The sequence below is a fragment of the Sorex fumeus genome, unplaced genomic scaffold (genome assembly GCF_029834395.1).
Source record: "Sorex fumeus unplaced genomic scaffold, SorFum_2.1 ptg000213l, whole genome shotgun sequence".
Taxonomy (NCBI): domain Eukaryota; kingdom Metazoa; phylum Chordata; class Mammalia; order Eulipotyphla; family Soricidae; genus Sorex; species Sorex fumeus.
This window is the reverse complement of record NW_026606270.1, coordinates 816,067-1,100,572: the sequence shown is the minus strand read 5'-3', so window position 1 is coordinate 1,100,572 and position 284,506 is coordinate 816,067. Positions and strand designations below refer to the sequence as shown.

At 51.0% G+C, this 284,506-nt stretch overlaps 3 protein-coding genes across 9 annotated transcripts; 2 read left to right on the top strand and 1 right to left on the bottom strand.

Moving 5' to 3' along the window:
• Nucleotides 1-57,532: 57,532 nt before the first annotated feature.
• On the top strand, nucleotides 57,533-167,178 carry ARFGEF2 (ADP ribosylation factor guanine nucleotide exchange factor 2). 2 transcript variants are annotated; one of them, XM_056108460.1, is made up of 39 exons: nucleotides 57,533-57,790; nucleotides 77,394-77,424; nucleotides 78,280-78,403; nucleotides 87,612-87,758; nucleotides 89,170-89,349; nucleotides 89,710-89,926; nucleotides 100,944-101,012; nucleotides 102,694-102,845; nucleotides 106,814-106,944; nucleotides 108,837-109,071; nucleotides 111,224-111,323; nucleotides 112,297-112,436; nucleotides 114,467-114,575; nucleotides 115,775-115,955; nucleotides 119,759-119,870; nucleotides 120,271-120,476; nucleotides 122,988-123,072; nucleotides 123,174-123,345; nucleotides 124,248-124,399; nucleotides 125,923-126,051; nucleotides 128,115-128,273; nucleotides 129,544-129,691; nucleotides 135,380-135,479; nucleotides 137,388-137,428; nucleotides 137,523-137,692; nucleotides 143,194-143,345; nucleotides 146,785-146,957; nucleotides 148,669-148,829; nucleotides 149,955-150,085; nucleotides 150,208-150,337; nucleotides 151,516-151,651; nucleotides 154,160-154,298; nucleotides 154,407-154,461; nucleotides 156,116-156,230; nucleotides 158,699-158,829; nucleotides 159,921-160,089; nucleotides 160,833-160,971; nucleotides 162,626-162,743; nucleotides 163,295-167,178. In XM_056108460.1, the coding sequence occupies exons 1-39, from the start codon at nucleotides 57,670-57,672 to the stop codon at nucleotides 163,469-163,471; spliced, it is 5,337 nt and encodes a 1,778-aa protein (XP_055964435.1). In that variant the 5' UTR covers nucleotides 57,533-57,669; the 3' UTR covers nucleotides 163,472-167,178. The 2 variants fall into 2 exon arrangements, with proteins under 2 accessions (XP_055964435.1, XP_055964436.1); XM_056108461.1 differs by having other exon boundaries at nucleotides 57,565-57,738.
• Nucleotides 167,179-171,751: 4,573 nt separating this feature from the next.
• Nucleotides 171,752-223,100, top strand: CSE1L (chromosome segregation 1 like). 2 transcript variants are annotated; one of them, XM_056108425.1, is made up of 25 exons: nucleotides 171,752-171,858; nucleotides 188,342-188,437; nucleotides 192,538-192,680; nucleotides 195,106-195,207; nucleotides 195,283-195,428; nucleotides 195,962-196,052; nucleotides 196,691-196,798; nucleotides 198,344-198,436; nucleotides 199,792-199,959; nucleotides 200,050-200,179; nucleotides 202,331-202,396; nucleotides 203,046-203,248; nucleotides 203,898-203,982; nucleotides 206,525-206,586; nucleotides 209,696-209,832; nucleotides 211,246-211,349; nucleotides 212,926-213,023; nucleotides 214,449-214,599; nucleotides 214,704-214,912; nucleotides 216,444-216,541; nucleotides 216,632-216,717; nucleotides 218,021-218,102; nucleotides 220,154-220,300; nucleotides 221,863-222,094; nucleotides 222,862-223,100. In XM_056108425.1, the coding sequence occupies exons 2-25, from the start codon at nucleotides 188,353-188,355 to the stop codon at nucleotides 222,949-222,951; spliced, it is 2,916 nt and encodes a 971-aa protein (XP_055964400.1). In that variant the 5' UTR covers nucleotides 171,752-171,858; nucleotides 188,342-188,352; the 3' UTR covers nucleotides 222,952-223,100. The 2 variants fall into 2 exon arrangements, with proteins under 2 accessions (XP_055964400.1, XP_055964401.1); XM_056108426.1 differs by lacking the exons at nucleotides 171,752-171,858; nucleotides 188,342-188,437 and adding an exon at nucleotides 189,241-189,296.
• Nucleotides 223,101-229,323: 6,223 nt separating this feature from the next.
• On the bottom strand, nucleotides 229,324-281,799 carry STAU1 (staufen double-stranded RNA binding protein 1). 5 transcript variants are annotated; one of them, XM_056108451.1, is made up of 14 exons: nucleotides 258,556-258,844; nucleotides 256,515-256,639; nucleotides 251,746-251,902; nucleotides 249,814-249,952; nucleotides 247,976-248,141; nucleotides 241,390-241,488; nucleotides 237,821-238,051; nucleotides 237,547-237,684; nucleotides 235,976-236,122; nucleotides 234,628-234,703; nucleotides 234,166-234,485; nucleotides 233,611-233,733; nucleotides 231,710-231,795; nucleotides 229,324-230,563 (listed from the first exon to the last, which is right to left on the bottom strand). In XM_056108451.1, exons 1-14 carry the CDS (start codon nucleotides 258,758-258,760, stop codon nucleotides 230,548-230,550), a joined length of 2,028 nt encoding a protein of 675 aa, XP_055964426.1. In that variant the 5' UTR covers nucleotides 258,761-258,844; the 3' UTR covers nucleotides 229,324-230,547. The 5 variants fall into 5 exon arrangements, 4 of the variants coding, with proteins under 4 accessions (XP_055964426.1, XP_055964427.1, XP_055964429.1 ...); XM_056108452.1 differs by having other exon boundaries at nucleotides 237,821-238,033; XM_056108454.1 differs by lacking the exons at nucleotides 251,746-251,902; nucleotides 256,515-256,639; nucleotides 258,556-258,844 and adding exons at nucleotides 268,475-268,542; nucleotides 281,749-281,799.
• Between the last annotated feature and the right edge of the window lie 2,707 nt (nucleotides 281,800-284,506).

Below are 284,506 nucleotides of genomic sequence, written 5' to 3'. Positions count from 1 at the left end.
TTATTTCCCACCGTATTATGATTTGTGGGGGGAGTCATCCCACAGCCAACCACGCACCACGCACCGCGTCCCCAGTGCCCCTCATGTCGGGGCCTCTCTGCAGACCTTTTCTGGTGCCTTTATAAACACAAACAGAAGCACGTCCACGGTTTGCGGTGGTCCTGCTAGATCTGGCTTTGATGCCCTCATCCAGCCCCCCCCACCACCTGTGGCTCTCTGGGAACTGGACACCCCCCTGCCCCCACCCCCACGCCCAGGGCTCCTCAAGGCCCTGCTAGGGCAGGTGTTGGCTTTGCTCCCTGCTGTGTCTCCAGCCCAGCACAGGTGTCCTGGCCCGAACGTTCTAGAAACAGAAGAGAAAATGGACTGTTGGAAAGACCCCTCTCTGCCCACCTTGAGCCGCAGACCTCTGGAGCTCACTGAGAACGGACTATTTCTCCTTTAACCGGCCGCCTGGGGTGTGGGGAGAGAAACCAAGATGCCCTTCCTCAGCACGGTGCTGAGGCTGTGTCTGGGCGTCCTCTGTGGCAGTAGCTGGTGCCGTGAGTGGCTTCACTGGCTCAACCCCCCCTGAGGTCTGAGGGACAGTCACTCCGCCGGGAAGCCTGGCTCGAGGGTGCCCACAGGTGGGCAAATCAGTCAAGCGGGCAGAACTACTACCCCCCAGGGCTGGAGCAATAGCACAGTGGGGAGGGCGTTTGCCTTGCACGCGGCCGACCCGGGTTTGATACCCAGCATCCCATATGGTCCCCTGAGCACCGCCAGGGGTAACTCCTGGTGCAGAGCCAGGAATAACCCCTCAAAAAGAAAAAAAAAACCCTACTACTCCCCAATGGGAGGTATTGTTCCACGGTGCTAATAAATGACATTTACTGATATGTCAGAATCCCTGGGCCAGAAATCAACACAGAATCCATTGGAGGTGGGCGGGGATGGGGTCATTGGGAAAGACAGAATTCCTTTTTCTTTTTCTTTGAGTCACACCCAGCGATACACAGGGGCTACTCCTGGCTCTGCACTCAGAAATTACTCCTGGCAGTGCTCCCGAGATCATACGGGATGCTGCGAATCGAACCCGGGTCGGCCTTTTGCCAGGCAAACTGGCTACCCGCTGTGCTATCACTGGAAAGACCACAATTTCTGTGATATGCACAAAACCAGGGGTGGGGCGGGGGGACAGTGGGTTCCTGACTCTCACTGCTGAGGGGGATGGGACAGTGGTGGAACCGCGGGGCCAGGTGTGAGTGAGGAGAGGCTGTGTGGCGCCGGCTGGGGAGTCGCTGACGCTTTCGGGGGCATTTGTTGTTGGTTTGTTTGTTTCTTATTTGCTTTGGGGTCACACCCGGCGATACTCAGGGGTTACTTCTGCTCTGCACTCAGGAATCACCCCTGGCGGTGCTTGGGGGACTCTATGGGATGCTGGGACTGGAACCCAGATCAGCCATGTGCAAGGCAAACACCCGCCCCGCTATCCTATTGCTCCGGCCCACACTGTCTTTTTTTTTTTTCTATAAATTTTTATTTTCTACCATAAAGAACAAAAGGTTTGATTTTCATGGTACCTTTCACAATAATTAGCCTCCAGAAAAGTGTTAATAATGAACCAGCAGACCAGCAGGGAAAAAGCAGTAAGATAAAGACTCAGTGCAGTAGCTAGTGGGAACTCTAAGAATTTCACTTTGCCTTGTGCTTTTTTACATGGAAAATATAGAACCAGAACATAAGGAAAAATGGTTAACTCCAGAGTAGAAGCTACTTGTATTTCTAGAATCATTGTGAATATAACTGAAGTTTTATTTGGAATTTTTCAAACACAAATATTGTAAACTGTCAAACAAACACTGTCCTCCCGTTGTTCATCGATTTGCTCGAGCGGGCCCAGTAACGTCTCCATTTTCAGACTTGTTGTTACTGTGTTTGGCATATCGAATACGTCACGGGTAGCTTGCCAGGCTCTGCCGTGTGGGTGCGATACTCTCGGTAGCTTGCCGGGCTCTCCGAGAGGGGCGGAGGAATTGAACCCGGCTCAGCCGGGCTGGCTGTGCGCAAGGCAAATGCCTACATTGTCAACAAAAATTTGAAATTTTTCGAGGGCTGGAGAGATAGTACAGCGGATAGGGCATTTGCCTTGCATGCAGCTGAACTGGGTTCGATTCCCAGCATCCCATATGGTCCCCCAAGCACCACCAGGAGTAACTCCTGAGTGCAGAGCCAGGAGGAACCCCCGTGCATTGCCAGGTGTGACCCAAAAAGCAAAAAAAAAAAAAATTGAAATTTTTTCCAACTTAAATTTGAAAAAAAAAATGTGCAATAAGCTATGAGTACCCTTTCCCTGGTTGAAAAAAAAAAACAATAAAGATGCTGCTGTTATCTTTTCTTCTATTCTCCACTTTCAAGGACTTTAGTACCATAAATAATGGTGGCATGGTGGTGGCAGCTTTTGTTCTTTTTTTTTTTTTAAATTTATTTGTTGAATCACCATGAGGACAGTTACAAAGCTTTCAGGTTTAAGTCCCAGTCATACAGTGATCAAACACCCATCCCTTCACCAGTGCACAATCTCCACCACCAAGAACCCCAATGCACCCTCCTCCCACCCCTCCCCCTGCCTGTGAGGCAGATGATTTCCACTTAATTCTCTCTACTTTGATTACATTCATCATTTCGAAAAAGAGGCACCATTATTATTTGGAATTTCCTCCCAACAATCAAACCTGCTGAAAAGGCCTCATGAAATAATTTGTTTTCTTGGCCCACACTGTCTTGACCTCTCTGTCTTTATCCCCTTCTTTTTTCCCCTCGGTTCCAGTCCTTAGGTCCCTCACTGTTTCCAGAACATTCCAGCAGGTTCTCTGGTTCTCTCCTGGGAACCTGTGGCATTGGCTTCTTCCTCTGTGGGGAGCAGCTCTTCTCCTGGGGCTTGGCTACCTACCCTACAGCCCATTCTGGAGTCTTCCCGGGCACTGAGGCTTCCCTGATGGTCCACCCTGATTTTACCCCCATCACATCCGCTCCCCATCTCTCTGTTTGTGTCTTGGATCATTGGAAGTCCCCTGGACTTGCCCCTCCACTCAGAACAGCACGCGGACCCCTTCAGTTCCAAGATCTCTCAGCTTCTCTGGGACTTGGTGCTGCGTCAGGGGGAGGTTACCGAGGAGGTGACCAGGGAAGTGAACCTCTCAGGGTGGGTGCCAGGAGCCCGTGTCCCGATCACCGCTTTCCACTTCCAGCTTCTGTGGCCACCACGGGCTGTGGCAGCCCGGCTGGGCAACCCTCACCACGGGCTGTGGCAGCCCCCTGCACCCCCTCACCCTGTGCCCAGCCCTACCCTGCCCTGCCAGCCTGGGAGCTGAGACCTGCTTTCCAGGTGGAGACCGCCGCAGGCGCAGGTCAGAAGTGCCTTCCTGGGGCTGGAGCGATGGCACAGCAGGGAGGGCGTTTGCCTTGCACACGGCCCATCCAGGTTCGATTCCCGGCATCCCATAGGGTCCCCTGAGCACGCCAGGAGTAATTCCTGAGTGCAGAGCCAGAAGTGACCCCTGTGCATCACCGGTGTGACCCAAAAAGCAAAAAAATAAAAATAAAAAGAAGAAGAAGCGCTTTCCTGGCAGGGCCAGTTCAGGCGGCCGCAGATGCACCAGCCCCTGTGGTCTGCGAGCTGAACGCTGACCCACCCGCATGGCCAGCACATGGGCAGGGCCTGCTATCTGGCCTGTGACAGGAAACCCCGTCCTGAGATGAACGAAACCCAGAAACCACCAACGTCTTTTTTGGTCTCTGCTGCTCGATGGGGCCTCCCCGGTTCCCGGCACCACCCTGGCCGCCTGGAAACTGGCTGGCTGATGGCGGGCACGTCCCCCTCCCAACCTCCCCCCCTCCCGCGCTGCCCCTGGCCACTGTGGAGCCGCTGCTCCTTGGAGAGGCTTGTGGCTTCAACTGCAGCAGGACCCGTGTCCCGGCCCTCAAGCATCTAGGCGCGGGGTCAGAGAGATGGCACAGCAGGGAGGGCGTTTGCCTCACATATGGCTGACCCAGGTTTGATCCCCAGCATCCCATGTGGACCCCTGAGTCTCCAGGAGTGATTCCTGAGTGCCGAGCCAGGAGTAGCCCCTGAGCACCACCAGGTGTGGCCCCAATACAAAAGTAAAACAACGGAACAAGATAAAAAAAAAAAAACGCCAGTCAAACTCTGTAGCAAGAATCAGGACCCCCGGGCTGGAGCAATAGTCCGTTGGGTAGGGCGTTTGCCTTGCATGCGGCGGATCTGGGTTCAATCCCGGCATCCCATATGGTCCCCTGAGCACTGCCAGGAGTGATTCCTGAGTACAGAATCAAGAGTAACACCTAAGCATCACTGGATGTGACCTCCCCTCCCTCCACCAAAAAAAGAAAGAATCAGGACCCCCCTCCCCAGCTCTGCTCTGGACTCTGCATGGATAAAGCAGGATGGGGCGAGAGTTGTGCTCAGAGGGCTGAGTGCAGGCTTTGCCCGTAGGAGGGTGAGTTGTATCCCCAGCACCAGGAGTGACCCCTGAGCACTGAGTTAGGAGTCGTCCCACTGCCAGGTGAGGTCTCAAAACTAGTAATAAATGGGAGCATAGTTCCCTAACAAGATCTCTAACACCGTGTGGTGGAGGAGAGCTATCGGAGTCCTCTGTTGCTGTGTGATATTATTTGCTCAAGCAAATTTGGGGAGGAGCTCCCGAACAGTGCTCAGAGCTCCGGGACCCCTCCTAGCCACACTGGGTCCAGCTGTGTGGGCTGGATAGGGTAATGCCCACTAGTGCTGGTTGGGGACCACCAGAGCCAAATCCGGGGTGTCCAGGGGATGCCAGAGCTACACACAGAAGTTCTGGGATGGAACTCGGAGTCCAGGGTGCCCGAGGGGATTGCAGGGGGCAGGGAGGGCACTTGCCTTGCACAAAGCCAACGTAGAGTCAATACCTGGCACCCCATGCAGTTCTCAGAGGCACACGAGGAGTGATTCTTGAGCACAGAGCCAGGAGTAAGCCCTGAGCACTGCTGGATGTGGCCCTCACACCAAAAAATAAATAAATAAAAATAATAACAATGGGCCGGAGCAATAGTACGGCGAGTAGGGCGTTTGCCTTGCAGGTGGCCGACCCAGGTTTAATCCCCGGCATCCCCTAGGGTCCCCCAAGCACCACCAGGAGTAATTCCTGAGAGGAGTCAGGAGTAACCTCTGAGCATCGCTGAGTGTGACCCAAAAAGCAAATAATAATAATAATAATAATAATAATAGCACTGTAGCACTGTCCTCTCGTTCATCGATTTGCTCGAGTAGGCACCAGTAACGTCTCCATTGTGAGACTTGTTACTGTTTTCGGCATATCGAATACGCCACGGGGAGCTTGCCAGCCTCTGCTGTGTGGGCGAGATACTCTGGGCAGCTTGCCGGGCTCTCCGTGGGGGGGAGGGGGGGACAGAGGAATCAAACCCGGGTTGGTCGCGTGCAAGGCAAACACCCTACCTGCTGTGCTATCGCACCAGCCCAGTAGTAATAATAGTAATAATAATAACAACCCAGAGCCTTATACTTGCTAGGCTCCAGCCCTCAGCAATCTCCCCAGACCCCCAGCACATGGGTCTGGTTTGGGGTTTGAAGGTCCAGGGACCACCAGAGCCACACAGAGCAGCTCCAGGGACCCCCTGCATGCAACATCTGCACCCCAGCCCTTTCTGCTCTCCCCCCAGGCCGTCCCCACAGATGTGGGTGTGGGGCAGCTTTGGGTCACCCGGCAGTGCTCAGGGCCTCTTCTCAGCTCTTAGCTCTGGGGTCACTCCTGGAGACTCCTGAACCGTGAGCCAGGGCACGCGATGCCAGGCATGGACCGGGCGCAGCCACGCACGGGGCAAGCGCCTTAACCTCAGAGCGCTCTCTGGTCTCAGTCAGGCTATCGGAAGGCACCATGAGGGTGTTGTGTGAAGTCAATCTCGTCCCGAAGGTCTTTTCTTCTCTACGCTTCTCCTGAGTGTTGGAGTCAACGTGCACCTGGGCTGGTCATCGGCGCCCAGGTCTGTGCATCTGACCCCTCGGGGCGTCTCCGTGGAGGTTAGGGGTCGTTCCAGCCACCCCGCCCCATATCTTAATGAAGCCTCAGAGTCTGAGGTCAGGAATCCGTCCCCCCAGCTGCTCCCAGCCTGGGTGGAAGCACCATGACCCGAAGGGCACGAATGGCAGGTCCCAGGGTCCCCTCTCAGGGTCCCACGGTGCCATAAAGCGAGATGATTCTTCAGAGGAATTGATTCTGCATCAAGTTCCTCCCGAAAGGGTTCTGCGCTCTGGGAGGAGCTCTGTATCCATCAGACCAATGTCCGTGTGACTGTCCCCCCTCCGAAGTGTGGGTGCATTCGCCCTGGCCCACAAGCCCACTTCTGGGACTCCGCCTCCCACATCAGGGCTCCTGAAATTTTAATGTGTGGGCCAATCCCCTGAGACTTTCTTTCTTTCTTTTCAAAATATTTATTTTTGTTTTGTTCTTGAGCTACATCCGGTGGTGCTCAGGGCTCACTCCTGGCTGGCTCGAGGGACCCTATGGGGTGCGGGGAGTTGAACTTGGGTTGTCTGTGTGCAAGGCAAACACCCTACCTGCTGGACTACTGCTTCAGCTCCTCTTCCTCCTTTCTTCCTTTCTCCCACTCCATCTTTCCTTCCTTCCCTCTCTCTCTCCCTCCCTCCTTCCTTCCTTCCTTCCTTCCTTCCTTCCTTTCCTCCTTTCTTCCTTTCTCCCACTCCATCTTTCCTTCCTTCCCTCTCTCTCTCCCTCCTTCCTTCCTTCCTCCTATCCTTCCTTCCTTCCTTCCTTCCTTTCTTTCCTTCTTCCTTTCTTTTTTTCACATATTTGGAGCGATAGCACAGCGGTAGGGCATTTGCCTTGCACGCAGCCAGCCCGGCCGACCCGAGTTCAATTCCTCCGCCCCTCTTGGAGAGCCCGGCAAGCTACCGAGAGTATCTCGCCCGCACGGCAGAGCCTGGCAAGCTCCCCGTGATGTATTCGATATGCCAAACACAGTAACAAGTCTCAAAATGGAGACATTACTGGGCCCGCTCGAGCAAATGGATGAACAATAGGAAGACAGTGTTTGTCGGTTTGGGTGGGTGGGTGGGACCACACCCAGTGGTTCACAGCTGTCGTTCCTGGTGGTGTTTTGGAAACTGCAGTGGCAGGGATTGAATCACGGTCAGCTGCACACAAGGCAAGCAAGGAAGTGTTTCCATAAAGCTCCCGTTTGAAGCCTAGCAGCTGACCCTGGAACATTTTGAGCACCAGGGTTCTATATCTCCCCATGTGGAACCACGATGCATGTAGCTAAAGGACTCGTAGCACAAACCATCCTTGGATCAACCAGAAATAACCTGCATGTCCATCAACCAGAGACCAGCCAGGTTCATCTCTGCAGTGGAGCATTACACGGCCCTGAAAAGCACCAGGCAGCTGTGTATGCATCGACAGGGAACAATCTCATTAAACAGCAAAGCTTGGGGCTGCAGCAATAAATGTAGCATGCAACGGTGTGGCGTTGTGTGGTAATGCTCTCAGGGCTTCTGCAGTGGGGGAACAGCATGGATGCATGATGGAGACAGTTTTCTGGGCCTCTCGAAGTTTTGAACTATGTCAATTTATACCTCTTTGAAGAACAAATGGAATATTTAAGGGCTGGATTCAGTTTAATGATAGAGCACATGTTTTCCATCTATGAGGTCCTGAGTTCAGATCCCTGGTGCACGTGTACACACACACACACACACACACACACACACACACACACGGTTTTGTTTGCTTGGGAGCTTTCCCTGGCTGAGGGGCCACATGGTTCTGGAGATGAACCCAGGACACCCTGCGCAAACCACGGAAACCCGCCCTCTGCACCGGCTCCTGGCCCTGCCATGTCCTTCTAACGCTCCAACACGCCTCCCGACCACCAGAAAACTGAGCTGCGTGTTCCAGAGTGGGCTGACCAGGTTCCTATGTTCACAGGTTCCTATTGCCCACACACACATGGCCACCCCCTGCCCCATGGCTGTGTGATGGCGAGCGGGCAGGGCTGACGCTGCAGCCCCAGTGGCGTCCCCCTGGCAATGGGGCAGAATGACATCTGTGGCCCAGGAGCCCAGGTCAGGAGGTTGATCAAATGCCACGGCTGTCCGCAGAGCACATAGCTGTCCACGATTTCAGACTGTCCACAGAGTCCACGGCTGTCCACGAGTCCAGACTCTCCGCAGAGCCCACAGCTGTTCACAGAGCTCGTGTGCCGAGAAAACGCTGCTTGAAGCCCGAGTGTCCCCAGAAAGACTAATTCTAAGAGGACCCGAGGGGGAGGGGTGGGGCGAGAGTGAGCCCCCCCGACCCCCCCCAGCTCCCGAAGTGCCGAAGTGCCTTGCCAGGTAGAAAGCCAGTCCCTTGACCTTTGTGGCTGGGCAGCTGTTGGGGTGACCCCTGCAGTGCTAAGCTCCTGCCACCATCTGGCCTCATGGCCAGGCTGAGTCACAGGCAGGCACATGACCCCCTGTGGGGGCAGTGTGGGGGGTGGGGCCCAGGGTGAGACCGGCTGCAGGAGGCCTTTACTCTGCCTCAGCGCCTCAGCGGGGAGTTTCCTGCCAGAGGAGATGAAGCCTGGACACATGTTTGGAGCCCAGTAGGCTGCCTGGCTGTCCAGCAGACTCCTCTTCCAGGAAGCCCGCAGTGTGTGTGTGTGTGTGTGTGTGTGTGTGTGTGTGTGTGTGTATGTGTGTGTGTGTGTGTGTGTTGGGGCGGGGAGGGAGAGACAGGCAGACACAGAGTGTACAGCACATAATACAAACAGCATCTCCCACTTTCCAGAAGGGGAAACTGAGGCCCAGGGCCTGTGGCTGCCCCCAGTCCCGTTCCACTTCCTTCAGCCCAAGTTCATAGACAGGCCCCTTGGGACCCCCCAGATGTAAGGGCTTCCTGCCTCAGAGGGGGGTTCCAGGCCGTTCACAGCGCCAGAGTCAGGCAGAGCCGCGCCGGACCGTGAATCCTGACCTTCCTGCGGCATCTCCTCACCTGGGACACGGGGTCCACACGCAGCCGCCCCCTGTCAGGCCGAAAGGGCTGCTCATGCTGTCCGGACTGGGGGGCGACTCCACCCCAGGGTGCTGGGTGGAAGGAGAGACTGGGAAAAGCCTGGGGGGGGCGGGGACCCCGTTTGTCCTCAGCAACCCGGGACCGGAGCGTCCTGCCCTCTGCTCCAGTGAGCACGGCCCCTTCAAGAGAGATGCGAGCAGAAGGCGTGTAGATCTGGGTGGTGATTCAAAGAACTTTGGCTTTTTTTCTTTTTTTGTTGTTTAGGCATCAAGAATTCTTGGTTTCTGGGCCTCTGGGCCTGGGAGAAAGTTCAACAGGCCGAGTGCGGGTTGTGCCTGCGGGAGCCCCTGGCCGATCCGGGACACCACATGGTCCTCAGGCACTGCTGGGATGAACCTGTGAGTACCAGGCTCGGAGTCATCCTCCAGCACCATGGGGAGCGACCCCCAAACCAAAGAGAGAGAGAGAGAAGGAGAAATAAAGGAGAAAGAGAGAGGAGAAAGAAGAAGAAGAGAGAGAGAGAGAGAGAGAGAGAGAGAGAGAGAGAGAGAGAGAGAGAGAGAGAAGCTTGTTTTCTGCCTGCTGGCCTCCCAGCAAACAAGTTCCCCAGGTGCCGTGCAGGGGACAGATAAGGATCTTCCAAGCTCACATCTAACTCTGCGGGATCAGTCAGGTCAGAAGGCGGAGGCAGCACCAAAGGAGACCAGCGAAAGTCCTGCCTTGTAGAGTGGACATTGGCGGAGAGAGGCCCAGACTTGGAGCAAATCCCAACTGAGCTAGTGTCAAATGTCAGGAAATGCCACGTGGGCAGGTCAGCTAGAGAGAGGGGACTGGAGAGAGGTCCAGCAATGATTTCATTTCTTTTTTTTTCCCTTTATTTTATTTTATTTATTTATTCTGCAGTGCTGGGGATGAAATGCGGGGCCTCATACCTGCAAGGCAAATGCTCTACTACTGATCCCCAGGCTCAGGGAAGTCCTCTTGGAGATCTCTGAGTGGACACTAGTTGGAGGGAGGGTAGCTGGGGAGAAAGAACACCGGCAGACAATAAGAACGATAGGGAGTGTGTGCATGTGCAAAGGCCCTGAGGCAGAAGCAGGGAGAAATGGTAGGCAATGCGGACTGGCAGGTCAGACTTTGCTTCTCTCCTTTTTTTTCCTGCCAAATGGAATTGAGGCAGCAGCCTGTTACTCCCCACCCATCCCAGAACCTCAGGGAGCTAATGGATGGGAGAGTGCTTTGCAGTGAGAGTCCTTGATTAATGGACACGCTGGACAAGGCCCATGCCAGGGGCACGCCGGGACGGCTCACTCTCTCCTCCCTCCTGGTGCTCTCTTACAGACCAGCCCTGAAGAAGCCCAGCTGCAAACACGTCCAGGGTCTCACTGAAGGGGGCTGCCCAGAGAGGGGAGGGGACCTGTCCCAGGCCACACAGCAAGTTCCTGCCGGAGCCCCAGATCCAGGAGGCTGTGGGGGTTCAGCTCCGAAGTGTAAACAAATATTGAACATCCCCTTCTCAGGGAGAGTCGATAAAATCAATAGTCTCTTCCCTTTAAGAAGTTGCTCCCTGCCCCCAGGACGAGAAGGTGAGACAGTTTGCTCGGGAAGCCAGCAGGGAGGAGGGTGAGGGAGGAGGAGGGTGAGGGAGGAGGAGGAGAGGGAGGAGGAGGGGGAGGGGGAGGAGGAGGGGGAGGAGGAGGAGGAGGGGGAGGCAGAAACCCTCTGCAAAGCCGCTGGACTCACTGGGCTCCAGCCCGGACTCCTTCCCACAAGCCCTTCTCCTTCACGCATCTTTCTTCTTTTTTTTTTCTTTGTTTTGCTTTTTGGGTCACACGTGGCGATGCCCAGGGGTCACTCCTGGCTCTTCGCTCAGGAATGACTCCTGGCGGTACTCAGGGGTCCCTATGGGATGCTGGGAATCGAACCCGGGTCAGCCGCATGCAAGGCAAATGCCCTCCCCGCTGTGCTGTTGCTCCTGCCCCTCACGCTTATTTCCGAGGCTCTTTGCCGCCTGCCCATATCGGCAACACTCGGTTCCTCGTCTGCCTTCACTGACCAGGACACCCAGGCCTAGAGGAGGGGACGAGCTCATCTGAGCTGCGGGGTGGGGGGTGTGATGGGGGAGCAGGAGCAAACCCAGGGACCAGCCACGGAGGAAAGAACCTTGGTGGGGAGAGGGCCAAGCGTTAGGAAGGAGCAAATGCAGGGGCTGGGCCCTGGCGTCTGCAGTGCCCGCGGGTATGCCTGAGACTCCACCATCAAGGCCCAGCGTACCCCACAGGCACCCAGGAAGCTCCCTGCTGTGGCTCAGGGACCAGCCCCTGCCCCACACTGGTGCCCACAGCCAGGCGTGGGCTGGCACTGCAAATGGAGGGTGCGAGCCCCATCTCCCCAACGGTGAGCGCTGGACCTTAAAGAGTAGGTGAGCACTGAGAGGAGGGTGTCCCCACATGAATGAGCACCACGACAGCCCACGCTGAGCACCATGGCCGAGTGGTTGTTGCAACAAAAATCGTGGAGGGGGATGTTAACCAATGAACTAAATTACTAAAGCATGGGTTTGGCAGGTCTGGTTCAGTGTGTCAGAGAAGGGCCCAGCAGAAGTGACATGTGAGAGAGTCTGACGCCCAAGAAGCAGCCAACCGTGTTCAGAGCCAGGCAGAGTAGTATTCCGGGCTGCATGTGCAAAGGTCCTGTGGTCAGCGGGAGCGTGGGTGAGGCTCTTGTGGCTGCAACAGGGGGGAGGGGAGAGGTGTGGGCAGGGCCTCACAGGCTGAGAAGGGCCAAGTGAGTTCAGCCTTAAGCCAGCAAACCAGGGCTTTGCGGTGGGTGGCAGCCCTGGGCCTGAGGCCCCCGTTTCAGTGAGAACCAACACTGGTCATCTCTGGCACAGTCCGCCAGGCCCTCGCGTCCTTCCTGCCGTTCCCCGGCTCAGCCTCCAGTGCCTTGCCCAGTTCAGAGTCCCACTCAGGGGAAGCCTGGCTGGGGGAATCTGGGGGGAATTCTGGGGGAATCTGGATCCCCCAACCTTGGGTGGGAGAACTGGGGGAGGAAGGAAGGGGAGGGGCAGGGGAACTGGGGGTGGTGGGGAGGGGAGGGGGAGGGGAGGAAGCGCTCCAAGGGGAGCCGGGAACACGGCCCACCTGGTTCTGCTGCTCGGGTCCTTATCAGCCCCTGGCAGGCCCAGGCTTCCTGACTCCAGGATCTCAGAAGGTGTCAGACGGCCCCAGAGGGAAGCTGCCGGAAGCGCCAGGCAGAGGGGCTTATCTCGGGCCTCCCCCTCCCTGGGACCCTCTTGCTTTGATGTGGGCAGCTGAAGTCTTTTTTGTCGGTCCCTTTAGATGTGGAATTTCTAAAAAATAATCCCGATTGAGGTGCGGTGATTTACAGTACAGGTCAGCACAGGCCAGCTGACCCCCACTGCCCTCCACGGGTCCAAGGGCCCTCTGTGCACCAGCACCCTCCAACTCCAACTCAGTCCTACTGTGCAGTTCCCCCCAAGGCAGCCCCGCTCCCCGGGTTCCGTTGTCCTGGGCCGTTTGCTGCCCCCTCGTTGTGCGTCTTGAACTCCCACATTTGAAACCTTCCTTAACTTTGGGCCCCTGATGAGCAATACCAGTAATGGCTGAGCACTGGCCACTGCTGGCCTCTGTCCCGTGTCCCCCCACCAGCAGCCGTAGGTTTTACTGGTGAGAAATAAATGGTGCCGCCACTAGAGAACTGGACGGTACTTCCAAGAAGATTTTAAAGTAGAATTACTAGGGCCAGAGAGAGAGAGAGGGATGGGGGGAGGGAGAGAGGGAGAGAAAGACAGAGACAGAGACAGAGAGAGGGAAGGGAGAGAGAGACAGAGACAGAGAGAGATAAAGAGAGATAGAGACAGAGAGACAGAGACAGCGAGAGACAAAGAGAGATAGAGACACAGAGACAGAGAGACAGAGACAGAGATAGAGACAGAGAGAGACAGAGACAGAAAGAGACAGAGACAGAGACAGACAGAGAAAGAGACAGAGAGACAGAGACAGAGAGACAGAGAGCGAGCTTGCCCTGCCCACCTGCTCAAGCCTCAGCCCCATGTCCATCTCCCTGGGCCTCACAGGTACAGCCCTTGAGGCCCTGAGCACTGTCGGGGTGGCCTGGGTGCCTCCACGCCTGGCCTGTGCCTGAGCTGTTAGTCAGGTGGCCGAGAGTCACTGGGAGGCCCTGGGCTCGGAGGACCGCCCCCCAGAAACAAGCCCCTCACAGCCCTGGGTGTGACGAGGCTGCCAGCTCTGGGCCTATGTGCTCTCAATTCTAGTGCTCAGCCCAGCTGGGGACCACACCTGTGTGGGCCACACCCCCGGGGGGGGGGTCTTAAACTCCCACTAGGATGCCTCACCTTGACCTTGGAGTTCTCGGGGGCAGGGGTTCTAGAGAAAGCCGAAGCGCACTCCATGCCTTGGAACAGGGGCTTCGACAAGACCGCACGTACACGCAGCCTTCTGGAAAGCTGAAGAATAAAAATTGAAACTCTGGGGCAAGAGCCTCCCTCCGGGGTCAAAGGGGACACAGCCCCACTCCGGGTGCGAGCACATGACCCCAGGACGCTCCAACCAGCTCCCCACGTCCCTGGAACGTGCTCCCCACTGGGCTACCAGAGCCGGCTCTGATGGCCAAACCCAACTCCAGACCGGCAAGAGACAAGGGAGGAATCGGAAAGGAAAGAAAACCCAACTGATCAGATGCTTTCTACTGAGTCCAGACTTTTTCTTTAATTACCAGATTTTGAAGGGACATTTTTAGGTTTACAGAAAAATTGAGGGAGAGTACAGAGAGTTCCCCAAGCCCCTCAGCTGCTGTCTGCCCTGACCCCTGACCCCACAGTGGCTGTTATCCCTGTTGTTAACCATTCCCGTTACTGGGATAAGTTCGTTACCACTGATGAGGAAACACTGACACATCCCTGTTTACATGAGGTTCACTCTGCTACAGAGCCTCTGGGTCTTGGCGGGTCAGTTTGGTTCTGGTTGTGTTGGTCACAGGCCATGTGGGGGATGATGTCAGGGCTCTAGATCGTGGCCTAGATCCTGTGGGTTCGAACAAACTGCGGCATCCGATGCAATCATTTCATTGTCCTTGAGATCCGCTGGCTGCATGTACAAAGGTCCTGTGGTCAGCGGGAGCGTGGGTCAGGCAGGCTCTTGTGGCTGCAGCAGGGGGGGAGAGGAGAGGTATGGGCAGAGCCCCACAGGCCAAGGAGAGCCAAGTGGGCTCAGCTTAAGGACAGTGCCAGCAGGCTAGGGCTTTGTGCTGGGTGGCAGCGCTGGGCCTCCATCCTGGTGAGAACCAACGCTTGGCATCTCTGGCACAGCCCGCCAGCCCCTCTCCACCTGCCATTCCCCTGGCCGATGACGGTAGCCAGGAAGCTGCATTTCTCGCAATCCCTGTCCTCGACATCCGCTGGGCTCTGCCTCTTCACCGGCCCGTCCTCCTGCACCCAAATCCCTGACGAGCACCGGCCTTTCTCCTGTCCCGAGATCGCGCCTTTTTCTGGAACTGAGGGCCGCTCAGGAAGCGCCCCTGCTCAGTTTCCCCTCAGCAGGAGCATTTAAGCATCTGTTGCCTCTTTGGGGGGAGGGGTGGGGGAGGGGAGGGTCCACGTTTAAATCTCGGGAGAGAGCTCAGCCGTCCGCACGCCCCGTTCACCCAGGCCGGCGCGTCTTGGTGGCTTCCCAGCTCCAGCCCTGATTGCGAGCAAGAGCTTATACATTTTTTATGTCTTTCTCCCCACTACAAGAAGCAGTGGCCGAGGATCACCGCAGACGAGGAACACAGAGACACAGACGCAGGCAGAGAAGCAAACTGACACCCCCCCCATTCTACAGGCAGACACTGAGGTTCAGAGCCAGTGCATGGCCTGCGCGCCCCACCCTGGGTGCCTCCCGACAGCGTTCACCTTGGAGCTGCTTCAAGCACACGCGGGGGGCCGGACCCCGCTGGGAAGGGGGGGGTGCAGGCTCTCCGGGAATTGACACCAGAGACAGGCACATGAATTACTAATGGGCAGAGTGGACGGCCGCCAGGACCAGGGGCGGGCCCGGGAGGCGTGGACCACTGGGGACACACGGGGACGGAATCTGATCTCCGTCTGGCTCTGGCAGACCGAGATCCCGAGAGGTCCCGAGCTCACCGGAGGTCACACAACTGCCGAACTGAGGAAGCTTCTGGAAGCCAGGTCAGGAGCGGCCACGCAGCCCCGGCCGTGAGGCGGTCACTGCAGTCTCTTCACTTCTGCAGGCGGGCGGCACCCCGTGGCCTGGCGTGAAGGGGTTTCTAAGAACTTCATTGTCTGAGGAGGCTTGATTCTGATTCTTCCAGCCTGAGTGGTCCCTGGGGCCTGCCCAAGGCTGCAGCTCAGGGAAGCATCCCCAAGTGCAAAGGAGCCTTTTCTTGGGAAGTCGGTTAGTCTCTGATGGCAACTGCAGGCTGACCTGAGCAGGAGAACAGTCACACACCGGGCCTGGCACACACCTCAGGCTGATGCCGGCAGGGAAGGCTGCAGGGGAGAGAGGGGGTGAAATGCTCGCAGTGATCCCCTCCTCTGTATTTGGGGATGGGGGGGGGTTGAAGAGAAGACCCCCCAGGGGCTGCCTGAAGGTGGGAACAATGGAAACCGAGTTAGACTGTGAGTTCCACGTCCATGAGATAAAGGCAGATTCATAAATAGATCGAGAAAGGGACTAATCATTAAACAGAACAATTGCGTTCATTGGCAGTAGGAGTCGAGCGGAACACTCGCTCTCTTTCTCTCAGAATATCTGTGGGGGGTTGGGAAGACGACAGCTCCGTGGCCTGGGCTCATGTTTGATTCTCAGCACCCCAGGGTCCCCAGCCTGCCAGGAGCCCCCCCAAGGCCATCACTGGGAGAAGCCTCCGAGTGACACAAGGCTGGGGTGGGGACCTTGTAGGTAGACAATTCACAGATGAATGGATAGATGTCTCTAACCTCTTTTTTTTTTTTGCATTTTGGGTCACAGAGTGATGCTCAGGGGTTACTCCAGGCTCTGCACTCAGGAATTACTCCTGGCAGTGCTCAGGGGACCCTATGGGATGCTGGGGATCGAACCTGGGTCTGCCATGTGCAAGGCAAATGCCCTATCCCCTTATGCTATTGCTCCAACCCCTGTCTCTAATCTTTTTATTTGAGGGGGAGGGTGTCACACCTGACAATACTCAGAGGTTCCTCCTGGCTCTGCACTCAGGAATCACTCCTGGCGGTGCTGGGGGACCCTATGGGATGTTGGGGATCGAACCTGGGTCGGCCACGTGCAAGGCAAATGCCCTCTCTACTGGACTATGGCTCCAGCCTCTCTAACCTTTATCTCTCCTGGCTGATATACCTCCCGGTCGCAGTCTTAGGCAGACATGTGTTGAAACAGTGCCCCCCAGGCCCTGGGGGTGCATGCCCCTCTCAAAGCTGATTTCGGGAACAATTGACACCAACTGCCCAACTTTGAAGCAACTTGGCCTGGGCCTGGGGCCCCGGGAGCAGTTTGACCAGCTGTCATGCTCCACGTTGGTGTCCCATCAGCCTATGCGAGATGGCGGTGGGACAGAGGGACCTCCCTGTCCTCCCGCCCATCCACCCACCCACTCACTCACACACACACACACACACACACACACACACATGCTCACACGTACACATACAAGCTCACACACATGCGCGCGCGCACACACACACACACACACACACACAAGCATGAACACACCATTAAACAACTTCCAGCAAGACAAGTCAGATTTGGTAAGAAATCCTCTGCAGGAAATTCCCAAAGCAGAGGGCAGCGCTGTGTGTTCGGTGGTGCGACTGTTTCCCAGCAAGACCCAGAACATGCTCTGCTCTCGCGGCGGTGGACAAAGAGAGGTGAGTGGGCTGTGACCGCAGGGATGTCGAATTACGAACAAGGGCAAGGCCCTGGGGAGCCACGCACCCCCACTCTGACTCTCCCTTTCTGTGCAGTGAAGCGCAAACTCCTTGGCCTCTTTTTGCATCAGTGTCCTCGGTGGGGACATGGGGCCTCTGGAGCGAGTGTAGGTAGAAGGACCACATGGTGGGCACACGCCCTGCTGAGCATGAGGCCCGGCATAGGCGCCGCAGGACCCTTAAGTACTACCGGAAGTGATCCTAGTCACCCTGAGCCCAGTCATCCCTGAGCTGGGGCTGAGCACTGAACCCAAAATGTGAGCTCCCCCAGGCTGCCAGGCTGAGCCCCACCGGATCTGGGCCACTTTCAAAGCATCTACATCAGGACCCAACTGTCTCTTGCATATAGAAATGGAGGCACCAAGAATAGCCATAAATAATGAGAATTCTCACACCCACAAACTGCCCTGGGCCTGGAGCGATAGCACAGCGGTAGGGCGTTTGCCTTGCACGCAGCCAGCCCGGCCGAGTTCGATTCCTCCGCCCCTCTCAGAGAGCCCGGCAAGCTACCGAGAGTATCTCGCCCGCACAGCAGAGCCTGGCAAGCTACCTGTGATGTATTCAATATGCCAAACACAGTAACAACAAAGTCTCCAATGGAGACGTTACTGGGCCCGCTCGAGCAGAATCGATGAACAATGGTAGGACTGTGACTGTGACTATGACAAACTGCCCTGGGCGCCATGTAATCTCACCAACGGCCAAGCCCCAGAGATTACAAACTAAAGCTCCTGGAAGAGAGTGACACAGAATTTCCTGGACATTATATTCTATCCATAACAAGCACTGTAGCACTGTCCTCCTGTTGTTCATCAAGTTTCTCAAATGGGCACCAGTAACGTCTCCATTGTGAGACTTGTTGTTACTGTGTTTGGCATATTGAATATGCCACGGGTTGCTTGCCAGGCTCTGCCATGTGGGCGATATACTCTCGGTAGCTTGCTGGGCTTTCTGAGAGGGGTGGAGGAATCGAACCCGGGTCGGCCGCGTGCAAGGCAAACGCCCTACTCGCCATGCTACAAATTGTCTAGCATTGCCTTTTCGGCAGGTTTAAGTGGTGGTGGGACTGCTGTCAAAATATCGAATGTAACCAAAGTAGAGCGAGAGTATGGGGGAAATTGCCTGCCACCCAGGCAGGGAAGGGTTGGAATGAGGGGGATACTGGGGATTTGGGTGGTGGAAAATGGGCACTGGTGAAGGGATGGGTGTTTGATGATTGTATAACCAAAGCTTAAACATGAAAGCTTTGCAACTGTATCTCACATTGAATCAATAAAAAGGCAGGGGCCCGCCTCCGAGGGCGTGACGGGGCCATCCCTGGGCTCTGGTAGTGGGACCCATGGAGACAAGAAGGGGGCGGACTTCTCGGAAGAGGCGGCTGTTTGTCCGGAAAAGCCTGAGTGTGTTCGGAGCTCACGCCTGCTGGTGCTGGGAACCCGTGTGGTGTGACCCAAACCCAGCCTCCCCCTCCCCCAGCTCCCGTGTGGTTCCTGTTCTGATTGTTGGGACGGCACATGGCTGGGCTCACGGGTGATGCTCCCAGTTCTGTGCTCAGGGGACCATGTGACGCAGGGCATGGAACCGGGGTCGGCCGTGGGCAGGGTGAGAACCTACCCCTGGACTGTCTCTCCAGCCACTGGGATGGTTTAAAGCTCAGCGCGTGTATCACACGCATGTAGAATAGTGTTTTAAACTTAGGTCAGGCAGGTCAAAGTCAGACGGAGCCGGGTGGGCTGCTGGCAGGCGATCTGAGGGATGGGGGTCCTCCCCCACCTGCAACTGTCCCCCACCCCCTGTCACTGTCCTCCCCAGGCTGCTGAGGTTGGTCAGATGAGAGGTGATTGGCAGAGGAGGGGTGCAGGGAGAACCCCCTAACCACAACTTGCCTGCCCCCCCCCTCCCCGCCCCTCTGAGGCTCTAACCCTGCGATCTGAGGCCTGAGGCTCTCAGCAGCTCCCAGCTAGGGTTTAAAATAACTTTCCATTAAAGAAAGAAAAGGAACGTGAGAGGGAAGAAAAAGGGAACCTCCCACACAGCCCCAGGTGAATGGAGCTCCCAGAGCTGCCTCTCTGCCTCCTCCCTCCCTTTATCCTCTCTCCTCTCCTCTCCCACTCCCTCTGTCCCTCCCTCCCTCCCCCCTCCTCTCCCCTCTCTCTCCTCTCCTCCCTCCCTCTCTCTCTCCTCTCTCCTCTCCACTCTCTTTCCTCCCTCTCCTCTCTTCCCCCTCCCTCTCTCTTTCCTTTTGGCCGCTATGGTCTGCGACACAGGTACTGGAAGCCCATCATGCATGTCCCTTTGCCTCCTGTCAGCACTCAGTTCTTGTCCAGAGTGACCGTTTCCAGCTGTCACTGTCATGGTGGTCCCTGCTCTGTCCTAACTGCCCTCCCCCCTTTCCCCCACTTGTGACGAGTTTCCAACCTTGGGGCAGTCCTCCTGGCCCTCATCTCTATTGCGCTTGGGTAAAAGTATGAAACTATGGCCCAAGAGCAATAGAAATATGGTGTGGTTTTTTTTTCCTTTTTTTTTTGGGGGGGGGGTCACATCTGGCGATGCTCAATAGTTACTCACGGCTTTGCACTCAGGAATTACTCCTGGTGGTACTCGCGAGACTATATGGGATGCTGGAAATCGAACCCGGGTTGGCCGCGTGTAAGGTAAACGCCCTCCCCGCTGGGCTATCGCTCCAGCCCCAAGAAATGTGTTTTTACATCCCCAAACTGAGTGCAGTCCTCTAGGTCTGTGCCTCTCCTTCTGACTCGTTTCACTCAGCATGATACCCTGCATGTCCCTCCACTTACAAGCAAATTTCATGACTTCACTTTTCCTAACGGCTGTGTAGTATTCCAGTGTGCAGATGTAAAATTTTTTTTTTCTTTTTGGGTCACACCCGGCGATGCACAGGGGTTACTCCTGGCTCTGCGCTCAGGAATTACTCCTGGTGGTGCTCGGGGGACCATATGGGTTGCTGGGAATCGAATCCAGATTGGTCATGCGCAAGGCAAATGCCCTACCTGCTGTGCTACTGCTCCAGCCCCACAGATGTAAATATTTTTAAAATAAGAAAAAATAAAGTGGGGGTGGGGTGGGGGCCCAGGCGCAGGATAAGAATTTCTTTCTGGGTATGTTGTATTTGTGCCAATAGATTATAAGCCCCCTGGAGACAACAACAGAAACCACTAAAGATTTTCCAAGATGAAATGGAGGGGGGATCCCTGACCACAGAGCCAGGAGTAAGCCCTGACCAGTGCTGGGTGTGGCCCTCCCACCCCCACCCCCCAAATAAAAAAGTTTCTTGGACGGGAGCACAGCAGGTTGGACACTCGCTTTGCTGAGGCCAACATGGGTTCGACCCCCAGCATCCCGTATGGTCCCCGGAGCACCGCCAGGAGTAATTCCTGAGTGCAGAGCCAGGAGGAACCCCTGAGCATCGCCAGGTGTGACCCAAAAAGCAAAGCAAACAAACAAACAGAAAAACCAGCCATCCCTTTCTGGGGTTGTGGGCAGCTGTTCAGGCCACTGCCCCCAGCAGGCATGTGGGTGGTGGGTTCCAGCCCCCCCTTCCTTCCGACTGCCGAAGCACAGGGACCTGACCAGAGGCTACTTGTGTCACGTCCACTCCTCTGCCACTGGCTGAGAACCATCCCCAGACCTGAGAGTGACCGCTCGGGGCATCAGGGTCAGTCTCCATTCATGGGCAGAGTCCCTGTGCCTGTAACCAACTCACAGACGAGAAGGTTCCAAGGTACTGCATGACCCGGAAGCAGACTGAGTGACAAAGGACATGGGAAAGGTCCTGCTTCTCCCCGGCCTGATGCTCCCCAACACCGTGGGGTGCAGCCCAGGGACCCTCTGGACCGGCCAGACACACCATAGGGTCGCTTTGCCGGGTGGGCGAGATCCTCTCGGTAGCTTGCTGGGCTCTCTGAGAGGGGCGGAGGAATCGAACTCGGGTCGGCCGGGTTGGCTGCGTGCAGAGTAAACACCCTACCCGCAGTGCTATTGCTCCAGCCCCTGTTTATACTAAATATTAAAATATTAAAGAGATGTCAGAGAAGGGAAACCCTCCCCCCTGCCCCCACCAGGCGTGACGGCTGCGCAGGACAGGAGCCCACAGGCGCTTCCCACGGTCCCACACACAGGCCCTCTGAGCCCCTGGTGAGACCACGCGCGCTCACATGATGCCTGGAAGGGTCCCGCCGCCTGTGGTGGGATGGGGGCCGGTTCATGCTTCCCCACCCCCCATCCACGGAGGAGTGGAGGAGCGGAGGTGCCTGGTTTATGCACAGTGGTGTCCCGGGTTTCAAAAATTCTCTTCGTTTCTCTGAAGCAGCTGCCAGAACTGAGCTGACCCGCAAAGCAGTTTCTGGTTCTCAGCACCAACTGGACCACAGGAGGAGGGGAGAGTTGGGAGAGGGAGAGGGAGGAGAAAGAGAGAGAGAGAAGGACAGAGAGGGAGAGAGAGGAAGAGAGGGAGAGAGGGAGAGAGGGAGTACAGTTACAGGGCATTTCCCTTTTTTTTTTTTTCTTTTTGGGTCACACCTGGTGATGCACAGGGTTTACTCCTGGCGGTGCTCGGGGGCCCATCTGGGATGCTGGGAATCGAACCTGGGTTGGCCGCATGCAAGGCAAACGTCCTACCCGCTGTGCTATCGCTCCAGCCCCCCATTTCCCTTTTTTTAAAAAAAAATATATGTATTTATTTTTGGGTCACACCAAAATGTGATGCTCAGGACTCACTCCTGGCTGAGCCGCCTTCCCGGAGGGGCTCGGGGACTGATTCTGTCTGCTTGGAGCAGGCAAGTTCCCCTGCACTGCCCGCTCTGCCCATCTCCCCAACTCGCTTCTTTTGGTCTGGAGTCTGTACCAGGTCACCTGGTCGCAGTCAAGGGCTCCTCCCAGCTGGAAGCTGGTACTCAGGGGAGCACGGGGTGTGGGAATGAACCCTGGGTCGGGGCCAGTGCCCGGCTCACCCCCGGGCAGCAGGAGGATGATCCAGCTGGTACCTGGGGTGGCTTTGGGCCGGTCTCTGGCTTCGAGAGAGGAGACGCAGGGGAGCGGGGACGCCCCTCTACTCGCCAGGCCAGCGTGAGCGCACCTGAGCGCAGGGTCCGGGCACGCTGCTTGAGGAAGTGACGTTCCAGCAGAAACTTGAGCAGGAGCTGGGAGCAGGCGTGTGGGAAGGTTGGCAGGGCAGGGCTGGGACGCGGGCAGGATGTGGCGCAGATAAGGCCTGGCGGTTGGCAGTGGAGCAGGGCTGCGGTGGGGAGGGCAGATAAGAGGCCCCAAGCCCGGGAGCATCAGCAACTGGTGCCCGACAGCCGTCCCACTCCTGCCTCCTTCTGAGTACCAACTCCTGAGCGTGTGAGAACAAGGTCAGGCCAAGGGCCAGGGGCAGGGCGGTGGGTGCCAGGGGCGGGGTCCCTAATGCTGCCTAGAGTAGAAGCCGCAACTGACACATCAAGGGTCCAACTGTATCGATTCTGATGGGGTCACACCCCGATGCGCTCCAGGCTGCTTCTGACTCTGTGCTCGGGGCTCGCTCGTAACAGTGCTCAGTGGACCATCCATTCAGTGCTGAGCATCGAACCTGGGGCGTCCGGGTCCTACTGAATACATGAAAGTTTCCAGGAGAGATTATAGTCTCCAGAAAAAAAAAAAAAACTATTTGCAACTACACTACAGTTGATCTTAGCCAAAAGGCCAAGAAGCGATAGCACAGTGGTAGAGCGTTTGCCTTGCATGCGGCCGGCCCGGCTGACCCGAGTTCGATTCCTCCGCCCCTCTCGGAGAGCCCGGCAAGCTACCGAGAGTATCTCGCCCGCACGCCAGAGCCTGGCAAGCTCCCCGTGACGGATTCGATATGCCAAACACAGTAACAACAAGTCTCACAATGGAGACGCTACTGGGCCTTCTCGAGCAAATTGATGAATAACGGTAGGACAGTGCTACAGTGCTATTTGCAACTACATATGATGACTTTTTTTGTTGTTGGCATGCTCTCAGCCTCGCTCCTGATGGATGTTAATTAGACTCACTGCGGTGATCTTTTATTTATGCATTTATTTGGACTTTTGGGTCACACCCAGCGATGCTCAGGGCTTACTTCTGGTTCTTTGTTCAAGGATGATTCCTGATGGGACTCAGGAGACCCCTATGAAGTGCAGGGACCGAACCTAAGTTGGCCGCATGCAAGGCCAACTGTACTTGTACCTTTCCCACTGTACTCAGCTATTATCTCTGGCCCCCACTATTTCTGTAAATATACAAATATCACCTGTTGTACACCTGAAATAAGTATGTGATATACCACTATTTTTCATTTATTCATTTTGAAATAAAGAAGGATAGTTAATAATAAGGTAAAGGTAAAGGCCCTCCCGTTGATCGTTGATTTGCTCGAGCGGGCCCAGTAACGTCTCCATTGGAGACTTTGTTGTTACTGTGTCTGGCATATCGAATACTCTCGGTAGCTTGCCGGGCTCTCCGAGAGGGGCGGAGGAATCGAACTCGGGTCGGCCATGGTGGCCGCTTGTAAGGCGAACGCCCTACCTCTGTGCTATTGCTCCAGCCCTATTGCGATCATGACCTATTTTATTATCATACTAATTTATTTCTTTTGGATTGGGGGCCATACCCAGTGGTGCTCCGGGTTTCCTTCTGGCTCTGTGCTTAGGGGTCACTCCTACTGATGCTCAGGGACCATTGGTGGGGGGCTGGGGATTTGAACAGGGGTCAGCCGTGTGCAAGCAAGCGCCTTTATCCCCGCCCTATCTCTCTGGCCCCTATCAATTTGGTGTTTTGCTCAAGGTTTTGAAAGGCTCTTGGAACAAAACTTGAGAATCCCTTTACACGGAGTTTTGAACAAAGCACAAAGGACGGCAATTCTGACAAAGCGTCTTGGCAGCCACAGGGCGGTCGGGCGAGGAGGACACCAGAGCTTTCACTGAGCAGGGGTGGGGGAAGGAGCAAGGCCGAAAGTCAGGCAGAGGCGAGAGCCAAGTGGCAGCTCTGCAGGAACGGCACTTGCCTTGCATCGGGCTCACCTGGGTTCGATTCCCAGCACCCCATAGGGTCCCCGACGTGCCAGGAGTGAGTCCTGAGCTCCGCTGCATGAGGCTGTTCCCCCCATACACAAGAAAATAAAAAGGAAGAGAATTACAGGCATGCTCAGAGCCTCGGTGGGTGCAGGGATGGGACAGGCCCAGCAGGCTCCTGAGGACAGGATGCGGGATGCTGCAGGCCGGCTGTGGGTGGCAGGCGACTGACCAGAGCATGTGACCAGAGTATGCTGGAAGCCAGTTCCACCCTGGGCACCTGCACAACCAGGAGTGACCCAAGGCCTCGAGTTAGGAGTCACCCCTGGAGCACTGCTTAGAAAAATTGTCAACATCATCATCACCATTATCACCACCATCACTATCATCACCATCACCACCACCATCATCATCATCATCATCATCACCATCGCCACCATCATCATCATCATCATCACCATCCCCATTCCATCATCATCACCACCATTCTTACCGTCACCATCATCACCATCATCATCATATCATCATCATCACCATCACCACCACCATCATCATCATCACCATCATCATCACCATCATTACCATCATCCCCATCCCCATCCCATCATCATCATCACCATCACCACCATCATCATCACCATCATCACCATCATCACCATCCCCATTCCATCATCATCACCACCATTCTTACCATCACCATCACCACCATCATCATCACCATCATCACCATCATCATCATATCATCATCATCACCATCACCACCATCATCATCATCACCACCATCATCATCACCATCATTACCATCATCCCCATCCCCATCCCATCATCATCATCACCATCACCACCATCATCATCACCATCATCACCATCCCCATCCCCATCCCATCATCATCATCACCATCACCACCATCATCATCACCATCATCACCATCATCACCATCCCCATTCCATCATCATCACCATCACCACCACCATTCTTATCATCACCAACATCACCATCATCATCATCACCATCATCACCATCACCACCATCATCATCATCACCATCATCACCATCACCTCCATCATCACAGGCAGGTCTCCCCTCTGTGTTCACTCACCCCAAGAGACTGACCATGAGGTCACTTTGAGGCACTTTGCCCTGCAAAGACACATCTGGAGAGGTGGAGGCGGCAGATGGGGGGCATACCCTGCCATCCTATGCCCTTTCCCCGGAGCTGTAAGCTGCCCCACTGCCCCCCACCCCCAAACGGCTCTAGCACACATCTGCCGCTCAAAATAAGCCTGGAAAACTGTTTTTCTCAACCTCCTGGCCTCAAGTGGGCATCTTGAATCCCCTGGAGAAGGTCTTGGCCTGGGTCAGTCCCGGAGGATGTGAAGAAACCCAAGAGGACATGAAAGTTGAGGGCATGGCCGAGGTCTGCTCTTATCTGCGCACTCCTTCTCGGGATCAGAGCACAGGACAAAGCCAGTCTTATTTTCTCCATGCCTGGCAGGGACTTTGCGGGGTGGGAGGGAAGCTCAGATGTGGGAGCCGGCCCGGCTACCTTCATGTTTGAACGTTTTCTCATGTGAACACATCCCCAGTGAGAGAGCTGTATCACCGGCTCACTGCTCCTGGCTGGCGGCAGGGTCAAAGTTGCCTCTACACACACACACACACACACACACACACACACACACACACACACACACACATTCAAGCACACACATGCACACACATGCATGCATGCACATGCACACACACATACACACGTGCACACACACGCATACACACGTTCGCGCGCACACACACACACACACACACACACACACACACAGAGTCTCTAGGCTCCTGAAACGTGTGGGCTGCCAAGACAGAGATGTGGAGAAACTGTGTTAGAAATCTGGAAGTGAGGGGCCGGTCTGATAGTGCAGTGGGTAGTTACTCCCCTTGCATGTGATTGACCCGGGTTCAATCCCCAGCATCCCATGGGGTCCCCCAAGCACTGCCAGGAGTAATTCCTGAATGCAGACCAGATATAACCCCAAAAAAACAAAAAACAAACAAACAAAAAAGGATAAAAATCATGGAGTGATTTTGTCACAGACTCACGCCCTGGAGTGTGGTGTGGGCCCCGCACTGGGGGGTCAGCTACCACACAGCCAGGCTAGTGGGGAGAGCTGTGGGGACCACCACTGAGCCCTGGACAAGGAAGGGCCCTGGAGAGAGGCTGGACCAGGGGCTGCATCCCCTCGGCCAGAGCTTCTTGACCTTTTTCACACTGTTGCCCTCTGTCCTAGTGATTGCCCCCAAATTTCATGCTGTGCACCCTCCCCCCATTTACATGATTTTTCACCTGTGGCCCCCTTGGGATATTCTGGGGCCATAAAACCATGTTGGGAAATGCTGGTCCTGCTTTTTCAAGTGTGCGTCTCCAGGAACAAGGAAAGATCTGGTCAGAGGGCCTGGAGCAATAGCACAGCGGGGAGGGCATTTGTCTTACACGCGACCTGGGTTCAATTCCCAGAATCCCATATGGTCCCCCAAGCACTGCCAAGGAGTGATTCCTGAGTGCAAATCCAGGAGTAACTCCTGTGCATGGCCGGGTATAACCAAAAAAGCCCCCCCAAAAAAAGAAAAAAGAAAAAAGAAAAAAAAGAACCCTGTCAGAACCATCTCAGGATTCCTCTCTGCATTCAAGCATCCTCCACGTTCCGTAGACCCGGCTGCTCCTTCAGGCATCTCTGTGTGATATGACAGACCCCACAACATCCATGGCAAGAGAAACACGCTGACCCACAGAACAGATCAGCTTGGGGGACAGCTGGGTCTGGGCCCAGCAGCTCTCAGGAAGCTCAGTCCCCCCCCTCGCGTCTCCTTCTCAGAAGATTCTGGCTTTGGGCCACTGAGAAGTTTCATAAAGCGGAGTACCTGGACTAGAACTTGCTGGGCCAACCTGGGTACTTGCTCTGATATGATCACTAACCAGGGAGATGGAATATTCTGGAAATAGAATATTCCATGTCTATTTCCATATTCGTTCTAGGAACACATGAGAAAGGTTAGAAGAGCAATATAATAGTTGGCCTTTGAGCAACAGAGGTGCTGGAGTGATTCTTAAGTAGAAACTAGGCCGTGTATCAGGAGCTGGAGAGAGAGCGCAGGGGCGGGGCACTTGCCTTACCTGCTGTCGACCCCAGTTCAATCCCAGGACCACCAATGGTCCCCAGAGCACCCCCAGGAGTAACCCCTGAGCAGGAGTAGCCCTCAATATACCTCCCAAAAGCCAAAATAATTAATTAATAATTTTAAAGTTAAAAAAAAAACTGCACCAGATCATTACTCGTCTATTCCAAATCTTTCATCTCACGCAAAGAAACAAGCCCACGTTCTTTTATTATTATTATTATTATTATTATTATTATTTTTTTGTGGGAACCTGGCAAGCTACCGAGAGTATCTCGCCCACACGGCAAAGCCTGGCAAGTTCCCCATGACATATTCGATATACCAAAAACAGTAACAATAAGTCTCACAATGGAGACGTTACTGGGCCCGCTTGAACAAATCGATGAACAACAGGAGGACAGTGCTACAGTTCTACAGTGCATTCCTGACCGTGCTCAGTGGGGGGTGGACAATTTGGGGTGCCAGGGATTGAACCCGGGCTGACCGCATGCAAGGCAAGCACCTTACCTGCTGTACTATGGCTCAGCCCGTGTTTCAAACTTTCATGCCCATATTGAAGTCCATTTTCACTTTTAAGGTTTTTGCTTAAGAGGGAAAAACTAGGGGCTGGAGTGATAGTATAGCGGAGAGGGTGTTTGCCTTGCATGTGGCTGACCTGGGTTTGATTCCCAGCATCCCATATGGTCCCCTGAGCACCGCCAGGAGTAACTCTGAGTTCAGAGTCAGGAGTAACCCCTGTGCATTGCCAGGTGTGACCCAAAAAGAAAAAAATAAAAAGAGGAAAAACTAAAAACTACTTGTGTTTCTGAACAATCAGGGTTGACAATTCACTGGATACGGGGTATAGTCCCATGGGTTCTTACAAAACAGATGTGACTTCATAGTGGCTGAAGAGTGGCACCACTCTGGTCGACCAGGACACACCCACCCCCTTCTCGGGCCCCTCCAGTCTGTGCTAGCGCCCAAGAGGACACAGTAGAGTAATGGAGAATTCCTGGGCTCTGGGCCATGACTTGGACTGCCCAGGCCATAGGCCACTAATGGCACCTCTGGGAACATCTGCCAACTCTTCCACACAAGCCGGTTAAAAGAGAACTGACGGGCCGCAGAGACAGCGCGGCAGGTAGGTGCCTGCCTTCCATGTGGCCAACCTGCTTCTGTTCCTGCTCCCCGTCTCATCCGGGAGGGACCCAGGGAGTGATCCCCGAGCGCAGAGTCAGGAGGAAGCCCTGGCTGTGCCCGGCCAGGCAGGCGTGTCCCCAGAGCTAAAAATAAAGAAAGAAAAACAAGCAATCATCAACAGCGTCACCAACGAAGAACCTCAGCATCCATTCACCAAATGATTCTTTCTTTAATTTTTTTTATTTTTTTGCTTTGTTTTGTCTTTGCTTTTAAGGCCTCCGTCAGCCAAGTGTCTGTGAACTGTGGCGCTTCTTGTAGTCCCCCAAAGACCAGAGACGCAGTTTCACACATGGTAACTGAGCCTGGCGGGCACCAGGCCAAGGCCTGTCTCCCTCCTCCCTCCTACCCTACCTTGCACAGCCCCTTCCCTCCTTCCTACATCACGGTCATATTTGTCATTCCTGCCTGCAATTCGATACTCCTTTGTTTTAACCCAGGGGCTGGGGCTGGCCCAACCCCTCCTCCGAGGAGGGACATATGGTCTGTTTTTGTTCAGCTTTTTAAATTTTAAAAACTCGCTCTGTTGGAAATTGAATTTTCATGTGGTGCCCATCTTTCTGCTAATAAGCAATGGATTTCCTTCCTGATTCAAACTCCAGTTTTGCAAATCACAAGACATAGTTAAACTCTTCTTTTTTTTTTTTTGGTCTGCAAATGGTTTTTGTTGTTGTCGCTCTTTGAAATAAGAGTCCGTGGACTCGATTGTGTAATGCTGCTGTTTAGTAAATTATTTATTTTGACTCGAGGTCCATAAAGGATTTAAAGTGGTTTATAAGAATATATAGAAGATGAAATCAATACACGAGGGAATCAGAACCAAGGAAAAAGCCAGACGCAATAAATACAATTTGGTAGGAGTTGAGTTGAGCTGCTGCCTGCTAGAAAGAAATCAGAAATAATAGTGGTCTAAACGCATAGGAATTTACTTTTTCTCTTACACAAACGGAATCTGGGAGATGAAAGGAAATCCGGAACTGCTGTGACAGTGTCGTAAAAATCAAGGGTGCTGAATCCTAACACCCAACTACGCTATCCTCAGCACAAGTCTTTTCATCTTCAAGGCGAACTCACAGTTCAGGATAGCTGCAGGCGCTCCAGCCATTGCAGCCAAAGCTTAAGCAGAAAGAAGAAGCTGCCCCTGAAACCCCAGCTTTCGTTTTGGATCCTCATGAAAGTTCCAGTCCCAGATTTCTGTTTATATCTCACTGGCCCAAACCTAGTCCTGGTTGGGGCTGGAGAGATAGCACAGCGGGTCGGGCATTTGCCTTGCACGCAGCCCACCTGGGTTCAATTTCCAGCATCCCGTAGGGTCCCCCCCAAGCACCGTCAGGAGTAAGTAATTCCTGAGTGCATGAGCCAGGAGAAACCCCTGTGCATCGCTGGGTGTGACCCGAAAAGCAAAATAAATAAAAAATAAATAAATAAATAAAACCTAGCCCTGGCTACAAAGAAGGCTGAGGAATACATCCCTTTACCCCTGCAAAATGCTGCCCTAATGAAATTTGCAGTGAGTTCACAGAAGTGCCCATCCTAAATACCTTTCAGGTATCTGACTGTCAGCTTGTCTGAGTATCCCCGTGACTCTGGCAGAAAGGAATCTTCGAGTAAATTCCAAGTGCATTATCTAAGCAGAGAAAGTAAAACCATTGTTCCGAAAACCCTTGCCTACCATTCCTGATATGGACGGTGGGGAAGAAAATCTATTTTGCTCAGGTCTTCGTGAAGAAACCGTCAGGGATGGTGGACATTTCCCTTAGCAATATTTTATAATAGTGGAATGACAGATTCTGGAACTTGCTTCAGATTTGGAGTGGGAGGGGGGGATGATAGAGTAGGTAGAAAGTTAGCTAAAAATTCAGATGTGCTATGAGGGACCATGGGGCGCGGGGGAAGGGCTGGAGGAAAAGGAGTGGGCTTGTGTTTGACATTTTTTCCATAATAAAAAAAAGAATTTAAACTCTGTAATAAATCCTTTCCGATAATTGCTTCTTAAAATGTGCCTCCAATAAACTGGCTTTCAAGTTTCACAGACAGGTGGCCTCTATCATAACCACTCCCTCATAACTTTTGGTCTTTTTTTTTAAAAAAAAATTACTTTCTTTATTAACTTCTTTAAGGAGCTTTATCGAGCTTTAGTTCACACACCACACAACTCTCTAGTTTAGAGCATAAAATTCACTCACTGCTTCTGGAGCTGTGCAACCACCACCAGATTCTAATTTTAGACAACTTTCATCATCCCCCAAAGAAATCCCAGTACGGATACTGGTGGAAGGAAGGTCACAATGGTGGTGTTGGAACACTAAATGCTTGAAAGAACTGCATCATGAACGACTTCGTAAGTCGCGTTTTTTTTTTAATAAAAATTAACGTAAAAAAAAAAAAAAACAGGGGCTGGAGCAATAGCACAGTGGGTAGGGCGTTTGCCTTGCACGCAGCCAACATGGCCTGCACAAGTTCGATTCCCAGCATCCCATATGGTCCCTCGAGCACCGCCAGGAGTGATTCCTGAGTGCATGAGCCAGGAATAACCCCTGAGCATCGAGGGGTGTGACCCAAAAAGCAAAAAAAAAAAAAAGTATCATTTAGTGCCCTAGGCAAGAACTTTATTTATTTATTTATTTATTTATTTATCTTTAATTGCAGAGGCTGGAACCCTGCATTCAGACCCCGGGAGCTTGTGTCCTGCTCAGCCCCAGCTCAGAGGCAGCAACTTTTTCGTCTCCTCGCTCTTCATTTCTTGGTCAATGTGACTAAAGATGGATCCATTTTATTCTGCTTTTCTTTTTTTCTTTTTGGGTCACATCCGGCGATGCTCAGGGGTTACTCCTGGCTCATGCACTCAGGAATTACTCCTGGCGGTGCTCGGGGGACCCTATGGGATGCTGGGAATCGAACCCGGGTTGGCCGTGTGCAAGGCAAAGGCCCTCCCCGCTGTGCTATTGCTCCAGCCCCTTATTCCGTTTGTTCTTTTTTTTTTCTCTAGAAATTTTCTGTGTTCAATTTATTTTCTCTATGACTTCTCCCTTCTTTACTTCATTAATTACTGCCCAAATAGTTCTTTCTTCTATTTGTCTTAGAATTAGATTGCTTAAGGGGGAGGAGTGGGAGGGTGTCAGAAGTTAAATCACTGAGCTTTATTCCCCAGCGCCCATCCGCGTCCTTGTTTGGTTTATTTGGGGGCCACTCCCGGCTCTGTGCTCAGGGCTCACTCCCGGCTCTGTGCTCGGGGTTCACTCCCAGCTCTGTGCTCGGGGCTCACTCCTGGCTCTGTGCTCAGGGCTCACCCTGGCTCTGTGCTCAGGGCTCACTCCTGGCTCTGTGCTGAGGGCTCACTCCTGGCTCTGTGCTGAGGGCTCACTCCTGGCTCTGTGCTCAGGGCTCACGACTGACTCCTGGCTCCGTGCTCACGGCTGACTCCTGGCTCTGTGCTCACGGCTCACTCTTGGTGGACTCAAGGGGCCCGAATGCAGTGCTGGGAATGCAACCCAGGCTGGCCTCGTGCAAGGCAAGTGCTTTACTTGCTGTGCTAACCCTCTGGCCCCAGAGGGCTAGGACATTTTTATCAGTGTCTTCTAAATTCTTTTCTACAAGACTCAAGATAGCATTTGATAAAGAGAAAAAGCTTCCCTGAGTAAATCATGTTGACAAAACGAGTTGAATCAATCGTATCAAATTGGCGTGGTCTCATTTGGGTTTCGGTTTTCCTGCCTAAGACCTCTCTCCTTGGGGGAGGGGCACAGCAGGGGCCTCGGGCTGGTCTGCACTCTGTCCAGGGGTCAGTCCTGGCGGTGCTCGAAGAGGACAACTTGGTTCCCTTTGGGCACCCTGTGGAGACGCATGGGGCGTAGCAGGGTGCAGCCTTTGCCCATTTTACATGGGTTATAATATTTTTTTTGGATGGGAAGTCGGCTCTAAGGTTTCCCTAAAGCAGATAATCTGGTCATCAGCCACTATGCAGAGTTGCATGTCTTTCTCTCCTGGAAGGGAGCATAACACGACACATACCATAACCAAGCCACCGGACCCCGCGCCAGGCTGTTTCACTTGGGGTACCCCAGAGGGGGGCGGATGAGACCCCTCTCCGCCCCAAGGGACCTAGCCTAGGCAGCCAAAAACTTAAAGAATTCACAACTTCTCTCCACACTCTTGGGCCGAGCCTCACCCACGAGTGAACTTATTCCTGGACATCTCAAACCTTACACCACACATACTCCAAGAGTACTGCACCACATTTGATGGGGTTTAAAGTAAGAGGCAACCAGGGCTGGAGAGATAGCACAGTGGTTAGGGCATTTGCCGTGCACACAGCCGACCCAGGTTCAATTCCCAGCATCCCATATGGTCCCCTGAGCACCGCCAGGAGTAACTGAGTGCAAAGCCAGGAGTAACCCCTGTGCATCGCCGGGTGTGACCCAAAAAGCAAAAAATAAATAAATAAATAAATAAATAAATAAAGTAAGAGGCAACCTGGGGCGGGAACAATAGCACAGAGGGGAGGGCGTTTGCCTTGCACGCGGCTGACCCAGGTTCGATTCTCCAGTTCGATTCCCAGCATCCCATATGGTACCCCGAGCACCGCCAGGAGTAATTCCTGAGTGCAGAGCCAGAAGGAACCCCTGCGCATAGCTGGGTGTGACCCAAAAAGAAAAAAAAAGTAAGAGGCAACCAATCTTAGAGGGAAATTTTTTTTACTGATATCTATCTATCTATCTATCTATCTATAGATATATAAGCACACAAGGCTCAACCTTTAACAATATGTTAGTGATCTCTTACAGAAGGACTTACTGGCCCCTAGGTGAAATACAACAATCTTCACACTCTTTCCTCTAAGGAAACTTTTTTGTAGCATTTTCAGCGGTTTTCCATAACAAACAATACAAAATAAATTATTTTGGTTCTGCTTTGGGGCAGGGGTTGGGGTTGAGGATGGAAATATCTGAAATATGATGGTGGGAAGGTGTGTCATGGTGGTGGGATTGGTGTTTGAATATTAAATGTAATCAAATATTGTGAACTACTTTGTATCACTTGATCACTTGTCATCTCGTTGCTCATCGATTTGCTCGAGTGGGCACCAGTAACGTCTCCATCTGTCCCTGTCGCGTGCTAGTGTAGCCCAGTGGCATCTGCTTGTTCCAGGAACACAAAGAGCCTCAAACCGTTCGTTCAGGATCTTGATGAAGGAGTCCAAACATCTCATAGGTGGGTGGCCAGGCGTTCTTTTGACGTCCCGTGGAATCCAGTGGGAAGGCAGGCAGGTGCGTGTTTGTCAGTGTGAACTACTTGATAAAATAAAATAAAATAAATGAAGTTTCCTGAAGTGTGACCCTCTGCAAAGACCTGGTGTGTCTGAGCTGCCAAGGGAGGTGTGACTTATCACCCAAACCAACACACTGCCACAGACTCCTTCGGGACAGCAGGTATGAAATTCTGCTCTTCCAGCTTTGTTTTTTCTTTTTTCTTTCTTTTTTTTTTCTTTTGGGTCACACCCAGCAATGCTCAGGGGTTACTCCTGGCTCATTCACTTAGGAATCACTCCTGGCGGTGCTCAGGAGACCATATAGGATGCCAGAGATAGAACCCAGGTTGGTTGTGTGCAAGGCAAACGCCCTCTTCTCTGTGCTATCGCTCCAGCCCACTCTTCTAGCTTTGAAGCATGCGCAGTTGGCCTCCCCGTAACGAGCAAGACCACCCGTGCTGGACTCTATGGTCCATCAGATCCAGCCATGAAACCTCGAGCCAACTGCTCAATCTCTCTCTGTTGTTTGGTCGGTGGAAGAGGTATCTGCTGAAACCTCAGAGAGGTAGCACAGTAGCACTGCATTGTCCTCCCATTGTTCATCAATTTGCTCGAGCGGGCACCAGTAACGTCTCCATTGTGAGACTTGTTGTTATTGCTTTTGGCATATCGAATACGCCACGGGGAGCTTGCCAGGCTTTGCCATGCGGGCAGGATACTCTCAGTAGCTTGCCAGGCTCTCCAAGAGGGGTAGAGGAATCGAACCTGGGTCAGCCGCGTACTAGGCAAACACTCTACCTCCGTGCCTCGGGCAGAGTCCAATCTCAGCCTCCAGCCTCATCTTCCCCACTGGACAGCCTTAGGGGCTAACCATGACAAGATGCACATCGGAACCAAAGAGTACAGCGGGGAAGGTGTCTGCCTTGCGCGTGGAGAACCTGGGCTCCATCCCCGGCATCCCATATGGTCTCCCGAGCACCACCAGGAGGGATTCCTGAATGCAGAGCCAGGAGTAACCTCTGAAACAAAAGCAAACAGACAAAACAAAACAACCTCCCAAAACACATGCATTTCCCCCTCATTTTATCGCCAGCACCTGGAGTGTGGGAAGCATGTTGCAGCCATTGCTGGAACAAACATACGCTAGCAAGTGAACGAGAGGATGGAGACAATAGGAGCGTGCCAGGGCTCTGGTTTGGGAGGTGTGGTGGGGGGACGGCCACACCATGTGCGGGAGGCGACGACTGGAGAGCAGGCGTGCTCAGCAGTTGCCGCCGAGAGGGTTAAAGCAGCACTATCTTTTTTTTTTTTTTGCGCCATCTTTTTTTTTTTTCTTTTTGGGTCACGCCCGGCAATGCACAGGAGTTACTCCTGGCTCTGTGCTCAGGAACTACCCCTGGTGGTGCTCAGGGGACCATATGGGATGCTGGGAATCGAACCCGGGTCGGCCGTGTGCAAGGCAAACGCCCTATCCGCTGTGCTATTGCTCCAGCCCCTAAAGCAGCACCATCTTCAGGTAGTGTCGGGTTCTGATTGTGAGAACCTGCTCTAGTGCTCTCTGGGGCTTGCCCAGAAGAATTGAGATATTAGATCCACACAGCGATTTGGACGCAGGTGTCAGGGGCAGCTTTATTCACCGCAGCCCTAACCCTGGAAGCAGACAAGGAGTCTTCTAGCAGGTAAGTGAGTCAGGAAAGGGTAGTAGATAGGGACCGGGAAATATTAGGAAGCACTGAAAAAGACATGAGAGACCAGATAGATGATGCAGAAGTAAGGCACTTGCCTTCCCAGCAGCTGACTCTGCTTCTACCCCAGCAGCTCAAGTGGTCTCCTGAGCTCTGCCAGGAATGACCCCAGAACACAGAGCCAGAGTAGTCTTTTTTTTTCTTTTTGGGTCACACCCAGAGATGCACAGGGTTTACTCCTGGCGCTGCACTCAGGAATTACCCCTGGTGCTGCTTTGGGGGACCACATGGGATGCTGGGAATTGAACCTGGGTGGGCCGTGTGCACGGCAAACGCCCTATCCACTGTGCTATTGCTCCAGCCCCCACAGTAGTCTTTGAGCGCTGCCTGGTGTGGTTCAAAAATCTCCTCAACTCAAATAAACCTCAAAAGAGATCAACTAGCCACAAAAATTTCTCATCACCCTCTTGGGTGAGGTGTCTTGGTTGAGACCTCCAGGGTGATCTCTGCCCAGGCTACCTTCTGCCCAAAGCCCAGGCAGTCGCTCCCACACTCCAAAGCCACCTTCATGCTTCCGGCAGACCCCCACAACCTCACGACCGAAGGCCATAGAGAACCTAATCTGCTGAAAGCTCCAGTTACCGGGTCTTTTTGGCTGAAAACTCCACGTCTTCTTGGAGTCAGGGGTGGGGAACAATCTCCCCATACCTCCCAGTACTTCCAGAAGACCCAGCAGTTATACTCAGTTAAATAATTAACTGCACGGTTAAATCTTCTAGATTTTCTGAAGCGACGTGTCCAAACTACAACACTGACACCCCAGCAGTAACACACCAGATTGGACGGGAGGTAACGCAGAAGCGAACCATCTAACAAAGACATGAACACAGAAGGCTGAACTTCAAGCAACATCTAAGTCAACCCTCAGACAGGGACTTCATATGGAAGAACTGCCTACAAATTAATTTTTAAAAAAGACAAAGGACCCAAGACAGCAGCTGGCAAAGGTCAGAAATTAGTGATTCACTAAGAAAGGAGAACAGATGACAAGCACGAGATAAAAACGCGTCCGCCGGGCTTAGGAAACACACATTTGGAGGTTCAATGTTTTCAAGGATGGGCTTGAGGGTTCGGCTTCAAACTGATCCCACCTCGGGGGGAAATTTGGCACATCTATCGGATTAAAATTGCCTCCACCCCCTGGCTAAGCTATTCTCCCTCAACCCCAACCCATCTGCCCTGGGAATAACCTGCCCTTGTGCACAGGGAGGTTTTCTGGGTCATTTCTGGGTCATCACTTTGCTGGTAATGGCAATGACTTAAGTATCAAGAAGGGAGCAGAGGGCCAGAGAGATAGCTCAGTGGGTAGGGCACTTGCCTTGCATGCAGCCAACCCAAATTGGACCCTCTGGAACCACATATGGTCCCCTTGAGCACTGTCAGGAGTGATCCCTGAGTACAGCTGAATATGACCTCTCCCTGACCAAAAGGAAACGGATACTGAATGTTGTCTGGCCCCACCATCCCATACTTATTGGGGCGTCTTGTAACTAGCTCACCAGGCCTGATCTCTCTCTGCTTCGTTCCATGTCCTTGAGCTTCTCACTTAACCCGTGTGCTGTTTGGTGACCGAACATGGGCTGGCCTTGAGGGGAAGGTGACCAGCTGAGGCCAGTCTGCCCTCCGTCCAGCTCTTCCTCAGGCTCTGCTGGAGCAGTTTTGGCTTCTCTGCCCTCGGGTTTCCCCAGCTGCCTTCCTAGGATCTTGTGAGCCCCGGGAGTCTCCTGGGGGAGTTGCCTTGGCCGGTTCATTCTGTACCCGGGGAGTTGGTCACAGAAACTGCACCCCGTCCCCCAGTCTCGCCCCCAGGACACTGGGCGTGGGCAGCCCGGTCATCATAGAGGCTTCATCCACTCCTCTCAGTGGTCTGGCTCTGGGCTGTTTGATCTGCGCTGGGATTTGATTTTTTTTTTTTCTTGTTGGGTCACACTCGGGCAATGCTCGGGGATTACTCCTGGCTCATGCACTCAGGAATTACTATTGGTGGTGCTCGGGGGACCATATGGGATGCTGGGAATCGAACCCGGGTCGACCGTGTGCAAGGCAAACACCCTCCCTGCTCTTCTATTGCTCCAGTCCCTGGGATTTGATTCTTGCAGCAGGCAGCAGGTCTGCAGGGCTAGAAGTGTTGGCAGGGCCCATGACAAGAGTTTTTCTCCCCTAGCTTCTAGAATCGCCCCACCTGGAGCCAGAAAGTCCCCCTGAGAGCCCAAGGGAGCTGTTCACCTCCCTCCTCTGGTCTCTGTCTCACGGGGCTGTCTTGAGGGTTAAGGAGGGGCCAGTCGCATTCACGGCCACACGGCCCTTCATACCACACACCCGACCCATACTCCAAGAGTACTGCACCGGCAAGCTACCGAGAGTATCTCGCCCGCACGGCAGAGCCTGGCAAGCTCCCCGTGACGTATTCGATATGCCAAACACAGTAACAGTAACCGCACCACATTTATTTATTTATTTAGCTTTTTGGGTCACACCCGATGATGCACAGGGGTTCCTCCTGGCTCTGCACTCAGGAATTACTCCTGGCGGTGCTCAGGGGACTCTATGGGATGCTGAGAATCGAACCTGGGTCGGTTGTGTGCAAGGCAAATGTGTGTGCTTGCTATCTGCTGTGCTCTCACCCCAGCCCCATCACTTCTGATGGGGTTCAAAGCAGGAGGCAACCAATCTTAGAGGGAAATATATTTTTACAGATATATTGTGTATATATATGTATATATGTATATATATGTGTATATATATAATATATATATGGGCTGGAGCGATAGCACAGCGGTAGGGCGTTCGCTTACAAGCGGCCAACTTCCTCCGCCCCTCTCGGAGAGCCCGGCAAGCTACCGAGAGTATTCGATATGCCAGACACAGTAACAACAAAGTCTCCAATGGAGACGTTACTGGGCCCGCTCGAGCAAATTGACGATCAACGGGAGGGCCTTTACCTTTTTATATATAAGTACACAAGGCTCAACCTTTAACAACATGTTAGAGATCTCTTATGGAAGGTTTAATGGCCCCTGGATGAAATATAACAATCTTCACACTCTTTTTTTTTTTTAAGGATACTTTTTTGTAACATTTTCAGTGGTTTTTCATAACAATACAAAATAATTATTTCGGTTCTTCTTTGGGGCAGTGACTGGGGTTCGGGATGGAAACATCCAATGTATGGTGCTGGGAAGGTGTCATGGCGGTGGGATTGGTGTTTGAATATTCAATGTAATAAAATATTGTGAACTGCTTTATAAAATAAAAAAATTAAAAATAGATAAATAAAAGGAGGGGCCAGGGGTCTGGAGAGATGGGTGAGGTGTTGGCCTTGCATGCAGCAGACCTGGTTTCGATCCCCAGCATCCCATAGGGTCCCGTGAGCCCCGTCAGAAATGATCCCTGAGTGCTGAGCAGGGGTACGCTCTGACCACCACCAGGTGTGCCCCCAAAATTGCAAAATAGAAAAAAATAATTTTAAAAATAGAGGAAGGGCCGGGAAGTGGCTCAGACAGAAAGCACATGCCTTGCATGACAGAGACCTAGTTTGACCCCCGTTCCCACGACCAAGACTCAAGCGAGAAAGGGCTCAGTGAGATGCACAGTAGAAAGCGGACCCTCAAGCACTCGCGCCTGGGCTTGGGGGCAGATGTGGACGGTCCCCCCAATCTGGAGATTCTACCAATAGGAGGAAATGCTGCTCAGAAGCTGGGGGAATCATATGCAGGGTCAGGCGTGGGGTGAGGGGAGAAGGGAACTTGAGGGAGGAAGGAGAAGACAGTTGGTTCCTCTGCAGAGCGTGTGTGTGTGTGTGTGTGTGTGTGTGTGTGTGTGTGTGTGTGTGTCTGCAGAGTTTCTCTGTGGCAGACACTGTCCTGGCATTGAGGAACTGAGGGCCCCCTCTCTGGCCTGCCCCCAGCACCTCTGCCAACCTCATACTCCCTTAGGTGGGGCACAGGCAACATAGTTCCCAGTTGAGTCATAGTTCCACAAGAAGGCTGCTTGCCTTGCAGGCAGCCAACCTGGGTTCAATTCCCAGCACTCCATATGATTCCCCTGAGCCCTGCCAGGAGTTAGCCCTGAGCACGGAGCCAGGAGTCAGTCCTGAGCACCGCTGGGTGTGCCCCCGCCCCAAGAAAAAAAGAATGAGGATGAGCTGGTTGCAGAGACGAATAAAGCGTTCTTATCACACGCCTGCCCCTACCCACACAGATCATCAAACACCTGCATGTCCATGCTGTTTGCATTACTCAGTGGGCATGATCAGGAGGGACAGAGACTGGGGATCAGGAGACCTGTGTGCACCAGGTAACCCCCGATCCAGCCTCCACACTTCAACAGCAGTCACAAGCATGAGCATTCATTGAGCAGCTAGTGTGTGCGGGCACGGGCACAGGCTCTGGGTAGACAGAAGCAAGGAAATGAAACCCCGGTTCACAGCCTCTGCAGCTCACAAGGAGATCTAAGAAACGTAGGAACATTTTTGTGCAAATCCTGCCGAGGGCCTGGAACCTTAGCACAGAGGGTAGGGCACTTGCCTTGCACGTGGCCGGCCTGGGTTCTCTCCCTGTAACCATCTGGTTCCCCCAGCCCCCTCCAGGAGTGATCCCTGAGTGCAGAGCCAGGAGTAAGCCCTGCCCATGACCAAATGTGGCCCCCAAACCAAACCACAACAACAACATAACAATAACAAATGCAGCCCTGGAATGTACCAGAGCTTAAGGAGGTGATGGTTCAAATGAAAGTTGAAGGAAAATGAAAAGGGCCCATGAAAGCTCGAAGTCACGTTGGCCAAGTGAGTATTTGAGCGTCCTGGTGGCTGCTCTCCCCTCTGCCTTCCTTAGGGACCAAGTTGCCTGGAGTCTAGACTCTGTTTCCCATCCTCCCTTGCAGCTAGGTGTGAGCACGTGACTGAGGACAGTCAATGGGATGTCTGCAGATACGTCAAAGGGTGGCAGGGATGGGTCATAGTTGGAGTGAGGCCCTCCCTACATGTGTTGCTGGCTCTTCCCTGACCCAGAAATGCACATGGGACACCCTGGGCCACCAGGCAGAGGGAGCCCCTTGGGCCACCAGGAAGTTGATTACTCCTGACTCTTTCTCATCGTGTATTTCACCTGTGGGGGGCCGTCTCCGCGGAGGTCACGCCCAGCTCAAACTCTTTTCTTTTTTCCCTTGGCAGCAAAACTCCCAAGTGTGTGTTCTTAGTCTCAGATTCCTCCCACTCTTGGTTCGAGTCATGTTCGCGCCCGTGGTTAGTTTTAAAGTCCTTGTCTCATCCAGACCACTCAGGAGTAGGTGACAGAGTTCCTCAGTCCCTTCTATTTATTTATTTATTTATCTCTTTGGGTCACACCCAGCAGCGTTGCACAGGGGTTCCTTCTGACTCATGCACTCAGGAATTACTCCTGGCAGTGCTCAGGGAACCATATGGGATGCTGAGAATCGAACCCGGGTTGGCTGTGTGCAAGGCAAATGCCCTACCCACTTGTGCTATCACTCCAGCCCTCTTTTTTTAGTTTTTTCTTTTTTCTTTTTTTTTTTTTTTTTTTGCTTTTTGGATCACATTCGGCGATGCACAGGGGTTACTCCTGGTTTTGCACTCAGGAATTACTCCTGGCAGTGCTCAGGGGACCATATGGGATGCTGGGAATCGAACCCGGGTCAGCCATGTGCAAGGCAAACGCCCTACCCGTTGTGCTATTGCTCCAGCCCCCTCCAGCCCTCTTTATTTATTTATTATTATTATTATTATTATTATTTTGGTTTTCTGGGTCACACTTGGCGATGCACAGGGGTTACTCCTGGCTCTGCACTCAGGAATTACCCCTGGTGGTGTTCAGGGGACCATATGGGATGCTGGGAATCGAATCTGGATCGGCTGTGTGCAAGGCAAACGCCCTACCCGCTGTGCTATTGCTCCAGCCCCCAGCCCCCTTTTTTTAAAAAATTATTCTATTACATTTTAATAAAGCTGTTTAAATGATTCATGACTTCTATTTTATTTTTAATTGCGGTAAAGGCACTACAAATGGACTCGGCCAGTTGTTTTAAAGTGCACACAGGCCAGTGGCATGACCTGGGCACCACTTTGCCGCCATCACCGCCAAACCCTGCAGACCTTGTTTTCTCTCCCTGAAACACTGGCCACGAAACATGAATCCCCCAAGTCCCCTTCTACTTCCTGTTCCTGAGTTTGGCTGCGTTAGGTCTCTGCTACCCGTGGAACTCTGCCAGCCCTTGGCCCTTCTGGGACTGGCTTATTTCACTTCACACCATGTCCTTCCTTGAGACTCCCTTCTTTGGTGCTATGCATGACACCCTGATCCCGCTGACAAAATTCCCACTCTGTGGGCGCCACATCTTACTCCCCCATTTATCTGTCAGTGAACTTGTGGGCTCTTTGGGCTCTGGTGAATAGCACGGCTGTGAAGATGCGTGTATAAATATCTGCTCAAATTCCTGCTTTCGGTTCTTCGGGGTATGTCCCCAGAAGTGGAACTGCTGGATCCTATGCTAATTGTCTGGTTAGGTTTTGAGGAACTGCCTGGCCGCTTTCCGTAGCAGCTGTGCCGTTTTGCATTTCCAAACCAGGGTGTTTAAGAGCTCTGACTTTTCCACATCCTCACCGACACTTATTATTTCCTCCTTTTTAAAAAACGCAGCTTTCTGAAGCTGCCATTGCACGGGAGTGAGTTAATCAAACCTTCTAATCATTTGTGTGGCATCCTGAGGGGTATGCAGGCGTCCCCCCACCCCCATCTAATCTAATTTGTTTGTTTGGGCTTGGGGGCAGAGCCTGGCAAGCCTGGCAAGTTCCCTGTGGCATATTTAAGATGCCAAAAACAGTAACAACAAGTCTCACAATGGAGGGGCTGGAGCGATAGCACAGTGGGTAGGGCGTTTGCCTTGCACGCAGCCGACCCAGGTTCGGTTCCCAGCATCCCATATGGTCCTCTGAGCACTGCCAGGAGTAATTCTTGAGTGCAGAACCAGGAGTGACCCTTGTGCATCGCCGGTTATGACCCAAAAAGCAAAACAAAAAACAAAACAAAACAAAACAAAAAACCAAGTCTCACAATGGAGACATTACTGGTGCCCGCTTGAGCAAATCGGTGAACAATGGGACAACAGTGCTACAGTACCACAATGCAGGGTTTGGGGGTGGCAGTCAACATACTGGGGGTTACTTCCAGCTCAGTGCTTAGAGGCTTTTTCTGGGGACCACAAAGCGGCGGAGATCAAACCTGGGACCCCTGCATGCGTGCATGTGTGCTATCCTTCGAGACATCTCCTCAGCTGTTCCCACAATACAATTTCGCAAGTTTTGCGACATCCCCACCCAAACATACTGAAGATCTATTAACTGTCTCTCTCCCTTCCCCTGGCTGAGCCCGGACTGCCCGCTGTGTGCACACAACTCTCCTTTCTGGATGTACAGATGGGCTCCTGCTTCTCCTTTTGCAAACACCATGGTTCTGTCTCCCTTCCCATCCTGGGCACTGTTCTATTGCAAGGCTGGAGCACGTTTGTTTATCCACTCAAGTTGATGGTTTCATTATTTCACCTTCTTTTTTTGGTGCTAAAACATATACAACATAAAACATTTCCCTTTGGGAGCTGGAAAAACAGCTCCAGTGGGTGGGGAGAGGGATATGAGCCCACCACCTGCCCAAACAGAGCCCTGGCAGCTGAAAACCTCCAAAGTCCAATCGCTGCAATGTTCATGGTCAGACTCCACAGGCTCGGGACGCGTTTCAGCCAAAAACAAATCTGTTGAGAAACTCAGGTATGTGGGTTTTGTGACTGAAATCTCCAGGCTTTCAAGGAGTTGGGGATGGGCAACCTCCCCCCATTTCCCTGTTCTTCTGGGGTCCTGGCAGTCACGCCCATGAACTGCCTCTGGCATCATATAGGCTCATTAACGGGCCCTGATCCAGAGACTTATAAATACATCTCAAAAGAGATCAACAAGCTGCAGAGGTGCTTCCAGACCCCAAAAGTCATCATCCAGTTAAAAATTTACCTCCAGCTGAATCACCCCATTCAGAATTTTAGAATTCCTGGAGCATTCTTGGATGTGTAACATCTCATATTCTGCATCACTTATATAACAGGAGGAGCACTGCATATTGGATGGGAGGTAAAGTAACCAATCTCGATTAAGAAAATATTAATACACAAGGCTTAAACCTGTAACAACGTGTTAGTAACTTCTTATACGAGGGCTTAATGGCTCCAGGGTGAGATACAACAATCTTCATACACTTTCCTCTAAGGAAACTTTTTTTTTGACATTTTTAGTGACTTATTCATAACAAGTAATATAAACTAAATTATTTAGGGCCTGCTGTTGGGGCAGGCTTGGGTGGTGGTTGGGAAAATTGGAAATAATGGGTGGTGGGATTGGTGTTGGAATATTGAACGTAATAAGTCATCACGAACAACTTTATAAAAAATTTAATTTAATTTAAAAAAGGAAAAAAATAGCTCCATGGGCTGATTGCATGCTCTGTGTGCAGGAGGCCTAAGTTTGATCCCTGGCACCACATGGTCCCCTGAGCACCCCTGGGTGGGGCCCCAGCACTGAACCAGGAGTAGCCCCCAAGCATTGCCTAGTGGCACTCAAAACAGAACAAAACAAAAAAAAAAAAAACAAAGTAGTCCATCATCAGAGTGCAATTCATAGATGCTTTTCTGAAGAAGACAGATGGCCTAGAGCACATGAAAAAGTGTTCATCACCACTTATTATCAGAAAAACCCAAATCAAGACAACAATGAGATATCATGTCACACCAGTGAGAATTACACACACACACACACACACACACACACACACACACAACTGGGAACAGTCTGTGTTGGCAGGGATGTGGTGAAAAAGGAACTCTCATGCACGGCAGGTGGGAAAGTTGTCAAGTTGTCTGGTCAACCCCCACGGAAAACAGTATGAGGAGTTCTCTGAATAGAACTGCCATATGACCCAGCAATTCCACTTCTCAGGATCTACCCTTTAGACACAAAAATATTCATTCAAAAGGGCATATGTCCACTGTTGTTCATGGCAGCACTGAGTACGACAGTTCAGAGATGGACCCAAGCCAGGGCCCTGACAGGTGAGTGGGTGAGGAAGGTTTGGCACACACCCACAGTGGAACACTATGCAGCTGTGAAGAACGATGGGATTGCGCCATTCCCTGCAACCTGGATGGATCTGGAGGGTCTCATGTCCAGTGAAGTCTGAAGCAAGAGGACAAACACTGAACGATTCATTTATCTGCAGTCTGTAGACTAGCAGGCCTAGGAAATGCAAAGTATCGAAAGAATGCAAAGTGCCTAGATGACCCTGGGCTCTAGACTGTAGAAGTGAGACGGACAGGGAAGGTAAGAGATTGAGAGAGGAAGTGAGAAGAGATGAACTGGCAGTAACACAGGCAGGGATCGGGGACCCCTAGCATGTGTCTAAACCAGAGCCACAACTCTGCAAGCAAGAGATCCGAACTACAATAACTAAACCTGAAAATGTGCCTTCCCGGGCCAGAGCAATAGTCCAGCAATAGTCCAGTCCACTTGCCTTGCACACGGCCAACCTGGGTTTGGTCTCTGGCATCCCATATGGGCCCCAAGCCCCATCAGGATTGTTCCTGAGTGCAGAGCCAGGAGTCAGCCCTGAGCACTTCCAAGTGTGGCTCCCACAACAACCACAACAAATTTCCTGCCAACGAGGCAGGCTCAGAGTTGGGAGGGAAACTGTGGCTATTGGGAGAAGGAAGGGCACTGGTGGTGGGATTGGTGTTGGAACATCGTGTGCTTGAAACTCCTAAGAACAACTTTGTAAATCTTGGAGCCTTAAATTTAAATATATATATGTTTAAAAACCTTAAAAAATAATTACCCTGGGGTTGGAGCGATAGCACAGCGGGTAGGGTGTTTGCCTTGCACGCAATCAACACGGCCGACACAGGTTCGATTCCCAGCATCCCATATGGTCCCCCGAGCAATGTCAGGAGTTTTCCTGAGTGATTCCTGAGTGCATGAGCCAGGAGTAACCCCTGAGCATCGCTGAGTGAGACACAAAAAGAAAAAAAAAAATTACCCTGGGGCTGGAGCGATGGTACAGTGGGTAGGGCATTTGCCTTGCATGCGGCCAACTCGGGTTCAATCCCCGGCATCCCATATGGTCCCCCAAGCACAGTCAGGAGTAATTCCTGAATGCAGAGCCAGGAGTAACCCTTGAACATCTCTAGGTGTGGCCCCCAAAGAAAAAAAAACAAATTACCTGCCCTGGCAGAGAGAATCCATAGCGCCCCCCCCATTCCCTCTCTTTGCCACCGCTGGTATTTCCAATGTACTCCAGAGAGTACCAATTTTCACCTCCCTCATTACTATCTCTCCCTCTGACCAAAAATCTCAAGAACTCACACCCCAGCAAGCTTGAGGCCTGTGTATATGTTTAAACCATAGTCATAATACTGCAACTGGAGACCAAAACTACAATTAAAAAAAAAAAGAAACCTTAAAAATGTGCCTGCCGGCACTGAAGCGATGGTGTAGCAGGTAGGGCACTTGTCTTGCATGCAGCTGATGTAGACTTGATCCCCAGCACCCCGTGTGGTCCCGTGGGCCCCACCAGGAAGGATTGATCCTTGAATGCAGAGCCAGGAATAAGCCCTGAGCACCCAGGGGTGTGGTGCCAAAGAATACACACTCCAAAAAAAGAAAGAAAATTGGAGCTAAGTCACAGGTCGGAGCATGTGCTCTGCAAACAGATCTGGGTTTGCTTCGACACCTTCTCTCTGAGCTCCAGCACTGTCAGGAGCAAACCCTGAACACCGATGGGAGTGGTCCCTGATCACCACTGGGTATGGCCCACAAGCCCCAAACAAACAAACCAGCAATTGAAAGAAAGAAAATGAAGGAAAAAAATTTCATCATCACTTCACCAAGACTATTTTAGTGACCGCTATCCCCCAAAGGGGAGAGAGACTAAAATATTAAAATAAATAGCGCAGTGTGGAGTTCATGCCCAATTCAGTCAGCCTAATCAATGGCTGAATAAATAGCAATACTCCTACATTAAAATAAATAAATAAATAAAATAAACAGCATTGAGGTTGGAGCGATAGTACAGCAGCGGGTAGAGCATTTGCCTTGCACGCAGCCGACCCAGGTTCGATTCCCAGCATCCCATATGGTCTCCTGAGCACTGCCAGGAGTAACTCCTGACAAAGCCAGGAATAACCCCTGTGCATCGCCGGCTGTGACCCAAAAAGCAAAATAAAATAAAATAAATAGCATTTCTTTTTTTTTTCCCTTAAATTTTTATTAGTGAAATACCATGAGGTACAGTTGTAGACTTACACATTTTTGTGCTTGGGTTTCAGTTATACAATGATCGAGTACCCATCCCTCCACCAGTGCCACCACTAATCCCAGTATCCCTCCCACCCCCCCCATCCCCCCCATCCCACCCTTTCTCTGTGGCAGGGCATTCCCCTCTGTTCTCTCTCTCCTTTTGGGTGTTGTGGTTTGCAAATATATCCCAGAGAGGCAAAAAAGTATAGCTGAAGTGACATCTGTACTTGCTTTTTCATTGCAGCACTCTTTACAACAGCCAGAATCTGGAAAAAACCTGAGTTCCCGAGAACAGATGACTGGTTAAAGAAACTTTGGTACATTTACACAATGGAGTACTATGTAGCTGTTAGAAAAGAAGTCACTTAAGCGAAGTGACTCAGAAAGAAAGGGATAGACATAGAAAGATTGCATTCATCTGGGGAACATAAAGTAACAAAATAGGAAACTAACTCCCCAGCATCTCTTATGGTCCCCAGAGCACCACCAGCAGTAATTCCTGAGTACAGAGCCAGGATTAACCCCTGACCATTGTGGGGTGTGGCCTATAGCAAAAATAAATGGGTTGTGCTGATAGCTATCCACTCTCAGTATACTTTGAGCCACCGAGTGGTTTCCCTAATGTGGATAGTATGTCACTGTCACTGTCACTGTCCTCCCATTGTTCATCGATTTGCTCGAGTGGGCCCAGTAACGTCTCCATTGGAGACTTTGTTGTTACTGTGTTTGGCATATCGAATACATCACGGGTAGCTTGCCAGGCTCTGCCGTGCGGGCGAGATACTCTCGGTAGCTTGCCGGGCTCTCCGAGAAGGGCGGAGGAATCGAACTCGGGTCAGCCATGTTGGCTGCGTGCAAGGCAAACACCCTACCACTGTGCTATTGCTCCAGCCCAAGTGGATAGTATGTGAATTATATATATATATATATATATTTTTTTACACAGACTTACAAACTTTCGTGATTACATTTCAGTGATCGAGTACCCATCCCTCCACCAGTGCCCATTCTCCACCACCACTGATCCCAGTATCCCTCCCACCCCCCCCAACCCCCCCATCCCACCCTACCTCTGTGGCAGGGTATTCCCTTTTGTTATCTCTCTCCTTTTGAGATAAATAGCATTTCTTAAGACTTACGATAAACTTTTCTACCGGCAGTTTCCCCTAAAGAACCACCACCACCAGAGCAGAAACCCAAATCTCATAGTCTAACCAGGCTGTGTTGCGTATCCCAGAGCTCTGAGATGTGTTTGAAAAACAAACAAAAAACACACACAAAAGTTGGGGGATGGTGGGGGGAGGACAGTTCTTGCCCCGAGGAGCTTCAGGCTCTGAGAATAATGAGAACCAGGGGCATGGCTTTCATGGAGGCACAAGCCGAGAGAGGCCCCGGAGACAGGCGTGAGCCTGTGGGAAAGCCAGGTGGGGACCAGAGACTTAAGCAGGCTGCGCGATGAGGCTGAGCGCCCCAGAGTCTGGGAGATAATTTTTACCAGACCAGAGAGGATCTGTGATTCCTAGAGCCTGATACCTTTAGGAACAGAAAAGTCTATTGCCAAGTAATCTCTTCCAGTTGGGGTGCTAATGGGAACCGTGGGAGGCTGAGTCCCCTCTGCCCGCCCCCTGGGCTCTGCGACCCATCACCTCTGATGGGATCCAGCTGAGAAGCCAACACTAAAGGGGAGGGGGGGGCAGCGGGGAGACCTGGTCCTGGAGCCTTGGGGAAGGGCTGAGGACTGAGATCCCGCCTCCCCCAGCTCCCAAGCCCACTGCAGAACTCAGGGAGGAGGGAGAGAGGGGAGAGTCTGCCATGGCTGCACTTCTTCAGAGACAGAATTATCCGCTCTGGGTTTTAGGGTTATTTTGTTTAGGGTTATGTGATGGGCTGGCACCATAGCACAGCGAGTAGGGCATTTGCCTTGCATGCGGCCGACCCGGGTTCGATTCCTCCGTCTCTCGCGGGGAGCCCGGCAAGCTACCGAGAGTATCCTGCCTGCACGGCAGAGCCTGGCAAGCTCCCCATGGCGTATTCGATATGCCAAACACAGTAACAAGTCTCACAATGGAGACGTTGCTGGTACCCACTCGAGCAAATCCATGAACAACGGGAAGACAGTGCTACAGTGCTATGTGATGCTGGGGATCACACCCGGGGCCTCACACACGCAAGGCAAATGCTCTCCTATCGTGTCCCATCCTGGAATTAGCCTCTTTGTTTTCTGGCCCCATGGCCGCAGGCACAGAATATGCTCACTGCTGGCTGGAAGCCCAGAGCCGAGCCAAGTCCTCGGTGCAGGAGGTCTTAGAAGAGAAGGAGGGCAGAGGCCCAAGTGTCTGTGTCAGCATCTGCCGCGTCTGATTTTCACCCGAGACGTGGCTGGCAAAGAGGATAAATGAGGAAACGTCTTGGGCTTTTTGTGAGTTGGGTTCAGGGAAGGAAGCGCAGGGATAAGCTTGCACTAAATTCACACCGGGGGGGGGGGGGGGGAAGAAAAAAAAATCAAAGGAGCTGGAGTGATAGCACAGCGGGTAGGGCATTTGCCTTGCACGCGGCCGACCCAGGTTTGATTCCCAGCATCCCTGAACACCGCCAGGAGTAGCTCCTGAGTGCAAAGCCAGGAGTAACCCCTGAGCATTGCCAGGTGTGACCCAAAAAACAACAAAAAAAATTCACACCTGGACCTGGGAGGCCCCGAGTTTGATGCTGGGTGCTGCACACATATGCCAGGCAGGGTATCCTGGCCAAAGCCACACCCAGGGAGTGTGTATGAATCCAGGTGTGTGGCACACCTGCTCAGGGCAATGACGGCCGTGACGGAGCTCTGGGATTGTATTCTGGTACTAAGCACCTAAGAATGATTGCAAGAGAGAGAGAGAGAGAGAGAGACAGAGAGAGACAGAGAGACAGAGAGACAGAGAGACAGAGACAGACAGAGACAGAGACAGAGAGAAGGAGTAAGGATGCAGCCGGTTTAATCCCTGACACCGCATATAGTCCCACGAGCACCACCAGGAGTGAGCCCTGAGCACAGAGTCGGGAGTAGCCCGTGAGCACTGGAGAGCAAGCCCCAAGCAGTCCTTTCTGCAACAAAGAAAAATTTTCAGGGGTCAGGGAGATAGTACACCGGGAATATCCGGTGTACCCCTGGCACTATGGTCTTCCTGAGCACCGCTGGGTGTACCCCCGCCTCCCCCCAAAAGATTCTACAGAAAAAAACGTCCCTGCTCCCCCCTCTGGGCACCTCTTTACATCCCAGGTGAACCAACTGGGGAACCTCTAGGAACTGGCTGAACACTGGCGCCCTCTAATGCCCGAGGTGCGAATTGCACACGGTCGAGGCAGGTTGCTGCCCTCCCGGGAGGAGGGGGAGTGGGAGAGGTTTCGTTGGCGGCTGGGCGGGAAAGAGCCCCCTGGAGAGGGGGTCTCTAATGCCGTTCCTCTCTAAAACCAGTTGCTCCAGCCTTCCCTGGTTTGGTGAGTGGTTTTCCAAATCAGAAACTGGAAGGGGGCGCAGAGCGATAGCACAGTGGGGAGGGCCTTCACCTTGCACGCAGAGGACCCGATTCCATCCCCGGCATCCCATATGGTCCACCCGAGCACGGCCAGTTCCTGAGTGCAGAGCCAGGAGTAACTCCTGAGCAAATCCAGGTGTGACCACCCCCCAAAAATGTGTTTTTTTAAAAAAGGAACGAAAGGGGTCATCCTCGCTACCCTTCTGTTCCTCACACTCCAACACTCACGGCTCATCTCTACCTGACCTAATTGTCTGCACCCGCCTGCGCCCCCATCAGCAGGGTTGGGTAGCTTCTCTCTCAGAATCACTAAGCCACGTGGGGGGTCATCCATTATCTTCTGTTCAATAATTATTCTGCTTCCTGTGGCTGTGGATGGGCTGGAGCGATAGCACAGCGGGTAGGGCGGGTAGGGCGTTTGCCTTGCGCACAGCCAGCCCTGCCGAGCTGGGTTCGATTCCTCCGCCCCTCTCGAAGAGCCTGGCAAGCTACCGAGAGTATCTCACCCTCCTGGCAAAGCCCGGCAAGCTCCCCGTGATGTATTCGATATGCCAAACACAGTAACAAGTCTCAAAATGGAGACGTTACTGGGCCCGCTGGAGCAAATCGATGAATAATGGGAGGACAGTGACAGTGGCTGTGGATTTGATCACCCCCTCAGCTTAGCGGCTTCAATCAATCCTCATAGGCTAGGCAGAGAGGCATGATGCCAGCGTGGCACGCTGGAACCCCCCGGTTTCAATCCCTACCAGCGCAAAACCAAACCAAATCATGTGTGCACCATGCTTGTACATGCATGGATATGTACATGTATCTCAGAACTTCCCACCGTGAATCTGGAGCTCACGCAGGGCACGGCCTGGCGGTCCATTTCTTCTCCCTTCCCTCCCCTTCTTGCAGCTGTGGCATGACAGCGGCTCACACACGCGTTTGCTTGTGGCGCTTGTGGGGTTCCCCCCCCACCATTAGTGGTGGTGCTTACACACACCTGCAGTGTGGTGGGGTCATGTGCAGTGCCTGGATCGCACACAACCAGGCGGCCAGGAAAACACTCAGCACCTGGATCGCAGACAGCTGGGCATCAACAATTAGCGTTCAACACCGGGATGGCAGACAGAGATCAACATTCAACACTGTGGGGCCAGAGCGATAGCGCAGCAGGGAGGGTGTTTGCCCTGCATGTGGCTGACCCGGGTTCAATCCCTGGCATCCTATATGGTCCCCCTGGGTGTGACCCAAAAAGCAGAAAACTTAAATAAAGTGAAAAAAATATTCAACATGGCGAGCGGGAAGCCAGATAACACTCGGCACATGCAAGCGGTGCCAGGGAACCAAGTCTCGGCCTCACACTTGGGCCACCGGGCACCTCCCTGCCCCTGCTAGCGATTTCTCTTTCTCTTTTACCTATTTTTCCTCTTTCCCTCTTTCTTCCTTTCTCTCTTTTCTGGATTTTGGGCCATGCCCAGCAGTGTTGATGGCAGTCTACCAGGACTGACTGTCCCCTAGTGCCACCCAGTATGGCTCAAAAGTCAAGCAGGGGTACAGACTGCGTGATGGGTTTTGCACGCAGGACAACAGGTTCAATCCCTAGTGTGCACAGTCCCCTGAGGAGTGAGCCCCAAGCACAGAGCAACTTTATATTCACAAGTAACAAGTGTCACTATGGAGACGTTACTGGGCCCAAATCGATGAACAACAGGAACACAGTGACAGTGACAGTATAAAGAGTATTAGTCTCTGGGCACGTGTGTCATGCATCCTCCAGCCCAAAGGTATCTAGAGGAGGGAACATACGTGTCACCCTGCCATGTCTTGATCTGAGGTGGCCCCAATAACCAAGTAAGCTCCAAATCGGCCCTGACCGCCCACAGTAGTCGATGTGTCCTCTGGTTTTCCCTGCACTGGAAATCAAGTTTTGGAAATGCTCAGAATGTCCCAGCACTTGGAAGGGGGCCCAGGAGGAAATATCTGTCCAGTCCCTAAGCTGGAGTGGATCCTAGCACCCTGCAGGGTTCCCCCCAGTCCTGCCCTCCTCTGGGTGCTCCTAAAATCCTGCCACTGGGACATGCCCCGTCACCTGAGAGTCATTTGCTCAGACCCCGGGTTGTCACTTCTAGAAGTTCAGCGTCAGAGAGAGATCAGAAGCTGCGGGGCTGAGCCTGGTGGCCTGAATCCCAACCCGGAGCATAGGAAACTACTCTGCCACCTCATGGACCATCGTAGACTATTATTCTATTATTGACCATTGTGGACCATTTTGCCCCATCATGGATTGTTGTGGGCTGTTTTAGACCATCATGAACCATTGGGGACCATCATGGACTTATCTCTCTAAAAGGCCCAATTCAGTGCTTTTGTGTGTCAGGGTTATGCCACCCTGGTCAAAACCAAATTTCGGGACATTCTGATCACCTTCAAAGAATGCCTGTTCCCATAAGCAGAGGCCCCAGGGTCCCCCTTCCTGGGGCCCCAAAGTCCGGATCTGTTTCCTGTGTCTTTGGATCTGCTCATCTGAGGTATTCTAGGTCGTCTGGGTCCATCTTTGACTGTCTTAGGTTCTCTTTACCAATATAATAAAGGATGTGTTGTTGGTATTATTTTATATTAGTTATATCTATGATATGGTAATATATTATTATGATAGTCATGATTGTAAAGCCCCAGAGAACCTGCCTCCTTTCTCAACTTCAACTTCAGACTGGACTTCAGTCCATGGGTATGTTGAGAAGGAAAACATGGTCCTCTGAGCAAGGCGGCTGCCTCTTCCATGTGACAGAGAATATTCTAGGGGCTCTGCACACACTCACCCATGTTAGCCCCTCAGAAAACCCAGGAGGCACGTCTGCTACTGTCCCGGCTTTACAGCAGAAGAACAGAGCTGGGAGGGGTCTGTCTCTGCAGGGACCCTCCAGCCCGCCATAGACGAAGCCTGACTTGGCACGCAGCCCACTGGCTGTGTTTGGAGCCTGCATCCACTGTGTTCCTCGTACAAGTATGCAGGACTGTTCACGGTCTCCTTCCTGGAGGCCCCAGAGGTGCCCCATTTTCCAATCAGCTCCAAATTCTAGACAACCCACACTCCTGGGCTTACGGCCTTGTTCATCTCCAAAGCCTCGCTCAGATCCACTTCCCGTGCAGACTCTCACGGGTGGCTCCCCCCAGGCAGCCTCAGATTATCTGCCCTTCTCCAGCTTCTAGTCACTCCTCTCTACAAAGTCCCTCACACACGTCAGGACATGGGTGTGCGGGATCCAGGTTGAGAGAGGGGTTTTCTTTCTTTCTTTCTTTCTTTCTTTCTTTCTTTCTTTCTTTCTTTCTTTTTATTTATTTATTTATTATTTATTTATTGAATCACCGTGGGAAAGGTTACAAAGCTTTCAGGTTTAGGTCTCAGTCATGCAAATATCAAACGCATTTCCCTTTACCAATACTTATTTTTTACCATGAAGAACCCCAATAAAACCCCACCCCCCACCCCTCCCAGTCCCTGTGGGGCAGATGAATTCTAGTTAACACTCTATCTGCTTTGATTAGATTCACTGTTTCAATAGAAGATTCACCACTATTATTTAGAGTTTACCCCCCCGCCAAATCAGACATGCTGAAAAAGCATTGTGAAGTGATTTGCTTTCTACAGCTGGGTTCAAGAATTAAATGTTGGTTTTGGATTTCTGCTATTTTACTTATTGACCCTGGAAGTATTTCTACTGAAAGTCAGATAGTTAAGAAATTGGTTTCTGTGCTCTGGAGTCGTGGCCGTGCTGGAGAGCCGCTCGTGGGGGGCAACTGGTGGCCTCGGTAGGGCGTGAAGGGCGGACCGAAACGCCCCCCTTCCCATGAGGTTTTAGTCGCCCCCACTCCCCCGGCTCATACCTGCTGTCCACAAGGCTCCCATGCGGCCGCCATCTTTCTTTCCAGAGAGGAGAAGGCGACTGGGGCAACACCCTTTCCCCTCCGGACAGACATGATGGCCTGGATTAACGCATAGTCCTTTCACTTTTCTGCTCCAAGCTGCCGGGTTCTGCATTAAGTCCTTGTGCTTCTGGGGCCGTGGCCGTGCTGGAGAGCCGCTCGCGGGGGGCAACTGGTGACCTCGGTAGGGCGTGAAGGACAGACCGGAACGCCCCCCTTCCCATGAGGTTTTAGTCGCCCCCAGGCCCCCGGCTCATACCTGCTGTCCACAGGCTCCCATGCAGCCGCCATCTTTCTTTCCAGAGGGAGGAGGGCAGAAGGGACCAACACCCTTTCCCCTCCGGGCAGACATGATGGCCTGGATTAATGCATAGTCCTTTCACTTTTCTGCTCCAAGTTGCTGGGTTCTGCATTAAGTCCTTGTGCTTCTGGGGCTGTGGCCGTGCTGGAGAGCCGCTTGTGGGGGGCAACTGGTGGCCTCGGTAGGGCGTGAAGGACGGACCGGAACGCCCCCCTTCCCATGAGGTTTTAGTCACCCCCACACCCTTGGCTCATACCTGCTGTCCACAAGACCCCCATGCGGCCGCCATCCTTCTTTCCAGAGAAGAGAGGGCGAATGGGGCAACACCCTTTCCCCTCCGGACAGACATGATGGCCTGGATTAACGCATAGCCCGTTCACTTTTCTGCTCCAAGCTGCTGGGTTATGCATTAAGTCCTTGTGTTTCTGGGCTGTGGCCGTGCTCCAAACTTAACTATGATTTTCAGAGAGAAACGTTGGGTGGTTTACTTCCCATGGTTCACTTTGTATATAGAGAGATGTCTATATGTTTTGAGGAAAAATCCTAGTTCCCGCATACTCGAGCTGTGCTTGTAGAGGCTTCTGGTCACCGGGGTTCCATCTGGGGGAGGTGGGATGCGGTACCTACCCCATCTGGGACTTCCCGATGATCTCGGCTCTTTTTGGAACCTGTTTTGTTTTTTTTTTTCCCTTCGGGATCTGTGGATCCTGCCCTCCATGTTGTCCTTCTCTTCGGCTGAATCTCTTTCTTTCTTTCTTTCTTTCTTTCTTTCTTTCTTTCCTTCTTTCTTTTTGGTCACACCCAGCGATGCACAGGGGTTACTCTGGGCTTTGCACTCAGGAATTACTCCTGCCGGGGCTCAGTGGGTCATATGGGATGCTGGGAATTGAACCTGGGTTGGCCACATGCAAGGCAAACGCCCTATCTGCTGTACAGGGATTTTCGAGGAGCTGTCACTCCATCTCCACAGTCAGTTCCCCAGAAGCACGCTGGGGGGTGCACATGGTATATTGGGGACACACTACTGGGGGGGTGCAAGGGAGGGAAGGAAGCCACCATGGAGGTGGCATCTGGCTACTGAGCACAAGCGGTTTGGGGGAACTGTCAGGCTGCCCAGAGCTTCTGCTCCTCCCTGGGCAGCCCTCCAACGGTGAGAAACCACACTTCATTCATTCACACACTCATTCATTGGCAAATAAGGATAATGGCGACTGAGTGTTGAGACCTTTTGAGCCCATCACTGGCTCTATAAAATGTGAAGTCTTAAAGCAGGCGGCTTCTGCTGTCTGGGCAGGCTAGGCATCGCTTCTGCTGATCCAGAGGCAGGAGAGGGAGCCCTGGGGACATCTTCCCAACTTCCTTGCCTCCCCTTTTCCTCTGCCCAAAGCCTTCCTTCCTTTCCTTCTCTCTCCTGCTCCCAGCAAGCCTTCTTACCCATCTATCTCACTCCTGCCCATTCATTCTTCCTCACCTCTCCTGTTCCTCTCTGCACCATTTGTGTCTTTTTCACACTTCCCTTTTCCCTCGCTCCTTCTTCTTCCCCTCCCTGCCCTTCTCCCCAACTTTCTCCTTCCTTCCTCCCCACTTCCCCTCCCCCTGGCCTTCTTTCTCCCACTCCTTCTCACTTCTTTCCTTCGGGCCCCATCTCTCCCGTCCCCTCTCACCCAACACCCTGATCTCTTTTGACCCTGCTCGCTCTTCTCTGATCTTCACCTGCTCCCCCTCAACTGTCATGCACCAATATCCTCTCACCCGCACCCTTCCCTCTCCTGCTCGTGACCCAATTCTCCCATCCATCCTGGTTCTTCCCTTCTTCTCTCCATCCTTCCCTTCACTTCCTCCCACCTCTCACCCCATCTCCACTCTCCCCTTCCGTGTTGCTTTATTATTATTATTATTGAATCACCGTGAGATAGTTATAAAACTTGAATGTTCGAGTTTCAGTCATACAATGATCGGACACCCATCTCTCCACCAGTGCACATTCTCCACCACCAATCTCCCCTGTATACCCCCCTTTCCCCCCCCTCCCTGCCTCTGTGGCAGACAGTTTCCCCCATACTCTCTCTCTCCTTGTGGGCATTATGGTTTGCAGTACAGATACCGAGAGGCCATCACGTTTGGTTCTTCATCTACTTTCTTTCTTTCTTTTTTTTTTTTTTTTGCTTTTTGGGTCACACCTGGCAATGCACAGGGGTTACTCCTGGCTCTGCACTCAGGAATCACCCCTGGCGGTGCTCAGGGGACCATATGGGATGCTGGGAATCGAACCTGGGTCGGCCACGTGCAAGGCAAACGCCCTACCCGCTGTGCTATCACTCCAGCCCCCTGGTTCTTCATCTACTTTCAGCACACGTCTCCCATCCCAGAGGATCCCTCCAACCATCGCTACTTAGTGATCCCCTCTCTATTCCAGCTCATGAGACAGGCTTCCAACTATGGAGCAATCTTCCCGGTCCTTTTTGTCCCCTCACCTCATCTCCTCTCCTCCAGCACCCCTGCTTGCTCTCAACTCCTTCCTTGCATCCTCATCTCTCCTCCCTCCACGTTGCCCTCACGGGTTCACTGCCACGTCCACCTGGCCCGCCCCGCCCCCTCATAGGCCCCGCCCCATCCCAGCTCAGGCTCCGACCCCGCCCCTCACAAGCCCCGCCCCGCCTCTGGTAGGCCCCGCCCCTCCTCAGAGGCCCCGCCCCATCCCAGCTCAGGCCCCGCCCCCGCCCCGCACAAGCCCCGCCCCGCCCCGGTAGGCCCTCCCCTCCCCCTCAGAGGCCCCGCCCTATCCCAGCTCAGGCCCCGATCCGCTCCGCACAAGCCCGCCCCGCCCCGACGCAGGCCCCGCCCCGGCCGGCACAGGCCCCGCCCCATCCCGGCGCAGGCCCCGACCCCTCTCCGCACAAGCCCCGCCCCGGCCCGGCGCAGGCCCCGCCCCGGCCGGCACAGGCCCCGCCCCGCCGAGGCCACGGGGTTCGCGGACGCGCGGCGGCCGTAGCGGCCCCGCCAGTCACGTGGTCACGTGACGCGCTCCAACATGGCGGCGCCGTGGGGCCGCGGCGTCGCTTCCTGACGGGGCGGCGCGGACGGACGCGGCCGGTGCCGGCCAGGACGCCGGGGCCCGCCGCCTCGCTCGCCCGCTCGCTCGCGCCGCCCGCCGCGGGGCCGCCCGCCCCCGCCGGGCCGGGACCATGCAGGAGAGCCAGACCAAGAGCATGTTCGTGTCCCGGGCCCTGGAGAAGATCCTGGCCGACAAGGAGGTGAAGCGGCCCCAGCACTCGCAGCTGCGCAGGGCCTGCCAGGTGGCGCTCGGTGGGTGAGCCGGCCGTTACCCGCGCCCGCGCCCACCGGGGACGCCCGCGCCGGCCCAAGGTCACCGGAGCCCCCGGCCCGGCCCCGCGCCCCGGCCGCCCGCTTCCTGGTTCCGCCCCGCAGCGGCCGCCCTCGGCCCGGGCTGCTGCCGCCCGCCCGGGCCCCGCCGCGCCCACTCGGGGGCCGAGCCCGCCCCCCGCCTGCGGGCCTCCCTCCTCGGCGGGGCCCCCGCGACCCCCGCGGCGCCGGCGGGCGGAGCACCGAGGCCCGGAGCCCAGGGCCCTGCCGGCTCGGCCGCCCCGCGCCTGGACGCCCCCCGCGCCCCCCACCCCGGCTCCCGGGCCCCGGCCGTGCCCGCGCTTGACGGGACCCCTCCCCCACCCCCCACTCGGGAGGGCCGGCGCGACCGGAGCCTCGGTCGTGGGTCCCAGGGGCCACATCCTGCCTTCTGGTTCCAGCCGTTCGGCACGTTTACCTGGTGGTCTCGGAGCCCCGGGCCCCGCGGGGCGCGGGTAGGGGCCGGGGGCGGCCACGCAAGGAGTCGCCCCCCCCCCCCCCGTCCCGGTCGTCGGGTTCATGCCGGAGGAGGTGACGGGGGCCCAGTCAGAGAGTGAGTGAGATCGTCTGGGGGCTGGTGAGGCCCCCCGTGAGAGTCAGGGCGAAGGTGCGCCGAGGGGTCCCGGAGGCCGCCTGGTGGGACCCCCCAGGAGGCCGGTCTCTGGGGAGGCGACTGAAAGGCAGGAGCAGGGGTGGGGTCCCTCGTGAGGTTTGGGTGGCGCCTCAGCCAGGTCCGGCTCACTCAACACCCTCCTCGTGCTTGGAGACTTGAACAAAAAAAAAAATTTTTTTTTGTTTTGTCGTCTTATTTATTTTTGGTTTTGGGATCCCATCCTGAAGTGCTCAGGGCCCCCCATCCTGGCCCTGCCCAGGTGTGCCCAAGCCCCCCTCCTTGCCTCCTGTCCCCACCCCACCCTCGCCAACAAGAAGTGCTTTGACAGGAAAAAAAAGTTTGCAGCCTGGGTGGGAGGTTGCCTGGGCCTTTCTCCTCTGGTGGGGAGGAAGCGCCTGCTGGAATTCTCTGGAAACCTCCGGGGTGGTCTGGTGAATTTCCAGGGCGCTTTTGCTAACACCAAGGAGGCTCGTGGCTTCCACCCGATTCCGAGAAGGATCTGATTCCCGGAAGGGGCAGGAAAGACGGAGGAAAGTTTGTGTTGTTGCTTCCCTGAACTAGAAACTTGGCAGTTCCAGGATGAATGGAAGGAATTGACTTTTTTTTGGGGGGGGTCACACCCCACGATGCACAGGGGTTACTTAACTCCTGGCGCTGCCCTCAGGAATCACTCCTGGTGGTGCTCAGGGGACCCCGTGGGATGCTGGGGATCGAACCCGGGTCGGCCGCGTGCAAGGCAGACGCCCTCCCCGCTGTGCTATTGCTCCAGCCCCTTGACTGGGATTAAGACTTTGAGAGCTTTCCTGTTTGGAAAACTAAGGTGAGCTGTTGGATGTTGGTTTATCGGGAGTTCAGGGGAAGCACCCGGCTACGTGGCGGTTTGTTAGACGGCTGATGTCACTGCGCTTCAGAATAGTTATTTGGCACAAAAATCTTCCTTCGCCCTTCAGACAATTTTTGTTTTTCTTTCCGGAGCATACCCGCCGTTGGCTGCTTCTGGTGGTCCCTGGGGCTAGGCTAGGAGAACCATGTGGGCTGGGGGTCAAATTCGGGGCTCCTACATGCGAAACATGTGCTCCCCTGGCTCTCTGATAACTTTTTTATTTCTGGGCGGGGCAGGGGCGGGTGCTGTTGGGATGCCACCCCTGGCAGTGCTCAGGTTTTATTCCTGGCTTGTGTTCAGGACGACACCCCTTGGCGTGCTTGGGAGAGCGTAGACAGTGTGGGAATGGAACCCCCGGTCGGCTCCGTACAAGACAAGCGCCTCGACTTCTTGTACTCTCTGGCCCCTCAAATTTTCTTTTGGGGGGGCACACCTAGTCATGTTTAGGGATTTAGGGATTACTCCTGGCTCTGTGCTCAGGGATTACTCCTGGGGGGTTTTAAGGCGCCGTATGGAGTGTCAGGGACTGACCCAGGTCAGCTGCGTGCAAGGCAAGTGCCCTACCCTCTCTCTCTCTCTCTCTCTCTCTCTCTCTCTCTCTCTCGTGTTGTAGTTTGCAATAGAGGCATGTTCAGTGTTTTAATAGTGAACTGTAAGAAAAAGTTTTATGTAGAAAGTAATTTTAGCAAGTTGAGTAAAGTTTTAGCAAGTTGATCTCATCATGATCAAATTGGGTCCTGGGGACTATTATGAAGATTTCTTGCCTGAGTGTTGAATTGAACTGGCCAGTTTGTAAGGGAAACTGTATCACACTGGTAGGGAGAAACGCCTGTTTTACTCACCCATCGTAGAAAACCTGTACCCGCGTGTCTGTGGTGGTTGTGTTTTAAGGCCCTGTCCTGCTCCAGGAAAGAGCTGGGCTGAATCTGTATGTAAGAAGCGCTGTGATGTGACTAGTAATTTAGGGATTAGCATGTGCAGATTATCATTCATTTAAATAAGAGGAACTGCATGGTCCTCAGAGTTGAAGTGCTTGGATGATAGAGATCACAGGAAATAGTGTTTGTGATAGGGTTCTCCCAGCCGTGGACTGCAGAGTGGAAGAGAGATTAGCAGTTTGTTCTCTGGACTCAGACTGCCTGGGCTCAAACCTCTGGCCTTCTACTTGTTAACTTGATGGCCTTGGGTAGATCTTATCTCTTCCTTACACGCTTACTAGGAAGGTGAAGTGAATTGGCTTGTAGAACTTGGCGTGCAATAGTTGCTCAATAAAGTAGTGCTACTGTTACTTGATTATTCGAAGCCACAGGAAATGCGAGTTGTAAGTATTCTAGTTGGCTTCTTTTGTTTGTTTGATTTTATTGTTGTTTCGGTTTGGTTTGGTTTTGGGTCACACCTGGTTGGTGCTCAGGGCTTACTGCTGGCTCTGCATTCAGGGATCACTTTTTGGCAGAGCTCAGGGGGACCATATGGGGTGCTGGAGCTCAAACCTGGATCAGCCTTGTGCAAGGCAAGTGCCCTAACCCAGTGCCCTCTGCCTTCCTCCCCGTTGTTTGATTTTTGTCATGCTGGGATTAGACCCAGGCCTTCACCCCTATAAGGTGGGCACTGTTGCTAAGCCGTCACCCCCAGCCTGGCTTGATTTCTTCTTGGGAGGGGGCAGAGGGGTTGGGGGGTGCTTCCAAAGAGTGCTGGGGGACTTAGTCTTTCTATGCCAGGGTCCCAGCATGTGGTGATTCTTGAGCGCTATGGTACTGGGACCACCAAGGTCACCCTAGAGATCCCGGGTGAAGGGGCTTTCGGGGTCACACCCCACCAGCCTCCGCAGGCTTTTGGCGCAGTGGATCAAAGGTGGTGGGACTCCTGACTTCTCCCGCCCGCACCTTGACTTCTTCACCTGATTGCTCCTTGTTCCAGAGAGACGTACTGCTGTGGTCACTGTGTCCCTGCGTTCAATCAGAACGTAATCAGCAGACTAAACAGCTCTGTTTCTTCAAGTGCTGGCGGCTTGCTGCACTCGGCCGGCGTGGGCTAGTGGGAATCTCAGTGATTCATCTGCAGTCAGTGCAGGAAGCTTAGACTGGGGGCTCCCGGCCTTCTCCGGCGAAGGGGAAGGAGCTGGTCTGTCACTCGGCGCTCTGCTCACAGAGCTTTCCTACCTGTCAGGGATCTCATTCTTGGGGAAAGCGCCCCTTTCTCTTTACTTACGGTACTGCTCTGTGGTCTGGGGGGGTGCTCCCGTCGATGAGGACCCGGGGTTTGGTGCTGGGGTGTCAGCAGGGCCCCACCCGGCAGTGCCCTGAGGGCTCCTTTCCCGGTTACGATTTTCAAGCCATTTCTCTTTAAATGCTTCTTCTGCTGCTAAACTACATGACATTTGGACACTTGACAGGATAATATGAGTGTTTTTTAATTGGGAAATCTGGAAAACTTGAAAGTGAATTGTCCTAACAACATTTTCGTATGCGTGTATATATGATAGAGGCAGGATCTTATTTAAGATTTAACGAGCTCAGCATGCCAGAGAAGAGCGAGGTGCTCTGTCGGTGCTTGAGCAGTTCTGTTATTCGTGGTCGTATTCTAGTAGGACCGGAGTGCAGGCTTAGCCTGTGGGGGCCAGGGTTTGATCCCCAGCGCCGTGTGGCCCCCTGAATGTCACCTGAGCACCATCCTGCATGACACATGTGTGCATGAACACACATTTCTCTGTCTCAGTCTCCCCCCCCCTCCCCCCCCCCCCCCCCCCCCGTGACACGTGTCTGAGGAAAGCATGACCAAGGGCACATTCCCACCTCTACACTGCGGGTCTCTGGGTCCTGGCAGTGAAGCCTCGCACCCCTGCATCCCTTCACCTCGCACCCCTGCATCCCTGTTGAGCCACGCTGCTCTGACTCTGTTTTTTTTTTTTTGGGTCACACCCGGAGATGCACAGGGCTTACTCCTGGCTCATGCACTCAGGAATTACCCCTGGCGGTGCCCGGGGGGACCATATGGGATGCTGGGAATCGAACCCGGTTTGACCTCGTGCAAGGCAAATGCCCTACCCGCTGTGCTATCACTCCAGCCCCCTGCTCTGACTCTTGAGTACTTGGGGGTCAATGCCCCTAGCGTTCGGGTGGTAGGAGTGGTTGGGACGAGCCAGAGTGGGCGAGGAACCCGCTGTGGGCACAGACCGTTCTGCCAGTTTAGCTGCGGGAGGTGGGCTGGGGGTGGCTTCTGTAGAAAGTAATTTGCCACCACAGGCTCAGTAAATAGCAAGTTGGGCTCATCATGATCAAATTGGGTCCTGGGGACTATTATAAAGAATTCATGCATAGTGTTGAATTAAACTGGCCAGTGTAGAAGGGAAATAGTGTGTCAGAGCTGTTAAATAGAATCGCCTATTTTCACTCGCCCACAGTGAGTGTAAAACCTGCCCCAGAGTAAAGGGGGGCGGGGGGTGGGGTGTGTGTCTTTGGGACTTGGTGTCTTTGAGGTTTTTTTTTCCTTTGTTTTTGGGCCACACCCAGCGATGCTCAGGGGTCACTCCTGGTGGGGCCTGGGGACCATGGGGTGCTGGGGATGGAATCCAGCCCAACCTGCTGTGCTATTGCTGTGGCCCCTGGTTGGTTGGTTTTTCCCCCTAAAGTGGGGAAAGCAGGGGCTAAGTAAAGTAGGGAAAGAAGAACTGGTGTAAACGTCACTGGGGAGACCAGCGGAGGAGCACATTGGCTATTCTCAGTTGTATATGGGTGTGCAAAGACAGCCGGTCCTTTCATATTCGGTTGACTTACAGTACATTATTTTCCTCCATGTGATACTATTATTCTTCTAATTTCGATGCATTCAAAGTGGCCCCACTGTTAGGAAGAACCGAAGTGCAAAATCGGAAAAATATCAAAAATACCCCTCCCTTGCCATAGCAGGTAGTAAGACTGAGTGCCCTTTAAAGCTCTTGGTGGTATAGTGAGATGCCCCAGTGGGGCATTATCACCTGGGTCCCAAGCAGGCGATGTGGTGTGTGTGTGTGTGTGTGTGTGTGTGCGCGCGCGTGCGCGCGCTTGCGCGCGCACAGTGAGATATCCCTTGGCTCTGAGCCAGGGGACTCGCCTCCACAGATGGATCTGGAGAGCGTCATGCCGAGAGGGGTTAGTCAGAAGGACAGGTCAGAACGGGAGCACAGTGAGGGAGTAGCGACCCCAGCCCCTGAGAATGGGTCTGCAGGACCGAGGTCCCTGTGGCAGGGGATGGGGCTGGCACGCTGCCCGCCGACCTGGTCAGTGGTGGGGAGTGACAAGTGGGAATGCCGTCTCCGTGAAGCCAAGGATGGTACTGTAACTCAGGGTGCTTACAGTGTTTTGCAAAATGAAAATGAAGTTCCGTGACTGGAAGAGGGGAGATGGCTCAGAGGCCGAGCGCGGGCTGGCGTGTGTCAGGAGCCACGTTCAATCCCGGTGCTGCATGTCCCCCGACTCCTGGGTGGTCCTAAGCACTGAGCTGCCAGGCCGGCACGACCCGGTCATGTCCCGAATGAGCGGCCCCCAGATCAGTAATGACACGGTGCTGCTGGGGATCTTGTTTCGAAGACCTGGGTCAGCGAGTTCGGGACTCAGCGCCGTGCATTTCTGTACCGGTCAGGACGGGCGTTTCGTCGTGACCTGCTATTCAGCCTGGCGCTTTTGATTCGGTAAATTGGTGGCGCAGTGTAATACATTTAGGCAGTTTGAAATGATTTGTTGAGTTTTAAAAAATCATTGTGAGGCCGGTGAGGTAGTGCAGCAGATAAGAACTTGCCTTATTACAGGGCTGAGCTCGGTTTGATCCCCGACACCACATGTGGTCCCTGGAGCACTGCCAGGAGTGATCCCTAAGCACCAAATAATAATGAATTAGTAAAACAAAATCATTGCTAGGCAAAACTGTAGTAAAAGACATGTGCTGAAATCTGGGAGGGGGGCAGTTTAAGTCCTTAAAAAAATGTATTGAGGGGAACCAGAATGATTACATAGTAGGGAGGGTGTTTGCCTTACATGCTGCTGTCTCGGGTTCGATCCCCAGCATCCCACCTGGTCCCGCAAGCACCACTAGGAGAAATTCCTAAGTGTAAAGCCAAGAGTAACCTCCCTGAGCACTTTTTGGGCATGGCCCAGAAAAAGAAAGAGTATAGTATTGGGGGCTGGTGAGATGGTACAGCCGGCATTTGCCTTGCACATGGCCAGCCTGGGTTTTGATCTCTCGTACCCCAGAGAGTTCCCTAAACACTGCCAGGTAGGGGTAGGTGTGGCTCCAACGCCAAATTATAAAAATGTAAAAAATATAAAAAATTTATTGGGGGCTAGAGAGATAGTGCAGTAGCCTTGCGCATGGCCAATCCAGCTTTTGGGGGGGATGTATTAATCATTTATAATAATCATACACATGATTAAAGAGCTTTTTTATTTTTACTTTAATAATGCAGCAGTTAGTGGAAATGATACACATTTAAAATGTTAACACTGTTAACATTAGATTTAAGAGAGTAAATCTAAAAATGAAAAAATCCTGGGGGGACAGAGAGGTAGCTAGTACGGCAGGTGGGGCGCTTGCATAGCAGGCGCTGACCTGAGTTTGATCCGGGGCATCCCATATTGTCCCCCGAGCACCGCCAGGAGAGATGCCTGAGTGTAGAGCCATGAGTTAGCCCTGAGCATTGCTGGGTGTGGCCCAAAAAGCAAAAGAAAAAAAAAAAGAAAGAAAAAGAAAACACACAACCCCCCCCCAAAAAAAAAAAAACCAACAACAACAACAACAAAAAAACAAACAGAAAGAAAGGAAAATACTCTGGGACCAGGGAGATGGCCCAAAGGGCTGGAGAGTTTGCTTTGCAGGTGCCTTGGGGTCACAGGGTCTCCCTGAAAATCAGTGGAGTAGCACCCAGTAATGCATGGTGTGTCCACCCCCCAACAAACAACGACAAAAAAAAATCAGAGAAATTACAGTAAGACTTAACATTGAGGTGCAGAGTAAAACTAATCTCAGTAAATTCAGGGTTTTGATTAGATGCTTTCTGAGTGCTATTGATTACAAAAGTGTTTTCAGAAATAATAGGATTTGGAACCCTAACATTTTTGGCGGGGGAGAGTCAGACCCGGCAGTGCTCAGGATTTACTCCTGGCTCTGGGCCCAGGGATCAAGCCGGGGGTGGCTGCATGCGAGGCAAGCACCTTGCCCTCTGCTATCTCTTTGGCCCCGCTTGGTAACTTTTTATTGAGAAGCTTTATGATCTTCCGGAGAGATAGTCCAGCAGGTCAGGCTGACCCAGGTTCTAGTCCCTGCGTCCCATACAGTCTCCCAGTACCTGCCAGGAATGAGCCCTGAGCACCTCTGGGTGTGGTTCAAAAAGCAGGACATTGTTTATTCGATTAGCAGAAAATTCATGGAGAGCTGAGTTTGAAATCTTCATGATAATCTTGTGGTTTTGGACCTAAGATTAAACTTTGGGCCTTGGTTTCCTAAGATGATAAAGTAATAGCCCCTTCGTCAGAGGATTATTGGAGGGCTCCCCAGTGAATGCAGTGAGGACACTTCACACAGTGTCTGAGCCCTCATCTCTGACCCCCTGATGCTGGGAAGCTCTGGTGTGGTGCTCCCCTCCTTATTCTAGGGCCTGTGGCTTGGGGACCACTCCCGGCTGGATGCTTGGGGGCCTCTCCGCAGAGCTGGACCAGCCAGTGCCGCAGAGGGGACCCCCTCCCTCCCTCGTGCAGGGCACGAACTCAGCCCGTTCGTCTCTGCTTCGCTCCCTCTCGGAGATCACGGCAAGCTCCCGAGAGTATTTTGCCCACACGGCAAAGCTTGGCAGGCTACCCATGACATGTTTGATATGCCAAACACAGTAACATCACAATGGAGATGTTACTGGGCCCGCTTGAGTAAATCAATGAACAAAGGGAGGACAGTGACAGTGATCTTTATAAGGGCACACCTATAAAGTTGTGAGGGAGCTGGACCACGAGACGCTCAGCTCCGCAGGGGGTGACTAGTCCGGTTTGGTGCTCAGGCCTGGCTGGTCAGTGCTTGGGGCTGGTGACCCTTGGAGACTGCCAGACCCCAGCTCCGGCAGCTGGTGGGAGAAGATAGTTGTGGGGTGCAGGTATGAGACCCCGGGCCTCCCGCGTGCCAGGCACGTGCGTTGTCACTTGGCTTGTGTCTGGAGTCCCTGCATATTCTCTCGGCTGTTGTGTTGTTGGAGGCGGTGCCGGGCAGTGCTCAGTGGCACATGCGGTGTTGGGGCTCGAATCCGAGACATCCTGTGTGCTTGTACGATTCTGCCTGAGCCTCATTTCCCAGCCCCTGGATTGGGTGTTTTTCTCAGCTGGTCTTACTCATTGGTTTACGGATGTTCCAAAACTCGCTCGCGTTTTGAGACCGGTGAAACAGGGGAAGGATTAGCAGCTCTGTCTGAACTTTTAAGCCTCGGGGGAGATGCATAGGCAATGATGCTGGGGGAAACAGTAAGATCATTCTTGAAGGAAAAGAGCGAGCTTGTAAAAATGTGTACTTAATCAGCAAGTACACGGAGTCTCCTGTATAAATAGCTCAGAACTGTATTTAGTTCTCATCGTTTCCACCGGGCTTATGGGCTCTGCCAGGAATATACTTGACTTTCTTTCCAACAAGGTTATCTTAGAAAATAGTTTCATGCTTGCTAATTCATTCCTGCAATCTTCTTGTAAGGAATGTCTTTGGATATACAGTTTTTTAAAAAAAAAATTTTTTTTTTCTTTTTTGGAATTGAAGCCACAGCTGGTACTCCCAGGAATGTTCTCTCTTGGGATCCAGTCCCAGTGGTGCTCAGGGGACTGTGTGGTCAGGGATCGAATCCACCTTCTGATGAGCAAATCTGGTGAGCAAATCTGACGGCAGCTGTCAAGCTATCTCTCCATGCCCTTGGTCCAGAGTCTTGTTGAAAAGTCTTTGTTTGTTTGTTTGGACCACTCCTGGCTGTGCTCAGGGATCACTCCCGGCTGTGCTTAAGGATCATTCCTGGTTCTGTGCTTAGGAATCATTCCTGGCTGTGCTCAGAGCTCACTCCTGGTTGTGCTTAAGGATCACTTGTGGCTGTGCTCAGTGCTCACTCCTGGCTGTGCTTAGGACTCACTCCTGGCTCTGTGCTCAGGGCTGACTCCTGGCTCTGTCCTCGGGGCTGACTCCTGGCTCTATGTTCAGGGCTCATTCCTGGCTCTGTGCTAATGGCTCACTCCTGGCTCTGCTCAGAGGACCTCCTGGGATTCCAAAACCTGAGATCAAAGCTGAGTCAGCCAGGTGCAAGACAGGTGCTGTCTTCCCTCTCCAACCCCACATCCTCCTCCTTTTCTCACTAGGCTTTGCGGATTCCTAGTCCAAGTAGGCTCGAACTCGAACAATAAGACTCCTCATCCCCAGCCTCGGGAGTGATGGGTGCATGTATGTTTGCTCTCTTGTCTTCTCTCGGCTACTTATCTGGAGGTTGCCCCTGGAGCCAGGATGCCCACGATCCAAAACAAACAAGGACCCTGCTGTCATGGAGTTGGCAGTTGCGGGGGGCGGGGGGGGAGGGAGGGGTCCATTGCCCAGGGCGTCACTCCTCCTTGGTCCTCCTGCCCTTCCCACATGAGCGAGCCCGTCAGGGAAAGAAGCCTGTCCTTGCAGGATCCTGGGACGGGGGTCTTGGGGGGGTGTGCCTGAGCCCACCTGACTGAGGTCTGAAGGGTGAGTAAAGTCTAGTTAGGTTGGGGGGGTGGCATTTGGGCTTCCTGGGGGCAGAGGTTGAGTCACTGACGAGTTGCTGAGCAAGAACATGGTGGGAGGGGTAGGTCAGGCCCCACCACGCCGGCCTTGGGTTTTTAACCCAAACCAGGGAGCCCCCAGGAGTTCTGAACCGGGAAGAAGGTGATGGGCCGACAGGTTCACATCTTGGGAAGGTCCCGTGGGCCGCAGTGTTCAGAACCTCACGGGGAGAGACCCGTGAGATGGCCCGGGGACCGCCCAGGATGCCGTCAGCGTCCGGGTGAGAGCATGGGGCCTGCACTGGAGCGGCAGCAGGCGGACAGCAAGATGCTTGGACTGCCTGTGTGTGTTGAAGGGAGAGTTAGAAGGCGTGGAAGGGGCCTGGAAGCTGAGAGAGGGGTGTGTCGGGCGGGCTGCTGGCTGGGGAGTCCAGCAGGAAGGACATTGCTCGAGCCGGCTCTCGGGTCTCTGATGCGTGACTCCCCTGCCCTGAGCATCCCACTTGACAAGTGAAGTGGCAGGGGGACCGCAATGGTCTGAAGACTGCGGGGGGGCTGGAACTTGCAGGTCAGGAATCAGCAGGGCCCCCCGCGAGGATGGGCGGAGGGGTGAAGGCCAGGGAGGCGCCCTGGGGAGAGAAGGTATAGAGGCAGGGAGGCCAGGAGGCCGCGCCGCCCTGATCCCACCGAAGAGGCTGAGTCTGCAGAGGAGCTGGGGAAGAGACGGGCGGGAAGCAGAGGCCAGACGGGGCCAGGTCGCCTGGGGGAGCCCAAGTGGAGATAGCAGGGAGGCTGAGTCAGGGGTGAGAGGTCGGGTCAGCAGGAGATCAGGAGAGCCGGCCACTCCCCTGACCTCATCCTGAGCAGGGGGACGGCTGAAGCTGGCACCCGGTCCAGTGGCCCCGGGAAGAGCTCCTGCTCGCGGGGGAGGTGACCCCGCGCAGACAAGGGAAAGGTGGGTCTGCTCGCCCACAGCTGTAGGGTCTGCCTGCGGGTTTCCTGTGCCGGGACCACCGGAGAGAGACCATGGCGCAGCATTCGTGTTCGGTCGGGGACACGTTAATAAATAAGCTGACGCATTGTGGGTGGGGAAAGGCTGGAAGGGGCCTCCGTGGTGGCATGTGGGGGACCTGGGGTTGATCCCTGGCACGGGGAACTCAGCAGAGAAGCAAAGCAGGAGGGCAGGAGGGCCAGGCCGCAGCAGTGAGAGCTCAGCCTCGGCGGCCAAGTTCCCGCAGCGGCTGGGCCCAGGGAGCAGGGGCCTGGGCTTCGTAGCCCCCTGGAGGCCAAGGTCCCTGTGTCTCTCCTCTGGGAGGCGGGACCCCCCGGGGAGCTTGAGCAGAGGGGCGGCAGCACTGGGGTATCGACATTCCCAACTCGGAGCTTCCTTCCCTCTGGCTGAGAATTGGGGGACAAGGACAAGAGGGTAACGGGAAGAGCTGCGACCAGGAGTCCAGAGGTAGGTGGGTGACGCCCGATGACAGTGACGCCCCGGCCCCAAGAAGTGGGCACATTTCCCATCGTCCCCGAAGTCACTGAGAAGGCAGGAGGGCTTGGGACACTCAAGGGGGGCGTCCAGGAGACGGTCAGCTTCGGTCCCCGGCACCACCAGGTGTGACTCTGCTCCCCCCACAAATGAACAAAAAAGAAATTAGGGAGGCTGGCGCGATAGTCCAGCAGGGAGGGGGCTTGCCTTGCATGTGCCCAACCTGGGTTCGATCCCCGGCAGTGCCAGGAGTGAGTTCTAGGTGCACAATCAGGAGCAAGCCAGGAGCATCACAGGATGTGACCCGAAACAGACTTTAAAAGGTCATGAGTGCGGTGAGTAGAGAGGAACCGGGCAGAGGGCCGGTGCCGCAGGAGAGCGAGGCCAGTGCTCGGCACGAGTCGTGCGTGTGGAGGTCTCGGATTCCATCCCCAGCGCCGCACGGAAATGACCAAACCCGAAAGCAAGGGTCAGGATGCCTGGCAGTGCCCCTGCTTTCGTCTGAGACTTCCCAGGGGGCCGGTCGTCAGAGGGGTTGCTGGGTGTGACCCGCCAAAGGAGAGGGCTGAGAGGGCGTTGTCCCCTGGGGGTGGGGGGAGGGCAGAAGCCAGAAGCGCTCCAGGCTGTCGGCTGCCCGGAAGCAGAGGTGTCGCCTTATCGGGACCTGACCCGGAGCGGCTGCTGGGAGCCAGGGAGCGGCTCAGCTGTCCAGAAGGGGTTGGACGAGCGTGCTGGGACGAGGTCCAGCACTGGCACAACTGTAGAGCGGGGCGGGGTGTTGGATGGGCTGTTGGCGGTAGGTGGTGGCGAGGTCCGAAAGGAATTTCTTGCACCCGAAGCCCGGGCGTACGGCGCCGTGCCCGTCTCCCCCTTTCCAGCTTGCTCCTTTATTGCCGCCTCTCGTCGGCTGGCAGCTGGGAACACGGGGCCTGTCACGAGGTGGTGCAATAAACGAGCAGGAGAGCTACCATATGCCGTCCTCCTCCACGCCCCTTATCTCCGGGGAGGGGGTGGGCGGCTCTGGAGGGCCGTGCCCAGCACACAGGTGAGGGGTGAGGGTGCTGAGGTCGCAGGAGCACTTCCTGCCTGTGCTCGGCTTCCTCCCCAATGTGACAGGGAAGGGAGGTGCCTGTCCCCCTGAGTGCCAGCTGTTCCCAGGACTTGGGCCCTACCCTTTGTTCTTCACCATGCGCGTACCCACCCCCACCGCTCCCTGGAGTCTTCCTTCTGGCTGGCTCCTGTTGGCGTCTGCTGAGGGCCAGGTATGGCCTTAGCCACCTGCCACCCTGTCCCCGGGCCTGCCCCGGGAATCCGTGGTGTCTGGCGGCCCTGCCACCTCTGCATGGTGCCTGGGGCACATGGCTGTGTGCTGCTTCCTGGGGTTTGGCATCAGAAATCAGGAATCAGCAAGGTGGGGCTGGAGTGATTGCACAGTGGGAAGGGTGTTTGCCTTGCACGCGGCCGACCCGGGTTCGATTCCCAGCATCCCATAGGGTCCCCTGAGCACCGCCAGGAGTAATTCCTGAGTGCATGAGCCAGGAGGAACCCCTGTGCATTGCTGGGTGTGACCCCCCCCCCAAAAAAAAAGAATCAGCAAGGTTTTCTGTCCACCAGGCCCTGAGTGCAATGCGTGCCAGGACACGAACGCACTCTATCAATGTCTGAAGCCTGTTTCTTTCGTTGTTGTTATGGGGCCACACCCTGCAGTGCTCAGGGCTTACTCCTGGCTCTGTGCTCAGGGGGTCACTCCTGGTGGGGCTCAGGGGTCAGGTGCTGCAAGACAAGGTGCCCTACCAGCTGTACCATCTTTCTGGCCCCTGAAACCTTCCCCCCCCTTTTGATTCTTCTTTTTTTGGGGGGGGTCACACCTGGTGATGCTCAGGGGTTACTCCTGTCCCTGTGCTCAGGAATTACTCCTGGCAGTGCTCGGGGACCATATGGGGTGCCAGGGATCGAACCTGAGCCAGCCCCTTGCAAGACCAGTGCCCGACCCACTGCACTATCACTCTGGCCCCTCCCCGTCCTTCTTTCAATGGAATAGCCTTAGTTTCATTCAGAATCTGACTCTGGCTGGGCCTGTGATGCTTTGGGCCATTGCGCTTTTGCTGGGCTCGAGCCTAGGTCTTTGCTTGTCCAGGTTGTTAACCGGCTGGTTTCCTTATTTCTCTGATTCTCCTCTGCTTTGTGATACTCAGAGCGGCAGCCGAAACAACTCCTCAAAACACAGGCCGGCACGTGGGGGTGCGGCTCCGGGGAGAGCTCCTGCCGTGGCTGGGGCAGACCCCTAGTTTGGTCCTCAACAGCACGGGACCCAGAGCCCCTCCTGGGTCTCCTGGAGAGGTGTCCCCCCTCCCCCCTAGTTGGGTACTGTGGCAGTGCTGGAGTGTCAACCAAGAGGACTGAAGAGCTGGATTCTGCTTAAGGGGCTGTGAGGGCTGTTGGACTCTGGTCCCTGGCGTGGCCCTGCTGTCTTTGGACCCCCGGTTCTGAGCCCAGTGTGACCCTCCTACCCCTTTGGGGTCAGCAGGAAGGGCAGGAACCAGGGGACTCGCCTCCTCCTCGAGGTAGGGACCCTGCAGGGAGGCTCCGGGAGAGCAGCGTGACCTGCGGCCGTGGTCAGGACACTGAGTGGGACAGTGAGGCCACGTGTGTCGGGAAGCACAGGCCAGTGTGTCACAACTACGCCTGCTGCCACCCCGGAGCACAGGGGGACGAGGGGACCAGACCAGCTCCCCAGGAAGCCTGGGTCCGGGATCAGAGGCCGGGATCGAGTCTGGAGGTTTCCATCCCATTCCGGTCAGACGCTGGGGCACCAGGCTGTAAACAGAGCCCCAGGGTGAGGCCGGGCTGGAAGGGACTTCCCAGAGGCAGCGCAGACACCTGCCTTGACCCTCCCAGCTGTGCTCCCGGGTGGGGTTGGGGTGAGCGTGCGCGGAGCATGCGTGACACCCTCTCGGCCCGAGAACCCACGTTGGGCCAACTCTCCGGGCTTGAGGCGTCATCCTGGGCCTCGGTGAGGGGGGTCGGCCCGGCCTTTCCAGAGGATTCGGGCTCCCAGACAGCAGCCCCGACGCTGCGAAGGCCTCAGTGGTGCTGTGCTGACGCGTGCGTTCGTTGTGACCAGCTTTATTGAGGTGGCGGCTTCACAGGACTGTTGAGCTTCCCGGACACACGTCATCGCGCCCCAGAACACCCCCTTCCCGCATGTTCCCGGCCCCCTCCCTTCCGGCGAGGCTCAGTTCTGTATTGCCATGACTCCGGCCATTGGCTGTTCCCTTACTGTTTTCTTTATATCCCGCGTAGGAGAGTGACCATTTTTCTTGGAGGAAGTGACATCTGCAGATATTTTGATGAACGAAGCTAAACTCCTGAGATTCCACAAAACTGTTAATCAGTGATGTTGATAAAAAAGATTTTTTCAAAAATCCATCCTCCCACTTTCGCTCGCTCCCTCCCTCCCTCCCTCCCTCCCTGTTTTAAGGCGATTTATTTTATGGACCACCCATAAAATATGGACCACCATCCCATGTTACTCGGGCTTACTCCTGACTCTGAGCTCAGGGATCATCCCGAGTTCCTGGTGGATCTTGGGGGACCCTGTGTGGTGTTTGGGGCCCAACCCCAGTCAGCTGCGTGCAGGGCCAGCGCCTCCCTGCTGTACTGTCTGTCCGTCTCCTCTTTTTTTCCCCACGGGTATATGGATTTGAAAAATTAACAGTATAATTCCATGCTGATATATTTAAAATTGGCATGAAATAGATCAATCCACCAACTGTAAAATTTAGAATGAGCGAGAAGCGGACACGAGACACTTTTAAGGGAAAATCTGTACAGGCCTATTCAAGTAGAAAAAGTGTGTTTCAGCCTTGAAAGGAAATACTGGCGTTGTGTTGGAAAGTATTCTAGTACAGATAGTGCTTAAGCACTAATTGATACCTTTTGCATCTGAGCTCAACTCTCACAAGTAACCTTGGTGGGGAGAAAATTCCCATTTGTGACTGTCCTCAGCGTGCCCTTGGCAGTCCCAGAGCAGGGCATCCTGGCCTCCAGGTGTGCCCGGACGTTCTGGGCAGAGGTGTTGAAGGCTGAGCCTGCGGCCCTGGGGAGGCCTCCTGGGCTCTTCGAGCCTGGAGCCCGGCTGGAGAAAGTGGGGCAGCTTGGTAGCAGATTCTGTCTTGTAGGAAGGTCAGGAACTCGTCCAAGAACTTTCTCTAAAGGTCTCTCTGTGTCCCTGCCCAGAAGACCCAAGTGGCTTATTTGAACCACCAAATTTTTGTAAATAGTTACTGGTATTGCTTTGCCTTACGGTAGGGTTAGGAGCCTAAAGTCTCTGAGACGCCATGAACAGAATGCTGTCCACTTCAATGGGCATTTCTCTCCTTCTCTTATGTTTTGTTTTTGAAGATGGCTTAGGAAAGCTTATTAACGTTAACTTATTGAATTAAATAATAATTTAATTATGGTTAATAACATAAGCCCGATTGTTTAATTAAACAATAATTAGTTCAGTCATTTAATTACATTTAATAATGTCAATTCAGTCATTTGAATAATAATAATAATTTAATCACTTTTAATAACATGAATTTACTTAGCATTAGTTTTTATCAAGTTCAGGTGTTTATCCAGAGAATCCATCAGATGCCTTTCCAAGCAGCCGGATCGCTCTAACAGATGCTCTTTTCCACGTGGCAGTGGAGACTGGCCGTCCGTTCCCATCTCCCTGCCCCTTCGGGGTCCTGGCTGTCACGCCTGTGAACAGCCTCCAGGTGCCATTTAAGCACCTGGCCTTGAGCCAGAGACTCACAGTGGATCTGAGAACCGATTAGCTCGCTGCAGAGATGTCTCCGGACCCCAGTTATTTAAAATTTTAGAAGTTCAGGACCGTGTGGCCACTTTTGCATCCACACAAACATCTTGTGATATTCATAACAAGTAGAAAATAAATTATCTAGCATCTGCCTACCGCAGGCAGGTTTGAGTGGTGGGGGGAAGTTTGAACTAATGGTGGTGGGATTGGTGTTCAAATATTTAATGTGATCAATTAATGTGAATAACCTTATGAAAATCAAATTTAAAAATTAAAAAAAAATTTTCCCTTTTCTCCATGAAGATCTGCTGGTTTTGAAAACAAAGGTTTTCATGTGAAACTTGGTCCTAAACACTCTCCCCCCGTCCTCTCTCTCCTCTCTCTCTCTCTCTTTCTCTCCCCCTCCCCCATCCCCTCCCTCCCTCGTTCCGATTCCTGGAAGCACACAGAGTGCTCTGGGCAAATACTCGGTGTGGCCTCCCTACCTCACCCCCCACCACACCAGACAACAGTTCATCAGTTTTTCTGTCCTAAAATTCAGTCCAGAATCGGGCTGTCCCAGAAGAGGACGTGTGGGACTTCCCAGACGGTCTTGGGTTTCCGGAATAACGAAGGCCATGTCCACACCACCACACAGCCGACTTGGGGGTGGGCTGGGTGCAGGTCTGAGTCTCGGGCGTTCGGGGCAGACCTGCTTCTCTGACCTGCTCTGATGGGACAGAGACCCCCAACTCCCCCCGCCCCCTACCCCACCCCTGTGTATTGGACCCTGTCCTCTGGAAACCAGCCGGTCTTGTTCAGAGGGGTCTCAGTCCCGCACAGCGCTCTCCTCCCTGCACCGCCTTCCGTGTGACCCTTCCAGATTTCTGACTAACTTTTGCTCGTCACAGTTGGCCTCACCAAGAGTCTGAAGGGCCTTACTGGCCTCAGCTATGCTCTGGAAACGACCAAGACAGAGGCCGGGCTGGGGCTGCAGTCGGGGAGCATATGTCCTTGGTGACACCCCCCCACATGCTTCCTGGGGTCCCAGCGCTGCCAGGCGGAACCCCCATGCACTCCCACCCAACCTGCCTCCCCTCCAAAATAATGGCTATGGTGGTCATTGTTTTGGGTTTTGATGTTATATTTTGAGACTCGCCCAGCGGTGCTCCTGCGCTACTCCTGGTGTGGTGCTTACCGTTTAGCTGTTTGGGGTACCATGGGGTGCCAGGGGTCAAACCTGGGGCCCCCTCAACTTCGTGTATCCGCCAGCCCTCCGAGCCAGCTCCCCAGCTGTGATGCCCAGCTGCGTATTGTTTATGGTACCCCCATTCTGTTGGGCCGGAGCGATGGCATAGCGGGTAGGGCGTTTGCCTTGCACACGGCCAGCCCGGGTTCGATTCCTCTGCCCCTCTCGGAGAGCCCGGCAAGCTACCAAGAGTATTCTGCCCGCATGGCAAAGCCTGGCAAGCTACCTGTATTCAATATGTCAAAACCAGTAACAGGTCTCACAATGGAGATGTTACTGGTGCCCGCTCGAGCAAATCGATGAACAAGGGAGAACAGTGCTACGGTGCTACCCTCTTCTGTTGAGGTTCCCTGGCATGCCATACTTGGGGGGCCCAGGGACCTGGCCCAGCAGTGCTCTGCTTGGCTGTGCGGACCCAACGGGACCAGGTTTGGGTCCCACGGTGCTGTGCTGCTTGGACACAGGGGTGCTTGGGGGGGCCATATTTTGCCAGAGGTTAAACTTGGGGCCTCGCAGCTGTCAGGCATGTGCGACGGCCATTTCAGCCAACTCTGGGCCCTCCCGCAGTTAACTTGCTCGCTCCCAAGGGGGGGGTGTTGATGCGGGGAGCAGAGATGCCTACCGTGAATGTGGGAAAAGACCTTTTTTTTTTTTCTTCGCTCAGCCAACTTTCAGTATTTAGTTTTGTTTCCAGCCTTCTCTGCATGCCTTCACACAGTCAGGCTGTTAGAATACTGTCACATAATACCGCCTCAGCTCTCTCGAACGTTCATTTTGGGGGGAACCACACCCAGTGGCGCTCAGGTCTTGCTCCTGGATTTGGGGTCACTTTTGGCCGGGCTTGAGGGTACGTACGGGGATCAAACCCAGGTCAGCCGTGTGCCCGCTCTAGTCTCTCGTTGCCCCCCTGCTTAGGTTCGTTTTGCAGAATTATGGAACTAGAACTGCAGGGCCAAATGCCCGGGTTCCGGTTCTTTACCTCCAGCTTTTGATATTGTAACGCCGGCCAGTGTATCTAATCTTTCTGCCTGGGTTTCTGCCGTTAACATCAGTGTTTCTCAACCTTTTTCTTTGTGGGCTCCTTCAGACCCGGTTCCCTCCGTGTGATGGCCCCGCCCTACTGGTTGGCTCCTGAGTCTCATGCCATGCCCCCCCCCATGTTATTTTCACCCATGCCCCCCCTTGGAATATCCTGGGGGCCCACCGGAGGTCGCAGACCCCTGTTGAGAAATGCGGCTATTCTAAACCGATGACTCTGAATGACCAACTTGGCAGTGTCCAGAGACAGTTTTGGTTTTCAAGACTAGGATGGTGCCCCTTATGCCCAGCAAGCTAAGGGTTCGGCTCAAGTTCCCCCACGCACCCGGGTCAGCCCTCTCCTGGGTCAGCTCCCCGCAAATGGTAGCTGTGCTGAGCTGGGGAAGCCCTACCCCAGATGGGGAATCAGAGGCCAGGACTCACCTCTGAGGGTTGTTTCGGTACGTGGGGGCTGGAAAGGTCTAGGTCTGGGAGTAGCCCCTGGGCACCACTGGGTGTGGCCCCTATCCCCCGTCCCCCAGATAAATAAAGCGCCAAGTTAGCACACAGAATCGCAATGCCTAGCTCAGGGGAACTGCTGTGTGTGACCTCTTACTCTACAATTTCTATCATTGCTGTTTTTTTTTTCTAGTCATTTCCTACCAGCATTCCTGTACTTCAGAACTCCCAGTTTTTTTTTTAATAGTTTCAAAAATAACATCTGACAAAATTTCCTTTTATGTAAATACTGCATGCTGATTGTCTGTCTTTCTCCTTTTCCAGATGAAATTAAAGCGGAGATAGAAAAGCAGAGGTAAGCTGGGAACTTCTCTGCCCAAGTGCAGTGTTGGGGGGACCCTTTTTGGCCAGCGCCCCCAGACGCCCCCTCCTGGGGGCCCAGACTCTTGTAGAGCAGGCCCCTCTGCGACACAGTAACGGGTCGGCTCAATGTCGCTGGACCAGGTTCTTCTGAAGGTCTCGTGTGCAGATCCCTGAGCCGAATCATCAGCCCTCGCAGTGTCTGGGATTTGTCTGGGTATTGGGTGGGGGGTGGGCAGGGGATGGGGCCGTCTCTCAAGCACTTCTGGGGGACCATGCGGTGCTGGGGATTAAACCCAGAATATCAGACACACCAGGGCTCGTGTCCTACAGCTGAGCTGTAGCTCAGCCCCGCCTGTGCCCCGATTATTTATGTATTCATTTGGGGATGTTGAGGACCACACCTGGCAGTGCTCAGGGCTGACTCCTGACTCTGTGCTCAGGGGTCGGTCCCCCCCCTCCCCCGGCAGGGCTCTGGGAATCCTATGGGATGCCAGGGACCAAACCCGGTTTGGCTGTGTGCAGGGCAAGTGCCCTACCCACTGTGCTATCCCTCCAGCCCCTGCGCCTACATTATTTGCTTTGTTTTTGGGGGGCCGCACCCGGCAGTACTCATGGGTTACTCCTGGCTCTGCACTCAGGAATCACTCCTGGCAGGGCTCTGGGGGGACCATGTGGGATGCCGGGGATCGAACCTGGGTCAGCCGCACGCGAGGCAAGCACCCTCCCTCTGTGCTGTGGCCCTGGGCCTGCGTTTCTAATGAAGGGAGTGCACGTGGGCTGGGAGCCGGAGGTGCCGGCCGAGCTCGTGTTGCCCTTTGTCTTTTTGCCTCTTCTGCTTCTCTCCTAGGCTCGGCGCTGCCGCCCCACCCAAGGCGAACTTCATCGAAGCTGACCAGTACTTCCTTCCGTTCGAGCTCGCGTGCCAGTCCAAGTCCCCGCGCGTGGTCAGCACCTCTCTCGACTGCCTGCAGGTACCGTGGTGAAGCCTCGCGTGTCCAGGGGCTTCCTTGCAGGTGGAGGGTGGTCTTTACGAAGAAGGTGTCCCCCGCCCCCCAGGGAGCCCAGCAGGGTCATAGAGCCTGGGAAGGGGAGCGGAAGGCGTCTGCTCTCCCGCTCACCACGCGGGATCTGGTCTCCCCAGAAATACTCCGTTAATTTCTCTTTGGCCTAAAGCCTTTTTTGCATTGAGTGGAATATTTGGGGGAGGGGGGCGCAGAACATATTTTTATCGCAGCCTCTTGAATGGCATTAAAATTCCTGACACCAAATCAGGACATAGTTAGAATTTTTCCCGTGTTCATATATTGTCACAACGAACATTGAATTAGCTGGCACCGAGCCGTCGTTTCTGGGAGAAAAACCCAGGGTCAGATTCTGATAAGCCTCCGCTCACAGCACGTCCGTCAGCTGGTCGGGCGAGCGTCCCCGCTGTGTACCTGCCCACAGACGTTTCACTCTGTTGCTGATGTGTGACCGTCGCACTCCTGGTCAGCACTAATCCGTGCTGAGGCAGAGCTTGTTCACCACAGACGCTCTCTGGGAGGCTCAGCTCTGCCTGGCGTGCTCCCAGAGCTGTGCTGGACGCTGACTTCCCTGGCCAAAGCCTCCACCGTGGGCTAAATGTGCAGAAGGGGGGAAGTGACGTAGCGGGCACTCGCTGGCCACGGTACCAACACGGACATTGCTCAGAGCCCAAGAGCTGAGGCTTGAAGGAGACGAGTTGGGTCATGTGGGGCCGGGGCCATCGAGTGGCACATGCCCCGTTCTGTCCCATGAGTCTGCAGACGAGCCCGCAGAGCCACATGTGGGTTTGGGGCGGGCTCTCAAACGCCTGTGGGTACAGACCCTGCTAGTGAAGATCGGCTGCCCGAGGAAGGGCGGAGGCTGTTGGGGAGTCACAGTGTCCTCTGTGGCCGCACGGTGCCAGCAGGTTGGTCACGGACAGCCAGCGCGAAGCCCGCGTGTCCGTCCCGTCGTGCACCGGGGCCAGGCCCGTGACTTTGAGATTCTCATTTGGCCCAGGGGAGCCAGACGCTCCGCATTCCCGATCTGTTAGGACCGCTCCAACGCTTTGTTGGAACGGTTTCTGAGTTCTCTCTGGTTCCCTGAGAACGCCATGACGGATCGCTGACGGGAGGCGCGGGGCTGCTGAGTGGCAGCGGCGGGACACACTTTTGGCACGTCTAGCCTAATATTTACTCTATTAATCTCTCTTTTGATTCATCCGCACTTGAAAATTGATGACAGTCCCTTCGCAGGAGCAACTTTTTCCAATGGAAAGCCAGTTTTGAAAATGCAGTATAATCCTATGCAGATTGTCCTATGTGGAGCATATGATGAGCCAAGAATTCTTAAACAGCAGACTCGAGTCCTACTTCTAGCCTAAAATAATGTGTTGCTGTGAACATTTTGTGAGGAAATATGGCGCGAGTTTACGCTCTTCTCTTCTTGTGTTAAGGTTCAGTTTGGAAGTTGGTGCTAAAGGTTACGTTATTCACATACTGAGAACTTAAGTGTGTGCTGGCGCCAGAGAGATGGTACAACGTGGAGGGCACATGCCTTGCACGTGGGCAGCCCAGGGTTCAGTCCCTGTCATCGCATATGGTCCCTGAGTACCGCCAGGAGTGATCCCTGAGTATCGCCTGGTGTGGCCCCAAAACAAACAAACAAAAAAAACAACAAAACTTTAGTGTTCTTAAATTCTTCATGCAGAGAACTCTCTCTGCGCTCAGCAGCAGGACGGGACAACTGTCCTGGTCCCTGTGCCGTATGTTTCATCATCCTTGCTGTGTTTGATCTTCCCAGCCACCGCCCGAGGTGCCGCTTTCACCCTCACTCCAGGACCAAGAAACCAGACACTGACCAGGCCAGGAAGTGGCGGGGGGCAGGGAGGGGGGGGCCTCAGGGACCTCTTCCCCTGCGTGCCAGAGCTGACCCTCCACTCTGCTCCCTGGATGTCCTAATCTGCTCAGGCTGGCAGGACGGGCTGTCACGGTGACTTCCCGAGGAACGTTCCCTGTAGTTCTGAGGCTGGGGGATCAAGGTCGAGGGAGAGTGGGTGTGGGCCCTGGTGGGAGTCCTGTGTGCTGACCGATCAGCAAGGCAGCTCTGTTCTCACTGTGCCCCGGACCCTTTGCCCAAAGGACATTAAGGCCAGGACTGGCCCCACCCAAACCTGATCGCCCGCCTCCCGAGGGGTTTGGGCTTCAGCTCGCCAGGGTGCTGGGCCCCAGACACTGTGTCCCAGCAGCAGCGGTGCTATTTGTGCGCGTGTCACCGGGCCGCTTATTGCCGTGGCCGAGTTTATCTTTGAGGCCACCCCAGCCCACAGCAGCCTCCACATCGGCTTGGTGGCCCTGCAGGAGGAGGTCGCCTGCCTCTGTCCGTGATGCTTGCCTGACGGGTCTCATCTCTTGACCCTCAAGTGTGTCATGTTTCCCCAGAAAGAGTCGGTTTCCGGGGCTTCTGATGTCCTGTACTCCCACCCCCACCACTCGACCCCGTTGTCGGTGTGAGGGGACAGTATCTGTCTCAGGTGCGTGACGTGGTTTTGTAGACTTGGATGTTCTCCAGAATGGAATCGATCTGCTGGGATTTGCCTGGTTAGTACACGACATACAGACTCAGTCAGAAAGTGCTCCCAGCAGGCTGACTGCCACAGCGCCTCCTCTCCGTGGCCACCTTGTGGAGCCTGTCAAACCGGCTCTGCCCGTGTGGGGGCTGTGGCTTCTCCCTGGAAGGGGGGAAGGCAGCTTCTGGCAAACAGGTTGGATTTGACAGAATCAAACCAGCTGCGCACAGGTCTGCACTGTCCCCAGCATTGAAGGTTGTTCTTTGAACTTGGGGAAGTGGCGTGGGGGGCGGGGGGCGGGGGCCGGGCCGGGGAGGGGGGAGATGGTGGCTTTGGTACTGGCTTGGCTTTGCTGGGAGCACCATGAACCTGTGTCCCCGTCCTCCACTGGAACGTGCTGGCGTCTTCCCTTGGTGCTGCTTCTCTCGAGTACTCAAAAGTCTCTGGTCCCCCCCACCTCCCGCCCCTGTCCCCCTGGCTCCACCCCCTCAGCCCCCCAAGGCCAGGAAGGAGCTGAGGGTTCCGTCCTGATGAAGCTAGTGGGTGATCTTGGAAGATTTTCTGGCACAAATTACTTTTCGTTTAGAATATCCTCGCCACCGCGCATATGCTGCCTGAGCACATGTGTCGCCTGCGTCTCCCCTCTTGAGATGTGTACTTTCATGTCTAATGCTGGGATGTGTGTAGGGGCTCTCTCCACCCTTGGAGAAGCCCGGGCTCCCTTTTGAGTAGGTTACTCTCTACTCTCTCTCGCTTTCTCTCCCTCCTTCCCTTCAAAACCTCCAAATAAAAACTAATTTCAAAAAAAAATAGATTATCCTCTCCACGTAATCATATTTCATCAACTTCACTTGATTGCTTGACTTCCCGTTAATCATCGATTTGCCCAAGCGGGCACCAGTAACATCTCCATTCGTCCCTGTCACGTGCTAGTGTAGCTCAATGGTGTCTGTTCGTTCTAGGAACACGAAGAGCCTCAAACTGATAATTCAGGGTCTTGACGAAGAAGTCTGACCATCTTGTAGGTGGGCAACCACTTGGTCTTTTGACGTCCCATGGAATCCAGTCCCGCGGTCGTCTCCAAATCTCATTACATGTCCAGCCCATCTGATTTTCAATGCCTTGATTCTTGACAGCGTCCCTGATTCTTGACGGTTGACGGAGGTCGGAACTCCGGATTCGTTCTCTCATTTGAGTGAAGCGTGATACTCCAAGCATAGTTCTTTTGATTCATCTTTGGGAGACCCGAATAGCGTTCTCATCCTGTTTGCGTAGGGCCCAGGTCTCTGAGGCGTATGTTAATATAGGAAGAACAGATTCCACAGTTCTTCCTGCATTTTATCAACTCTAAGACTCTATATGGGTACTACTATTATTAAATGACACAGACTAAAACAGATAAAAACAGACCTTTCGGGAGCGGAGGTGGAGGGACCCGTAGCTGACTGTGCTCAGGGATCATTCCTGGAGGGGCTCAGGGATGGGGGCTGAGCTGCTGTCATGTCTCTGGCCTCTAAAGTAGATCTTTTCAAAGGGTGAGACAAGGGAAAGTAGGACTAGAGCTCTGGTATTTTCATTTGGTTTCCTAGTAGAGGCTGGAGGAAACCCCGGTTTCTAAGTCTTTAAGTTCAGACATTAGCTTTATTCGTTAGCTCTTGTTAACTCTTGTTTCTAGGGGCTGGAGCGGTAGGGCGTTTGCCTTGCGTGCAGCCGGCCCGGTTGAGCCTGGTTCGATTCCTGCACCCCTCTCGGAGAGCCCGGCAAGCTCCCTGTGATGTACTCAATATGCCAAACACAGTAACAAGTCTCATGATGGAGACGTTACTGGGCCCGCTCGAGCAAATCATTGAACAACGGGAGGACAGTGACAGTGACTTGTTTCTAGAAAATTTTGGATTTAAACAAAAAAAAAAGTACATTTATTTATTTAGAGATGAGGTTAGGGCCACACCCAGTGATGCTCAGGGCCTACTCCTGACTCTGCTCAGAGGTCATTCCTGACAGTGCTCAGGGGGGTCATACATGGTACTGAGGATCAAACTGGGTTCTGCAGTTTGCAAGGCAGTCACCTTGTCTGCTCTCTGGCCCCTAATGGACATTCAAGAAATCCACTACAGCTGGGGTGGAGTGCTTGCCTCACACGCGGTCAGCCCGAATACGATCCCCCGCATCCTGTATGGTCTCGGGTCCGCTTGGCGTGATTCTTGAGTAAGCCCCGAGCACTGTCAGGTATAGCCCCAAATCAAAGAAGTCCACTTTTAGTTCTTTAAGCTGCGTTTATCTATATTCTCAGTTTCAAAACAATGTTGGGTCAGCCAGAGAGATAGTATGGAGGGTGGGGTTCATGCCTTGCACGTCGCCAACCTGGGTTTGATTCCCTGATACCCCTCGCAGTCCCCTGAGCCTGCCGGGAATGATCCCAGAGCGCCGAGCCAGAAATAAGCCCTGAGCAGTTCCGCATGTGGCCCCCAAACCAAAATCATTACATAAATAAAAGTTTTAAAAGTATAAGGGCCTGAGATTAGGACAGGAGCTATGGCACTTGCCTTGTTTGTGGCAGTTCAGTCCCCAGCACCTCAGGGTGTCTCTTCTGAGCACAGAACCAAGAGTAGCCCAGGAGCACTGCGGGACGTGGTCCCACAAAGCCTCCCTCAGCCCCCAGTTAATAATGTTCAGAACCTTTCGGGTAAGGCTGATGCCCCCTTCCCCCAGCCCCCCCCCCCCCCCCCGACCACCAGCCACAGACCCAGTTGCCTCTCTAGGTTCGTCTTTTTTTTTCTTTTTTTCTTCTTCTTTTTTTGGGGGGGGGGGGTTACACCCAGCGATGTTCAGGGCTTCCTTCTGGCTCTGCACTCAGGAATTACTCCTGGTGGTGCTTGGGGGACCATGTGGGATGCCGGGGATCGAACCTGGGTCGGCCACGTGCAAGGGAAATGCCCTGCCCGCTGTGCTATCACTCCAGCCCCTCTTTCTTTTTCTTATTTAGATAAATGGTGTCCTTAAGCGGTTCCCCCCATGGCTGACTTTCCGCATCCCAGTGGCGCTCCAGCGCTCTTGCCGCATGTGACTAGAGCCTTCCTTCTGTCTGACACGGGCTAGGTGATGCCTCCGTCCCCTTGAGGGGCAGTGCCAGAGAGGACCGTGAGCACTCCGGTGCCAGCAGCCTCCTGGCACAGCCGCCTGGGTGACACAGCTGCCCAGCGGCCTCCCTCCACCTTCTCATCAACAATCACGCTACAGGAAACAAGCGGGGACCCCTGTCCCCTCCAGTCCTCCCTTGCGGCCCCTCCCCAGCCTCTCCTGAGGCCCCCTTCGCTGGTTCCCTCGTCCACTCCTGCGCTCCCTGCCCACTGTACCCGTAGGTGCTCTTCAGGGTGGACTGTCCGACTTGACCCTCTCCCACCCTCGCCCACCGTGGTCCTCCTCACTCCTGGACCAGGACCTTGCTGAGGAGTGCTTGCTCGGCGCCTCTGCAGGTTCCCGGGCTTCGTCTCTGCATTTTCGGAACCCTTCATGAACGCGTACGTAGTCTGCCAGCAAGGAGACGTGCGTGCCTGCTCACCGCTGCAGTCGGCGCTCCTGGCTCAGGAAAGAAGGTGGTCTTGCCTTTGTAGCCCCCTGGTCCCCAGCAAGACGTGGCCCCTGGCAGGGCGAGAAGGCCGAGCCTGGGAGACCCATGGGACCCGGGATCTGCTTCCAGGCAGCCCCCTCCACGCGGGAGGGAGTCTGTGCCCTGCGAGAAGTTCTCAGCCATGAAGCGGAGCGTTGGGCATGGACGGGGGAGTCGGGGATGTTTTGGGGAGTCGGGGGTGTAACAGGGCCCCTTTCACATTGGCAGGAAGCAGCAGCTACTTGCCTCCACCTCGGCCCCATGGGGCTGCTGGGCCTTCTGGGGCCTCCGGGGTTCCTGGCCCTTCCCACCCTAACCCTTTGTCTTTGGCGGGGGTGGGGGGTCGGCTGTAACCTCAGGAGCTGGTGGCCCCTTGTGTGCAGTCTTGATCCCGTCATTGCAAGCAGGGATCTAAGAATTCAGGTTTTCCAGCGGGCTTTATCTTTTTCTCTCATTCAGACGTCTGGGTGGGTTGGAGCCCATGTTCTGTATCAGGTCCCTGAGTTCGAATCCTGGCACTGCATGGCCCTCTGAGCCCCTGCATACTCCGTAGCCCCTGAGCACTGCCGGTTATGACACCCCCCCCCCCCCCGCCCCCCAAACAAAACCGGAAACAGCCCTGAAGGTGGCAGAGAACACAGGTCGCAGGGCTACTCAGTCTGCTGTCACACAGGTCCAGCCCCAGGGATCTGATTTCAGTTTTAGTTTCTATGTGTCTGTTTTGATTTGGGGGCAGCGCCAGGCAGTGCTCAGGAGTGGCTCTTGCCTCAGTGCTCTGGGATCACTCCCGGTGGTTCTCAGGAGACCCGACTGTGTTGGGGATGAGTTTCAGCTGGGCCTCCGCTGCGGCCCATGAACCTGTGTTTGCGATCCTGAAACTCGACCAGGTGTGGAGAGCTGCCGTGCCCGGCATTTTTTTTTTTATTATTATTATTTTTTTATTTATTGAATTGCTATGGGAAAAGTTACAAAGCTTTCAGGTTTAGGTCTCGGTCATGCAAATACCAATCACATTTCCCTTTACCAATACTTATTTTTCACCACGAAGAACCCCAGTAAACCCCCCAGCCCCCTCCCTAATGTCTGTGGGGTAGATGAATTCTAGTTAACACTCTGTCTACTTTGACTAGCTTCATTGTTTTGAAAAAAGTTGCACCATTATTATTTAGACTTTACCCCCCCCCCCAAATCAGCCATGCTGAAAAAGCATTGTGAAATGATCTGCTTTCTACAGCTGGGTTCAAGAATTAAATGATGTTTTTAATTTTTTTGGATTTCTGCTATTTTATTTATTAACCCTGCAAGTATTTCTACTGAGAGTCAGATAATTAAGAGATTGGTCTCTGTGCTTCTGGGGCCGTGGCCGTGCCGGAGAGCCGCTCGTGGGGGGCAACTGGTGACCTCGGTAGGGCGTGAAGGACGGGCCGGAACGCCCCCCGTCCCGTGAGGTATCCATCGCACCCCCACCCCCGGCTCAGACCTGCTCTCCACCAGGCTCCCATGCAGCCGCCATCTTTCTTTCCAGAGTGGAGAGGGCGGAAGGCAGCAACACCCTTTCCAGTCCGCGTGCCCGGCTTTTGTCCCTTCCAGCCCTCAGATGGGCTGCGCTGAAATCCAGGTCAGGAGTATGGGCACACGGGCTAGTGTCTTGTCTCCCGATCCATGGCCTGAGCAGTCACAGGGTGACACGTGCTGGTGGGTAACAGGGGTGCAGAATGCTGTGGGTGTTGTTGCTTCATGGGTTGCTGTGACCCGGTGTTCAGATAGATAGACGGAGTGCGTACTCTCGCCGGTGGCTGACACAGTTGCTCTGTTGAGCCAGAATCCCAGACCTGCAGGGCACCCAGCCAGGCGACACCCCCTCGCTGCTTTCAGACCATCTCTGTACCCCAGTGGAGGCCTCTGCCCCTCCACGGCCGCCCCTCCCCCCGTTCCTTCCCCCCCCCCCCCCCGAAACTGGCCGCTTCCCAACTTCCTGTCTCTGCTTTCCATACCTTTATGTATATATGCAGGGCTGAAGCGATAGCGCAGCGATAGGGCTTTTGCCTTGCGCTCAGTCAGCCCGTCCGAGCAGGTTTTGATTCCTCCGCCCCTCTCGGAGAGCCCAGCAAGCTACCGAGAGTATCTCACCCGCACGGCAAAGCCTGGCAAGCTCCTCGTGACGTGTTCGATATGCCAAACACAGTAACAACAAGTCTCACGATGGAGACGTTACTGGGCCCCGTTGAGCAAATCGATGAACAATGGGAGGACAGTGATAGTGATGTGTACATGCCTATCTATAGTTCTGTTTGTTTTCGGGCCACACCTCGCAGTGCTCAGGGCTTACTCCTGGGTCTGTGCTCAGGGCTCACTTCTGGCGGAGCTTGGGAACCATATGGGGTGACGGGGTTTGAGCCCAGGTTGGCCACGTGCAAAGCAAGTGCCCTACTCCCTGTACTGTCACTTGGCCTCATAGTTTTTATATTTTTAAGTAATTTGTGTTTGGTATTGGGGCCAGACGCAGTGGTGCTCAGGGGCTCGGAATCTGGGCCCTGGTATGTCTTCCCTATACCAGGTAGAAGTTTATTTATTTTTGCTTTTGGGTCACACCCGGCGATGTGATGGTCACACAGGGGTTCCTCTTGGCTCTGCACTCAGGAATTACTCCTGGTGGTGCTCAGGAGACCATATGGGATGCTGGGAATTGAACCTGGGTCGGCCGCGTGCAAGGCAAATGCTTTTCCCGCTGTACTGTTGCTCCAGCCCCAGTTAGAAATTTAACTGCTCCCACCTCTCTGGGAGACTCGTCTCCCTTTGCGTTTTCTCCCGGATGCTCTTCACCATCCCGGGGCTCTTCTGCCTTTGGGAGCCAGAGTGAACCCCATTCTCGGGGGTGCGGCACTGCCGTGGCCCGGGGCAGCAGAAGAGCTGTGGGAACCGGAAGCCAAAGGCCAGGCTCCCTGCTCTCAGGCCTGGCCCTGCACCACCTGCTCATCTCTGCTCTTTGTGTGTTTAGAAACTCATCGCCTATGGACACATCACCGGCAACGCCCCTGACCGAGGAGCCCCGGGGAAGCGGCTGATCGACCGGATTGTTGAGACCGTGTGCAATTGTTTTCAGGGCCCGCAGACGGATGAAGGCGTTCAGTTACAAATAATTAAGGTATTTTTCGCCCAGAGGAGTTCGGTTACAGATAATGAAGGTATTTTTCGCCCGGTCTGGATTTCCGATGAAAGGGCTCCTCTCCTGGGGGAACTGGGGTTTCTGATTCTCCAGGTGTTACTTGTCTCGGGTGGTGCCGAGCTGGAACAGAGAAACGTAAGCGTTGCTCAGATCTTGTGTTAAATGTCAGGATTCATTCTCGGGGACTGAAACAAGAAGAGTGGAACCAGGTGGGGCTGCAGAGTTAACGGTTCCCTGATGTTAAATCCAGAGGCTCGACGTCGTCTGGCCTTTCCCTGTCAGACTCTGAATCGGAAGGTCCCGGTTTGTCCTTGTGTCACGAGTGTGCCTCAGTCCCTCACCCTGTTGTCGGTGGGCCCCATAGAAGGGCTCATGTGAAGCCGGGAGGAGAAAGAAAGATGGTCACTTCTCCCCATCCGCCTCTGCCACGTGCAACCCTCTGCCCTGGGTTGTGCCCCTTGGAGGGCATCCGCCAGCTAGAGCCTACCGGGACCCCCAGTGCGACCAGGAAGCTGGCCCTCCCTGGGCGCTTGTTTGCTTTGTGATTATGGGGGTGAGATTCAGCTGGTGAGTTTTCTCTCCTGAGACAAGTGCTTATATTTTTAGCTTTAGTATTATTTTTTGGCTCTTGGGCCACAGCCGGCAGTGCTCAGGGGATCAGAGACGGTGCCGGGGATTTGAACTCGGGTCGGCTGCATACAAGAGATAGTACCTTAACCCTGCCCTATCTCTCTGGTATTTTGTGTATTTATTTGGATTTGGGGGCCACACCCAGCAGTGCTCAGGGCTTACTCCTGGCTCTGTGCTCAGGGATCTTTGCCAGCAGTGCTCAGGGCAATCATATGTGGTGCTGAGGATCGAACCCAGGCCAACCACAAGCAAGGCAAGCGCCCTACCCTCTGTACTACTACTGCTCTGGACTTTTTTTTTTTTCCTTAAGTTAACTGGGAGAAGGCTCACAGTAAAGCAATTTATCTCAAGTAATTTGAATTTTATGAAATTAAAATTTCATAAAATTTCAACTTTTAAACTTAGAGTAAGGGGCCAGAGATAGTGTAAAGGTATGCGGGGGGTCAAGGCGGTTACCCCCATGGGGTGGGCCCCAGATTGATCCCCAGCACTAATATGGTCCGTCCCCTCCCACAGATAAAGTAAAGTAAACTCAAAGTAATAGGAAGTTGACTCTTGGCGTTCATTATTCAGTTTAGTTGTCAGAAACTAAATTTTCTGAAAACTAAACCCTGTAGAAGAGTTGCTCTGTGAGAGGGACCGGGAGGGTGGCAGGGGGGCGGAGCCTGGTGGGGAGGCGGGGGGTGGGGGGGAGAGGGCAGCGTCTGATGAGGGAGGCTGGGGAAGAGTCTGACGAGGGAGGCTGGGGGGTTTCTCCCAGGCTCTTCTGACGGCCGTGACGTCCCCGCACATCGAGATCCACGAGGGTACCATCCTGCAGACAGTGAGGACGTGTTACAACATCTACTTGGCCAGCAAGAACCTCATCAATCAGACCACCGCCAAGGCCACCCTCACCCAGATGCTGAACGTCATCTTCACCCGCATGGAGAACCAAGTGGTGGGTGCCGGCCCGGGCAGCGGCTGCTCCTCTCGGCCGCTCCTGACGTTTCCGTCTCAGTTTCCGTCCTTGCTTTAAGACGCAGTCACTGTCACCTTAGGTTTGGACATTGGCAATCACGATCTGCTTTGAGAATAGTCTGAGATACTTTAGTTCCATTTAGAATTTTATCCTTTTTTTAAAAAAAGAAAAACCCATAGGAGTAAAATTAAAACTTTATCCTTCTGTTCGGAAATTAAAAAAAATAGCAACAAAAAGCAGAGTAACAGCAATCTGTCGTATTTTCTATTTCATACCCCAGTGGCCAGGATGGTCGGTCACAACCTCACCACCCACCGCCCTTTCCCCATTGCCTTGCAGTTGCAGGAGAGCAGAGACTCCGAGAAACAGAGCCAGTCCAAGCCACAGTCTCCAGTGGCCCGTGCCGCGGCACTGTCCCCAAAGCTCGCTCACCTGAAGCAGGGCCAGGCGCCCAGCAAGCCATCCACCCCCGAAAAGACAGAGCTGGCCAATGGGGAGCACGACAGGAGCGCAGAGAACGGAGATGCACCCAGGGAGAGCGGCCCCGCGTTGCCAGGTAGGCGCCCTGTGGATTTTTAGGGATCTCCAGCTCTGGGTGGGGGGGAATAGGGGGGCTGCTGTCATCTCTGTGATGCCTTTGGCAGCAGCTTTGCTGCCTCTGGGCCTCCCCCTGACTGTCTCCCCCGGAGCGTGGCCAGCAGGCCAGTGTCCATCATCCCGCAGCTGTGCCCGGCACGAGGTGTTACTGGGTTGGGCAGCCCTGGTCTGGTTTGATTCACCTGGAGGTTGAGGACTGTGTCCCGCCGTCTGTCCTGCTACGCGCCGTCTGTCCTGCTACGCGGGGTCTCCCCGCCTTGCCTCCTGCCCGGCCCTGCTCTTGGGTGGCCCCTGTGAAGGGACAGGAGGTCAGGTGGATTCGGTTCCATAGGTGACTTTTGAGGTTTGCTGTCTTAGGGGAGGGGGGAGCCCCCACCTGCCTCGCAGTTGCCAGAAGGTGTTTGCTCGTCTCCCGGGTGGCGAGTGTGCTCCAGATCCAGAATGCTCTTGCTTTCGGGAACATTCCCTCCCGGCGACTCTCTCTCATGGCTCACGCTTATGTCTCCCACGGTGACCTCGGTGTCTTCGTGGCTGTGCTCAGTCTGCGCCGGCTCTGCCAGGGGTGGGTTTCTCACGGGCGCCTGTCCCCGCACAGGCAGCCTCGGGCGCCTGCTGTGTCCCAGTGCAGACCGCGGGCAGCAGCGTTTGTGCTGTCCACCTCAGTCCCCTCAAGGCCGAACGGAGTTGCCGTGGAAGTGTGCACGTCTCCGGCGCAAGTTACTGCCCGCTCAGCCCCGCTGTGTGGATCAGGGACGATACTCCCATGTGAGATAACCTCTGCCCTCCTGCCCTCCCGGGGACAGGCCCAGGTTTTTACTGTGACCCTTTTCAGCCAGTGGAGGATCGATCGGGGTTAATGTTTTAAACACGCTGGTAAGCGTGACTGTGCAGACGGAAAGGCCCGTTTCAGCCACGGCAAAGTCCTTCTGCTCCTACTCACTTTCCTCCCTGCAGTCAGAGTGAGTCCTGAAGAGCATGTCCTAGGTTCCGACCCTCCTCCGCTGTGACCCCCTTGGGTCCTTTCCCATCCTGTCCGATCCCGAGTGAATTTCCCCTTCTGGATCTTGGTAGTGCCAGGCTTGCTTGTACCGCAGGGCCTTTGCACTTGCTCTCCCTGCCCCATCCATCTTGCACTGTTCTCAGAGGTCCTTACCTGGCCACCCTCTTGGAAACCTTTCGTCCCTCTGTCCCGTAATTCTTTCATTTCCATCATCATACATGCCAGTCCCTGCATTTACCAGAGTCCACATGTCTGTGCTCTGGGTCCGAAACCGTCTGTACCCACCCCTGGATGCTGATGGGAAAGTGACCCTTGTCACACTTGCGTGGGAAGTGGATCAGATTACTGCAAACCCCCCCTGCAGCTCTTGGAGGAGATAGGGAAGGCTGTGTTTCAGGCGTAGTCCTGCCGGAGCAGGGTCAGGAGGAGTCCTGCCCCACGGCAGTGGGGGTGTTGCTGCCAGTTCTTTGGCTGCCCTGGAAGTTTCTTCGCAGAGTGCGGGACTCAGCTGCCAGCCCGCCGCTGGGCCACCACAGAGGCGCGCCGCTGGCTTCTCGCTTCTTGACAAGGCTCTGCAGACAGAGAGGGTCTTTCAGAAGGGTCGGGAGGCCCCGGGAGCCAGCGCTGTTGCCAGCCCAGAGCCCAGCAGGCGGAGCTCCAGAGTCCTGGGAGAGGTCGGGCAGTGGCCTCCCGTGAGAGAGAAGACAGCCCAGTTCTCCCCTGAGCCCTCCCTGGTCACCCCATCATGCCCTCGCCGGCTGGTCTCTTGGCTGGCCTCTGTCCCGGGGCTGTGTGCTGGCCTGGCCGGGCGGCCTCCTGCTTCCATTTTGTAGGGGGAGGAAGCATATGACCCCCCTAGAGGTTCTCTCTCCCCAAGAGGGTTTTCATCCAGCCTAATAGACCTACGCGTTGGCTTCGCTTTGCAAAACTTGTTTGGGAAGTGGATCAGATCACCGTAAACTCAGAAAATGTGGATTTTGTGCCTGGGAAATGCTCGCCTATGTGGCTTCGGGGACATTGCCAGCAGAGCAGCCTTCCCCTGGGGACCTTACGGCATTTGCTCATTCCCACTCCCGACTGCCAAGCTGTGGTTGGATTTTACAACGCGGCTTGTGGAGTCGCAGCTCAGGGAACGAAAAGCCACACTTTTCAAGCGTAGAGTCTGTTATTTTTAGCATGCTCATTGGGTTGTGCAACCGTTACCTGAAATTTAGAAGTTTTTACTTACCCTAAAGAAGGCCTGTACACATCAGCAACCCTGGCCTTTTTCTTTTGTTTGGGGGTGTGTGTGGTGGTCCTCAGGCATGCCTGCTGGGTAGGGGAGGGGGCTCGGTGTCGGGGAGAGCCCGGGTGTCTCTCCAGCCCACCTCTCACTGTCTTTCAGCTTCAATTTTTTTTTCCTGCTTTTTGGGTCACACCCGGCGATGCTCAGGGGTTACTCCTGGCTCTGCACTCAGGAATTACTCCTGGCGGAGTTCAGGGGACGCTGGGAATCAAACCTGGGTCAGCCATGTGCAAGGCAAATGCCCTACCCACTGTGCTATCGCTCCAGCCCTCAGGTTCAATTTTAAGATCCTGACATTTACATCCCAGCGGTAGAGATGGTCTTTTTGGTGTGTGGTTTTGTCGTGCGTGTTCTCCACACCTGGCTCGGTGCTGGGGTCGCTCCTGGAGGTGCTCAGTGACCTTGCATCCTGTTGCATCCTGGGGGTCTGCCCTGGGCCGTGCGGGCACGTCTGTCCCTGTGAGGGCTCTCCAACCCCCTTTAGATTTCTTGTTGGCCGGTGGGGTGGGAGTGTCCTCTGCAGCTTTTTTGGAGCCATCAGGGGTCCACCCGGTGCCAGAGATTGGGCCTGGGTCTTTGTGCAAGGTACTCAGTACTGTGGTACCACCCAGTGGTCTTAGGGGCTGTGTGGTGCCGGGGGTTGACCTGGGACTCTGCAGGCCAGGCACATGTTCCAGCCTGTAGACTGTTTCCCTGGCCCCCTGGTTTTTTAAAGCTTTAAAAAAATAATAATAAGGGCCATTCTGGGTGCTGCACGGTACCACGGATGGAACCTGGGGCCTCGCCCACGCTGCACAGATTCTTCCCCACATGGGCCTGAGCCGGGCCTGGCGGGAGTGTCCTTCCATCATACAGAAGCTACCTCAGCACAGTTACCATGTGTGTCTGGATTTCTTGCCTGCTCTCTTCTCCTTGCGTCTTACTCCATAAGGGGAAAACAACCGCTCTTAAGTACTTACGAAATGTCACCCTCCCTTATCCAGATGGTGGCTGTGTCGACAGGCTGGACTCAGAGCCCTCTGCCCCGTCACGGTTCTGTGACGTGGGTGAAGCTCTGATTTCTCTTGTCTGCGCCTAAGCGCCAGGCGCCAGGCTGGTGGGAAGTAGGTGGCCACAGTGGTGCTCAGTGGGGTGGCAGTGTTGGTTGTTCATATCTTTCACATATTTTGCAGCCTGAAAATTACGCGTGTTTTAAGAAAAACAGCAGATAAGCCGACATGAAGGTGGCAAGATCCCCGTGCTCAGCTGAAGAGGGCCTTAGCAATACCACTTCCTCTGTTTTAGGAATGTTACTATGTTTTCTTGACCCAGAAACACACCCCATTATTTAAATTTTATTATTTGGTTGTTGTTGGCGGTGCTCAGGACTTACTCCTGGCTCTGCTCGCAGGGATCACTCCTGGGGTGCCGGGGATTGAATCCAGGTCGGCTGTGTGCAAGGCAAGCGCCCTCCCCACTCTACTCTCCAGCCCCAATCGGTTTTTAAAATTATTTATTTATTTATGTATTTTTGCTTTTTGGGTCACACTTGGCAATGCACAGGGGTTACTCCCGGCTCTGCACTCAGGAATTACTCCTGGCGGTGCTCAGGGGACCATATGGGATGCTGGGACTCGAACTTGGGAATCGAACTTGGGTCGGCTGTGTGCAAGGGAAATGCCCTACCCGCTGTGCTATCACTCCAGCCCCAACCGATCATTTTTTTTTAAATTAACACTTTCTCAAATAGATTCTCTTCTCTGACATCTTTTTGACATACCTGCCTTACAGGGAAGCTTTTCAGCCTTTTGGTTGACAATTTTTTCATAAGCTACGGAGTGGCCCTTTATCTGGGGACAACAACATTGTCAAAATTTCCCGTCAGGGAAACCCTCCTGGTATGTTGCTAGAATGTCCCACAGGCAGCTCCACACCCTGGTTTCCCCTTGGTGCTGTTAGATTCTCCTGCAGTGCCGGGCGTGGGACACACAGTAGGACCCTGGGGGCGGGCGCCCGCATTTCATTCTGCCCCTCTGACCCCAAGCTTTCCTCCCACGCTGTTCCTGGCCCTGTAGCGAAAGCTGTAACTTGCTCCTTCATGACCCCAGCTAGACTGTAAGCACCACGAGGATAAGGATCTGAGTTTTAAACAATGGCGTGTTTGAAAGACCCGGAACAGTGTCAGATACGTAATCACTCGACTGCTCGATCGAGCGAGTGCATGTAAGAGTTCTTTCGTCTTTTCCAAGTATCCTTAGCATGTAGTTTCTCCTCAAGGCCACCGTATGGCTCAGGATACTGCCAGCTTTGTTTTAGGCCGACAGGAGGAGGAGGAGGAGCAGGAGGAGGAGGCGGAGGCGACGGACAGAGTGCCCCCACCCCACCCCGCAGTCGCCCTTCATGGTAAATCTTCCCGGCAGCTCTGTCCTCAGCAGTTCTTGGCTCGAATATGGCCTTTGTGCCCAGAGGGCCAGGGAATGGGGGCTGGGGAGAGCACTCAGTGGACCGGTGCACAGACTTTGCAGGCAGAAACTCCAGGCTCATCCCCAGACACCCCCAGCAGTGACCTCTGAGCACTGAGCCAGGGGTCACCCCTGAGCACCACGAGGTGCGGCCTCAGGGCCAGCAAGCCAACACAAAGGCCTGGAAATGTGGACCCAGCCCCTCCCACAGCGGGCCCAGAGATCCGTTTGGACAGAGGGTCAGAGCTGGGCCGCAGGCATTGCCCGCCATAGGGAGGGAGCGATCGCTCCTGCCCACACGTAAGCATGACCTCAGGGGTAGGGGTGTATGCAACAAGTAGGGCTGTGCCTTGTCGGTAATGGCCAGGCTGTGACTGCGGGTCCCCCAGGGGGCCAGCAGAACCAGTGTTTCGTAATTCTCCCCCGAGCCTTGCCAGGAGCGGATGGGATTCGGTTGAAACAACGCAGACTTCTTGGGAGTCGTTGCAACATCCCGGAAAGATTCTCCGGCCCAGCCCTGGCTGTCATGGCAGCACCTCCCGCCCTCTCTGGGCCTTTCCTGGGCTTGTTCGGCAGCGGCGCCCCCTACAGGAGCCTTCTGCCACAGCATGTCGTTCCCGCTCCTTCCTGGCCTGAGCATCACTGACCCCTTCAACGCTGGGCTGTGAGCCTGATGCCGCATGAGTGGAAGAGCCCCGTGAGGGGAAGGTGGGGTTTGTGCTGGTGTGAGGTTTCGTTCTCCGCCTGAGACGTGAAGGGAGTGAAGCCTTGGCCCAGCGGACACTGTGGTGTCAGCCTGGCCAGGTGGGCCGTCGCAGCGTGTCCCGGAGGTCAGACTTCTCCCGCCCGTCCCTCCGCAGCTGGACTCTGCATGGGAACACGCGGGCCCGGAGCGGAGAGCCGGCGCTTCGTTCCCTGCACACAGGACCCGGGCTCGATCCCTGGCACCGTGTGTGGTGCCCCGAGCACTGCCATTAGTGAGCTCTGAGCACCGCTGGGTGTTGCCCCCAAGCCAGAACATAATCAAACAACAACGTGTAAAAGCTGTTGGCACGCTCGCCTGGCGCGTGTGCAGTCTGTGTTTCGTCCCTGGCAGTGCAGAAAGAAGCCCCCGGGCATCCGATTGCTCCTCCGGGCACCATTCTAAAGACTTCAGTTCTCGTTTGTCGGGTGCCAGGGAGCAAGCACCAGGCCTCCCCCGTGGGAAGCAGGCGCCCTTCCGCCCCCGCCCATGGAGTCCGTGCCCGGGCACCATTTCCGTTGGTTCTCTGTGAGGTTAGGGCAGCTGGGATCATCCCTGTTCACGCTGGGGCCCACCTGGGCAGAACTGGGAGCTGCCCAGCCTCGCCGGCCCCACCGGACCCCCTGACTTCGTCACATCCTTCAAGGACCATCTCTGTTGCCTTCTCCAGACACTCTGTCCTGGGCTAGGGAGGGGACTGGGGACCAGCGCATGTGCCCGCACGCGGGAATCCTGGGCTGGAGTCTGGGTACAGGGCGGTGCCCCCGACACCCGCCTGCCGCCTTGTCAGACTTTTCTCCCCCCTCCAGAGACTTTCCAGGAGCACGTTGCATTCCTGGTCAGCAGCTGGAGCGACAGAGTCTCCCTGGAAGGCGTTTGCGCTTGTCCTCCATGGCAGAGGGACGGTGGGAGCAGGAAACTGAGGCAGCGGCATAGCTCTCGGGTCTGTGCCCTCACCCAAGGCGGCTCATTCCAGCCAGTCCTGGCCCCTGTTGCCTTCGGCTTTTTTTTTTCTTTTGGTGTAAGTCACACCCCACAGTGGGGTATGTGTGTGTGTGTCTGTGAGTGTGTGTGTGGAGAGTGTATGTGTATGTGTGTGTGTGTGTTTGTGTGTGAATATGTGAGAGTATGTGGAGAGTGTGTGTATTATGTGAGTGTGTGTTTATGTGTGTGAGTATGTGTGTGTGAGTGTGTGAGTGAGTGTATGTTTGAATGTGTGTGTGTGTGTGTGTGTGTGTGTGTGTGTGCGTGCATGCACGCTGTGCCAGGGATCACACCCAGGGCCTCACACATGAAGACATGAGCTCTGCAGATGACCCCCTTCCGGGCCCTGCTTTTACTGTATTTGTAATAGAGATGGAATTTTAGGAAAAGTTAGCTTCCCTAACTGCACTTATTAGAAAGGGAGAAAATGATTCATGGGACTGGAGAGACCTTACAAAGGTTAAGGTACACGCGGTCCCTGAGCAGAGCCAGGTGTGGCCCCGGGACCAGGGGAAGAAAAGAGAGAGGGAGAGAAGACATTTGCAAAGCATGTGTCAGATAAGGAGTCGCAGCTCATTAGCTGGAAAGGAAAACAAGCAGCTGACCCTGGGGAAAATGAGCGTCGGGCCGAATGGACATTTCTCCAAGGAAGGAATGCCGGTGGACAGTGGAGACAAAAACCGGCTTCTCTGGCCACCAGGGACAGGCACGGCACAACTGCCTCGAGATGCCCCCTGCACCTGTTGGTGTCTGTTGTCAGATTGAAGGGTCAGTGTTGAGATGTGGGGAAACGGGTCCCTCCCACCATTGGTGGCCATGCATGCTGGCGCAGTCACTTTGGAGAACAGCATTGCGGTTCCCAGGAAATTAAAAATATAAAACTACTGCCGGATCCAGCGTTCCTATTCCGGGGTATGGATTCAAAGGAAATGAAATCAGGATCTCAAAGAGGTAGCAAGTCAGACAGATGGTACACTAAAACTGCTAAAGCACTTTCCTTGCACACTTCTTTTTTTGAGGGGTGTGGGGCAGGGAGGGGAGAGGTTTGGGTCACACTTCTGGCTCTGCACTCAGGAATCACTGCTGGAGGTCCTCAAGGGACCATCTGGGATGCCGACTGTCGAACCCATGTTGGCTGTGTGCAAGGTGTGAACGCCCTCCCTGCTTTCTTATCGCTTCACCCCTGGTGCTTCTGACCCGTTGGATTCCTGGTACTGGATATGACTCTCCAAGCACTGCCAGGAGCGATCCCCTGAGTGTAGAACCAGGAGTTAAGTCATGAGCACTTCAGGGGTGACCCACTTCCCTACTAAAAATTTTTTTTTAAAGATAGATACTCATTCCCATTTTTTTTTTAGCATTACTCACACTGGAATCAACGTAAATGTCCATGCCCAGATGAATAGGCTGAAAAAATGTGTGCTCAGATGCACACAATGGACTACTCGGCTTAAAAACAAGGGGTCAGAGCAATTGTACAGCCAGCAGGACGCTTGCCTTGCACACGGCCAGCCTGGGTCCTTATCCCCGGCCTCCCATATGGTCTCGGAGCCTTGAGCCCTGGGCACAGAGCCAGGAATAAGCCCTGAGCATCCCCTGGCGTGGCCCCCAAATGAAAAAAGTAAAACAAGGAAATTCGCTGTTTGCAATCACGTAGATGGACACCTTGCAAAGTGACGTCACGCCGTCGCAAAAGGACAAGTGCAGGATTCCACAGAGACTGGGCCATCAAGCAGTTGGGTTCATAGAGACAAAGGAATGGGTGGGAAAATAAATGGTGTAAAGGCCCAGACAGCTTCGGGGAGGGCTGTTGGTTCGGGAGAGTGAGTGTCCAGCACTGCTTTCTGGAAGGGGAGGGCTGCTGAGAGCGGAGCGCCGTCCCCGAAGAAGAAAATGACTGTGTGAGGGTGAGGGACGCGTTCGTGGGCTTGAATGTGGTGGTTACTGCCCCGTGCACCTATGCATCTCGTCATCAAGACATCGGCCTTAGGGGCCCAGAACGATAGCACAATGGGTAGGGTGTTTGCTTTGCGTGTGACTGACCCAGGTTCGATCCTCGGCATCCCATATGGTTCCCCAGCACTGCCAGGAGTAATTCCTGAGTGCAGAGTCAGGAGTAACCCCTGAGCATCACTGGGTGTGACCAAAAAAAGCGGAAAAAAAAAAAAAGACATCAGCCCCTTAAACATACATTTGTCAATTGTTGGTTGTACCTGAGCCGGTGGAGCCCAGTGTATGCATCGTGTTCCCGGGGCCTCCTGAATGAATTGTGTCCCTTCCCAGGCCGATAATTTGTGCGGGTCAAGTGTTCGCGTGGGGCCGTGGAGGACATAGTAGACTTTGGAAACAGGCGTCATCATTTTACTAAGTCATCGTGTCAGACAACCCCTCAGCCTGGGCAGGAACAAGAACGTACCCAGAGATGTGTGCCCGTGAGATCATTTCAGGGGCTTTCGATTGAAGCAGGCAGCCCTTTCGTAGCCAGACGTGCATTTTAACATGCATCCAGAGTATAATTAGCATGTTAAACCTGCGATTTTTGTGATGACTAGTTCCCGTGGTGAATTAGAGAGCACGGCTGTATACATGCATTTGTTGTAAATATATGTTAGATATCTAAGTGACGACGAAGAAGGCCAGAGAATGGCTGAAACATACACACCGTCATTCATTTGATTTAGCTGAAGAAACATGTTTAGGAGATGGCTGTGCACTTTGTTCTAGTTGGGTTCTTTTTTTTTTTTAATTTTTGTACCCTTAAAGCATTTAACAGGCTTGCTCTTCAAGTTTGTGTTCTCCCTTGAACATGTTTGTCACTTGCGTGTCACTTCTGTTTGATTGTTTTTTCTACTCTGGTGATGCCCATGTTTCCTTCCTTCCTTCCTTCCTTCCTTCCTTCCTTCCTTCCTTTTTTTTTTTTTTGGCTTTTTGAGCTTTTGGAGGGTGATATTCAGGGATTACTCCTGCTCCCCACTCAGGAATTACATGTGATGGTGCTTGAGAGACCCTATGGGAAGTCAGGGATCAAACCCACGTCAGCCGCGTGCAAGGCAGATGCCCTTGCAGTTGTACTGTTGCTCTGGGCCTGCCCTTGTTTCTTTGGACCACGTATTCCTTTCCTTCTCTGCCCCCAACACCTCCTGAAATCTTTCAAGTTTCTTCCAGCAAAAATTTATCTTGCTTGGGCTGGAGCGATAGCACAGCGGGTAGGGCGTTCGCCTTACAAGCGGCCAACATGGCCGACCCGAGTTCGATTCCTCCGCCCCTCTCGGAGAGCCCGGCAAGCTACCGAGAGTATTCGATATGCCAGACACAGTAACAACAAAGTCTCCAATGGAGACGTTACTGGGCCCGCTCGAGCAAATCGACGATCAACGGGAGGGCTTTTGCAAGGTAAAAACAGCATAGAGCAGCATTTTCCATTTAAAATTTTTTTTGGTGGTTTCATTGGTCAGTTATACCTTGGATGAAGCTGGGGGAGTAGATTTAAAAAAATCATTACTCCAAAGTTAAGTGCTCTGATGGGCTGGTCACGTAATGATATTTAAAGACGACCGCTGGACTAGAGCTGTTACCGACTGGATTCCACGGGATGTCAAAAGACCGCGTGGCTGCCACCTACCAGATGGTCAGACTTCTTCGTCAAGATCATGAACGATCGGTTTGAGGCTCTTTATGTTCCCAGAGCGAACAGATGCCATTGGGCTACACTAGCACACGGCAGGGACAAATGGAGACGTTACTGGCGCCCGCTCGAGCAAATCGACGACTAACGGGAAGTTAAGTGATTAAGTGAAGTGCTCTGTGGCAGTGGAAATATTTTGTTCTGCTCTCTGGGACCTAGTGAATTGAGATCCCATTAGAGTCGTGTCTTGCTTGAAACTCCGTACTGAGACAGAATCGCAGGGTGATTTTGGTCCTGTTTATTTCATAGGAGGCCTTTTTGGATTTGTGCAGTGTTTTGCTGAGCCAGTAAGGGTTCGTTCTGAAAGTCTAGTCCAGGGCTCTTTATAAGCTCTCCTGTATCCGGCCTTCCACATGAACAGCGGGGGGCTTAGCATCTTATAGAAGGATTCCCCCTGAAACCTAGTGATGACAGCCAGCCCCTCAGAAGTCCCCTGCGAGACCAAGGGCAGCAGAGGGCAGCAGGAGACACGCAGGCCTCTTCCCAGAGCCCCGGGGGCCTGAGGTGCAGGCCCAAGAGAGCGGTCCCCAACGATCGGGGAACGTGGACTGGGCAAAGGCCTCCTCCTGCTCCGGTGGGGGCTGTGGCCTCCGAGGGCAGATGTCTGGGTCAGTGTCTGCATCCCAGAGGGACACTGGCCATTGGAGCAGATGTCACCCAGACCTGCTCACATGGGGCCACTGGCCCGCAGAGGACCATTGGGCTCCCTCTGCCGCTTGCGCTGGGCCCCAGGGAACATTGATTTACCGTTTGGGCCTTTATTTTCTCTGGAAATGCCCGTGCGAGTGTATGCTTGATTTTTTTTTTTTTTTTTTTTTTGTATTTGGGTGTTTGTGTAGAGACCAGCGACGGAGCCCAGGAAGTGGTGAAGGAGATCTTAGAAGATGTGGTCACATCTGCCATTAAAGGTAAGAACCAGGAGCCCCGGCTCGCTTTCGACCTCATTCTCCCATCGAAGGCCTGGCCACAGAGCTGAGTACTGATGGAGAAGAGTTCAGCTCATGGCTCGCTCTCAGCTGGGTTCAGAGTGACTTGTTTTCAGTGATGGATTTTATTACCACTTGGCACCCTGTCAGGACACATGATCTGGGGCCAAAGATGTGACTCAGTGGTAGGGCGCAGGCCTTGCCTCTGTGGGGTCCTGGGTTTAGCCCTTGGCCCTTATGCATGCATGCATGTGTGTGCGTGCATACACACACACACACACACACACACACACACAGAGTCAGGCCGTGTTAGAGTTGGTTGTTCCATGTGGAGACACTGTTGGCCACTTCTGTGTTTTTCCAAGACTTTCTCAAGAGTGGGCATCGAGCCTGAGATGAGACCATCACTGCTGACTCCTTCAGGCCAGTCACGGGTCTGGTGGATAGGCCCTGGGCAAGGAAGCTTTGTTCATTGGGTCAGACTTTATTCATAACCCATCTCAATTTCTCGGTGTGGTTTTGGTGGAATTAAATTTGTATAGTTCAGAATTGCTTTTACAGTATTTTTTTTTTGGAGGGGAAGGGTCCGTTTCTGGATGTTGAACGCTCAGTTTCAGTGCCAAAAGGCCGAAAGACTGATTGGGTTGAGAAATCACTTATTTAGGGGTTGTAATCAGCATTTTGGGGGGGGGGTGGGTGAGGGTATCTTGGAGTCACAGCCGGCAGTGCTCAGGGCTTACTACCTGATTCAGGGATCACTCTTGGCAGTGCTCAGGGATCCATACATGGTATCAGGGATCGAACCAGGTTTGGCCATCTGCAGGGCAAGTGCCTTAACCCTGGTCCCATCTCTCCGGCCCGAGCATTTGTTGTTGTTTTTTAAAGAACTAAAATTGAATCAAGTCTGACTTTTTGTATAGATAGCTAAACATTGTTTTCTGAAATGTGTATTTTCTGTATTTATGGACTGGAGTAATAGCACAGCAGTAGGGCATTTGCCTTGCATGCAGCCGGCCCAGCCGACCCGGGTTCAATTCCTTTGCCCCTCTCGTAGAGCCCAGCGAGCTACCGAGAGTATCCTGCCTACACAGCAAAGCCTTGTAAGCTACCTGTGACATATTCGATATGCCAAACACAGTAGCAAGTGTCACAATGAGACGTTACTGGGCCTGCTCGAGCAAATCAATGAAAAAACGGGAGGACAGTGACAGTGACCTATCATTTAAAAATATTTTTTTTTTTTAATAATTCTGGGGATTGAATCCACGGCCTTGCAGGTGAGATATGTGCTCTGCCACTGACCCACACCCCAGCGTGGCTCGTGGCTCTAGAAGAGAGATGGCTCAATGACCAGACATACAGTTTGCACACAGGCGACCCGGGTTTGATCCCCAGCACTGCCTGGTTCCCTGAGCTCCACCGGATAAGGCCCTGCAGGAGAAAAGAATAAATGAAAATGTGTCTTTGCAGCATTGGGCGGGTGGACAGGGCTGCTGTATCCCACAGCTGTGCAGACCCTAGTGATGAGACCTCCCTGGGAATAGGCCCCTCTCTTGGCCAGCGGGAGGGAGCGGGGCTGGGAATTCCGGGGAGGCACTTCCTGGGACGGGCTGCCTTCCAGTAAGTCCTCACATGGAGGTGACTTTCGTGTTTGTGTCTGAAGAAGCCGCCCAGAAGCACAGTCTGTCAGACCCCGAAAGGGTACCCGGCGAGTTGGAGTACCAGGAGTGCGCCGTGCCCCCCGGCGTGGACGAGAACTCCCAGACCAATGGCATCGCGGATGACCGGCAGTCCCTGTCGTCAGCCGATAATCTGGTATGTGCTCGAGGCCCCGGTGAAGCCTCATTGCCACCTTTTAAGAAGATGCATAAGGGGGGCCGTAGGACAGCGGGGTGGGTGTTTGCCTTGCACATGGCTGACCCGGGTTCAATCCTCGGCATCCCACAGTGTTCCCTGAGCACTGACAGGACTTATTCCTCAGGGGAGAAACCCCTGAGCATTGCCGGGGATGGCTCACAAACAACAACAAAAAGATGCATAATGCCCTAAAGGAGAGAGACAACAAAAGGAAATGCCCTGCCACAGAGGCAGGGTGGGGGGTGGGAGGGATACTGGGATCTGTGGTGGTGGGAAATGGGCACTGGTGGAGGGATGGGTATTTGGGTATTTGATCATTGTATAATTGAAACCCATGCACAAAAATTTTTAAGTCTACAACTGTACCTCATGGTGTCTCACTAATAAAAATAAAAAAATTAAAGAAAAAAAAGATGCATAATGAAACCTCTTCTCAAAAGAAGAAGGAGGAAACAAGCAAGCCCTGTGAGTCTCGCATAGTCCTGGCCTGATGTGCTTCGTAAGAAAGAATGCTCATTCGTTACAGAAAAATAAGAAAACAACGGGGAACGGGAGGGGACCTGCAGTCATTGGTGGAGGTGTGGGGTCACAGGATGTGGGATTGGAGGTGGGAGCATTGTATGCCTATAGCCCTTAGTATAAACAACTTGGTAGATCATGAGGCCTAAATTAAAAAAAAAAAAGGAAAAGGGAAAATAAGAAAATGGAAGGAAAAATAGGATAAGTCATTCGCGGAGCTGGGGGTCACCACCAGTGTGATCCCAGAGTACCGAGCCAGGAGCAGCCCCTGAGCCCCTCCAGGTTGGCCCAAGCCCCAAGCCCCACGCCCCACCCATAGCCCAGGGCTGGCGTCTTCCAGTGTTTTGTTGATGCCCTAGATATTTCTTCCTTTCACTTCTTTTTTCCCCAGTTGGATGGAATAACGCAGTGTACATGCTGCTTTGCGACCTGCTTTTAAGATTTAATGTCAATTATGAACAATTTTCCAGGTCGCTGGCTGGGTCGGCCATAAAGCTTGGTAAAACAGCTTCACTGTTCTCTTGAAAAGGCTTCTGAGCGCGCATAGCAGGCGGTGAGAGGGTCCCGATGTCCGCCTGGGCGTGGGCTCTCATCAGCACCCTCGGGAGCCGCATAGGGATTTCCTTCAGGAAACCGCAATGCCGGGGTGAGCTGGGCCTCTTGGTTCTCTGGATGCGTCTGTGCTTCCTATGCAAGTGCAGGCGGCCGCCCCCGAACCCGTGCCTGCCCCATCTAATGCAGTGGGCTTGGAAGGCCCCAGGCAGGCTCGCCACTCAGGACGCTGGCGACTCTCAGTGTGAGCACAGGGGCCCCTGTGCACTCAACCTGGCTCCCCGGCGACTGTTGTCCTCTGCCTCACGTGTGTGACTAGAGGGACAATGGCTCATTTCCGTGGTTCCTCGTTCCACTGGGACGGTTTGCATCCCCACCCTAACCACCTCCCAGAGCCCCATCCTCTAACTCACCTCAGTGCCAGGGGCGAGCGCACCCCTCGGGGTGGCCCCCAGAACTGCTGGGAATATTCTACAAACAAAAAGGATAAAACACTGGGGGTGGGGGCGCGGAGAGATGGTGGCACACCGCCCACCCGGATTTGATCCCCAGCACCACAGACGGTTCCCGAGAACCCCCAGGAGTGAGCCCTGAGCACAGAGCCAGGGCTAAGCCCAGAGCACTGCTGGATGTAGCACAGAGACAAATTGCCATGATTTGGGGTTTAGGTTGTGACATTGGCATGTGGGGAGACCGGCTCTCAGCCCCTTGGAGCCCCTAGTGATGGCGCTGGGACCACATGCCAAGGGCTGGAGCAGGTGCGTCACATGCCGGGGACCTGAACTTGCCCCCTGGCACTCTGTGGTCCCCAGGCACCCCCAGGAGTACCCCCTGAGCACCCAAGAACCAAACCAAGCCCCCATGGGAGTGAATCGTGTCTTGCCGGCTAGGCTGCCGCTGTGTCATCCATACCAGGACGTCTCCCCATGCCTGCATTTGTAGGTCTAAATAGTTTCTTCGAGATTCTCTCACTGGGATCATCACCGTCTGATTAACCAGTTCTATGTTTGGGTTTAGATTATTCCAGTTTCATCAACAGGAAAAGAGTTCCATGTTAGAAGTGAACATGTTAGAAGGAAATCTTGTCCGCATCCTTAATTCTTTCTTTAGAATAAATTCCTAAAAGTGATATTGCTGGATCAAGAATTGGAAAGTTTGGGGCTGGAGCGATAGCACAGCGGGGAGGGCGTTTTCCTTGCACGCGGCCAACCCGGGTTCGATTCCCAGCATCCCATATGGTCCCCCGAGCACCACCAGGAGTAATTCCTGAGTGTATGGTGCATGAGCCGGGAGTAACCTCTGTGCAATGCCAGGTATGACCCAAAAAGAAAAAAAAAAAAAAAAAGAAGAAGATTCACTCCTTGTGAGCTCGGGTGACCAGATGGGATGCTGGGAATTAAACCAGGGTTGGCCACTGCAGAGCAAGTCCCTATCAAGTTCTATCACACCAGCCCCTCAGACTCTTGATCCTTGACATCAGATTAGCCTCACAGGATTTCTTCCTGCCTGTAGGCTGTGAGGATTCACTTCCACCCTCCTGTTAAAGCTCGGCTTTCGCAGTCATTTCCGTCTCTGGTCTGATGAGACGGCGATCTTGTCTCTGTGATTAGTAATAGAAAGTCATTTCAGTTCTGTCATTTGCATATTTTAGTGAATTACTTATTCATCTTTCTTGCCTCTTTTACGTTTGGGAGAAGGATTTCCATATTTCCTTAATAAATTAGAAGAGCTTTTGTATGCTATTAATCCTTATCACGTATTACAATTTTTTTTTATTGTTGTGTGTGACTTTTCTAGTTGAAGAATTGTATTGTTTTTTGGTGCTGGGATCTCACATACGTGAAGTGTGTACCTTGCTGTTATGCCCCCAACCCCAAAGAAATTATTTTAGAATCCCAATCATCTTACCATTTATATTCGTAGGAATACTTTTTTTAATGAAGTATAACCATAACATAAGTGCTCACTAGTTTTATTTTTGTTTTGGTTTGATTTGGGGGCAGCCGCACCAGCAAAGCTTACTCCTTACAAAGGCTTACTCCTGGATCTATGTTTAGGGATTGCTCCTGGTGAGTGTCGGGGGACCATATGGGGTGCAGAGGATTGAACCCAGGTCAGCTGTGTGCAAGGGAAACACTTTACCTCTGTACTACCAGTCTGCCCCCGCTTACTGATAGTTTTATGGTTAACACTTTCTCCTTTGTCACTTTAAACCACCCACCCCACTTTTTGAAGACAAGAAACAAAGTTTTAGGATATTCTGGGGCCAGAACAAATGTCCAGCAGGTAGGGCACTTGCCTTGCATGCAGTTGATCCAGGCTCAATCCCTGGCATCCCAGAAGGTCCCCCAAGCACTACCAGGAGTGAGCCCTCAGTGCAGAGCCAGGAGTATCCCTGAAGCATCCATCACGAGGTGTGACCCAAAAAGAAGTAAAAGTAAGTAAAGTAAAGGCCCTCCCGTTGATCGTCGATTTGCTCGAGCGGGCCCCGTAACGTCTCCATTGGAGACTTTGTTGTTACTGTGTCTGGCATATCGAATACTCTCGGTAGCTTGCCGGGCTCTTTGAGAGGGGCGGAGGAATCGAACTCGGGTCGGCCATGTTGGCCACTTGTAAGGCGAACGCCCTTCCGCTGTGCTATCGCTCCAGCCCATTTTTTTTTTTTTTGGTCAGATTCTCTTCCCGTACCCCTCACCTTCGTATTGAGTAACTTTAGGAATGGATATTTCTATGCAGTAACTTTTTTTTCTTTTGAAAGTCATCCTTCTCTTTGGACCTTTTGAGTTTTCTCCTCTTTTTAAAAAATAATTTTATTTATTCATTTTTTCCCCCCTTTTCTCTTCTTTCTACTCCAGGAGTCAGACACCCAGGGACATCCAGCGGCCACCAGGTTCTCTCACGTCCTGCAGAAAGACGCCTTCCTTGTGTTCCGCTCCCTTTGCAAGCTGTCCATGAAGCCCCTGGGTGAAGGCCCCCCCGACCCAAAGTAAGCAGGGCACAGCTCTCCACTGTCTGTGAGCAGGTGACCCCTCCTGGTCGCCTGGCCTGGCCCTTGGCGGTCTGGATGCAGGATTCACTCCAGACGGTCTAACCAGCTTGAGACACATGTGCAGTTTCTGCATCCCCCCGTCATTCGCGGCCGACGGCCTGTGTCTCCTCCAACCCGGATTTTGCCCAGTTTTGCTTTCCTTGGCTGAAGGCTACACATCTCACACTGCATGCGCATGCGCTCCAGTCTGCTGAGTGACCTCTGAGGCAGGTGTGTCCACCCTCAGGCCCCTGCTTGGGGTGGAAGCCTGTGCTCCATGGATCCAGGTGCAACCCTTGGGAGTCAGGGATGACCAGCTTCAAGGCTGGTGACACCCTCGTAGGGGACAGCTGCATTCGGTCCTGCTCCCCCGACTCATCCCCAGGGCTGTGAATCTGCGTCACCAAACCTCTGAAGTTGGGCAGAATCGCCTTAGTGCATCTGGGAAAGAAGTCATGATAGAATGATGGCGGGGCCTGGAACTTCATCAGTCTTAGGGGCACCTTTGTTAATTCACCGAGCACCGTAGTTGCCACCTGCAGCTTTTTTAGCCAGGCTGTGATGAACGCTGGGGAGTCACGAGCCTTTCCCATTTCTTAGGGGGATGGGTAGAGATCAGGACGCTGAGGTTGAAGTCGGTGGGCCCCCACAGGTGACTTTGATGAGGCAGAGAGAAGAGAGATGTCACTTCTCCCGATCCATCTGTGCCACCCCGAGGCCAACTGGGAAGGCCAGGCCTGATGAAGTCTGGAAAGTCAGTCCTGCTCTTCCCCTGGGTTTCCAGGTACTTTGCCCAGTCTCGCAGCAAAGAACTTCCGGAGTCGGCAAGCAGCGAAATAGAAACAGATTTTATTTGGAGAGTTTTCGAGGAAGGGGAAGGAGGGAGAGCAAACGCGTTCAAGGAAGAACATGGGCTTCTCCAAAGGCGGAGAGGGCACAGTTCCCATCTCAAGAGGGGAGATGCGGCACACATGTGCTCGGGCACATGGGCACAAGCAGCACATGGATCCAGCATATGCCCACCCTTCCTTAGTTCAGGGTGGCTTTCATAGGGTTTTTCCCATGGTACCCCTCATGGGGCTTTCTAGCTGGGTAAGAGTCCGTTGCTAGGGTGGTTGCTAAGACATGGTGAGGCAGACGGGTAGTGTAAGCTCTGCATTGTCTCTGTTAAAAAAGTAAAACCTAGGGGGCTGGAGCGATAGCACAGTGGGTAGGGCGTTTGCCTTGCACATGGCCGACCTGGGTTCGATTCCCAGCATCCCATATGGTCCCCCGAGCACCGCCAGGAGTAATCCCTGAGTGCATGAGCCAGGAGTAACCCTTGTGCATCGCCGGGTATGACCCAAAAAGCAAAAAAAAAAAAAAGTAAAGCCTGGGGCTGGAGAGAGAGGGTAATTGTGGGCAAGCACTGGCCATACACATGGCCAGCCCAGCTTCAATCCCCAGCACGCCCAGGAGTGACCTCTGAGCATGGCTGGGTATGGCCCCCAAGCCAAAATGAATTGGAAATAAAGATAAAACAGAACCGGCATCCTGGGTCTCACAGAGCGCCACACAAGGCCCGCGTCTGTGCAGGGAGCTGCAGTGCCAGCTGGTGCTTCTCTGGCTTCTCATGTGTTCTCTGCTTCCTGGCGAGGAGCCCCGAAAAGAACAGGCGTTGGCAGCCCGCTCTTGCCAGGGCACGCAGGCACCAGGAGAGAACCCACCGCCCGCGCGCCGTCTGCCCCCATCCTCTTGACATCTGAGTGCCGGCGCAAGTTCTTCAGCTCACTGGTTCCCCAGAAAACTCCGCTCAGCGACGGAGGGACCAGAGCGTCATCCTCAGCGTCCCTGTCGCTTTGCTCTGCCAGGTCCCACGAGCTACGTTCCAAGGTGGTGTCCCTGCAGCTGCTCCTGTCCGTGCTGCAGAACGCCGGCCCCGTCTTCAGGACGCACGAGATGTTCATCAACGCCATCAAGCAGTACCTCTGCGTGGCCCTGTCCAAGAATGGTGTCTCCTCCGTGCCGGACGTCTTTGAGCTCTCTCTTGCCATTTTTCTGACTCTTCTTTCCAACTTCAAGATGCACTTGAAGATGCAGATAGAGGTATGGGCTGCAGCTTGATGCCTGGTGTTGGGAATCCACTCACATTGAGGTCGAGTTCCTGGCTTGGGACCTGGGCCCTGGGGTCTAGGGGATACTCGGGCTACCTTCCCGCACCCCCAAAGGAGAACTCTTTTGACTTTTTTTGGGGGGGGGCGGCATCTCACCTGGCAATGCACAGGGGTTACTCCTGGCTTTGCATTCAGGAATTACTCTTGGCAGTGCTCAGGGGACCATATGGGATGCTGGGAATAGAACCTGGATCAGCTGCATGCAAGGCAAATGCCCTACCCGCTGTGCTATCACTTCAGCCCCAGGAGGAGAACTATTTTTTTTTTTTTTTTTATAATTTATTTATTTATTGAATCACTGTGGGAAAAGTTACAGAGCTTTCAGGTTTAGGTCTCAGTCATGTAGATACCGAACACATTTCCCTTTACCAATACTCATTTTTAACCCCGAACCCCAATAGACCCCCACCTCCCACCCCTCCCAATTCTTGTGAGGCAGATGAGTTCTAGTTAATACTCTATCTACTTTGACTAGATAGATTATTTCGATAGAAGATGCACAATTATTGTTTAGAGTTTACGACCCACCCCCACCCCAATCAGACATGCTGAAACAGCGTTGTGAAATGATTTGCTTTCTACAACTTGGTTTAAGAATAAAATGATGTTGCGCGGCCGCTATTGCGGCCGCGCGGTTTTGAATTTCTGCTATTTTACTTATTGACCCTGGAAGAATTTCTATTAAAAGTTAGCTAGTTAAGAGATTGATTTCTGTGCCCTGGAGTCGTGGCCGTGCCGGAGAGCCGCTCGTGGGGGGCAGCTGGCGACCTCGGTGGGGCGTGGGGGACGGCCCACAAAGCCCCCCTTCCCATGAGGTCCCCGCCGCTCCCCCGAGCCCGGCTCAAACCCGCTTTCCACAAGGCTCCCGTGCGGCCGCCATCTTTCTTTCCAGAGAGGAGCGGGCGGGCCGGTCAACGCCCTTCCCCCTCCGGGCAGGCTTGGTGGCGCGGATCAACACAAGTCCATTTGCTTTTCTGCTCCAAGCGGCTGGTTCTCTGTGCTAAGTCCTTGTGCCTCCGGGGCCGTGGCCGTGCCGGAGAGCCGCTCGTGGGGGGCAGCTGGCGACCTCGGTGGGGCGTGGGGGACGGCCCACAAAGCCCCCCTTCCCATGAGGTCCCCGCCGCTCCCCCGAGCCCGGCTCAAACCCGCTTTCCACAAGGCTCCCGTGCGGCCGCCATCTTTCTTTCCAGAGAGGAGCGGGCGGGCCGGTCAACGCCTTTCCCCAGGAGGAGAACTATTTTGGGTGGATGAGGGAAGACCTTGCGTGAAGTTGTGCCCAGCCTTCTGTGCTGGCCAGAGATCTCTGCCAGGCAGGACTGCCTCGCTTGTCCACTCTTGATTTGCAGATGGAAGTGAGTTGGTTAGCCTCTGAGAGGTCAGGTTCCATATAGAGCCTGGGCTTCTGGTTTCTCTCGAGAAATTGCAGCCCTGGTGATGTGTTCTGGGGGCAGATCCTGACGATGGCCCAGGCGCAGCTGACCCCTTCCCCAGGGCCCAGGTGCTCCAGACACCCCAGCAACGGCCCCCGAAGGCCAATGTTCGGGTGCTGTTGGCAGAGCACACGTCTGGCTCTTCTACCCAAGAAGGAAAAGGATCACTCCTAGCACCTTCCTGTCCTCCGGCGGCCTTGGGGTTTTGAGCCCAGTTTAAACTACTGTATTCTGGGGCTGGAGTGATAATACAGCAGGTAGGGTGTTTGCCTTGCACACTGCCAACCCGGGTTCGATCCCCAGCATCTTGTATAGTCCCCCAGCGTCGCCAGGAGTAATTCCTGAGTGCAGTACCAGGAATTGTGCAGAACTCCTGAGCATCGCCGGCTGTGACCCAGAAGGGGAAGGGGGGGGAAAAAAACCTAAAAAAACTACTATGTTTGGGGCTGGAGTGATAGCACAGCAGGTAGGGTGCTTACCTTACACACTGCCAACCCGGGTTCGATTCCCAGCATCCCATATGGTCCCCTGAGCATCACCAGGAGTAATTCCTGAGTGCAGAGCCAGGAGGAATCCCCGAGCATTGCCGGATGTGACCCAAAAAGAAAAAAAGTAACCAACTGCTATGTTCTCCTTCATCTTCCCACCATGCAGGTGTTTTTCAAAGAGATTTTCCTGAACATCTTGGAAACGTCGACTAGTTCTTTTGAGCACAGGTGGATGGTCATCCAGACTCTGACCAGGATCTGTGCAGGTACTTTTGCCCCACAGTGCTTCTCCACTGAACTCGCTCGGGACCCCTTTGGACGATTTCGTTTCCCAAAGTTCAGATGAATATCTCCTAGCTTCTCCCTTTAGAGTTTGTAATGAAGGCTTGGTAGAATCCTCACCTCGAAGGCAAATTCTAACCAGTTGACTCATCCTTCAGAGGATGACTTGCTTAGTCTTACTTGCCTGGAACTTTCTGGTGTTAGCATCGAAAGCCCCTTGTTCTGGGACAGCTCGTGGTCCTGTAAAATCAGGACCCTATTTAGAAGCTGGTCAGTGTTAGTCACAGGAGCTAAGAGATTGGCGCCAACCCAGTGGTTGGCTATCAAGGTAATTTACTTTATACCATGTGATTATATGAGTTGTCTGTTATCATACATAATTTCTTAAGTGTTACTGGGGCTAGGGCCATAGTACAGTAGGCCTGGATGTGGGTTTAATCCCTGGCATCCCCTGTGGTCTCCTGAGCACCGCCATGAGTGATTTCCTGAGCACAGGGCCAGGAGTAAGCCTTGAGAACCTCCCGGTGTAGCCCGAAAAGAAAAAAAAAATGTTAACACACTGGGACCAGAGTAGTAATGTAGCAGGGAGAGAGGGCACTCGGCAAAATAAGGTTCAATCACTGGCACTCTCTACTGGGCCTACTGAATGCCTCTGGGCACCTCCGCATGTGGCCCAAAAATACAAATCAAAAAGTGTTAATTCAACTCTTAGAAATGGTTCCCATAATTGCTGTCCTCCTCTTTGCCTTGGGGAGGTGAATCAAGGGTTAGTCTTCGGCGAGCCCTAGGGGAGAACTGGCTGATTGCTGGTCTGGCCAACACGGATTTCCTATGTGAAACTATCTGAGTCAGTGTTTCCCGGGAGAGAAAAAAAAAATTGACAAAGGAGTCTGTTTCATTAGAAAGCACGCCTGCACTTGAATAGAATTTCTAGTATGTGTCATGTTATTTTCCAAGATGCCCAGTGTGTTGTGGATATCTATGTCAACTACGACTGTGATCTTAATGCTGCTAACATTTTTGAGCGCCTCGTAAATGATTTATCCAAAATCGCTCAGGGAAGAAGCGGACACGAGCTGGGAATGACACCCCTGCAGGTAAGATTCCCGGGCACAGCTGTCGGCGTTTGAAGTGCAGTTATTCCATTGCACAGCCCCGAGACCCGGCCACGTGCGCCAACACGCAGGGCTGTTTGTTGCTGTCACAGCACCTGCCAGTGTCTGGGAAGAAGTGACATGTGGGGAGTAAAGTTGGGACCATACAGGGGAGCGGGAGGGAGACCGTCGCCTTATCGACGTCGGTGACATTGGCGTTGAGACGTACAGGATGAGAGTTCGCTCACAGTCACCTTGCCCCAAATCTGTGAAAGCAGGGTCCCCGTCTCCGGGTCCTGCTGGGCAAGTGGCTCTTTAGTCGGAGATGGCCTCGAAAGGGCTCCTTGGCTATGGTCCAGGATCTTCTTGAAGTTCTCAGGGCTGGGGCTCGGGCTTGGTGTAAGGCGTGTGCCTCGCATGTGTGAAGCCCCAGGTTGGAATCCTGCATCACAGAAAGGAGGGGAGAAGGTCCCCAGGCCACCTGGGATCACATGCAGAAACCTGGTGACTGGCTGTTTCTCCTCCACAGCCTGCTCGCCATTACATTCACAGAGAAGTCTGTACTGCCTTAGATGCCTTAGTCGACAATATTTGCAATTTTTTTAGATGACCTGTAAGTCACATCAACTTTCTGCATTAGGAACGTGACTTTTTATAAAAAGCAGCAGGGACTGGCAAGGTAGTGCGGTGGGTAGGGTTGCACCTTACGTGTGACCGAGCTGGGTTCAGTCCCCAGCCCCCCGCCCCCAAAGGTCCCCCAAGCACCGCCAGGAATGTTCCAAGAGAGCGGAGCCAGGAGTAGGCCCTGGACATAGCCAGAGTGGTCCAAAAGGCCCGCCCCCCCCCCCCCCCCCCCCGCCAAAAAATCTTTTTTTAAAATAAAAGATCAGCAGGAGCTGGAGAGGCAGTAGGGTGGGATGGTGCTGGCCTTACACGTGCCCAACCCAGGTGCCATCCCCAGCTCCACATACGGTCCCCAGCACTGCCAGGAGTGACCCCTGAGCACCACCTGCTGTGACCAAAACATAAAGAACAACAACAGGGGCTGGAGCGATAGCACAGCGGGTAGGGCGTCTGCCTTGCATGCAGCCAACATGGCCGACCCGAGTTTGATTCCTCCGCCCCTCTCAGAGAGCCCGGCAAGCTACCGAGAGTATTCGATATGCCAGACACAGTAACAACAAAGTCTCCAATGGAGACGTTACTGGTCGAGAGTATTCGATATGCCAGACACAGTAACAACAAAGTCTCCAATGGAGACGTTACTGGGCCCGCTCGAGCAAATCGATCAACGGGAGGGCCTTTACTTTACTTACTTTATAAAAATCACAAATGAGAGTGATGACTACTTTCAAAGCTCCAAATCTCATCGTCTCTCTTAGGAAAGTTCACATCCTGGGGGCCTGAGCAGTACTGCAGTAGGTGGGGCACGTACCTTGCATGTACCTGACCCAGGCTTGAACCCCAGCTTCCCGTCTGGTCCCCTGAGCGCTGCCAGGAGTGATTCCTTAGCGTAGAGTCAGGAGGAAGCCCTGAGCAACTGCCAGTCATGGCCCCCAAGCAAAAACCAAGCACTGTAGCATTGTCCTCCTGCTGTTCATCGATTTGCTCGAGCGGGCACCAGTAATGTCTCCATTGTGAGACTTGTTACTGTTTTTGGCATATCAAATACGCCATGGGGAGCTTGCCAGGCTCTGCCGTGTGGGCGGGATACTCTCAGTAACTTGCCAGGCTCTCCGAGAGGGACAGAGGAATCGAACCCGGGTCAGCCACGTGCAAGGCAAACACCCTACCCACTGACAGTGCAACAAAAACCAAAGACAAAGGAACTCACATGTCCTGTGTCTTAGTTCCTGCATGTTGGCCCTAGTGCCCCAGAGGGCTGGCAGGGGCCCCTAACATCCGCCACCCGCTAACTTCTCTCAGTCTTATCCTGAAAGGCACCGCCTGGTGGTCTCTTTCCTCCCCGGCTTGCGCAGGAGCCCGCCCTTAGCGCCTGGTCTGTGCTGAGTTTCTGTCCCTTTGTTCTTCAGGAGCTCAGCTTGAGGAAGAAAGGCCTCGAGTGCCTTGTGTCCATTCTCAAGTGCATGGTGGAGTGGAGCAAGGACCTGTACGTGAACCCCAATCACCAGACGAGCCTCGGTAAGCACCGCCTGCTTGTCTCAGAGTGGGTCGGACACGGGGGCCTCCGAGGCTTTTCAGGGCGGATCCAGGTCTCCATCCTGGCCCTGTAAACCCCCTTCTTGCCCCCCAAACCAGAAAGAAAAAAAAATAGACTTAGAGAATGCTATTTTAAATATTCTGCTTTTGGCAACAAGAGCAAGCCCTGGGCACTGCCAGGTGTGGCCCCCGAACAGACAGAACCTGGGAACTGGTCTTCACCCAGAGCCTACTCAGGCAGCTGGCGGGGGGGTGCGCTCAGGGGGAACCCCAAGACATTGCTGTGGGGAAACCATGGAGGTTGGGCACTGAAATTCTGTTACCGGAGGGATTGGAAGTCGTGGTGACTAAAAGCTAAGTTTTTGAAGAGTCTGCTCATGAATTCTGTCGAATACCGGCAGCGTAGTGTGAGTTGTGCTCCTGCTCCGTTTTCCCAAACGGAGAGCCAGATTTCTCAGCATTTGTTGAGTGTTCCCTCCGTGGCCTGCTGGCCTGAGCCGCAGCTTTATAATCTGCTTAGTTCCCGTGAGCCTGAGTGTCCGTTCTTGCCCCGAGCCCCGCTTCCCAGCGCCCGGCCTGCTCCAGGGAGTCCGAGCCGAGCCGTTGGCGCAGGCTCCCTGCGCTGCTGCTCCTCCAGGGCCTTTGCTCTCGGCATGTTTCCTCTCTCGCAGAACTTGAGGATTAGTTTGAGGATTAGGCCAGAGTGACAGCACAGCGAGTGAGGCACTCCACCCAGGTTCTATCCCTGCCATGACATACGGTCCCCAGACACCACCAGGAGTGATTCCTGAGTACAGCGAAGAGCAAGCCCTGGGCACTGCCACCTGCGGCCCCAAAACAAACAGACAAATCTAGCTCTGTAGATGCCACCAAAAGGAGCTTCTCAATGAAGTCTAAGCAGGGGCCGGAGTGATAGTTCAGTGGAAAGGGCACTTGCCTAGCATACGGCTGACCCAAGTACGAGCCCTGGCACTCCATGCGGTCCCCTGAGTTCACCAGAGTCAGCCCTGGGCACTGTTAGGTGTGGCCCAAAAAACAAAATCCACCGTTTGAGTGCTGGTGATCCATCTGACAGCCTCGTCTCTCCTGGGCCTGGACACAGGAATCCCAGAGCGAGAAGGCGCTCAGCCACGCCAGTGTTCCCCCCGCTTACCTGGCCTCTTTTGCTATTGTTTCTGCAGGTCAGGAGAGGCCCATGGACCAGGAAGGGGATGGGAAAGGCCTCGACCTGGCCAGACGGAGCAGTGTGACGTCCATGGAGTCCACTGTGTCCTTGGGGACGCAGACCACGGTCCAGGATGACCCAGAGCAGTTTGAGGTCATCAAGCAGCAGAAGGAAATCATTGAACACGGCATTGAGCTGTGAGTGCGGCAGCGGCTCCCAGCAAAGCTAGTGGGGCCTGGGGGCTGGGCGCCTGGGCGGGATGTGGATCTGGGAGCCTGGGAGGGATCTGGGATCTGAGAGCCTGGGAGGGATCTGGGATCTGGGAGCCTGGGAGGGATCTGGGATCTGGGAGCCTGGGAGGGATCTGGGGTCTGAGAGCCTGGGAGGGATCTGGGAGCCTGGGAGGGATCTGGGATCTGGGAGCCTGGGAGGGATCTGGGGTCTGGGAGCCTGGGAGGGATCTGGGAGCCTGGGAGGGATCTGGGATCTGAGAGCCTGGGAGGGATCTGGGGTCTGGGAGCCTGGGAGGGATCTGGGATCTGGGAGCCTGGGAGGGATCTGGGATCTGGGAGCCTGGGAGGGATCTGGGGTCTGAGAGCCTGGGAGGGATCTGGGATCTGGGAGCCTGGGAGGGATCTGGGATCTGAGAGCCTGGGAGGGATCTGAGATCTGGGAGCCTGGGAGGGATCTGAGGTCTGAGAGCCTTGGAGGGATCTGGGATCTGGGAGCCTGGGAGGGATCTGGGGTCTGAGAGCCTTGGAGGGATCTGGGATCTGGGAGCCTAGGAGAGATCTGGGAGCCTGGGAGAGATCTGGGAGCCTGGGAGGGATCTGGGAGCCTGGGAGGGATCTAGAATCTGGGAGCTTGGGAGGGAGCTGGGAGCTTGGGAGGGATTTGGGATCTGGGAGCCTGGGAGGGATCTGGGGTCTGAGAGCCTGGGAGGGATCTGGGAGCCTGGGAGGGATCTAGAATCTGGGAGCTTGGGAGGGAGCTGGGAGCTTGGGAGGGATTTGGGATCTGGGAGCCTGGGAGGGATCTGGGGTCTGAGAGCCTGGGAGGGATCTGGGAGCCTGGGAGGAATCTGGGATCCTGGGAGGGATTTGGGATCTGGGAACCTGGGACTGCCTTGTCAGGGGGAGATGCCTGTGACAAAGCCAACGTTGGGACTTGCGGCTGAGCCCCGTTGAGCTGGGATGAGGAGGGGGGTGGAGAGAGAGAGAGAGAATATGTGTGTGGTGTGGTGTGTGTGTGTGTGTGTGTGTGTGTGTGTGTGTGTGTGTTGGGGGGAAGAGAGGGAGGGAGTGAAGATCCTTCAAAGGATTGATGGGGAGGAGGGATTCTGCAGCTTTGAGCGATTGATGCCTGGTAGGATTTAGGGGGTTTTTTGTTTTGTTTTATTTTGTTTTTCCTAAGGAAAAGAATTAAATTTATTTAGCAAGTAACAGTAAAGTATAAAGCAAAAACATGACTCCTAAAATTAATTGCTGCCTGCTGGGGCTGGCAGGGAGGGCCCCCGAATCCCACTGGAAATAATTCCCGAGTGCAGAGCCAGGAGTAACCCCTGAGCACTGCCAGGTATGGTCCAAAAACAAAAAAATTATTGCTTGGAGGAAATGACCACTGGTAACTTTTCTTGGGGGGCTCCCAAGCACTGCACAGAGGTGTGGGGCCACTAACAGCCATCCCCGCCTGTGCTGGGGGCCGCGTGTGTGCTGGGATGGGACAGAGGGCCTCTCCCTCCCTTGCCGGATGTTAGCCCTGAAGCTGGCTGACCAGTGGTAACTTTTTCTTCCAATTTTGTGTTAGGCAAAATGTAAGCATGCAGAAAAATCAACAATTGCCACGTCAATCTTCTCTTAAGTTTTTATTTTCTGAGCCATTAAAAGATCAGTTGCGGGGCTGGAGCGATAGCACAGCAGTAGGGCGTTTGCCTTGCACGCAGCCAACATGGCCAACACAGGTTCGATTCCCGGCATCCAATATGATCCCCTGAGTACTGCCAGGAGTAATTCCTGAGAGCATGAGCCAGGAGTAACCCCTGAGCATCGCCGGGTGTGACCCAAAAAGCAAAAAAAAAAAAAAAAAGTCAGTTGCCACCAGCAGGATACTTGGGGTGCCCTGAGCTTTGAGAAGTGAAAAAATTCTCTCGGATAATCATACCATCATCATTACTACTGCCGATAATGTTTCTTTCATCTTATTACACAAAAACGCACGCATAATCTTTCTAGCTTTTGAATCCATTAGTTAACTTCATAAATTCAGTTTATTATAGTTAGAATATTCATTAAATTAGGTATCAATCCATTTCGCTCACTCTCTGCAGGTCCCCTGTCTGTTTAATTACTTCCTTGTCCCCAGAGTAGCCAATATAATCTCTGAAGGATCCGCATCAGCTGAGCACGCCCCTGCCTGGTCCCTGGCTCCTATGCCCTGTCACAGCCTCTGGCCCCTGCTGGCCTCGTCTCCCACCAGTTCCCTGAGCCACGCCATGGCCCAGAGCTTTCTCCGCTGCCACCTCCCTGTCCTGTGTAGACTCTTGTGTCTTGTTTAATCCTGGCGAAACGTCTCATGCTTAAGAGGCCTCTGCAGCCACAGTGTCTGCACCTGCCCCAGTCTCCTTGCCACGATTCACACCAACCTGTGAATATTCTCCACTACAGGCTCTGGTGCATAGAAACTGAACGTGTCCAGGGATTAAATTCTCTCTCCTCTCCCCCATCTCTCTCTCTCTCTCTGTCTCCACCCCTCCCCAACCCCGTCCCTGCTCTTTCTCTCTCATAAAGACTAAATTGTGTCTTTGGATAAGACAGGGACACAGAAAGGGGAGAAGACACAAATCACTGCTTCAGTGTTGGGTCTAGTTTTAAGACTCAGTGAACATGGCCAAGATAGAGGGACGAAGCAGCATCCCTCCCCCTAAAGCACTCACAGTCCAGCAACTCCAGAGCAGAAAATCTATTTCATATAAGATGTAAACCACAAATACAGGTTTTGAGTATTAAGAAAAAATTCTCCCTCCTATAACAGGAAGTAGGAAATGAGCCTCCGTGCTTTAAAGACAGCCCCAAGGGGCTGGAGAGATAGCACAACGGGTAGGGCATTTGTCTTGCACACGAACCACCCGGTTCGATTCCCAACATCCCATTTGGTCCCCTGAGCACCGCCAGGAGTAACTCCTGAGTGCAGAGCCAGGAGTAACCCCTGAGCATCGCCAGGTGTGACCCAAAAAGCAAAAAAAAATATATAAAAAATAAATAAAGATGACCCCAAAGTGGGGCTTTCCAGCTCCTGGTGACTCCCGGACTAGAGAGAGCTGTGTGTGTGTGTGTGTGTGTGTGTGTGTGTGTGCGCGCGCGCGCGCGCGCGCGCACGCATGCGCAGAGCAGGGATGGATAGACGCGAGCCACACACATGTGAGGCATGGACTCGAGCACCAATCCCCCCACTTCAGGCCCGCTTGGCTTTTGTTACCTTAGCGCTTCACCAGTCCTCATGTGTCAGTGCCTTCCCTGCTGCCTCTGAGCAGAGTGGCTGCTGGAGCACCAGCCATCATACTTAGATTCTGCGGGCAGAAGGGATCGTGCAAGAAAAGCATGTCCTCAGCCAGGTCAGCTTGTGTTCTCGGGTCCTTCCTAGCAGTGCCTGCACCACATCTGCCCCCATCCCACGGGCCAGAGCAGGGCCATGTGACCAGGCTTTGTTTCGGGGAGGCATTCTCATTTCCGGGTGCCCAGCTCAGCACCTAGGGGTGTCAAGCGGGGGGAGGGAAGGGGTGCTGCCGATGACCCACGGACTCTGTCGTTGCCGCACCAGAAACTAAAGGTGGGGTTTAGAAAGGCTGGCAGGGCAGTGAGGACCGCCGTGATGTGTACCAGTACTGGCCTGGGTGCCCCTTGCGGCCTGGGCGTTGTCTTCATAGTGTGCCGCCAGTGCCCACTTTTTCAGACTTTCTAGATTTTGAAATAAGCAGCCCGGGTCCCATCTTTCCTCCCGACAGTTTCAACAAGAAACCCAAGCGAGGGATCCAGTTTCTGCAGGAGCAGGGCATGCTGGGCACGTCCGTGGAAGACATGGCCCAGTTCCTGCACCAGGAGGAGCGCCTCGATTCCGTAAGGCTGCAGGCGGGCGCTGGCACGGGGACCCCCGGGTGATTCGGAGCCTCTGTCTGTCGGGGAGGAGTGGCTGTCACCAGCCCCACAGCCTACTTGCGGCAGTCCTGCTCCTCCCGTTGGCCCTCACGGCAAAACTGCCGGGAAGCGGACAGGTTTCCGTGGGTGAAAAAGGTTCCGCACCTCGCTCCACATGGCCTGTCATCCCTCCACGTTTAGGCCCCTGTGTCACCTCTTCCTCGGGCTTGGCGGGACAGACCGAATCTGGCACCCATGGGTGGGCAGGCACACCCAGGGGGTGCTTTTCTTAGACCCGTGCCCGTTGGGGGAATTCGACTCAAGTGCCTTTTGCTGTCAGTCTGTATTTGTGGGTCGCTAGACGTGAGCGCGTGTGTTTCAGACCCAGGTAGGTGAGTTTCTGGGCGAGAGCGCACGCTTCAATAAGGAGGTGATGTACGCCTACGTGGACCAGCTCGACTTCTGTGAGAAGGAGTTTGTCTCCGCGCTGCGGACGTTTCTGGAAGGTTTCCGCCTGCCAGGGGAAGCTCAGAAGATCGATCGGTTAATGGAGAAATTTGCTGCAAGATACATAGAGTGTAACCAGGGGTGAGTGCCGGGCTTCTGTCCCCTTCTGCCACCTCGGACACTCGGTGTGGCTCGGGGCAGGGGTTTTATTGTTGAAAGTGCCAGGCAATTGGAGTTTCTGTTCACGACATGTCAGACACCCTGCTAAGGGGTCTCTCAGATAAAGTCTTACTGCAAATGTGTGTTTGCACCCTTTCTGCATCCAGGAAGGCTGGGGACCAGGAGACTTACCGGCCTGCCCTGGATTGAGTAGCCCGGACCCTCCCTGGTATGACGGATGGAGAGTTGAGAGGCTTCACTGCCTCTTGCCTAACCAAGAAGAGCACCCTGGCTTAATTTATGGGGTGATTCACAAGGATTTTGGGTTTTCTTTGATTGCGTTTTGATGAGCCATTTCAGAAATGACTCTGTAGCTTATAAAACCTGCCGAACTATGTAATTACATCTGGGGGCCTCATTTGATAGTAGGTGAATTTTTGGGGTAGGAAATGGAAATTGGAAAGAAAACTCATCTTTATTTCTTCTTTTTTTTTTTCTGGCAGGATCGGGGTAGGGGGTATCTGGGAGGTCCCAGAGCAACTCCTGGTGATGCTCCTTAGGGCTGGCGATTCCACTGAGTGATGCTGCTGCCCCCCACCCCCCGTACACCCCGCCATGCCCAGAGGGCACCCCTATAATGCGCTGGAGGCTTTATGCTACCCGTGACCGTGCCCAGCTCGGGCACATGCACCCCGGCTCCTGTCTTCAGAGCCCAAGAGCTAATCTGTTAAAACACCCACAGGGAGGTCAGCAGTGCCCTGGGGTTCACAAGTGTCCGTTTTCTGAATCCCGTGTCCCTCGGCATCCTGATAACAGAGAAGGAGTCGTATTCTGAGCCATCGAGCAGCTGTCCCCAGGGGTGAATGTGGTGAACTCAGAAACTCCCGTTCTCGCCACGGAACAAGCCGCTCAGCACATGTGCAGACGCTGACACGAGGCGGAAGTTTCTGCACCGCTGGGGCCTTGAGAACAGTTTGGCCTGTGGAGGCAGCCGCGTCGCTGTCATACTAATTGCTCCCCGTCTTCCAAGTGCATGGCAGGCTGTCCACCGTCGATAGCCGGTCAGCAGCAGCAGCTGCTGGTCATTTTAACCAGATGGACACTGGGACTTGCTGAGAAGACTTAATTAGATGTTATTTTCTTTAACTATCTCCCGAGTGGGCCCAGATGCCTGATCTGTCTCCCTAATCAGCAACTAGATAAGTGGCATGTTAGAAGTTTGCTTGTTGTGTGTTTCAGGGGTGCTCGCGGCAGCCTCCTGTGTCATTAGACTGTGCATTTGTAGACAAAATGAGGTACTTGGGTCATTTCTCACCGAAGGCAGCAAGGTCTGAATTTATTGGCAAGTTGTCTCGCTCAAGAGAAATCTCTTCCTGTGTGTTTTCACTGCTGAGGGGTGGTTAGTGTACGCTGTCAGAGCGGTTTTTTTGGCCGTCCTTCCCCTAACGCCAAGGAGGAGTAGAGACTTTCAGGAATAGGATGAGGGCGAGGGAGGAAGCGCTTCAGGTGCAAACTTGGAGGGCTTGCCCTCAGGGTCGCCTCGGGAGAGAGGGTGTCCTTGCATTCTCTGCTCTGGGTGCACCCTGGACTTACCTATTCCCTGCCTTGCAGGTTCCTTGAGAATTTCTTTTTTTAAGGGGCTACAGAGGGGACAGGATGGTAGTACAGCAGGGAGGGCGTTTTCCTTGCACATGGCTTACCCAGGTTCGATCCCCAGCATCCCACATGGTCCCCTGAGTATGGCCAGGAGTAGTTCCTGAGTGCAGAGCCAGGAGTATCCCCTGAGCATCACCCGGTGTGACCCCCCCTCCGGAAAACAAAATTGGGGGTGCTGCAGAGACAGGATAGGGGCAAAGGCGAGTGCCTTGCATGCAGCTGTCCTGGTTCAAGCCTTCCCACCAGATGGTTCCCCCCATCAGGGCTGCTGCCCTGGAGAGTGCCCCCCCGTTCCCCAGCCCCACAGATACCGAGCAGCATCTCAGGCCCCCAGTGCTCGGGGGCACTAAAAATTGCCAGGAAGGACCCCTAGGCCTTCAGAGCACAACCCCTTCCCCCAATATTGTGATTTTTACAGGGCTAAGGAGGTAACTCTCACCATACTGCACATGGCGACTGTGCAAGGCCCTGAGTTTGACCCCAGTACTTCCGGCTAAGGCTCTTACTGGCCTCGTAGCAAATATCACCAGAAGGGGCCCTATACACGGGCCGGAGCGGTAGAATAGCAAGTAGGGCACTGGCCTTGAACACAGCCGACCCGGGTTTAATTTACCGGCTACCGCATATGGCCCCCTGAACCTGCCAGGAGTGACCTCAGAGTGCAGGGCCGGAAGTGAGCCCTTAGCACTTCCGAGTGTGGCGCGAGACTCTGATTTGACTTGAAATCCCAAAACTGTCGCGCCTTTAGCTCTTGGTATGCTCTGGTTTGCTCCTGGGGCTGGAAGCGCTTGGCGCGCACCTCCAGGCTTCTTGTTCTACCCGCATCTTCTCTTCCAGGCAGACGCTGTTCGCAAGTGCGGACACAGCCTACGTGCTCGCCTACTCCATCATCATGCTCACCACAGACCTGCACAGCCCTCAGGTAAGAGGCACTCGTGGCCTCTGCAGCCCACGCCACACAGTGGCTCCCGACGTCACCCGTTCCCTGCGTGATTTCCATGTTTCTGTTTGCGCCGATTGCAGGTGAAAAACAAAATGACAAAAGAGCAGTATATTAAAATGAACCGGGGCATCAACGACAGTCAGGATCTCCCCGAGGAGTATCTCTCCAGCATCTACGAGGAGATCGAAGGCAAGAAGATCGCCATGAAGGAGACGAAAGAGCACACGATCGCGGCCAAGTCCACCAAGCAGAGTAAGGCCTGGCTGGGGGGCCCGTGCGTGCTGGGGGTTTCGAGCATCTCAGGGTGCACGATTCCCTTCCCTGATGAGAAGTGTAATTTGCATACCTAAATATCCGAATCAGAACTGTGATTGGATTCATTATGATGATTATTCTGGGTTTCTCGGTGCATTACCATCTTCTTGCCGGATTTGTGACGAGCAGTAACAAGAGGCAATTTAAAATAAGTAACCTGATAGCTGAAGGACTCCCCCGCCCCACAGGTGGCTTAAAACTTCGCCTTCATGCCCATGATCATTGTCCTTCATTAAAATGCCATCAAGCTCATGAAGGCCTTGTGTAAGAGGCTTTGTTCAAGAAGCAACGAAGTCTTGGCAGTTCCCAGCAGGGCGTCTTAAACCTCTCCCGCTCTCCGCCCCATTTCACCCAAGAAATAGTATTTCCAGAATATTTTGTGCACCCCCTCTCTTATTCAGTTATTCAACCCCTAATAGGACTGTGAGCCAACAGGTTGAGAAGTTAAGGTTTAGAGAGTCAAATTGGTGGGGCTGGAGCAGTAGCACAGCGGGTAGGGCATTTGCCTTGCACGCGGCCGACCCGGGTTCGGTTCCCAGCATCCCATATGGTCCCCTGAGCACCGCCAGGGGAAATTCCTGAGTGCAGAACTAGGAGTAACTCCTGTGCATTACCGGGTGTGACCCAAAAAGAAAAAAAAAAAAAAGAGTCAAATTGTGGGTTCAAGTTCTACCCACCATTAGCCACATCACCTGGGGAGGTCACCTGACCAGTCTATGCCTCGTTTTCCCCTCAATAAAATCGTGTTTATGGGTTAGATTTGTGATTGCGTCACTGCGACTCTGACGCAGCGCCCGGCACCAAGCTGCTGTTACTCATGTCCTCTTGTTTCTTTGGAGGTGTCGCTAGTGAAAAGCAGCGGCGGCTTCTGTACAATTTGGAGATGGAGCAGATGGCTAAAACAGCCAAAGCTCTGATGGAGGCCGTGAGCCATGCCAAGGCCCCCTTCACGAGTGCCACGCACCTGGACCACGTGCGGCCCATGTTCAAAGTGAGTACCCCACACCGACAGGCCGGGCGAGGTCGAGCCTGGTTCTGGGGTGGGCCGGCCGGAAGCTGACCGTTTCTAATTAATCAGTTAGGGAGAAGGGCAAGGGAGGACGGTTCTTTCAGCACAGTGACTGAAGCGCGTCCTTTCTCGAAGTCCCTACAAGCCTGAGCAAATGCCTGCACCAGGCGCATGCATGACCACCGGCGACTCTGGGTCTGGTCTACCCTCACCACACGGTGACCTTGGTCAGGTGCCTGCGCCGCTCTGCTCATCAGCTGACACTTGGAGTCAGACAGCAGCGTTGCTGGAAGAGCTTCTGGGTAGTGGAAATAATTAGAAAATAATTAATAATAATAAGATAATAATAAGAGAGAAGAAGAGAATTAATTAATAGACATTCAGGCCACAGAGACTGTTTCATTGTCTCAGAGCTCACTGCTCTTCTTGCAACCACGCACTATTTTCAGACTAGCTGGAGTGATAGCACAGTGGGTAGGGCGTTTGCCTTGCACATGGCCAGCCCGGGTTCGATTCCTTCGTTCCTCTTGGAGAGCCCGGCAAGCTACCGAGAATATCCTGCCCGCACGGCAGAGCCTCCCAAGCTCCCCGTGTCGTGTTTGATATGCGAAAAACAGTAACAACAAGTCTCACAATGGAGACATTACTGGGCCCCGCTCAAGCAAATCGATGAACAATGGGAGGACAGGACAGCGCAGTGGATACATCCTGAGATCTATTTTTAAAAGAGCTAGAAGGGGCTGGAGCAATAGCACAGCGGGTAGGGCGTTTGCCTTGCACGCAGCCAACATGACCGACACAGGTTCAATTCCCAGCACCCCATATGGTCCCCTGAGCACCGCCAGGGGCAATTCCTGAGTGCATGAGCCAGGAGTAACCCCTGAGCATCGCCGGGTGTGACCCAAAAAGCAAAAAAAAAAAAAAAAAAAAAAAAAAAGAGCTAGAAAATACGGAAATACTAGCTACATTGCTCTCAGCTTCTCTGAGGAATATGTGTTCTGAGTGTCAGTATCTGCTCAGCTGGTCATTCCTTGCTTTCCATTAGCTTTTCTTTTCAGGGCATTCACAAGAAAATCGAAGGAAAAGTAGCATCCAAATAATTTAAGAGCCTTGCAGTGCTTTATACAGACCATAAGTAGCTTATAGATTTTATTTTACCTGCCCACCTCTGATGGGTAATAACCACCTGTCAGCCTGTATCAGAGGGGTCCCGGTGCCAGGTGGACCCAGCAGGGATTGTGGCCCTGGTAGGGCCATGATGTTTGCCCTGGGCACAGGAAGAAATCCTGTGACTATATTTTCTCCCCTTCCCTTTGAACTGTTGGTCAGTAAATGGCACACCGATAGCCCCAGTTCTGAGTTTAGGACCGGCTCTTCTTTCCTGTGACTGGCCTTGGTGAAACTCAAAGTCATGATGAGCTTGTGTCCTGGCCGTGTTCCCGACTGACCACGTAGCCTCTCCGTGTTGCGATCTGAGATGTTTCTGAGACCTTTCTTCGTTGCAGCTGGTGTGGACGCCGCTTTTGGCAGCCTACAGCATTGGCCTGCAGAACTGTGACGACACTGAGGTCGCCTCCCTATGCTTGGAAGGCATCCGCTGTGCCATCCGCATCGCCTGTATCTTCGGAATGCAGGTGGGTGCAAGGCAGTGACCCACCTCCCAGAATGCGCATGGGCGGTGTGCTTTTAGATTCAGTACAGCACCGCTTAGAAAAGGCCAGTGGGCAAAAAAGAAGAAAGAAAGAGAAAAGGAGAGGGAGGGAGGGAGTCTTAAAACCCATAGGTTAGTGCTGGTAGCTGCCTTTAGGAGAATTGGGGATTTGGATCGAAACCTTTCAGAGTAGGAAGGTCCCGTGCTTGACCGGGTTTGGTGAAACACCCTTTCTGAGATTGCATTCATCTGGGGAACATAGAGTAACATAATGGGAGACTAACACCCAGGAGTGACCAAGATTAGCACCAGGAATTTTGCTCTGTGACTTGGAGGCCAGCCACATGTGCTAGGGGAAAAGGCAGCTCAGATAGAGAAGGGAGCACCAAATAAAGGGTGTTGGGAGGATCCTCCCAGGATGGGAGAAACATGCTGAAAGTAGACTATAGACCAAACATGATTGCCGCTCAAGGCCTCTTTTGCAAACCACAACACCCAAAAGGAGAGAGAGAACAAAAGGTAATGCCCTGCTACAGAGGCAGGGTGGGTTGGGGAGATGGGGGTGGGAGGGATACTGGGACCCGTGGTGGTGGAAAATGGGCACTGGTGGAGGGATGGGTACTTGATCACTGTATAACTGAAACCCAAGCACAAAAATTTGTAAATCTATAACTGTACCTCGTGGTGTTTCACTAATAAAAAAAAAATAGAAACACCCTTTCTGTCCAGCTGCCTAGTGCCCTGATACTTAGATTGTTTTTTTTTTTCCTTTTTGGGTCACACCCAGCAATGCACAGGGGTTCCTCCTGGCTCTGCACTTAGGAATTACCCCTGGCGGTGCTCAGGGGACCCTAGGGGATGCTGGGAATTGAACCCGCGTTGGCCACGTGCAAGGCAAACGCCCTGCCCACTGTGCTATTGCTCCAGCCCCAGATGTTTTTCTTTTTAAGCTCAGTTTTTATGATCCAAGAATGTGGCTCAGGGACTGAGCACATGCCTACATGTTTGTGAGGTGTGTGGGGCCTTGGCACTAACGACCCCCCCCCACCAAATAAAATATTTATTTTTTAATCATTCACCTAATTTCTATTTCTTCCCTGAAATAAACAAATAGCTCAATGCAAAACAAATGCCTGTGGCCATTCTCAAGTATAAGAAATGACAGCAAATGGAATACAGTTCCGAGACTTACGAAGGCAGCAATTGCTCATCCGTCCTCTCAAGAAGATTCGCACCCGCTTCCCCTGCCGCCCTCCCTCTTCTGTTCCCCTTTGGCTCCGCGCTTAGTCACCTCTTTGAACCCGGACCCAGCTCTGCTCTTTCTCTGACCAGCTGGCATTGGCCCAGCGCTGCCATCTCTCTCTCGCTCAGGCTCTGTGCCTTCCCCGCTCTCATTAATCTGAGGTAACATGCCGACCTTGCAGAATTTAGTTGTAAAGGTCTCAGCGTTTGACTTACTTCTCTCACCCGCACTTCCCCCATCACAAACGCAACACGAAACCTGCATTTGCGATGCCAGAAAGATAGGACAGCCGGTAGGGCGCTTGTCTCAACACGGCCAACCGGGATCCATCCCCAGCATCCCACGTGAGTGCTCCTGTGTGCAGAGCCACGAGTAAGCCCTGAGCGCTGGTGGGTGTAGCCCCAAAACGAAAGCAAGAAGCTAAGAGAGAGAGAAACCTGCGTTTGAGGTTAGTAGGAAAGGGGAAAGCTAGCGCTCAACAGGTGCTCAGGAAGGTTCTGGAAGGAGGCCACCAGCATGGAATAGCAGACCTGTGATTGTCCACAGAGACTCACAGGTATGTGAGGCCTTGGCAACCCCGCCCCCCCAAAAAAAATTTTATTTATTTATTTTCATTCACTTGATTTCTATTTCTTCCCTAAAGTAAACAAACAGTTCAATGCAAAACAAATGCCTGTGGCCATTGTCAGGTATAAAAAATGACAGCAAATGAAGTACAGTTCTGAGACGGGTGAGTGGCCCGTGCTCGTCTGGCAGATGCGATAGGCCGTGCTCAGGGCGGGATCGGTCTCTTTCCCGTGCAGCTGGAACGCGACGCCTACGTGCAGGCTCTCGCCCGCTTCTCCCTGCTCACAGCCAGCTCTAGCATCACAGAGATGAAGCAGAAGAACATCGACACCATCAAGACCCTCATCACCGTGGCGCACACCGACGGCAACTACCTGGGGAACTCCTGGCACGAGGTACGTCTGTGCTGCTCAGACGGCCTGACAGCCTGTGCTCAGCACCATCTCTCTTAGGTCATTTTCTTTTCTTCTTGAAGTCTGACTTTCTTTCCTTTTTTTTTTTTTGTTTGTTTGTTTTGGAACCATACCCAGCGGTTCACAGGGGTTACTCCTGGCTCAGTGCTCAGGGATTACTCCTGGCGGGGCTTCGGGGACCATATGGGGTGCTGGGGATCGAACCCAGGTCAGCCGCATGCAAAGCAAATGCCCCAGCCACTGTGCTCTCCAGCCCCCATGATCCAGCCCTTTGAGACATTCCCCCAATCCTTTCTCTTCTCTTTCCCTTTTATTTATTTTTCTTTTTGGGTCACACCTGGCAATGCTCAGGAGTTACTCTTGGCTCTGATCTCAGAATTGCTCCTGGCTGTGCTCAGGGGACCATATTGGGTGCTGGGAATCAAACCTGGGTTGGCCGCTTTCAAGGCAAATGCCCTACCCACTGTACTATCACTCCAGCCCCTCCCTTTTATTTATTGCATTTTTTTTGCTCTTCTTTAAAAAAAGAAAAACTTTACTTAAACACTGTGCTTTACAAAGTTGTTCATGATAGAGTTGTTTGAGGCATTTAATATTCCAGCAGCAGTGTGACCTTCCCTCCACCAGTGTCTCCAGCTTTCTACCCACCCCCAGCCTTCCCCCCTTGCAGGCACAAATCACTTTATTTCATATTGCTTGTTACAGCAAGATGGTAAGTGGGATTATCAAAAAACAGTTCAGCAAAAGGAAGCTTTTGAAAATTGTTTTATCTCATTAAAGTCATTGAGGACTTCCTGCACTGTCTGGTGCTAGTTGAGCCGTCTGTGTTTATTGAGCTTAGTTGGCTTCTATGCTGCTTTCCTGTCTAATTTGCTGTGCTCCTACCGGGCTGTCAGTATTGAGGAAATTGGAGGTGTTGCGTGGCCACATATGAGGTCGTGCATTCCAGGAGCACCAAGATCTGTAGAACTGGGCTCATTCTTGGCCTGTCTCCCTTCCGAAGGCATCCCGAGGTTTCACCCAAAATCCTGGAGTAGGCCTGAGTCTCATCAGCTTGACCTGGGGGTCTTATCTGAGCTTAGTCTTTTCTCTTTTAAATCAGTCCCAAGGTGTGTCACATGATCTGTCCTCAGGACCCACATATGGCGGGCTAACTGACCCAGCCAGACGCCATCTGCAGACTCCCTGCAGACGGCCGAGCCGTTTTCTGGCTGTGCAGTGAGGACTGACCGTGTGGCTCCTTCTCTCTCAGATCTTGAAGTGCATCAGCCAGCTGGAGCTTGCGCAGCTGATCGGAACCGGCGTGAAGACCCGCTACCTTTCCGGGTCGGGGCGCGAAAGGGAAGGGGGCCTGAAGGGCCACATGTCGGCGGGAGACGAGTTCATGGGTCTCGGTCTCGGTAAGCACGGCCCACAGTGGCCCACACCCGGGGGAAGCCAGCAGGCCTCGGCACGTGTCGTACGACCATCCCTTCCTACGTGCCAGCTGATGTACATTTATGTGTGAGAGTGAACGTGCTGCCCCAGATCCCAGTTGTGATGAGCTGTGACTGGAAGGCAGGCTGGGAGCCGTTTGCTTTGGAGAGGCTACTTACTGCCTGCGTGGCCGTGTGAGGCTCTAGATGGCGGGAGGAAGACCCAGCACCACTTCCATGTCTGTTTAGGGGCTTTAGGTAAACAATTCAGGGCCCGAGCCATGGTGCAGTAGGTTGTGGTTTTCCTTGCATGCAACAGACCTGCATTTAATCCCTGCACTACATGTGGTCTCCCGAGCCCCATCAGGCATGGTCCCGAGCACAGAGCTAGGAGTAAATCCTAAACACCACCGGGTGTGGCCTGAAAGCAGAAAAAAAAATAAATCATTCAGTGGTGTTCTGAATCAAAGTTGAATTTGTTTTGGCTCCGCACTGAACTGAGAAACTTTCTTGTCCACTCATGTGGCAGAATAAGAGTGATCACAGCACAGGGGCCAAGCCAACGTGCCTCACACTAATTTCAGTTCTGTTCCTTAGCTGCTTCAGTCCTTGTGGCATCTTAGCAAGGCTGAGACTGTTGCTGCACGTGACAGACAAGGAAATGGAGGCATGAGCCAAGGTCGTGGTGGCACAAAGCAGGTCACATGGCGAGGAAGTGGCTGGGACAGTGTCAGACCCAGGCCATTTGTAGAGAACTGGCCTCAGGGTCCAAACCCACAGGGGTCAGCGTCATCTAGGGTAATAGTTAAGCACAAGGACCCTGAAAATGAGGGATTAAGGTGGCACCTCTGTCTCAGGGTACACAGGAGGGTGACTGGGATGAGTTCCCAGGGTTCCCAGATAAGAATGTTTCCAGATTTACGGTGGCTGGGTGTAAGCCACGATGTTACAGGAACGCTGCATTAGCAACAATTCTTAATTAATTTTCTACCTATAAGTTTTATATGAATACACAAGAAAGGCAGAAGCTTGGTACAAACACAAGTCACTTAATCACTTAACTTCCCGTTAGTCGTCGATTTGCTCGAGCGGGCGCCAGTAACGTCTCCATTTGTCCCTGTCGCGTGCTAGTGTAGCCCAATGGCATCTCTTCGCTCCGGGAACATGGAGGGCCTCAAACCGATCGTTCATGATCTTGACAAAGAAGTCTGACCATCTGGTAGGTGGGCGGCCACGCGGTCTCTTGACATCCCGTGGAATCCAATCAGTAACAGCTCTAGTCCAACGGTCTTCTTTAAATCTCATTACGTGACCAGCCCATCTGATTTTTGACACCTTGGCATATGAGACAGCGTCCCTGATCCTTGATCGTCGACGGATGTCAGAACTCCGGATTCGTTCTCTCATTTGAGTGAAACGTGATATTCCAAGCATATCTCTTTCTATTCTTCTTTGGGAGACCTGAATGGCGTTCTCATCTTGTTTGCGTAGGGCCCAGGTCTCTGAGGCATATGTTAATGCAGGAAGAACAGTGGAATCAAAGAGATGTGCCCGGAGCCGGAGGTTCTTCGTCCTCTTAGCTATTTCTTCGACGTTCTTGAAGGCGTTCCAAGCCGCTCTCTTCCTCCTGCGCAGCTCGGGTGCCAGGTCATTTGTCATGTTGACCTCTCGACCTAGGTACACATAGCTGTTGCATTCAGAGATGGTCGTTCCATTGAGAGCGAATGGGGCGTCAGGAACAAGGCTGTTTCTCATAAACATTGTCTTCGTAAGATTCAGCTGTAGTCCTACCTTTCCACACTCACGGTCAAAGTCGGCCAGCATTTGTGCCGCTTGGCTGATGTTTGGTGTTATTAAAACAATGTCATCAGCAAAGCGGAGGTGGTGTAGTTGCCGACCATCTATCTTCACTCCCATTCCTTCCCATTCCAGTCGTCGCATGATGTTCTCGAGGGTGGCACTGAAGAGTTTTGGTGAAATGGTATCACCCTGCCGCACCCCTCTCTTGACATCAACGATCACTTCTTTGTAGAATGGTGAGATCCTGGTAGTGAATCCGCAATACAGCTCACGGAGGATCCTGATGTATTGGGCTTGAATGCCCTGATTGGCTAGGGCTTCAATGACCGCTTCTGTCTCAACAGAATCAAAGGCCTTCTTTAAATCAATGAACGTTAAGCAGAGCGGCATCTTGAACTCCCGAGAAACCTCAATGAGCTTGGTTATCGTGTGGATATGGTCGATGGTGCTGAATCCTTTGCGGAACCCTGCTTGCTCGCATGGTTGTCCTTCATCTAGTGTTCTGCCAATCCTATTCAGGATGACTCGAGTGAACAGCTTGTAGATGACAGACAATAGGCAGATCGGGCGATAGTTGCCAATGTCATGGATGTCTCCCTTCTTGAACAGTAGTACGGTCCTGCTGGTTTTCCATTGGGACGGAACCTTGCATTCAGACAGGTAGCGAGTGAAGAGCCGAGCCAGTGTATTGATGAGTACTGACGGCAGGTTCTTCAGGTATTCAGGTCTGACCTTGTCTGGGCCGGGTGCTGTTTGCTTCTTTACCAACGAAATGGCGTGTCGGATTTCGGAAGGGAGAACGTTAGGAACGACATACCCATCCTGTGGAATTTGGTATGTCGGCAAGTGGACATGGCTATCGAAGAGATTTGAGTAGAAGTCATGGATAATCTTCTCCATTGCCGTTCTGGAGGATGTGATGGATCCATCAGGACGTCGGAGGGCAGTCATCTTGGTCTTATAGTTGGCGAAGGACAGGCGGGCGTTACGAATACTTTTCCCGGCTTCTGCCGCATCTACCAGTACTTCTGCTCTTCTCTCTTTGAGGTCTTCCTTGATCGCATCTCTGCACTGCTTTGCAAGCTCGGACGTTAGCTTGCGGTTGCCAGAGGCATGCGCCAAACCACGCTGGCGAATTAGCTCAAGAGTTTTCGAAGATAGGCGACTTTTTGTGGCTATCTCTCTCTTGGCGTTCCTCGCACATTCATGGAGGTGCTGAACCAGTCGATCGTATTCCTCGTCAATGTTGTCAACAATGGCATCTTCCCATGTTGCCGCAATAGTACCAAAGAGTTCCCAGTTGGTGGTCATTCTGGGAGTTCTCTTTTTGAACTTTGCAGCCCTTTCTCCCCGCTCTGTCTCTCGGAAAGACTGGCAAGCTACCGAGAGTATTCCGCCCGCACGGAAGAGCCTGGCAAACTATCCGCTGTGTATTCGATATGCCAAAACCAGTAACTACAACTGGTCTCATTCACCTGACCCTGAAGGCTTCACCGACATGGCAGCACTGAGAAGGATGAGAAAGGAGAGGCCGACAAAATCTCAAGGTCGATGTAGGCTGCCACAACGAAGGAAGACAAAAATGATCGTCTGTACTTTCAATGCACATACGCCAGCATCAGATGCATCCATCGAGGACCTGATGGTACAAGCGCGAATGATCAAGTACGACATCATTGGTCTGACCGAGACAAGAAGGCACGAATCTCACCATGCCGTTTTCGACACTGGAGAAGAATTGTTCCTCGGAACATGCGATAAAAGAGGTGTTGGAGGCGTCGGTGTCCTTGTCAACACAAACTTGGCCAAGAGCATTGATTCATTCGAATGCCTAACAACCCGAATCGGACGTTTACATTTGAATAGATGTGGCTCACTGCCTGCAGTTTCTATCTTCGTTGTCTACGCACCAACATCTCATTATGATGAAAGAGAAATCGAGAAGTTCTACATGGAGCTAGAGAAGTTCTATAAAGAAGACCACACCTTCTACAAGATCATTGTGGGTGATTTTAATGCCAAGATAGGACCGAGAAGATCAGCTGAAGAACTTCACATCGGGACCCATGGCCTAGAATGGAACGAACAGGGTGAGAGACTGTCTGAGTTCATCATGTCGACCAAGACCATTCATGGTAACTCACAGTTCCAGAAGGCAGAATCTAAACGATGGACATGGGAGTCTCCCGGTGGACGATTCCACAACGAAATAGTCCACATCATATTCAATCGACGGTTTTGCCTGACTGATGTCGCTGTTGTCCCAAAATTTCGAACGGGATCGGACTACCGTCTCCTTCGTGCAAAATTCTACTTCTACAAACACAAGAAACTTGTAAAAAAAAAAAAAGGTTTTTTTGTTTATTTGTTTTATTTGGGGCCCCTGTCCAGCGGTCTCAGGGCTGCTCCTGGCTCAGTGCTCAGGCATCACTCGGGACCATGATCGGGATCATTGGGCCTTGTCTTGCAGCGCGCACTCCAGCCCTCTGGGCCATCTCTCCCATCAGAGAGCGTATTGAAAATACAGTTGAAGTTAGTTTCTAAATTTCCTGTTTGTTGTTTTTGAGCCATGCCAAGAGCTCCTGGGAGCTCTTCCCAGCTCTCTGCTCAGGGCGCACTGCTGACAGTGCTGGCTGATTCTAAGCTGACTTTTTGTTTGGTTTTGTTTCTTATTTTTGGAGGCCACACACAGCAGTGCCCAGGGCTTACTTCTGGCTCTGCTCTCAGTGATCACTCCTGGGAGACCATATGGGATTTTCAGGGATTGAATCTGAGTCAGCATCGCACACGGCAAGGACCCTACCCGCTGTATTACTGCTCTGACCCCTCTGAGTTCACTTTTATTTTTATTTTGGGTGGGAGGGCTTGGGATCACACCCAGCAATGCTCAGGGGTTACTCTTGAGTCTGCACTCAGGAATTACTCCCGGCAGTGCTCGCAGAACCATATGGGATGCCGGGGCTCAAACCTGGGTTACTTGTATTGCAGGCAAACATCCTACCCACTGTACTGTCTAAGTTCACTTCTGTTCTAACATCAGTTGAGGGGATTTTTTTTTTTTTTTGAAATTCAAAACACAAGTTTATTTATCTCACCATATTTTTTTCTCCAGTGGAAAAATTAAAGCACAGAGACAAATGGAAAATTTGGTTCAAATAGAATATATGTTCATGCATAGTCTTACATCTACATATATGTAATAGACAGAAATTATATATTTTGTATTAGAATTTACTCCAATATTATAGTCAGAGATATAGAACTTAAATTATGGCTGATTAAAGATAAAACTCAAGCTAGTTATACTTAACAGAATAGTTTTATGTTTAACTCTTTTTGCTATAATTAGATAAAATGATAAATGTTCAAAATTAAATTTCTAAAATATATTTGACTTTGCGTTATGTCTTTTTTTTTTTTTTTATTAGTGAAACGACATGAGGTACAGTTGTAGATTTACAAATTTTTGTGCTTGGATCTCGGTCATACCCCGATCAAATACCCATCCCTCCACCAGTGCCCATTTTCCACCACCAGGATAATATCCCTCCCCCCCCATCCTCCCATCCCCCCATCCCCCCCTGCCACTGTGGCAGGGCATTCCCCCCTGTTCTCTCTCTCCTCCTGGGCGCTGTGATCAGCCAAAGAGGCATTGAGTGGCGAACATGTTCAGTCCAGTCTACTTTCAACCTGCATCTCCCCTCCTGGGAGGATCCTCCAAACACCCTCCACTTGGTGTTCCAGTTGAGGGGATTTTTGCCTGCAGACTGTTTTCATTTATGTCTTGTCACTCTGCACATTGATGCCACAGAATATTTTGTTGAAAACCTGTAACCCTTCCTGAGCTGTCACTGATCGTGTGCATTATTTCAGGTACTTTGGTGAGCGGCGGAGTGGATAAAAGACAGATGGCCAGCTTCCAGGAGTCAGTTGGAGAGACCAGCTCTCAGAGTGTGGTTGTAGCCGTGGACAGGTAACGGTTCTCCTCTCCAGGGAAGCTGCGCTACTGTGAAGAGGTGTGAGACACTTGTGCCCAGTGGCTGGGCATCATCGGTGGTGTCACTGGGTGTGAACGATTCCGGCCGGGTTTGACCCCTGGACGCCCAGCTCCTGATTGCTTGAGCTGAAAAAGGACGAGTGAAAGTGGCCTGCTTGGGCCATAGGCAGTGGCCGCCTTCACGTTCATTGGAATTTTGTTCTTGACTCAAAATATTTTAACTTTTGGGAGCAATTAGACAGGGGTCAAGGCGTTTTTGCCTTGCAGGCAGCTGACCTCAGTCTGATTCCTAGTGTCACATCGGATTTCTTGATCACTGCCAGGAGTCACTCCTGAGCACCACTGGGTGTGACTCAAGTCTCCCCCCATCCCCCACGCATCCCCCTCCCCCCATACACAGCAAATCATTCACTTTTTTAAGCCAGGGAGATGGTCAGAGGTTCAAAGCACTTGAGTTGCGTGCAGTAGCCCCAGGATCTGGATATATGAACCCCGGCACCCCTGGGGCAACTACTGGGTATAGCCCAAAACTAAAATCTTAGAAATTTAGAGCTTGTGAGCTGATACCGGGATAAGGGACTTGACTCGTACACGGCCTCCTGCAGCTCAACCCCACATGCCACAGATGCTTCCCGAACAACAGGAGTGACCCTAGGCACAGCTCATATGACCCAAAACAAAATAAGACAAGCTACAGCTGCACGTGACAGGATTTTATCAAAAGTGTGGCTTGGCTCATGGTTTGCTGTGGTTTTTTTTTGTTATTTTTAGCATGAGATAATTTGATTTTCATTAGTAGTAAGTTGCTGTTCTAGGCATAGTGTTACTCCACCACACCTGTCGCTAGAATGCCAACCGTAATATTGGTTTAGTTGGCAGAATCTTGGGGTTGGTTTTCAGCGGCCACTGTTGCATGTTTCTCTATGTTCCACATGTAAGTGAGATCATTCTTCTTGTTCTCCTTCTGACTCACCTTACCTAGTGTGACACCTGGTTTCCAAGTTGAAACAAAGTAGATTTCTTTTCTCATAATTGAGTCGTAGTCTGTTGTGTGTGTGCATCATATGTTTGGGTTTGGGGACCGTACCTGACAGTGTTCAGGGCCTGCTCCTGGCTCTGAGCTTACAGATCACTCCTAGCAGTGCTCAGGGGGGACATTATGGGGTGCCGGGGCTTGAACCCAGGTCACCTGTGTTCAAGGCAAACACCTTACCCACTGTACTATCTCTCTGGCCCCTGTGTATCGCCATCTTTATCCACTCATCCATTCAAAGACACTGGGGCTGTTTTTAAATCTCAACTGTTATAAGTTGTGCTTTTGTGTTATTGTTGTTTTGGGGTCACACCCGTCTGTGCTCAAAGCTTACTCCTGCTTTTCTGCTTACTCCTGGAGGGCTCAGGGCAACTTATGGGTGCTGGGGATCGAACCTGGGTTGGCTATGTGCAAGGCAAGTGCCTTACCCATTGTACTATCTTTCTGGTTCAGTAGAAAGTACCTTTATGACCGTCTCAAGAATCCACCCCCCCCCTTTTTTTTTGCTTTTGGGCCACAGCCTGATGGTTTCAGGGGACCACAGGGGTGCTGGGGATGGAACTTGGGTTGACTGCACACAAGGCAAATGCCTTCCCTCGCTGTCCTAGCTTCAGGCCCCTCAAGAACGCTTTAGGCCTCGAAGGCCGCTGTGAGTGAGAGCTGGCTAAGCGGGCTATTCTTGTTTCGACCCATTGGCTAGTTTCATGCTTTTGGTGCCTCATCATTCATTCATTTCAGAGGAGGTGCAAGGCTGAACTTGTTCCTCTCTTAACCTTTTCGGAGTGTTTGAGCTGGAAATTCCACCTTTCAGATCTGACTTTATTTTCCTGTGTCTGGAATTATCTCCCTAGGATTTTTACTGGATCCACCAGACTGGACGGAAACGCCATAGGTATGTATGTCACTCCCCGGTGACAGTTCCAGAAGCCCGCCCGGGACCCCCTGAGCATTACTAACAGACCTCCTGTCTGCCGCCGGCTCTGCAGTTGACTTTGTCCGCTGGCTGTGCGCCGTGTCCATGGACGAGCTGGCCTCCCCCCATCACCCCCGCATGTTCAGCCTGCAGAAGATCGTGGAGATCTCCTACTACAACATGAACCGGATCCGCCTCCAGTGGTCGCGAATATGGCACGTGATCGGAGACCACTTCAATAAGGTGACTTCTCGCTATTCTCGCTAGAAAGCCACGCCGTCAATGTCCACGGCCCCCAAACATTAAAAAAAAAAAGGGGGCTGGAGTGATAGCACAGCGGGTAGGGTGTTTGCCTTGCACGCGGCCGACCCGGGTTCGATTCCCAGCATCCCATATGGTCCCCTGAGCACCACCAGGAGTAACTCCTGAGTGCAGAGCCAGGAGTGACCCCTGTGCATCGTCAGGTGTGGGGGACCCCCCCCAATAAATAAATAAATAAATAAATAAATAAAAGGCAACTGGATTCACAAAAAGAAGGTCTGGGAAATTGGCCCTATTCCTTAGGCGCTTGTAGTTCATTTTCTCTTATAGCGCAGCCAAGCTCAGTAGCGTATACTTACTTATGACAGAACCCAGAGACCCAGAAAGCAAAATGGTATCGAGTATCTTATGATCCCATATCCTGGCTAGAGGGTCACAACACCAGCATCATACGGACAGCCTTATGGGTTGGTGTTTTAAAATATTACAAAAATTTTTTCTTAAATATGAAGACCTTTTACATTAAAAAAATAGAAATCTTTTTTAATATTAAGGCACCAGGATTTGCAAAGTTAAAACATTGTAAGATCATCCAGTGCCTTTTGAATGACCAAAGATTAGACTTCACTCCCCTGTTAAATATTGTTGCTTCTCATATTCTGGCTTCCTGCTGTTATTCCTCTAAAATCTTTGTTAAGAAAAATAGCATTTGTTTCAAAAGCAGAAGTAAGCCAAAGTCGCATATGTTTAATAGTGACAGAAAAAAAACTAGACTGAATTCCTTTCAGTGGAGATTTTATACATATCCATATATTGAACAGAAGAAGTCAGAGGGAGGGGCTGGAGTGATAGTACAGCAGGGAGGGCTTTTGCCTCACACGCAGCCAACCAGGGTTCAACCCTCAGCATCCCATATGGTCCCCCAAGCACTGCCAGAAGTAATTCCTGAGTACAGAGCCAGGAGGCAGCCAGAAACATTGATGAGTGTGACACAAAAAGGAAAAAAAAGTGAAAGAAAGAAATCAGAAGGAGAATATATGTGCCCTGTGATGGTATCATTTCTCCTTTTTCGTTTGTGTTTTGTTTGGGGCCGCACCCAGCAGTGCTCAGGGCTTGCTCCTGGCTCTGTGCTCAGGGATCCCTCGTGGTGGGGCTTGGGGGACCATAGGGGGCGCTGGGATCGAACCCGGCTCAACCACATTCAAGGCGACTGCTGTACCGTTGCTCTGGCCCCAGTGTCGTTTGCTTCTTGAGAGAAAAGTAAGAGCGTTATAATGCTTTTTCTTACAAAGTTGACTTTAGAGCTTCAGAAACATTTGTTCAGGCCTAGAGATGACTATAATATAGAGGCTTACAAATAGAAACGGCCCCCAGTACCTTCCTTCTTCTGCTTCTGCCACACCAGTTGGTGCTCAGGGGTTACTCCTGGCTTTGTGCTCAGGGATCACTCCTGGCAGTGCGTGGGGAAGCAGATGGGCTTCTGGGGATCAAACCCGGTCGAGCACATGCAAGCAAACGCCCTCCCACTGTACCATCACTCCAGCTCTGAGTGCTGTGCTGAGTTTGTCCCCTCTTTAAAAAAAATTTTTTTATCATGTTTACAATTAATTTATCTTGGCCGGAGCAGTAGTACACCCGGAAAAGTGTTTGCCTTGTGTGTGGCTGACCCGGCTGCAATCCCCAGTCTCCCATGTGGTTCCCTGAGCACCACCAGGAGTGATCCCTGAGTGCAGATTAGTGTAGTCCTGAGCATCACTGGGTGTGGCCCTCCCCTCAAAAAAAATAATAATAACAGCGAGAGAGACTGAAGTGATAGCAATTAGGGCATTTGCCTTATATGTGACTGACCTTGGTTCTGTCCCCAGCATCCCATATTGTCCCCCAAGTCAGCCAGGAATAATCCCTGAGCACCGCCAGTTGTGGCCCCAATCCAAAGAAATAAGAGAAAATTGCCTCTGAGCATTGACTACAAGAACATAAGTGTGTGTGTGTGTGTGTGTGTGTGTGTGTGTGTGTGTGTGTGTGTCCGTATGTGTCCGTGTGTCCGTGTGTGTGTGTCCGTGTGTGTCCAGAGTGAGGCATTATGAAAGCTTGGTTCCCCTAACGGGCTCATCAGAGTTCTTTGTTTCCCGTATTCCCTTATCAGCTCAGGCGACGGTAGCTTCTGGCCTGCGTTTGTGTGCCAGGCAGTGTGCAGACAAGTGAGATAATGGTCCTGGCAGTGCCCTCAGGACCTGCCAGCCACCGTCAGGGAGGGCCTCTCTGGAGGGGGACTTCCACTGGAACCACTGCTAGGAGACAGGGCCAGCGCCCCTGCGGGTGACCCGGCCAGATCGACTGTGCAGAGGGTCCCCCGGCTCAGCTCGGCCCCTTTCTCACTGTTCTGGGCCAGTCAGCTGATGCGAACTGAAAATGAAGAAGCAGATCTTGACTGGACCCCGGGTTCCTGTCCCAGCCCGTGACAGCTCAGCTAGCGCACACAGTGCCCCTTTGTCCCCACACGCGCGCTCGGCTGGGAGCTGTGGAAACCTTTGTTCTCTCGGAAACGATGATCCGTTGGTTTTGGCAGAAGTGATGTGTTTTGGCAGACACTTTCCTGGCTCTTCGAAGCCCGGGCTCCGTGTTTACTTCCGTGACTCCTTATTTGGGAGGGATCTTCTGTTTTCCACTGGAGATTTTGCTCTCTGGACTGTCCGCTGCAGTCTCCGTTGTCCCTGGGCCACGCTGGGACAAGCACAGGGCACAGACGGGAAGGTGGTACTTAGAGACTCTGTCAGGCTTGGCAGCTTCCTGATGACAGTCTGTTCCGGCTGACCAGTGCTGTTTGGCAGAAGCACTGACCCCTCCATTGATCGCTTGCGGCTCTTCCTCCTTCTCCCCATCAGGAAGCGAGTGCCTCGGGCCCCAGTGCACGGGAGTCTCGGGAACGTGTCATGGGGTTAAAGAACTGCATGGCTGGGTCCCGCTGGCCCTTGGTCCTCCAGCTAGCAGGGTCGACCCAGCAGCCCGCCTTCCCGGGCCAGCTTCCCTGTGTATCCTGGGGGTGCAGAGCTGCCGCTCCAGCACATCCTAAAGCCGGAATTCCCACATCCACCCGGGTTTTAAGGCGAGGGATGGTCTTGCTCTCTCTCTCCCTTTTGTTGGAGCTGCCTCGTCCAGCGTCACGTTCTTAGTCGAGGTGGCTGGGCTCACACGGGCAGTGCCAGCCCCTCGCTCCGCACGGCAAGCAGCCCAGCCCAGGGGAACAGTCCATCTCTCCCCAGCTCCCAGGCAGGGCTTCGGGAGACCCGGGGTCCTGCGCAGCGTTTCTCGGCTGCCCGGCCTGATGTGGGTGTGGGGGTGCAGTGTGCTCGGCCCTCACCCCAGCAGTGCTCGGGGGCTTCTAGGGTGATGCTCAGAGAACCAGGTGGTGCTGAGTCAAAACTGCGTCAGCCATATGCAAGATGTTAGCCCCTGTATTGCCTGCCTCACCCTGGGAGAATATTTTTATCTATTTTATTTTTGTTTGTTTTGGGCCCACACCCTGCAGTGTTCGGGACTTTCTCCTGCTCTGCGCTCAGGGATGACTCCTGGCAGGGCTCAGAGGACCAAATGGGGTGCCAGGCATCGAGCCTGGGTTGGCCACGTGCAAGGCAAGTGCCTGCCTACTGTCTTTTCTCTTCAACCCCATTTTTTCTTTTCTTTTTTTTTTTCTAACTTGTTTCTTATCCCATGAATGCATCTCCCTGTAAAAAGAAAGTGACATTGGATCACTGGTGGAGGGCACTGACGCTGATGGTGGATTTAGAACATTGTCTGGAACTTTCATTAGAATCTTTCCATCACAATGCCTACATCAAAGAGATAATTAAAAAATTATAACTCGAAACACCCTTTCTGGGGGGCAGTGGTCCATACCCAGCTGTGCTGCGGGCTTCGGGCAGCTGGGGATTGTACTGGGGTTCACTGCATACAGGAGTCATAACCCCTGTACTGTCCGGCCCTAAAAACACTTTTGATTAGCACCACCCAAAGCTAGTTATTCTTAGCACTATCAGTACATATCTTTCCAGATATTTTTCCATGCACATATGTACTTATAGAAGTGTAGATGACAGTATTGTTTCCGTTTGTCTTGGGTGTGTGTCTGTGTGTGTTTTCAGTGTGGTACTGGTGCTGGGGATCTTACCCGGGACAGCCTCGTGCAGGCAGGAGGCACCATGCCTGTACTATCTCTCCAGCCCCCCCAAATACAATTTTTTGGTTTGTTATTGGGCCATACCCAGTAGCGCTCAGGGCTTACCCTGGCTCTGCCAAAGAAATTGCTCCTGGAGGTACTTGGACCATATGGAGTGCCAGGAGTCGAACCCAGGTCAGCTCTGTGCAAGGCAAGCGACCTGCCCGCTGTACTATCTCTCCAGCCCTCAAAAAAATGCAATTTTAAGGAAATCTGAACGTCTCAGTATTTCTGCTGAATTTGGTAGTGGAGACAGTATTAATAACCATGTGCGTTGGGTGACAGATGTGGGCGGATATGAAAGCCCCTAATCCCTTCAACCCGAGCCCGGACCTGGTTCTGAGCCTCAGCATGGAAAAAGGCCCTGTAGGGGCCGGAGAGATCGTGCAGAGGCAACTGCCTTGCATCCCTCCGTCCCTGGTCTGCGTCCTCAGCGGCACACATGGCCCCCAAGAGCCATCCGGGGTCACACCTGAGCAGAGTGGAATATCCCTTGAGCACTGCTGGGTGTGGCCAAAAAATGTGTGTGTGTGTGTGTGTGTGTGTGTGTGTGTGTGTGTGTGTGTGTGTAGCCAGCCTGGGTTCAATCTCCAACATCCCAGACGGTCCCCCCAGCACTGTGGACAGTGAGCCATGACCCGCAGCCAGCTGTGGCACAGAGCCCTCACTATTGCCAGGTGTGGCCAAAAAAAAAATTAAAAGTAAAAAAAAAAAAGGAGGGGGGGACACTTGAGCTTTGTAGATTTACAAAATGAAAACAAATCTCAAAAATAGCTGCACAGGAGCATAGTACAGTGGATAAGGTGTTTCCCTTGGACGCAGCCAACCCAAGTTCTATCCCTGGCATCCCACAGGGTCCCCCAAGCACCGCCAGGAGTAGCACCTGAGTGCAGAGCCTGGAGTAACCCCTGAGCATCACTGGATGTGACCCCCCCCCAAAAAAAATCCTACCTGCACAGTGAGTGCAGTGGATGTTCTTAGTACTGCCAACTTGTGGGCCTGACGATGGTTAAGGTGGCGGGTTTTGTCTGTGCTGTTCTTTGCCTCGACTTTTGGAATACTAAGCAGCACAGTTTTGAAGATACATTACGTGCACAGCACTAGTCTTTATACTTTAAATTGTGCAGGCTGTGGCCAGGAAGTGGTTTTTTCCTTTCTCCTCGGCTAGGTTTTTCCAGAGCCTTCGTGTGGAGGCTGGGCTGGCCATCCACTTTCAAGTCCAGAACCCCTGTACCCCCACTTCACCTGGCTTCTTGTCCCTGCTCAGGTTGGCTGTAACCCCAACGAAGACGTGGCCATCTTCGCTGTGGACTCCTTACGGCAGCTCTCGATGAAGTTCCTTGAGAAGGGAGAATTAGCCAACTTCCGTTTCCAGAAAGATTTTCTGAGACCCTTTGAGCATATCATGAAGAAAAACAGGTATGTGCGCTGGCCTGGTCCTACGTGCCCTCACTTCCTTGGCTTACCTGCCCCTTTCAGAGAAACAATCACTCGGTACCTCCTAGGTGCACCAGAAGCAGCGGCTGCCTGCCTGGTGGTGCCGTAGAGCCAGCCGTGGGACACACACCTCTTACCACCTCTCAGGGTTTGGGGGTTGTTTGGTTTCATTATTTGGGGGGGGGGGCACATTCTGCAGGGCTCAGGGCTTCCTCCTGGCCATGCTTGGGGACCAAATGTGGTGCCAGGGATGAACTGGGGCTCGTTTGCGTGTAAGGGAAACGCCTTCCCTGCCACCCCAACACCATACTCCCTTGTTGGTAGAAGTGAAGTGAACAGACTGATCGACATCATTGTCTGTGTGCAGTTAAGTCCCAGCTGCACGTGACCGATTGCATCCAGGGGCTGTGCCAAGGCTCTCAGACAGGGCCAGCCGTGAGCCTCAGCAGGATCCCGCGAGCTGGCATTTGTGCCCGGGAAGGGATGAAGGAGGGCAGGACGGCTTTCCCCAGGGGCTGCCACCCTGATGGTTGGTTGACTCCTGTGCATGGAGGCCTGCCGTCTGCCAGGTGCCACTCCTGGTGCCAGGAGCGAGGAAAGCATCAGAATCGGATTCGGTTTGTTCTCGACCCAGTCGTCCTGGCCTCTGGGTGGCAGGGAGATGGTCCTGCATTCCATGTGCATCTGAAGTTCTTCGTAGTGACATCAAATGTCCAACCCTGCTCCCTTTCAGTAGATAAAGAGGGGAAGAGTGTTTCGGTGGTGGTTGCTTTGAAGATGGTCAGACCCAAGCCAGAGCCATATTCCATCCAGGGCTGCCCCCCCGATGTGTTTGCTGGCAAAGTTGGACTCGACATCTGCCCTGATTTTGTGTTTGTGTTTTGTTTTTGGAGTCACAAGTGCGCAGGTCTTTTTCCTAGGTCTGCTCTCATGGGACACTCCCAGCGGGGTTTAGGGACCAAATGGGCTTACAGCAATCAAAACTGTGCGGTCACTGTACTCTAACCCCGTGTATTTGTTTTTAAAGAAGATGAAAGCTCACTAGTTCAAAGGCTTTCGTGTGGCAGACGGTTTGATGGGGGAGCACAGGTTTTACATGTGTAAAACCCTGGCTTGGATCCTTGGCACCGAAGCGGAAGCACAGCAAGGCTATCCGCCAGCATGGGCCGTGCAGGGCAGCCGCAGAGCGGGCAGACTGGCCTCTTTCTCTCGGTGCATATTGCATCATTTTTGGCTTGTTAGGGGCCATAGGATGGGGGTCATACCTGGCAGCGTTCAGGGACTGTTTGTGGCTCTTTGCTCATGGGTCACTCCTGGCTGTGTTCGGGGGACCATAGGCAGTTCCAGCAATTGAACTGGGGTTGGCTACATGCAAGACAAGAGCCTTACTGTATCTCCAGCCTCTTCCTATCTTTTTTTTAAAAAAAATTGCTGGAGCGATACCACAGCGGTAGGGCGTTTGCCTTGCATGCAGCCAACATGGCCGACCTGAGTTCGATTCCTCCGCCCCTCTCGGAGAGCCCGGAAAGCCACCGAGAGTATCTCGCCCACACGGCAGAGCCTGGCAAGCCACCCATGATGTATTCGATATGCCAAACACTGTAACAACAAAATCTCCAATGGAGACGTTACTGGGCCCGCGCGAGCAAATTGATGAACAACGGGAGGGCCTTTACTTTACTTACATTTAGGAAATTTAAAAGAGGAGACAGTCCTATAATATCAGGTAAAGAGGGACCATAGAGATAGTGCAGCAGGGAAGGCACTTTCCTTGCATGCGGCTCACCCGGATTCAACTTCCGGCAACCCATATGGTCCCCTGAGCTGGGCCAGGAGTGATCCCTGAGTGCCGAGCCAGGAGTAACCCCTGAGCGCTGCTGGGTGTGGCCCAAAAAGCAAAAAAGAAAGCAAGAAAATGCCACACTGAGTTGGATCGTGAGTGACTCTAGAGGGGTGCCCCTGGCGTATTTTTTGTGAGGCCATACCTGTCAGAGCTGGGAAGTGGGTGTGTGGTGGGGGTTGGCATCAGTGTAGGGATTGAGCTTGGGTCCTGGCTCTACCACTTAAGCCCCGTCTCCACCCTGTTCTTTTCTTGTTTGGGGGGGGTCACATCCGGCAGTGCTCAGGACTTACCCCTGGCGGGGGCTCGGGACACCAGAGGGGGTGCTGGAGGTAGAAGCTAGGTCTGCCGGGTGCAAAGCAGGCTGCCCTCCCTGCTGTGCTATTGTGCCAACCCTCCAGCCGTCTTCTCACCTACTTAAGAGAACCGCAGTTAAGCGTATTTTGGAATCTGGCATCACTGCCTGTGGGAGCACTGTCAGGAGAGCCTGAGGAGACCGCAGCCGCCCAGCCCGGGAGTGCCCGAGGCCACCAGCTCCCTGTCCCTGTCTCCAGACCTCCCTGCCTGTCCCATGCCGCCCTCCAGGCTGCTAGCACAGAGGGCATGAGCTCACATTTGCGTGAGTGTCCGTGACGTTCCCAAAGCGCTTTGATGCTATTTGACGTCTGACATCTGACGTTTCTGTGCCCCTGGACTCCGTGACTTTACACTCTCTCCTGTCACCTCTCCCAGGGAGGGGTCCTGGGCCCTGACCAAGATACAGTCATTCAAGACTGTCTCTTCTCCCCGCCTTCCCTGTGCTGGCAGTGGGGGTGGGGGGGCTGGGGCCGCGCGCACGCGCTCTTGGGGTCACGCTCACTGCACTCTTCGGGGTCTCCCTCCTGCCAGACACTGCACAGCTGCCCGCCAGGCCTCACACACTTAGCTGGGGCCCCATGGCTGCGGTGCTCACGCATCTTCGCATCTTCGTTTGTTTTTGTTTGTTTTCTGGAGAGGGGCTGTGTTTTAGACGGGGCCACGCCCTGCCATGCTCGGGGTCACTCCCAGCATGGCTCTACTCACCCCACATACCTTTTGAGCTGCGGTGCCAGCCAAGAGGCCCAGGCCTTTGGGTGGTGCTCCCCTGTGGTGTGGCTGGAATTCACAGGCAGCACCGGGGACAATCTGTGATGCCCGCAATTGACTATACACCTGCAAGGTGGCAAGGCTGATGCTCTGAACCACAGTGCTCATTCTCTGAGTCCTCAAAATATTTCTCTCGTTTTCTGATGTTGATTTTTTTTTTACAGCACTATTAACATTGTTCCTTCACTTCACCTGCCTCGGTGGTTTCAGTTCTGTTGCCAGAATAATGGTTTCCTTGTCTCAGATGCGTAAGAGTGTGTGTGTGTGTGTGTGTGTGTGTGTGTGTGTGTGTGTGTGTGTGTGTGTTAGTAAATACAGGTTATGGCTTAAAGAAAACGACTGCTTTTTGGACGCTTTTTTTTTTTTTGTCAATGTCTGACGGCTGACATCACATTTCTGTGCCTTGATGAGGCCCTCCGCCCGAGCCTGGGGACACATGCCCGGTTTCTCCCTCAGGTCTCCCACCATCCGGGACATGGTGATTCGCTGCATCGCCCAGATGGTCAACTCCCAGGCCGCCAACATCCGCTCCGGCTGGAAGAACATCTTCGCCGTGTTCCACCAGGCAGCCTCGGACCATGACGGCAACATCGTGGAGCTGGCCTTCCAGACCACGGGCCACATCGTCAGTAAGTGGCCGCCTGCACCCCTCCGTCCCCTGCGAGTCGAGCCGGGAGCACGCTCGCTTGAGGCTTTATTTCCTAAACTCCCCGGGCTGTGCTCAGCCTGAGAACTACTGACAAGGAAACACAGGGCCTGTTTGCTGCAGCGTGTGTACACCCCGTGCCCCCCGCGCTCCCAGGCTCTGTGATGGATTGTTTGTGGATACACACATGCGCAGAGCAGTGACGGGCCGGAAACGCCTTGCTGAGGGGGGCTGTCTGCGGGAGGCAGAGGGGGGCTTCAGAGAAAATGCCTTCCCAGTGACTCCTCATCACGCATGCGTCCAGGGCTGTTTACTTGTCAGTTCTGTGCTACTGAACCAGCAGTACGCACCCCATGAGGGTCTCTGAACAGCCTCAAAGAAAAATAGGTCAAACCCACCACCCATGAGCCAAAATATTGTGCCTGGGGCTCAAGTGAGCCAAACCCCTTTTTGTCCAGGAAAAGGGGGCCAGTATTTGCTCGCTCCGTGTCCTGAGTAACATCGGAGAATACATCATGAATGGGAAAAACGGACTGTCCCGTTACTTCCCCAGACAGGAAACTCAGGCCCCGAAAGATAAAGTAAAACATCGTGCATGAAGTCACCCCACTAGGAGATGTTGGAGCTGGGGTTCCCGCCAGCATCCAGTCCCGAGGGTGATATCTGCCCACGCCGAGAGACCGGAAGCCCCTGCCCCTGCCCCCCACCCACTCAGCCGGGTGTTTATTGGGCTGGGCATGTGTCTGGCCTTGCCCCTCCCCCGTCATCTTGCCGCCCCACGTCTGTCTCTTGGCAGCTACTCGTGGGGCTTTGAAAGCCTGAGCTTCCGCGTGGGGCCTTTCGCCTTCGGTCTTCGACCTCTCTGTCTCTGTCTCTCCCCCTTTGGCTTCACGAGCCTCCTCGCATGAGGCGGGGTCTTGGGGTAGAACCAGGGGTGAAGAGGGGTGCCCTGCAGTGCGGCCACAGTATGCAGAGCCCATGCAGATAACTGTCACCCCCTTCGAGTTCTCCGGATCCCACCCCCCCCACACACCCCACACACTGCACCCCGAAGGCTCCAGCTCTCGCCCCACCCACTCTGCCCTAAGGCCACTTCTCATGTAGAATGTCCCCCAGGCTGGCCCTTCCTCGCCCGGCACCCACCCTCTGCTCAGTGGTTTGTGTAGGCGCTGACCTCAGCGATCATTCTCTGTCCTGGCCTTTGGCGCTTGAGTGTGATGAGGTCAGGGGCTGTTTGTAGGGGGAAGGTTTGGACCACACCAGGCCGGGTGCTCCAGGGACCTCACTGTGCCAGGCGTCGAAGCTGGGATTCTTGCGTGCAGTTTACAAAACTCCAGCCCTCTGAGCCACCTCAGTCCACGGCAGGAGAATTCACCTCGTCACCTGTCTGTCCCCGGGGCCTGCGACTGTGCTTTACACGTCATTGGCGCCTGAGAAGGGTTGGTTGAATTTAGGAGCATCTGGGCCTCTGCAGAGTTTCTAGAATCTGGGAGCCAGTTTAACCCAGCTGAACACACCCCATTAATGCACAAAAAATGTAGTTGGAATTGCTGCCTCCTGAGCTCTGGACGTCCTTCTCTGAGATCAGTTACCCGGGGACAGGGCGCGTGTAGTGGGGTGGAGCGGGAGAGGCGGGGGTGCACCCCGCTTTCCTGAGCCCCCGTCTGACGAGCCGTGCACTTTGTCTTTCCCAGCCTCTATTTTCCAGCACCATTTCCCCGCCGCCATCGATTCCTTTCAGGACGCCGTGAAGTGCTTGTCGGAGTTCGCCTGCAACGCCGCCTTCCCGGACACCAGCATGGAGGCCATCCGGCTCATCCGCTTCTGCGGGAAGTACGTCTCCGAGAGGCCCCGGGTACGTCTCGCCTCTGCGTCCCCGACGGGCGGTAGGAGGAGGAGGAGGAGGAGGAGGAATCAGAGCGGCAGCCTTGGGGCACATTCAGGGGCCAGAGAGGCCGCACAGCTGGAAGGGCGTCTGCCTTGCATGCGGCCGACTCGGGTTCCATCCCCAGCACCCCTGAGTACCACTGGGAGTAATCATTGAGCTCAGAGCCAGGAGTAAGCCCTGAGCACCACTGGGTGCAGCCCCAAACCCAACAGAAACAAAGGTGGGTTCACGCTACCCCCAGCCTGCACTTCAGAATCTGCCTTTACAGCCTGACTCAGTGGGGCCTCCAGGCTTGGTGCTCAGTGCGTGATCCCGGCTGTGTTCAGGGCCCACATGGTGCCGAGTGCAGAACCCGGGCCTCCCGGCTGCAAATCTGACCTTTACGAGAAACTTTTATGCAGTATTCCATTGTTTTTATGTCACTGTCACTGTCACTGTCCTCCCGTTGTTCATCGATTTGCTCGAGCGGGCCCAGTAACGTCTCCATTGGAGACTTTGTTGTTACTGTGTTTGGCATCTCGAATACGTCACTGGGAGCTTGCCAGGCTCTGCCGTGCGGGCGAGATACTCTCGGTAGCTTGCCGGGCTCTCTGAGGGGGTGGAGGAATAGAACTCGGGTCGGCCATGTTGGCTGCGTCCAAGGCAAACGCCTTACCGCTGTGCTAGCAGACCATAATGTTTCAACTTTTGATATCTGGCAGAACTGGGCACTGGAGAGATTGTAAGGTGCTTGTTGTGCATATGGGCACTCCACTCGCACAGAGCCAGGTGTGGCTCCAACATACACACACACACACACACACACACACACACCTAGACACACACACACACACACACCCCTACACACATGTATGTGTATTTTTTTTTTTAATAACTGAAGCAGCTTGATATTTCTATATGAAAGAAAACTAGTTAACTCCTCTGCTGAGCGAGGCCGTTCCATCTTCCTGGCTGACAGCCAGTACCCCGCCCTCTGGCAGAGCAAACAGCTCACAGTAGCTGGGACTGTTTGAGTGGCGTGTGCCACATGGCACCTTCCTGGAAGCAGCAAGGGGACAAATCTTCCATGACCGTTCTGAAATCCCATTGCAGGTGCTGCAGGAGTACACCAGCGACGACATGAACGTGGCTCCTGGTGACCGAGTCTGGGTCCGAGGCTGGTTCCCGATCCTGTTTGAGCTTTCCTGCATCATCAACAGATGCAAGCTCGACGTGCGGACGAGGTAACTGTGTCTCAGAGGGCGCCCCTCCAGGCCCTGAACGAACCTCGCTCACCCCCTTCCCCCCCTTCGTGCTCTTGCTTCCCCCACCCCACGCCCTCCTCTGTCCTGGTTCTTCCCTCCAGAGGCCTCACCGTCATGTTTGAGATCATGAAGAGCTACGGCCACACCTTTGAGAAGCACTGGTGGCAGGACCTGTTCCGGATTGTGTTCAGGATCTTTGACAATATGAAGCTCCCTGAGCAGCAGTCGGAGGTAGGCGTCCAGGGCCAGGGAGATAGGACAGCGGGTAGGGCCTTGTCTTGCATGTGGCTGACCTGGGTTCAGTCCCTGGTATCCCCTAGGGTCCCCCAGATGATCCCTGAGCACTGCCAGTGTGGCCCCAAATCAAAAAAGGAAAAATGAAAAAGAAAAAAGAAAAACCATCTATTAAAGAAAAGTCAAGAAAACCTAGTAAGGGATCATGGCTGCAGCTCAGCGGGAGAGCTCACGTCTCACACGTATGGCTTTGGGGTCATGCCCCTGCGTTAAAGTATTAAGGCGTGGGTGGTTTTTTTTTTCTTTTTGGATCACATCTGGCGATGCACAGGGGTTCCTCCTGGCTCTGTATACTCAGGAATTAATTCTGGTGGTGCTCAGGGGACCACATGGGATGCTGAGATTCGAACCCAGGTTGGTTGCGTGCAAGGCAAACGCCCTACCTACTGTGCTATCGCTCCCGTCCTTTTTCTAAGGTTTTTAAGGAAATTGCCCTTGGAGATGATGTCAGTAGAGTCAAGGCCTTTGCATTAACCGCGCTGTTGTGGCGAGGACCATCCCCGGCATCTCGCTGCTACCACACCCACGGTGCTGGGGTCCGACCCTCGGCCTCCCACCTGCTGGGCCCATGCTCTACCTGAGCTACATCCCTGGTCCCTAGTGGGGGACACAGCCTCGTGCTGCTCCAGGCCTACTCCCAGCAGGGGCCCCCGGCCCTTTGCTTGCACTTGGCTCCCGCCCTTGGAGCTATCTCCCTGCCCACTGTTTCCCCCTAACCAACTTGAGTAAAGCCTTTCACACCTGTTGCTTCTCCCTGCTGGGTCATGGGGAAGGGAAAGGGTGGGCTCTGTCAAGGGTTTATTCTCTGTCGGGGGTTATGGACATTTTTAATAGGTTGCCAGATGGCTTTTCAGAACAGTTTTGCTAATTTCATTTTTTGAGGGGCCACACCCAGCAGTGCTCGGGCCCACTTCTGGTACAGTGCTCAGAGAGCCTTCCTAGCGATGCTTGGGGTCCCTACAGTGCCAGTGAGTAAGCCTGGGGTCCCACATGCAGAGCCTAAGCCCAGCCCTTTGCACCATCTCCCAGGCCACCTTTCGCTTCTATTTTTTGAGCAAGTCGGTCTCATCACAGGGAGACACTTTTTTTAATATCATCTTTTATGATTTTTCCAGAAATCCGAGTGGATGACAACAACTTGCAATCATGCACTTTATGCGATCTGTGATGTGTTTACCCAGTTTTATGAAGCTTTGAATGAAGTGCTTCTTTCTGACGTGTTCGCACAGTTACAGTGGTGCGTGAAACAAGGTACTGTGTTTCTAAGGCATCGCTTTTCCTGACATGGTCCTTAATGAGAGATTAATTTATTCAATGCCAAGAGCTGCAACGTGTAATAGAAATGCATATTCATTATTCAATTAAATGTTTGCTGTATCCAACACTATTTATAAATCTTTGTGGAGAGGGGGAGATGGTGTTTGTGGTATTGGAGGTTTAGACCACATGTGGTGGTTCTTATGGCTCCGCCTGGCTCTAAGCTAAGGAATCGCTCCCAGAGATGTTCATGTGACCATCTGGTGCCGGGGATTTAACTGGAGTCCGCCTCGTTCAAGACAGGTGCCTTAACCCCGAGCTGTCACTCCTGTCCTATAAACGCATCCTTAGGAGATTGAACTGTGGGAAGAAGTAGCACAGCGGATAGGACCCTTGCTTACGTGCTGCTGACCCAGGTTAGATCCCTGGCCCTGCATGTTGTCCCACAAGCACCACCAGGAGTGATCCTGAATAGAGAGGCAGGAGTCAACCCTAGGCGTGACTGCACAAAACAAAATAAAGACTGAAAGTTGGCCGGAGCAGTAGTATATCAGGTAGGCATTTGCCTCACACGTGGCCAACCGGGGTTCAATCCCTGGCATCCCATATGGTCCACCGAACACCATGGGAATGATTCCTGAGCAGAGAGCCAGGAGTAAGCCCTGAACATGGCCAAGCGTGGCCCCAAAACAACAAAAATTTGAATGCAGTTTCTTTCTTTTTTTTTTTCTAAATCTCCACCTTTCTTATTTATTTATTTAAGATTTATTATTGAATGACGCTGAGAGAGACTCTTTTTTTCTATGGATATGTGTATATGTGCTACAGGGAGTGAAGCCTAGTTCTTACATATGTGGGACATAGATTCCACCGCAGAGTTACATTTCTGGCTGTGTCAGGTATATCTGCTGTGATATATATGTATACACATACATTTATCTGTTACATTGGTGTGTATGTTTTTGTTTGTTTGGGGGGCCATACCAGGTGGTATATCATATTTTTTAATGTATGTTGGTTGCATTTTTATAATCAAAGTACATATTTTCTTTCAAGTGTTTGAATTTTTCTATAATGCAATGTTTTTTAAAATATATCCTGGAAATTAAGGTCAACAGCTTCATTCATGTATAGTTTTTGTTTGGTATTTATTTTAGTGTGTCTTAGGAAAACTACCCACGTAACTTATAGATTCCATAAATGGTTTAGATTTCAAGAAGGCTTAATTTGGGGCTGACACGACAATACAGCAGGTAGGACATTTGTCTTGCATGCAGGTGACCCGGGTTCTATTCCCAGCATCCCATATGGTCCCCCGAGCACTGCCGAGAGTAATTCCTGAGTGTAGAGCCAGGAGTAACTCCTGAGCATCACCTGCTGTGACCAAAAAGGGGAAAAAAAAAAGAAAAGTAACTCTTAGTAAAAATAAATGATAAAGCAATTGATACTGGTGGGACAGAAATTATAAACATTGTGTGTAACTGAATTGGTTTCGTCCTTTTAATATTCTCCATCTGTCATACAAGACAGGTTTTTTGGTTTTTGTTTTTTTTTTTTTTTTTTTTGCTTTTCGGTTCACACCTGGCGATGCACGGGGGTTACTCCTGGCTCTGCACTCAGGAGTTACTCCTGGCGGTGCTCAGGGGACGATCGATATGGGATGCTGGAAATCAAACCCGGGTTCGCCGCATGCAAGGCAAACGCCCTATCTGCTGTGCTATCTCTCCAGCCCCCAAGACAGTTTATTAACAGTTCATTTAATCGTAGAAAATTGACTACATAGCAACATTTTGACCTTTTCTTATCCCTAGCAATAAACCTATGATAATTTTATATCTTTTTTTTTTGGGGGGGGGGGGGGACACCCAGCAATGCTCAGGGCTTCCTCCTGGGTCTGTTGGCTCAGGGCTCACTCCTCGCAGACTCAGGGGCCTGTATGGAGTTACCAGGGATCAAACCCAGGTCTGCAAACCAAGCACCCTATCCCCCGTACTGTCTCTCTGGCCCCAAATTTTATATCTTTATAGTCTGTTTAAAACTTTCTCTGCTGTAGCATTGCTTCATTAATCAAAAACCTGAGCCTGGGGACTGGAGTGGTAGTACAGCAGGCAGGGCACTTGCTAGCACACGGCCGACCACGGTTTGATTTCCGGCACCCCTGATGGTCTCTCAAGCACCTCTAGGAGTGATCCCTGGATACAGAGCCAAGAGTGAGCTCTTGGAAACAACAGGTGTGCACACACCCCTGCAAAAAAAAAAATCATCAAGAAATAAACACCCGAGCAAAAGAGCTAGCTCTGTGGGCTGAGTGTCGGGGCCCCGGAGTCCGTGCCTGGCACAGTATTGTCCCCTGAGCATCAAGCTCAGGGCAGTAACCCCCAAGCACTACTGGGTATAGCTGGAAACCAAGCCTCACAACCCACTGTAGTCTTCACCTCACAATATGATATCAGCAATTGGAGTCAGATCACAATTGAACTTGATTTTTTTTTAATCTTGCAGATAATGAGCAACTGGCTCGATCAGGTACAAATTGCTTAGAAAACTTAGTCATATCCAATGGAGAGAAATTCAGTGCTGATGTCTGGGATGAAACGTGTAATTGTATGTTGGATATTTTCAAAACAACCATCCCGCATGTGTAAGTATCAGTCAGTCACTGCTGTTTATTCTGTGGTCAGTGACTGTGTTGAAGTTTGAGGTCACTCACCTTTCATACTCATCCGTTTCCTTCTCTTCCTCCCGTAAGCTTGCTGACGTGGAGACCTGCAGGAATGGAGGAAGATGCGTCGGAGAAGCACTTGGTAGGTGTTGGGGCTGATGTTGGGGACAGTTGTCCTCAACAGGTAGGGTTGTTTTTTTCTCTTTTGGTTGCTCTCCTCTGAACTCACAGTGAGAATCAGTGCAAGGGACTGAGAAGATTGTCCAGGGGTTAAGGTGTATGGTTAAGACCTTGCACGTGCCAACTCAGACTTAACCCCTGAACCACATATGGCCCCCTGAGTACTACCAGGAGTGATCCCTGAGCACAGAGCCAGTAATTAGCCTTGATCACAACCAGGTGTGGCCTCCAAACAGACAAAAATCAACCCCCAAAATTTGTGTTTTTTTCTCTTTTGTTTTGTTTTGTGGCCACATGCGGCACTGTTCAGCACTTACTCCTGGCTCTGCACTCAGGAGTTGCTCTTGGCGGTGCTCGGGGAACCCTGTGGGATGCTGGGGATCGAATCTGGATTGGCTTCGTGCAAGGCCAGCACGGTCTCTGCTGTGCATTGCTCCAGCCCCCATGTAACATGCCAGGTCTGACCCCAGCACCACATGGGCCCTGAGCACTGCTGTGTCCCAAAGTCCGAAAGAGGGGGAACAGGTGGGAGAGGGACAGTATTAATTTTAAAAACTGTTTCTCTTCACTAGCATTTTTTCCCAAAAGTACAGGTATTGAGAGATATTACGAATTTAGTTTATATTTCTTGTTCTTTCCTCATGTTATTGCACACGGATAATGTGCATATTTGAAATTTGGACTCATTTTGCACCTAAGGATTATACTGAGCAATGCCCAAGGGGGACTCTCAATTCAGTGCTTGGCTCACTGCCAGTACTGCTCAGGGGGGCAAACTCAGGCCTCTCACTTGCATACCATGCATCCAGCCACTTGAGCTATCCCTCCTGAAGGCCAGTGGCGTCACAACTTAAAATTGAAGCACGTTATTTTAATATTTTCTATTCTGCTGTCACCCGGGGGGAAAAAAACGAGAAGGTAGCTACCACACTACTAATTTATTTTTGTGCTTGGGGTCCTTAAAAATTTGACACTTACGGTTAAATTTTACCATAATGTGTCAAGAAATGCCCTCAAAGCTGAAATAAGAAAACCTGCAGGTTTTTTGTTTGAGGCGGACACCCAGCTGTGCTTAGCACTTAGTCCTGGCTCTACACTCGGTGATTACTCCAGGTGGTGCTCAGGGGACCGTATGAGGTGCCAGGGATGGAATCCAGGTCAGATGCTTGCATCGCAAATGTCCTCCCCACTGTTCTATAGCTCTGGCCCCCAAAATGTGCAGTTGGGTGGGGGGGGGGGATAACTGAAAAACTGATCTTTGTCACCTTTCTATGCCACACAAGAAGAGCTGTGTGAGTTTTTCTTAGAGCGGAATGAGAACCTTGATTGGGGTGGGGTAGTAAATTCAAACAGCCCCTTCCTCTCTGACTGGAAAGATAGTACAGCAGGGAGGACGCTTGCCTTGCACACTGCCAACCCGGATTTGATCCTCAGGACCCCATATTGTCCCCCAGGCACTGCCAGGAGTGACTCCTGAGTGCAGAGTCAGGAGTAACTCCTGAACATCGCCGGGTGTGACCCAAAAACCAAAATCAACCCCTTTGTCCCAGCACCAAATTCGTACATGAAACGAAGCAAACGTTTTCTTTCTCTCTTTCTCTCCCGTCACCTTCCAGGATGTGGATCTGGACCGCCAGTCTCTGAGCAGCGTGGACAGAAACGCCTCGGAGAGGGGCCAGAGCCAGCTGTCCAACCCGACGGACGAGGGCTGGAAGGGCAGGCCGCATGCAAGTAAGGCCCCTTGTTCACCTGGGCAGCTTTTCATTTGCTTCTGCCCTTTTCAAGTAGGTCACGCCTTTGTGTGCTTCCAGTACTCGGAAGGTCTGAAAGGTGAAAACGAACAGCCTTCCTCGGTCCTGGGCCCTCAGCCCACCCACCCACGCCTGCAGCAGTCATTGTCACCGGTTCCTTGGGTACCCGGGCAGAGACAGTTTGCCATAAGTGAGCATAGTCCTACCCACATGTGCGTATGTACATGTAAATTCTCCTTCCTTATACAAGGCAGAGGATAGTCTGCGCTATTCATTATGATTTCACCGAGTATATCTCAAGAATCATTCATAGAAGCATCTAAAGACCTTTCATGTCATCTTGTACGATGTCCGTTGTCCCAGGAGAGAGACGGACTGTTGTTTGCCTCCTCGTAGCCTTCCAAATGGGCTTTACAGGATGTAATACATACATCATATGTGAATTCTCACTTAGCAGCATAGTGTGAGATAAACCATTCCTGGGTTAACAGGTAACCATATTCTGTGCTGACAGATTTTTTTTTCCAGATAGGGGCCTGTTAACGTTGTACCTGTTTATATTTGCATTTTCTTTGCCTCAGTGAAATTTAGTAGCTTTATTTCTCATTCGCGTTTTCTAATTGTGAGCGAACCGGAGCCATTTTCATGCGCTTAAGAACCACGTCTGCTTTTTTTCTATGAACCAGGCGTTCATAATCTTTGTCCTTTCTCTGGTGTTAATCTTGATTTAGCTTATTCTGTGTTAAGGAGCCCTTTTCGAGATGGCAGTTTCAAATTATTCTTACTAATTTCTCTCTTACTGAAGCTTATGGTTTTTTCTGTTGTTTTGTTTTTTGGGTTTTTTTTTTTCCCCCACAAAAACATAAATGTAGGTATAACAGTTGCCATCTGCCAGGCACTGAATGGAGTGTTTGAGTTGTGTGTGTGATCATAAGTCATCCTACATTGGCCCCTTGGAAAGGTTCCAGTGTAGGGTCATTATATCTGAGCATTACATCTTAGTGTGTGATAGTGATGCTATTATAAGGGTGTTCCTTCTGCCTGAGCAGAGACGAGGAAGACATGGGCTGCCTGGATGTAGAGAGGGGATTGAGACACAGTTTTGACTGAGAAGTCAGACTTATGCCGTGCTGGTCTCTCCTCAGGGTGAAGAGATAGTACAGCAGGGAGGGCGCATTCCCTGTACACGGCTGACCCTAAGAACAGAGCCAGGAGTCAGGGTGTGGCCTAAAATTTAAAGTAATTATGCTTGGGGGATTTTTATGGTTTTTTTGTTTTATTTTGTTTGTTCTTCTTTTTTTTTTTTTTTTGCTTTTTGGGTCACACCCGGCGGTGCTCAGGGGTCACTCCTGGCTTTGCACTCAGGAATCAGTCCTGGCGGTGCTTGGGGGACCATAAGGGATGCTGGGAATAGAACCCGGATCAGCCGCGTGTAAGGCAAAAGCTCTACCTGCTGTGCTATCTCTCCAGCCCCCTTTTTATGTGTATTTAAAATTCACAGCCAACCTTAAAGATGCATAAAACTGGGAGCACTTGCCTTGATGCTGCCAAAGCCAGCTCTGCCCTGACACCACATATGGTTCTCCTGAGCACCACCAGGTGTGATGCCTGAGCACCACTGGAAGTGACCCAGAATTGAAAAATCAGGATATAATAAAAAGTGAACTGACCCAATCTCTGTGTTTTCCGGGACTGAAATGTGTATGCCAGGCTTCCCACCCGAGTTGGGGAGGATTGTTCTTTTGTTCTTGGAATCCAGTCACACCAGCCCCCAGCTGCAGTGCCCTGCCTGACACGGCAGCCCCTGGTCTAGGGATGTAGAAGACAACATGGGTGAGGCACTGGTCTGAGTCCCGTCAGTGGTCAGAAGTCACGTGCTTGGGGCTGGAGCCATAGCACAGCGGGGAGGGCGCTTGCCTTGCATGTGGCTGAGCCGGGCTTGATCCCCAGCACCCAAGGCCTCTAGGAGTGATTCCCGAGTGCAGAGCCAAGAGAAATCCCTGAGCACTGTCGGGTGTGACACCACCCTCAAAAAAAAAAAAATACCCCACAAGTTATGCTTCCTAAGGACTTGTGACAAGGACCAGAGAGACGTGGGCAGTGTCTGTGCTGGCCCCCGAAACCCCTGGGCACAGCACGGTTGCTTGTCCCCCACCCCGCAACAAAAGCTGTCCACTAGTCAAAGTCGGACAGCCGCTGAGAAGGGACCCCGGAGGGGCACGGGAGCAGAGAACGGGCCCAAATTGCTCTGGCCACCAGGGCCACGCTGCTCCAAACCTGCCTTCTCTGTGCTTGGGGCGGTCCGGCTGACTGAGACTTCCACCCACACCCTGACACGTCCTGTCCCCGTCTTAGCTCTCTCTGCCACGGGGGGGCAGGGACTGCCCAGCCCTGAATCAGACGTGGCGCCTTGTCATTCTGAAGGTTAATCTCTGTCATCTTACGTAGACCAGAAACTGTTTGCCAACCTCCTCATCAAGTGTGTGGTCCAGTTGGAATTGATACAGACCATCGACAACATCGTCTTCTACCCTGCCACGAGCAAAAAGGAGGATGCGGAGCATATGGTCGCGGCCCAGGTAGGAGGGGTTCCAGTCCCGACCCCCAAAAATCAGAACTGCCTATTGACCCCCACGTCCCGCCAGGAGTGACCCCTGAGCGCAGAGCCAGGCGCGACCCCACCACAAATAGTTAAGAATCAACTTGTCAGTTCTGTAAAAGAAAAAAAAAAGTCATCTGAGAAATAGATCAGAAATACAGTATATCACTTATGTCTGAGCTCGTGTTTCAGGCAATATGAGCAGTAAAAATTTCTTCCTTTAGTGTTATTCTTCAAATACGAAAACACATTTAACTTACCAAGTCACTTTATTTCTGATGAGGCTAGAGGTGCCCCCTGGACGTGGCTTTTTTTCTTACACCGAGCGTGTTCGGATACTCTCAGCTTCTGTCATATAAACTCTCAACTTCTGTCACATATACCCCAATTTGAGTTTCTCATTTTCCAATATCTGTCCGATAAAAAGAGGAGAGTGCAGTTCTTCATTGAAAAGATTGGAAACGCAGGCCGTGAAGGCGGGACTGATGAAACCAAACTCAAGGGGCCAGAAAAGAATCCAGAGAGGTCGGGGCAGAGCACCCCATAGCCCCCCTGCACTCCCGTATAGCCAGCATCACCAGGGAGTGGCCCCTTGGAAGAACATCTCCCCTGCCCCTCCCCCCTAAAGAAAGATAAATAAAAGTAAAATGAAATCAAACCCTGGCTTGCCCAGTCAGTGTCTAGCTCCGTAGGCAGAGTCGGGGCTGGGAGACAGAACAGTGGGGGGGGGGGGGGGGGGGGGTTGTCCCGCACAGTAGGTCTGATCCCCAGCACTCTCTATGCCCCCAAGCCCCTTCAGGAATGATCCCTGAGCATAGAGCCCAGAGTAAGCCCTGAGGACGGCTGGGTGTGGTCCAAAAAGAAAAAATCATTCAAAGTTGGGCGGGGATAGCCCTGCTTGGGTTAGGCCCTGGATTCGATGCCCCAGTACTCAGCCAGGAGTGACCCTGGACCCCCAAGCTCTGCCAGGTGTGACTGCCACAATGATGATTTACAAAGCTTCGAGGGAACTGCAGCATGCCCAGAGGGTGGCTTCACCCTCCCTGACCGTCCCTCGCCTCCCCCTTGCAGCAAGACACCCTGGATGCGGATATTCACATCGCGACGGAGGATCAGGGCATGTACAAGTGCATGTCTTCCCAGCACCTGTTCAAGCTGCTGGACTGCTTGCAAGAGTCCCACTCCTTCTCCAAGGCCTTCAACTCCAACTACGAGCAGCGAACTGTCCTGTGGCGGGCAGGTAAGCCCCACCCGGCGGGTGAGACGGGTCTTCCCTAGTCCCCCCGTAGAGCGTGCTGGCATTTGACACAGACCCGGAATTATCTAAGTTATTTTCAAGCGGGAGGGAAATGCTAGGTGGATTTTATCCCAATACCAGGAATGTTGGCTGGCACAGAGGAGATGGGAGTATCTGATAGAAACCAAGTTGAGGAACGAGTAAGGCCCCTGGTTTGATCCTCGGCATCACATGGTCCCTCAAACCCCGCCAGGAGTAAGCCCCGAGCACCATGAGGCATCCTCAAAACAACAGCAAAAGGGCTGGAGTGATAGTACAGTGGGTAGGGCCTTTGCCTTGCATGCAGCCAACCTGGGTTCGATCCCCGGCATTCCATATGGTCCCCTAAGCATCGCCGGGAGTAATTCCTGAGTGCAGTGCCAGGAGTAATCCCTGTGCATCACCAGGTGTGACCCAAAAAGCCAAAAACAACAACAACAAAACCAAGTTTATAAAAACTGACATTATTCTGAGAATTCTCTCAGCAGGAGCTTTGCTCCCACACTGGGAAGTTTCCTACTCTTTTCCTCTTCTTTCTAGCCTCTTAAATAAAATCTTTCCCAAAGGGTAGGACACCTGCCTTGCATACAGGTATGGCCCAAACCCCCCTCCCAAAGAAAAGCATGTGAGAGACTCTGGCATCCCTGGCCACTGCTAAGTCTCTGTGTGCTTTCTCGGCCTGACCAATGTGGCACTCTCGCCTCTAGGTTTCAAGGGCAAGTCTAAGCCCAACCTCCTGAAGCAAGAAACCAGCAGTTTGGCCTGTTGCCTGAGGATCCTGTTTCGAATGTATGTCGATGAGAACCGGAGGGATTCCTGGGAAGAAATACAGCATCGACTCTTGAAGTAAGAAACTGGTTTCTATTACGATTTTCTATTCGTGAGACGCAGAGGGTAGTACAATAGTTATTTGAAAGGATAGGAGAGAAACACATGCGGATGTTTGGCAAAGTTTTCCTTTCTGTTTCCTCCATTCAGTAACGCCCCCTTCCCCCTCTCCTCCTCCCACCTCACCGTAGTCGCTGCAGTGAACTGGGGTCACACACACTCAGTGCTTTCATGTGCTCCCCAGGGTCTGCTCCCATCAGCGATGCTGCTGTTACACTCTTACACAAGGTCATGGGTGCTCAAACACTTGTTCTTTTTCTTTTTTTCTTTTCTATTTTTTTGTGGGGCTTCACCTAGAGGTTCTCAGGACTTACTCCTGGCTCTCCACACAGGGATCACTGCTGGTGATGGTCTCCTGAGCCCCACCAGAGTGATTCCTGAGTGTAGGAATAAGCTCTGAACACTGCCAGGTATGGCCCCAAAACAAAACAAGAAGAGGGGCTGGAGCGATAGCACAGTGGGTAGGACGTTTGCCTTACACGCAGCCGACCCGGGTTTGATTCCCAACATCCCATAGGGTCCCCTGAGCACTGCCAGGGGTAATTCCTAAGTGCAGAGCCAGGAGTAACCCCTGTGCATCGCCAGGAGAGACCCAAAAGAAGGAAAAAAAAAAGATATTAACTTGTATTTTTCAAGACAGTGGAATTTGGATTTTTTTTTTTTTAGTCATCTTATAGTGAGGTGTTTGTATGACAAGCCAGAGGATTTAAAAAAAAAAATCCGTTCATTGAAACACCAGTAGTTCATGTCAACTTCTGATACCCAAAAGAGAATTAATTCTAGTTCCGTAGAATTCGCTGGGAAGTAGACATTCAGTTTCTTAGCAACACCCGTTGAAAGCCAGTCGTGGTGGGTGATGTGAGGAGAGAAGGGCAGGTGCAGTTCCCTTGGGATCCCAGCTCCGGCGTCCAGTGCTTCGTACAGACGTTGGGCCCTCACTGAACACACAGGGAACCTGCTTTTTCCAGCGGAACCCAACACAGCTCTTGCGAGGTCGTCCAGCTCTCTATCCCCATTAGACAGCGAAGGAAACCAAGGTTGGCTTGATACAGCCCAATCAAGCTGGTACCCGATGGTAGTTCGTGCAAGAATAGTCAGTGGCTAGAGCAATAGTACAGCACGTAGGGCATTTGCCTTGTACACGGTTGCCTGGGTCAGCCCCTGGTACTCCATATGGTGGTCCCCTGAGCACCTCCAGGTATGGCCCAAACACAAAACAAACATACGGAAAAAAGTGTGGGGTGGGGTAAGTGATAGTACGGCAGGTAGGGCGTCTGCCTCACATGCGGCTGATTCGAGTTGGATCCCCAGCATCCCATGGAGTCCACCAAGTATCACCGGGTGTGGCCCAAAAAAGAAAAAAAGGAACAGATAGCTCCCAGGCTAGAGGTGTGATTGGTGGTAGAGCAGAGACCTTATATGTGTGAAGTCCTGGGTTTGATTTCTCACAGGTGCATGCACGTACGCACACATGTCCCCCTCCAGGTGTGGCTCTGATATCCTCCAGCACTGGCCCCTGTAACAGTTAGGAAAGGGAAACAAGAATTCTGGGCTCTGGCAGAACGACCGAGGTTAATCTCGGCCATGCCTTCCCTTGCCCCGATTCTTCCAGTGTGTGCAGTGAGGCTCTGGCCTACTTCATCACGGTGAACTCGGAGAGCCATCGGGAGGCCTGGACAAGTCTTCTGTTGTTGCTCCTCACGAAAACCCTCAAAATAAGCGACGAAAAGGTATGAATGAACAAGCACGCTCACTGATCGACCTCCTCTCAGATGTCACGTGGGGTCGGCATTTCACTCTGAGTTTGAGCTGGGTGCTCCCGGTTTCCCGAGCACGGCCATATAACGGGCCCCGCTTGGGGATGCGTTGATGTTCCTCTCGTGACAGACAGCCGTGTCAGGATATTCGGGCCTTTTCTCAGATAACCCGGATGGAGAGGGGTGGAGGCTGAAACCCTGCTGGTTGCTTAGCAACGGGTGTTTTTAGGGAAGCTAGGTTGGGACATAGTTGCTGCGGGGAAGCCCTGGTTTAGCCCCGGAAACTGCTTGATGGAAATAAAAGTGACACCGGTAGCAACTCCCCAAATATTTTTTGTTTGAAGTATAACAAAGATGTTTTTTGGGTTTTCTTATTTTTAATGTGCAGTTGTGTTTTCTTTTACACCAGCTTTCCAGTAGCAAGTCACAGCTGCGCTGTCCCGGCCGGTTCCTTGGAGAAATGAATGCCTTGTAAACCCTTGCGCTTTCTAATCATTTTCTCTCTGCTTCCCTCCCATCTCAAGTTTAAAGCACACGCTTCGACGTACTACCCCTACTTGTGTGAAATTATGCAGTTTGACCTGATCCCTGAGCTCCGAGCCGTCCTGCGCAAGTTCTTCCTGCGAATAGGTGTCGTGTATCAGATCTGGATTCCGGAAGAGTCATCCCAGATCGCAGGAACTCTGTCACCGGGCTGGTAGCCCAGGGCCCTATGGGCCCCTGCTGCAGCTCTGCCCAAGGCCGGCCAGGCCACCTCTGCCTGGCACGTCTCCCCAAGGAAGGTCCGATGACAGAGACGAGGAGTTGGTGTCTTGGAGCTCAGAACAGCCTCAAGGGCGTCTGTCCTGGTCGCGTGTGAGCCCTGACTTAAGGCGCGGTGGTGTGTCATAAAACTGCCTCACACCCACTGAGCGCAGGAGGTGGGCAGTCCGTGTCGTTTCTGTCATTCCATTTTCCCAGTCGAACTGTCGGGTCTGTCATTACACGTCATTTTCTCGCTCGGGTCCCACGGTCGGCTGTAAATGTTTAGTCAGAGGGAGTCGCGCTCCTTGAAAATACTGAACATAGCTGTATAGGTTCGTGATTATTCTAGACAGTATGTTAATAAAATTTCTTGTAATGGCTCAGTGCCACGTAAAATAGGCTGGGTTTTCTGTTGTCGTTCGAGTGTGTTAGAGAAGTTTGAGTGTTTTTGTCCATTGTGAGTCAGCTGTAGTTAGGGTAGTTTGGGGAAAGATAGCGGGGAAAGGTGGGTTTTTGTCTGTTTTGTTAACGTCTGAATGACTTTTAAAGTAGTTCCAAAAGGGATATTATTGAGGATGTGATTCATGGCAGAGTTTAGTAATTTAGAATTAAGAGCCTGCAAGGTTTCAAAACATGCATCGCCTCCTGGCTCTCCCTGTGTCTGCAGCTTGGGGAGGAAAAGTCTACAGGCAAAAGTAACTTTAATAAAGACGATCAGCTTCCTTGAAGTATTCTGTGGATGGGTGTTAAAACGTCCATCTCATACACTCTGAAATCTAATATATGAAGTAGTCATGAAAATGAAGTAGTAATTTAACAGAGTTAATTTATATTTGAATAAACGTTTATTTTTACCTCAGAATTGTGAGTGTTCCCATTGTTAGTGTCCCCGCTTTGCACGGTCCCCCGGAAAGGGCCCGTGAGGAGGGGAGAGTGGCTGTGTGAGAGAGGGGTGGCCCCGGGGGCCCCCTCAGCCACACGTCCAGTCTGACCCTGAGCGCCCCGTGCTGCTGTGGGGACGGCCCGGCCCGGGTGTGGCCACGCTTCCGTGGACGGGAGCCAGGAGCCCATGGGCAGAAGCCGGGGTCCTTACTCTGCTGCTGATGGTGCAATACTCTGGCCTGTGTTGGGACTGAATTCGGATGCGGTTTCTCCAAAGGCAGGCGGCAGAGCAATGCGGCCCACGGCCTGCAGGCAAGTCTTGAAACGTGAGTTATTGAGTCGGCGAGGAGGAGACGCTTTTAGTTTTCTGCCCTCTTGTCACCTGCTCGCCCAAGCAGCGTTCAGGTCAGGACCAGTGGGGACAGGCAGGCTCCACCCCCCTGCTTCTGTCACCGCAGTCGGGTTGTCCGATGGCAACTCTGGTGCCTTAGCCATTAGTCAGTTGGAACTTGTCTATGAAATTGGATGTTCGCCTTTTTTTTTTCTTTTTTCCTTTTAGAGAAGGATTTCTGGTGCTTTTTGTTTACTCCGAGACCGATTTCTTATATTTTGCTTTGAACAGCCGAGAGAAATGTGTGGCTGGGGCCAGTAGCCCTCCCATCTCCTCTTTCATTTCTCCAAAAGTGTTTCATTTGTCTACCAAAGAGAAGCGGCAGGCTCTTGCATTATTCCTCTGCAGGAGGCAGAGCTGGGGGAAGTCTGTTCTGGGAGTGGGACACGTTAGCACTCTCACCGAAATGACTCGAATTCATCTTTTCTTTTCTTTTCTTTCTTTTTGGGTCATACCCGGCGAGGCACAGGGGTTACTTCTGGCTCATGCACTCAGGAATTACTCCTGGTGGTGCTCAGGAGACCATATGGGATGCTGGGAATCGAACCCAGGTCAGCTGCGTGCAACCCTACCTGCTGTGCTATCGCTCCAGCCCCCGTCACATCTTTTTTTAATTTTTTTTTAATTTTTGGGTCACACCTGGCAATGCTCAGGGGTTATTCCTGCCTCTGCACTCAGAAATTACCCCTGGCAGTGCTCAGGGGACCGTATGGGATGCTGGGAATTGAACCTGGGTCGGCCGCATGCAAGGCAAACGCCCTACCCGCTGTGCTATCACTCCAGCCCTCCCTCACATCTTTCTGAGTGCAACGCGGAACTCTTGTCCTACGACTCATGCCCTGGAACTGTAGTTCTTCACACCACCCTAAGCCAGTCCCCTTCCTTAGCACTGGCTCCGAAGGCACCCAGGGGAGTAGTTCATTCCTGCTGGCCCCAGGCTGGCAGCGACGCCCCCTTGTCTGGGCCACAGCGGAGTGTCTGCTTCCTTCACCCCTGCTATCTTCATTCTTTGCCACCTCTGGCGGGATAAGACAATGTAAGTGCATTCTCTTCTGAAGATTTTAGGTTACTGAATTTCTTTTTTAAATTTTGTCTTGCAAGAGATTCGGTTTTCTGAATGAGGCATTTGAATTGTTTCGATCTGGACGTTTTTGAGAACTGGATGGAAAACCGTTCAAGGTCATTGTTCTTGCGAGTAGTCATGACATAACAGAGGCAGGATCGAACCTCCAGTAATAAGCCATTCGACAGAAACTCTCTTTTGTGAAGAAATTGATTCTCCATCCTGGTCAGCTTGGCCTGTGCCACTCAGGCACTCATGAAAGGAGGGTCACAGCAGCATCGAGGCCACGATGTCACTTAATAACAGTCGTGGCCACGAGGGAAGCATTTCCAAGGCCTTATTTCCTTCTCCGAAGGCTTTCATCGTTCCTATGTCCTGGGCCTCTATAAGGAGTTTTCATTTGTTCTGATTCTGCTGCTTTTGAACAATTTCGTTTTTCTTCATTGTCCTTTAGGGAAATGACCCGCTTTGGCTTCTTAACAACAAACAGTGGATGGGAAATTTTATTTCTAATACACATCTTCAAAGTCAAATCTACCTTTTTCCTCTTACTCCTTGCGTACAACCAAAGAAACATACATTATGGAAATTGTATAATATCTTTGAAGCTCAACATTTCCCTCTGACAGGCGACTTTTATACAAAATGCAAAAAATTTTAAAAAGTGGTCTTTATAGTCACTAAAGGGACCTGCTGACAGATACTTTATGACCATCTCATTCAAATGTTTGTTGTTAGGATGCAAACACGTATTGGTTTGAACAGAAGCTGGATCCTTAATGAGTTTTTTTTTTTTTCTGAATACTGTTTTAATATTTGTGCTAAGGTTGACATAGTTTGAACTCAGCGTGAAATCTGGAGTTTCGCTATCAGCAGCTTTGTAGTTTGGGGGGAAAAAAGAAAAAGAAACCAAAGCTGAGTATTTAAAAGAATATCTGGAAATTCTTGTTCTCAAAAAAAAAAAAAAAGACACTCATCAAAGGTGTAGTTTTTCTCAGTGTTCTAATTTTTAAAAAATTTTATCTGCATATTTGCATCAAATATTTCTTTATGTGCAAAACTGTATGTTTTACCTCCTTAAAATGCCTAAAGGTTAGTTGTTACTTTTGTTTAATCTATACACTGATTAAGTGCATTTAATGTTGGTAATTTAATGAAAAGCATTCCTTGCCCAACGGATGTATACATTTTTGAAAGAATAAGCAGAATTATATAATATGAAATGCTATGTAAAGTTTTCTATGTAAAACATTATGTATAATACTGTTAAAATACCCCATGCTTTAATCAAGTGATAAATCAATAAAGTTTTAAAAATTCAGGCTGTACTTCCCTCTCTCTGTCCTTCATTTGTGAATAAAGCTATTTTTTTTTTTTTTGCTTTTTGGGTTACACTCAGCGATGCTTAGGGGTTACTCAGAAGTCATTCCTGGCAGTGCTTGGGGGACCCTGTGGGATGCTGGGAATAGAATCTGGGTTGGCCGCGTGCAAGGCAAAACACCCTCCCTCTGTGCTATCACTCCAGCCCCCTATTGTCATTATTCTTATTGTGATGACCAGGGTCACAGATAAACCTGGCCATGGCTTTCGCACATGTAACTGAGGTCCCAACAGAGGGTGGCCATCAGGGTCAGTACTCACACTCTGCCATGGTGCTCGCCTGCACTGCTCTCCTTGGCCTGTGCATGGGCGTGCTAGGTTCTAACTCTGCTTGTGGTGTTCGTGCAGTTTCTTGTTATAGTGCTCACTACAGGGTGCTGTGGTCTCACATGGGCACTGCCGGGAGTCTCACCTCTTCGGCTGTGCTATACACAAACCCTGGCTGGGGTGCTGGGGTTTCTAACCAGCAATAACAAACTCACACTGGGTATACGGGGCCACACTGGGGACCAGGTTTGTGACCTGAGGTTTACCAGCCAGGGCCCTGAACCACACCTTCTTGTTTTTTCTTCCGTGGGGGAAGTCTGGGGCCAAATGGAAACGTTTAAATAAATGAATTTTAGTTTTGTACTCAGGGCCTACTCCTGACTCTGTACTCAGGGATCACTCACGGTGGCCTCAGGGGATCATTTAGGGCATCAAATTCATGTCAGCTACATGCAGGCAAGGCAAGTACCATCCCCACGGTACCATTTCTCAGGCCCCACAAGTGAAAAAAGTTCAAGAAGACCTGACTTGGCAGCTGGAGACAGGACTTAAAGCATTTGCCTTGCACGTAGCCAATCCTGGTTCGATACCCATGGCCAGCAGGAGTGATCCCTGAGTGCAGAGCTAGCAATAAATCCTGAGCTGGGTGTGACCCAAAAACAAACCAAAAAAAATTTTTTGTGCTTGTGCCCCCTTTTCCCTAAGACATTTTTACATGACTTAGGTACCTAAAATATAAGAATTGCTTACTGATAATCATAATTTAAAAACACATTTTTCTGGAACCGGAGCGATAGTACAGTGGGTTGGGTGCTTGCCTTGCAATGGGTGACCCAGATTATGACTCCCAGTGGCCCCTATATGATCCCACAAGCCCATGAGGAGAGATCCCTGATGAGTATAGAGCCAGGAGTAGGCCCAGAGCATTGCTTGATGTGCGCCCTTCCCCCAACCCCACCAAAAACAAAACCTGTGTCCTGGTGTACTTAGCTTAAGTAAATTTGAACTTTAGGGGCTGGAGCGATAGCACAGCGAGTAAGGTGTTTGCCTTGCTCACGTGGCCAACCCAGGTTCGATTCCCAGCATCCCATATGGTCCCCAATCACCGCCAGGAGTAATTCCTGAGTGCATGAGCCAGGAGTAACCCCTAGGCATTGCTGGGAGTGACCCATAACAAGCAAAAAAAAAAAAAGGAAAAAAATTGAACTTTAAAACCTAGCATATTGGGAATCAGAGAGCACAGGGGTTAGTCAGAGACCTTTGCATGCAACTGACCCTGGCCCAGTGTAGACCTGTGACTCCTGGGCTCTGCCAAGGTGACCCTAAGTGGTCCCTGGTATCACAGACCCTAAACAGTACAATGTCATTGGACCCTCTCACTGAACCAACCACTGACACAGTTAAAAATGGCCATGAGGCCGTAGCGATAGCACAGCAGGTAGGGTGTTTACCTTGCACGCATCCAACCCAGGTTCGATCCCCGGCATCCCATATGGTCCCCCAAGCACCGCCAGGAGTAATTCCTGTGCAAAGCCAAGAGGAACCCCTGAGCATTGCTGAGTGTGACCCAAAAAGAAAATAAATAAGTTGGCTTCTAAAAAATAAATAAAATTAAAATGGCCATGAGTGTCTCCAAGTACCCTGAGCATCTCCTGGGAGACGCCACCTAAATAAAAGACATTGATTTTCTTCTCCAGAGTGCTATGGGTAGGTAAGAACCAAGCACCTTTCAGTGGGGAGACTTGTGGGGAAAATCACAGCAGCTTGGGGCCAGAGCCGTAGTGCAGTGGGGAGGGGGTTTGCCTCGCACACAGCTGACTCAAGTTAGATCCCCAGCATCATTAAGAAATTTTTTTTGGTTTGGGGGCCTCACTGGGTGGTATCAAGAGCTACTACTGACTCCATGCTCAGCACTGGAAGTTCTCAGTGTGAGGAATCAAATTGCCGTGGGCTCAATGCAAGGCAAGCACCTTAACGTGTGTACTTAAGTCTAGCCCCTTAATATCATTTTTTTAAAAACAGGCATTAAATTAAAAAACAATTAAAGGGGCTGGAGCAATAGCACAGTGGGTAGGGTGTTTGCCTTGCATGCAGCTGACCCAGATTCAATCCCCAGCCTCCCATACAGTCCCCTGAGCACCGCCAGGAGTAATTCCTGAGTGCAGAGCCAGGAGTATCTCCTGTGCATTGCCGGGTGTGACCCGAAAAGCAAATAAATAAACACGTAAGGCAAGGAGATGGTTCAGAGGACTGGAGTGCATACTTTGCATGTCAGTGCCATATGGTCTGCCCCAGCATTGCTAGGGAGGCCCGAAGTAAATAAATGAGACAAAGAACTAGCCTGAGGTTTCCTACTGCACTCCTGACACCTTTAGCAAGTGCTATGCAGATGGGGAGCTGAAGCGATAACACAGTGGGTAGGGTGTTTGCCTTGCACGCGGCCAACACAGCCAACCCGAGTTCGATTTCTCCACCCCTCTCAGAGAGCCCGGCAAACTACGGAGAGTATTTTGCCTGCACAACAAAGCCTGGCAAGCTACCCGTGATGTATTCGATGTGCCAAACACAGTAAGAACAAGTCTCACAATGGAAACGTTACTGGGCCAGCTCGAGCAAATCGCTGAACAATGGGAGGACAGTGCTACAGTGCTTATGCAGATAGGAGACTTCCACCCTGTGCAGCAGTATTGGACTTGCATTTTCTCGATGGGGAAACTGGGATTGAGAGAGGCTCAACGAGGCAGTGTACCAGGACTGTCTTCCCTGGACCACAGCCCCCTGTCCTCAGGCTCGCGGCCATCTACTGTGACCTGCTGTGGTCTCCCAGCTGGGACAGTGCCCACGGCTGTCCTGCGTCTGAGCACCTTAGACCCACTGCAGGCCTCGGTTGCCAGGGGCCAGCTCAGAAACTTGAGGGAATTGGGTCCGTTCCGAGGCCTGCTTGAGCAGCTATTTCATTCCCACTTTGCCTGGCCAACTTTGGGAGGCACAGCTGCCACTTCCCCTGCAGCCCTCCGGGGGCTAGAAAGCTGCCCAACACCTGCTGGCCTCTGAGAGGGTTGAGGAAGATGCTCAGTCCTCAAAGTACCAAAGGTCTCTTGGGGGTCCTGGTGTCTCTTGGGGGTCCTGGTGTCTCTTGGGGGTCCTGGTGTCTCTTGGGGGTCCTGGTGTCTCTTGGGGGTCCTGGTATCTCTTGGGCGTCCTGGTGTCTCTTGGAGGTCCTAGTGTCTCTTGGGGTCTTGGTGTCTTTTGGGGTTCCTGGTGTCTCTTGGGGTTCCTGGTGTCTATTGGGGTTTCTGGTGTCTTTTGGGGGTCCTAGTGTCTCTTGGGGTTCCTGGAGTCTCTTGGGGTTCCTGGTGTCTCTTGGGTTTCCTGGTGTCTCTTGGGGCTCCTGGTGTCTCCTGGAGGTCCTGGTGTCTCCTGGGGGTCCTGGTTTGAAGATCTCTATTCCCTGCCAGAACTCCCAGGTCATCAGTTGGAGGTAGGGCGAGAGATGAAAGGAGAGGGGCAGGGAGGAAAGGAGAGGGGAGGAGAGGAGAGAAGAGGGGGAGGAGAGAGGAGAGGGAGGAAAGGGGAGCGGAGGGGCAGAGAGGTGATGAAGGGAAGGAGAGGCTAGAGGAAGTGAAAAAAGGGGAGGTGGTGAAGGGGAGGAGGGGGGCAAGGGAGGGGAGGGGAGGGAGCCATCTGGGCCTGCATGCAAATACCCTATCATCTTTGACCCCATCTCTTGGGCCTCTGTTAACGTCTTTAGCTCCCCCTAAAACACAGTTTCAGGCTGGAGAGGTAGTACAGGCGTTACGGCGCTTGCTTTGCACGCTGCCAACCCTGTGCCATCCCCAGCACCACCCAGGGTGCCTCGAACCACCCCCCAGTCCGGAGTGAGTCCAGAGCACCGCCCGCAGTGCCCCCACTCCCCAATAATTTAATGAAAAAACAATCCCGTTGAAGGGCAGGAACTTCTCTTCGGCTACGCTTCGTTCAACAGCCACCTAAGATCGACCCCCGCGCCGGACGGCAAAGCCAGACCCGAACGGACCCGGCCCCGCCGCTCGCCAGCGGGCAAACGCGGACTGCCGAGCGTGCGCCGGAGAACGTCCCCCTGAGCCCGGGCAGGGGCGCTTGTGACGTCAGCGCCACCCACAGAGCGGGGCCGCGATTGGACGTTCGGAAGAGGGCGTGGCCGGAGCGCCTCTGGCCCCGCCCCCGGCCGGGGCCGCGGCCGCGCATGCGCCCCGCCCGCAGTCTCGCCGCCGCGCCATTTTGCCGGGGTTTGAATGTGAGGCGGTGCGGCGGCGGCGGTGGGCAGTGCCGGCTCCGGTCCTCGGCTGCGATCCCCTTCTCCGTTCCCTCGCTGCTCCCGGGTAAGCCGCGGGGCGCCCACGTCCTGACGGGGGTCTCCTGCGGTCCCCCCCGGGGGGTGGGGGGCGGCACGAGGCGCTCCCCGACGCTGGGCAGTCTGACCGCGCCTCTGGGCGAGGACGGAATGGGGGGCGGGGGGCCGGGCCCGCGACCCCGGGCCGGGTCTGTGCTGCCGCCGGCCGGCGCGCCCCGGGCTCCGGGCGCCGCCCCGCGGGTCGCCCGGCCGCGCCGCCCCGTGGGCCCCGTGAGGGGCGAGGGCCGCCGAGGCGCGGCCTACCGCGAGCCGCCCGAGCGCCCGCCCCTTCCCCTCCAGCGCCGCGCTGATTGGCCCGGCCGCCGCCGCGCCGCCGGGGACGGCGCCCGCCCATTGGCTGCGCCCGCGTGTCACCCGGTCGTCGGCGCCCAGGCCGGCCGCGGCGTGAGCCGAGTGCGGCGCCGAGGCCCGGGGCCGGCTGAGGCGGGAGCCGGCGGGGCGCCAGGCGGCGGGGGGTGGGGGACGCCCGTTGCACCTGTCCCGGAACGCGGCGGGGGGAAGGGGTGGGAAATCCCCCGCTCTATAGCGAGGAGGGGGAGGGAATGGAGCCGGTTCGGAGCGAGAACTTCGGAATTCGAACGGCGGGGCGCGCGTTGCGGGGGGGGGCGAGGCGCTTCCTGTCTCGGAGCCCCCCCCCCAACCCCCCGAAATGCAGCGTGGTGCTGCCCGCGTCAGCTCCCGCTTCCCGCTCCCAGACGCCGTGCACCCCTCCCCCCCACACACACGCACTCGTTGATTGTCCATCGTGGGGGTCTCTCTGACTTAGGGGCTCCTCGATTTCCTTGCGTGTGGCGTGAGGGTCCAGACCTGATCCGTTTGTTGGCTCGTGGCCGGGTTCTGGGGCGGTGGGGAGGCGGAATGCCCCAGTAAGATACGTATTCTCTCTCTCTCTCTCTCTCTCTCTCTCTCTCTCTCTCTCTCTCTCTCTCTCTCTCTCTCTCTCTGTCTGTCTCTCCCTCTCCCTCTCCCCCTCTCCCTCTCTCCCTCCCCGCGCCCCCGCTTTAGACCTAGTTTTCAGTCTTGCTCTTGGTTCCGCCCTCGCCTTTGCTTTCCCTCTTGGGGCCCTTTATCGGTGGAAGGGACTTGATTTCCACCCGGGGTTGCCTCGATCGCTTCCGAGGTGGGGAAACTGAGGCAGAGGGCGCCGCGAGGCGCGTGTGAGCTGGGAGGGGGGGTCTAGAGTGGGGTGCGTGGGTCTAGTCCCTCTTCCACCTTCAGCGTGGAAGGGGTTCCTTTTATTGCGTGTCCACTTGGTCTCTGAGGATGCCCTGAAGAATCCAACGGAACCGGGCTCTGTCCATGTCCCTGGGAGAATGCTCGGTTCTGAGGGAAAGGAACAGCAGAGATGTTCCCGGTGACGAGGGTCAGGGACGTGACGGGAGCAGAGGCTTCTCCTCTGAGGTGACGAGGAGCAGAGACCAGACCCTGTAGGCAGAGGCGAGAGAAAGGGCCAGGACTGGAGGGCATACCCTCCTTGGGAGTGTTGGTAGCCTGGCTGAGGAGAGTGCAGCTGAGAGAGTTCATGGAAGAGGTCCATTGATCCGGGGGCCAAATTGAGGGTTTTTTTTTTTTTAATTTTTATTAGTGAGGCACCATGAGGTACAGTTGTAGACTTACAAATTTTTGTGCTTGGGTTTCAATTATACAGTGATCAAACACCCATCCCTCCACCAGAGCCCATTTCCCACCACCACAGATCCCAGTATCCCTCCCACCCACCCGCCATCCCCCCCCCCCCCCCCCCCCCCCCCCCCCCCCCCCCCCCCCCCCGTGACAGGGCGGAATCGGGGGTTTTTTAAGCAATGGGAAGCATTCGGGTTTGCTTCTGGTGTTGTGGGCCTGTCATTTAGAAAGCAGGGCCTTGGGGAGCGGCCGCCGGGTGTGGGATGTTGAAGTGTGTTCTCGGTTTGTGTGTGCCAGAGAGGTCTCCTCATTGGATCTCTTTCCCTCTCTGCAGACATAAGGCCTCAGGAGTGATTCTCTAATGTGAAGGAAATCTCTAAAGACACGACCGCGAATCTTGGATCGGTTTATGTCACAGGTCTCCGTGAGGTGGCCTTGGAAAACAAAGCTCTTGTTGCAGAAATCTCTTATCAGTAACTGAGGGACTGGGAAGAGAGGCTAGACAAGTCTGCCCTTGTGGTACATTTGTTTCATTTTTTAAAAGTTACTGATAGAGTTCCAGAGTTAACGCAAAAGTTTCAACAACAACTCACCTAAGACTGAGAGAATGAGTGTTCCACTTCTAGTCCGCCTTTATTCTAAAATGAACATTTTTTTTTGCATTTTTATATATGGCCATTAATTAAAGTCAAAGTACTTTCGCCTGTGGCCAAATAAGATGATTTAATTAGACTTAGTACATTGCAGATACCTGTGGATTGTTCTCCAGAATTCTCTGATGCTTTCATAAGTCAAGACTTAGGTTTACAATTTGGCTTTGTAGACTTTATTACTAAGAAGATAATAGTTTGTTTACAGATTTAAAGTTCCTAAAATTCTTGGAGTTGTATAGTATTTTAAGGCATGCATAAATTTGTTTACCTACACTCAGATCCACTCTTGTATTTCATTTTATTTTTAAATGTAGGAGTACTGGTATTTATTCAGCGACTGATTAATCTGACTGAAACAGGCATGAACTCCACATTACTTTTTAAAATTTTTTTATTGAGTATCCGTGAGACAGACCATTACAAAGCCATTCATGATTGGGTTTCAGTCATACAATGATCCAACACCTATCCCTCCACCAGCACATTATTTCCAACCACCATTGTCCCCATGTCCCCCACCATCCCCCATCATCCCCCTTCCCAGCCTGGTTCTATGGCAGGCGATTCTCCTCCCTCACCCTCCCCCCCCTTCCTTTTGGAACCCACACTTTAAAAAAAATAGTAAAGAGGCTGCAGTGATAGCATGGCGGGTAGGGCGTTTGCCTTGCACGCAACCAACCCAGGTTCAATTCCCAGCATCCCATATGGTCCCCTGTGCATCACCAGGTGTGACCCAAAAAAGTACGTAAAAGTAGATTCTGGGGAGATAATACAGCAGGTTACATGCTTGCTTTGCATGCAACGGACCCAGGGTTGATCCTCTGCATCCCATATGATCCTCTGTGCCCTGCCACTAGTGACCCCTGAGGCACTCTCAGAAGTAAACATTGAAAAAACAAAATACCAGAAAACGGCTTCGCAGCCGACGACCTCCAGAACCAGCCACCACCTTGCTGAGACCACTATCCACAAACATGAAGGTACCGGCAGAGGAACAAAGGCATGCTGGTCCCAGGGCTGAGATCTCCAAGCCTGCTCGGATCAGGGCTGAGCATCCTCCACCCAGATCCTCCATATTCCAGTAGGCAGGGGTCATACCCACCAACTGGCCCCCTGGCGCCGTGTAATCCCATCAAGGGCCAAGACCCAGAGACTATAAAACCCAGCTCCCAGAAGCGTGCGGCCGCAAATGCGGCAGCGCGACATCTTACCATCTCACTCTTACTTTGGGCAAACTGGTAGGGTACCAAATGTAACCTGCCCACACGACAGAGTCTGGCAAACTCCCCATGGCGGACCCAATATGCCATATACCAGTAACAATTAGGGGTCTCAGTCTCCTAACCCTGAAAGAGCCTTGAATATGGCACTTTTTAAAAAATTCTCAGGGCTAGGATGAAGGAGACGTTACTGGTGCCTGCTCGAGGCAATCCCAGAAAAGAAAATGTAAAAATAATCCTGTCCTGATACTGAAATTTTTTTATTTAGGATTCTATCATCTTGGAATCAGTTGTCATTGTTTCTTCTGTAATAATCGACCAGAATAAGTGGGAAGAACAGTGGTGCTTTTGATGGGAAAACAAAAATCCGACAAGGATATATAGGTATTAAAAATAGTACAGCAGATATGCAGTAGGTACCCAGGATTGTCCTAAGACTAAGTAGATTGCAGTGAACAAAACATAAAGTCATACTGTCAGAGCTTACAGTTCAGTGGCAGAAGACTGAATAAAAAGTAAAGCAAATTCTTTTGGTTTTGTTTTTGGGGCCACACCTAGTGTTACTCATGAATTAGTCCTGGCACTGTGCTTAGGGATCATTCCTGGCAGGGCATGGGGGACCATATGGGGTGTTGGGGATTAAACTGGATTGGCTGCTTATAAAGAAAGCAAGCATCCCTTATGGAGACGAACAAGATACACTCTCTGCCCATAGGCACTCCTCTTTAGTCTAGTGTGTCCCAGAGATAGGTCAGAGATAATTCAGATGAGGATTAGTGTTAACAGTGTAACTGGGATGAGACAGTTGATAGTCATGGGGGCAACCCTTTCAAGAATGAAGGAATTGACAGCAGGTTGACTGCTAAATGATGGTGACTGTTAAGTTAGAGGGAGAAGCATTATCACACAAGGAGAACTGTCTTTTGGAAGTTACTGCTGACTCTGCACTCAGGAATTAACTCGTGGTGATATTCAGGGCATCATGGGATGCCAGTGAGCCAAGTCAGTCAGTGCAAGGCTGACCCTTACCTCCTATACTATCATTCTTACCCAGAGAGAACTGGCTTGATTGAATTGAGAAGCAGAAAGAAGCCTTTCATGGCAGAAACATGTTTTATAGCTGGAACATAAGTGAAAAGAAAGTTAAGAGATTAGATTATAGGTTCCATATTGCTGAACCGTGACAAAAACTTGGCGTGGTAGTAGGGGTTGTTTTGGGGCTATGGCTCAGGGGCTGATTTACTATTGGCTCTGTTCTCAGTAATGTCGTTATTCAAACCAGGGTTGGTGGAATGCCAGGTCAGCACCAGTTGTGTTTTTTTGAGGCAGTGGACTGCCAGCGGTGCTTAGGTGCCTTGGGGGTCACTCAGCCAGTAATTCTGGCAGTTCAGTGTTTAGGCTTCAAGATGCACCAGATCCCATGTTAGTGACAGGGACCTCAGTCCAGTCTCTAAGGCCTGTGCCCCTGATCCCTAAGCTATCTCCAGGCCCCATAGTTTGAATTTGAGGGGTGGTGGTTTGGGGTGGACCTGGTAGTGCTCAGGGATCACTTGTAGCAGTGCCCAGAAGATCATGTGCTGGAGATTGAGCCTTCCCTCTGACTCAAGGGGTCTATTTTTGTTTGTTTGGGGGACCACATCTGATAGTTCTCGGGACTTATTCCTGGTTCTACCCTCAGATGTCACTCCTGGAGAGGCTTGGGGACCTTGGTTGGCTGGCTGAGTGCAGTGCAAGCACTGTCAAGCTGTACTTATCGTTCCCACCCCCAAGGAGTGTCACTGTCACTGTCCTCCCATTGTTCATCAATTTGCTCGAGCCGGCCCAGTAACATCTGCATTGTGAGACTTGTTACTGTGTTTGGCATATCAAGGAGTGTATTTTGTAAAATTTGAGGAAGGTTTATTTGATTTCTGTAACCATTCCTGGCATGGGGGTTCAATTCCCAGTACCACTGCGTATAAGCCTGGTGGCCCCTGAGCATTGGGTGTGTACCCCCAAAATAATTTCTATGGTAATCCCAGTGTCCATGCTCATAGAGAGTGTGTGTGTGTGTGTGTGTGTAGATATTGGCTTTCCTTGTGATAAAGTTTTCTAGATAAGGGAAAGGATTGTAGTAAGGAAAATAGCGTAAGACAATTTTAACAAGATGCTCTCCTTAAAAGGTGTTTTCTGACTGACAAGAGGAAACACGTAGAATACACATAGCATTAGATACATTTCGCTCGCTCTGTCTGTGTCTCTGTCTCTCTTTTCCTTCCCTTCTTCATTGTTCTTTTGGGGCGAGGGGGTGGCACACCACGCAGTGCTCAGCTCTGTGCTCAGGGATCACTCATGGCAGGCTTGGGGACCATATGGGATGACAGGAATCGAGCCAAGATTGGCTGAATGCAAGGCAATCAAATAAGCAAGTACCCACCCCTACCAGCCCTTTTCTTTATAGTGATTTTTGTTTCGTTTTGGTTTTTTTTTTTTTTTTGAGCATGAAGGTAAAGGGTTATGCCTTTTTGTTGTTCTTTGGTACAGTGTGCATTTTCTGTTTGGTTTTGATCAGGATTCACTCACCGCGGTGCTTGGGGAACCAGGCCTCTAGGCATGTGCTCAGACTGTTGATCCTCTGGCCCTGGATTCGTTTTCAGAATATCAGCCAAACCAGTGTTGGCTCAATAAAAAGAAAGTTGAAAAAAAAAAAGTCTTACTCATTCTTGACTTCCAACTTCCCACCTGACTACCCCTTTCCCACATTATCTTTTCCCAGTGCTTCTACTCTAGTTCATTGTTATTTCCATCTGAGAGAGCCTTGAGTGATAAGGTGCCCTACTAGGATGGAATTGTAGGCAGACTGCTTTGAATCTGTATGTCACTTGGAGCAAGTTCACCTAAGTTCGCGTATGTAAAATGGTTTCTGTGTATGTAAAATGATTTGGGTTTTCATTTATTCTTTTGGACCACAGTTCACCATTGGTCTGTTCCCATGGGGCAGGATCAAATGCAGGCCTCTGGCATCCAAACCTATGCAATAACCCTTTGAGCTGTTTGAGCTTTATAGAACAGTTATTAAGTGAAATTCTATAAAGCATGTAATTCAGATAGAGACCTGGTTCATTGACATGATCTTCCCCCCCCCAAAAAAATCAGCATTTTTTTTCTTAATCTTTTGAGTGTGAACCCAATGTCTCTTGTACACATGAGCCGTATCCCTGGCCCCCCGCTGCTTCTCTTTTTGGGGAGAGAGAGGGTAGTTTGGGCCACATCTCTTTATGCCCTGGGCACTCCTGGTCTGGTGGCATTCAGGACTCTCCTGGGTGTGCTCAGGATACCCACCATATGTGGTGCTAAAGACCAGCCCAATGTCGGCCATGCATAAATCTCTAGTGCCTTACCTTTTCTCCACCCTATCCCCCCAGTAACACTTCGAGGGGTGACAGGGTATGGGCACACCAATGGTGCTCAGGGCTTATTTCTGGCTCTGCAACACTCAGGGCTCGCTCCTGGTGGACTTGTGGGCCATATGGGGTGCTGGGGATCAATCCCGTCCTGCTGCATACAAGGCAAGTACCCTGCCTGCTGTACTATTGCTCCGGCCCAGTTACACTTCGAAACATAGCAGTTAAGTTTCTGTTTCAGATCTGTTGGGTGCTTTTAGGAGTTCCAGGTAAAACATTTCTTTTAGAATTCAGTATTTTTTGGGCATATACACTGTGAAATTAAGCAGTATCCCGAATGGGGTCGCATACAATAATCAAATACATGAAAATTTCTTTAATTAGACATATTTACATGTGGAGATAAAGACTGTGGCACTGTGATAAAGCACAAGTCCCCTTTCCAAGCACAGCTAGGTCTGTCTACAACAGTTTTTCAGACTATTTATAGCCTCAGGAAATTCAGGTTTTGCTGCTATAGGGCTGGAGCGATAGCACAGCGGTAGGGTGTTCGCCTTACAAGCGGCCGACATGGCCGACCCGAGTTCGATTCCTCCGCCCCTCTCGGAGAGCCCAGCAAGCTACCGAGAGTATTCGATATGCCAGACACAGAAACAACAAAGTCTCCAATGGAGACGTTACTGGGCCCGCTCGAGCAAATCAACGATCAATGGGAGGGCCTTTACCTTTACCTTTATCAAACTGCTACTAATAGAGCTTTATTGAAAACTTGAAAAATATTTTGGGAGGGGGAATGTTTATTTTGGGAACATATTAAGTGGTGCTCAGGAACTGTTTTGAGCTCTTGAGAAATGGTGGTGCTCAGAGACATTTGTGCTGCTGGGGATGAACCAGCTTGGCTATATGCATGGCAAGTCCTCCTCTACTGTTACTCCAGCCTTTAGAAAAATGTCTGTTTGTTTTTAAACACAGTTTTTTAAAAACTGCAGGAAAGAGATTGCAATCCTGTTAGCGATTTTTTAAAATTATTTATTTTGCTTTTTGGGTCACACCCGACGGTGCTCAGGGGCCACTCCTGGCTCATGCACTCAGGAATTACTCCTGGCGGTGCTTGGGGGACCATATGGGATGCCGGGAATCAAACCCGGGTCGGCCATGTTGGCTGCATGCAAGGCAAACGCCCTACCCGCTGTGCTATTGCTCCAGCCCCAGCAATTTAGTAGTATCTTTTCTTCCAACTGGCATCTTTTGAGAGTAGAAATCTTTCGTTATTGGCATTTTTAAAATTAAAAATTTTGTAACCTCTGAGCTAAGTTCCCCACTGCGTACTTTGTTCTACATCAGTGTAAGGAAAGGTCATATTCTAGTGCATGGTTTTTCCCCCAAAACTGCAGTGCACTGGGGTTTTTTTTGCACTATATGTGACTTTGTTCAACTGCTTTAACCTAAACTTTAATCACTTAATCACTTAATCCCCGTTATTCATCGATTTATTCGAGCAGGTGCCAGTAACGTCTCCATTCATCCCGGTTGCGTGCTAGCGTAGCCCAATGGTATCTGTTCGTTTTAGGAACATGTAGAGCCTCAAACCGATCATTTAGGGTCTTGACGAAGAAGTCTGACCATCTTATAGGTGGGCGTCCACGTGATCTTTTGATGTCTCGTGGAATCCAATCAGTAATGGCTCTAGTCCAGCGGTTGTCTGTAAACCTCATTACATGTCCAGCCCATCTGATTTTTGATGTCTTGGCAAATGAGACAGCGTCTCTGATTCTTGAGCGTTAACGAAGATCAGAACTCCGGATTCTATCTCTCATTTGAGTGAATCGTGATATTCCAAGCATAGTTCTTTCGATTCCTCTTTGAGAGACCCGAATAGTGTTCTCATCCTGTTTTCGTAGGGTCCAGGTCTCTGAGGCATATGTTAATGCAGGAAGAATAGTGGAATCAAAGAGATGTGCTCGTAGTTGGAGGTTCTTTGTCCTTTTAGTTATTTCTTCAATGCTCTTGAAGGCATTCCAAGCCGCTCTCTTCCTCCTGCGTAACTCAGGTGCCAGGTCATTCATCATGTTGATTTCTCGACCTAAGTATATATAACTGTTGCATTCGGAGATGGTGGTTCCGTTGAGAGCGAATGGAGCGTCAGGAACAAGGCTGTTTCTCATAAACATTGTCTTCGTAAGATTCAGCTGTAGTCCAACCTTTCCACACTCACGGTCAAAGTCCGCAAGCATTTGTGCCGCTTGGCTGATGTTTGGTGTTATTAGAACGATGTCATCAGCAAAGCGGAGGTGGTGTAGTTGCCGACCATCTATCTTCACTCCCATGTTTTCCCATTCTAGTCGTCGCATGATGTTCTCGAGGGTGGCACTGAAGAGTTTTGGTGAAATGGTATCACCCTGCCGAACCCCTCTCTTGATATGGATGATTACTTCTTTGTAGAATGGTGAGATCTTGGTAGTGAATCCGCAATAGAGCTCACGAAGGATCCTGATGTATTGAGTTTGTACGCCCTGATTGGCTAGGGCTTCCATGACCGCTTCCGTCTCAACAGAATCAAAGGCCTTCTTTAAATCAATGAACGTTAGACAGAGCGGCATCTTGAACTCCCGAGATACCTCAATGAGCTTGGTTATTGTGTGGATATGGTCGATGGTACTGAATCCTTTTCGGAATCCAGCTTGTTCACATGGTTGTCCTTCATCTAGTGTTCTGCTAATCCTATTCAGGATGACTCGAGTGAATAGTTTGTAGATGACAGACAATAGGCAGATTGGGCGATAGTTGCCAATGTCGTGGATGTCTCCTTTCTTGTATAGTAGTACAGTCTTGCTGGTTTTCCATTGGGATGGAACCTTGCATTCAGACAGGTAGCGTGTGAAGAGTCGAGCTAATGTATTGATGAGTACTGATGGTAAGTTCTTCAGGTGTTCAGGTCTGATCTTGTCTGGGCCAGGTGCTTTTTGTTTCTTTACCGACGAGATGGCATGTTGGATTTCGGAAGGGAGAACATTGGGAACGACATATCCATCATGTGGTATGTGGTATGTGGGCAAGTGGATGTGGCTATTAAAGAGATCTGAGTAGAATTCATGAATAATCTTCTCCATTGCCCTTCTGGAAGATGTGATAGATCCATCATGATGTCGGAGGGCAGTCATCTTGGTTTTGTAGTTGGTGAAGGACAGGCGGGCATTACGAATGTTTTTCCCAGCTTCTGCTGCATCTACCAGTACTGCTGCTCTCCTGTTTTTGAGGTCATCCTTGATGGCTTTTCTGCACTGTTTTGCCAGTTCGGACGTTTGCTTGTGGTTGCCTGAGGCACGTGCCACGCCACGTTGGCGAATAAGTTCAAGAGTGTTCGAAGAAAGACGGTTTTTTGTGGTTATCTCTCTCTTGGCATTCCTTGCACAATCATGGAGGTGCTGAATCATTCGATCGTATTCCTCATCAATGTTGTCAATGACGGCATCTTCCCATGTTGCTGCAACAGAGCCAAAGAGTTCCCAGTTGGTGGTTGTTCTGGGAGTCTTCTTCTTAAACCTTGCATTCTTTTCTTCTCGTTCTGTGAGGTAGAATTTTGCACGAAGAAGACGGTGGTCTGATCCCGTTTGGAATTTTGGGACAACAGCAACATCGGTTAGGCAAAACCGCCGATTGAATATGATGTGGTCTATTTCATTGTGGAACCGTCCATCGGGAGACTCCCATGTCCAACGTTTAGATTCAGCCTTTTGGAATTGTGAGTTACCATGGAAGGTTTTGGTTGACATGATGAACTCAGACAGTCTGTCACCTTGTTCGTTCCATTCCAGGCCATGGGTTCCGATGTGGAGTTCATCGACTGATCTTCTTGGTCCTATCTTGGCATTAAAATCACCGACAATGATCTTGTAGAAGGTGTGATCTTCTTTATAGAATTTCTCCAGCTCCATGTAGAATTTCTCAGTTTCTTTTTCACCATAACTGGATGTTGGTGCGTAGACAACAAAGATAGAAACTGCCGGTAGTGAGCCACATTTATTCAAGTGTAATCGTCTGATTCGGGTTGTTAGGCATTCAAATGAATCAATGCTTGTGACTAAGTTTGTGTTGACAAGGATACCGACACCACCGACGCCTCTTTTATCACATGTTCCAAGGAACAGTTCTTCTCCAGTGTCGAAAACAGCATGATGGGATTGATGTCTTCTCGTTTCGGTCAGACCAATGATGTCGTACTTGATCTTTCGTGCTTGTACCATAAGGTCTTCAATGGATGCAGCAGATGCCAGCGTACGAGCATTAAAAGTACAGACAATCATTTTTGTTTTTCTGCGTTTTGGCAGCCCATGTCTGCCTTGGTGTTTTATCAGCTTCTCCTTCCATATCCTTCTCGACTCTGCATAATCAGGGCTAGGGGAATGAGATCCATTTATTACTGGATTTGGCATATCAATTTGGTCTATTTGGCATAGATCACGGATAGCTTGCCAGGCTCTGCCGTGTGGGTTGGATATTTAAGGATATTTAAGGTATCCTGAAAATTATTAAATAAATAGTCGCGCGGCCGCAAATGCGGCCGCGCGCTCCCGGGAGCTTGTTGTGATAATCTTTGGATCCTGGCCTTTGTTGGGGTTACACGGCAGTTGGAGGGTGTAACTGTTTAGCTACTGACAGGTCCAGTCCCAAACCGTGCAGGCTTAGAGATCTCAGTCCCGGGTCCCACACACCTGGGTTCCTCTGCCAGTTCGGTTATGTCTGAGGCTTATCCAAGTGTGTGGAGAGTGGCTCCAGTAAGGCCTTGGTTGGGGCCTGGAAGTCTTCAGCTGTTGGGCCCTGGCGAGGATAGTCAGACACAGGGTAGGAGACTCTGCCTTGTGCTCTCCCGGGAGCTTGTTGTGATAATCTTTGGATCCTAAACTTTACTGATACATAATTTACCTTGATTTTATTTTTATTTTTTTTTTATGTTTTGCTTTTTGGGTCACACCTGGCAATACTCAGGGATTACTCCTGGCTTTGCACTAAGGAAATCACTCCTGCTTGGGGGACCATATGGGACGCTGGGAATTGGACCCGGGTTGGCCGCATGCAAGGCAAACACCCTACCCGCTATGCTATCGCTCCAACCCCTTATTTTTATTTTTTTAAGATTGACCTTTGAACTCTCTTTAACCCTACTTTATTTTTTGGTTTTGGGACCATACCCAGCAGTGCTCGGGGGTTGCTTCTGTCTTTGCACTCAGGGATCACATCTGATGGACTCCGAGGACCATATGGGATGCTGGGGTTAAAACCCAGGTTGGCAGCATGCAAGGCAAGTGCCCTATGCACTGTACTATCTCTCCAACCCCCTACTTTATTTTTAAATGTACATTTTAATGATAAAATGGACATTTTAATGGTAAATTGATACCCTGCCCATCTGTCACTAAGGTCCATATTTAGAACACTAAAATTACCCCAAACGCTCTCTTTTCTTTCAGTTTTATGTTTGTCAGCTCTTGAAGCCATAGTGCTGTGTTCTGAAGCTTTTTGGTTAGTCTGGTGGTGATGCATGAATCCATGTGGACACACATCTGTTATGTATATACTACTTTCATGTGTGTAGTTCTTAGCTTTACAGGCATGTAGTTCATTTACTTATAATTTATATTGTTAGATAAGAGTCTCTTCTTTTGGGGGAGAACCCGCACTTGGTGGTGCTGGGGACTCATTCTTGGTGGTGCTTAGAGGATCATGCCATGCTGGGGTTATGTCCAGGTCTCCTGTATGCAAAGCGTGAACTCCAGTCCTTTCAACTATCATGGGGTAGATGTGAACTTTTTATTTATTAGTTGTTTTTTAATGTCTTTAAGACTGTATTTTAATGTATTTTTTTGCTATTTATTCAGCCACTGATTAAGCTCACTGAAACTGGCATGAACTCCACATTACTTTTTTATTGAATATCCATGAGTTAGACCATTCCATTGCCAAGCTGTTCGTGATTGGGTTTCAGTCATACAATTACCCAACACCCATCCCTCCGTCAGTGTACATTTCCCTCCACCAATGTCCCCCATTTCCTCCCAATACCCTCCTCCCCCCATCCTGTCTCTATAACAGGCATTCTCTCTCTCTCTCTCTCTCTCTCTCTCTCTCTCTCTCTTCCCCCCCCCTCCGCCCCCTTCCTCCCACATTATAGTTTGCAATGCACGAACTTAGAGGTCATCATGTTTGTTCAGGCCATTCAGTATTTTTATTGGGAAGGTAAGGCTGGAGTGACTTTTTTAATTGAGTGGCAGCTTTGGGGTGCGAATGTGACTGTTGCGGCTTCCAGGAAGTGCAGGGAGGTGGGGGAAGGTAGCCCATCCCAACCCCAAGAAAGCCTGGAGACTTCAATCACAAAACCTGCATGTCTGAGTTTTCAACAGGTCATATCTCGGTGTGGTCCATCCTGAGATGGTGTAGTCCAGTAATAGCATGTTGTGCACAAAGAAGTTATTCTAGTTTCTTTAATCTTCAGCACTATACTGGATCTTTATTTGCTGCTTAAAATTTTAATTTCAAGTGATAGCATTGGGGGCAGGGGCTATGGAATCCAACTAGATCAGGTGGTTCAACAATTGGGCCCGTTGATGTGGTGTTTGGGGACCTCCAGGGCTGTACCTGCAGTGCTGTGGAGCTGGGCATCAGGTGGTGATGTTCAGACTGCTTCCAGATATGCCAAACATACCAGGCACATACTCCTGACTGCTAAACTACCTTCCTGTCCCATCCTAACGGGCCTTTACACTTGGGGCTGTTCGGGGTTGCCCTTTGGACCATACTGTACTGGGGATTGAAGTCCCAGGCCTTCTGTACGCAAAACATGTTTAGCCTACTCCTTTTCTTTTTCCTTTTTATTTATTGAATCACCGTGGGAAAGGTTACAAAGCTTTCAGGTTTAGGTCTTAGTCATGCAAATATCAAACACATTTCCCTTTACCAATACTTATTTTTTACCATGAAGAACCCCAATAAAACCCCACCCCCCACCCCTCCCAGTCCCTGTGGGGCAGATGAATTCTAGTTAACACTCTATCTGCTTTGATTAGATTCATTGTTTCAATAAAAGATTCACCACTATTATTTAGAGTTTACCCCCCCCCCCCCATCAGACATGCTGAAAAAGCATTGTGAAGTGATTTGCTTTCTACAGCTGGGTTCAAGAATTATATGTTGGTTTTGGATTTCTGCTATTTTACTTATTGACCCTGGAAGTATTTCTACTGAAAGTCAGATAGTTAAGAAATTGGTTTCTGTGCTCTGGAGTCGTGGCTGTGCTGGAGAGCCGCTAGTGGGGGGCAACTGGTGACCTCGGTAGGGCGTGAAGGGCGGACTGAAACGCCCCCCTTCCCATGAGGTTTTAGTTGCCCCCACTCCCCTGGCTCATACCTGCTGTCCACAAGGCTCCCATGCGGCCGCCATCTTTCTTTCCAGAGAGGAGAAGGCGACTGGGGCAACACCCTTTCCCCTCCGGACAGACATGATGGCCTGGATTAACGCATAGTCCTTTCACTTTTCTGCTCCAAGCTGCCGGGTTCTGCATTAAGTCCTTGTGCTTCTGGGGCTGTGGCCGTGCTGGAGAGCCGCTCGCGGGGGGCAACTGGTGACCTCGGTAGGGCGTGAAGGACGGACTGGAACGCCCCCCTTCCCATGAGGTTTTAGTCGCCCCCACACCCCCGGCTCATACCTGCTGTCCACAAGGCTCCCATGTGGCCGCCATCTTTCTTTCCAGAGGGAGGAGGGCGGAAGGGACCAACACCCTTTCCCCTCTGGGCAGAAATGATTGCCTGGATTAACGCATAGTCCTTTCACTTTTCTGCTCCAAGCTGCTGGGTTCTGCATTAAGTCCTTGTGCTTCTGGGGCTGTGGCCATGCTGGAGAGCCGCTCATGGGGGGCAACTGGTGACCTCAGTAGGGCGTGAAGGACGGACTGGAACGCCCCCCTTCCCATGAGGTTTTTTTAGTCGCCCCCACACCCCCGGCTCATACATACCTGCTGTCCACAAGGCTCCCATGCAGCCGCCATCCTTCTTTCCAGAGAAGAGAGGGCGAATGGGGCAACACCCTTTCCCCTCTGGCAGACTTGATGGCCTGGATTAACGCATAGTCCTTTCACTTTTCTGCTCCAAGCTGCTGGGTTCTGCATTAAATCCTTGTACTTCTGGGGCTGTGGCCGTGCTGGAGAGCCGCTTGTAGGGGGCAACTGGTGACCTCGGTAGGGCGTGAAGGACGGACCGGAACGCCCCCCTACCCATGAGGTTTTAGTCGCCCCCACACCCCCGGCTCATGCCTGCTGTCCACAAGGCTCCCATGTGGCCGCCATCTTTCTTTCCAGAGAGGAGAGGGCGAATGGGGCAACACCCTTTCCCCTCCAGCAGACTTAATGGCCTGAATTAACGCATAGTCCGTTCACTTTTCTGCTCCAAGCTGCTGGGTTCTGCATTAAATCCTTGTGTTTCTGGGGCTGTGGCCGTGCTGGAGAGCCGCTCGTGGGGGGCAACTGGTGGCCTCGGTAGGGCGTGAAGGACGGACCGGAACGCCCCCCCTTCCCATGAGGTTTTAGTCGCCCCCACACCCCCGGCTCATACCTGCTGTCCACAAGGCTCCCATGCAGCCGCCATCCTTCTTTCCAGAGAAGAGAGGGCGAATGGGGCAACACCCTTTCCCCTCCGGACAGACATGATGGCCTGGATTAACACATAGCCCGTTCACTTTTCTGCTCCAAGCTGCTGGGTTATGCATTAAGTCCTTGTGTTTCTGGGCTGTGGCCGTGCTCCAAACTTAACTATGATTTTCAGAGAGAAACGTTGGGTGGTTTACTTCCCATGGTTCACTTTGTATATAGAGAGATGTCTATATGTTTTGAGGAAAAGTCCTAGTTCCCGCATACTCGAGCTATGCTTGTAGAGGCTTCTGGTCACCGGGGTTCCATCTGGGGGAGGCGGGATGCGGTACCTACCCCATCTGGGACTTCCCGATGATCTCGGCTCTTTTTGGAACCTTTTTTTTTTCCTTCGGGATCTGTGGATCCCGCCCTCCATGTAGTCCTTCTCTTGGGCTGAATGCTGTAAAGATGGCGCTGGGGGGGCGGGCTGTGGGCGTGACTTCCGGAATCTGAGGTTACCTGGGAGTTGTAGTCCCGGCAGATTTGAGGAAAAGTCCTAGTTCCCGCATACTCGAGCTGTGCTTGTAGAGGCTTCTGGTCACCGGGGTTCCATCTGGGGGAGGCGGGATGTGGTACCTACCCCATCTGGGACTTCCCGATGATCTCGGCTCTTTTTGGAACCTGTTTTTTTTTTTTCCTTCGGGATCTGTGGATCCCGCCCTCCATGTAGTCCTTCTCTTCGGCTGAATGCTCTCCTTTTCTTTTTCCTTTACTTTTTTTTTTGCAAAATAACCTATCTCATCTGTTGGGATCTTGTTTCACCTAGAAATATTACTCAGATTTAAAACAAGACAAATGGGGTGACTTTCAGAGATGGGAGAACTTAAGTAGGCTTATTTTATATAAATCATTATATCTCCAAGTGAACAATTCCTCGGTCTTTGTTTTGTTTTAGGTTTTATAGCAATGGAGCTCAGTGATGCAAATTTGCAAACGTTGACAGAATATTTAAAGAAAACTCTTGATCCTGATCCTGCCATTAGACGTCCAGGTAAAGAGAACAAATACTATTTTGTGGTTGGCTTATTCTTTAAGGATAGGTAATGGAAACCTTTGTGTAGTTTGTAGATTAAAAAATGTTTTACACTTGGGATTTCCAGGCATGATTTTTTATTCTCATCATTAAAGTTACGGTTGACTGCTTACAGTTGCTATGTTGTAGGAATATTTTTTAGTCCCCCTGACCCCCCGGTAAAATTGATTTGATATCATCTGGGGTAAAACGTGCTAGTATGGGGCTGGAGCAATAGCACAGTGGATAGGGCGTTTGCCTTGCATGCGACCAACCCGGGTTTAATTCCCAGCATCCCTAATGGTCCCCTGAGCACCGGCAGGAGTACTTCCTGAGTGCAGTGCCAGGAGTAACCCCTGTGCATCACCGTTGTGGCCCCAAAAAGCAAAAAAAAAAAAAAAAAAAGTTCACCTTCCTGTTTTAGAGATACAATAATCAGGTATAGAGAGAGATAAATGTTAATTGCCTTGAAATGGTTAATTAAAATCAATCAATCCCCATCTCTTAATCACTTGCTGGGTTTGGTTTAATTAATGTTTGGAAGGTGTTTTGGTCTCTCCCAGATGTAATGGTGGTGGGGTCATAGGACCATGTGATTCTGGGAATTGAACCCAGGACTCCCACATGAAAAGCATATTCTAGAGCCCTTGAACATTTTCTTGACCCAGTTTTTTTGTTCTATCCTCGGGCCCCTAGCAATTTTGTTTTTGGGTGGTGTTTTGGGCCCATGCCTGGCAATGTTCAAGGCTTCCTTCTCGCTTTAGACTCGGGTTTATACTCAGGGGTCGCTCCTGGTGGAGCATGGGGGACCATATAGGACACTGGGAATTGGACCTAGGTAGACTGTGTGCAAGGAAAGTGACCTGCCCACATTATTGCTCCAGCCCATTTTTCAATTAGTTAAAAAGACTTATTTGGAAAAACTGAGCATGCTTACTATTGGGAGTCAGTTCTTGTCAGTGATTATTTAAAAATCCTTGGTCTATATGCCTGGTTAACCAGAAATTCTCAGATATGTAAAAGCTTATAAAGTGGTTATCGAAAGATGCTGTGAAGACACAAATGTATGTGTGTCTAGACATCATGTATCAGTGTGTTATATAAGTAGAATTATAAAGATTTTAATGTATCTGTCCTAGGAAAGCTTTTGTTCAATAATTGAATCTGTGATTTTTCTCATTAGTGTTTAAAGAAGTAGTGTGATTTTGAATAAAGGGAAATTAATGACCCTAATCTTCTTAGACTTTCCAAGAAAGCTTCTTCCAATACTATTAGAAGTTAATTTTAGGCTAGGGATATTAGTTGGTGATTCTGGATTCAACCCCACCACCCACCAACCAAAATAAATGTTATCTTTGTTTATGGGGGAGGATGCAGTTAGGCCACACCCAGCTGTGCTCAGGGGCTACTTACGACTCTGCTCAGGAGTGGTCCTTGGCAGTGCCTAAGAGACCATATCTGGTGCTTTAAAACTGTCTTTGTGTGCTGAGGGTCTATTGTTTCATAAATCTAAGCAAAATACGGAGATAAACTATGTCTGGGAGTAGTTAAGAATATAACACTCTTCAGGCATTAGTGCTACACTGACTCAGGATCTTTAAGATGGCCTGAAGATGGAAACTTGTGCTGCATTCTAGATTATGTACATTCCCTGTGCTTCTTAAAATTACCAAGATGTGGACTGGATGAACTGGAGAGATTTTGTGGTTTCTACTGAAACTTAGTGTGAATATTCTGTGAGCAGTTTGAAGAAAGTGAGCACCCAAAATGCAAGAGATTATTTACAGGATATTGATTACAGTTTAATAGAGACCTAAACTGGGCTTTTCCCCAAATAGTATGGATACAGTGTTTCGCCTTGTATGAAATGCTCACCTCTGAAATGAAGCAGCTTCCAGTTTCATTCAAAACCTGTGTGAAAGTCATTTTTTTTAGTTGAATATTTCCTCTTTTATCAAAGACATGGTAGGCAGAAAATAGGAAAGGTTTGAGGGTAGAAGTTAAACTCAAGGGACGCTGTTCAGTGGAATAAAAAGTGTTAAATGATTGAATTCAAGAAAAAGAATAAATGCAGGTGGCAAAATTTTTCTAATTTTTTTTTAATATTGGCATCTTAAAATGGGTGCTGCCATGGGGGCCACACCTATAGTAGAGTGGTTAGGGTGCTTTGCCTTGCACAAGGCCAACCCAGCTTTGATCTCCAAACATCCCTGATACTCATCAGATCCTGAGCACCGTCTGGTGTGGCCCCAAATCAAACTTACGTAAAGTTGATTGTTTATTTTTTACTTTTTTAAAAAATGAGTGTTGCCAGGATAGGAGTGATAGTACAGAGGTTAAAGTACTTGCTTCATAAAATAAATCAACCCCAGTTTGACCACATACGGGCCCCTAAGCGGCCAGGGGTCAGCTGAATAGTGTTGGGTGTGGCCTAAGAACCCCCCCAGAAAGGGAAGGAAAGGATATTGTCTTAAGAACTTTAAGGCTGGGGAGAAAAGAAGCCAGAGAAATAGTACAAGGGGTGGGGTGCTTGCCTTGCTCATGGCTGACCCAGGTTCAATCCTCAGCATCCATACAGTCCTTCAAGTCTGCCTGGAGTGATTCCTGAATGTGGAGCCAGGAGTAACATCAGAATATTGCTGGGTGTGGCCCCAAAACATCAATGGCAGCAGTAAAAATGAATGGGAAAAATTCAGATGGTCAAGGAAATAGCTCTTTGGATTGGAATGTGTGCTTTGTATGTAGACGCCCCATATTCCTTTTCGGTACTGCATCACCCCATTCTCCAGAACCCCAGGTTGTGATTCAAAACAGTGAAAAGGAAGGAAGTATAGAGAGATCTAGAAACTTTCTTAATTTAACAATAAGCCTAATTTAACAGTTAGAGGTTTATTTTACCTAAATGTAAGAGTTGGAAGTAAGTAGGTAAAATCTTTATATAAATTTATTTTTTATTAAAAGAGGTTTCATTTAAAAAGAAAACCATAGCTATCCTGCTGGATAAGTACTAGACTAAAACGTTTTCATTCTTTTGTTTTTTGGGCCACACCCAGCTGTACTCAGGAGTTACTCTGGGCTCTGCACTCAGAATTACTCCTGGCGGTGCTTAGGGGACCGTATGGGATGCCAAGGGTTGAGCCCATGTCAGCTGCATGCAAGGCAAGCGCCGTACTCGCTGTACTATTGCTCCAGGCCCTAGACTAAAATATTTTTGCTGTGAGTCTTAATAGTTGTATGATCTTTGACAAATCACTTAACCTTAGTAGCTTTGTCTTAAAAATGAGGATGATGCTACTCCTAGACAGTGGTGACAACTTTAAGAAAATACTTGGGGACTAGTATAAATCAGTGTGTGATTAGTAATTAGTAACCTATATTAGACGGGATGAACACATTTAATCTTTATGAAGTTTTGTAAAAAAAATATTACTGCCATCATTAATTACTACTAATAATTAATGACACCAGGTGGGAGGGATGACTTTTGTGTCCTGAAGTTAGATTTCTCAACCTTAGCTTCTTCAGATGGTGTGGTTCTCTGGTTGGGCCACTGCTTTAGGTTAGTGAGAGTCAAGTGGGTCGATAGTTGAAGTGATTTTAAAAACAGATGTCATGCAGATTTAGTGTAACATCTAATTAGATTTTTTTAAAGCACTGGTGGGTTTCTTAAGGGAAAATATACCAGTCGTTGCTTTCATATATAGTTCATATAGATAAAATGCAAGGGGAAAATTTTTTTCCCCAAAACCTGGATGCTCCTGGTTTAATTCTGTCTCTGTACTCAGGAATAACTCCTGGTGGGGCGCAGGGGAACCAAGGTGTGTGAAAAACAGCAAGCACCCTAACTTGCTGTACTGTCTCTCTACCTAGAAATGGAAGAAACTTGACTTTTGTTTTTATTTTGGGGTCATACCCATCAATGCTCAGGCTTACTCTTAGCTTGATTCTCAGGGAAACATAAATGGTACCATAAACTTGAACCAGGGGCTATGTTCAAGACAAGAATCTTATCACTTGTTTATCTGTGCTCAAGAGTTTTATTATAATAGCATCTTCTAACATGGAAAAATATTTTTCAGCTGAGAAATTTCTTGAATCTGTAGAAGGAAATCAGAATTACCCATTGCTGCTTTTAACATTACTGGAGAAATCCCAGGATAATGTCATCAAAGTATGCGCGTCAGTAACATTCAAGAACTACATTAAAAGAAACTGGAGAATTGTAAGTATTTTGTGTAATTTAGCACCCTGGTTAAACTAAGAGTTATCCATAAATATAAAAGTTGTATTTTCAATGTTTCTAACAGAAAGATTTATAGATTAGAGATAATATTAAGCAAGATCCACATTAACAAAGTAATAGCAAATTGTATCTTTAAAAAGTTTAATTTTAAAAAGGATAAATATAATTATATACTGTGATGAAGTGGGACTAGAATCTCAAGTATGCAAGACTGGTGTAGCATCAGAAAATTCATGTAGGTCTTAAGATTTTGCTTAGTGATGGAGATCATGCCTTGTATTTGTTGACACCCTGGCTTTGATTGATGCCCACAGTACTGTCCTCCCGTTCATCCATTTGCTCAAGCGGGCACCATTAACGTCTCAATTTTGAGACTTGTTACTATCGAATACGTCATGGGTAGCTTGCCAGGCTCTCTGAGAGGAACAGAGGAATCGAACCCGGGTCAGCCATGTGCAAGGCAAACGCCCTACCCACTGTGCTATCACTCTAGCCCTGTAAAAGAAAAAATTAGTATAATTTATTGTATTAGTGGTAAAAAAGTCACCCGATCCCCATCATATGAGTAGATGTATAAATTGTATTTGACAAAATACAGATTCATGGTAGAATAGAGAGGAAATTTTTTTGTTTGGTTGGTTTGGGGCAAGACCTGGTGTTGCTCAAGGGGTTACTCTTGGCTCTGGGCTCAGGAATCACTTCTGACTTTGGAGTCAGAGAGATAGGACAGGAGTTAAGGCGTTTGCTTTGTACATGGCCAGCTTTAGTTCATTCCCCAACATACATGGTTCCCCGGTACTGCCAGGAGTGATCCTTGAGTGCAAAGCTAGGGGTAAGGCCTTGAGTATCACAGGTTGTGGCCCAAAATAATGAGCATTTCTCCTGTCTTATCATAGACAGTGGTTTTCTTTTCTTTTTGGTTTTTCGGTCACACCCAGCTGGGCTTAGGCCTTTCTACTGGCTCTGCACTCAAGGTTTACTCATGGCTGGCTAGGGAGCATATGGGGTGCTGGGAATCCCAGAACCTGGGTTGTCATTGTGCCAGGCAAATGCCCTCTCCATTAGACTGTCATACTGGCCCGGGACAGTGATTTTCATTTGGGAGTGATTATGCCTGCTAGAGCATATTTTCAGTTGTCTTATTTGGGGTGAGTTGGGATGCTATTGACACACTGGTTCAAGGCTAGGGATGTTGGAGACCAGCCATGCTTGAGATAACTGTTCACAAAAATATTAATCTCACCCAAAATACCTAAGTCCATATTAAGAAATCCTGGTTTAGGATAAAGGAGAAAATGAGAATTATTTTTTGGTGATAGTACTGATAATTTAGAATGTGTTAACATTGGCAGAAGTGGTCAGCCTTTTTTTTTTTCTGCAAAGTCTTTTGAGGTGGGAGTTGGGAGGAATGTTTCAGGAATCGAACCCAGAGCGTCATCATAAATGAAGCACATGCTGCACTACTGAGCCATGTTTCCAGTCCCTAAAATGTAGATCTCCTTTTCTCCCCGTTTCATAAGCAATTTTAAAATTAGTAAATAGCCAAGGACCTAATTCAGCCACCTGGAGTATATACTTTGTCTGCACAGAACTCAGGTTCACTCCCCAGTACTGTGCGGCCCCCAGTCAGCACTGGTTGTAGGTCCAAACAAACAACAAAACAGTTAATGCTTGGGACCAGAGTGATAAGATAATAAATAGGGTGTTTGTCTTATACGTGACAAACCTTGGTACAATCCTGGCATCCTGTCTGGTACCCTGAGTCCTACGCATAATTATTCTTGAGTACAGAGCCAGGAGTAATCCCTGAGCATTGTCAAAACAAAAACAAACAAACAAAAAAAAAGTGAACACTGTTTCTTTTTTGTTGTTGTTGCTTGGGGGAGAGGTGTAAGGGTAGACACCCCTCCACCCCCCAACCAGTAGCTCTAGAGCTCCTCAGCCCATCTCTGTGGATCTGATAGTTTGGGGTTCAAGTTTGGGTATGTGGTACAGGTCATAAATACTGTTTTTAAGTTTGTAGAGTTAACTGTTCCATACTGAGTGAAGAGGTGACTTGGTATTTCTTAGAATGTTTCTGAGACCACCTCCCCGTTTATAGTCATGCTAGCCCGCTTCCTCATGTTTCTGAGCCTTTAGTGACAGTTCCAGAACTTCTTTGGACAATGTTGTACAGGATGGATTTTAATCAATTTCTTTTGGTTGGAAAATGGGTAGCAGTTTGCTCCGCACCTAGCAGTGCCTGGGGGCTACCCCTGGTGATGTGAGAGCCATAACACCTATACTGTCACTCCCGCCCTCTCTGGCCCTGCATCCGGGAAGGAATGTATGGTTTTTGGAGAAAGGATTTCTCCTTTTATCAGAATCAATGGATTTGATGCTAAATTACTATATTTCGCTTTAGGTTGAAGATGAACCAAACAAAATTTGTAAAGCTGACCGAGTAGCCATAAAGGCCAACATTGTGCACCTGATGCTGAGCAGCCCGGAGCAGATTCAGAAGCAGGTGATGGAAGACCCTGTCTGGGGGCTCGGCTGTGCGTGGGATACAGTTAGTTCATTTGTTCCTTTTCTTCCCTAGTTAAGTGATGCCATTAGTATTATTGGCAGAGAAGATTTTCCTCAGAAATGGCCTGATTTATTAACAGAAATGGTGAATCGCTTTCAGAGTGGAGATTTCCATGTTATTAATGGAGTCCTTCGTACAGCACATTCATTGTTTAAAAGGTATTGATAATTTTTTTTAAGACTTTAAAATTTATTTTTATTTATTTCATGCCCAGAGGTGCTCGGGGCTTAGTCCTGACTCTACCTGGTGGGGCTCGGGGGAACATAGGGAGTGCCAGGGATTGAACCCACGTGCAAGTCAAGTTCCTTGCCCATTGTACTATTGATGCAACCCCTTGGATAGTGTTTTGAAATGTTCTTTAAACTGAATAGGTAGCTCAACTAAGCACATGCCATGCATGCAGGAAGCCAGATGAAGTCCCTGGTATCATGGGACTTAAATCTCCCAGCACCGAACCAGGAATATTTCCCAGCACTGTCAGGGATGACCTTAAAGCACTCCAAAAACAATGTTGCTTGTGTAAGTAGTAATGATTGGGTGACTGTTGTCACACCGTGGGATTAATAATAAAAAAACTAAGAATTCCTTAATTTGGGAAAGCTCTAGCTTCTTCTCTTATCTCCATCTGTCCTTGAAGACCTAGTCAGTTTGCAAAAATTATGAATTTAAATGTTTGACTTTGATTTTCTAGATACCGCCATGAGTTTAAGTCAAACGAGTTATGGACTGAAATTAAACTTGTTCTGGAGGCCTTTGCTTTGCCTTTGACTAATCTATTTAAGGTATGCAATAATGTGAGGTTTAAAATTGTGTAATCGTTGTTTAAATTTTATTTAGAGAATGCCACATCTCTAACTCCTGGGATATGCTTATTCATTGCTGTTATTGCTATAAGCAATCAGAAGCAGCCCACCGCTAACCTGACAGGAAATATTTAATGAGTGAATACAAAGAGCTTGTGTAAATTATGCATAGATGAGCATAGAAACATCTACTTAAAAATATTAACACTAGACTTTTCACAAGAGGCCTGGGTTCAGTACTTGTCACTGCATAATCCCCTTTGTACTTCTGGATGCTCAAAATAATGCACTTAACATTCTTCAGAATCTCTAAAGTGACTTTATTTTTTTGTTTTGTTTTGGGGGCCACACCGTAAGGTGCTCCTCAGGACTTGTGTCTCTGAACTCGGGGATCACTCCTGATAGGGCTTTTTGGCGACAGGTATTGAACCTGGTTCAGCTGCATTCAAGGCAAGCGGCCTATCCACTGTGATATAACTCCAGCCTCTCTAAAGTGACTTTTATTAAAAACCGTATTTTGGAGAAGAAATATAGTTTCAACCTAATGCAAGAATGTTTAATGTTTATGTGCCGAATTTATGGTGCACTAAAATCATATTCCTGAATTATTTTCCAAGGCTACTATTGAACTCTGTAATACCCATGCAAATGATGTTTCTGCCCTGAGGATTCTTTTTTCTTCCCTGATCCTCATCTCAAAACTGTTCTACAGCTTAAATTTTCAGGTAAGCTTTATTTCTTGTCTTTTTTTTTTCTTAGTCTTTCATGTGAAATACAGCTTTCCATTCATAAAAACTCCTTTGCCAGCTCCATCACTAATTTTTTAAAACAAAATTTTCTTTCTGACTTCTCCATTATTTATCTGTTAACAGTGTTGTACTTGTAGTACTTTATAGAGATGTCAGTGAATGTTTTGTGGAGGAGAAAAGCATTTTTTGTAGTTCATTGAGGAAACCTCTCATCCTAAATAACTGTTTTAGAAAACCATTGTCTTCATTATTTCATTGAAGACACTGAAAAATCATATACTCAAGTCTTCCTCTTCATCTTCAGTTCATGTTAAATAGTATTAACATTGGAGCAATCCATGTTTTGATTAGAGGGGAGTGACTCAAAGGCATTTGGGAAAGCATGTAGTAGGCACAAAACTGAATCACCTGACTTAGTTGTAAGAATTAAGGAGATTCAGGAAAAAAAAAACAGTTAAAGTCTTACAGTTTATCCCTGCTCACCTTGTTACTACTGAGATACAGTGATCTCTTGTCATTCTTTTCTTGAATGTTTTTTAAGGATCAAAGCTGTAGGATCAAGAGCAAGCGGGAGTTGGGGTGTGTGTGGGCATGTTACTGGTGTAGACACTGAGAAGCAAGACGAAGGGTTTGGCCTTCAGAGCCAGCACTTGGACCTTATGCTCAGAATGTGACTATAATAATGGGAAGGGAGAGCATTCCCCAAAAGAACTAGGTGGAATAAGAGATGTTTTTTCACCAGTATACAACTAAACTATTATTCAGGAATTTGTGCTATTGAAGGATACTATTTTTCCTACCCCTTCTTTTGATTCTGCTTCCTAGCATTTGGGTATAATGAGACTTTAACAATTTGTTAGGCATTTAATAATGCCTACCTTACTAATTTATTAGGTGTAATTTGTCAGACTGGAGGAAGGAGGCATCATCTTTATCCTCAGCTTATTTCTCATTAAGGCAGAATTATTTCATGGAAAATAACTATAGCACAGTAAGTTTGAATCTGACTTAGTAATTGTCTTATAATAAATGCATTTAAACAGACAGGAAGAGGAATTTATTGGAAATACTGAGTTTTATAAGGAAATGCTTCACGTCATCTTAATGAACCTTGAAAGGAACAAGTAGATCTAGATTAGAACTGGCATTTGCAATAAACATATGCAAAGCAGATTTCAAAATAATTCTATTAAACTCATACCTAAGTGAAGTAGATATTCTTGTCTTTTTGTTTTGTTTTTTGGGTCACAGTCGGCAATGCACAGGGGTTACTCCTGGCTCATGCACTCAGGAATTACTCCTAGCAGTGCTCGGGGGTTGCTGGGGAATCAAACCCGGGTCGGCCGCGTGCAAGGAAAACACCCTACCTGCTGTGCTATCGCTTCAGCCCCTGAAAATATTTTCTGATTCAGAATGAAGCCTGAGTTTGTAAGCATGTTGGAAAATACGTCATAGTGGGGAAAATCAAATTAAAATCATTTTCTTATATTTTGTCAGCAAACATTTTAATTTATTTCATAGGATCTCCCTGAATTTTTTGAAGATAATATGGAAACTTGGATGAACAATTTTCATACCCTCTTGACATTAGATAACAAGCTTCTACAAACTGATGTAAGTACTATTTACAAAGTATCCCAGGTCTTTTGGAGGTGGTGGTGCTGCTCCAGCTGTGCCCTTGGGCCCTCGAGCAACTTCCTGTGAAACTTAGCCTAAGGCTTGAGAATTTGGTACTCAGGCCCTAAAAATGGTTTACCTAGGTGATGGTAATTGGGGCCACCACCACTACACTCCTCAGTTTTGGGGGTTAAACTTGTGGCCTCACGTGTGTAAGGCATGTGCATCATGGGCTCTTTCTTTACCACCTGCAAGTAGCCTTTTTTAAATTAAAAATTACTTTGCAGTCTTGGCCGGTGATTAGTTAAAAAAGTAAATTAGGGCTGAAGTGGTAGCATAGCAGGTAGGATGCTTGCTTTGCACATGGATGATCCAAATGGTCCCCCAGAGCAGCCAGGAATGATCCCTGAGCGCAGAAACTAGGAATAAGCACTGAGCACCTCCAGGTTAGACCCCAAAACCAGGAAAGAAAAAAAGTTGAAGAGGAAAAATGGTTTTCTGCGTCCTTCAAAATTACCTACATTTGATAATAAATAAAATTCACTGAAATACTAAAATTATTTCCATGCAAATAGCACTCAATTATATGGGGTCTCATGTATTTGGGTATTTGTAATGCACAGAATTGCTCTTATTAGCATAGGCTTGACTTGCAGGATGAATTTACTCTGTAGGACTGAAAGATAGGACAGGTGACGAGGCACGTGCCTGACAAGCAGCCAACCACCGTTTGGTCCACATACCACTTTAATTAAGGTCCCCTAAGCACCTCTGAGTGTTGCCCCAAAGAAAAATGCCAGGGATTGAGCCAGTAATGTCATACATGGGAGCTTATTCCCCAAGTCCCCCCCCAGTCCCTTTTTTTTTTTCTTAATCCCAACATCCCTTCATTGTTGATGTTATTGCAGTGATTGGAGTCACAAGGTTGTGGTGCTTTGTACAGACAGCTGAAGACCCCTGGGGTGTTCTCCTTTAGTCCTAACATATGTTTGCTAAAGAGCATGTCTGCCCTCGTTCTCCCTCTCCCCCCCTCCCTCCCTTCCATTTATTTTTGGGGCCACGCACATCAGTTCTGTCTCAGGATCAGTCGTTACCCTCTGGTCAAATTAACATTCATGGGGCTGGAGAGATAGCACAGTGGGTAGGGTGTTTGCCTTGCACGCGGCCGACCCGGGTTCGATTCCCAGCATCCCATATGGTCCCCTGAGCACCTCCAGGAGTAACTCCTGAGTGCAGAGCCAGGAGTAACCCATATGCATCACCAGGTGTGACCCAAAAAGCAAAAAAAAAAATTAACATTCATGGTAACAGTGTGGCTGTATGTTTGAATTTTCTGTTTTCTCTTATGTGAGGATGAAGAGGAAGCAGGCTTATTGGAGCTCTTAAAGTCCCAGATTTGTGATAATGCAGCGCTCTATGCACAGAAGTATGACGAAGAGTTTCAGCGCTACCTGCCTCGGTTTGTCACAGCCATCTGGAACTTACTCGTCACAACAGGTCAAGAGGTTAAATATGACCTGGTAAGGTGTTACTGGAGATAGGTAATTAAAGCATCCCCTGTTTCCCGCTCTTATTTTTGCTTAAAATATGCTTACTCTCTTTTATTCCAGTTGGTGAGTAATGCAATTCAGTTCCTGGCCTCGGTTTGTGAGAGACCTCATTATAAGAATTTGTTTGAGGACCAGAACACACTGACGAGTATCTGTGAAAAGGTTATTGTGCCTAACATGGAATTTAGAGGTAATTATGTCAACGTGTAAAAATTTTATGTCTGTATATTTTTGTTTTTAGTGCAAAGAGGCAGTAAAGAGGTTAAGGCCTCGCAGCTGATCCTGATATAGTCTCTGACACCACATATGGACCACCACCAGGAGTGGCCTAAGACAGCTAGGTGGGACTCCAAAATAAAGCAATGCATGTACAAATTTGTAGCTTAGATTAATAATAAATTTATTAGGTGTTCACATTGCTCTTTGTAAGCTCTTCAGTTTAATTTCTCCCCCTTTTTTTTTTGTTTTTGTATTTGGACCATACCTACTTCTGGCCCTGCACTGAGGGGTCACTTCTAATGTGGGATGCTGGGGACTGAAAAATGGCTGGCGGTGTGCAAGGCGAGCACTCTGCAACTGTAGTATTGCTCCTGCTCTGTCAAATGATTAAATAAAGTGCAGTAAAGTTCATGCTTACTTTGCTAGCACATACACTAAAATAAAGCGCTTTCTAAACAAAGAAAATGTGGCACAAAGGCAGTTGTCGGATGTTGCATTGATAACACTACTGGGGATTTTTAAAAATCCTATCATTGAGAAGAAAGAAACTATCCAAGATACTAGCTTAGGATAAGCATTTGGTGTTGGGGGCTGGAAACAGGACAGTGGTGAAGGCAACACAGTTTTAATCTCTTATATCCATTTGGTCCCCAAAACCCTGTTAGGAGAGGTTTCTGAGTGCAGAGCCAAGAGTAAGCCCTGACCTGCTGTGGCCCAGATTTTTGTTGTTGTTTGTTTGACTCTTTCAGTGTCAGGGGAATGAGGCCCATTGTTTCTACTGTTTTAGGCATATCAAATACTCCACGGGTAGCTTGCCGGGCTCTCCGAGAGGGATGGAGGCTTTTAGGGCAGCCTCTAATCGCCCTTCTAGTTTGACTACAATTTCTTAGAGAAACAGCTGTTTTAAAAAGGTTGACAGTAGAGGTGATAGATTTTGAATGCAGAGTTGAAGCCCATTTGTATGTACTTAAGGTTAACTCTATTATATACAAACGGTTAAATAGTGAAGAAGAGTTTCTGTTCATGAAAGAAGTCATTAGATATGTGGTCTCAGTAGTCTGGGACCAGAAAGATAGTTGAATACAACCAAGCTGGTTCAACGCCTCGCATCCTGTACTGTCCCCTGAGCACTGTCCAGAGTAAGCCCTGCACACATACAGGTGTGTTCCAAACCCTCCCTCTGGCCTCCAAATGGACAATATAGTGTGAGGTTTTGTTGTTTTATTTGGGGGCCACACCTGGCAGTGCTCAGGGCTGACTTCTCACTCTGCACTCAGGGATCACTCCTGTCAGTTCTCTGGAGAACCATCTGGGATGCTGGGGATACAACCTGGGTCAGCCTTGTGCAAATCCTACTCGCTATACTATTGCTCCTGCCCCTAATGTGAGGTTTTAATGTCTACCTGGCTAACGGGTTGGCATTCTTAGTTTTTTTCAGGACATGTGAAATTTGGTGATAATGTCCAATTTTAGGTACACGGATACCATGGGGGGGGGCAAGTATTAGACCACGCTATTTATTTTCTATTCTTTAAGCATAATGTTTGCTGCACTAACTTATGATTAAGAGTAGGTGAAATTGTCATTTGTTAAGACTCAACCCTGTTGAATTTGTATACTATTCAGTTCTGAGGAAGTTCTTAGGGATCACTCCTGGCAGTGCTCAGTTGTATACATACTGTTCTATATACTAAGCTGTAAAAGAATTTGTCTTGTTCCTTTTGAGGGGTGATTTAAACTGTCACTTCTCGGGGCTGTAGTGATAGCACAGTGGGTAGAGCATTTACCTTGCACGCAGCCGACCCCGGTTTGATTCCCAGCATCCCATATGGTCCCCTGAGGAAGCCAGGAGTGACCCCTGTGCATCACCGGGTGTGACCCAAAAAGAAAAAAAATTATTAAAAAAATAATAAACTGGGGCTGGAGCGATAGCACAGCAGGTAGTGCATTTGCCTTGCACGCAGCTGACCCGGGTTTGATTCCCAGCATCCCATATGGTCCCCTGGGCACCGCCAGGAGTAATTCCTGAGTGCATGGGCCAGGAGTAAACCCTGTTCATTGCCGGGTGTGATCCAAAAAGCAAAAAATAATAATAATGATAAACTGTCACTTCTCTTTATAGCTGCTGATGAAGAAGCTTTTGAAGATAATTCTGAGGAATACATAAGAAGAGACTTGGAAGGATCTGGTATGTGGTTTGGTTTTGAGCTGTTAGTCTCCTAATAAACTGGTTTTAGAGTTGCTCTTCCTAGTAACGATAGGAAGGAGTAGGAGGTGGGATAACCTGGCTTCTCCAGTGTGATTCCTGACCCTGCTGGATATGAAGCCAAAAAAAAAACCCTCTTAGAAAAAAGTCGTTTTAGCTGGCTTTTGTTATAAACTGTTTGCACACAGTAAAAAAGCCACTCTGGGGACCGAAGTGATAGTACAGTGGATAGGTGTTTACCTTGCATATTGGTTGAACAACCTGGTTCGACCTTTGGCATTCTGTATAGTCCCCTGAGCACTGCCAGGAGTGCAGAACCAGGAGTAATCCCTGAGCATCACCTGTTGTGACCAAAACACCAAAAGAAAAAAGCAGCTTTTACTGGGACATAGCATACCAGTGCAGTATACAGTGGAATTATACTTTCCTCATATATTGACATATCCTCTTAATCACCTGGTTTTATCCTCATTTTGTTTTTCTTGATGAACAACTGAATTCTTTACATTGTTGCTGATTACTAGGGAGTGTGAAGTTTGTTTTCTAATGAACTTCCTCACTTGGAAGGTAGTTATTTCTTCCTCCCATGATACCTTTCCCACTTTTTTTTTCCTTTTTTTTTTTTTTTTAGATATTGATACTAGACGCAGGGCTGCTTGTGATCTAGTTCGAGGATTATGCAAGTTTTTTGAGGGTCCCGTGACAGGAATCTTCTCAGGTTATGTTAATTCCATGCTGCAGGAGTATGCAAAAAATCCATCTGTCAATTGGAAACACAAAGATGCAGCCATTTACCTAGTGACATCTTTGGCATCAAAAGCCCAAACACAGAAGGTGAGTGTTTTCAACATAGTTTTGTTTCTAAAAGGAGCTTGTCAGACAGAAATCAAAATAAAAAGCAATCGCTTTCTGGCAATACAACTTATTCTGGTGATACTGTTGATTCTGTTGCTCTGATTAAATTCCTGTATTTCTAAGAATGACTTCATTGATATGTGAAGCACTTAAATTTCTTACAGAAAACAATGGCATGCTATACTGGTTCTGTCCCTGGATTCTGTATAAAATATGCTAAACTTAAGAGCGATAGCACAGTGGTAGGGCGTTCGCCTTACACGCAGCCAACATGGCCGACCCGAGTTCGATTCCTCTGCCCCTCTCGGAGAGCCTGGCAAGCTACCGAGAGTATTCGATATGCCAAACACAGTAACAACAAAGTCTCCAATGGAGACGTTACTGGGCCCGCTCGAGCAAATCGACGATCAACGGGAGGGCCTTTACCTTTACCTTTACCTTAAACTTAAGAAAAACTTAATTTAGGAAAGTTTCTTTAGCTGAAAGGCTTTTTTTTTTACTTCAGTACATTGTAAGCAGTGTGTGTGTCCAATATTCATTTTAACCTGGTTTTCAAAAATTGCTTGAATTTCTGATGTAGATATATGTAGATTTTTCATATTTTTTACCCTGTTAATTTGTTTTTCAGCACGGAATTACACAAGCAAATGAACTTGTAAACCTGACTGAGTTCTTTGTAAATCATATCCTTCCTGATCTTAAATCAGCGAATGGTAAGATCTGTGAAAAATATATATATTTTTTTCAGCCTTTATTATTTATTTTGGTTTGGGATCCACATCCAGCAATGTTCAGGGGTTACTCCTGGCTCTGCACTCGGGAATCACTCCTTGTGGTGCTCAGGGGACCATATAGGTTTGCCAGGGATTAAACATGGGTCACCTGTGTGCAAGGCAGGCACCCTACATGCTGTTCCATGTCTCTTGCACATAGCCTTTATTTTTTTAATGAATCACTTGAATTACAAAGGATTTATGAAACAATTTTAACACGGCTTAGAACTCTGTACCTGCAATTTCTGTTTGCATTATTTTAAATTACCACAACAGCACGGTATAAGTCATAACTGAAGGAGGCTCTTGGAGTCTGGGATCCTCAGCAGCATAAGGAGCCTGCCTCACAAGCATGAGGCCATGAGTGTGATCCCTTGTGTCACCCACATGTACCAAACCTACTCTTTTGCACCCTAACAACAGTATTCAACTAAATCAGACTTGTATATGCAAGTGAGAGACCTGACATCTCCAATGGTGTGAGCTGCCAGCTAGCACTGCAGTCAGAATGTGTGACTGTAACTGAGTAGCCTCACCCCATAGGCATGTGAGCAAGCCCTGCGTGCTGCAGCTGGTCAGGGAGAAAGGGAGGCGCACATAACTGCCACCTTGCATGAAGTCCTGAGTTCAGTGCCTGGCACCTCCACAAAAACAAACAATAATCCCCCCCAAGTGTAAATGTAAAATAGTAAACCAATACCCCAACAAGCGCCACAGCGAAGCTGCATGTGATTCCCCCCCCCCCCCCCAAACCACCCCCATTGTTGGACCAACAACATAGGGAAGGGTGGTGGAAATGTAGAGAAAATGGGCTCATTAGTGCAGTTGTTTCTTTTTATTACTCTTTGGTTTTGTTTCTGTTTTGATTTGGAGTCATACCTGGAGATACTCAGGGCTTGCTCCTGGCTCTGCACTCAGGAATCACTTCTGGTGGTGCTCAGGATCATATGAGGTGCCTGGAATTGAACCCAAGTCAGCTACATCCAAGGCAAAAGGCTTATCCGCTGTACTGTCACTCCAAAAGTTGTTTCTTTCATTGAATGAATTTCCAAATCTTGCCCAGCTAAAATTAACTTTATGTACATAAAGAAAATAGTACTTGTTAGGGACCAGAGCAGTAGTACAATGAGTAGGGCACTTGCTTTCGATGCAGCTGACCTGAGTTTGAACTCTGAGCACAGAGCTAAGAGTAAGCCCTGAGCACTGTTGGGTATGGCACCCCCACCCCCCAAAAATAAAATAGTGCTTATATAGAAGTAAAGTAAGAATAAATGAATTTTAATTGTAGCCAAGCTTTCTTGAAATGCAGTCTTAAAATAATTTTCTTTGGTTTTCTTATTTGAAAAACTATTGACATTTAAAGTAAATAAAAATACCTGAAACTGATGATTAGAAGGTAATTGGCTAGATGTATGAAGACATGTTGATCAGGATACATGCACGTGCGTGTATTTGCCTCTTGTTTAATTTTTATTTAGGTATTTTTACTTCAGGGCACACCCAGAGGTACTCAAGCTTTATTCCTGGCTCTGTGCTCAGAGCCAGAGTTCCAGGGACCATATGGGCATAAGGGGTGCTAGGGGGCAGGGGGTGAACCCAGTATGGTGCTTGCTATATATTGGGCTACAATTAAAATTCATTTATTCTTATTCTTGCCCATTGTACTATCTCTCTAGTCTCTGTTCTCTTGTTTAAGAAACTTTGGAAATACTTAAAATTATAATGAATCTTTCTTGTTATATTCATCTATCTTCAAGAATGAGTAGTATTTTTCTTTTAGTAATTTATTTCTAATCTTTTAGTTCAGGATAGCTTTAATTCTAGGAGTAGGCTATCTTGTTACTAATTTATGGTCTAATTTTTATTCATTTCTAATTTTGCCCGATTTATTGTCTAGTAGGACGCCTATAACTAACTAGGTTTCAATTACTTGATATTTTGACTACCTGAGATATGTTTGTTTTTCTTAATTTTTAAAATATGGGGTATAATGGTTTGCAATACTATTATTTTTATGTTTAGCGCTCATGAGCCCCACCCAACACCAGAGAGATAGTAACCATCCATCATTGTCTGACAGTCTGTTTTTACTCCTGTTCTGAGTCAGCCTCCCTTATTTAGAAGGGAAAAAAGACAATAGTTTCTTTTTTTTTTTTTTTTAGTTTCTCATTAGACATATATTTCATTCCTTTGCTTATCTGTATTACACATTTGAGTGAGATCATCCAGTATTTGTCTTCTAATTCATTTCACTTAGCACAATACCTTTCAGGTCCCTCCAAGTTGTTGAGTACAAGATTTTTTTTAATCCACTTGTTGAATACTTGGGTTATTTCTAGACTTTGGCTAATGTAAATAGCATAGCTGTGTGTACATAAATCCTTATTAATTGATGCAAAGTCTTGTTTTTAAGTATTAATTAATGTTACTAATTTGAGAGTAGCAATTCTAAGTATTTACGACTGATTTTTTCCCCCAATAGTTAATGAATTTCCTGTCCTTAAAGCTGATGGTATCAAATACATTATGATTTTCAGAAATCAAGTAAGTATTTTCATTTACGTTATAAGCCATTTGTCTTCTTGTATTTCAGTTTCACTTTCCCCTCTGTGTAATCATACTTGTCCTCTGCTTGTGAAAAAACTGACAGTGAGTTTGTGGGAATGTGGTTTTCGTTTGGGAGTCACATCCAGTAACGATCAGGGTTGACTCCTCGTGAGACTTAGAGTAATATGCGGTGCAGGGATTGGCTGCGTGCCAGGCAAGCACTTTGGTGACCCCTGTACTCACTCTGTACCAGCAGTAACTTTTCTTTAAGTTTTTGATCATGTACCTTGTAAAAAAAAACTATGAGGGTGGCCAGGGGATGGCCCCGACGGCTCTTTCCCTGTCCGCCCAGGTTCGGGGGGGCCCAGGCCGCCTCCCCAGCCGGGGCAGCCCGGGCCATGGGCAGACAGTGGAGGAAACGTGGGCCAAGCTGGTTGATTGATCAGATGCCGTTTATTCCATTCTCTCCACGCGCCTGCCCCAGTCTCTCTGAGCCTCCCATTCTCGTCTCCACTGCCTCTCATTCCCATCTCCTCCTGTCTCCCGCTCATCTCTCTGCTCCATCTCTCTGAGCTCTCTCTCCACGTGCCTGCTCCTTTGTTCTACATTCTTCTCTCTCTGTTCCCCTTGCTATTCTCCACCTTGCTGCCCTGCTCTCTCGCATTCTCCAACTCTCTTGCCCCTACAGCCCCCCACCCCCTTTGGCCTAATACTGCACCCAGTCAGGTAGCAAAATCAGCATAAGAAAACCCTTCCTGAAGGCCCACCAGGTTCAAAGGGAACACCACATAAGAGGTATTCAGAAGCCCTTCCTGACTGCCTAACGGCAAAATACCCCTTAAAGTGTTTTTCTTTTTTCCTTGGTCCAATAACTATCAACATCTTAATACTAGTTATTTTTGTATGGACACAGTAAGAGATAACATTGAGGCTTGTAGGGCAGCTCTCCTTGGGAGCATCTTGCCACAGACTCAGACTATAGCTCTCAGGCCAGATTAATCATTCCTAACCCTAGCAGGGTCCAAATCTAGTTGTTACTTTTTGGATCATGACAGCATCTGTCCACGACCAGGCTCTTAACTTACAGTTTAGCATTATGGCGCTTTGGCCAGGTCTATCTCAATGCCAAGGTAGCACATAGCTTATCACTTGCCCTGGTTCCATCCAGTGCCTCGTCAGGACCCTCCTTTTGGGGGCGCTAGGAAGTAAAGGCAGCTGAGGCTTAGGTGGGAGAACAGATGCCCAGGAGGGAAATATCACTGAGAGTCACATACTGTCTTCTTGTGTCCATACAAAAAGGACGTTGCTCTGAATAAACTATGCAAAGGACTTAGGGAGAAGAGAAAAACAATATTTACAAGTCAGCAGAGCACAGAGAAAGAAGTTACAAATAAACACTGAGGAATGGAAGCACTGTGATGGGAGCAACCCAATAAACCTAAGCTACCTGAGACTATGCAGGAAGGACAAAACAGTGTTATCCTGCAGTACCTTACTGATTTTTCTTACTAATGAGTCCAGACCTTACTAATTTTCCTCAGTCTTCTCAAAAATATCATCTATCATTTTATTAGTAATTCTAAATCAGGATCAGAAAGATCATTTGGCATGCAGGATCCTAGGTTTGATCCCAGGCATTGCATGGTTATACATATATAGGCACTGGGAATAGCCCCTGAGCACCATGTGGAAGAGATGCTGATACAGACAAGCCCACGTGGTGCCAGCCATTTGATTGCTGGCTCTCTTACTGTACAGTCATGTGGGCCCTTCTTTTTTTTTTTATCCCCATTATTTGTTACTTAAACCAGTTGTTTCTCTTGTAGAGTTTCAGGACACAAATAGTTTGAAATAATTTTTCAATCGTTCTGCTGATGAATTCCTAAGCTTAATGAATTTTTCAGGCCAGGGAGATAGCTCATAGAATTGAACTGCTTAGTCTATAAAAAGAAGTTAATGAATTATTTGCTCTCCATGATATTATATCAGTGTTATTACTTTAACTATAAGACTTAATCCCCCTTTTCTGTATCTCTTTTTGTTTTGGGGCCACACCCTGCTATGCTATACTCCTGACTCTGCACTCAGATCTCACTCCTATTGTTACCCAGGGAACCATATGGGATACGGGGGATCGAACCTGGGTCAGGTGCGCACAAGACAGGCACTTTACCTACTGTTCTGTCTCTCTGGCCCGTACTTAGGCGCTTTTCCTAGTTTTAGTTTTTGGGTGTTTCTGTTTATTTTTTAGGCCACACTCAACTGTATTTGAGGCTTACTCCCATTAAGGCTCAGGATACCATATGGGATACCAGGGAGTGAACGTTGGTCAGCTGCATGCAACACAAGTGCCTTGCGCACTGATTTTTAGGGTCACATCTGTTGGTGATCTGGGATCACTCTTGGCAGTACTTGGGGGACCTTGTCAGAATTTCGTGTTCAGAGAAGGAATTGAAGGATGAATGTTAACTTTGTAATATATGGAGGTAGAATATAGGCTTGGCCACACCCAGTAGTGCTCAGAACTTACTCCTGGCTCTGTGCTCAAGGGTCACTCCTGGCGGTTCTTGGGACTGTATGGAATGTCAGGGATCGGCCAAGTGCCTGTGCTACATCTCTGGCCCCTGGAGGCAGAAATTCTTAGTTTTTTCCAGTGTTATCTTTCTCCGTAATAGCTGGAAAAACAAATTTAGAAGACCAAAGAGATGGTGGAGTGGGTAGGGCACTTGCCTTGCTCGCAGCTCCTTGCACTGAATATGCTTCCCTAAGCGCTGCCACGAGTAAATTCTAAGAACAGAAGCCAGAATGCACACTGAGCACCATTGGGTGTGATCCAGAAACACAAACACACAGACCAATGAGACTTATGACCAGCAAACCTTTCTGTTTGATTTTGTTGTTTTGGGAGCACAACCAGCAGTGATCAATCAGAGCTTACTTCTGGAGATGACTTGGGGGACCGTATAGAGTTTCGGGTATTAAACCAGGGTATCAGCTATGTGTACAGCAAACACCCTACCTACTATCTATCACCCTGGTCCCAGCAAACTCCTTTACTCGAAGGTTACATTGTTGAATTAAAGTTTTTTTTTTTTTTTTTTTGCAGGTACCAAAAGAGCATCTTTTAGTATCTATTCCTCTCTTAATTAATTATCTTCAAGCTGAAAGTATTGTTGTTCACACGTATGCAGCACATGCTCTTGAGAGGTTATTCACTATGAGAGGGCCTAACAACACCACTCTGTAAGTACTTGATATACTAAGCAATGTGTTTTTAAGCTCATAATGGGGCCTATTTAGTACCAGTCATACCTGTCTGAATGTATTATTATTCTGTTAGCTATACAAATAAATGGTGTGTTCTGCTGTGTATGTTCTTTTTTCTAAAAGGATTTGAGGCAGCAGAGTATATTATGGCAATAATATAAGAGGAAATTTTGTGAAATGGAACTAATCAGGTTAATAAATAGAAATATATGGCCAGAGAGAGAATATAGGCATTATGGTTTGCATTCCTGTGACCCCAGTTCAAATCCCAGGCACCCAGTATGGTTCCCTGAGCACTGCTAGGAGAGGCCTAAACCCCCTCCCCACAAATGAACAAAAATAAATAGAAATGAATGTCAGAGGATTTGGTACAGTAAAGGATTTTATGTGGAGTGTCCTAGCGACCAAGGCGCAAAGAAGGGAACTTTGATAAACCAAAATTTCAGTGTCTGGTGTTAAAATTAAAACATTTACTCCAAAGACATCTTAGAAGTAGATCTTCATCATGGGATTACTGTGTAAGAGTGTATTAGCAACATCATGCAGCAGGTATTTTCACCTGGCTGTTTTGGTAATCTTAATGTTAACATGTGATGCGGCTAAATGAAAGTAAATCTTTCCTTCTCTCCGCCACCACCCCCCTTTTTGACTTTTTGGGTCACACCCAGTGATGCTCACAGGTTACTTAGCGCCTTTCTTTGTGCTCAGGAATTACTCCTGGTGGTGCTCTGGGGACCATATGGGATGCTGAGGATCGAACTTGGGTCAGCCACGTGCAAGACAAATGCCCTACGCATTGTACTATCACTCCAGCCCCAAAAGTAATTTTTTAAGCTCCAAGGAAGATCCAGTAGATCTTTCTGACCTGCTCTAATTATAAATTGTGAAGGATGATCAACATGTCTTTCAAGGCTATCCAACGGCGTTAATTCTTGAAACTGGGCATTGGTTAAGAGGTAGGAAGCAAGTCTAGGGTCTTTTCTTCATTAGGAACTTGAAGTACAGATGTTCTTAGTAAGAGGGTAAAAGGATGTTCCTTGAGATGAATCAAGCCCGTATCTTTTGGTCCAGAATGTATACAGAACGGTCAGGTGACCATTCCCTGAGAGTGCAGAATCCTTCTCAGTGATCGATGAGAACCAGGTAGCACCTTTCAAACATTAGACAATTGTAGATTTGCTGGGTTTCTGGTTTGATAGCGTTTGATCTCAGTTGTACTAATAGGATTTCACATGAGCAAGTATAAATTCTTTCCTAGGTTATTTGCTGATAGTGGCAGGAAATGGCTTTGTTTCCTGATGAGAAGCTTGATTTAGTAGTTTCCAGGGGTGTTCCACAATGACAAACTCAAGAGTTGGCAGTGACTGAAAGCTGTTTTTTCATCTATAGCTTTACAGCTGCAGAAATTGCACCGTTTGTTGAGATTCTGCTAACAAACCTTTTCAAAGCTCTCACACTTCCTGGCTCTTCAGAAAATGAATATATTATGAAAGGTAGGCCGTTTCCCTGGTGTATAGCCTATAAGTGTTTAAATACAGACCACAAAAATAAGCACTTTAGAATCACACTAGAGGTTCCTTAGTAGTTTGTGGAACAGATGCTGTGTAGCAAGACTTAGGCAGGCTTAAGTATTTTAAATTGAAAAATGTTGTTTGCCATAAATATTTTCAGAAAATCTTTTATCCTAACTTGATATGAAATCTCTTATTAAAGAAACAGATGCACTTCTTCCTTTACTAGATTGAATTTTCTTGAGTATGGGTCAGATCAGATCTCATTTATTAAACCTTGTACATGGTAGGTCCTATTCAGATCCTGACTGCCATGGGTACAGCTATAACTGTTGGCTGGGGACCCGACTCTTCTGGTGGCTGTTCTGGTGCCAGCTAGGACTTCAGAGACACCTTAGTCTTCTTCAGTTGCATAAGACTTACAGGAGATCATTTTCTTAAGAAATTGCCCCTAATTTCTGTGTATACATGTGCATGTGTTTGTATGTTGAAGTATGTATTTGTATGTGTTTTAAGCACTCTGCTTCTTTGAACAGTGATGAGTAATCTGTGTTTAATATCATTTTTCTGAGGCAGCTAGCTGGTCTGGAGTTTCCATTGCTCTGTTCCTAGGCTATACAAGTGTTTGCATCGTGTGCTACCTTCTCAATACAAATAAAGGAAAGGATATTTTAACTCTCCAGAAGGCAATCCACCCTCTAATACTCTCAGCCTCGCTGAGTGAGGCTTTCTTTGGAAAGTGATGTTGAAGCTGAGGTGGGCATTTAGCTACGTGAAGGGCCGCTCTGGCTCAGGTACAGAGACAGCTTTGCAAAGTTTAGGTGACAAGAGAGGATCTGGCATATAGTAAGCACTACACTGAATTCTGGAAAAAGTTATTTTTAGTCCCTTTGATTTTTGATCCACACCTGTTAGTGCTCAAGAAGTACTCCGTGCTCTGCTCAAGCTCCCTCTTGTGTCAGGATCATATCCAGTCTCTTGTGTGCAAAGCATGTGCTTTGACTCATTGAGCCTTCTAGTCTTGAATATTTTCCCTTTAACAATAAATTTGTTTCCAAGTAAAAAGGTTTTTTGGGCATCTTTTAGTGAGCAGTCAATATTTTCGTAAAATAAGGCCCCTTTATAACATTGTTTATTTGGATTTTTTGGTTCTTAATCTCATTCTAGAGCAGATGGGCAGGTAACATTTTTATTTTTGCAAAGCTGTGATCCTTGTTCTAACAGGCAAATGATATAACTAAGTGAAAGAATTTCAAAATAGTGCTAGGAAACCTTTTACCCACTAGTTCACTGATTCTTCATCCTCCTCTTAACCTTTTTGTTTACTTCAGTAATTTTATACCTTAAGCCTCGGGTCTTCTGCAAGTTATGACTCTCAAATACATTTTTGTTATCAATACATGCTGTAATTTTAGAAAGACTGAAAGGAGGTTTGAAGTTTCAGATCAGTTCTAAATGTGTTGGGATTGTTTCAATATTTTACTTAATGGGATTTTTTTCCTTTTGTTCACTCTTGGTTTTACTAAAATGCTTATTTTTGATACCTTATATTTTACAGCTATTATGAGAAGTTTTTCCCTCCTACAAGAAGCCATAATTCCCTATATTCCTACTCTTATTACTCAGCTTACCCAGAAGCTATTAGCTGTCAGTAAGGTAATAAAACTACTTTTCTCTGTGAAGTTGTTTAACTTCTGCTCCAGACTCAGGGAGCTTCAATATGATTGAAGAGAAGGCTGATGTGGGGGGGAAAAATCTTTGCATTCTTGGCAGTAGTTAATATATACTTTCCTGAAAGTATGGTGGTGATAGCAGATTGTAGGTGTAATAACAATTACCTTTATTTGCAACCTCACAAATGTAACCCAGTTTTATTCTCATTTAAAAACATTCTTTGAAACCGCAGGTGATCTGAAATGGTCTTAGATGGCGGAAAGTAGGCTTTGCATTACGTAGACAAAAAAGAGGCTCTTTGGACATCTGTGAAGTAGTAATCAAAGTTCTTTTTTTCTTCCTTCCTTTAATTCCTGGGCTGGAGCAATAGCACGGCAGGTAAGGCGTTTGCCTTGCACGAAGCCGATCCAGGTTCTATTTCTCTGTCCCTCTTGGAGAGCCCGGCAACCTACTGAGAGTATCCCGCCCACATGGCAGAGCCTGGCAAGCTCCCTGTGACGTATTCAATATGCCAAAAACAGTAACAAGAAGTCTCACAGTGGAGACGTTACTGGTGCCCACTCGAGCAAATCGATGAACAACGGGAGGACTGTGCAGTTCTATTTTAATTCCAAATTTTATAAAGTTTGCAGTCCTTCTCTGATGATGAAAACTTTTACATATATCTCAGTTGAAGACAAAGACCTGTTTTGGTTTTTTTGTTTGCTTGCTTTTGGGGGGGGGGTCACTCTTGGTGGCTCTGTACTCAGGAATCACATCCTAGTGGTTTTCAGGGGGAATATATAGGGTGCTGGGTGTCAAACAAGGGTCGGCCACATGCAAGGCAAGCACCTTACCTGCTGTTGTATCACTCCAGCCCCAGCAAAATTCATTTCAAATGTTTATTCCAGGGAAGGTTTTATTTGAAGAAAAAGGTTTTTGTAGCTTTAAAAAAGTTGAAAGCCATTGATAGTGAAGAGCTGTCACTTTATAGATCTAAGCACAGTCCCACAGAGACAAAGATTTGCCACAGGCCCTGTGCAAGCAAGGTCTGGCAGAGCCAGCACTTAATTTTCCCTGGTTTACTTTATTGATAGCAGGCAAAACATACAGGTTCTGTGACAAGTTTCTTACAGTGCTGGGAGTAGCAGCTTCTAAAATCTGTTCTCGCATTCTGAAGTATTTTCTTCATAGTAAACTTTTTTCATTTAAAAAAAATTCAGTCACCTGGAAAATACTATTTTATTTTCGAAATTTTAAAATTATGGGAAATGTTTTATGCAGACATTAGTGTAACTGGTGGTTTTTTCTTAACACTGATGTTAAAAAGATGACATTCTCTTTTAACTTATTTTAGAAAAGTGAGCTTGTTTTCAGTGTACTCAACTGGGATTGTTAAAGGGTAACTCATTTTTTGAAAATTTTCAGAACCCGAGCAAACCTCACTTTAATCACTACATGTTTGAAACTATATGCTTGTCCATAAGAATAACTTGCAAAGCGAACCCTGCTGCTGTTGTCAATTTTGAGGAGGCTTTGTTTATGGTTTTCACTGAAATTTTACAAAATGACGTGCAAGGTAAGTTCAAGGCAGTTATTTTCTAATTAAATTTTAAAGTAGTTATAAACTGCAACTTTTGTGTTGGCCGTTAATTCTGAAGTTGATTTTACTTTCACCCACAGAATTTATTCCGTATGTCTTTCAAGTGATGTCTCTGCTTCTGGAAACACATAAAACTGACATCCCATCTTCGTACATGGCCTTATTTCCTCATCTCCTTCAGCCAGTGCTATGGGAGAGGGCAGGCAATATCCCTGCTCTAGTGAGGCTTCTCCAAGCATTCTTAGAACGCGGTTCCAATACAATAGCAAGTGCTGCAGCTGATAAAATCGTAAGTATTTGCCGCAGTAGCTTAGTGGAACTGGGGCACGGCGGAGTCTTGGCAGTGCTTGGGGATTTCAGGGATCAAGCAGTGCCAAGGATCAAACCCAGGCTGCTGCATGCAAAACATTTGTTTTATCCCACTGCTCTATTCTCCAGCCCTGGCACTTGTTGGTGTGTGTGTGTGTTTGTTTGTTTGTTTGTTTTTAATCTGGGCCACACCTGTAAGTTCTTGGTTGTCATTTGGTGGTTAAACGTTTGCTCAGCGTATGCTCTACCATTGGAGCTATTTCCTGAGCCCAGAGATGACAGATTTTCTTTCAGCGTTTTTGTTGGGGAGTTCATCCTCTTGGCTTTGTGATCAGGGATCACTCCTGGCAGGCCCATATGCAGTGCTGGGGATCAAACCCAGGTGGGCCGTTTGCAAGGCAAGTTCCCTACCTGCTATGCTACCACTTCAGCCTCAAGATGATATTTTTATTTTGCTTTAAAGGAATATAAGGAAATGGGAAGTAGTTAGAATTTTTTAATTTATTTATATTTGTTATATTTGATACTAAGGACTTTATTTCAAGACCTAACTTTGCCTGGAATGAGGCTGAGTGGCCGACCTCATGCCTCACCCTGGGTTCAACCCACCAGCACAAGAGGGAAATTAAGGAATTCCAGAGCATGGTGTGAGGCCTTTGAGCATGGTGTCTCAGAGGACTGGCGTGCTTCCTTTGTGTGGGAGCGAGCTACATTTCATCCTTGCACCACATGGTTCATCTATCCCAGGCACGGAGAGGCCCTGAGGATGGACAGGTGTGACCCAAAAATGAAACAAAAGAGCTCATTATGCTGCCAAAGACAAGCCTGTGATTGATACTTGGTTTTCCTCTCTGTCTCCCTCCAAACAGAAAAAGTACGGATTTTGATTAGGAGCCAAACCAAGTGGTACTCAGGGTCTGTTCCTGGCTCTGCGCTTATTAGTGGCCCCTGGTGATCAGGGAGGAGACTATATGTGGTACCAGAGGTTTGAACCAGGGTCAGCTGGGTGCAAGTCAAGTACTTTGATTCCAGCGCATTTTTTCTGGCCCTATTGTGGATTCTATTGATTGGATTTTTATCCTTTGGGCTGTTCTCAACTCCATGCTCAGAAAACTATGCAGTGCTTGAGATTGAGCTTAGGGTTCCAAATGCAGTGCATGTTCTCTTGCACATGCTCTTGGTAGGCTCAGGGGACCATATGGGGTGGCAGAAGTCTTGCACAGCATTCATTTCTAGGCTTCAAATAAAAACATTTCAGCCTCAACAAGTTTTTGTTTTGTTTTGGATTTCTTCAGTGGGGGCAAGCCACCGGCCTGGTTCTTGGGAGCTATTCCCCACTCTGTGCTCAGAGGATCATGCAGTGCTGGGGATAAGACTGAGGTCAGCTCCAGTGAAATTAAGTTCCTTAACCCCCAAACTCTCTCTTGGAACCAGTATCAATCTGTTTATAATTTGGAAGCATTCCGTCCTTGCCTCTGTAACAGATTATTCTTTGCTCTGCTTTGTTGCAGCCTGGGTTATTAGGTGTCTTCCAGAAGCTGATTGCATCCAAAGCTAATGACCATCAAGGTTTTTACCTTCTGAACAGTATAATCGAGCACATGCCTCCGTGAGTAGGGTGTTAAAACCTTCATTTATTCAAGGGTTCTGGTAGGTCCTCCAAAAAATGCTTGACTGTTGTTTTTGTCTTGTTTTTTAGTGAGTCTGTTGACCAATATAGGAAGCAAATCTTTATTCTACTATTCCAAAGACTTCAGAATTCCAAGACAACAAAGTTTATCAAGAGTAAGTAAAATTGGGTGTGTATTCCCTTCCTGAATGATAAGTGATGGGCTAGAGTGATGGTACAGCAAGTAGGGCATTTGCCTGGCATGTGGCCAATCTGGATTTGACTTCTGCCACCCCATATGGTCCCCTGAGCCCACCAAGAGTAATCCTTGAACACAGAACCCAGGAGTATGTCCTGAGTACTGCCGGGCATGCCTAAACATAAAAACGATGAATGAAAGTAACTAAAACTCTCAACCTTATAAACTTTTTATTACCAGTTTTCAGTTGTATATAGACAACGCTTTTTTTTTGGTGGGGGGGAGATGGGGTATACCCATTGATGCTCAAGGCTACTCCTGGCTCTGTACTCTGGAATTCTTCCTGACGGTGCTCAAGGAACCATATGGGATGCCAGGAATCTAACCTCAGTCAGCTCCATGCAAGACAAGAGCCTGACCCACTGTACTCATAACATGTTTCAGTTTGTAAGCTTAGAAATGAAAACATGTAGAAATACAAAGAAAATCAGAGTATATGAAGATGACATTAAAATTTTTTTTAATTAAAAAAAAAGATGGCCTTTTGTGGCCACACCTGGCATTTCTCACAAATAAAACCCAGACCTCATGCATATAAAGCATTCACTTGGTTCATTGAGCTCCCGCTCTTGTTCAAGTACTTATATCTGTGTCATACAAATATTTAATTTTTTCAAATTAGTTTTTATTAAAGTATCATTGTTTATAATAGTATTGACATCACTGTTTCATACTTGCTACACGATCATTTTCTTTTGGAGTGATGCCTTCCAAGAGGTGTCCAGGGGACCTTGGGGTCCTGATCCTGTTGGGTCCAGGCCTCCAAGGCCAGTGGTTCAGTGCTGGCAGAATGTGGTGCTGTTCAGCTACTGTGTTCTGGGGGTACTTGGGCCAGTGAGATTAGTGCTCCGAACCCTCCACACCATGCTCTGCTGGGGTTGAGCCAGGCTTCTCAATGTGCAGGGCATCTGTCTAAATAGACCTTCTGAGACCAATCCTTTGTTAAATTGTTTGAGATGGTAATTGACACACCAAAGCTTAGTTTCGGTGGGGGTGTTGGGTGGGTGATGGGGCACACCACTCTTTGCTCAGCTGATCATATGTGGTGCTGGGGATCAGAGGAGGGGCCACCCATGTATGCAAGGCAAGCAACCTGCCTCCTACACTATCTGACCCTTTCTGTGGTATTTTAATGACTGCAAATGGTTCATTCAACAGTCTTCAGTGAAATCTTGGTTGACAGTGACTTCTCTATTGATACTCTGCATCTTCTTCAACAGGTTTCTTAGTCTTTATTAATTTGTATTGTATAAAATATGGGGCACTGGCACTGCAAGAAATATTCGATGGTATACAACCAAAGTAAGTTATTATTTATATACCTTGGTTTTGTTTTTTTAATTTTGGTGTTTGGCCCACACCTGACACTGCTTGGGGGACCATGTGGGTGTCAGTAATCGAATCCCCGTGCAAAGCATGTACTCAGCCCTTTGAACTATCTCCCTGGCCCCAGTTATTTAGTTTTTAAAGTAAAATCATGGCCCTCTTGAACACTGTTTTAGAGATAATCTCACAATTCTTGGTGCAGTGATAGTATCTTTGCGGTTTTAAACAGACTTTTCTGAGGGAAGTGAGAGGGATGTGGATGGGCTGGAGAGTACTTGCCTTCCATGGTTTAATCTCTGACACACCAACTAATGGGTAATCATCAGGTGTATTGACGGTTCCTGTGGACCTTCAGTGCCCCGCTCTAATGCGTGGTCACTGTCACTCCAGAACCGGCTTGCGTTACGAGGAACAGTGCAGTTTCTCAAACGGGAGGGCTTGGGATCAGTAAAACTTGACTTTGATTTTCATATACCTACAGACTACATTTCCCTTTTCTGTAGAAAAGATTGAGGATAGAAAAGATTGGAGAACAATAATGTGGCAAAAACACAGGATAGATCCTTAATTCCTTTATCCCTCCCGAAAAAAAAAAATTTAAGTTGACTGATCACTTCATCACTTAACAAGAAGTTGACTGAAACATGAACAGTAAGTCAAGCTGAAAAGTCACTCCAGCACATAGGCTTTCCTCACAGCAAGAATGATGATGGGGAAATGCATTTTCTTCCACTATTCCTGAACTGGCATGATTTTTTTTTCTTTCTTTTTTTAAGTAAAGCAAGATGGTTTGGGCTTTTTGTTGCTGCTGGGTGGTTTTTTCTTCCTTTTTTTCCCCCTTTTTGTTTTTTGGCCACGTCCTGGTGGTGCTCAGTGGACCATATGGGGTGCTGGGGATAGAACACAGGTCTGCCACATGCAAGGCAAACACCCTACCCGCTGTACTATCAGTCTGGCCCCAAAGCAAGATGGTTTTTAATTGAATAAAACTTTATTAGAAGGAGGTGAGGGGAGAGAAAGAGAGGAAATCGTGTTCAAGAAGAACACAGGCTTCTCCAGAGTGGAAAAAACAACAAGCAAGCAAAAAAAAAAAAAAGCAAGCAAAGCAAGGTGCATGATGGAGGGAGAGCACTGTATAGGAGAGCAAGCCTGGTGTGACTGTTCTACAACATTGAGGCGAACCATACTGTAGTTCACAGTATTTTATTTTATTTTGGGGGCCTTTCAAGCGGCGGTGAGTCGGCCCAGTGACACCCCACTGGCAGTTCTTGGCCAGCCCAATCGTGGTTTAGTGCAGGGTACTGAGGGTGTAGGGTGGGTCAGTCCCTGCGGTGCTTGGGGGCTCTAAGGTGGCATCCAGTGATAGTTGGGGGCCCCATGTGTGCCCAGAATTTAACCTGGGGTAGACGTAAGTTAGGTATGCACTCTACCTGCTGTACTGCCTCCCAACCCCCGAGCATTAAAGTATAAACTGAGGACTTTTTCATCATTTAGAATCGAGAAACTTCAACATTATAAATAACCGCAAATAATTTTTCATAGTCATTAACCTTTACATTTCTCATAGGAATGTTAGCACAGAAACCTGCCACATTTATCTGATTTCTGTATTATCAGATATGAGTGTTTTTTTCAGTATACAAGACCAAATCTATTTAATTTTATTTGGCTCACACCCAGCGATGCTCAGGGTTTGTTTCTGGTTCTGTACTCAGGAATTACTCCTGGTAGGGCTTGGGGGGACCATATGGGATGCCGGGGATCGAACCAAGGTTGACTATGCAAGGCAAACGCCCTCCCCTCTGTACTGTGGGAAGAACCCAAGACTAAATCAATTGAATGGCTGTAAAGATTCTTCTTAATCATTAGCTTTAAATATTATTCACAAAAAATTAAGCTGCCAGAGATTACAGATTTTACCTCTTGTTAGTTGACCAAAAGTATCAGGCTTGCTATTTTCTTTGTAAGCTGTCCCTGTTTTTATTATAAGAGTGATCAGAGTAAATTTATCTTGTCTTGATTAATAGAATGTTTGGAATGGTTTTGGAAAAAATCATTATTCCTGAAATTCAGAAAGTGTCTGGAAATGTAGAGAAGAAGATTTGTGCAGTTGGTATAACCAAGTTACTAACAGAATGCCCTCCGATGATGGACACTGAGTACACCAAACTCTGGTAAGTGCATCGATCAAAAATAATTGGAGAGCTTCATGAGATGTAGTGCAATTCCAGAGCACTTGCCAGGCACGTGTGACACCTCGGTTTCATTCCCAGCAGCAAAAAAATTTTTGACTCCTTGGAAATGACAACTTTTTTCCTTACTGACTTCATTGTTAGCATGTTGCCAGTGCAGCTCCTGCATCGCTCAGGCTTGAATGCGGTTTAATGAACACTTCTCCAAAAGCAGCCAGCAGATCCACTGCTTGGTGTGAAATTCCTTGTGGTCCTAGAAATGTTTCCTAATCTGAACTTTTCATGCAGGTATCATAGAACTATGAGAATGTAATGGAAGTCGCTTTTCTCCTGCGATAAAGGCTGTGTTACTCCTGAGGTCTTTGTATGTAAAAATAATGTGAATGAGGGGCTGGAGAGTGACATGGACAGAGGGTATCCCTGGTACACTCTGTGTTTCCTTAGCAACACCAAGCATAGAGCCCCTGAGTACCAACAGGTGTGTGTATTCCCACTTCCCCTCCCCCATCTGTACAGCAAATCCGAAGGACATTTATAGATGTCTGACAGGCATAGGAAACAATGATCAAAACTCCATCCGCCTCTGCGGCCAGGGAGCAATAGCACAGTAGTTGTGGCATTTGCTTTTTACAAAGCCAACCACGGTTTGATACCCTTCGCCCCATATTGTCCCGATTGCAGAGATAGGAGTAAAGCCCTGAGCACTGCCAGTTGTGGCCCTAAAAACAAACCCTGTAGCCATTCCCAATTTTGTTGCATTGGTATTTCCAACCGCAAAAATTCAGAAATGCCTGTTGACAGGTAAGACTGAAAAAGATGCACTGTAGTACTGTAGCACTGTCTTGAGTGGGCACCAGGGACATTTCACAACAAATTGTGAGACTTGTTACTGGTTTTGGTATAGTTTGCTAGGCTTTGCCATGCGGGCCAGATTCTCTCAGTAGCTTGCCGGGCTCTCCGAGAGGAACGAAGGAATTGAACCCGGGTTGGACATGTGCAAGGCAAACGCCCTACCCGCTGTGCTATCGCTCCAGCCCGAGAAACACGTAATAACATTTATACACTGGAATATTCTTCAGCTATTTTGAAGATGAAACTTGCAGCAAAGGAATTATGTCAAGGGGCTAGAGGGTAGTACAGTGGGTAAGACCTTTGTCTTGCACATCAGCCAACCCAGGTTCGATCCCTGGCATCCCATTTGGTTCCCCAGGGACTACCAGGAGTGACTCCTGAGTGCAGAGCCTGGAGTAACCCCTAAGCATTGCTGGGTGTGATCCAAAATACCAAGATAAAAGAAGAATTATGTCAGGCGAAATAAGTTCAAGTACTGGCTTCACCTAAGGATGTGAAATTGATTAACAAGACAAACCAATGGTCCATATTTCATGAACTAAGTATCTGAGGAAGGGGAGGGAAATAGAGCAGGTGATGTGGGGGGAGGGAGGAACACCCAAAGAGAAATTTCCCTTAGGGAAAAGATTGGTTCATTTGTTTTTAAATTGCTATTATAGATCTTAAGAATATTTAACTTTTTGCCATTTTAGGACTCCCTTACTACAGTCTCTGATAGGTCTTTTCGAGTTACCTGAAGATGACACCATTCCTGATGAAGAACATTTTATTGACATAGAGGATACACCAGGGTACCAGGCTGCCTTCTCACAGTTGGCTTTTGCTGGCAAAAAAGAGCATGATCCTGTAGGTCAGATGGTGAACAATCCCAAAATTCATCTGGCACAGTCACTGCATAAATTATCTACTGCCTGTCCAGGGCGGGTAAGTGTCTCCACTGTCCAGAGACCTCCCTAGTGCAAGCGTGTAGGAAGGCAGCCCGAGCTAGCGCACTGGCGGGTTGCTGCCTCTTGGCAGTGTTCCACACAGACGGCTTCTGGGAGGTAGAGTGGAAGCTGATTCATTCTTTCCCTTGTTTTGATTTTTCCTTCTCTTTTTGTGGAGCTGGAAGAGATGTGCCGTGCTCTGCTGCTGAGTCACATCTCTGGCTGTTAATTTTCTTAAATTACAGTATAGGGAGAAGTCAAATAATGAATCTTGTAGAAATTAGCTATATATTAATTAGCTATATATTAGCCAGCACTTTTTTTTTTATTTTGGGTCACACCCAGCGATGCTCGGGGGTTACTCCTGGCTTTGCAATCAGGAATTACTCCTAGCGGTGCTTGGGGGACTGTATGGGATGCCGGGGATCGAACTCGGGTCGGCCGCATGCAAGGCAAATGACCTACCTGCTGTACTATAGCTTCAGCCCCGCCAGCACCTTTTAGAATCTTTAAAAAAATGCAGTGCTGAGGGTCGATCCCAGGCCTCCTGCTTCTGTTTCAGCCCTTTTGAACAAGAACTTGAAAAACAAAGCCACTTTGGTCACACCAAGCAGTAGCAATTCTTTACGAATCAAAGTTCTGGGGAATCCCCTTAACAACGTTGGTGATACTCTCCTTTTCCAGAACTGTCCATCTCTGTAGTAGTTTCTGTTGGAATGTTACGACCTCCAGTATCCCACAATTTGTGTTCCCCTCTGTTTGTAGGTTCCCTCAATGGTGAGCACCAGCCTCAATGCAGAAGCGCTTCAGTACCTGCAGGGGTATCTGCAGGCAGCCAGTGTGACGCTGCTTTGACCTGCAGCTTCTCAGTCGACAACCTAGTGACCCTGAAGAAGTCTTGGAGATTCCTGAGCACAGATGTGTAAAGACAAAGCAAGTTTCCTTTTGAACTTACCTGTCACAAACTCCATCTTGTAAAATATTAAATGTTGCTTTAAGCCGAATCTTAAGCAAACTAGTTGGTTTGTGTGATCATCAGTGGGTGATGTTTGCAGATTCGAGGGACAAGGATTTGTAGTTTATTGTATGAAACGGATTTGAATTTGGCATTTGCACTGTTCAGATCCTTTTAAGTTTTAAGGGACGCTGTGTTTTGAGTCTGTTTTCCTTCTCTGTATTTCTCGTCCTTTGTATTGTCCTTCCACTTTTATTGGGAATGTAAGTGAAGAATCACTTCTAAGTTGCCAGGAAATACATTTTCATAGTTTTAAATCTGTAATCAGCAATAAAAGAGCCCTAAAATACACATAGGAACATCCTAAGGACAGGTTTCTAGTGCTCTCTCATACTTCACAGGTTTTATTTTTCCTTGGGTGGCACTGTAGCACTGTCCTCTTGTTGTTCATCGATTTGCTCGAGTGGGCCCAGTAACATCTCCATTGTGATCTATTGTTGCTGTGTTTGGCATATTGAATGCATCACCGGTAGCTTGCCAAGAGGGGCGGAAGTATAACTATTAAAGTCATTAGTTTAATTACAGATATTCAATATCCCAACACCAATCCCACCACCATTGCACCTTCCCACTACTATTATTTCCGATTTTCACCCCACCATTCAAGCCTGCCTGCCATAGGCATATGCTACATGCTTAATTTTCTATTGCTGATTATGAATATCGTGAGAGGTGCTCCTGGAATTCTACAGTGATAAACAGCTGGGGTCCAGAGACATCTCTGTAGGGAACTAGCTCATTTTGAGATTCGTTTGTGAGTCTCTGGGTCAAGGCCATTAATGCGCTGAGACGGTGCCGGGAGGCAGTTCGTAGGCGTGACAGCCAGGACCCTGAGCAGATGGGGAGATGGGAGTGGAAGCCTAGTGTCTTTGGTCCCTGCTCTCGCGTACCTGCGTTTTTCTTCTGGAAGTTTGTAGCCACTGGGGTTTATCTGGAATGGGTGGAGAGGGGACACCGGCTCCATTTGAGGTGACATGGAGTCCGGAGAGACCTCCCGCTAGCTGCTGTCTTCCGGGATTCACTGCTGAGTCTCTGGATCAAGGCCGTTAACGTGCTGCGATGGCACTTGGAGGCAGTTCGTGGGTGTGACAGCCAGGACCCCAAGCAGGCGGGGAGATGGGAAGGGACAGCCCATCTCCGCCGCCACTGCCGTGCCGACCACTGATTGAGCCTGCCCCCATAGCAGGCCCTCAGTTACTTATTTTACATTGCTTGTTACAAATAATTTGCTAAAAGAATGATCAAAAAATGTTGCCTCAGAAGAAAGTTAGTGAAGATTGTTGTATCTCTCCATGAAGTTCTTAAGCCCTTGTATAAGAGATTACTAAAATGTTGTTACAGGTTAAGCCTTCTGTGGTTATATTTTGTTGTTAGAGATTTCGACCGCCTTCTGCATTACATCCCATCCAGTCTGGTGTGCTACTCCTGGTTTATCAGTGTTACACTTTGAGATGTCGCACAGTCGTGATTGGAACTGGGCATTCCACTGTGTCCAAAATTTTGAATGGGGTGATACAGCTGGAGTTAAATTCTTAACTGCCCGGTGGGGGGGGGGGGGGTACTGCCAGGCTTCTAGAAGTACAGGGAGACCCCCGTGAAACCTGGAGATTTCAGTCACAAAACCTGCATCTCTGATTTTTTCAACAAATTAATTTCTGGATGAGGCTGGTGTGAGCTGTGGAGCCGGCAGGGAGCAGGGTGGTGACTGTGGAGAGAGTGGGTTTCCAGCTGCTGGGGTCTGTCTGGGTGGGCACGGGGCTCATCTGCCTCCCTCCAGGTTGCCCCGGGACAACTCAGCCTTGTGCAGGATCCAGGAGAAATTCTGCCACTTGTTGATCTCTCTCAAGATTCATTTCTGAGTCTGGATCATGGCCAGTGACATATCTCATGTACTTTCTTTTCCCCAACTTGATAAAATTCTAATCTCTAAATCAAACTCAGTTCAGTTTTTTCCCAAGGAAAAAAATAGGTTACTTAGACTGAGGTTTAGGGGTTTTGTTTTTTGCTTTTTGGGTCACACACAGTGATACTCAGGGGTTACTCCTGGCTCTGCAATTACTCCTGATGGTACTAGGGGGACCCTATGGGATGCCTGGAATCAAACCCGGGTCGGCCGCATGCAAAACACCCTACTTCTAGTAGTGCCAGGAATCGAACTCAGGATATGTTACATTCAAGGCACTCTCCTGACCCTTCGAGCTTTCTCCCTGGCCTAACCGGCCTCTTATTTTTGGAGTTGGGATTCACTCCTGCCTCTGTACTCAAGGATCACTCCCCTATCAGCCATGTGCAGGGCGAGCACCTTACCTGCTGTACTGTCTCTGGCCTCCCTTGCCTTTTTTTTTCCTTTCTGGTACACCCAGCAGTGGTCAGGGGTACATGGGATGCCTGGGATCAAACCCAGGCTGGCTGCACGCAAGGCAATCATCCTGCCTGCTGCACTGTGTCTTCCCTGCCGCCTTCCCCCATCTTTCTAGCCTAGCTTTTATTCCATGAACACAGGGAATCTTTCCTGATTTCATAGGAACGTCTGATCACTGTCACAGTGCCTATATTCTACGCAACTCAGGGATTATTTACAACTTTCTAAAAACATTTTAGAACCCTGCTGTTCTAAAAGTGGCTCAAGAAAGAGCCATTCAAGTGGCAACGGAACATGCATGAGGCCCCAGACTCAAAAAAATAAGGCCCCAGAACTTAAAAAAGCAAGGATGTTTCTGTGTGGAGAAAGTATTCATGAATTCTGTTAGCTCCTTCACCTGTTTGAGCTGTCCTGCTGCCCCCTCCCCCCCCCCCAAAGTCGGTGCTGTGGCCACACACAGGCACTGTCTCTATGAAGAAGTGGCACAGCTCTTTCAGGACAGTAGTAGTTAGCTTATCTGTGTCGGCTGCAGAAGTCAAGTGTGAAACCAGTCTGAGTTTCCAGGGGCAGAGGAGGAAGTTGGAAAGAGTGTCATGGGCTGGGAAGTCCAGGCCGTCTCCCTTAAAGGGGCTGCCCATACCAACCCTGGGCCTGGTTACCCCAGATTCCTGCCAGGCTGTTGAGAAAAGTCAACTAACTGGCTCACAGTAGCAATCCAGGGCTCCAGGCCATACCCAGCAGTGCTCACCCCAAGGGTGGTGCTGGGGATCAGTCTGGGGTTCCCATACGCAAAGGTGCCCGACAGCACTTTGAGCCGCCTCCCCACTCCAGAAATTAGAGGCTCTCGGCCTAGCTCCTGGCCGTGCCCGTGGCTACCTTATCCCCTGTGCTAGAAACGCACCTTGAGCCCCAGTCCTGTTGCTTCAGATGCTGTGGAGGAACCCGCAAACTCCCAGCCTGGCAGCAGAGCAGGAGACTGGGACTGTGATGAGGGATTTGGCAGTGGGCAGTCCCCATCCCTGTGCTGCAGATGGTCACCCACATGTCAGCAGTGATCCTTGAGCACTGCGGGGTGTCGCCCCCAAGTCAGCTAAGGGTGAGGCATGTGCGACAGGGGAACCCCTCCCACACTGCCTGGCCCTGCAAAGGACGCTCGGGAACTGTGCTCTCAAGCTGCTCTCAAAGGGTGCTCGAGCGCCATGGCGCCCTTGATCACACAAGCCCACACCCAGCCCAGATTTCGTTTTGGCTATTTGGGTAAATGAATGGGTGTGGGCTTGTTGACACAAAGGGTGGCAGACAAAAGACGACCCTGGTAGGGCATCCTTCCCGGAGCATGGGCCTCTTAAAAAACTAGTCATGCTCTCACTCCATCTGTCACCACACTTCCCTGAAGCTAGACAATCAGGAAGGTGGCTAGCAAGGAGGAAAACAAAGTTTCGGGCTGGTCGCCAGACAGCCCCCTTGAGGCATCTGCTTCCTTCCAAGTCTGTCTCGGGCCTTGACCAGGTAGCTACAGCAGGAATGTGCCCCGTTCTTTTAAGTTTGGGGGTGCGAACCCTGACAGTGCATGGCTGCTTCTGAGCAACACCAAGATTCCCGGGGCCCCCCCAGGTCCCTAAGGGAATGCATGTGTTTACTTTCTGAGTTAAAAGCCCTCCAGTCTTCTTGCTGCAGCTCCTCTGCTGCCCGCCTGGTGCCGCACCTGGCAGTGCTCAGGGCACTGAAAGGATGTGGTACGGAGTCAGGCTTAGGCCATGAGCTGTACTCTGGCCAGCCCTCTGCCTTGCACTTAGCTTACAGAAAACTGAGTCAGTCCTTGCCAATTCCTATTTGCTTTAACTGCCTGGCATACCTTGCTTATGGATTTGGAAAGTTCAGTTTGTCTATTTTTATAAACACTTGAGCCAGAGATGGCAGTGAAGTTCATCAAACATTGTCTTAATGTCCACCCCAGGTCATTTCCTGGGCTGTCATAGTCTACTGAGTTGTACTGGTGCCTGTGAAGCAAGCGGCAGTTTACGTTTGGGAAGTGCTCCTGTCTTTTCTGGCTGATCACACCATTCCCAGACTCACTCCCACCTAAGAAGGCTCTGGTATCCTAGCCAAATCAGAGGTCCGTGGGCGTTCACAGCTGAGCTTGGGGCTGGAGCATATAGATAGTATCACACAACCAGCCAGGCTTGATCCCCGGCACCCCATGTAGCCCCCCAAGTCCTTAGGCAGTGACCCCAGAGCACTGAGAAGTCAGCTCCGAGCGAGCAGTCTCCAAGACCAGCTCTCAGAACACACCTACAGTCTGATCTCACTGACCTACTGGATCTTATTTCAGACCTCCCTCTGACCTGGAAACTAGGACAGGGTATATCATCCCAAGGGTGGGAGTACCCGGAATTACCCCAAAGGCTCTTGGAACTCGAAGCAGAGACAATGTCGAAATGTGCTCGGACAGTGCAGGCAAGGGAGGCCATTGGCAGAGGCCAGCTTACAGGGGCAACTCCTGACCCGCAAATATTCCAGGCCCTCCCGGTGGATGGGCCTCTGTCATCGCCTTAAGCCTCATCAGGGGCTGGAGCGATAGCACAGCGGGTAGGGCGTTTGCCTTGCATGCAGCCAACATGGCCGACACAGGTTCGATTCCCAGCACCCCATATGGTCCCCTGAGCACAGCCAGGAGCAATTCCTGAGTGCATGAGCCAGGAGTAACAACTGAGCTTTTTGGTGTGACCCAAAAAGCAAAAAAAAAAAAAGCCTCATCTTTTTTTGCCGGAAGGTCTAGAGCTACATGAGGTGAGGCGCTGGCCTTGCGTCCTGCCAACTGTGCAGATCCCCCGCACCATGCAGGTCCCTTGAGCACTGTGAGACACTCATGTTCCCAGGAAATATTTGAGTCCTGTCCAGAACTGACAACCAGAATTTCCCTGCTCTTCCCGGGGGGTGTGATGTGGGGTGGGGTGGTGTGTCACTAGTTTGGGGAGAAGGGGGAAGGCAGAAAAGCAGGAGGTAGTAACTGCAATACAGGTAGAAATGGCAGGTGGCAGGCCAGAGCCATGACACAGCTGCCTTGGGTTCAGTGCCACCACCATATGATACCCCAAGCCTGCCAGGAGCGTTACCCTGAGCGTTACCGGGTGTGACGGCCCCCCACCCCCCACCACCACCACACCAAAAGAAGAAATGGGAGGTGACAATCTAGGAGAATGAGTACAGTTAGTGCTGGAGAAAGTTCCAAAAACCCAGAGGGCACGGTTCTCCACATGGAGATTAGCCTATGTCCACCTAAAAGCCTGGACTCGGCTTTTTCCCCTCTGGATGAGCCCGTGTTCTCTCTTGAACACAGTACATCCCTCTCTTTATCCTTCTCTTTCTCTACATTTCTTCAACTAAGACTAAAAATAACCCAGAAGGGAAGGCTAGAAGCTGCGGGGCATCAGGTGTGAGACGTCTGTACACTCGCTTGAACGTGCACGCCACACGCACGCACATGCGGAGCACATCCCAGCCATCTGCTCAGCACTTAGCCAAGAAACACCCCAAGCCCCTAGCTACTGTCACATGTCACTCACAAAAGGGGCCCAGGCTAGGACTGAGGAAAGGATTCTGATGCCCCAGCCACTAGGGAAGCCCAAGGGGACTGATGGCCACCTTTTCTCCTGACGTGCACAGCGCCTGAGCCCCAGGAAGTCTCGTGCGCGTCTGAAAGCTGTTCTCTGGCCAGTGCTTGGCGTGACAATGGCCGGTTCAGGTAGGTCCTCCCTCCCCGCCCCCCTCCAGCCCCCGGCCCACGCCACTCTGCTTCTTCCTGCGCCTGCGCTCAGCTCCCCTCAGCGTCAGTTACTGCTCGCAGGGACAAGAGTAACGAGTAACTTTATTGATCAGTGGTTTCATATAAAGTTCAAATCTTTAGAATTTTGCCCAGACAGACTCACAAGCAATACAAAGGTCTTTCTTAAAAAATAATAAAAGGGGGCAAGTGGAAGGGAACTGATCTAAACAGTAGTGGCATTTGTAAATAAATTAACAAAAAAAATTTAGTATACCATTTATTGGTGACAAACACTAATTTTACATTCCATGGGGAGAAATAAATTTCAGAAAAATGGAAGCAGTGCTTGACTTGGCTGCCTGGCGGTGCCCACGGCCCTGTGCCCACTGACAACAGACATAGCGCGAGAGAGAGACACGGTCGTTCTTTCCAGCCCTACACGGAGACGGCAGACAGCACGAAGCACGCACAGGACTCAGACTGGTCGTACTACAAGATCATAGCCTGGGGTGTAGTGCCAACGACGGGCCCTTTGGAGCCCTACCGATATGCACACAATTGTTTTTATAATCTTTGAGCCAAAGATTAAAGTCCATCGGTTTGAAGTCTTGTTGCATTAATAAAATACAAAAAGAACCAAATGATCAGTTAAAGTTTAAAATTCCAAAAGTGTCCAGTTTATACAACTGGGAACTTCCTCGGTTTCTGAGAAGGCGGGGCTGGCCCAGCTAACCAGAGGGCACACAATTTGCATCACTGAAGTGGTCCTGGGTTAGTCCAACCAGTGAAACTGCGCAAGCACATACACGGGATATGATCTCTGCAGGTTATTGTTGTGGCTACAGAACTAGATACAATTGAGAAACTAAAACTTTATAGTGTTATTTCAATCAAAAGAAAATGAAGATTATTGGAAGAGAAAGCAGGGGTGAAGAGGCCTTAGCGCAGGAAAGATTAGCTTGCGCTGAGTAGGAAGCATTTGATTTTCTCGTGCTTGTCGCTCTGGGCCAAGCTAGAGCCTCTCCAACATGGGTGTCCAGGGTTTCTCCCAAAGCGTTTACAGAGCCAGTTTGAGAAGGGGGTCGAGCTGTTCTCTTCCACACGGCAGGAAAAAAAAACCCAAAATCCTTCAACAGGCTGGGCCTGCTGTAAGCCTGAGCCAGCCCCGCTGCCTTCCGAGTCCTCGTCGGCACCAGCGTCTCCAGTTCTTCCCCCGTCACGTCTCTCGGCCCACTGGAGGTATCAAATTCTAAATATTTTTCAGTATTGAGGTTGGGTTTTTTTTTATAATGATTCATGGCCAAAAGTTCAGCACCTCCCACACCTTTAAGGGAGAAATGAAAAGGAGACCGGATTTGAAATGAACATCAACTCCACGTTAGGATTCAAGCAGTTAGCAGGCACTGAATGGGAAGGCCAGGAGCACAGGCTGGCCTGACTTGATGCTAAACTATAATACAGATTTTCCAAAATGTACCGTCATGGGAAAACAAGAAGGAAGGTGTATACAGCATGTATTTTCAGTGGCACGAGAAAGAAAGCAGGGAAGATACAATATTTGCATCAGGAAAGCTACACGGGGCTGGGAGTACAAGAGAAAAAAGGCATCGGGCCCGCATGTGGCCAACCTGGGCTCACGTTCCTGGAAAGGGCCATACGTGGTCCTGAGCACAGCTGGGCGTGGCCCCAAAAATCAAAAAGGAAAAAGAACAGCTGGAGGAAGAGCCCTAAGGTTGATGTGCATGTTTTACATGCAGGAAACTGGGGTTCCATCTCCAGCAGTCACCCCAACCAGCTGGGGCCCAGTGCCACCGCACCCCCAAAGAAAGATACAGGGAAGAAAACGAAGGAATAAAAATGTGCTAGGGAATGGGCAGAATGGGGAATGCAGGGACAGAAAAATACTACAACAGCATGCCTCTTCAGATGGCTTCTGCAGGGCCAAACTGAAAATAACGGGTAAGACACGTGGCCTATGGGACTCGATTCCCAGCACCACATAAGCACCCCTGAGCCACACGCCAAGGAGTGAGCCCTGAGCAGAGCTATGGGCCAGGGAAGAATGAAAAAAGCAACAAACAAAATTTTATTTTGAGTCTGATAGCACAGTGGGTAGGGCGTTTGCCTTGCACGCAGCCGACATGGCCGACCCGAGTTCGAGTCCTCCACCCCTCTCGGAGAGCCCGGCAAGCTACCGAGAGTATCTCGCCCGCACAGTAGAGCCTGGCATTCGTATGCCAAACACAGTAACAACAAAGTCTCCAATGGAGACGTTACTGGGCCCGCTCGAGCAAATCGATGATCAACGGGAGGGCCTTTACTTTACTTTACTTACTGTTCTAATTAAAAAAAAAAAAAAAAACGCCCAAGCCTTGTAGGAGGAAATGACAGGAAGTGTTTGTCACTAGCCTTCGCTGAGCAGAAATGTGAAATCAACACAAACAAGCAGCAGAACTGCCTTTTCACTCACACAGACATTGGTCCATTTCCTGTTCTTGGCATCTCTGTACTTGGTTGGTCCAACTCGGACAGCAACTTTAAAATGTTCAGGGCGGCCTAGCAGGGGGAGAGAGACGTGAGCGCCAGGAAGTGCTCAGCCCACAGAGCCGGACTCGACACGGGGGCCCAGGGCTCCCTGCAGCACGGCAAGAGGTGGCCCACCGAACAACTCTGTGTCTATTTCAAGTACAAATTCAAGAATGAATAACCAAAATCCATGTTTATCTTAAATCAACTACCACTGTTCGTTTTATCACACATTTTCTAATATCTACTAATTTGACTCTGCAAAGGCTGTTCCCACTCTGGGAGCCCCAGAGTGGGGCGGGTGAGAGCCCTCCCTACCCCAAGGGACCCAGCCCCGGCAGCCAACCTCCACTACTCAACTGCCGCCACACTCCAGGCCACTTTCTGGATCGCACGGCCACAATAAGACATTCCTACCCATTTTCTATAATTACCACACCATATTTGATGGGATTCAGACATTAGGCAACAAATCATAGAAAAAAAAATATATATATACCTACCTCTCGGAGAGCCCAGCAAGCCCATACGGGCAGAGCCTGGCTCTGCTACCCAAGCTCCCTGTGGCGTATTCGATATGCCAAAAACAGTAACGATAACAGGTCTCCCTGAAACAGCCTCCAATCTTGGGAAAGACGAGCAAAAAGAGGCTGCTAAAATCTCAGGGCTGATGGGGCTGGAGCGATAGCACAGCAGGTAGAACACTTATTTGCCTTGCATGCGGCCGACCCAGGTTCGATTCCCAGCAACCCATAAGGTCCCCTGAGCACCGCCAGGAGCTACCCCTGTGCGTCGCTGGGTGTGACCCAAAAAGAAAGGAAAAAAAAAATCTCAGGGCTGGGAGGAAGAGACTTTACTGGCGCCTGCTCAAATAAATCGAACAACGGGATGACAGTGATGACAGGGATGACTGATTTGTCTGCAGGGCCAGGGATCAAATCAGGTCCTTCTACATGCACTAGAGCTGAGAAACAAGATTTCTTTTAATTCTTTGAGTTCAGATCCCGTCTTTATGCCTCATGGCTTCAACATATAGCTACCTCAGCTCACTCAGGTTCAGCTCCTAGTATTTCCCTGTGGTAACAAGTGACTTCATACCCTGTTGTAAAACAAAACTCGACCAAGTTCCCTTGTTGGGAAATATTGTCTTTGAGACTGGCTGGAAGCACTGCACTCCATCAGTGCATATACTCCTGTTTACTGAAATAACTCCTGGATTCTGTGTATTTGGTTTTGGCGGCAGTGCCAAGGATTTACCCAATGGGGTACACACATGCAAGGCAAGTGATCTACCACTGAGATATATCCCTGGCTGCCTCAGAACAGTAATTTGATGGGGACAGAATGCCAAGACAGGTACTTGCTACTGTTGGCAGCACCTGGGCCTGCAGTGCCCGCAGTGAATACGGCAACTGGCAGTGTCCGGGCAGAACCTGTCAGCACGGGCAAGGGACAGGGTGCCAAAGCCCTGATCATCGACAAGGCAGGGATCCAATAAAGGGAGTAAAAACCAGTCTTCAGAAATATGAAGTCAGAGGCTGGAGCTATAGGACAGCGGGTAGGGAGTTTGCCTTGCACGCGGCCAACCTAGGTTCGATTCCCAGCTTCCAATATGGTCCCCTGAGCACTGCCGGGAGCAACCCCTGTGCCATCGCCAGGTGTGAACATGAAGAGCCAAAAAAAAAAAAAAAAAAAAAAAAGTCTGGATCTGGTACAGCTGCTCAGGCACTCGCCTTGCACACAGTGACCTGGGTAGCATTTCCCGCACCCGCATCTAGCACCTTAGGCCCCCGCTGGGTGTGGCCCCAGCAGCGGGTGGTCCCGCCCTGCTCCCGGCACACGCACCATATCGTGGCAGGACTCCACGTCCTTCCCGATGCCGTGGCTGATCAGAGGTGGCTGAGAGGAGCAATTGATAAGAGATACAAACTCGTTCTTGTTGTTTTTGGGGAAGTCTTTATATTCAACCTAGAAGAGGAAAGAAAGCGGAGGCAAGCGAGGGTCCAAACAAGGATGCCTGAGCGTGGCCAGCCGTCCCGGGGCCAGCAGGAGGAATCAGTCCTCCGACAAAGACGGATGCAGGAATCCGGCCTGGGAGATGCCTCTCAGAGACAAGAGGTGTCTCGCCCTATCCCCTTTCTCGTCTTTATACCTCCTTAAATACTTTCTGAATTCAAAACTATATATGTATTTATTATATATATATACATATATATACATATATATATGAAACCCACTAGACTGAATTGTCTGAACTTTATTATGGAAGGACGAGGGTTCTCCCTCCCTCCCTCCACACTTGTCACCGCACGGCTCTCCACCCTCCTCGTCCATCCCCCTGAGCCCAAGAAGCTGAGCGCGGAGTCCCGCAGTGGCCTCGGGCGCGGGCCTGACAGTTACCTGGAAGCCCTGGACTCTGGAGAGATAGTCCAGCTGCTCGGAGGGTCTCGTTAGAGGTCCGTGGGACATGGGGCCTGAAGAGACGTTACTCTTTAAAACGGTCTCGGCGGTGGGCGAGGAGCCCCCATACAACAGTTCACGGGCTATCATGGCAGTTACCGTGGCCTTGGCAGGATTTGGCGCCGCCCTGCTAAAATCTTTGGTGTGATGTCCTTGACTCATTCCCACGGCCTGGGCGACCTCGGGCACCATGGGGAGAATCCCAGCAGGCAGCTGCTGATGGCTGAGATAAGGCATCCGAAACTCCTCCTCCTTATTGCCTGGGAAGGGGTGGGGGCACATCAACACACACACCCCCGGGAGACGGGGGGCCCCACGCCCGCCAGAGTGACCCCGACACCCAGGGGCCCAGCTGCTCCCCAAGGCCCCCTCCAAGGGAGAGGGCGTGAGCACGGCACTTACTAGTCCCATTTTCATCCCCGGGGCCTGGTTCAAAGAAGGTTACTTTTCTTCCATCACCCGATTTCTTTACTGGTGTCTTAGAGAAAAAGAAGACGATGATGACCATGAGCATAAATCAGACCGCTGGAAATTGCTTTCTGCTGCTATAGGCTACATGAGCTGGGCCCAAGTTTCGGAAAAGGCGGGACTCGGCTTGCTGAGCCGCCCCGAGGTCGCCAGGCACTAGCCGGAAGTGGGGGTGTCTCAGCGGGCCGGCACGCCCGACTTCCATCCCCAGCCCCGAGCTCACCACATTTGGGGTCACACCACATTTGGAACACGGTTGACAGGGACACAAAAACAGAAAATCTGAACTGAGAGCTTGCTACCGTCCCGTGCACCAGTGGCGCAGCGAGAGGGCTGTGCAGGGAGAGACCCGGACAAGGCCAACTGGACCTGCTTCCCCTTGTCCCCAGAGATGTGTTAAGTGACAAAAGAGAGAATAGAAATAGAAACAGAAACGCAAACTTTCCAAACATGCATTTTTCCCTAGTTGCATTGGTAGCAAGTTCCTTGCCCTTGGGCCACCTGGCCCGAGGCTGTGCAGTGCAAGGACCCCCAGCTGAGGGTCTTGCCGCCTGGGAGCTTCGCCCTCTCTCCCACTCCGCTCCTCCTCACCCTCGGACAACGCTTAGGGAAGCAGCTGCAGATTGAATTTAAATCAAGCTTTGCTGGCGTGGCCCGAAGCCTGTGTCTCGGAGCACCGTAGGAGGAGTGTGCTAGGGCTGCAGACTGCCCCCTTGTAAGCAGGGAGGAGGCCAACCGTGTGCCTGAGGAGTTTCACGTGGCCAAGCACGGTTCAATCTCTGGCAACACATATGTCCTCTAAGCTTCCGCGGGAGGGGTCCCTGTGCCCCTTCGGGTGTGACACAGCAACAGTCCAGAGTGAGCGATGGGGACTCCGAGCTGGCACCAGGTGGGCTGCCAGGCCCGAGGACTGCCCCAGCATGGAGCCATCAGGCCGGCACGGAGGTGGCCCCAATTCGGAAGGGGGTACTGGCAAGGAGACAGCCTCCGGGGACACTCCCAGCGGGGATCGGAGGACCATACGGGGTGCCAGGGGCCGAGCGGAAGGCAGCGCACGCCCTGCTGTGCCATCTCCGGCACTCCACAAACACCCCAGAAACACCCAAACCTGGTCCTGACCCTCAAGCCGGTGTCAACCGGTAAAACCGAAGCCTGCTCCAAGGAACGGCCTCCCACGCACTGGCCCGGCCCTCCCCACCAGCCTTCCAGCAGAGACAGAGCCCCCAAGGGTCAGCAGCCACCCCCAGCAGAGGAGGAGGAGGCCAGGGCCGCCCCGAGTCACCTTCTCCTCGGACTTGAGGGCCGGCTTGGCGGGCTGCGCCTGCGGAACCTTGAAGCCCAGGACTTCCAGCATGTTCTCGGCCGCGTTGCGCTTGGCCACCTTCTTGTTGGTGCCAGTCCCTTCGGCGGTGTGGTTCCCCACCTTCACCTGCAGGAAGAAGGGCCCAGACGGTGACCGAGCTGGTCGGGAGGCCCAGAGGAGGGAGGCAGGGCCCGCAGAGCGCTGCCCGGGAGCGGGCTGGCACCGGCTGCCAGAACCAATTACCAGCAGCCATTGTTCAAGGTCGCAATTACTCAGCATCCAATTATCTAGGCTTATAATTACTTTAATTAACAGAGGCAGCAGAACCGAAAGCTCTTCCTTTCCTCAAATACTTGTGATGAGGCTCTGGGGTTCTGAGGCTCTCCCTCACTGTGCCTGGGGTCCCAGGTCACGCGGAAGGACGGGGAGGCGGCGTTGCCCGGACCCGTCACATCACAAAGGAGGGGTCCACGTGCTGTGAGAGACGGGACAGGCTACGCGGACACCGGCGGTCACCGTGCTGCGGCCCGCCGGGGGGAGACCCAGAGCCCCTCATGGAGCTTTCAGGCCACTTGTTAATATAAACAGAAACATCGACTCGTGCAAGAGGCTCACTCAGCCAGGCCTCACCAAGTGGCGGACCGTGTGGGCTGATCAGTGCCACTGCCGACAGGCCCACCAACGGTGCAGGTATAGGAGATGGACAAGGAACTACTGCGAGGGCTGGAGTGATAGCACAGCGAGCGGGGAGGGCGTTTGCCTTGCACACAGCCGACCTGGGTTTGATCCCTGGCATCCCACAGGGTCCCCCGAGCACCGCCAGGAGTAATTCCTGAGTGCAGAGTCAGGAGAAACCCCTTTGCATTGCCAGGTGTGACCCAAAAGGCAAAAAAAAGGAAACTACTTCGAGAGCAGAGACACACTCTTCGGGAAGGGAGAGAACATCACTCCTCGTAGTCTGACCAGGAGCGAAGCAAGAGCTCCCAGGCTCACACAGCAGACGCCTCCTCAAAAACGCCGGAAACGGAAGCGCTCAAGAGTCGCGTCTCAGAGCAGACCACAGGGCACAAAACTACCAGGAGAAAAGCTTCTCGTCACTGGTCAGCAGGATAAACGCCAAGTGAAATGCCAGCGAGGTACCAGCTCGCCAGCGAGAATGACCTCCCAAAGAGAAGGGCAGGAACATGGGCTGGAGCAATGAACGGCGGGGAGGCCGCCTGCCCTGTACACGGGTGGCCTGGACGCAAGCCCCGGCCGTCCACAGGGCCCTGAGCACCACCAGGAGTCATTCCCGAGTGTAGGGCCAGGAGCGGACCCTGAGCATCACCAGGTGTGGCCCATAAATAAAGAGATGAACAGAAACAGCAGGCGGCGGGGGGCAGTGCAGGCAGGGTGAGAGGAGAGGGGACAGCCTGGCTCGCTGGGGTGGGACCCGAGCTACTCGGCCTCGGTGGGAACCAGCACGAGACGACTTAGACAAACTACACCCTAGAGATCCGGCCCAGAAACGCCCCTCCCCCCTCCCGCTCTGCACGGCGCCCCCGACCCACCTGCATGACGAACTCCCTGCGGCGGGGCAGGCCGCGCTCCGTGAGCAACGTGTACTCGGGCTCCTTCTCCTTCTTGGCCTGCTGGATCTGGGCCAGGCGGCTGATGGGGTTCATGCCCTGGCCGCACTCGGGGCTGCTCTGTAGTGGAAGCAAGGCCCGGAGGCCCTCAGTGGCGCGCCTCTCTGCCGGGGCCCTCCGGTCCCTCGGGGCGCCCGAAAGGACCGTCGTCACCGTGAGGGACCGGCCACGCGGCGGGCGGGCGGGCAGCGCTTACCCGGACGATGGACTTGGTTTTCTTCTTGATCCGGGGCTTGGGCCGCTCCACCACGGGCAGGGGCGGGAGCTTCCGCAGCTCCTCCAGGACGGCGATGGCGGCGTTCTTCTTGGAGATCTTCTTGCTCTTCCCTTCCCCCTCCCCCACAAACTCCCCGACAGACACCCTGGTCAGAAAGCTCTTCATGTGGGCCGGGCCACTCTCGCGGGCGACCTGTTTCAGAGGGAAAGACTGAGTGAAAGCGTGACAGACACTCCACCAGCGGAGGGACACGCACGGCTTCCCGGGAGGGAGGGAGGGAGGGGCAGGACCCCCGGGAGTCGGCGGTGAACAGAACGGGGGGCCAGGCTCAGCCCGTGAGGACAGCCAGAAGGGACCCTTGAGCAGGTGTGGCCCCCAGACAAGGCGAGCCACCCTGGTTTCAGAGACAGAAACGAGAGGCGGAGGCCGGGCAGACGCCCCCTGCTCTGCCCTTCTGCGGAACAGTCAGAGGCTGCCCACAGCTGAGCGCCACCCGGGGCCGGGGGGACACAGGCAGCACCGGAGCGCAGCGGGCTCTGCTCGCAGCTGTGCCCGTCAAAGAGCTGCCACACGAGGGAAGAACAGCCTCTCGGACACCAACTGTCCCCGGCACGGCTGGGCGCACCTGGTCTCGCTTTTTCTGTGTTAAGTGTCTTTGGGGCTGGAGCGATGGCACAGCGGGGAGGGCGTTTGCCTTGCACGCAGCCGACCCAGTTTCGATTCCCAGCATCCCATGCGGTCCCCCGAGCACCACCAGGAGTGATTCCTGAGTACAGAGCCAAGAGTAACCCCTGTGCATTGCTGGGTGCGAACCCCCCTCCAAAAAAAGGGAAAAGAAGTGTCTTCGTTCTGGTCCTCAGTAAGAAGCTGATCACGGCACGGGAAGGAGAAGGGGGCAGGAGGAAGCAGACCCTCTGCCAGCAGGCGTGGCGCTGCAATGTTTTAGGCACGAAGCCCTTCCTTCTACTGGACTGTTAGCCACGGTGCCTAAAATTTCTTTTTAAAACATGGTGGCCAGTGGCAGGGTGTTTGCCTTGCGTGTGGCCAACCGGGGTTTGACTCCGAGCATCCCTTGTGGTCCCCTGAGCACCTCCCGGAACTAATTCCTGAGTGTAGAGTCAGGAGTAACCCTTGAGAATTCCCGGGTGCGGCCCAAACACACTTTGTTCCCCCAAAAGTAAACACGACTGTTAAGTCCCATCAAGCACCTCAACCCCCGAGCCCCGCCAGGAGAGATCCCTGAGTACAGAGCAAGGAGCAGGCCCTGAGAACCACCAGGTGTGGCCCCAACACCAAAGCCAATTACAGAGATTCAACACCATCACAACAAAGAAAAGCTGAGGAAATGTTAAAGACTGAGGGTGACGAAAGAAAACAGGTCAACTAAATGCAGTGCGTGATCTTGTCTCAAATGCTGGAACACGAACACACACACACACACACAGTTTATTAAGGACACACCAAATGCCTTCCTGAAGCATGATGTTTGACTCTGTGCAACTACTTAATTACAACAAATCCGGTCCAAACGGCTTTCCCAGGGAATGAGGGAAGCACCAGAAGGTGCCCCCCGGGGGGCTCCAGAGGCGAGTGGCAGGGAGCCAGCACATCAGAGAGCCGGGCAGCTGCCCTGAGTCGCAGCGGCCAGGACCAACCGGATCCATGTGCAGCCACACACACACACACACACACACACACGTCCACGTGTGGTTCTATACATGTATGCGCAGACACAGCCAGGACAGGCCGCAGATGTCAAACCCTATCCGTATGTATCTGCTCATGTCTATCAAACCTTGTAAGGACACAAGCACTGAGAATGCTCCGTGAGCTCAGGGGACAGCGGTGCACCCGACACAGAGAGCAGGAGAGCAGGCAGAAACGACAGAACTCAGGAATTTACTGGGCGAAACGAAAGCCTCCAGGGAACGCCCGAGCAGCAGGTCAACAGCGGCTCAGACTGGCAGGAAGCTCCACGATGAGATGCAAGACATCTCCAGAAAAACAGAAGATGGGAAGAGACCCCAAAATAAACACCCCAAAAGAAAGCTCTTTGGGATGAGTTCGAGAGGAACACTGCAAGGGCCAGCAGCCCGGGAGGCACAGGAAGGCTGCCCTGACCCAGGAGAAGGCAAGGGCGCGACCCCCATGTCCCGGCTTAGTGCCGCCCTGGGCACTGCGACCAGGGACAGCGTCCCACAGTGCCGGCAGCACATGGGGCCACAGGGGCACCCCAACCACGACACACAAGAGCCCAGTGAGCACTGAACCCACTGGGGAGACACTGTCAGGCCAGAACAGCGGGGACGGTCGGATCCAAATGTCTCTTCCAAGCAGGACAGGGCACCTGCAGGTGAGCACTAGACAGCTGAGTACTCCAGCGACCGTGACCTGTGACCCCAGCAAGCACAACCCCACTGGGGTGGGCCACACAATGCAGCATCCCCAGGAGCACCACAGCCAGCCACACCGGCAACAGCGACAGTGACATGGGAAGGGGGACAGAATCAAAATTGGGCACAGGGGCCGGAGTGCTAGCACAGCGGGGAGGGCGTTTGCCTCGCAAGTGACCGACCCGGGTTCAATTCCCAGCATCCCACAGGGTCCCCCGAGCACCACCAGGAGTCATTCCTGAGTGCAGAGCCAGGAGGAACCCCCGAGCATCGCCGGGTGTGACCCAAAAAGAAAGGGGAAAAAAAAGCTGGGTGCAGGAGGTGGGCTCGGGAGGAGAGCACGGTCCCAAGTGTGGGGCCCCGGCACTGCAGTGGACAGCCTCCCGCAAGGAAACCCGCCCGGTGTCCCTCAGCTCCCACCCGAAACGGCTGGTCACTAGCCTTGACCATGAAGCCTCCACAATGGGCGCACTGGGAGGGTGAGCTGGACAGCAGCAACCGCCTGGCCTGGAGACGGCTTCTCCGAGCAGCATTTCTAGGGGCCGCTGAAGGAGACCGCGCCTCTGGGGGTACACAGCGCTTCTCAGGCTTATGGAAGCAGGACCCTCTCCGAGAGAACAGCCTGTGCAGGAGCGTGGGGCGCCCGTAAGCAGCCCGGCGACCCGGGCCACAGTGAGCAATCACTAGACCGGAAATGTGGTGGAATGTATGTGCTTGCGTGTCTAAGGCCCTGGCTGGGTTCGATCCTGGGCAGGGAGGAGGGGAGGAGAGCAGAGAAGGGGGTGCGGGGTGGGGGGGAGTCACAGAGCCGACTGGAAAACACACTGCCTTACTGAAAAGCAAAGGTTACATTTCGCATCTGGGGTTTCACGTTCATTTGAGCGTCAATTTTGCTTTCTGCTTTTAGAGCACAACCGGCAGTGCTCAGGGCTTACTCCTGCCTCTGTGCTCAGGGAATCACTCCTGGCAGGGCCCAGGGGGTGGTGTGTGGTGCTGGGGACCAAATCCAAGCCAGCAGCAAGCAAGGCAAATAAATGCCCCGCCGGCCGCCCATCTCCCCGGCACCTATTTGAAAGCTCCTTAGAAGAAAGCAATTCTGAAAAGGGCTGGCAAGAGTAGTCCCAACACGGAGTTCGACATGTAAAGTAAGCTTACCTCAAAATTCACAGGCAGGTTCCGTTTAAGCGCGATCTCAAACACTTGGCTGACTTCAGACTTATTGAGATTTTCTTCTTCGGGTTCTCTTCCGTTCACCTAAAAGGAGAACAAGTGTCTCAGCAGCCAACTCTGAGCGAACCCTCGCGAGGAGGAGGTGCCAATGACCCTCCACAGCTGGGCCCTGACTGGGGCGAGAGGCCAGGGACACCAGCCCAGGCTGGCCGGAAGCTCCTCGACCCACCAGACACGACCGACAGCAGACCCGGGCCCCCATCAGCCGGCCCCTCAGGCCAGCTGCCACACTGTGAAAAGGCTGAGAAACACTCGGGCCACGGCACCCAAAGAAGTCTCTTGGTGAGAGCACCTGGGCTCCTCGGCCAGCCAAGGCCCTGGGAACCACTTCCCAAAGAGGATTCCCGTTTAAATTCGGAGACTGGAAACTGCCGCAGAGCTCACAGCACAACGGAAGACAGATAAATCATCTCTGAACAAAGATGATTTGTGCAGTGACAAGGGTCAACACCGCCGCCCCCATCGTGACCAGAATGACTGGGGTTTCCTTGGGCTCACAAGAAGCTAAACCTGGATACACCAAGTGACAGCAAAGCACCCCCAAAACACAGCAAGACAGCTCTGCTCTGCTCTTACTGGAAGAGGACTTGTAAAACTGTGTTTCCACGACTGAAACAAGATCTGATGGGCAGCCAAGGCTGATGCCACAGAACAGGAAGTGTGAGAGTGGCCGCAAGTTTCTGGCTGTGTTTCCTACGTGCACTAAGCATGGCTACACCTACACAGAATGGACATTTGAAACAGAGCATTTTTTTTAACTGAACCCTCAATTTAAAAAAAAAAAACTGGTGTTAATTGATGTGATTAATCCAATCATGAGCAACTTTGTAACTGTATCTTCACCGTGATTCAATTTTTTTTAATAATAAGTAGTCTAAACAAAAACCATTAATACTGGGGTTGGAGTGATAGCACAGCGGATACGGTGTTTGCCTTGCATGCGGCCCGACCCGAGTTCAATTCCCAGCAATCCATATGGTCCCCCGAGCACGGCCAGGAGTAATTGCTGAGTGCATGAACCAGGAGTAACCCCTGTGCATCGCCGGGTGTGACCCAAAAAGCAAAAAAAAAAAAAAAAAACCTTTAATACTAATTGTAATTCTGGGGACTGGAGAACGGGGAGGACATTTGCCTTCCAGGTGGACAACCGGGGTTCGATCCCCGGCATCCCATATGGTCCCCTGAGCAACGCCAGGAGTAACCCCTAAGCATCACTGGGTTTGGCCCAAATGGCCAAAACCAACCAAAAAATCAATAAATAAGAGTGTAATCCTGGGGGCTGGAGAGTACAGCGGGCAAGGCATTTACTTCGCACACGGCTGACCCATGTTTGATCCCCAGCACCCCATATGGTCTCCCAAGCACCTAGAGGAGTGATTCCTGAGCACAAAGCCAGGAGCAACCCTTAAAGCACTGGCACACACGTGCATGCGTGTGTGTGTGCGTGCATGTGCATGCATGTGTGTGTTGGGGGAAGACAGAGAGAGACAGACACAAACGGACAGAGAGCCAAGAGAGGAGAATCAGTTCCTAGGAAGTGCTTGGTGGTGGCGGCACGGGGCCACGTGTTCTGGCTGAGCCTGGACCAGGCCTTGGGGGTGCTGGGGCTCAAACCCAGTCGGGCACACAAGGAAGCACCTCCCCAGTGGCCCATCTCCCCCGGCCCACACACTGTTCGGTAAACGGGTGCGGGACTGTGCTGAGGAGGGCGGCCTCCTTTACCTGTCGATTCCTCGACACACCTCAGTGCCCAGAGAGCACTCCAAGGCAGGGCTGAGGCGAGGGCCCCTGGGTGCTGGGGCCGGACCCGAGTCAGGCCAAGTGCCCAACCACAGTACTCCCTCCAGCCCCGACGTCTCTCTTGCTCCTTAAAGAGCTTTCAGTTTTAGATTTCTACATCCAAAAAGTAGGCTCCAATGTCTGCTTCATCCGTTTCCTTTCGATCGCCTGGGGACAAGCACCCTCGCACGCGGCTACTTAACTTGTGGGAGGGGAAGAGAAATACGGGGGGAGGGCAAACACCTGCGACTGCTGCCAAATACCACACACGCCCCTCCGGCCCGCCCGCCTGCCATGTGCGCCCCGGGCACCACCACTCGCTCGCCAGCCCTGGAGTCCGAGAAAACCCCCATCACCCAGAGAGCCTCGGTTCCAGGCCAGCACTCTCGGACTCACGCCATCCTCTGTCAGTGCTCCGCTCTCTGCCACTCGGGGTGGGACAGAGAATCACTGATTCGTCACCCGAATTCAATGAAAGCAGAAAGTAGACTAAAGAAATTGTGTGTGGGGAGGGTGTTTGCCTTGCACGCGGCCGAACTGGGTTTGATTCCCAGTCTCCCACAGGGTCCCCTAAGCACTGCCAGGAGTAACTCCTGAGTGCAGAGTCAGGAGTAACCCCTGTGCATTGCAGGGTGTGACCCAAAAAGAAAAAAAATTGGCATGTGCCCAGCCATGCGTGGCCTTCTTTAGACATGGTATGTCAGGGTTCAGGAGGGGTTGGGGCTATACCCTGATACCCGACATGGTCCCTCACATCCACAGGAGTGATCCCTGAGAACAGAGCCAAGAATAAGCCCTGAATGTGGTCCCAAAATCAAAGCAGAAAGAAGGAAGGAAGGAAGGAAGGAAGGAAGGAAGGAAGGAAGGAAGGAAGGAAGGAAGGAAGGAAGGAAGGAAAGAACAAAGGGCCGGAGCAAGAGCAGAATAGGGCAGCAGGGAGGGCGTTTGCCTTGCTCACGGCTGACCTGGGTTCGATCTCTGGCACCCCACAAGGGCCTCCACGTCCGCCCGGAGAGATCCCTGAATGCAGAGCCAGGAGTAAGTATGGAGCAGCACGGCTGTGGGGCCCCACACTCCGAACATGCATGCGCACATACACACGAGACCCACAGAACGAACTATATTCACAATAAAAGCGCTGGATTTTCATTCTCCCCACTCGAGACCGAAGGTCTCCCTTCCCCCCAAGGCACACAGTCTGCCCCGCGCTGGCGGGTGCCCCTAGGAGCTGTTCCTGCCCCTTCCACACTGCCCTCTTCCTAACGGCCGGGAGCTGGCTCCTACGCACGCGACAACCGTCCCGCTAAGCCCCGGCATGAATGCGAGGAGGCGGACCGAAGCTCAGCCCTAAGTTCAAGCTTTCCCAACGCAGGGCCTTTGCATAGGCAGCTCCTCCCGCGGGCCTGAACTTCCCCTTCCCTGCGTGCCCTCCCCAGGCCCAGTTCCAGCTAAGCCGTCCTGAAGGCACCATCATTACTGCCCCATCCTTTTTTTTATTTCGGGGTCACACCCATCAGTGCTCAGGATCACTCACAGTGGTGCTCAAGGGGCTGTGTGAAGTTCCGGGGTCAGACCAAGGTCAGCCAAGTGCAAGACCAGCTCCGTGACCCCTGTACACTCTCTCCGGCCCCAAACGGGACCGTTTTATACTTACATAATACGCACTACTTTTCCATCCCAGCACTGGCTGGTATTCTTACTAACACTGGCTGCACTCACCCGGGCGGGGAGGAGGAGCTGGGGCATGGGGACCCACACAGACCTGTCATCAAGGCCCCACACAACACCCGCCTCGGAGCAGAAACTCCTGGGAGAAGGCGGACTGTGCCACGCCGTGCAGTGACAGGGTCACGTGCGATCTCCAACTCCCTAACGCTGCAAGCTGAGTCGGGCACCCGCCTCCAGGTGGGGAACTTGACCGTGTGCATTACTTTGAAATTCCACCTTTCGAACTGCAGGTCACAGACACAATCAGAAGAACTCAGGTTCTTCACTGTTTTCGTTCATAGCAAGAAAACTGCAAGCCTACACAACTTAAGTCTTTACTGTTGAAACAAAACAAAAGTCTTCACACAATGGAAAGCTTTGCAGCCACTTAAAAAGTAAAGGAAGAGAAAAAGTGTGTGTGGGGGGGGGGACAGGCAAAGCAATAGCACAGCGGGGAGGGCGTTTGCCTTGCACTGGGCCGACCCAGGTTTGATTCCCAGCATTCCATATGGTTTCCCAAGCCCCGCCAGGAGTGATTCCTGAGTGCATGAGGCAAGAGTAACTCCTGTGCATCACCTGGTGTGACCCAAAAAAGCAAAAAAAAAAAAAAGCAAAAAAAAAGGGGCGGGGAGGGATTTTATCTTTGTGAAACTGTTTCTTGAAAAACTGAAAAGGGCTGAAAAGATAGCACCGCGGGGAAAGCGCTTCCCTTGCACAGCTGACCTGAGTTCAACCCCTGGTACCCCATATGGCCCCCCCCAAACCACCAGGAGTGATTCCCAAGTGCAGAGCCAGAAGTATACCCTGAGCATAGTTGGGTGTGCTCCCCACCCACCCACCCCCCCCAAAAAAAAACAACAAATTATATTCGGGAATTATTTTTTTCAGTTGGCATCTCCTTCTGGATTAAACAGAATCATGAAATCGTATTTCTTATTCAGTAAGTTTCTCCTGAATTTTGGTGACCAAACTACTAATGTTGTTTCTGTTGTTGTTGCTTTTGGGGGGAGAGGAGGGGAGGGGGGATGCCACACCCAGTGGCGCTCAGGGTTTACTCCTGGCTCTGCACTCAGGAATCACTGCTGAAGGGTTCAGGGGGCCATGTGGGGGGCCGGGTATCGAACGTGAGTTGGCTGCATACAAAGGAAGTGCCCTGCCCATTATACTACCTCTCCTGTGATAAAAATACTTTACCAAAATATTCACCAGCGCTCTGGTCCTTCAGAAGCATGGAGTCACCAACTTCTAGATACTAAATTCCTACTTAGTCACAGAGGACTAAAGCTCATCACAGCCGTTTTAAAACATGACTCTGAATTCTACAATACATTTCTCATTTAAAGTGGCATCCTCAACCACTGAGAAGTACTCAAGCCACTGGACAGCATATGTGAAATGGTTGGAAAGGGATATTCTTAGTGCTGGAGGGATAACACGGCTGGTACGGCATCTGCCCGGCGCATGGCCAACTTGGGTCTGATCCCCGGCACCCCAAGCACCATCAGGAGTGATGCCTGAGACAGAGGAAGCCAGAAACACCTGAGATGTGACCCATTTTTTAAAAAAAAAATGTATTTCACTTTGCAAATTCTGGCTTAATAAAAAAAAAAGGGAAGTTTTGGGGCTGGAGTGATAGCACAGCAGGTAGGGCGTTTGCCTTGCACGCGGCCGATCCAGGTTTGATTCCCAGCATCCCATATGGTCCCCCAAGCACCACCAGGAGTAACCCCTGTGCATCGCCAGGTGTGACCCAAAAAGCAAAAAAAAAAAAGGAGATTCCCAGTCTTCCGAACGGGCTCTGCCTGTCAGTGCGGAGAGCGCCCGCGCCCAGACGCTGAGAGCCCAGCAGGGCCTTCCATTCATCGGGCTAGTGAGGAGAACACGTGCTCGAAGTGTGAGGTCCTGGGTTCAATCCCCAACCACACAGAGGAGAAAGGAGACGCCAGCCCCCAGAGGAGACCCCACTGCGCGGAGGGGCAAACAGGAAGAGGCAGTGAGGCGTCCCTGGTCTGGCCCCAGGGAGTCCCCAGCCCACAGTGCTCAGTCGAGTAACAGAGAGGGAACCACCGTGGGAGGACCAAGCACTCCCTCGACAGCTGTCTCACTGAGAAAAAGCACGGTCGGTCAACATGGGCGCCAAGAAACTGAGACCAAAACTATAAACCCTGGTAGATTCTGCACCGAGGAACTAATCCACACGCTCTTCACAACCCTACTGAGTCACGATCTTCCCAACTGCCACTCAAAACGCAGGTGGAAAAGAAGCCATGAGACCTTCTCCCTGAGACAGTTGACAGGAGGGGCCACTGCAGGCATCAGCAAACAGGAGGCCACAGGGACTGAACCCAGGACTGCCCGGCCAGGCCCACACTCCGGCCCGCGGGCCATCCGCCTGGTCCCATCAGACACACTGTCAAGAGGGAGGAGTCAGGAAAGCTACTGGGTACGAAGTGCAGTGACCCATGAAGAGACAGCACTCGGGGGTTCAGAGATGGTAAAGGCATCCCACACTCGCTGTCCCCGTGCCCACCCTGGTCTGGTCCCAAGAGCCACACGCCCACGATCCCCCCCCCGCCCCAGCTACCGGGAGCGACCCCTGAACAGAGCCAAGAATGGCCCCTTAGTCTTCTGGATACGACCCCAAAACCCTCAGTAAGTGAATGAACAAACGAACGAATCAGTATTTTAGGTGAGGATAATTCAAAGGGCCGGGGGTACATATTCTGCTTGTGTGAGCCCCGGCACGTGCATGGCCTCCTGAGCACTGCCAGAGGGGTCCTGGGCACCGAGACAAACCAGCACTGTGCGGAAGGAAGGGAAGGACGGAGGAAAGGAGAAAGGGAGGGAAGAGGGAGGAAAAGAGGGAGGGAAAAGGAACAGAGGGAGGGAGGGGGAGGGAAGGAGGAGGAAAGTGGAAAGAGGGACGGGGAGGGGGAGAGGAGGAGGGGGAGGGGGAGGCAGGCAGGCAGAGAGCGAGGGGTGCATCTCAGGCGAGCCCACAGGAGCCGCTGCCCCCAGCACCCACCTCCAGCCTCTCTGGCGGCGGCTCGTTCTGCAGAATCCTCAGCGCCTTGGCAGCGGCGTCGTGCTTGGCTGCCTGCCGGGTCTTGCCTTTGCCATTGAACTGCTGTCCTCCCACGGAAAGTTCGACTTGGTAAAGGATCGGTGGTACTGGAAATGGGTAGAAGTACCTGGAAGCCAGGGGAGACAAGGAAACTCCAGTCAGACCGACCCGTGTGAGCAAATGCCTCCGCTCTGGGCCCTGATCCCGGCGCCGTGCGCTTGGCCCTCAGGTCCTGATCAACAGATTCAGAGAGTCAGTCCAGCGACACTAGATTTGCACTGCCATTCGGTCACAGCAAATACTGCTCAGCAATTCAAATCTGGGCTCAACAAATACAAGGGCCGCTTACTTATAAACCCTGGTAGATTCTGCACCAGCTCATTCTACACGAGCTGCTCAACAAAATCCCAAATAGACGGGCTCTGGCTGGGCACTTCACCTGCGGTTTTCGATCTGAGCACTGCGCCTGCGAGTCCCTACAGGAATCTGAGTTTGCACATTCACTGTTTCTGCGGGCCCCTGCTCAGCTGTGTGCGCGTGTGGTGGGTATGTGTGTTGGATGCAGGACAGGGAATGCAGTGAACCCAGCTGTGCTCAGGGTTTGCTCCTGGCAGTGCTCAGGAGACCATGTGGCACGTGAGGGGAGAGCCCTAACCACTGTGCTATCCTCCCAGGCCCACTGTAGTAGGCTGACAATCTTAAAAACAAAAACCTCTGAGAAAGGATCTTGGACTCTGAAAATCCTAGCCGCCTACAGCCCCGCAGAGTCTGGTCTTACATTCCAAGGAAGGTGTTTCCAAAATGGCCCTTAGCCTCCCCCCAGGGAAAGGAAATGACGATACACATTCCGATCAAAAACCTATCAATGTCTTCTGACGGCCACAGGTTTTAAGGCACGGCATTCTTAGGTTTCGATCAATCATTTACTCTACGTGCACTGCAAAGCACAGAAATTCAAAAATCAAAAGAGTCTCTCATCCCTTCTCCCACCACCTCACAGTTCCACTTTCTCTTTTTTTCCTTTTCGGTTCTGGGCTGTGGCTGGTGGTGCTCAGGGCTTGCCCCCGGCAGGGCCGGGGCACCAAACACGGGTCAGCAGCACCCAAGGCAAGTGCCCTAACACTGTACTATCGCTCCGAACCCTTCTCACATCTTTTTTGTTTTTTTTTTTTCTGGGGGGGGGTGGTAGAGGCAGGGGTGGTCCACACACCTAGCAATGCTCGGGAATCCCTCCTGGCAGTGTTCAGGGGACCACGTGGGATGCCAGGAATCAAACTCAGGTGAGCGAGGCAAGGTCCCTCCCCCCGCCATCTTTTATTCGGTTTGGTTTGGTTTCTGAGCCACATCTGGCAACACTCAGGGGCCCCCTCCTGGCTCTGCACTCAGGAAACAGTCATGGTGGTGCTCAGGAACCATTTGGGATGCCGGGGCTCGAACCCGGGTCAGCCTCGTACAAGACAGGCACCCTACCCACTACTATCTCTCGCTGGCCCCACATTTCTAAGTAAATTTCTTTAAATAAAACTATTTTATTTCACTTTTTTTTTTTCTTATAAAGAGTGATCTTTGGCCCAATCGGTGGGGGCAGGAAAATGCGGCCTCGTGATGAATGAGAAACAGGCTCTGGCCCTTTCCGTTAACAAGAATTAAGAATACCTCAAGACATGATTGCAAAGTGCCCAGTACAGTTAAGTCTGACACTCGGCAGGCCCGCAGAAGGCCACGAAAGTCCCCCCTCCACAACCTTTCAGTTCATCACTCCGCGCAAGGATCGTGTTCCTTTTCCCGGAGTACTTTACCTGGGGGGGTAAGCACCGCCTCTCATGTTGTAGTTGTAGGTGGACTGCATCCGGGAGTAAGGGTCAACAGGCTTATACATTGGTTTTTTTCCAAGTTTCATGCACAGTGCATTGAGCTCTACAGTAGGGGTTATGCTTTCTGCAACACAGAAACACAAAGAACTTCGTTTGTTTTCTTCTTCCTGACAGATAAGTGACCACTACTAAGATTAAAGAATAGCATGCTCTTTCCTTAATGGATTCATGACACGCTCCATGAAAGGGCCTAAGGGCTTCATCGCTAGGCATCGGATCAGGATATCCTAGTCAAGAGTTCCAGTTTAGAAGGAGCAACAATTCGACACAGATGCTATCGGTGAGAGCAATACATTCCAACCGTCAGGCATCCCGGGACATACCAAATGCTGTGACTACAAAATCCCACAAGCCTACCCAAATTCTTGATGGAAATACTTAATCTACGTAACTTAAGCTGTACTGGCCTTCTGGTTATGTTACTGGCACACACCCCCGAGGATGCTTGCACAAACTATTTCCTAAGACTGCCTTTATTAAGTAGTAACAAGATGCAAGACACGAAGCAAAGCTTGGGAGGGACGTTTCTTGCCCAGAGGAGCTCAGAGCAAACTCAACCGAAGACACCACAACAGACGTGTACTGTAAGCAGAGCGCGTGCAGAACGAGTGGGCGGAGATGAGTAAATTCTGGAAAACGCAGGCAAGGTTCACAAGATACTGATTTATTTCCAGTCTCAGTCTTTAGAGTGAGGCCTGTCTGACCTCCAGTAAGACTCATTCGGGAGCAAGTACATTTGGGATCATGTACTAGAAGGTTCGGCTTTAGAAAGTGACACAGGCTTTTCATTTTCCAAAATTTTTCCCTCTCAGCTTACCCAATTCACAAACCCTCGAAAATCATTTAAGAAGCCCACCTGGCAAGACGGGGTGTGAGCACACAGTGACATTTAAAAACAACACTTTCGTATCAAACACAGAACAGCACTAGCAATGGCAAAGTTGGATTCAAAAGCACGCACACAAAAGTTTAAAAAAAAGAAACAAACACTTCCAAATGCCTCGTAAGGGTGTATGCAGAGGAATATAAAAATAACTGAATTCTGGATCATAACTAGTCAGCCTAAATTTAGTGCAAGAATCAGTTTTCTGAGAGTATCTTTGCGTCTGCGAAATCAGAGGGTCAATGAGTAACCAACCTCTCTTACTCACTTCAGAATTAAATTTTTACATAATTCCTATTGCTGCGTTTTAAAATATAACCGGAATCATTTTCAGAGCAGCTCTGACCCATCCAAGTTATCTGCAGCCAAAGCTTATCTGCAGAAGGTAACAGATCTGGAGGAAGGTCACCATCTAGAAAAGCAAATGACAGAGAGGGGTGACCAGGTACTCCCAGACTCACTCCTGGAAAGCCGCTCGCTTCACCCCGCCCCGCCAGTGGTTCCCAACCTTCCGCCAGGCTCTCGGGACGGGCAAGCCCCTGCTGCAGTCCCCTGTCTGGATTCTAGAGGCGTCAGCGACAGATATGTTAGTTCTCTGTTAGTGAACAGGAGACACGGGACTGACAATCATGGTTTCTGGTTAGCAACTCCCGCTAAGGCCTACATTCTTAAGCATTCTGGACCGCCTTTTCGGGGGGGTGGGGGGGAGATGCCTTTTCACGGGGCTTTTCTAAGTCTTCAAAATCAGGGGGACACGGCTAGTCAGCCTGTGGGACGCGGAGGGCCAGGGCCCTGAGATTGGGAACCACTGCTTCGGGGGAGGTGAATGGGGCGTGAGAAGCATTTGCCACTGGTAGTGCGGAATCTGTGCTTTCAGAATCAACAAATCAGGTAAGAAAGAATTCATATACATACTAAAAGGGTACCTCTAGACACACTTTTTAAAGGAACCTGGCTTGGCCCACGCATAATACCTGGATTCCTTCCTTCGCTACGAAAAGGGCGGACTATAGGTTTAGGAAATTTTGTTCCTTCCAAAGCTTTGGCAGCAGCCGTGTGTTGGGCTTTTTTAATACTAGTTCCTTCAGCTTCCCAGTTCTGATCGCCAAGTGTTAGCTGTACTGTAAACACCTACAAATGAAAATTGTGAGCTCTCAATTCAGGAAACCTGATGTCGGCTTCAAATGTCACCTGGACCTTGAACATTTCTTACGGTCCTGATTTAAAAGGCCTGGCCATCATCTTCGTGATTTATCCTTCCACCCCACTATTTGCTGTTTTCACAAACCCCGTGATATACCATTGACTAGCATTGCACAGCACTCCATGAAAAACCCATGCTTTGGAAGACGGGAGTAACCTACTGAAATTTTTAAGTATCTCATTTATCGATTAAAATACCAGGTACAGATTAGAAGTCAACCAAATGGAAATTCTATTCCAATTACTTCTCATGAAAGATACGTAACAAACTTGATTTGGACACACCGTAGTTTCTTACACAAATTAAAGCATTTGTTTTAATGCTGTCCTGTGTTTGTAGATTCTTTATCTGCAAATACCATCATGAGGAAAACAGAACAAATTTGGGAATGACATACAGATTCTGAAATGCTGCTTTCCACTTTCCTCAGATAGTACTATTTAGATCCTGCCTCCACTTTACAGAAAGGAAGAGAAAAAAAAAAACAGACCCACAGTAATCAAAGATCTAAAAATGTTTGAGCTCTGAATAGGTACAAGATGGTACAGCTACTTCTGACCTTGAACGCGGGTGATGGCAAGCCTGCCTTCCTTCTTATTTTGTTTTGGGGTCAAATCTGACAACGCTCAGGGGTTACTCCTGGCTCCACACTCAAGAATCAGTCCTGGCAGTCAGAGAACCAGACTGAATGCCAGGGGTCGAACCCAAGTCAGCAAAGTGGAAAGCAAGCACCCCACCCACTGGACTATCTCTCCAGCCCGTTTTCCTTTATAAAACATAAAAGGCAACCCAAGACCACATTTCATTCTTAAAATTAGATCACTTAATACTATCAGTTGGGGCTGGAGCGATAGCACAGCAGTAGGGCGTTTGCCTTGCACGCAGCCAACATGGCCGACCCGAGTTCGATTCCTCCGCCCCTCTCGGAGAGCCCGGCAAGCTACCGAGAGTATTCGATATGCCAGACACAGTAACAACAAAATCTCCAATGGAGACATTACTGGGCCCACTCAAGCAAATAGATGAACAACGGGAGGACTGTGACTGGCTGACTGACTGTGACAGAATACTATCAGTTGGGGCTGAAGCGATTGCACAGCAGGTAGGGCATTTGCCTTGCATGCAGCCGACCCGGGTTCGATTCCCAGCATCCCAAAGGGTCCCCCGAGCACCACCAGGAGTAATTCCTGAGCGCATGAGCTAGGAGTAACCCCTGTGCATCGCCAGGTGTGACCCAAAGAGCAAAAATAAAATAAAATAAAAAACTAACAGTATTAAACTAACCTAACAAATGGGGGGGGGGGGGAAGTGACAGTACAGTGGGAGTACAGTGGGTAGGGTGCTTGTCTTACATCGGCCAATCCGGGTTCAATCCCCAGCACCCCATTTGGTCCACTGAGCCTTACCAGGTGTGATTCCTGAGCGCAGGGCCAGAAATAAAGGAGCCCTGAGCATTGCCAGGTGTGGCCCAAAAATAAAAATCAAACAAAAATCAAGCCTAACAAATGAACAACAGCTAGTATAGGAGATGAGGTATTTGCCTCGCATGCGGCCGCCCCCATCTGAATTCCCAGTCCCCTGAGCACCGCCCGTGGTCACTCCTCAGCACAGCAGACCCGCCCCAAGTCCCGTGGGCGGCCAAGCACCCGTACCCAGGGGCGAACACCCCCAGACAGAATAACCCGCAACCACAGGGTCCTAACGAAGCTCCTGAAGGACTGTCACACACTCCCAAGTCTTAGATGCACCACTCCAGAATTTCGCAAGGCCAATTTGATTTTTTTACTTTTCTGGTTTTACCAATTCATATCCTTTGATTTCATTTACAAATAACTCCCATGAGAAGCCATGAAGCGCATCTAAGACATTTCAATTTGGTGGCTAAGAGGATGGGCAACCGCCTTTTGAGCTGGTTTTTCTAGCAGGTCTCAGGACTCCCTCCGTGAGTGAGAGGTAAGCCTCCATACCCCTGCAAACGTGAAGGGTCTCCTGAATCCTCCACAGCTCCCAAGCTGACTCAGTGATGCCCCCACAGCATGAACTCAAACTCTGCTGGGCCCGAGACGCCAAAAGCAGAAACTGCAGTGCTATGCGGGCCCTCATCCTGCTTGGGACCCTGCAGTTAAAAGACACTGAAGGGGAAATGCAATTTTTTTTTCTTTTAAACGGGCACTGACTTCACTTTAACAAATGCCTTTCTCAGAGGCGTTTCCATCCCATGCTGTTCAGCTACTGCCTCTGTGCCGAAGGCTGCAAGCAAGGTGAGAATCTTGGTATGACAGACTTCAAAGTACACCAGCTCGCTTTTAATTTGCCTAAACACCTTAAATAGATAAAAATCACCTAAGGGAAATAACTTTTACAAATTCCCTTGTAAAAGAAACCCAAAGAAACTGGTTGGGTACAGACTCAACTGTCCAGGGGCGAGAGCACAGGGGCAGGGCAGTGCCTTCCTCCCACCCAACCCAGATTCAAGCCCCAGCACCCCAGATGGTCCCGAGTCCCACCAGGAAGGACTCCTGAGCAGAGAGAGAGCCAGGAGTAAGCCCTGAACACTGCTGGAGGTGGCCCAAAAACAAAAAACAGAAATAATAAAATAAATAAATAAATAAATAAAAGGACTGAACATACAGCCAGCCAAATTTCCTAAAGCACCAACATTCAAATAAGGAAGTACATGTTTTAAGTAACAAAAAACAGTTAATAAAGGGAATCTCAAAGTTAAGGTCTGCAAAAACCAATCCTGTAGAAAACAAACTTAAAGAGTTAAAGAAAATGACTAGCTGCTGGCCACATTTCAGATATATTCATACTTCCAAATATTAAAGCTAGTTTTCAGTGAGAAATGTTTTTCTTATCTGTGTTTTTTGTCGGTTTATTGCTTTGGTTTTTGTTGCTTTTTTTGGGGGGTGGGGCGGCAATTCTTACGGGTTACTCGAGGCTCTGCATTCAGACACTGCTCAGGGGAGCATACAGGAAGGACGCTGAGGACGGAACCCGGGTCCTCTACTGCAAGGCAAGCGCCTGACCCACTGTACTCGCTCTCCGCTCTCCAACCCCTACTGTGATCATAACAGCTATCAGGGGGTTTTTTTGTTTTTGTTTTTCTGGTTTTTTTTTTTTTTTTGCTTTTTGGGTCACACCTGGCGATGCGCAGGGGTTACTCCTGGCTCTGCGCTCAGGAATTACCCCTGGCAGTGCTCAGGGGACCATATGGGATGCTGGGAATTGAACCTGGCTCGGCCGTGTGCAAGGCAAACGCCCTACCCGCTGTGCTATTGCTCCAGCCCCAACAGCTATCAGTTCTTAAACATCTGCCTGAGTCAGGCTTTGTATACTCATATGTCAACACACAGTCTCTTGAATTCTCCCTAGATATTTGGTAGGTTTTATTATACTGTTTTACAGATGAGGAAACTGAGGTGGGAAAAGCAGCAACTTGCCCAAGGTCACACAGCTAGTGAAAGAGCTTCCAATTCAGGGTCTGTCTCCAAAGGCTCCCGTAACTGCTGCTACGCTATAATGCCACCTACAGCTGGTTGAACTTTGATCCACAAGGGGGAAAAAACAATCTTTCATCATTCAAGGCTTGAGGTTTGCAAGTCAACTAAAGTAAGGCTTAGGAGAGACCACCTGGGGTCAGAGCACTAGTGCAGAGCAGGCAGGGTGCTTGCATTGCGTGAGGCATCCTACAGGGTCCCCCAAACACTTCCAGGAGTGATCCCAGAGCACAGAACCAGGAGTAAGCCCTGAGCACCATCAGGTGTGGTCCAAAAGCTGTCCCCTGCCCCCCCCCAAAAAAAGAGACCCTTCATTCTCAAAGTTATTATCTTTACTGCAAGGCTAGAATCAGAAGCAGAAGGTCCAATTCCTATCTCTCCTAGCACAACTGCAAAAGATAAGGCTACATATGCAAATATTTAAATTCCAAGATATACATACACCAGCACATACCAAACAAGACGAAATTCCTGAATAAGGAATAGCAAAATTTCAAATTACAGTCTTTCGATCTAAGGTAAGGGGAAAGACAAGGATAACCAGAATCAGCGACAACCCAAAATACCCTTTGAAACTGATCTCTCATCTCCAAACCTTCTCCCTGGATCAGTAGCAAGTGGCAAAACTGATTTCCCACTGAGCCCCTCTAGCTGACCCCACAAACACGCACAAAGGACCCAGAGGCAGCTGCAGCCAAGAGGCCGGAGCCCAGAAAACTCGGGGGAAATAGTACACAGGTACTGGAGAATTGTTTCCACTCAAAATCCTAAACAACCAGACACTAACTGGAGCCTTAAGAGCCAAACAGCCCCCCCCCCCCCCCGCCACCCCCTAAGGAAGCTTTTCTCTGACCCCTTCAGTAAAGATGAGGGAAAACAGGAAGCAACTAGTTAAATAAGTGCTTTGGCATCGCTTCTTAAGACCACCCCAGGAGTTTGAAAATACAGATTCTGAATGACGGCACCACTGTCAACATATAAAAAGACAGAGAACATTCCTAGTGGGTAGAAATGCACAAGCAGGATGGGCAATATTTACCTTACAGTGAGCTGGACCTTGCTCACGCAAAAGCTTATACTCAGGCTGAATCTTGTTGAAACGGGCTAACTCATTCACAAGACACATTGGGGTTTTCTCTTTGGGGTGTGCCATGTTAGAAGGAACTGAAAAATAACGTAAGAGCATTGAAGTCAACTAGAAGTAAGAGTCTGCGGCTCTCCCGGGGATGGGGAAAAAAGAAAGAAAACAAAACTGAGGGTCGAGAAACAAAACTGCAGCCACACAAGGGGAGAAACGCCAGGCCCTGCCTGCCCCCCTGGGGGATGCGTCTTCTGAAGAGAAACAAAACCGAACCAAGCGGCAAACAGCACTGGGAGTCCGCTGAGGCACTGCTACCATGACCCGTCCGGGGACGCCGTGGGGTGGACTGAGCCAGCCGCTCACACAGCTGCACACACCCGGCCCACGTCGCAAACGAACTCAAACCAGGCCGCCACCCTCAAGGCTTACCTACTTCTGACAACTGTGAGTATAATAAACAGGTCTTGGCGGGCAGGAATCTTTTTTAAAAAAGTCAGGAGGATGAGGATAGAAGAAAAAGCAATAAATCCCAAAGAACTCAAACAGTCGAGGCCGTTTTCTTCTTGTGACAGTCTCGAATGGGAAATTGGGGGAAAACGAAGTCCCTAGCAAACTAAGTCAAGAGAGAGTGCGGTCTCAAGGGCTTGCCCTGCGTGTCGCCTACCCCAACCTCAATCTCGGGCAGCACCCGTGATCCCCAGAGCACCCCCGGGGGTCACTCCTGAGCACAGAGCCGGGAAGAGCTCCTGAGTACCACGGGATGTGGCCCCAAAACAAAACATAAGAACTCTGTCCAAGGAGTCTAGAGGTGCTGGGAGCCAGGCAGCTGACAGCGTGAGAGGGGAACAGTTTCAGACAAAAAAAAAAAAAAACTTTTTTTTTTTGTTTGTTTAAAAGCTAACTGGGGAAGCAGAGAGAGAGAAATTGAGGCAGATTAAGATAAGTGCTCAGCAAAGAAGACAGGCGCCCCCAGGGCCGAGGGAGCCAGCTCCCACAGCGTGCAGGTGCCAACACCAGGGGTCCCACTGCATGGTGCAGGGACCTGGGCCCGGGGGGCGGGGGGGGGGGGGGGTGGCAACCACACTCTCAGACCCAACTCGCAGAGGAAAGAAAATGAGGACCAAGGGGCAACTGCAAGGAAAAAGGGGAGACAGAAGGAGGGCGAGAGACCCTTGTGGGGTGACTGGCACAGCCGCCTACATGGACCCCCCTAGATTTTCACTGGCTGTGCCACTCTGGATATACTGGGGCCAAGAATAGTTTTGGTGGTGGTGGTGGAATTTAGTCTTTTTTCCGCCCTTCCTCCCCAAAATGTTTCGAGTCTTTTCTAATCAAGAAGTACCTTCAATTCACTTTCCTAGAAATCAGATTTGAATACTTCTAAACTTTTCTTTTTTAAAAATCATCACCAGGTGTGACCCAAAAAGCAAAAAAAAAAAAAAAAAAAAAAAAAAATCTCTAAATCTCTGCTTTATGGGGCCAGAGAAGTCACACAGGCTTAGGGAAGGCGCTGCACACGCCCGCCGACCCCCGGCACCCTGTGTGGTTCTCTGAGCACCGCCAGGAGTGATCCCTGGGCCAGGAGCAAATCGTGCGCACAGCCGGGTGTGGTTGTGTGGGGCAGGGAACCTCTGCCTTGCTCGATTTCTAACTGTCCCTCACTGTAACAGCTATACTACTTCTAAAATCTCAGACTTACTTGTTCAAGATGAAAAAAAAAACATGTATTTTTTTGCTTTCCAGTAAACCTGGCGGAACTTTCCCATGAAAAAATTTCCAAAGTGGCTTTGCCGTTAACGCTCCCACGGAGCCACCACTTTATAGAGTTTCCTGGTTCCGTCTCCATTCTCTCTTCACTGGGAACTGGCTGTCGACTGAGGCCTCAGCGCCACGACACGCAACCGAGAGACGCGTCCCTCCCTATGGCCGTCACCTATCCGCTCAGAAGACAGGCTCAGCAAACATCCGCGACGGAGGACACTCGGTTTCCGGTGCTTACCTGCAGCTGCACTGGTCGAGGTGGCAGATGCAGAGGGTAGGGCAGAGTTTTGGACAGGCCTGCCTGCATTCTCAGAGGGCAGAGAGCTAGCAGGAGGAGGAATACTCAGCAAAGGCGGGGAGAGAAGAGACTGGTTCCGGGTCAGAACGGGGCTCCCTGAGAGAGCAGCGGGTGGGTTCTGAACTTGCACTTGAACTTGAGACATGGTCACTTTCAACAAAAGTGAACAACTGCAGGAAAACAGCTTTCAGTGCAGGTTAATGCAGTGCTATGAAGTATAAAGCGCTACCTAAAAGTTGCGGGGAAAGAAAATAAAAAGGCACATTATAGAGGAGATCCGTAATTGCTGACCGTCAGTCACTCTGGCGTCTGTCACGGGCCTGGAGCCTCGGGACAGGCCTCGCCCTCGGCGACAGCCACTTTCTCGCGAGTCTCTCGAGTCTCTCCATGCTCTTCGCTGACTCATAGGACTCAGAGGCTCCGCACGTTTAAGCCAGACTCACAGGGCATAATTACGTTGACTGTTGAATACTGAGAACTGAAAATTATGCTACATGGCCCAAAATGGAAATTTTAAAATACGGAGACGTTTCCTAGAGTATACAGGATATTGTGAATGCTTCTCAGATGCTGACAGTAAGCGGAGCTCCTCACCGCACTTATGGGTGACTGTGAACACAGACTCCACTCAAGGCCAGACGGAGACGGTCAATGCTGTCCTTTAAGGTGAGGGGCTTCTCGCTCTGGGCTTCCTTTCCCTTGGGAGGACGAAAGATCTACTGTCCTTTCAGTTTTGTTCCACAGTTCTTGGGCCTACTTAAGAGAACCCAACAAGAAAACTGCTGCACACGTAACAAAGATCACAATCCTGAGAAACCATCTGAGTAGCAAAGGACAGAGTAAGAGACTTGTACCATTAAAAGCAAGAGAGGGAGCGATGGAAAGAAAGAAAGGACCCCGGCTGGCCGCACGGGTGTGGCTTGAAGGCAGAAGAGGCAGTCCAGGGAGCAGAAGAGATTGCTCACTTCATCTTTTAAGTCCCTATGGCATTATTTCTAAACACATTTAAATATCTTCACAGGTCAAAAGTAAGAACAGTTCTGCTCATTTCCAAGGCCATCTTCAAAAAGCTCCAACTGTTTAAGCAAATCAGAAGTACTAAAAAAATAACCAAGAACAACTAAGACCAGAAATAGCCAAACATAGCAAAAATCGGCAAACAACAGAAATAAATTCTATAACATAGTTAGATTAAATGTTTACGTCTCGGGGAAGAAGGCACCTTTGCCTTGCGTGCAGCTAACCCCGGTTCAATCCCTGGCATCCCACGTAGTCTCCCCATAGTCTGCCAGAGTGACTTCTGAGTCCAGAGCCAGGTGGAACCCCTGAGCACTGACAGGTATAGCCCCAAAACCAAAAAAAAACTGTAAGTCTCAACTAAGATTATTTTTTAATGATCAACTAGAAAGAGATGAATGACCAGAACGCTAGCATCCTCTCTTGCTAAGAGCAAAACAAGGATCACAAACCTCGAAAGAAAACACACACACAACACCCAGCTCACTCTGAAACCTGACTGTGGCTTAGAGGCCTAAGTCTCACCTCAACATTCCACAACATCCGCGCTACTGCAGCTGTTCCAAGCTCACCTCTAGAGTCAGAGCAAAAGGAGATTCCCTGAAGACCACAAGAATGACCTTACTGAGCAAGCCGCGGTACTCGGAAGCAAGTTCAGAACCACTTATAAACCGGCTTACAAAGTGACTTCATTTCCTTCGGCTACCAAAATCGAAGTATTTTTCTCCCAATCTCCCCCCCCATCTTATTCCCTTCTTCTTTCTAAACTGTCTGGAGGGCATTCTCCTCCGCCTCCTCCAGCCCCTGGAAAACATTTCACCATACTCAAACCTTCACCCTGCCCACAGACCATAAAGTGAAACCATGCCCCAAAGCCAAGTGTTTGTTCCCCATCCCAGAAGGAGCCACCCGCCTGCCCGCCGCTGGGAGTCAGAGACGCCAGTGAATGGCCTAAACTTAGAAAGGGCGGGGTGCGGCTGGTTTCTGGCTGATGTCCCCAACAGGCCCAGTGCCAGGCCTCCAGTCAGAGAACCAAGTACATAGTTTCCAAAAGTCGAGGAAGAGAACAAGCAGGCTTCTAATCAAGAGCCCCCACCCCCGCGCCCCCAAATACTAACCTCAAGTTTATCCTGAGCAGTTCTACCTTTCTGTCAATGAAAGGTTCTTGTTGTCAGGGGCTATTCGCAGGGGCGCCTGCGATTAAACCCCAGGCCCCGAATGCAAAGCATATGCTCCAACCCTTTGAACCATCTCCTGAACCTAGAAATAAAATACTCTAACTCTCCTAACATAGCTGTGCACTTTGCAAAATCTTAATACTAAAATACTTAATACGAATACTAAAATTCAATTTAAAAGGATTCATGAGGGGCTGGAGAGATAGCACAGCGGGTAGGGCGTTTGCCTTGCATGCGGCTGACCCGGATTCGGATCCCAGCATCCCATAGGGTCCCCTGAGCGCCGCCAGGAGTAACTCCTGAGTGCAGAGCCAGGAAGAACCCCTGTGAATTGCTGCGTGTGACCCAAAAAACAAACAAACAAAAAAAAAATCATGAATAAAATCATTTGCAAATTTGAACAGTTTAGTATGTGTCTGAAAGCAATCTGAAAGATTCTGGGAAGAATCTAAAGTAGTAGTTCTCAAAAGCCGTCACGCTGTTCCAGAAGAGCAGTGAGTAACGTCTTAAGTCGAAGAGGTGGGACGCTCCCGGCATCCCTCGGGTGGAGGGTACAGAGAGGCTGTTTGGAACACATACGCCGACCAACCCACAAAATGAAACTTACTAATGCAATGAGAAACTCGTATGGCAGGAGAAGAAAAGCCCCTCTCTATCTGAGAAGGCTCACGCCACACACCCGCTGGCTGGTGGTGGTGTTCTTGTGGGTCTGGGGCTGCTTTCCTTTGTTCTGGTGTTTTGATCACACCCGGGAGTGCTCCTCTTGGGGCTTAGGCGTCCGTATGGGAAGCCTGCGAGTGAATCTGGTTTTGGCCACATGCAAAACAAGAGCCTGACCATCAGCTGTACAATCAGTTCCAGCCCATTTTTGGTTTTTTGGACCGTATGTGCTGGGTCACTCCTGGCAATGCCAGGATCAGAGTGCCAGGAACTGAACCAGCGTCGGCCCACGTGCAAGGTAAGGCTCTCAGCCCCCAGATTATCTCTCTGGACCTATACTTACATTTTACCAAAACAGGTGTTTTCTTCACCCCCCCCCCACAACTATCGCAGTTACGAAAAGAGGAGAAAGATACTGTTTACCCACATCATTTAAAAACATTAAAGCTTTTCACTATTATTATTTATAGAGATCGTAACAGCATTCAGGGGACTCATGAAATTCTGGAAGTATCTCAGAATAAGTTTTGAGGGCCACAGACAGAGCTCACAGGCCTGGAGTGTGTGCATGGCAAACACAGGTCTGGGTCCAATCCCAGGCACCACGTGGCCCCCCAAACACCACCGCCCACCACAATAGAAAAAGCAGAGTAAGACTCAAACCCGATCAGCTCAACAGTACCCTGCCATGAAGTTTAAATCCTTAAGTGGGAGCTTTTCTTTTTAACCAGTCTGCAAGCGGGTCTTCAATCCGATGAATTAGGAACACGAGAGATTTAAACGCCTTGCTGGGGCTAAGGAGACAGTTGAGAGATTAGGGCGCGGAGCAACCTGACCTTGTCCCAAGGCACCCAGCGCGCCGGGCAGAGGCCCGAGTGGCAAGCACAGCAGACCTGAGTCCAGCCCCCGGCACAGCAAAAAGAGAAAAGGAAAGCATGAAGGATGGGCAACTGGATAGGAAGGAGGGCTCGTGCCTGGCGGAAGGCTGACCCCGTTTCAAAGCCCAGCCATATCCTGTTCCCCCCCAAGTACCACCCTGGTTACTCCTGGAGAGTCAGGGCTCCAGGGCACAAAGATGCAGCCCCAACGCCCTGGGTGCGACCCAAACCCTCGCCATCAACCAAAGGAAAAGCTTGAAACCCGAATTCTGCCTTTTTCCACGTATAAGAACCACCTGTGCTTATTAAGTCTGCGCTCACTGTGTGGCTCTTTTCCGATTCCCTGCTCCAGCACAAATAAGGACTCAAAGAAGGAAAACACGAGTTCATCTTATCCTCCGATCCTAAGCTTATGGCTATACAGAAAAGCACCATTAGCTCTAATGGGCTCTTTGACAGTTACAGGTACCTCTTAATAGATTACAAATTCCAAACCCACTGAGGTTCTAATACTGGCTAGGTGATACAAAGTTCTCATAAAAATGAAAGTAACGACGGGGATGGCGCAATAGCGCAGCGGGTAGGGCGTTTGCCTTGCACGCGGCCGACCTGAGTTCAATTTCCAGCATCCCATACGATCCGCCAGGAGTAATTCCTGAGTGCAGAGCCAGGAATAACCCCTGTGCATTGCCGGGTGTGACCCCAAAAAAGCAAAAAAAAAAAAAATGAAAGTAAGGAGGCTGACGTGATTAGTACAGCAGGCAGGGAGCTTGCCTTGCATGTAGCCACTGCCGGCTCCATCCCCAGCATCCTACATGGTCCCTTGTGCACCACCAGGAACGATCCCTGAGTGCAGAACAGGATTAACCCTTGAGCATCACTGGGTGTGGCCCCAAAAGCTTAAAAAAAAAGAAAGAAAAAAGTGGCTCACGTTATAGAGACAAGCGTAGCCAGTGCAAAGTCTGGCTTCAATCCTGCCACCAGGTATCTGCACTGCCCCACCTCCAGGGACACAGACAAGGCCCTAACCAACCATCGGAGAGGACGGGGGTCAGACACTTGCCTCGCAAGCTGCCCTCGGCTGATTCCCCAGCAACACATAAGGTCACCTGGGCACCACCACTACAAAGCACAGAACCAGCCTGAGAAAGAGGACATAAGAGTTATAAACCCTTGCATGCAGCTGACCCCAGCTAGAACCCCGGCACGCACATGCACAGATCCCCAAACATGGCCAAGGGTCACTCCTGAGCAGAGCCAAACAGCCCCTAAGCACCACTGAGTATGCCCCTCCATAAAAATAAAATGGGTACGTTTTTAGGAGCAGAGACACAGTATAATGGAAAGGCACTGCATGCGACCTCCCCGGGTTCAATCTCCGGCACTGCACATGGGCCCCTGGGCCCTAACAGGAGCAATCCCTGAGCACAGCCAGGTAGGGCCCAGAAACTAACCAAAAAAGGTAATAAAATCTTCTTTCTTAGATAAAGTATCTTAGCTGGCAGCTTTCATTTATAGAGTCCAGTGCTTTCCAATAAGGAAGCTAAAGGGGGAAATATGGGTACATGAACTGTGAACTTTTTTTTGAAGTCTACAGGACAAGGTAGAGCCGGTAAATCGCCTTGCACACAGCCAACCTGGGCGCGACCCTAACTCCCACCGAAGAGATCTCCTGAGCAAAGGTGAATGTGGCACCAAAAAAAAAAAAAAAAAAACCTCAGGACAATTGTGGGCCAGTGGCAAAAGCAGACCCAAGTGAAGGCATGGGTGGCAGAACACTTGGCCGAAACTCAATTCTGGAAGGAAGGAAGGAAGGAAGGAAGGAAGGAAGGAAGGAAGGAAGGAAGGAAGGAAGGAAGGAAGGAAGGAAGGATGACAGTGTTCTGGGCTCGCTTTTGCTTTGTTTTTATTTTGCTTCGGGGCCACACCAGGTGTGCTTAGCCGTTCCTCCAGGTTCTGCACTCAGGAATACTCCTGGTGGGGCTCAGGGGACGTTAGGAGTCGACCCTGGGTTAGCTGCATGCTAGGTTGCCAAGTGCCCTACCCGCTGTAGCATCGCGCAGGTCCCTGGACTAGTTTTTAAGACAGTCGCTTTGCACGAAGTATCTCCCCTCCAAATCCTTCGGGAGAGTCAGGGGCAGGTGTCAAAGGGATGGAGCACATGACCTGGACGCCAGAGGCTGGGACCTCCGGAGCTGACAGCTACCTGCCGCACCACCAACAGCCCCAGAGAACAGGTGGGAGTGGCCCGAAAATAGAAAATAAAACAAAAGTCCTTTTGTCGTGTGGGTACACATGTATAAACGAGTATTACATTTCCTTACCATGACAGAGTATCAGCAGTATCGGCAGCAATGTTAGGGGTTAATCATTCAATATTTCATAAAAATGTATCTGTTGACTATATGTGAATCCTATTTATATGGCAAACTATATACATTCTCAAAGGCTGCAAAGAACCTACCTGTTAAGACTTTCTCACAATGACACAACTGCTAATTTATTCATCTGTTCTCTGTACATGGAAGGTTCTACCTTCAGAGAAATTTCAACAAAAAGTTTACAGAAAAACTACCTCTCTTACAACAGTCCAGAAATACACCCGAGATACTTACACCACTGTACTCTTACACTCAAGTTATAAGTTATTCCTAAGCTCTTTCCAAGCTCTTTTTCTAATACAGCTTTTTTTTTTTTTTGGCTTTTTGGGTCACACCCAGTGATGCTCAGGGATTACTCCTGGCAGTGCTTGGAGGACCCTATGGAATGCCAAGAATCGAATCTGGGTCGGCCAAATGTAAGGTAAACACCCTTCCCCAGTGTGCTACCGCTCTGAACTCCTAATACAGCTTTTTAATATTTAGGGGCCAAAGCAATAATACAGTGGCATCTGCCTTTATGCACAGCTGACATGGGTTCAATCCCTGGCACCCCACCTGGTCCCCCAAATTCACAGAGCAAGAAGAGTACAGAGCAAGAAGTAAACCCTGAGCACTAGCCTGGGTGACCCAAAACCCAACCCCCCCCAAAAAAAATGTTTATGAGGGAGGCATTTAGTCGAATGGTACAGGTAAAATCCACTAAGCATCTGGTACACACAAAGCACACGTTCACTGCAGTCCTCTGAGCTCTCTCGGGTCCTTATCACATCTTCCTGATTGCAAGGTTGCCATGTACTCTCCGCAGGTACACACTTCCCACTACCATCCCACACACATCTGTGCTGAGCCATGGCCCCGGAAACAGCTGATACACCGACTACTCCAAACCTTATCCAAACACCTGCGGGCAAGGCGGCCACGCACACAAACACTGTGAGACGCGGTCTTCCGACACAGTTACCTCCAAAAAGCCAAGCCGAGCAAGCCGAGTTCACCAAAAGGCCCACGTAGCGTCACCCGGTACAGGGTTCAAGAGAAGGCCCGGCTACGTCAAGGGAAGAAAGAAACAGAGCACAACTCTGTACCTGACGCAGAAGGGAAAGACACGACATGTTGCCCTGAAAAAAACGGGATCATATGCAAGGCAATTAAAGGAGAGTCTGGAAAGCAGGAGGCGTCTGTGACCTCTCCACTCGGTGCCAGTAGCTGAGCCTGCCCCGGTGCACACGGGGTCCAACACCAAGCGAGCAATGGTGGATTTTTCTTCCCACACAGATGTAAAAATTGGCAGCCCATTAAACACTTCTGGAAGCCGAGGAGATAATAAAGCCGGGAAGGCACCTGCCTTGCACACGGCCAACCCCCGTTCAATCCCTGGTTCCACAGAGTTCCCCTGACCACCAAACTGGGAGAAACCCCTGACCTCTGCTGGGAATAGACAACAATAAAATGAAATACTTCCTTAGAGAGTACTGATTATTGTTCATCCAAAAAAAAAAAAACTTCACATATTCTGAAAGTAAGGAAGTTAAAAAAAAAAAACAAAAAAACCACACTGCCTCCACAGCATAACAGGCAGCAAATTTTATTTTCCTGTTTTGTAACTTTATCACAACTCCCGTCTTTCCCTTCCCTGGAAGAAATTCTTTAAAATAACTTCAAGGGGAGGGAGCTGGAGCAATAGCACAGCGGGTAGGGCTTTTGCCTTGCACGCGGCCAACCCGGGTTCGATTCCCAGCATCCCATAGGGTCCCCTGAGCACTGCCAGGGGTAATTCCTGAGTGCAGAGCCAGGAATAACCCTTGTGCATCAACAGGTGTGACCCAAAAAAAAACAAAATAAAATAAAATAACTTCAAGGGGCCAGAGCGATAGTACAATGGAGAGGGCATTAGTTTTGCACGCAGCAGACCAGGGTTCGATCCCTGGCATCCCATACAGTCGCTCAGCACTGCCAGGAGTAATTCCTGAGTGCAGAGCCAAGAGGAATCCCTGAGCTTTGGATGTGACTCAAAATAAAGTAATAAAACAAAAAACAAAACTAAATAACCTCAATTTTTATAAAAAAAAAAAAATTAAGTATATTTAAAAGCTCAGCACATGAAACGACAGAAAATTGTCTTAAAACCAATCAAAATGAATTTTCATTATTTACTGGGGGTTCTGTCTTTGGGTCACATCTTGCACTCCCCAGGGTTTATTCCTGGTGGTGTTTGGGGGACCATACGCGGCACTGGGGGCTCGAACCCGGATTAGGCTGGCCATGGGCAAGGCATGTACCCTCCAGGTTCCACTACCAACCAGGCCGCTGCCGGGGAATTTTCAGAGTTGTACTGTGTAACGTGCTCTCGAATAAGAAGGGAGGGCCTTCACTCAGCAAAAGTGAACAAGCCTTTTTCCTTTCAGGAAACAGAATCTGAGCCACGCGCCTTCTACCTGAACACGTGACTGCATTTACCATCCCCTCCATGCAAAAGCACCAACGCCCAAACCCTTGTTCCTTAGAAACCAATCCAATGACGGGGAGCAACCAACAGTGTTAATCCCATCACGTTAAATCAGGTGAGTCTTCCGACTTTCACTTCTACCCCAAACTCATCCAGAAACTGGACACTCAATTCTAGCGAGCCCATTGCGGTGCCTCAGGATCCCCCAAAACACCCAGAGCCGGGCTATTTGACAAAGCTTCCGTTGCAGTTCACTTAAGAATCACAGCATTGAAGAACTTCTGAGGCATGGGGATGGTTACGGGGTCCTTGGGAGAGGAAATCATTGTACAGCTTCAGTGCAGTGAATGTCACTCCACCCAGTAAGTCTGTGCAACTTCCCTAATTCCTTATACTTCCATTTCTTCAAGCCTAAGGAAAGTTGGGTTAACTGAGTCAATAATTACCACCTCAGAGACATGAAAATGTGCTTTTAATTCTTAAAAGTGCTAGACATACACATACACACATACGCGCGCGCGCACACACACACACACAGAGCACAATGTCAATGCATGTAGTATAATTTCCCTGATGAAAGACTATAAAATCCTTAATACTTTTAATAAAACTTCACTGGTCCAGTCCAGTATTTCCCCAAGTGAGTGACTGGGGGTGGGGTAGGGGTCGGGGAGACTCCCACTGGTCCATCCAGGTGGTGCAGCACTAGGAGTAAGGCTGTCTATTCCCTTAAAGAAAACAGATGTCCTAGGGGAAACTGATTTTTTTTTCCTGACAGGGGTGACAGGCCAAATCAGTTTGGGAACCTCTAGTCTAGAAGATCTTAAGTGGCCAGCACTAAATGGAACTTGATTCATAAAAGTTCTCTGCTACAAACAAACACACACACACACACACACACACACACACACACACAGTTGCATTCTCATCAGCTTGAAAACCAAGTTTCCCATCATCTGAAAGCTCCAAGCATGAAAGTGTGTATGGCCCCAACACTTCTGACCACGTTCTCGGTAAGGATGACTTCACAGGGTGACTGTCACATCTGCCCGGAAGTGTGTGGTCTTGTGTTACATTCTCACCGACCAGGTCTCCTGCATTTACTTTCTAATTAAATCCCAATCGTTTAAAAAAAAAAAAAGAAAAGAAAAGAAAACAGAGAAACTTACACCATGTAAAACTTGTTTCTCTAATATTACAACTAGAAGTTAAGAGTCATTCTCCATAAAAGTCACTGGAAACTTAAAAACTACAGACTTTGAACAGGGACTACGGATAACACAGTCGAATCGGTTGTACCTTGAAAGAGATGCTCCTGGCTCAAGGCTGTTCCGGTTCCGGTTCCGTTCTGAGTGGTTAGAAAACCCCTAGAAAATAAAAAAAATTAACCATTTATTAAAGTAGATCTTTATCGGAACATCTAGTATACGTTGAGAAAGTTCTGGAGCAACCTAAAATTTACAGGAAAGGAAGTTTCTGACAGCACTGTGTCACACGGGAAAGAGCGGAACAGTCCCCAGAAGGCATACTGGCCAACGTCTGTATCTTGCAGCGACACTAACATTGAAGACAATAGAAAGCTCCTTTTTCAGTCTCAGTTCAAGAGCAGACAGCTGTGAGTGTTTGGGAACTGATTTATTTCTTATTTCGAAGGTCACACCCAGGAATACGCAGGGCCTGGGAGTAGATCCAGGTGGAATCCCAGTCAGGTTTCTTTCAGGTTTCTTGGATTTGGGGATTTTTCCCCCAGTTTTGGGGGCCGCCCCTGGCAGAGCTCAGGGCTGGCCCCTCCTGGTGACTGGGGAGCGTATGAGGCGGTGGGGACTAGAGCGGGTGCCGGGCTGTGCTCTCCCCCGGCCCGGCTGGGCTCGGTTCCCCATCGACGGAGCCCACGACGTGCCTCGACTGTAGTAACCGCCCCGTCAGCCCCACAGCAGCCCCACGGCACGGCAAGGTGTGCCCTCATTCAGCCAAAAAGAGAAAACGAGACTATTTCCTGATCACTTAAACCCAATTTTTTAACTTATGGATATATTTTTTTGTCTTTTAAACACAGAGGCTACACACTTTTATTCATAAATATACTTACTATATGCTTGGTAATGCAAAGGCTATTGCTTTCGCAATAAGGAAATTCATTTAAAAAGGAAATTTCAAAGTCAATCTGCACATAAACTCATCTCAAACTGCAAAATAGGAAAAAACACATTACCTCTAGTAAATCCAAATCACAATCTTCCTCAGGATTAAATTTCAGGTGACATCATTCCCGACTCTCAGCTCTTATTTAAAAGGCTTCAGTCAGTAAAAACTTGAATTTCCTTGACTTGTTGCACTTTTTTCTATTTTCGCAACATATATACTTTTTCTAACTTATCTTTTAAACTGAACCATCCTGAGATAGTTACAAAGCTTTCATGAGTTTCCATCACAGAATATTCTGATTATATACATTTTGATTTCTCACTACTATTACGGCTTAACAGACAAAAACAAGTAGCTATCCAGTGTCTGAATGATTTCAGAAGGAAATCATGGACTCCTGATGTCGGGATGGCACTTGCCCTGCACCTGCCAACCTTGGTGCAGTCCCAGGACCATATTCGGACCCCAGAGCACAGCCTGGGTAAAATGCCAGGAAAGCACGGTGCTCCCTGTTCAGCATCACTTTACTATGTTATAAAATGACATTCACAAGTCACACTCAAATCACACCGAGGAAGGAAAAGTCACAGCAAATTTAGAAAGAACCTTCTGTAAAACTTTTTAAACCTTTTCTGGGGGGCCAGTATTGTTGTGGGGGGCAGCATCCCGAATATGGGGGGGGCGGGGGCAGACACGGAGACGACAGGAATGGAACCCAGAGCCGAATCTCTGATACAAGGCCGCACCTACAGGGGAGCTAAGCCCCGGCTCTCAACTGACCCTTTTCACGGGTCTGGGTTTCGGCTCTGAGGACACAACGCAGCAGTGCTCCGGGCTTTCTCCCGGCTCTGCGCTCCAGGATTATTCCTGGAGGAACTCCTGGGACCATCCAGGTGCCAAGGATCAAACCCGGGAAGTCACATGAAAGGCAAGCACCCTGCCCTGTACTATTTCTCCAGTCCCTCAAATTATCCTTTCAATGTTCGGAGTTTAAACCCATCATCAGTTCACAGGAAACTCAGTGCCCTGTCACGACAGTTACACTAACCACACACCGTCAAGGTTTACTTTACTGCAAGCCAGAAGGCAACTCCTCTGACTAATTACATCTGACTGTCAGGTTGTAAAAGATCCTGGAACCTCAAGGAGCAGGCTGGTGAACTGTGCAGCCAAGACTATCCCCAAGTACAATCGGGTTTATGTGACAATACAACACAAAATTCTCTCTCTCTCTCTCTCTGACAGAAGAACTGCCTGGAACTCTGCACCAAGCCAACAGTCCTGCTGGACCGTGGGTGGGGGAGAGTGTGCAGTTCTCGGGGGCCACTCCTGGTTCTGCACTTGGGGCTCCCTCCTGGCAGTGCTCAGGGGACCTCAATGGGGTACCTGGAATCAAACACAGCTGGGGTCAGCTGCGTGCCTTACCCACTGCACTGTCACTCCAGTTCCAGTAGTTCACTTTAATCTAGAGAAAGTACGAAGTTCAAAAGCACACGCACGCGCACACACACACACACAATCTGGCAAGATCTAGTCAGGTCATGCCATGCCCAACAGTAGTCACTAGAATAACAATTTAAGAAGCAACATCAGTTTACTTCGCCCATGGAAAAATTTCATTTTGAATACTTTTTTCATAGTTAATGAGTAACTTTTGTGGCACTCAAGATTCACAGACTAGGCTTACATGTGGGACATTACAGATCCATAGGCAAGGCCTACAGGTGTGATTCTATGACCCACAGACCAGGTCACCTTGGTTGAGGCCAAACAGAATGGAAATTCATGCCTCATCGCACTACTAAAACGCCAGATCCAAAAACAGATTTCATTTCTTCTCTTTAAAACTAGCCATAAGGAGTTGAATGCTGTCTGGGTGGAGAACCAAAGCGGCTTCTTACTCAGGGGATCACACTTCTCAGGGGAAAAGAAACTTCAGGAGGCAATTCAATACCAAGCAGAAAGTCGCATTAAATATTACCAATATTGCCAGTATTCTTAGCCAGGGAATGGATATTAGAAATGGCTGGGGGTGCGGGGGCACAGATATTATGGTGTGTAGAACACTTGCCCTTAGCACATGGCTATCCCCTGGCACCCCATATGGTACCCCCTGAGTAGAGGGCCAGGAGTAAGCCCTGAGCACTGTTGGATGTGACCCAAATAATAGAAAAGAAGAAATGATTTGGGAAGGCCCAAGTTGTGGGGAGGGTGAGTTTGATCCTTGATAGCACCAGGAGCAAACCCTAAGCACAGTCAAGTGTGGCCCAAACTCTACATAAACATACGCACAGACAACACACACACAGACACACAGACACACAGACAGACAGACAGACACACACACACTCTAAATAAAAGAGGTTAAGAAGCAACGTAGAAGTAGAAAACCACCACCTAACTTTGTTAGAGTTAACTGGAAACTTGAATAACTCATTTACAATAAGGCAGAATAGTATCATTCTCTAAAGAAATTAATTTTTTCTTTGCAACAACCTTTTCTATAGTTAATCAATCAGTTTTAACAAATGCCAAGGATTGTAGCAGTAATTTAGGAGATAGTCTCCTTCAACTCAAAAAGTAATAAAACTATTCTCTGTCCCATTTTACTAAACACCACAAATTTTAAGTTGACTCAAAGTCCTCAGAAACCTTTGTGTCAACTTAAAATTTTAGTGTGGCCAGGGATAGCACCATTGGCAGAGCGCTTGTCTTATATAAATAAGGTCTTGGGTTCATTTATATCCAAGAATCACCAAAAAAAAAAAATTAATGGGGCCAGAGTGAATAGTACAGCAGGTAAGGCACTTGCCATAAACACAGCTGACCCAGGTTTGATGCCCGGTGTCCCAGATGGCCCCTGAGCCCCGCCAGGAATGATCCCAAAGCCCAGAGCCAGAAGCTAGCCCTGAAGCACCACCAGACGTGGCCCAAATCCCCATGTGTACACACAATAAAATTAAAATTTTAGTTTGACCACAGTAATTTGTCACAACAAAAGTAAACCAGAAATCATAAAATCATTTCAAAGGAATAGCAAATAGTGTTTATTTTTTTTTAAACTATCACTGATGGGCCAGAGAAATTAAGTAAGCTAAGGAGCTTGTCTTAAATGCTGCCAACTCATGTTCAAGCCCTGGCACTGTGTGTGATCTCCCAAGCTCTGCAAAAGAGTAAGCATTAAGCCCCGAGCACAGCTCACTGAACCAACGTTTTCTCCTATTTATCTCAAGTTCTAAGAAACAAAATCCAGCCTATTTCTCGTGGTTGGGAATAAGGGCTACACAAGCAACATAATTATCCAAAACAAAAGCACCTTAGGAGCTGGAGCAATAATACATCGGGGAGGGCGTTTGCCTTGCACGAGGCTGACCTGGGTTCGATTCCCAGCATCCCATAGGGCCATATGGTCCCCCGAGCACCACCAGGAGTAACTCCTGAGTGCATGAGCCACGAGTAAACCCTGTGCATCGCCGGGTATGACCCCCCCAAAAAAAGTATTGTGTAAATTCAGTTGTGCCCAATTCTTTCCCCTCCCCTTTGCTGCCGCTGCTGTTTTGAGGACGGGAGGTTAAATGTGCCTGGCTCTGGTGCCTGCCGCCCCTCCGAATGGTTGGGGTGAAATACTTGAGTTGCTGAGTTTGACACACATTTGCAGGGTAATGCTTCCAGATCACAGGGCTCCCCAGCCAGCTACAGGGCACTGGAACTGGCACGCCGGGTCCCCAGTGAAGAGTGATGCTCAGGACAGGAGAGTGCTCAAAGGGCTGAGCTCATGTTCTGTATGTGGGAAGGGGACCCAGGCTAGACGGCCAGCCAGTCAGGCGGCCCTAAACACTGCTGGGAGCGCCCCCTGAGCATCGCCAGGTGTGACCCACACCTCAGTGAAAGAGCCAGGCTCAGGGCACGCGCACGGCACTGACGGGGCTGAACAACTCAAGGCATCACATTTGCAAGGTCTGCGGATCTGGTCTGGTTTGGGGGCAACTCCCTAAGCTGCCGAGCGCAGGGCTTACTCGTGGCTCTGTGATGCCAGGAATCAACGCCAGGCTGGCGGCATGCGAGATAAGCGCCCTCCCTGCTGGACTATCTCTCTGTGCCCCCAACCAGATACTTTGAGTCACAAAACCGTCCCCCAGTAAACAGTATCCAGCAAACATACCAATTCCATCCTGTCATACAATCATCTATGTCCTTAAACGTGTTATTTATACGCGGCTTTTTTAAAAGTTAGGAGACAACAGCTCCGTACCAGCAAGGGGCCATGAATTCAGTGCTTGCCCAAATGTGGTCCCTGGCCTCCCCACAGAGTCTGTCATCTCCAGAACACCTCGTGTCAACACAACAAAGGAGAGAACAAAGAAACGTCCGGTGGGAAGGCTGTGGTTCCCACGGGGGTGATCCCTGCATGCCTGGAAGGTCATTCAGTGCCAAGGATCAGACCCTGGGCACCCACTTGCACTCCAGCCCTTAGCCATCCCCGAGTCCTTGAAGAACTGCCTTTAGGTTACACGGAAACAGAACATGCTGACTAAAGTCAACCCACTCATGGGCAACCACTTCTAAAGCGACATCAGAAACAGAAATGATGGGGGCCAGAGCAACAGGACAGCGTGTAAGGAGCCGGCCTCGCACACGGCCAACCCAGGCTCAATCCCCAGCACTCCACATGGTACCCTTAGCCAGGAGTGAGCCCTGAGCAGCACCCAGGGGTGGCCCAAAAACCAAAATAATCACAATAAGAATCTGCTGAGCAGTCACTGTTTCTTTAGGATAGAAAGACCTTCAAGGCACTGAGATTGGTTTTCTTCAACTCAAGAATCTGGTGACACGTGACAAAATCTCCTACAATTCTGACCTGTGTCGTAATAAAACGTCCTTTTTTCTTCCATTACTACTATAGACTATCCCCACGCTTCCCTCCCAAATTAGACTCGAGATTAAAGAGCAGCAGATGGGCTACAGATTTTATAGAAGACAAATGTTTAATCGAAAGCAAGTGCTTTCTCGGATAGATTTTCCTACTTTGCTTCTCATAAATATATGTCGAGGGAGCGCCCTTCAAATATGCGTTTGTTTCTGCTTTGTTTTTGAGCCACACCCAGATGTGCCCGGTCCAGCTATGTTCAAGGATCACCCCTGGTGGTGCTTAAGAGACCCTATGGGGTGCCGGGGACAGGACACGGGTCAGACACGTGCAAGGCAAACGCCCCGCCCCTCCGTACTGTCTCCCTAGCCTCAAGAGACTTCTTTCGAAAAGATGCGTAATCCCAGAAAATGTTTAGGGTCTGCATAGAATGTGTCTACCTCCCACTGGCAGCATAAATCACTTTGATCACTGCATCTGTTTAGGTTTTGGGGTCATACCCCGTTGGTGCGTGGGGGCTACTCCTGAGTCTGCGTCGGGGGACCATGTAGTGCTGGGAATCAAACTCCCGTAAATCTTTTTCATTTTGTTTTGGTTTGAGGTCACACCTGCTTGGCTTTGTGCCAGGGGTCAGTCCTGAGGGGCTCGGGAAACCGTGTGGGGCACTCCGGACCCAATCTGGGTCAGCCGCGTGCCACGACATGCGCCCTACCTGTCATACGATCTCTCCAGCCACCATAAATCACTTTTATATCAACTTTATCCTCAAGTGAGGGAAGGTAAATATCCTTAAATCAAGCTATCTTGAGTAATTTTCCATTTTAACACTTGGTTTTCTTCTCTTTCTGGTTTCTGGTGGGTGCAGCGGGCTAGAGCGATAGCACAGCTGGAGGGCGTTTGCCTTGGAAGCGGCCAGCACGGCCGACCCGAGTTCGATTCCTCCGCCCCTCTCGGAGAGCCCGGCAAGCTACCGAGAGGATCTCGCCCGCACGGCAGAGCCTGGCAAGCTCCCCGTGACGTATTCGATATGCCAAACACAGTAACAAGTGTCACAATGGAGACGTTACTGGGACCGCTCGAGCAAATCAATGAACAACGGGAGGACCGTGACCGTGACCGTGGTGGTGCAGCGATGCCAGGGGCCACTCCGACACTAGAGGGTCACTTTGGCAGTGCCTGGGACCAAACTGGAGTTGGCCACTTGCAAGGTTAGTCCCTGAGCCCCGATATTCTCTCTCCAGCCCTATTTCATTTTTTTTTAAATAAAAGTTTTCTGTTTTTAGGTACAAGCATTTAGTTACCGGCAAAAGATAACCAAGAAGGGGGGGGGGGGGGGTGGAGCGATAGCACAGCAGGTAGGGCGCTTGCCTCGCACGCGGCCAACCTGGGTTCGATCCTCGGCATCCCATATGGTCCCCCAAGCATCGACAGGAGTAATTCCTGAGTGCAGAGCCAGGAATAACCCAAGCATCGCTGGGTGTGACCCAAAAATTAAAAAAAAAAAAAGATAACCAAGAACTCTTGTCCTATAGTAACTCTGTCCTATACCCTTCTAATCCTAATATTTCCTTAGCAAGAAAAAAGTTTGTAATATTTTATTTATAAATAAGCACACACTGATGTAAAACAATTTCCTTCAAAAACAGGGTCTGGAGGGTGCGGGGCAATAGCACAGAGGGTAGGAGACTTGTCTCGTACGTGGCCAACCTGGTTTCAATCCCTGGAACATCATACGATACCCTGAGCATTGCAGGAGTGAGCCCTGAGCGCGGAGCCAAAAAGCAAGCCCTGACTACAGCTGGGAATGGTTTTAAAAAACTGAATTAAATCGACTGTGGAGTGACTGTACCACCAGGAGGGCAAACGTCTTAAATGCATCTGCAGGCTAACCATGTTGGCCATGAGGGAATGTCGCTCCTGATAACACACATGCCTTACTCATGTGTAAGCCCCTGGGTTCTATCCCCAGCACCCCCAAAAAATAAACCTCAAGGGCTGGAGTGATAGCACGGTGGGTAGGGCGTTTGCCTTCATGCGGCCAACCCAGGTTCGATCCCCAGCATCCCATATGGTCCCCAGAGCACCGCCAGGAGTAATTCCTGAGTGCAGAGCCAGGAGGAACCCCTGAGCATCGCTAGCCATAACCCAAAAAGAAAAAAAAAATTCTCATTCTGAAAGAAAACAACCCAGAACACTCCTTTGAGGAGGAGAAATTCACATTTGCCCCAATGAAGCCATTTTCCATCCTGTATCACTGAAGAGGACACCAAAGAAAATGACCCAGTTTGGAAGCTCATAAAAACAAGGCCCTGATTAGTGTCAACTCAGATCCCTTCCACTAGGGTCGCAGTGACAGTCCAGCGGGAAGGGCGCTTGCCTTGCACACAGGGAACGTGGGTTTGGTCCCCGGCACCATATAAGGCTCCCTGAGCCAGCCCCAGGAGTCAGCCCTGAGCTGCCGTAACCCTAAAACAAAACACAAGGATCCCCTTCTCCTGAAAGTTCCATCTTTATGCTGGTGAATTTCACCCACTGCACTCAGCTACAGGGGCGCAGAGACAGCCACCCCGCAAACCGAGACCATGCTGCCTCCTACAGAGGGGGAAAGAGAGTGGAGGAAGCAGCAGAGTCTCATGCAACAAGAATAATGGGTTCCAACTTCAGAACTGGGGGTCGGAGGGCTCCCAAGAGTCATACCCATTTCTAAACTCTCCACGATCTGTTTATAAATGGGATTTCAGACAGAATCTTAAGAGTGCAACTTAGCCATGAGCAAACTATTTTAATAGTGATTCCGAGTACCGAGGGGTTTTCCTTGAAGTCTATTGCAGAAAACCAAGCAATCTTTACATAGAGAACATTTTGTCTCCCTCCCCGAACACCGCGTTGTTCCTCCCTAAGCTCACTGCAAATGCCTGTGCAGATCCCTCAGGTGGCTGAAACGTAACAGGCGTTTTCACTGTACCTGTTCAAGGTCTGGTTTTGTTTTGTTAGAGTTTTTCTTTGTACCTGACTAAGCTTGAGAGTAAACCTACAAAATTCAAATAATGAGATTATAGGACTAAAAGCGGCAAACGAGCCAGGGCCAGGAATGTGGAAAGTGGCAAAGGCACAATGCCACGGTCACCTTCCACGCTCCCAGGTCTTCTTCCTTGTTTCTGAGCACTAGGGACGTGAGCACCCTGATGCGTCTGGGGAATTCAGTAGCAGGGCATCGCTCTCTTCGGTTTCTAAATCCCCCGGTCCCTAGGTTTTTGTTTTTGTTTTTTTTTAAAGCAAGGAAAACATGAATAGCATGCTGTAAATTCATCTAGACTTACTGAATTGTTTGTCAATATAGCAGATGGTGGGGAGGAGGGGCTTTGGAAAACAACTTACAACAGAGGGTTTTGAAATCAAATATTCTTTGTTTAATTCTTAACCAAGGTGATAGCATATTTACACAACGACTATAAAGAAACTTTGCAAGTTCCATCATGAATTATTAACTATCATTCGACGTTGACACAAAGTTATCCTCTAGGTAAGTGGTTTAACAGGTAGGTCCCATCTAAACAGGATCAGGGATATCTTTATTTGTGACTGCTTTTCGATGATAGTCACTAATAGCTTAAAAATTGTTGCTCTGGGGCCGGAGCGATGGTACAAAGGTTAAGGTGCTTGGCTAGCGTCCAGCTGCGGCAGTTCAACCTGGCACCACATAGGGCTCCCAAGCACAGCCAGGCAAGGGCCCCACACCAAGCAGGGTATGGCTGGGGGAAAGAAAAAAAAATAGTAACAGGCCAGGGATGTAGCTCAGTGGTCAAGTGCATGCCTTTTCTGACACTTTCAGGACTGGAGAGAGAGAGAACAAGGTAGAGGTGCTTGCCTGCACACTGGAGAACCCAGTTAAGATTCCCAGCACCACAAATGAGCCCCTAGCACAAAACCACAAATAAGCCCAGAACACTGTCTGGTGTGGAACAAAATTTAAAAAAAAAAAAAGAAGAAGAAGGCAGAACTGGAGAGATAAAACAGTAGGTAAGGCACATGCCCTGCACGTGCTCCGCCCGGGTTCGAGCCCCAGTACCCCAATCCCATATGGTCCCAGGAGCACTATCCGTGAGCACTGTCAGGTGTGCCCAAACACACACACGCACACACACACAAGGTATTACTTTTGCACACAAAGGAAATATTTCAAATTTGACACTGAGGGAGGGGGTTAAACACTGGAATCAAGAGCTAATTTGGTTGCACCGTTTTTATGCTGCGATCATGTGCAAATCAAGAGACGAAAAAAGCAAAGAAGCAAAGTAAGAATTCCCATTCAACAAGTGGATTAACACACTAACCGTCAGGGGCAATCCGGTAAAATCAAATGCTGGGACTTTTTTTTTTTTTAAGAACTAGTTTGAGGGAGAGGGTACTAATGAAACACGACTGACCTTGGCCATGAGTTAATGATTCTCAAAGCCAAATGACCAACACCTGGGGTTTCTTTATGCAGTTTGACTTTTCTATGTTTTCCATAGTAAGTTGTTTTTTTTTTTCTTTTTGGGTCACACCCGGCGATGCACAAGGGTTACTCCAGGGGACCATATGGGATGCTGGAAATCGAACCCGGGTCAGCTACATGCAAGTCAAACACCCTACCTGCTCCAGCCCCCATAGTTAAGGTTTTTAAGGCTGAGGATGTAGCTCAGTGGTAAACCATATGTTTTACCAGAGGTCCTCAGAGCCAGCTCCAAGGGCTGGACTGCATGCTCTTTGCACACAGAAGACCGGAGTTCGATCCCCGGCCCGAAATGATCCTCCAGAGCAACCCCTAATCACTAGCCAAGAGTGGTCCAAAGCCTCACACAAGTATAAAGCCTTCAATTCAATCCTGAGTACTCTAAGCCCCTTAAAAAAAAAGTTTTGTTTTGAATTTAGGCTATCTACTACCGTATTAAGCCACCATTTCCAAGGCCAGAGAAGTAATAAGACAGGGGTTAAGGTTCGTGACCTGTAAATGACAGAGCCTGGTTCAATCCCCAGCACTGGCTACCAGGAGGGATCCCTAAGCACAGAGCCAGGAATTAGCCCAGAGCACCGCTGGGTGTGGCCAAAAAAAAAAAATTACACTAAAATACCCCTTCTCTAACACTGCTGTATTCCCAGTACTCTGCGGTTCAAAAATAGGGTTTGAACTGCTTGTAAGGCTTGTTTAGGATGTTTTTTAATTACTCACCCAAATATTTTAAAACTGGAAATGAAATGACGATAAAGAAATCAGGAGGGGCTGGAGGGAGATAGTACAGCGGCGGGTAGGGTCACCCGGGTTCCATCCCCAGCATCCCATATGGTCCCCCAAACACCAGCAGGAGAAATTACTGGATGCAGAGCCAGGAGTAACCCCTGAGCATTGCCAGTGTGGACCCCCCCCCCCAAAAAAAAAGACTTATCAAGAAATCCTTAGGTAGGTGTAAATCATGACAGTTAAGTTCCATAAGGAAAGGTATTGGTCTTTTCAACTGATTTATCGTGAGGATTATTCATTCACTAGCACACACTCCTAACTCAAGATTCAATTTAACAAAGGATTTACTTAGGATTAAAGGAAAACAATATGCTGAAATCGCTGGGTTGTTCTGTTATTCTGTTTCCAACCAAAGAGCTGTTGGAAAACTCTCACCTGTAACCAGGATGACTGACAACTGCTTCCTCTACCGTCCAACCGGATTGTTTTTGGTGGTTAGGTTTTTTTTTTTTTTAAGTTTTTAAAGTTCAACAAGCAGCAATCTGTACACTTGGCCAGCAGGCTTATTCCTAAAAGGCCAAAATAAACCGGCCCCCAAGCCGGGTGGCAGCTTCCTCCCAGCCCCGCGGGGCAGCGTGTGACCTCAGAGGCGTCCCCGCGGCCGCCACCGGAACCGCGGAAAACTTCCACATAAGCAGGCCGGGCCCGGAGGTGGGGCCGGGCTCCCGGGCCGGGTTCCGAAGGGGAGTCGGCCGGCCCGGGGGGACGCGGGACGCGGACACGGCCCGCTGCAGCGACGGCGGCACGAGCCAGCGACGGGGCCTCCCCGACGCCCCCCGCCCGCCCCCAGCCCACCGTGCAGCTCCCGGGGCGGGTCCCGGGCGGGTCCGCGGCCCCTTCCCCCAGGAGCCCAACACGCCGCGCGCGTGCAGGCAGGCGGGGATGGGAAGAAAGGAGAAAGGGAAGGAAAGGAAGAAAGGAAGAAAGGGAAGAAAACAGAACCAGGCCAGGCCGCTCCGGGGGAGGCGGGGAGCCGGAAGCCGCCGCGTCCACGCTCCTGGGGTCGCGGCCGGCTTTATTTCCCCGCAGAGTCGCGCCCGAGGGCTCCCACCGACCCCGGCCTGGCGACCCCCAGGCGACCCCCGCGCCGCGCCCCCCGCCCGACACTGCACGGCGCCGCGTGGGGGCGGGGGGAGGCAGCGAAGCGCAACAGTTCGGCCGGTCCACGCGCGGCGCCCGCTCCCGCTGCCCCCGGGACAGCAGCGCCGGGCACTCGCGGGGGACACTCTGGGGGGGACCCTCGCGGGGGGACACTCCTGGGGGACACTCCGGAGGGACACTCTCGGGGGAGGGGACACTCCCGTGGGGCACTCTTGGAGACCCTCCGGGGGGACACTCCCGTGGGGGGACACTCGCTGGGGAGGGACACTCTCGTGGGGGCACTCTTGGAGACCCTCCGTGGGGACACTCGCGGAGGGGGAACACTCTTGGGGAGACACTCCCGTGGGGGCCCTCTTGGGGGGATAATCGCGGGGGACCCCTCTAGGAGGGACTCTCTTGGGGGGGTGACAGTCACGGGCACACTCGCGGGGTGGACACTCGCGGGGGACACTCCGGGGGGGGAACTCGCGGGGGGACATCGCGGCGGGACACTCGTGGGGCACACTCCTGGGGGGACACTCGCGGGGGGGGGGACACACACTCACGTGGGGACACTCCGGGAGGAACAGTCGCGGGGCCGCACTCGCGGGTGGGCACTCGCGGGGGGTCATTCGCCGGGGGTCACTCCCGGGTGGGCACTCGCGGGAGGACACTCGCGGGGGGACACTCCGGGGGAGGAGTCACTCGTCGAGGGGCACTCCCGGGTGGGGGACACTGGCCAGGGACGCTCCCGGAGGGACACTCGGGGGGATCTCGCGGGGGGGCACTCGCCGGGGACACTCGCGGGGTGGGACACTCCCGGGGGGACACTCGCGGGTGGGCACTCGCGGGGGGGGGGCAACTCCCCGGCAGGCCCGGCGCCCGCCCCTCCGCGCCGCCCCCCACCCCCTGCACATACACACACACACGCACACACGCACACACGCACACACACACACAAAGAGTTTCGGGCGCCGCCGGGCGCGTCGGGGCCCCGCGCCGGACCCCGGCCCGGCCCGGCCCGGCCCGAGGGGGCGGACCTGGGCCGCGGCGCGCGGCGCGGCACCTGTGCGCGGGGGGCGCGGGGGGCGGGGGCGCGGCGGGGCGCGGGCCCGCGGCCTAGGCCCCACCCGCCGCCCACCGCCCGCGCGGCCCCGCAGGCCCGGCCCGGCCCGGCCCGGCCCGGCCCGGCCGCCTCACCTGCCTGCTGCTGCTGCTGCGCGTCCCCCGGCCGGCGGTCCTGGGCGGCGGCGCCGAGGGGCGGGGGGCGCCGGACGCGGGCGCCGCGCGAGGGGGGCGGGAGGGCGGCGGCGGCGGCGGCGGCGGCGGCGCGGGAGGCGGGCGCGCCGGGCCGGGGGTCACGGGAGGGGGTGGCCGAGCCCGACGCGGCAGCCGCCGGCGCAAACGCTGAGCAGCCGCTCCGGCGCCCGCAGCCCCGCAGGAAGTGACGGGGGAGGGGCCGGCGCCCGCCCCCGGCCGCCGCCCGCCTCCATGCCCGGCCCCGCCCCCCGGCCCGCGCCCGGACCACAACTCCCGGCGGGCCCCGCGCGCGCAGGGCCGGCCGGGAGCCCGGCTGGCGCGCGCCGGGGCCCGCGGGAGGCCCGGCCGCCCTGGGCGCGGGGCATGCTGGGATTTGTAGTTTCGGCTGCATTCCCCCCCACACACACGAGGCCGCTTGGGCCTTCTTCGCCTTCCCTTTTTTTTTTCCAGCTCGGTCCTTGCCTCTTTTGCCCTGCCACCCATCTCGCTTTCTCCTTCCAAAAATGTCTGTTATGTGGTGTGCTAAGTGAGCTGAAAGGCTCCGAGAGGAATGTGAGGGTGGTGTCATGCATCACTGGCCTTATGGCACTGAGATCTGGTGAGGGTCCAGATAAGAACACAGCAGGTAGGGCGTTTGCCTTGCACCTGGCCGACCCGGGTTCGATTCCCAGCATCCCATATGGTCCCCTGAGCACTGCCAGGAGTAATTCCTGAGTGCAGAGCCAGGAGGAACCCCTGAGCATTGCCAGGTGTGACCCAAAAAGAAAAAAAAAAAAAGAACATCCTACGTTTCTCTCCCCCAGCTCTCCGTGAACCAGCGGGGCGAGGGGGTGGGGGTCCAGCAGCCCTCACACATGACAGGTTGGGGTTTGCAAACGCTTCCCCACTGGCCAACAACTCGCTCTTACTGCTAAAGGCTGTGAGGTTTAATTTGAGAGGGCTTCTCCAAACAGTGCCTGGGGCCACTGCCCCAACCAACCATGGAGATCTTTCTCTGGGTCAGGCCTCCTTTACTTTTTGTAAAATGCAATAAAACTGAGTTTCAGGACACCAAAAAACAAAGGGCGTTCCCTCTCCCTTCAATGTTTATCCAAGACCGTGCAAAGCAACTTACAGATGCTGTTCAGCCCTTGGCTGAAAATGGTTTTTTTTCCCTCCTTAACTTCCAAGGAGACAAGGGAGTTATTGGATCCAGACCTAAAGGTTTTCCCTAAACCCCAAACAGAGGCTGCGGACACAGTCACACAATCTTCAGAGTAAACAAACGTTGTTCAGGTGTAAACAAACATTGGGGGTGGAGGGGTTCTGACCAGTTAAAATTCCTTTGGGGGGAGGGGTTTTGGAGGACACACCCAGAGATACTCATGGGTTACTCCTGGCTCTGTGCTCAGAAATTATCCAGGCAGTGCTTGGGGGACCCTTTGAGGTGCTGAGGATGGAACCAGGGTCAGCCACCACATCAAGGCAAACGCCCCACCCACTGGACTCTCACTCAGGCCCCCAGAATTTCCTTTAGTTATTGTTTGTTTCTGGGGCAGCACTTGGTGGTCACTCACGTGCGCGAGACAGAACGTGCATGCCCCAGGTTGAGTCTCTTGCACAAGCACTCCAGGCTTCTCCCTGACCCCCTGGGTCACACATTCTTCCAGTACTCTGTCCCCCAAATCCCCAGGCATCCACTGATTTTTCATTATGTCCAGAGTTTGCCTTTTCCAGACTGTAGTTGCAAGGCCATGGAGCCATTCCTACTGTGTTCTTTCACTTACGAAAAAGCATCCAATTTCGCCTCTATTTTTATATGGTTTGATAGTGCATTTCATTTTCTAAATTTTTGTTTATTTACTTCCTAGGTCACAACAGTCTGTGCTCAGGGCTTACTCCTGGCTCTGTGCTCAGAAGTCACTCCTGGCTGTACCTGGAAAGATAATGGGACCCAAACCTGGATATGTCATTTGCAAAGCAGGTGACTTACCTGCTGTACTGTCACTCCTGCTCCGAATACTCTAATTTGTAATAAGTACATTAAATACTCGCGTTCGAGCGGGCCCAGTAACATCTCCATTGGAGACTTTGTTGTTACTGTGTCTGGCATATCGAATACGTCACGGGGAGCTTGCCAGGCTCTGCCGTGCGGGCGAGATACTCTCGGTAGCTTGCCGGGCTCTCCGAGAGGGGCGGAGGAATCGAACTCGGGTCGGCCATGTTGGCTGCGTGCAAGGCAAACGCCCTACCGCTGTGCTATCGCTCTAGCCCCTGATCACACTTTCTTATTCCATTTTATTTTCTAAAGAAAAATAGCACTGTAGTACTGTCCTTCCGTTGTTCCTCGATTTGCTCAAGCGGGCACCAGTAACGTCTCACAACAAACTGTGAAACTTGTTACTGTTTTTGGCATATCGAATATGCCATAGGGAGCTTGCCAGACTCTGCCGTGTGGGCGAGATACTCTCGGTAGCTTGCCGGGCTATCCGAGAGGGGTGGAGGAATCAAACCCAGGTCGGCTTCGTGAAAGGCAAATGCCCTACCTGCTGTGCTCCAGCCAAAGAAAAATAATCATTAATTATTTTTCAAGAGTCTAGAAGTCTTCAAGTCCTTGAAAGAAATTTTAATGGACAATCTCTAGATCCAAGTAGAGAAGAACCAGTCTCAGTGACCAAGAGCCAATCTCAGGTCACCTGATGACTCAAGTCAATGAAAT

Bases quoted from the DNA above. Each gene is read 5' to 3' on its own strand.
- ARFGEF2 (XM_056108460.1), top strand. From the start codon at position 57,670: ATGCAGGAGAGCCAGACCAAGAGCATGTTCGTGTCCCGGGCCCTGGAG. The intron at 124,400-125,922 runs GTGAGTACCCCA...TCTTCGTTGCAG, and splicing joins ACGTGCGGCCCATGTTCAAA to CTGGTGTGGACGCCGCTTTT. The intron at 137,693-143,193 runs GTGACTTCTCGC...GTCCCTGCTCAG, and splicing joins TCGGAGACCACTTCAATAAG to GTTGGCTGTAACCCCAACGA.
- CSE1L (XM_056108425.1), top strand. From the start codon at position 188,353: ATGGAGCTCAGTGATGCAAATTTGCAAACGTTGACAGAATATTTAAAG. The intron at 192,681-195,105 runs GTAAGTATTTTG...ATTTCGCTTTAG, and splicing joins TTAAAAGAAACTGGAGAATT to GTTGAAGATGAACCAAACAA. The intron at 203,983-206,524 runs GTAAGATCTGTG...TTCCCCCAATAG, and splicing joins TGATCTTAAATCAGCGAATG to TTAATGAATTTCCTGTCCTT.
- STAU1 (XM_056108451.1), bottom strand. From the start codon at position 258,760: ATGTCTCAAGTTCAAGTGCAAGTTCAGAACCCACCCGCTGCTCTCTCA. The intron at 256,640-258,555 runs GTAAGCACCGGA...GTTATTTTTCAG, and splicing joins CTCGACCAGTGCAGCTGCAG to TTCCTTCTAACATGGCACAC. The intron at 251,903-256,514 runs GTAAATATTGCC...TTTCATTTGTAG, and splicing joins AAGGTCCAGCTCACTGTAAG to GTGTTTACAGTACAGCTAAC.